Source organism: Euprymna scolopes, chromosome 26, assembly GCF_053919585.1.
Source record: "Euprymna scolopes isolate OS-2025 chromosome 26, ASM5391958v1, whole genome shotgun sequence".
Lineage (NCBI taxonomy): Eukaryota > Metazoa > Mollusca > Cephalopoda > Sepiida > Sepiolidae > Euprymna > Euprymna scolopes.
The window spans coordinates 106,313,715-106,602,072 of NC_136507.1; the positions used below are offsets into that span (position 1 = coordinate 106,313,715).

General features: G+C 33.0%; 3 protein-coding genes and 1 pseudogene across 4 annotated transcripts in view; 2 read left to right on the forward strand and 2 right to left on the reverse strand.

Moving 5' to 3' along the window:
* LOC145248344 (uncharacterized) overlaps window positions 1-20,556 on the forward strand; it is a 22,844-nt gene extending 2,288 nt beyond the window's left edge. Inside the window, exons 2-3 of the mRNA XM_080110259.1 lie at window positions 9,801-10,008; window positions 17,903-20,556. Coding sequence (XP_079966385.1) covers window positions 9,801-10,008; window positions 17,903-20,217 — 2,523 coding nt within the window. The 3' untranslated portion in view covers window positions 20,218-20,556. The remainder of the gene's footprint in view (window positions 1-9,800; window positions 10,009-17,902) is intronic.
* A 37,528-nt stretch (window positions 20,557-58,084) lies between these two features.
* On the reverse strand, window positions 58,085-58,202 carry LOC145248391 (5S ribosomal RNA; annotated as a pseudogene).
* A 15,821-nt stretch (window positions 58,203-74,023) lies between these two features.
* Window positions 74,024-200,865, forward strand: LOC145248345 (uncharacterized). Its single transcript, XM_080110260.1, has 25 exons — window positions 74,024-74,786; window positions 102,331-102,505; window positions 122,186-122,322; window positions 133,943-134,098; window positions 136,166-136,384; window positions 138,466-138,559; window positions 139,719-139,914; window positions 146,710-146,893; window positions 147,366-147,473; window positions 147,732-147,820; window positions 152,487-152,633; window positions 153,397-153,508; window positions 158,272-158,408; window positions 159,661-159,782; window positions 160,865-161,005; window positions 165,645-165,742; window positions 167,504-167,670; window positions 171,885-172,005; window positions 176,473-176,604; window positions 180,528-180,728; window positions 181,082-181,111; window positions 189,559-189,735; window positions 191,326-191,394; window positions 195,502-195,675; window positions 200,541-200,865. Exons 1-25 carry the CDS (start codon window positions 74,148-74,150, stop codon window positions 200,718-200,720), a joined length of 4,005 nt encoding a protein of 1,334 aa, XP_079966386.1. The 5' UTR covers window positions 74,024-74,147; the 3' UTR covers window positions 200,721-200,865.
* A 20,842-nt stretch (window positions 200,866-221,707) lies between these two features.
* The window catches only part of LOC145248350 (uncharacterized), an 85,425-nt gene continuing 18,774 nt past the window's right edge, over window positions 221,708-288,358 (reverse strand). The window contains exons 2-10 of one of the 2 annotated variants that reach the window (XM_080110265.1): window positions 279,700-279,762; window positions 272,624-272,695; window positions 266,730-266,835; window positions 263,244-263,418; window positions 246,787-246,981; window positions 243,432-243,679; window positions 235,514-235,720; window positions 230,424-230,613; window positions 221,708-225,696 (exon numbers count right to left, since the gene is read on the reverse strand). In XM_080110265.1, the coding sequence (XP_079966391.1) occupies window positions 225,549-225,696; window positions 230,424-230,613; window positions 235,514-235,720; window positions 243,432-243,679; window positions 246,787-246,981; window positions 263,244-263,418; window positions 266,730-266,835; window positions 272,624-272,695; window positions 279,700-279,762 (1,404 nt within the window). In that variant the 3' untranslated portion in view covers window positions 221,708-225,548. The remainder of the gene's footprint in view (window positions 225,697-230,423; window positions 230,614-235,513; window positions 235,721-243,431; window positions 243,680-246,786; window positions 246,982-263,243; window positions 263,419-266,729; window positions 266,836-272,623; window positions 272,696-279,699; window positions 279,763-288,358) is intronic. The other variant, XM_080110266.1, reaches the window with a different exon arrangement.

Below are 288,358 nucleotides of genomic sequence, written 5' to 3' on the forward strand. Positions count from 1 at the left end.
TAATAATAATAAATAATAATAATAATAATAATAATAATAATAAATAACAATAATAATAAAAATAAAAAATACTAAATAATAATAATAATAATAATAATAATGATGATGATGATGATGATGATGAAATATTGCTAGTATAGGTGATTACGTGTGAACCCCTTGAAAAAAGCTCAAGGAAAGAAAAGCAATGATTTTAGTATTTAGAGTGGAATATATATATATATATATATATATATATATATATATATATATATATTAGAGTTTCGAATATATATTTGACATGAAATAATCGTAATTTATGGGCCATTCTAATTATGTCTGGATGTTAACTAAAATTGTTTCCTACTAACTTAAGTTCGATTGGCAACGTCGTAAAACCATGCGTAATCACTCAAAAAAGTAGACACCACCTCCCAAATAAACGCACAGTATTTATCTCTTATATAAAAAATGTTTTTGGTTAACTGACCTAACACACTAGAATGTTTCGGAAATAGACACTAATATTTTACACTAAATTTATATGTGAAAGTGATCCTGTACTTTAACTTTCTAAATAAATCATTTTATATTTATTTTTTTTATAACTATGAGTATTTATAGGTAATGTTTTTGTTTAATTTTTAACAGGTATATGTAAATTTATGAATTATTGGTGTTTTTTCTTCCGTTTTCATTTTTCTCCAATCGCAATTATAACTTTTTGTTGCGAAAAGAAAAAGTTCCATTCTCCATTTTTTAGGCCATTGTATCTAAACAATCTGAGAAACAGTTTCGCATATAAATTTAACGTAAAATGATCACCTCTTTCGAACCGGACAGTGTTTTAAGAAACAGGTGACGAATTTTGTTAGTTTTTCATTTTGGGCATATTTATGTTCCTGCTGAAACTGTAGTATAAAATATGTCATTGTCAAAAGCCATAAAATGTCCGACCACTTCCTACTACTAACTGTAAGCCCAGGTGATAATACGAAAAATAAGAAAAATAAGAAAAATAAAGGCATTCCTTGTGGTTTTATGATTTTGCCGATTGGGCTTGGGGTCAGTAGTAAAAAATTTAGTTAACTGCTTTAAAACAATTAGAATGGCCCGGAAACGGGTGATCATTTTACGTTAAATTTATGAATTCAGGGAAATTGGGCAACGGAAAATAGCAACGGAAGAAAGGGCAACGGAAAAAGGACCATTTTGGCCAATTAGGAAAAAAAAAGGCAATTATTGAATAAATATCCATTGAAAATAAATTTTAGAACAGTTCTTGCGGGATATATTCTTTTAAGAAGCAGACCTCCATCGCTTGCTCCAATTGCTACTTTCAATCGATATTTATTAAATAATTGCACTAAATTTATATGTGTAAATATTTTCCCTTTATGTATTTTATCCAAGACTTTTATGAATTTATTGTGAGATATGCATATATATTTTTAACCCTAACCCACCCCGAGAAAGAGACAATAAAACAACAATTTCAGAGGACATAGTGGCCAGACAATGCAGCTCCAAGAAAATAAAACTTGCCCATTTGTTTGAAATCTTTTAACTGTGAAGTCTGTGCAAGACTTTCCTAGTCTCACACAGCCGGCAACCACGAAGGAATGCACAACAAACGCCCATACAGACAATGTACACACACTACCGCAGACTCACATGCGAAGACAATGGCAACTGGATACACGACGTCACCACGAAAAAAAAATTTTTTTTCCTTCCAAACGAACAATTCACTTCTCTGTCCAAGCAACTCGTTGCACATGTTAGCACACAACAAAAATCAAACAAACAAACAAACAAACGTCAGCCTAAAAAAAAAAGAGTAAAAACATTTTCCACGCGTAAGTAAATACTTTTTTTTATGAACACACTCCGTTTTTTACATTCCGTTCCTTTTGACGTTTTGTTTTTGCAAACAACCACACCAACAGCAAAAAAAAAAAAAAAAAAAAAAAAAACAGGACGAAAAGCCAATTGCCGAAAACATTACTTATAAAAAATATATATATATAAATATATATACACTGCATATATTTTTTCCCCTAGGAAAGGGAGTATTGTGCGAGCCTTTCCTAGTCTCACACAAAAACACACGTTCACATTTCAAGCTATATTACTTGTCATATACATAAGCACACACAAACATACGCGCCCACGTCCACACACGTACATATATTCACGTTCGCGTATATACACTCACTTTCAGTGTATATACACACACGCTAACGTACACACATGTACTCACACACGCGCATACGTACGCACACATGGACGACGTCACTTCCTTTCTAAGGAAATACACACATGCGCAAAAGACCACCGGAAATGAGTATGAAAGAGAGAGCAACAAGTGGCTTCTTTTTTTTTTTTTTTTTTTTTTTGGCCCAGCTTTCGAGCTGGTCGGTCTACGGATCGACTGCGTGCCTCACACTACTTGCTACTATGTGGGGCAAAAAGCTAACAGACCGTACGTACACATTCTCACTCTTTCTCTCTCTACATATACAACTTGTCCCTGAGAATACCTTCACGTAGCTGACGGCTAACATGGTGTACAGCTTAACTCACTATCCTTTGTCTTTGTCTACACGCTGGACTATCATTCTCATTTCTACTATATTACTCACTTCTCTTCCCACGCACAAACAAACGATAGTGACCCGAACGTGAGATGAAAACACATTTCCTTTTTCCTTCTATAATACCAGTCCTCTACAAACGATGGTTACACCCGCACAGACATGAACACATGTTATATCTAAAACATTCATTTCTTTCAACAGTAAATAAACGACGTTTATCTTATCCATCAATTGAGTCTTTGTTTCCTTCAATTCCATTCGTTTCATTATTCTTTTATAACGGGATTAGAATTTATACATCCTAGTCCTTTACAACTCTCTGAGAAACATCATAGTCCTTTACAACTCTCTGAGAAACATCATCTAGACATTTGGCAAGTAGATGCGAAAAAATACCTGGAAATTTGATCAGGCTTCAGATTTAAAAAACAACACCTTTTGATGTCCCATTTTTATTTAATTAGCAATAATGCTGTATATTATTTTTCTTGACAAAATATTTCTTTAATTTTAAATAATTTTTTTTCGATACCTTGTAAATAAACTGCATTCTTGTAGAGGTTACCTAGTGAATTGTTACATGTATCAGAAATTGGGGGGGGGGGGATTTTTGACACCCCTAACACGAAACTACGAATAAAATATAAAACCTCGTAATTTCTCTTTTTGAAGTGGGTAGTTTATTTTCTTTATGGAATATACTTCCAAAATAAACTATTAAAGTTGTTTAAAAAATAATAGAAATATTATTTTTTATTTTTTAAAACACAGTGTTTACAAAGTGCCGGCGCGCCTACATGCAGCCATTCTTTTACGTAATGAAATCAATTGAATTTTACGAGTTAAATATTTTTCAATTTTTAAACTTTAAAAATCTATCAAAATTTTTCTATTGATTCTATTTTTACGATATTTTCAGGGTCAATGTGAAATATTATGCTCTTTCCAATAAACTGAATATAATATTTTAGACAAACGTTTTTTTTTTAATTCACGCCCCCCCCCCCATTATGAAATGTCTCTCAAAACTTAAATAATGAATTTACTCACCAAAGTTTTATATATCACAAATTGAAGATAAAAGATCAATAAATAAAATATTCTAATTTAAAACAAAAAAACAAAGAAGTGTTTTTTTGGAAATTTACCTGTAAAGTCTAAAGTGTAAAACCTTTTTTTTTTTTTTTTAAACCACGTTGATTTTTTTAAGTGGAAGCTTATGTTACGCTTAGATTATCAAGTAAATATTGGACGCTGACGACAATTTTTTCTATTTCATTCAATGTTTTCTTTTTTTAGATATTTAAAAAAAATCAATAAGAAGAATTAAAATATATTAAATCAAAAATGCATGTATTTCTTTGAGAAAAGAAAGAAAAAATTCATCGACTGTTTTTTTTTTAAAGCATAAACTTATAAGTAAAATGTGACTATTTTTCACCTATGGGAACACATCTTTCTTCACGCACTAGGCTAGATAGCTAACGCGAATGTGTGGTTTTTACGTCGTTCTGTCCATCCATAGTTCAAAACAAGAACAAACACCAGTTCAGCGTTTCGCTAACACCGTAAAAATGTTCACGTAATGGCAGTATTTTCAAATAGTTGTTTAAAAAAATTCTTTTATTTAAAAAATACATGGAATTTAAAATATAAATATGGATAAATTCTTAACAATGAAGAATGGAAGTACCTATTGTATAGTATTTTTATAGGTAAGTGACTTTTTGGAATGTATATATATTTTTTATAATCGAAGTAAGTACAATTTCGTTGATTTTCTTCAAATCTTTTTTTAAAGAAAACCGATATTTATTTTTTTTTACCCTTGTCACGTGTGCGCTAGTTAGAAATAGATCATTAAAAAATTTAAAAACCTGTGCAAATATAAATACACGCATACTCATACACATCTATATATATATATTAATTTTATGTGAGTAAATGAAGTAGTTATATATATATATATATATATATATATATATATATATATATATATATAACTACTTCATTTACTCACATAAAATTAATATACGAAAGTATAAATTTATACGTAAACTTTAAGTATTTACTTCAAAAGTGCTCAATACGTAGGTAGATATATATATATATATATATGTGTGTGTGTGTGTATATATATATATATATATATATATATATAACTATTTCATTTATTCACATAAATTTACTATACGAAAGTATAGATTTATGCGTAAACTTTAAGTATTTACTTCAAAAGTGCTCAATACGTAGGTAGAGCTAGTTAGTAATTTATAAAATATATATGGCGATTAAGCTACACTGAATATTCTGCGTTTCATCCAACTATAGGATTCGTCAGGCTTATGCGCGAATTCATATATATATATATATAACTGCACTGATAAGCTGTGATACAGCGAAAAAGTACTGCATATAGATGACTATATTATAAGACTCAGTTCCTGGGTAGAGCACTTTATTAGAATGATCCCCCCTGCTCTCTGTTTGTAAATAAACAAGCAAGCACTATAAAAGCGGTGGGCAAGTGTCGATGTAAATGGTCATTTGATGAGGTCATTTGCGAACACTGATCCCATGAGCCAGAGGTTAGAACTGCCGACTATCAACTAGATGGTTGTGAGCTCAATCCTGACTAAGGATGGGTGCTAGTCTAGCCGTACTGATGAGCTGTGATACAGCGAAACAGTACTGTATGAAGATGATTATATATATATATATATATATATATATATATATATATATATATATATGTATATATATATTTGTGCGTGCATTTCAAGGTGGCTACCTAAACAAATAAGCGAGACTGAGTCTTCTATGAATTTTCTTTTTTTCCTATTTCTGGCATATTGTCATGTATTTTTTCTTTCTAAGCACAAAAATTTTCTGTTTTTCTCATGAATAATAATGTTTTTTCTAATATGTCCGAGAAGATTCGGTATTGACATAATAATACCGATTGTTTCTGCATAATGGAACGAATCTGTAAAAATGTACTGAAATTTTAATACATTGAAAGAGCTGTTTGGTAAGAAAAATAAATATTTGGATCCTGGAATATTTAGCTATATTGCTATTCGTATATATATATATATATATATATATATATATATATATATATATATATATACTAGCATTTCAGCCCGGCGTTGCCCGGGTGTTTGGAGGTGTAAAAGGTAGTAGGAAGGCAGACTCGAACCCATACCACAAAGGAGAAACAGAACGGGGGAAAAACCTGACGTCTTTGCTGTTACGACCACCACCAAACTGGAAGTGACATAGGTTTAAATTAAGGCTAGACAATCGGAAAGAGGGGATGACTTTCAAAAATATCGGTAAAAAAGCGACCCCTTCCTGTAGAAAAATGCCCAGTTGAGGGTGAAGAAATTAATGTTTTTAACCAATTTTTCGGTATTTGTCGTCTGAAGGGTCGAGTTTAAAAACAATTCTGATCTTGTGAAAATTCGTCGCTTCTGTCGAAAGTTTTAGGTAGACATGCAAACATACATACATAGATTTATATATTGATAGCTCAAATTTTCGACCCAAACCAATTAAAAAGCTTGCCCTATCTCTGAATACCTTTTATGTAAAATTTCAAATGTTTAGACCGGAAATTGTCTGAGTAATTTGGTAGAGATCGAAGTGGTAAAATGTTTTTAACTTTGACCCCTATTATAACCTTTTACCATTTATTGTTTTGGGCTCAAATCAATATATTAAGTTAGATCCATGTCCAAGGAACCTACATCTAAAATTTCAATTGTTTAGACCCAAAATTGTCGGAGGAATTTGGTAGAATTCTCAAAGGTCAAATCGTTGAACTTTGACTCCTTATCAGCCAAATTTCTGGCCGAAAATGGATTACAAAGATTTTTCGAAATTTCAATACCCTGTATATCAAATTTCGAGTCTATTGACTTAAAATTGACAGAGTTATTGTGTAGGGAAATGTACACAGACAGACAGACAGACAAACGGACAGATAGACAGACAGACAGACAGACACTTTCACTTTTATAGATATATAGATATATATGTCTAAGATGTGAAACACAATACTAATTTATATATATATAAGCCTGACGAATCCTACAGTGGATGAAACGCAGAATATTCAGTGTAGCTTAGTCGCCATATATATTTTATAAATTACTATATATATATATATATATATATATATATATATATACAGGATGTCCAAAGCTATTCAGCGATACGGGAGATTAATTGACTTACTGAAAAATTTTTAGATTTTTTGTTTTTTTATAGTTTTAAAGGTTTTTAAAGAAACTTTCAAGACTATATATATCTATACACATATATATCTGCATACACCTGCATGCACATCTCTATCTATCCACTCACGCTAGTATTTATATATATATATACTAGCGGGGTTACCCGGCGTTGCCCGGTTGTTTGGAGGTGTGTGCATAAGTGGATAAAGCAAAGAATAAGCGAAGAAATAACTGAACATAATTTCGAATGCGACCTTGTCTAATAGAAGAACCTTCTGTTGATTTTATAGCTGGAATTATGGATGTATAGAAGTGTTAACTTTGGGCAGAATCGTACTTTCTTCATAAATGGAATCTTTTCGATTATCGATTTTCGATACTTATCAGATGCATTCTAATACAAAACCTTAATAAGAACACCCCCAGACACGTAAAGTACCTTCGTGTAAAATTTCAAAAATGAAAAATGAAAACGATGTTAAACTTTTGTAAAAAATCTGCAAAATCAAAGCATAAATCAGGGAAAAGGATGATGGACGTCTTCTGAAAAACGAAAACCAAAAAACACAGTGAAAAGCGAAAAGCGAAAAAAAAAAAAAATGGCATAACTAACCCTTCAATTCGCTTAAATCCAATGGTGCGTTTCACCCAGTCCATTCCAAATTATTTAATCAACTACAAAACGAAATAAAGCAAAATAAAAATGGCATAAATAAACCTTCGATTCGCTTAAATCCAATGGTGCGTTTCACCCAGTAGAAAACATAGAACGAAAAGAAACGTTGAAATGCCGTTCCATTTTTTTTAAGCAACTACGAACCCAAACTGGTGTTTCTTCGTAATGCCCCTTGTGAACGATTCTGCAATGGGGTAAGTGGTAGTGGGGGTAGGAGGAATTTATTAGAGAGAAAAGATTTTACAACTTCCATTGAATCTAACCGATTTTGGCTGTGGACTCTCACCAGAAAAAATATAGGAATCCACGATTATCGAGGAAGTGTAGAGGTAATAGGCCTATAACATACCTTAGATAATGTGCTGCAGTTTGTGCATATTACATTTGCACGAAATGTCTTGATTTTCAATCCTATTAAGGTCAAAATAAAAGTGTTTCACATCTTAGACATATATATATCTATATATCTATAAAAGTGAAATTGTCTGTATGTCTGTCTGTCCGTTTGTCTGTCTGTCTGTGTACATTTCCCTACACAATAGCTTAGTCAATAGACTCTAAATTTGATATACAGGGTATTGAGATTTAGAAAAATCTTTGTAATCCGTTTTCGACCAGAAATTTGGCTGTTAAGAGGTCAAAGTTCAACGATTTCACCTTTGAAAAAAAAAATTACATTTGCATGAAATGTCTTGATTATTAAGGTCAAAATCAGAAGTGAAAAATGAGTTCATTTTATATATATATATATATATATATATATGTGAATGAAAATTTTAGATGTAATTCTATAAATTCAAAAAATTACAACAAATTTATTATTCAAGGAATACAAAAATTTTAAGTTTTTTCCTCATTCCATGGAGTTTCAATAAATGGCTCATTAGAGAAATGTTTTTTAGCAAAATAATGTTCATAGGCAGTCATAAATTTTGCTATTTAGCACACAGATTGAAAACTAAAATGTTTGCATGAATGTTGTGTAGCAGGGGCTCATATTGGGGACACATAAACGGGGACATATATAACGTATAACGGATGGTGATGACACTTCTGATGGGAAGACATATATATATATTTCATCATGACGAAGAATGTAACTATTCTTGGAGGTTTCATATTAATACGGACTGGGAGATATGATGCTACAGTTCTTCTACACATATAGAGAGGAGGAGGAGGAGGTAGTTCACTTATGATGATGGGGGGCACATAATTTTTGAAAAGGTCGTTATAAGATGATAAAACACATTTATCTCTTTTGGTTGTGATGAATGACGACACGAGCAAACTGTTACAAATTATTGATGGTGATTGATTTATTCATCTGGTCGGCCGGTCGATGACGTCAGGAATTCAAACTTTGATTTACATGGTCTAATCTTCTACCCTTCGCCTCTAAGGGGTTCCCACTCCAACAGACTATCTCTCATCAACTGTCGACTCTCAACTCTCGACTGATCAATGGACCACTCTCAGATTCATATATTGAGAAATTCCTTTTGTTTATGACGTCAGAAGTGTGTTATCCAAACGTGACTAATTTTCACGTGGCTTTACATATGTGTGTCCAACAGACTTTTGGCAAACAAAAGAATCCTCAATTCTTATCTAACCTATTTTTAAACAATATAATTTAACTCGCATTGTGCATTCATTTAACTGACATATTTAATATCTAGATTTCTAAAGAATGGCCAATCGACTCTGTTTTCGATATAAACAATATTTAACCATTTCTAATAGAATTAACAATAGACTGAATTTTTAAAATTCCATTTTTCCATTATCTTTAACACTTGCCTACAGGGTTCGATTCTAACCTTTTCCTAATATCATTTTCACTTATCTAGTCTGTCTTCTTACTTACATGAGAAGGGGACAGCCCTTTCATGTAACATGAAAATTTGAAAAGAAACCGACATTAAAAAGGATATTCAATGGTGCAGTTAAGTTCAATGAAGAAAGAGGAACACTTACACGATTCAAGGTATTCACGATGGAGATTTGTTTAATGATGTCGTCCATAAAATACGATATGGTGAAATCCTTTGCAAATTGTAATATTTTCACAAAATGAAAGAAATTTTTCTCTGAAAAGTTTGTTAGATGGTGTTTACTGAAAATTTCTTACCCAATTAATATAATTTAAATTAATATATTAAAACTATTAAAAATATTAAAATTATGATAGTGAGAGAGAGAGAGAGAGAGAAAAAAAATTCCGTGAGATTCCAATGTACCTAATGTACTTAAACACCAATTTCTTTCTTTCTTTTTTTCTTTTTTTTTTTTGAACAGGGAAATAAAAACGAGCTGAATAAGAAACATCGGTTGTTCCAAACGAAAAAAATTCACTCGAACCCGGATGCAGCAAATAGGTGGCAAGTTGGACGAGAACATTTGCAGGGATCAAATTTATCTCGTCAATCGAATCAAGAAAGCCACATCAGAAAACTTGACCACGATCCACAACAAGATCAAAATTCAGTTCAAGCTCAACTATCTGGTAAGCTTATAATCGATGTAAATAACGCACACTTTATTTTTAAAAACTTAACCCTCTTCAGAATACCATTGATAAAATACAAGGTTTTCTGAATATAAAAACCGAATTTGATAAAAACTATTCTTTTACTTTTTAGCAGTTCAGTTTTAATAGTGTGATGCTGATCTATTTCAAAAATAGATGAACTTTTCTAGACACTATATATAGAGTCATAGCCAGTATTGGACGAAGATTTTTTGTAATATATTAATCTGTACTTCTGTAAATACACTCTTGTGTATATACCACCGTGTTGTTTTGATTATTATCTGCCCTTTAATGCCACAACACTGGCGACGAGGATTCAAACCTATGTCTAACAAAACTGGCAACGAGTATTCAGAACAACATATTTCAAACGTACGTCAAATCACGCTAGCAACAAGGAAGTCAGACTTATTTGGACACAAAACCCGGATGTAACTTGTATACAAAACTAACCCGGATTTAACTTGTATACAAAACTGACAATGAAGACTTGTATTTTTTTTTTTTTTATTCAATTTTCACTCCAAACAAGGCACAGTGCCACTTTGAAGCAGGGGGCTACTATCAGGGACTTAATTAGCGGGGTCATTATGAAGGGAGATGAGTAGAAAGATGTTTGTTGACATTACACTTGAACTTCTGCATATCGTTGCAGTTGGGAAAGCAGAATCCCGGAAGGGAGTTCCAAAGACCCGCAGTTCTGGGGAAGAAACTATTGGAGTAAAAGGCTTTCTTGCACCTAGGGATCTCTACTGTAAAGGGATGAGACTTAGTAGCTTGTCGGGTTTGTCGGGGGTAGTTACGTCGGGGAGGTACAAGTGTTTGCAGTTCATCAGAGCATTCACCATTGAAGTATTTGTAGAACAGGCAGAGGGATGCAACATCTCGTCGATGGGACAGAGGCTGAAATACAACAGCAATGTCGAATACAACATAACTATTATTACAACTGGAATGCTGGATTGTCGGAAAAAGACTTTTGTGGCAACCTCTGGATATTTAATCATAACAATAAACAAAACTGGATTTTTTACAACTAAAGTGTGCCAACTGTGTAGAAAAAACAAAAACAAACACTTTAACATCAAGAAGTATGGTTGAAAAATATATTAAAATAGGTTTGGGAATTTAAATCGACCTACCGCGAAGAAAAGGTCTGTCGATTTTTTAAATCAGAAACATAAAAATAAGTTTGAATTTATCTTCTAATAAGCAAAGTTATGACTACTGAAGTCATCTTAATTGAAGTGACGAAAAATGGAGGAAATTAAAAATGCTATTCTATAAATTTTACATGCGATGCGCCAGCGAGATTAGCGGCTGCAATCGCTAAACAACCAACATCGTATTAAAAGGAAAATAAAGAAAAATGGAATTGCAAGTAAAATAAGTATTAAAAGAAAAATAAATGGAATTGCAAAAAAAATCAAATGGAGCGTACCAAATTCGTTATTTATATGCATGCAAGCAGCAGCCCTGCTGTTTTAAGAGCATCGGCGAACACAGCACTCCAAATTGTAGAGCCATGGTAATCTCAGGAAGACAAGTAAAGACGGTAGTTTTCCGTTGATTTTCGTCTTGATTCAAGGGGGGGTATCTCTCCCCGTGAGTAAAACGCGTTTCTACAACTCCGCGCGGCACACACAGCGCATAGCCTTCCCAAATGGTCACCCATCTCGTACTAGCCAGGCTCATTATTGCTTAACTTTGGTGATCTGGCGAGAACTGGTGTGTCAACGTGATAAAAAAGAAACAGCGGCATTGCATTTGTTAAAGTAATACAATTATTGACTAAATTGTAGCCCTAAAAAGAGGGAAATTCTATAGAGGATCGAAAGTTAAAGATGACAAGCGTAGTTAACAAACACTGCAATGATTTCAAGTTGCCAGAGTTGAATTTTAAATGCTTATATTTGATTAGTATGGAATACGGATGCAGAAATCAGAAGAAAGGTTCTTAATAAACTGATGAATGAACCTTATTGAGCACGCCAACATATCACAGAAGACTACCAACGTTTCCTCAACGTTCGACAAGATTAAAAAGACTTGGAACAAAATGGAGTGTCACGTATTAGAAAAATACGTAACAAAAGGAAAAATTAAATTTTCTAAACAAAACAAAAATATTTACCTGCTCAACTGTGTTTCGGTTGCTTCCAGCTGCATAAGTCTATTTAAATGACAAACTGTCTTACATGCGATCACATGCGGCACAAACGTACACACTGCAGCGTAAAAAAGGCAAATTAAAAAAGTTTATTAGAATCGCTAAATATGACGAAGTCGAAAATATTATAAGTTGTACAAGTAGAAATAGTGAACAGAAATATTGAAATCCAAATCTTTGAACATGAAAGAAAATAGAAAACCGATTTTGATGAAAACTAAAAATGTATCCAAAACATATCACTGGTAAAAAAAGAAAAAATGAGCGCGGACTAATAATTGCAGTTACAAGAAACACCTTTAAAATTAAAAAATGTTAATGATGAACAATTCAAGTAACCTTTTGAGCACGGATTAGATGGAAAATTTAAAGTATGGAATCTATTTTTATATCTATAAAAGTGAAAATGTGTGCGTATGTGTGTGTGTGTGTGTGCGTGTATATGTGTGTGTACATTTCCCTATGCAATAACTCTGTCAATTTTTAGCCTACAGACTCGAAATTTGATATACATGGTACTGAGATTTGGGAAAATCGATGTGATCGGGTTTTGGCCAGAAATTTGGCTAAGGGGTCAAAGTTCAACGATTTGACTTTTGAGAACTCTATCAAACTCCTCCTACAATTTTGGGTCTAAACACTTGGAATTTTAGATATAGGTTCCTTGGACATGGATCTAACTTAATAACTTGATTTGAGCCCAAAACAATCAATTTTAAGGGGTCATAATAGGGGTCAAAGTTTAAAAAATTGACCTTTTTTTTTTTTTGCTCAGCATACACCTCAAATCACCCGGGCAACGCCTTGCACCCATGTTAGTATGTCTATAAATTTTTACTGACATATATATAAAATAAAAACCTTAAATGCTGCAGCAGATTGGCTACAGAAATAATTGTAAGAAAATTTTTCAGAAGTTTTTATCCGGTGAAATAAGAAAATGTAAAAAAGTAACTCCAAATTTGAATTGAAACCAAATATTTAACCGATTTTTAGAAAAAAAGAGAAATATGCCATTTATGGGATTAAATAAAATTGACAAGGAATTAGATAGACTTGAAAAAAAATCAGACTGTTATCGAAAGTTGAATATAGCAAATGGACTTCATGTCTATGTAAAAGCAAAAGTAATGAAATTCGTGGATGTGCAGATTTTTGCATATGTTTGAACCAGGCACTAAAAGATTATCACTATCCTCTGCCTAGTCCAGAAGAAATATTCGCAAAACTCAACAAAGTTGATGTATCTACAAATACTTGTGGACGAAGAGTGCTCAAATATACTGTGTATAAATAAAAATATCCATAAGAGTACAAATTTGAAGGATTAACGTTCAGGAGAAAGGTTGTACCAGTCACATTTCAACAGGTAATGCACGCCTTAGTTTATCTAGACGATATACTAATAGTTAGTAAAAGCACCGAGCAACAGAAATCTCATGTATATAACGCATTTAAAGGAATTCAAAACATCATTTCAAATTAAAGAAAGAGAAATGCAAAAATGTTATGGAAGAAATAAAATATCTGGGCGAAATAATAGACACTAGTGGTAGAAGATCACTCAGAAAAAACAGGTGTGATAACAAATATGGCAGCTCCCCAAAACGTCATTGCAAAGTTTTCTTAGGTTAGCAAATTACTACAATATGTTTATCCCAATAATGCATAATTTGAGAGCGTCACTTAACAAGGTGTTGAAAAAAAAAATTGGCTCTGGATGACACAATGCCAGGAAGCGTTTGAGAGAAAAAGTATTCTCATTTTTTAGTTATTTTAAGGCATTATAATCCAAATTGCAAAATAGTAGTAGCTCACAGAAGAGATGTTGCGAGTTTGTCTCTGCTTTATCGTTATTTTCATGGAAAGTGTTCGACTGAGCTTCAGTCTATGGTTCCCCCTCGCCAAACTTTCACAAGAAACACTCGTCTAGCTGAAAACACTATCAATAATTACCCCCCCCCACACACACACACTCTTTATCTGTGTCTAAACCTAAACGTAGATTCCAAGAACAAAGCTTCTTTCTTAGAACTGCACGCCTGTGGAATTGTCTTCCGTTTTCCTGCTTTCTGGCTGACTACAATATGGTTGTCTTCAAGTCTAACGTAAACAAGTTCTTGATGAGCCGTTCCATATAAGTTAACAAATTTGCCGAATTGATTACTATATTGTCCAATTTCTGCTGTACACTCTTTAACCCTTATCCTCGAGTGGCCTCTTGGCCTTGATAATGTGGTGATGCCAGTGTAAAAAAAAAGAAAAAAAAAGCTACTAATACTAATTCATAAGTTATTGCAGCTTGCATTTTACATAAAATGGTCTGCTGAAACTTATCGCTTAATACATCTTGTACATTATTGCCTGAAATTGAGAAGGAAGCGTTAAGTATTATTTTTGCAGTCAAAAAATTTCATCGTTTCATTTACACAAGAGATTTGTTATTATAAATTAATCATAAAACACTATTAACAATTTATGGCTGAAAAAGGACTACAGAAATAGGAAATCATGTTCCTAATTACAAGTAAAAATGGAGTATGTCTTGTCTTCCAAATTCAGTCATGCTAACGGACTGACTGAACTAATACCAAAATATGTTGAACCCTTTGATTGAACCCTCTGATTGTCCAGACTGATTGTCCATTTATAAACTGAAGTGGAAGTGAAAAATATATTATGTGCCATCATTGGAGAGATCCCGGTAACACTCAAAGAAATAAAGGCACAGACTATAAACGAAATGCAAGGAAACTAAAAAAGAAGAAGAAAAAATTAAAAAGAAGAAAAAATATAAACAGTGGCAAAAAATGAAAAATGAATAAAAAATGAATAAAAAATGAAAAATGAATAAAAAACGAATAAAAAATGAAAAATGAATAAAAAATGAATAAAAAATGAAAAATGAATAAAAAACGAATAAAAAAATGAAAAATGAATAAAAAACGAATAAAAAAATGAAAAATGAATAAAAAACGAATAAAAAATGAAAAATGAATAAAAAACGAATAAAAAATGAAAAATGAATAAAAAACGAATAAAAAATGAAAAATGAATAAAAAACGAATAAAAAATGAAAAATGAATAAAAAACGAATAAAAAAATGAAAAAAAAGAAAAGAAAACCATAAAGATTATGAGTCGAGTCCTTGTAGGGTTAATCCGGATGAGATGTGTGTACTCAAAAATGAAAAAAAAAACTACTTGAAAGTTATTATCCGTGGCTTTCGAAAGTAGAATAATTCCTAAGATAGTTTTTTGATGTCTGTAAACGATCTGAAAAGATGCCAAAGAAGAAATTCTTCATTTCATATACACTGCTGATCCAAAATTTAAGACCACTTAAAAATCTTTTTAAAAACATCTTTTTTTAAGGATAGATTTTAAACTCTTCTGACTTAAGGTTACTAATACTACAATCTAAAAGGTCATGGAATCAAAAAGCTACATTCTAAAGATTTATTTTTTAAATTTACATTTTTATTAAATTAGTTTTTTTTTTCATCAGAAGAGTAGAGAAGGTGCTAGGTAGCATGTGGAAGATGCGGCATCTAGCGTACAGTTCATTAGGGACAAAAAAGATTAAGAGGAATTATAGAATGTTGGGGGAAGCTTTATTGAATTCTAAATAAATAAAGGAGAAGCTTGTTATATATAGTATTATATATAAGATTGTATATGGTCTTTAACATAGTGTTAAGTTTAAGGGGTATATGTTTTAGGGTTAAAATTGGGGGTGTATTGTTGCTGCGTGGTAAAATTTTAACAGTTTGTGGGGTGTCTATTATCTATGGAGTGGTATTTTTGATAGGTGCAACCTAAACGGCAAATAGCAATATAAAAACGCTTACGAAAGGTGTCAATATTAAGATAAATTTCAACTCTCAATATTTTGTGTGGCCACCATCATTATCCAAAACTGGCCTTACTCTCCTAGGCATGGAGTTTACCAGAGCTTCACATGCAATGACTGGAATGCTCTTCCACTATTCAATTACGACGTTGCAGAGCTGGCGAATATTTGATACTTTGTGCACATCCACCTTCTACTTGAGGATGCCCCAAAGATGTTCTATTGAGTTCAAGTCTGGAGACATGCTTGGCCAATCCATCATCTTTACTCTCAGCCTCTTCAGTAAAGCAGTGGTTGTCTTGGATGTGTGTTTTTGGTCATTGTCATGCTGGAACACTGCTCGGTGACCCAGTTTCTGGGGGGAGGGGATCATGCTCTGCTGCAGTATTTGACAGTAAATGTTGGAGTTAATATTTCCCTCAATGAAATGTAACTCTCCAATACCTGCAGAACTCATACAGCCCCGAACCATGACATTCCCACCACCATGCTTTACTTTAGGCATGACATACTTATCTTCGTACTCCTCAAATTGGTGTGCATGGCTGTCACCCCAGGAGGAAGCCTCTTCTGAAGGCAATACACAAGAAAGCCCACAAACAGTTTGCTGAAGACATGTCAACAAAGCCCATAGATTACTGGAACCGTGTCCTATGGTCTGATGAGACGGAATTTAATTTGTTTGGTTCTGATGGCCTTAAGCATATGTGGTGGCGACCAGATGAGGACTACAAAGTTGAGTGTGCCATGCTGACAGTCAAGCATGGTGGTGGGAATATCATGGTCTGGGGCTGAATGAGTGCTGCAGGTATTGGAGAGTTACATTTCATTGAAGGAAACGTGAACTCCTGTATGGAAAATAGAGAAGGCTTACTGCAAAAACGTGCTTGCGTCTATCTGCGTGCAGGCTGAGAAGGAAAAACAAAATGATCCAAGATGGCGACCGTGGTCTTTTAATGCCCACGGTCTCGAACAGTTCTAAAAAATCCCATCCCACATATGATTTTGAGATGCACCTGGGCATCATAAAAGCAAGTTGCTGGGGGGGAGTGGGCAGAAGCTTTCAGACCTATGTAGAGTGAACATCAGCAAACTTTTCTGAACTTGTTTACATTGGACTTGAAGGCAACGATATCATAGTCGGTCAAGAAGCAAGCCAGCAGAACAATGTTCCATAGGCGGACAGTTCTAAGAAAGAAGACCTATGTGGAGTAAACAACCCCAACATGTGCTGTCAAATAGCAGAGCATGATCTCCTCCCTCCAGAAACTGGGCCGCAGAGCAGTGTTCCAGCATGACAATGACCCAAAACACACATCCAAGACAACCACTGCTTTACTGAAGAGGCTGAGGGCAAAGGTGATGGACTGGACAAGCACTCAATAGAACATCTTTAGGGTATCCTCAAGTAGAAGGTGGAGGTGCGCAAAGTATTCAAATATTCACCAGCTTCGCAACGTTGTAATTGAAGAGTGGAAGAGCATTCCAGTGGCTACATGTGAAACTCTGGTAAACTCCATACCCAGGAGAGTAAAGGCAGTTTTGGATAATGATGGTGGTCACACAAAATATTGAGAGTTGACATGTTGTATGTTAATATTGACAACTTTTTGAAAGGAGTGTACTCATTTTTGTTGCCATGGATTTAGCTTTCAATGGCTATATTTTGAGTTATTTTAAGGAGAAAATAATTTAATTCTTTTATATATGCTGCAGACAGACAACTATTTATTGTGTCACAAAATCATTTTTTCAATGTTGTCCCCTGAAGAGATATACTTAAATATTTATTATCTGTGTGTTTGTGTATGTGTTCCATAATAATTATTGTTATTATTTTTTCAGGAGGTTTCTCTTGCATGATACCGAAATGGGTCAACCAAAATGAAATAGGAAAATCGCTACCTATTCCTTATCCGAATCCATGTCAGCCTGATCCAGAGCGCCAGTGTGAGTTCATTTATGAGAAATATCCAGTAAAAGAAAAATTTATTCAATGCGATAAATCTGGCAAAGCTATTTTGAAATCATGCCCTTTCAATTCTCAGTGGGACGATACAGTGAAAAGTTGCTTGTATTCTTATGCATCATCAAATACTTCCTGTGCGATACCTTCATGGGACAATCCAAATGAAACTGGATCCAAATTAGAAGGCTTTTATACGAACCCCTGTGAAGTAGACAGAAAGCGTCCATGTGATTATATCTATAAAACATATAAGTTGGATAAAAAGAAGTTTATTAGATGCGACCGATTCGGTAACGCAATTGTGAAGTCTTGTCCAACTTCAGTCAAATGGGACCAGAAGTCTAACAGATGCTCTTTGAAGACAACAATGGCTACGACAAGTACAGACAAATCAACGGAATCAATAACAACTACATACAAAGTTCCTTCAACAACAGAAATGGCGACAAAGCAAACGGATACAATTACTACAGAAGAAGCAACTTCTTTGGAACCAACTTCTTTGGAAGCAACTTCTATGGAAGCAACAACACTTGAAACAACGTCCTTATTCACAACGACAATTCAAGACTCACCAAAACAAAGTATTATAACAACAGAAACACAGACAACATTACCAACGTCAATTCCAGCTGTAGATACAAGTAATGCGGCAAAAATGTCAAGTATTTATATGACAACCGAAACGATGCTATCATGCGTGGTTCCATTTTGGGATGACCAGAATGATAACGGCAAGGAACTCGAACATTATTTGATTAATCCATGTGCACAACGGCCAAACGATCATTGCAAATTTTCTTACAAACTATATTATCTAGACCCGCATAAATTCATCCAATGTGATAAATCTGGAAATGCAAGAGTTAAATCTTGTCCAGCATCCTTTATATGGGACAATACTTTTCATCAATGCATACCAGAAAGTCTAATCACAACAGAGCTACCTTGCTTAATTCCATCTTGGGATGACCAAAATAATAACGGCATGGAACTCGAACATTATTTGATTAATCCTTGTAAACCGCAGCCAAATGGTCATTGCAAATTTACTTACAAACTATATTATTTAGATCCGCATAAATTTATCCAGTGTGATAAATCTGGAAATGCAAGAGTTAAGCCTTGTCCAGCATCTTTTACATGGGATAAAGATATTAATCAATGCATACCAGAAACTCTAATCACAACAGAGCTACCTTGCTTAATTCCATCTTGGGATGACCAAAATGATAATGGCACGGAACTCGAACATTATTTACTTAATCCTTGTAAACCATACCAAAATGGGCATTGCAAATTTACTTACAAACTATATTATTTAGATCCGCACAAATTTATCCAATGTGACAGATCTGGAAATGCGAGAGTTAAGCCTTGTCCAGCATCTTTTACATGGGATAAGGATATTAACGGATGTTTACCTGAAGTTCTAACAACCGAGCAAGTTTCATGTTTAATTCCCTCTGGTGTTAATGAAACTCACACTGTTTCAAGTTTGCCATCATTTTATCCAAATCCTTGCATGGCAGATATGTCTCGTCTGTGTGAATTTGTCTTTAAACCATTCTTATTAGATCCTCGTAAGTTTATTCAATGTGATAAACTTGGTAAAGCATCCATTAAGCTATGTGGACACTACTTTGAATGGTCACAGACCATGCAACGATGTGTTTTAGCAGAATCTTATACAACAATCAAGCCACATTGTGAAATTCCGACTTGGGTCAATGAGAATGAAGCGGGTTCACCTCTACCAACGTATTATCCTAACCCTTGCGTTACAGATACAGATCGAGCCTGTTTATTTGTTTACAAACCATTTCTGCTTGATCAAAATAAATTCATAGTCTGCAGTAAAAGTGGGGATGCCCTTATAAAAACATGTCCTCCAAATTCTGCGTGGATTGATAATGCTGGGAAATGCTCAGTACCTGAGATTCAAACCACAACAAAACCAGAATGTCGTGTTCCTGCATGGGTAAATCAGAACCAACAGGGAATACCTTTAAAACCTTTTTATCCGAACCCATGCCCTATTGATTCAAACCGGAAATGCGAGTTTATATACTTAATCTATATATTAGACCAACATATGTTCATACAATGTGACAGATCTGGAAAAGCGGTGTTAAAGTCATGTGCTTTTAACAGTATCTGGGACAATAATATAAAGCAATGTTCTGTATAAACCACAATCAGACCATCATGCACTATTCCTATATGGGTTAATCCAAATGAAAAAGGGTTACCTTTACCTGCATATATTCCAGACCCCTGCAAAACAACACCAATGCAAACTTGTAAGTTTTTCGACTATATAATAAATGATAGTCAATTTACTGAATGCAATCAATACGGCAAAGCTTGGGTAAAGACATGTCTTTCCTTTTCAAAGTGGAACAACATTTTCAGTATGTGTAGTAAAATAAACAATAAATGAAATTCAAAACTAACTGTCCCGATCTGACGCTGCTCAGGACTCTTTCTACTGTTGTATTTTTATTTAAATAAATAATTGATTATATTAGTTGTATTTAAACTATTTTATTCTAAAAGGGTTAAAAAAAATAGCTGTCCAAGGCTCTTTTTACTGTTGCATGTTTTTTATCTAAAATAAATAATTGATTACATTGATTCTATTTGAAATATATTATTGCAAAAGTTGTTCCAAAAATATTCCAATCCCAAATGCTTTTTAAAATTCTTAATATAATGATAAAAATATTACAGATGTCATGTTACTGAATTTTTGAGATGAGGATTTATTATTTGGATTATTTGGACTACTGTTTTCATCTTGAATACTATTTTCAAAATGTTTCAGTCGATATAAACTCTGACCTTCTCTAGGTGTATCTTAGTGAACTTGGGAATGTTTCTGTTCAACTTGAAATCTGAACAGAACTTCGAATGGAACATTTTATTCAATCCACGGGGGTAGCATGCTCTCTCTCTCTCTCTCTCTCTCTCTCTCTCTCTCTCTCTCTCTCTCTCTCTCTCTCTCTCTCCATCAGTCACGACTGAAAAAAAATTGTATTTTGAACGTCGCTTAATTAAACTTTCAACCTCCAAAAGAGTGTAACATTCAACTCAATTTGTACTTCCATGACTACACAACAGGTAATTGATTAATATTAAATGATAAAAATGATAATATATGTCACGTGGTCCCTGGCTTTAATAGGTTAGGCAACTTGGAGCGTCTTTGTGTATAATATAAGTTGGACTAAAAAGTTATTGTTTTAGAGAAAAAAGAAAATGAACGAATATATATATATATATATATATATATATATATATATATATATATATATATATATATATATATGAGCAAACAGTTAATAAAATATGTTAAAAACACTTTGAAATGAGTTAAAAACATATTTAATCTGAAAAGGAAACACTAGATAAATGGATAGTCCTTAATCCGCGGAGTTTTGAAGAAATACTCTCTTTTTCATCAGAGGTGAGAAATTAGCAAAATGCGGGATCGGATTTTGCATGCAGAAGTATTTGATGAAACAACAAGTAAGTCAAAGATCTTACTTGAAAACAAAATAAGTTAAGCAGAGGGAATATGGTAAAGAAAAAGGTGATTACACATGAATGGATAGTCTGGTGGAAGATAAAAAATCCAGTGACGGTAAAATCCAAATGTAAAACTTCAAGAAAGTTAAAAGAATTTCCATTTGTACAAGTAAAATCCAAGGAAATCCCGTAATTGGAAGAAGATGGTCCATAATAATCCAAAGGCAGAAATCCATGGAATAATTCACAAAAATGTGTACAAGGAAAAAAAAATATTAATAAAAGAAAAAATAAGATGTGCTTTTCACTCTACTTCCGAGACATAACTATAAATAAAAAAGGATCTGGGAAGAGAAAGGAGAAAAAAAAATGATAAAGTTAAATATAAAATAAAGGGAAACAAAAGTCAAAATGACCCAGACAGGAAATGTTAAAGGCGCGAAAATATATATAGGGCAAAATAATATAGGTCAACTGAAATGTACAGGTCATCACTTAAAAAAATATCAGCAAGAGTTGTTAAACGACACTAAAAGGAAAATAAAAAAGGAAAATAAAAATAAATAAATATGTAATAAATAAATACAACATAAAGAATGAATAAATAAATAAAAAAATCAAATATAATAAAAAATAAAATATAAAATATAATATATAATATAAATAATATAAATATATAATATTCAATAAAATAAAAAAAGAATAAAAATAAAAAAATAAAAATTATTTAAGGGGAGAAGATGGCCGGTATCTGCAATTTCAGGAAAAAAAAAGTAAGTAAATTCATATAGTAAAATTTAAGTAAATATACATACAAGATATGAAAGTGTGTATAGATTGATATATTATATAAATTAAAAATCTGAAATATAGAAATATATATTTTTAAAAATATAAAATATATGAATATATGTTTTTAAAAATATAAAATATATGAATATATATTTTATATTTTTAAAAATATAAAATATATAAATATATATTTTAAAAATATAAAATATATGAATATATATTTTTAAAAATATAATATATATGAATATATATTTTTAAAAATATATATTTTAAAAAATATAAAATATATAAATATATATTTTTAAAAATATAAAATATATAAATATATATTTTTAAAAATATAAAATATATAAATATATATTTTAAAAATATAAAATATATGAATATATATTTTTAAAAATATAAAATATATAAATATATATTTTTAAAAATATAAAATATATGAATATATATTTTTAAAAATATAAAAAAATATAAATATATATTTTTAAAAATATAAAATATATAAATATATATTTTTAAAAATATAAAATATATATATATATATATATATATATATATATATATATATATATATATATATATATATATATATATATATATATATTATATTTTATTTTAAAAAATATATATTTTTTACCTGAATTTTGACTGTGGGTGGTATTTATTCCAAAGGTCCTTTCATCGTGAATGGAGAAATGAATCCTCTCTCTAGCATGTTTATTCTCTAACAATGCTTCAAGCAAACTACGCCATACTTTATAATATAATCGGTAAATGTATTGAAATCGGTAAAATATTGGAATCGCCCCATCAGTAATATATATATATATATATATATATATATATATATATATATATATATATATATATATATATATATATATATATAACTACTTCATTTACTCACATAAATTTATATACGAAAGTATAGATTTATGCGTAAACTTTAAGTATTTACTTATAAAATTGCTCAATACGTAAGTAGAGCTAGTTAGTAATTTATAAAATATATATGGCGATTAAACTACACTGAATATTCAGCGTTTCATCCACTATAGGATTCGTCAGGCTTATGCGCATAAGTCTGACGAATCCTACAGTGGATGAAACGCCGAATAAGCCTGATGAATCCTATAGTGGATGAAACGCCGAATATTCAGAGTAGCTTAATCGCCATATATATTTTATAAATTACTATATATATATTTATATATAAAGAAGAAATGGAGGTCAGATTCGAACAAACACCCCATAATTTTATTATACCATATTTCTTCATACTGAAACATAATAATCAAAGCATACTTACGCAGATAGATATGAAAAGTCTTTAATAAAGTTTTATTTATATATTTTATATTGTTAAAAATATATATTTATATATTTTATATTTTTAAAAATATATATTTATATATTTCATATTTTTAAAAATATATATTCATATATTTTATATTTTTAAAAATATATATTTATATATTTCATATTTTTAAAAATATATATTCATATATTTTATATTTTTAAAAATATATATTTACATATTTTATATTTTTAAAAATATATATTCATATATTTTATATTTTTAAAAATATATATTCATATATATTATATTTTTAAAAATATATATTCATATATTTTATATTTTTAAAATATATATTTATATATTTTATATTTTTAAAAATATAAAATATATATTCATATATTTTATAATTTTAAAAATATAAAATAGTCGGGTGTTTTTCTGTGTGCGATGGCAGCAGCACATTCAGGGGAGAACCATGGCTGGCTGTTAGGTTTTTGTTGGAATTTTTTGGATGGTATGAATTGGTCTATGCCTACAAGTAACCATTCGGTCAAGTCTGATACTATAGAGAACACATCCTTTTTAAACATGGAATGGAGAGGTAGATCAGATATGACTGTACAGAAGCTATCCCAGTCCGCCATAGAATATCGGTATACAGTACAGTGGAGAGGTACGTCTGTAGATTTATTATATTTCATTTTTATCTTAACTGATACGATGCAGTGGTCGGAGGATCCCAGATGAGATAGAATGGAACATGAGCATAGCTCAGGGGAAGTGGATAGAAAAAGGTCTAGAAGGCTTGCATACTGACCGGTAGTATCGGGCACACGGGTGGGCTTGCGAAGAATCTGAGTGAGGTCATAGGCACTGTCAAAATCATGACAGAACCTCCCCTCATCATCAGTCTTATTTGAGTGGGTCAGCCATTCCACATTATGGACATTGAAGTCACCACAAATGTGAATGTTAGCCGAGGGATGAGCAGACAGGATGTGGTCAATTTTCTCTGATATACTCTTAGACAGTAACTCCGCTGTTGTGGGGCAATAGAGGGCAAATATAAATGCGGTGGTGTAAGCGAGTGCAACCCGGAAGCACATATAAGATAGATTAGGGTCTTCTCTGGAGATATCCCTGCCACATGGGAAACCATCTTTAATGTAGACACATATCTTGGGGGTCAGATTTAGATGTTAAGTTAGAGTATCCTTTAATTATGAACTCATCTAGGGAGGTGGTCGGCCCTATTTCAGTTTCGCTTAGAAAGAAGATGTCAGGTTTCGTCTCCTGTAATTGGGTTTCAACCTCTGGAAGGTTAGAACGTAGACCCCTGATGTTGGAGAAGGAGACATGGTAGTAGGGGTCTACGTAGGAGGATGGGGTTCTAGGTTTATTCGTGTGTTCTTTTTATAGATATTTCATGTTGAGGATTTTGGGATTTGTGGAACAAGTCAGCATACTTGGTTAGAGCAGAACAGAGAGGGAAAGTAAGATAGGAAAGACGGGAATTTTTTTTTTTTGTAGCACATGATAAGGTAAAGCCGTAACAATTACCCACTAGTATGGCATCGAGAGGCCCCACCAGAGACTACTGCATGGTCCAGAATCCATTCACCAAATGGCAATACAGCAGCCCCTGTACTTTGCACCTGCTGATAGGACAGCCTCCTTAGTGGTTATTCCAAGGTTCGTGTCCCTGACTATCAGGCGGTTAACGTCATCCCAGATGAAAACGTTTACCTCCAGCACCCTTACTAGTGACATGGCCACAAGGATAGACATAGAGACAGAAAATTTCCGACATCTCAGACTACTGTTCACGAAGTACTACCAACCTGGGAAGCAGCTTTTTCTTCACCCTTTGTCAGAAACATCACCCATTAGAAATGAGGACTGAGGGACAAAAAAGGAGCAGCAAGAGTTACTGGAGCTGCCGATAGCACATCCACTGCATTATTCACTCTCCATTAAAAAAAAAAAATGAAAAAAAAAAAATGGTAAGAGGGACTTATCTATTTATATCTACTTTGTCCTTTGTCCATTCTCAGTTTATTAATCCGTGGAAGTTTTTTATGCATATAATTTTCAAAATGTGAGTAATTATATATAATAAATTCCACAGCCAAACAACGTCGCAGCCCACAAGAGCCATGATAATCAACGAACCGGAAGTCTAAGACTTGAGTTTCGCCCTCATTTGGGCTCATCAGTTAGACACATCCAAACTCAAAATTTTAAACGTGAGCCTCTTGCATGCGAGGCAAGCACTCTGCCAACTGAGTAAATGCCCCACACACAAGAAATTCTATTGACTAACACCGATCAAGCAAACCGTGCCAAAATCCGACTTGACAAGGGACGCGGTCATCCAACCAGCTAATAACCCCAAGCCGATATCTCACAAGTAGGAGTTGAAACTCTATTATGAATATGTTTTCTTCTTATATGTATATATGTATATATATGTGTGTATCTGTATGTTCAGATATATATATGTGTATGTGTGTGTATATATATGTGTGTATGTGTATGTTCAGATATATATATATATGTGTATGGGTGCGTATAAAGAGGCGTGCCTAATGAAACATTGAACATAACATATTCGTTTAAAAGTCGTCAGGTAACAAGTGAACAGGTAACAAGTGAACAAGTAACAAGTGAACAGGTAACAAGTGAATAGGGAACACGTGAACAGGTAACAAGTGATTAAGTAACAAGTGAACAAGTAACAAGTGAACAAGTAACAAGTGAACAGGTAACAAGTGAACAGGTAACAAGTGAACAAGTAACAAGTAGACAGGTAACACGTGAACAAGTAACAAGTGAACAGGTAACAAGTGAACAGGTAACACGTTAACAAGTAACAAGTGAACAGGTAACACGTGAACAGGTAACACGTGAACAGGTAACAAGTGAACAGGTAACACGTGAACAGGTAATAAGTGAACAAGTAAACAGTGAACAGGTAACACGTGAACAGATAACACGTGAACAAGTAATAAGTGAACAGGTAACACGTGAACAGGTAACAAGTGAACAAGTAACAAGTGAACAGGTAACAAGTAAACAGGTAACACGTGAACAGGTAATAAGTGAACAAGTAACAAGTGAACAAGTAACAAGTGAACAGGTAACAAGTGAACAAGTAACAAGTGAACAGGTAACAAGTGAACAAGTAATAAGTGAACAGGTAACAAGTGAACAGATAACACGTGAACAAGTAATAAGTGAACAGGTAACACGTGAACAGGTAACAAGTGAACAAGTAACAAGTGAACAGGTAACAAGTAAACAGGTAACACGTGAACAGGTAATAAGTGAACAAGTAACAAGTGAACAAGTAACAAGTGAACAAGTAACAAGTGAACAGGTAACAAGTGAACAAGTAACAAGTGAACAGGTAACAAGTGAACAAGTAACAAGTGAACAGGTAATAAGTGAACAGGTAATAAGTGAACAGGTAACAAGTGAACAAGTAACAAGTGAACAAGTAACAAGTGAACAGGTAACAACTGAACAGGTAACAAGTGAACAGGTAACAACTGGACAAGTAACAAGTGGACAGGTAACAAGTGAACAGGTAACACGTGAACAAGTAACAAGTTAACAGGTAACATGTGAACAGGTAACACGTGAACAGGTAACAAGTGAACAAATAACAAGTGAACAGGTAACACGTGAACAGGTAACAAGTGAACAAGTAACAAGTTAACAGGTAACAAGTGAACAGGTAACACGTGAACAGGTAATAAGTGAACAAGTAACAAGTGAACAGGTAATAAGTGAACAGGTAACAACTGAATAGGTAAGCAAGTGCAACCCGGAAGCACATATAAGGTAGATTAGGGTCTTCTCTGGAGATATCCCTGCCACATGGGAAACCATCTTTGATGTAGACACATATCATGGGGGTCAGATTTAGATGTTAAGTTAGAGTATCCTTTAATTATGAACTCATCTAGGGAGGTGGTCAGCCCACTTCCAGTTTCGCTTAGAAAGAAGATGTCAGGTTTCGTCTCGGTAATTGGGTTTCAACCTCTGGAAGGTTAGAACGTAGACCCCTGATGTTGGAGAAGGAGACATGGTAGTAGGGGTCTACGTAGGAGGATGGGGTTCTAGGTTTATTCGTGTGTTCTTTTTATAGATATTTCATGTTGAGGATTTTGGGATTTGTGGAACAAGTCAGCATACTTGGTTAGAGCAGAACAGAGAGGGAAAGTAAGATAGGAAAGACGGGAATTTTCTTTTTTTGTAGCACATGATAAGGTAAAGCCGTAACAATTACCCACTAGTATGGCATCGAGAGGCCCCACCAGAGACTACTGCATGGTCCAGAATCCATTCACTAAATGGCAATACAGCAGTCCCAGTACTTTGCACCTGCTGATAGGACAGCCTCCTTAGTGGTTATTCCAAGGTTCGGGTCCCTGACTATCAGGCGGTTAACGTCATCCCAGATGAAAACGTTTACCTCCAGCACCCTTACTAGTGACATGGCCGCAAGGATAGACATAGAGACAGAAAATTTCCGACATCTCAGACTACTGTTCACGAAGTACTACCAACCTGGGAAGCAGCTTTTTCTTCACCCTTTGTCAGAAACATCACCCATTAGAAATGAGGACTGAGGGAAAAAAAAGGAGCAGCAAGAGTTACTGGAGCTGCCGATAGCACATCCACTGCATTATTTACTCTCCATTAAAAAAAAAAATGAAAAAAAAAATGGTAAGAGGGACTTATTTATTTATATCCACTTAGTCCTTTGTCCATTCTCAGTTTATTAATCCGTGGAAGTTTTTTATGTATATAATTTTCAAAATGTGAGTAATTATATATAATAAATTCCACAGCCAAACAACGTCGCAGCCCACAAGAGCCATGACAATCAACGAACCGGAAGTCTAAGACTTGAGTTTCGCCCTCATTTGGGCTCATCAGTTAGACACATCCAAATTCAGGATTTGAAACGTGAGCCTCTTGCATGCGAGGCAAGCACTCTGCCAACTGAGTAAATGCCCCACACACAAGAAATTCTATTAACTAACACCGATCAAGCAAACCGTGCCAAAATCCGACTGTGAAATGGACCTACTTCGCCTCGACAAGGGACGCGGTCATCCAACCAGCTAATAACCCCAAGCCGATATCTCACAAGTAGGAGTTGAAACTCTATTATGAATATGTTTTCCTCTTATATGTATATATGTATATATATGTGTGTATGTTTATGTTCAGATATATATATATGTGTGTATATATATGTGTGTATGTGTATGTTCAGATATATATGTGTATGTGTGCGTATAAAGAGGCGTGCCTAATGAAACATTGAACATAACATATTCGTTTAAAAGAGTCGCCAGGTAACAAGTGAACAGGTAACAAGTGAACAAGTAACAAGTGAACAGGTAACAAGTTAACAGGTAACACGTGAACAGGTAACACGTGAACAGGTAACAAGTGAACAAGTAACAAGTGAACAAGTAACAAGTGAACAGATAACACGTGAACAGGTAACAAGTGAACAGGTAACACGTGAACAAGTAACAAGTGAACAGGTAACACGTGAACAGGTAACAAGTGAACAAGTAACAAGTGAACAGGTAACAAGTGAACAGGTTACACGTGAACAAGTAACAAGTGAACAGGTAACAAGTGAACAGGTAACAAGTGAACAGGTAACAAGTGAACAAGTAACAAGTGAACAGGTAACAAGTGAACAGGTAACAAGTGAACAGGTAACAAGTGAACAAATAACAAGTGAACAGGTAACAAGTGAACAGGTAACAAGTGAACAAGTAACAAGTGAACAGGTAACAAGTGAACAAGTAACAAGTGAACAGGTAACAAGTGAACAGGTAACAAGTGAACAGGTAACAAGTTAACAAGTAACAAGTGAACAGGTAACACGTGAACAGGTAACACGTGAACAGGTAACAAGTGAACAAGTAACAAGTGAACAGGTAACAAGTGAACAAGTAACAAGTGAACAGCTAACACGTGAACAGGTAACACGTGAACAGGTAACAAGTGAACAGGTAACACGTGAACAAGTAACAAGTGAACAGGTAACACGTGAACAGGTAACAAGTGAACAGGTAACACGTGAACAGGTAACACGTGAACAGGTAACAAGTGAACAAGTAACAAGTAAACAGGTAACAAGTGAACATGTAACACATGAACATGTAATAAGTGAACAAGTAACAAGTGAACAAGTTAAAAGTGAACAGGTAACACGTGAACAGGTAACAAGTGAACAAGTAACAAGTGAACAGGTAACAAGTGAACAGCTAACAAGTGAACAAGTAACAAGTGAACAGGTTACAAGTGAACAAGTAACAAGTGAACAGGTAACAAGTGAACAGGTAACAAGTAACACGTGACCAAGTAACAAGTGAACAGGTAACAAGTGAACAAGTAACAAGTGAACAGGTAACAAGTGAACAAGTAACAAGTGAACAAGTAACAAGTGCTATCTAAAACATAAACAGAGTTTTGTAAAAGAGAAATTGAAAAAAAAACAACATAATTTTATAATAAAAAAATTATACAAGTAAAAGAATATAAAAGTTATATTTCAGTAATGAAAATGTTCATAGTACAGAATGTTCATGGTTTGAAGATGTGCATATTTGAATATTGCTATTCATTTGCTCCTTCACGAGAGTAAAATGGGACACAAAGTCGTTTCTAATGTGGGGATAAAACCAGCTTCCCAAACAGGGGCACTCTGGAAGTAGGCAAAAGAAGAAAGTGCCATGAAAGTGTGAAATTCAAAAGCTGTCCCCAGTCGCATGTATATCCCCGTTAGGGGAAATGACGACGTTAGGTTTTTGCAACTCTTGCAGGGAGGTGTCAACGTCCTCCTACATACAGCGCCTGGAATTCCCAAATTGGAAATCCATCTGGTACTGACCAGACTCAACATTGCTTAACTTCGGTGATCTAACGAGAACCGGTGCGTCAACGTGATTATGCCGGTGATTTCAAAGGAAGATTCAATCTACACTATATAGAGAGATGTGTGCCGAACATATGATGGGTAACGATTAATTACTAAGATAATACGAGTACGTACAGTAATAAGTAAACAATAAAATATATATTAATAATAATTAGTAATAAGTAATGATATTCACAACTAGGTAACTGTTCGAAATTAAAAATATGATAGGAACATACAACAGAAAATACAGCCATGGAAGGTACTCGACTGAGCTCCAATCTCTGATTCTTTCTTATAAGATATTTACAGCAAGAGCTCATCTTATGACCATAACAGGAAAAACTTTCCTTTTTTTTTCTCCATGTGTATAGCATCAAGTAGTATTTCCATGAACAAAGTTTCTTTCCAAAGGCTTCTCTGAAGACTACAACATAGTTGTGTTCAAATCCAATATCAACAAATAGTTGCCATAAACCGTCTTCATAAGTAATCAAATTTTCTTCATTCCATGCATTTTTTTTTTGTTGCATGCTCATGCTAATTGCATATTAAATCTCGTGGTCATATTGGCAGCGAATCACTGAGGTTTTCTCTATTTATTGTAGAAATGAAGACAAAAAGAAAAGTCTCAAGAAGTTAGCGTAGTAATGATGTATGAAAGTGAGTTGAGGATATGTGTTGCATGGAGAGAAATGATATGATGGATGCGTAATCCTAGTCTTAAAGACAAGCTTAGTTTTGATCACCTCAACAGAACATTAAGTGTGGACAGTATAAGGAGATGTGTGGAAAACAGGAGACTTTGATGATATGGCCACATTGAAATAATGGATGGAAGGTTGTGGCAATAGATGTAGAACAATTTGTAGAAATGAAGACAGGAAAAGAAATCTCATTCTAACATTTAAAAAACAACTTTATTGGTCATCTTCGTTAGTAAGAATAAGGAAACTGGTTAAAAAACTTTCTGTGTAGAGACGTGGATGATTATGCACGCTTGTTGAAAGAGAAAAGTGTACAGTGAATATATATTGAAGTTGGTAGTCGGAGCGTGCATCCATGTATGGACGAGGGCAAAAGATTAGAGAGTCCTGTAGTAAAAAGAGAGTATTGTATGTGTGTGTGTGCCGCATGTGGAGATAGATTGATTGTATTCATGCTAAAAGAGCTCAGGTGAAGCTGTATAGAAATGAGGAGACAATGCAATGGAGTTTCATTCTATATTAATAAACAACTTTATTTGTCATTTTCGTTAGTAGCATTAGTAGAAAAGAGAAACGGGTTAGTATGGTTGAAGTGTTCATGTGTAAAGATAGAATTAATATCATGCCGGCTGGTTGAAGGAGAGAACAGTTCAGTTCCATTTACATGTGCTTATGGCTAGTAGTCATCTAGATGGAGGAAGCCGATTAGAGGAGAAAGAAAGGGCAAAGACTTCAATGTATTAATGTGTGTGTGTGTGTGTGTGTGTGTGTGTTCTTCAGCATGATAAAGAATATTCATTTGGATATCGCACGTGGAAACAAATGTAAGTTTGAAAAGGGCCATTGTTAGCTTGTAGTACTCACGTTCAGCCTGTGTGCTGCCAGCTGAAGCTAGGAGGAAAGAGGAAGAAAGGTTTGTAATTTCGCCTTTTATGTACTCGGTCATGTGATTGAGAGCTGGTTTGTGATTCGACAAGCCAGGAGAAAATGGATTTCAAATCTCGAATTGTGAAAATTAGCTCATGCCTGTGATTGTAGCGAATGTCGGCTGCTACAGTCGCATGCCAACAGAGGGGTGTGCTGTCAGCAAGAGCCAGGAAAGAAAAAAAGAGAGTGTGTTGCCGGCTTAACCTTTTATAAGCTCGGTCATGTGATTGAGAGCTGACTTCTGATTGGACAGCCGCGAGAATTCGCTCCTGCTTGTGTTTCATGCAAATCCATCTGGTACCTTATTTAGGAATCTCATTTGCATACCATGCTATACTTCTCTGGACCTGCAGGGTTTGATGCCCTGATTAGACCTTTCACTTTTTTCTGACTATTTTAGAAGGTGTGCCACTCTTACATCTGGCTCTTCTTTTTTTAATGGAGACCTTGATCTTCATTCTCTACATCTGTTATGCCATTCCTCCATTTTTCTTCAGTTGGTTATGTTACCATCATTTAGCTTATTTGATACTACTTTTTTTTTTTACTAAATATTTGGTTGTTGCTTCTACTGGTTTTGCTTTTATCTTTCCTATCATCATATTGTATAGGGTGGAATGATAAAGTTGTCGCCCTAAAGTAAACAACGCTACAACTTTATTTAAATTTATTTTAGATATACCAACGTTGACACTGATTGCATCATACTCAGCTGTTGTAAGGAATTGGGAACTGAAAACTCAGAATTTTTTTAGGTATTGGAATCAGTATCAAATTCGAAAAAAAACTTAAGACTACGATTCTAAAAAACTGTATTTTAAGAAATTTTATTTTTTATTGCTTGCACAAAGTGAAAAACATTGATGAAAATCTACCGATGCGTTTATCAAAATCTTGAATGCATAAATAGAAAACATTAAGTTTGTCAAATTAAAAACAAAATTATGTCAACTTTTAAAAGTAGATGAGGGCACTCTGCTAATCCCCACCACACTCTCAGTGAAATTTTACGATTGAGAATCAGAATCGAAATCGGTAATTATATTGGAATCGGGAATATAGAACAGAATCGGTAATTGCATCGAAATCTGGAAAAATTTTGATTATCTTTTAGTTTCCTGCTTTTTGTCTCAAATCATATTATCCATGTTTCTACATTGTTTAGATTGTTCATGCGTCCTATTGGTGACATCATTGTTGTATTGTTTTTTTTTTCTTTTACTCAAGTTAGTCACCACTTATCAAGGCCCGAAGGCCACTCAAGGATAAGAGTTAATGATTATACAGTAGTCAGCAGAACAGCAGTGTAGTAAAAGTTAGTGGTGGAAATCGGTATATTCTGATTATTTAAGGTTATGGATCAACAAGAACTTGTTTACATTGGACTTGAGACGATCATATTGCAGTCAGCTGGAAAGCAGGTCAGTGAAAGAAGCTTTGCTTAGATTTAGGCACAGATAGAGAGGAGAGGAAATTGTTGATAATTGTTGTAGCTAGGTAGGTGTATTTTGTTAAAATCATGTATCATCTCATGATTACAGCAATTTAGGTACCTCATTTGCATACCATGCTACAATTTTCAATCGTCCTGAGGTACTGAAATTTGGTTGCATCTGATCTGAGGCTACATAATTTAAAAAATTCACCAAAACAGTTTTAAAAGTTCTCCCACTAAATGTTGGGTTATTGATAAAAGGTTTAAAAGGAGCTGACGAGACATGATAGTTGGGATCTGAAGCCAATTTCATGTCTTCAGAGAAATCTTGAAATTCGTCATCAATGAAGGAAAGTCGAGATTTGTCTCTGTTCTTATCTCTTCCCAACTTTCGGAGTTCTCTAGATAAGCTGTAATGATCTCTTTATCCAATTGATCTTATCATATTTGGGATGGTGACTATATCTCCTATTTGAAGAGTCATGATAAAGTGCAGTAACGCATTTGTAATTTGATTGGCCCCACTTTTTCTTCTTCATTGCAACTGTTCTCTCACAGACGTGATGTTGCTAATCTCAGTCTTTTTTATAAATAATATTATGATATGTGTTGTTCAGAGTTGTCTGATCTTTCCCTGATTCCTTTGGTCCAACTCGTTTGACTCATCAATGGTCTAGTGGTCTTCATCAATTTGCTATTTTCATACTTCATTGTAATACAAGTTCCTATTCAAGCAGCTTCTTTCCAAGGACTGCAAAAGTTGTGGAATTCTCTTCCTACTTACTGTTTCCCTCCTATCTACAATCTTGGTCATTTCAAGACTAAAGTCAATAGGCATTTCCTGTCTTTTTGATAATCAGTTTTTGTTCTTGTTAGCTCCTTACATCAAGTGGCTTCATGCCTTGTCTCAAGCAATTTCAATAAAAACGCAATATAGCTACCTTACTATTGGTGTTCTATCAGCACATATCTTTTTAGGTTGCTTACAACTTCTAAAACTCTCTGTCTGCCTGTGTATCTTTAATTTAATTTTTTGCTGAAGCAACGGTTCAAGAATCCCTACCTTTTCAGACATAATGAGGGCAAACATTTTTTTTCAATTCAAAGCAAATAAAACAAATAAAATTTATCGATCCCACCACACAAGTCTAAATAAGTTATTTACTTCCTGAAGATGTGACACAAAGTCAGAAAACTTCTTTCTTAGAACTGCACGCCTGTGGAACTCTCTTCCGTTTGCCTGCTTTCCAGCTGACTACAATTTGGTAGTTTTCAAGTCCAATGTAAACAAATTCTTGATGAACCGTCCCCTTAAGTAATCCGATTTACCAAATTTCCACTAATAATGATTACTATGATATTGCCCCATTCACTACTGTACGCTCATTAACCTTTATCCTCGAGTGGCCTCCAGGCCTTGAAAAGTGATGACTCCTATGTAAAAAAAAAGTTGAAAAAAGTGAAGCCAGCACCCCTAAAGGAAGAGCACTCTGGCCATTTAATGATTGTTTGGGCAGCCATGTGGGCAATCCCTGGTAGGGGCACCTCAGGCAGTAAGCAATAAACAATCCGCTCAAAAGATGGAAGGCAACAACCTGGGAGGGTGAACCTCCCAGGACTACACAGGATCACACCTGTCCGACAGATGCAAGGCAATCCTTATACTCAAAAATGGTCAAGACTGTTGGAGAGTGTTGAGAGCTGATTCGCAACTAGTATGAATATATATCATACTCAAACTGAGGCAGAAAAAAATATCCAAATTAATGTCTTTTTTTTTTCAAATCAAATAAACATTTTGTCACGTCCAACACAATGTTGAGCTTGTAAGTAATTTATAAAATATATATGGCGATTAAGCTACACTGAATATTCTGCGTTTCATCCACTCTAGGACTCTTCAGGCTTATGCGCGAATTCTGTGGTTGTTTGTCGTTTTTTTTTCTTTCTTTTTATATGCACATCTTCTATTCAATAAAAAAAAACAAAAAAAAAAAAACGACAAACAACCACAGAATTCGCACATAAGCCTGAAGAGTCCTAGAGTGGATGAAACGCAGAATATTCAGTGTAGCTTAATCGCCATATATATTTTATAAATTGCTAACTAGCTCTACCTACGTATTGAGCACTTTTGAAGTAAATACATAAAGTTTACGCATAAATCTATACTTTCGTGTATTAATTTTATGTGAGTAAATTAAGTAGTTATATATATATATATATATATATAAATATATATAGTATATATATATATATATATATATATATATATATATATATATATATATATATATATAGAGAGAGAGAGAGAGAGAGAGAGAGAGAGAGAGAGAGAGAGAGAGTTTTTAAGAATAGCTCGCGTTACTTTAAAATTAACAGATTTTATACCACCAGTTTTTAGCTTAGTAATAAGGATGATAAAACAAGGTGGGGATAAAAATGAAATATTTAAACAGTTAAATAAATCATTTGTTCGTTATCCTGATGCTTTTGAATCGTTTAAGATAAACCAGACTATATCAATAAAGGAAATCCAAAACTATATTAGCAATGTATAAAATGTATTTATAATTGCATATAATAAATTTATATATTAAAAAAAAAAAATAATGTATATATGTAAAAATATTTTAAACCTTTATATATCTAATTTTAAATAAATAAGAATGTAAATATACTAAATACTAATTATAGTGGGGGTGATAAGTAGTTAAATGGATTAATCTTAATCTTATAAATACAAGACTGATAAGTTTAAAAATTAAAAAATGTATCCATTTTAAATGTGGAAATTGATGAATCGCACAGGTAAGAAATTCATTTTTATAGTATGAAAAGGTTAGTAATTGCAATTAAGAATAGGAAATTGGATCAAATGTTTGTAACATGTCTTCTTCCTAAGATTAAGGGTAGTGGTGTTTGATCAACACTGCTGGGGAGCCATGGTGTAACATACTGTTTTGTTTTTAAATCCCTGAAACAGCGTTTCATGGTAAACAACTGATGATCCCTTGAAAAATAAAATATTGGTATTATAGTAAATTCCAGAGCGAGTTGATGCAGTGATTGCAGGTGATTAAATGACTTACTGACTAGATGGTTTTCTAACGAATGATAATAAAAATATTTTTTTGTATAGTTTTAAAGGTTAAAAACTTCAAAGAATATATATATATATATATATATATATATATATATATATATATATATATATATATATATATATATATATATATTCTTTTTTATATAAATAGTTTTATATAATCAAAATATTGCTTCAGTGACGACTCAAAAATTGAGGCTTGCAAAAAATACAATAAACAAAACCAAAAATATTGAGGCTGGCTGAGTAGAACTGTCCTGATTATTCCACCTCTGTCACCTTTTAACAATGAGGAGGCCGGTTCGAGGGTACCGTGTGATTACACAAGACACGTGATATTTCTTTTCTTCTTCTTTCATTCGCCTACAAATAGTAAAATGTTATCATACAGATTTACTCCCCTTTTCTAATGTATTGTTTTCTCGTTGACCTTAATAAATATATAAAACGATTTCTTTACTAATTACCACTTTTTTAAGAGGCGAGATTTTTTCAAAACAATAATATTCATAAAATACTGTCTGCAGTATATTTTTTAAAAATATTAACAAAACTATTCTTTTAGGGGAATATCTAAAAATAATGCGATTCAAAAAATTTCATCTACAATCTTCAGTTGTGTTTTATTTTTTATTTATATTTTAAACTTTCACAGTAATATTGTGAAGTTTGCATACAAGTATGAATACTCCCGATTAACACTGAATTGGATAAATTAGTATATATATATATATATATATATAATTTTTTTTTTTTTTAATTCAATTTTCATCCCAAACAAGGCACAGTGCCACTTTGAAGCAGGGGGCTACTATTAGGGACTTAATTAGCGGGGTCATTATGAAGGGAGATGAGTAGAAAGATGTTTGTTAACATTACACTTGAACTTCTGCATATTGCAGTTGGGAAAGCAGAATCCCGGAAGGGAGTTCCAAAGACCCGCAGTTCTGGGGAAGAAACTATTGGAGTAAAAGGCTTTCTTGCACCTAGGGATCTCTACTGTAAAGGGATGAGACTTAGTAGCTTGTCGGGTTTGTCGGGGGTAGTTACGTCGGGGAGGTACAAGTAAATTTATTTATACAAACATTGATAGCTACATATGTGCATACATGTTTCTGTAATCACCCGTATTGGGAAGATTACGTCTTCAGGCCAAGAATTATCTTCGATAACTGACATTTCAAGACTAAAACATTTTCTTATTTCGCTTCCAAAATAAGAATCTCGTCATCTAATAAAGTTAGGATTATGTGTGGGAGAGGATAAGTAAGGTCATTGAACGATGCATCCCTCATCGGCTTTTATCTTTCTAAATCTTAACCTCTTATTCTCTCTTCCCCTTTATATTATTTTTCTTTCAATCTCATCTTTTGGTTTTACGCTGTAAAGCCCTTGAGAATTCAGCATCTTGTCTCCTCCTATATATATATATATATATATATATATATATATATATATATATATATATATAAGTTTCGTGGTTAAATTTTAAATTCTGAAAAAAAAACAACATATAGAGACATATATTCGATTTAAGAATTTATTGCTTGACAAAAGGAATATATAGAAGGGGGTTATATTAATTTCCTTAATCCATGGATTTTCAACAATGGCTCACATCATCAGAGGAAATGAAATGCATTTAGCAAAATGTTCAGCTGCGAATGGACGCTATTTTGCTTTTCAGCACAATTATTGAAAATAGTTTTTTGAGTGGTTATAGATAATTATATGGAGAAAATTATACGAAAAGAGAAGTTGATACAACCTGGGTAGTCCATTATCGGAAGGAGTCCAATGTCGTTCGGGGTTATAAATCCAGGTGGGCAGAATATAGGCCCATGGCAGAAAGTGATATTCCCATATAGCGAAAGCGTACGGCTCCTTATTGATATTTTGAAAAGTATACCTGACCGCCTTATTCAATGTTGCGTTGGTTGTGTGTTGGTAGCTATAGTCCAAATGCTTTCTCGGTGTTGACAAAGAATATCCGAAATTGGGTGGATATACCATTCCATTGTAATTATCCCCGTAAGTAATAGAGTGTGAGCATTGAGTTAAGTGTGCAATGGACCTCGGAATCAATAGTGTGGTTATCAAAATACCAAAGATAGCAAAATAATCCTGGAGATGATATTTGGAACAGTAACATTGGAACGGCTTGCTTGAGGTGTGAGCCTCTTAGAAAGATAGTTCGTTTTCTTGTTTATAGTGGATGAGGGATGGCTTTTAGATGAGAGAAAGAGGAGAGTGGGGTGAAGTATAGGTAAAGAGAGAGGGGGAGGGTTAAAGTTGGGCAAGCATACAGGTTCTTAATGGAATTTATTTGGCGGGGGGGGGACGAATGTGTTTTAGTATTCTTTAAAAGGGTTGACCTGTTTTAGTATTCTTTAAAAGGGTTGACCTCTTGATTTTAAGTTCAAGTGAGAAAAGGATATTATTGCGATTTTCAATGGGGGGGCGTGATAGGAGGTGGGTGTGCTGTTCTTGCTGTGGGGATTGGTGAGCTGATGAGGTGGAGATAGAGACAGTCATGGTGTGAAAATATGGAATTTTTGGAGGGTTACTTAATTAAGTGAGTTTAAGGTTGGATTCTTTTAATTTTGAGTGTATATTTTAAAGGTGACTTGGTTAGTTGAGATAAGTCAATTAAATATGTTTGTTGTTGTAGTTTGATCTAGTTTAATTATGTTTGTTAAAATTTTATTTAAAATACATATATTTCTGTTTGGAGGCGATCTATGGATGAGTTTGTTTTGTTGTTCGTTGAGTTGGAATTGATGTTTGAGTGAGTGCTTTATTATATTTTTTTATAAGGGTAGAGGTGATTTAAATGTGGGGCTGTGTATGTAATCGCCCAAGCATGGTTAATTTTAACTATTTGTATAATGATTACTTGTATATCCACCTATCAAACCTAAACGTAAGTACGAATATAAGCATATATATACCCACAGACACATACATACTTACATATACATATATAGACATCCACATATACATATAGACAGTATACATTTATGTAGAAACACTGGTTCATACCATGCTTACATAAATACAGACTTATATACATATGCATCGTTATACCAATGCATATGTGCACTCAATTACATATATACATATCATAACTCAAAACACGTATATATATATATACATATATATATGTGTGTGTGTGTGTGTGTGTGTGTGTGTGTGTGTGTGTGTGTGTGTGTGTGTGTGTGTGAATTAGTCGCCCTTATTTTTTTATGGAATGTATAAGTCTGATACTGAATAAATGAGCCACGAGCAATAAAAATTTTTTTAATTATTTACTCTAAGTATCTACGGAACATTTTAATTACATTTTTAAATGATTATATATTATTTATTTTTAGTTTATTACTTTATTTTTGTTTATTTTTATTTCTTTATCTATTATATATTCAGCTACATTAATATATATATATATAACCACACAACTCACACATATTCATCAATATGATCTATTATGTTCCTGTCTATTCTGAAACTTAAACCCCCTATTACTAAAAAAATATATCCAAAGGTACCATCAGGCATAGATTCAATAGAAGCTGATAAAAACTTATGAAACCGAAAATACAAATGTGATTATGGAACAAAATTTTTCACTCTATATTTAGCTTGAAATCCAAATTGTATTAGGATGAATAATATACACAAATTTGCAAAGAAATGATCTCATATTTATTATTTTATTAAATCCTTTCCAATCGTAATCCCTTTTGTTTTCTTAGCAATTCCCTCTTAATTGTTAACTACGGTTTAATGTGAGTATGAAGTAATTATTATCTTTATTTCAGTTATATTCTACCTAACTTTCTAAATCATTAATACGATCTATTTTACCCTCTACATCCACATAGGATTTTAGCTACAATTTCCATAGGTTTGAAGTAAGCATATATCTCATTCTATGGAGACAATTTTGTATGATTTCTTGCTTTTTATTTAATAATTTTTCCCTAGATATTACTATATGGAAGGATACTAAAGTGCACAGATTACATCGTTCTCTTATTACGTATATATTTGCTTGCTTTACCTAAATAAATTTTATTTTAACTAATTCTCTAATATAAGTAGTATAGAGATGGAAGATTTATTGGGTTCTACAACTGGTTCAATTTTAAAAGAGCACATGTGTTTTCTGTATCTTTTCTTGAACATAGTGCATTATTTGCAGTAATTACTTCACATTTGTATACTATATTTGTACTTAAACAGTTTCTGCTTAACGGGTCTTTGTTCTTATTTCTACAATTACAATTAATTTCAGCTATATTATTGGTATCAATTAGTCCATGTTCAAACTTGTGAGCGGCATGCCTTTTGTATTTTAGTGTTATTATATCTTATTATAAATTCAGCTAAATATTTGGTAGTGGAGAAAGATAGTTTAATAGTATTTTATTAAACAGTTTACCTAATTTACTATCTCTAGGGAAATTTCTATCAATGGTACTATAATTTTTTTAATATTTGAGAAAATATGCTTGCTATATGGTGGATTAAACCATATGGTGGATCGTCTAATTTTCTTTGTTTTATTGATTCTGATCATTAAGTAACTCATTTTCAATTGTATTGCTAGTGATTCAATTATCATTTTTTCTTTTATTCTTTCCCATAATTCTATTATATAATATGCAGCCATATTGATTAAACCCACTAGTTTATTATTAGATTTATTAAAAATAATTTTATCGCTATAACTTGTAGTATGACTTATTTTTATTAAACAGCTGTTCATTCTTAGAAAGTTTATTAATTAATTATTTTTGACAGAAGGCGAATGATTTGAAGTATTATCTATTTACAATAAATTATGGTTCATTTAATGATGTGTGTTATTAACCCTTAGGCTACACTAACCCTTAATTTTTTAACATCTACTTTTTACTATTACAAACAACTGCAACAATGGTGTCTTCAAGAACTATGGAATTCTTCTTTGCCCTAACTGCATTAATAAGTGAATGAAACCCATGCTTGAAACCCATGTTTGAATGTTTGTATTGTTTTTTGATAAAAAATTCTTTTTTTAAAGACTCTGGACTTTGTGAAAAAATTTACACCCATCGTAGACAATGTGTGTAAAAATACCATCGTAGTCTAAGAAATATCCAGAAAATTAACGGTTGATGTCTATAGATATTTTAAGATCTATTTTCTGAAGAATTTCCTCAGCTTTCTATCGCCTTCGTCCAAGCTCCTGAGATTGGAATTAACAAAAAGGTAAAGAATTGTTCCTATATAGCCTCCCTACTTACTCATGACTGTCTTTATGCAATTCCCTTGATGTCTAAAGCTCTACCAAAACTTGTGCCGAATAATTTTTATATTACTATGGGGATACCAGTTTACATAGGCATTGCATAAATAAATAAATCGTTATGAACCGCATCAACTGATGCGGTAGAACACGACATGCTATCATTCGGCATTATGTTGCACCAGCGTCTTGTACAGAGCAGCATTTCCTGACTGCAATAGTTTTTATAGTCCGATTGATTTGCTCCACAATACCATTTCCAGCAGAAATGGAATGGAATCTAATATTCCAAATTCTCATAAGTTGTTGGAATTCTTTTTTGGTAAATGCTCTACCATTATCCACTAACAATTCTGTGGACAGGTCTTACTCCAGAAAGATCAATGCTAATGGGCTGAATCTTGTCAACACAACCAAATGGCATATCAGGAGGGACCACAATCAATTGGTGTTAGAAATTGATTTTTATTGTAATGCATCATGTCTAGAGTAACTCTCCCCCAATTATTCGTCAGATGTCCCTTAATCCACCAGAGCAGAGTAACGGATCAATTGACAGACATGTATTGTGCACTGTTCCACAACACTTTGTACTATTGCTTTCATTTTTTTTTTTTACACGGGAGTCACCATTTATCAAAGCCTAAAGGCCACTCGAGGATAAGGGTTAATGAATATAATGTGGTAGTGTAGTAATTGTTAATGGTATAGGTCGAGTACAGTTTGACTATTTAAGGGGACGGTTCAAGGCTACCATACTGTAGTTGGTCTGTGAATAATTCTAGGAAAGAAACTGTATTCATAGAATCTGCATTTAGATTTAGGTACAGTAAAAGAGAGAGGGAAATTTTATATTGTGGTTTTAGCTAGTTGAGTGTTTTTTGTAAAAATTTATAAGGCGGGATCATAGATTGGATTTCAGATGAGCATTTGCCATGAAACTAACGATAGAGCAGAGACAGGCTCGCAACATTTCTTTTGTGGGAAAGAGGTTGCAAGGAAGAGAAAATTGCATCACCTATTAGGTTTTGAAGGTGATTTTGAACTCTATCAAAGCAGGATAGGGAGAACCAAGCAAACCCTTCCCAGATTTTAGGACAAACTTGGCTCTTATACAAACAGAAAATTACATTGGTTGTGAAATATCTACTGGAGCGGTAGAGTGATCCAACCATTTTTCAATCTTGGCAACAGATTTGATGTACGTGTTCCATTTCAGATTAGGAGTGAAGGTCAGTCCCAGAAGATGGTCAAGACATAGTGCTTCCCCAAGACGGAAGCCATTCATTTCAATTGGGGCCTGATGGGGGGGGGGGGACAGAACGATTATGATGGAAAGATGGAAAGAGAGAAGTTTGGTTTTCGATGCATTAAAATTAACCAGCCACCTTTTTCCCCATTGCACCACATGCTCAAGATCAGAATAGAAAGAATCAGACAAATCTTAGTCATTCCTGCATTTTGAAGTTGTTCTGAAAAGTACAATGGTCTTCTGATTCTAAAATGTTCACTTAGGTTATGAACATTAACCAACTGCTCAATGCCGCAACACACTTGCTGTACGGGCTGTATTGTTGCTTTTATGTTTTGCAACCACTGTTGAGGTATAATGAGTCAGCTTTCTTAGTACTAGACCTCACCAGCGATGGATTGACTGCCAACTTGTCCTCACGAACTAATATCATGAATATTTTTAGTTGCCGTCATGTGAACATTTCATTTGCTGATTTAGTGATGACTCTTTGTGTCAATGGATTAGACAACCACCACCAAATTCAAGCCGAATCCGTCAACAGGATCAACCCTCTGAAGAGCAATATTGATTTCACTCATCTAAATTTATGTGTTGAGTATTACAATCTGGATGTAGCTAGCACATATCGTAGCACAACACCCGAAGTATCTTGCATCCACTAATGCACTACTTTCTTTTCGCTGGATTGTTCTGCTGCACTCTGCTCAGCATATCAGTTATCATCCCAGTCCGACGTAATGGCAGTTGCATAGTGTTTGATGAATGATGCTGCAACCCGCAACCATCCACAGACTAAAAAATGTCCCACCAATTTCCTACACATAGAAAATACCGCTTGCCGATCACCACTTTGTTCCTTCACTTTGTCGGTCAGTACTATTCTTTCATTAATATACATGTCATCTATGTATAACGATGTGATTCATTCTAGAGTTTAATTTTGGGAAAGTGTAGCATTCAAAATGGCTGTCATAATCATTGGCACTTCGTTTAAGCTGAAACCTGAGTGAGGTAATACTTATGGCCCTTCATGGCCCCCATCTGAAAAGGACATAATAATTTATAAATATGGACCTCAAAGTAAACCCACCCGACGGTTCATCATAAATCGCCTGCTTTTGATACCCGAAATCATCTCAACTTCTAAATTGCATCAAATTCGAGCAACCCATCAAATCCTAATACCTTGCTGCTAGTAGTTAATAAATCAAGTATCCATTCTCTACTGATAATTCAAGGTTTAAACTTTAACACAACACAGCGTGGTCTTGTCTCCCTTGGCTGGTGTAATGTAAATGATTCCCCTGTAAAAATTCTTTTTTTATCAATAAGAAAGAAAAACTATTTTTAAGATCAGATTTTCATAATGCCATTGAAGCATGTAGACCTCCATTAATTATGATCACTCAAAGAGTCTTTGAGGGCAACAGGATTTCTTTTCTTTTATATACTGAACTGACCTTTCTAAAACGAATGGAAGCCGAAACCATTACTGATTATATTATAAGGGCTGAAACGACTGCAAATTCTTTAAAAATGTCTGGTGAAGTTATAAGCGACAGTCTGTTAATTTCCATGGTCTTTAAGGGTTTTTCTTTCTGGGTTATCACGGTGGTAAATGGCTTGAAATCACTCGGTAATCTCTTAAGGACCATGGAAATTAATAGACTGTCGCTTATAACTTCACCAGACATTTTTAAAGAATTTGCAGTCGTACGTTTTAGAGAGGTCAGTTCAGTAAATAAAGAAATCATTTTGGGATTTCATTTTGATAAATAATGCTTATCTCAATATGTTCAATGCTTTGCAGCCATCGTCCAGGGCTTCTCTCGGTGATAAGACTTTGGTCATCTAAGTACTGTATTAATTCTGCAAAAGCAGTTGCGTTCTTTTAAATGAAGTCGGGGTCGTTTCTGTTTTCAGGTTGTGTTTGAAGTACTTTGTGTAGCTTTTGAATTCGTAGATATCCTAGAAATTTCACTTGCTACAATTCGAATTTTGATTCAGATCCATCGAAAAAAAAAAATGCACGCTGGGCCCATAACCTATAGAAGTGTAAACCATGTTTAGTTTCAGAACAGTTTCCGATGGTTTGTTGTTCTACACAAGTCCTGGGAGGTAACTGGTTTGCAGTAGACAGTTCTTGAGTTGGAATCCACAGAGGAAAAGATTCTTCCCGTGTTGAGACGGAGAAAACATATGTGAAATTGCTACAGAAAGATTTAATATTTATGGAGCAATTCTGGTTTCTGATTGGTTGATAGCAGAACGTGAATTAATTTGATTCGTCGGTTCCTAGCAGCATCGTTTATAAATAGAATCTCCCGACTGTGTGAAATCATATCCCATTATAATCCAAAAAAAGAGATTGCTTTTTAGTTTGTCCTTGTACCAACATTTTTGAAATTCTTCCCTTTTGCATATGCAATACATGGTCAGTCGAGTGCAGCTGTGATTTCATGAGAAAGGATTCAATACCATCAATGCCGCACATGGTGAAAAGGTCATATATATAATTATAAATTATAAATAATTATTTTAACATTAATGAAACTCAACGTTTAATACAGATGATCTTAGCGTGATCAAGTAACAGAAAGTTATGATCTCACACACGAGGTCAGCTGACCGACTTTTTCAATTTCCCCGGACATTGCTCAACTTTAAGAAGTTTTTATTTCCTAAAGGGATAACAATAATCATAAATTATAAATAATTATTTTCATATACACAAACTAGGCTTGTGCAGGAGATGACTAGTGCTGATCGAAGGATTCGAACTCTGCAAAAGACCACCGGAAACAACTATAAAAGCAAGAGACAAGCCGTTTCCAGCCCTTTTCAATTCGGCTTCTGAGCTTATAGGTACGACGAACCATTCGCCCATTTCAGTGCGCACACGCCCGCGAACGTCACGTCCCCTGCTACTGTATGTGTGGGGCCAAGAGTTAACAGACAGTACGCACATCTTACACGTTTTCTATCTCCATGGCCTGGATTGACTTTTTCTCATTTTCTCTCTATATATATACTACAATAGACTTTCCTTCTCACCAGCTAACAGCGAGAGACGCACACCAAACTGGATTAACTTTCTCTCTTTCTCTCTCTACGACAATAGACTTTCCTTCTCACCAGTTAACAGCGAGAGATGCACGCCAAACTAAACACGTGTTGTATCCTTTTCTTTCATGTGTTTCTTAACAAAATAAATTCCAGTTTGTTTAATTCAATTTAACACGTTGTTCGTTCCTTCCCTCAAAGCAATTCATTTTTCCTTTCCCAATTCAAATCATTTTTCCTATTTTGTACGACTGGGGGATATGTATAATATATCCACCAGTCCGCTACAAGACCATCCCAGTTTGTTTAATCTTGTACCAGTAGCAACTCCAACCTGGACTCAACTTCTATCTAATGGTTTTAAAGGCAGTAACAGAAAAAGGGTTGCTTTGGTAGAGTCTCACAAATAGCAAGTTGAAATGCTACGAAGATGGGAGTGGTACTGTAAAAACGAGCAACTTATGTGCGTCAGAATTTATTTTTCTTTATAGTCATCACTATTTTCAATGCCAGGAATTCTGTGCTTCTGACACACGTCCATGGCAGGAATCGTTTTCTTAGAGTCTTCACACAGTCAATATTAGTAACTGAGAGATGAAACCAGTCATCATAGCAATGCAATTTGCAATTTTTTCTGATCAATTCGGGCGGAATAAAAAATAGGAATCATTACTTTTGGAACTTCTCGTATCTTTTATTGCTTTGTATAATCTGCATTGTCTGTCATAATTGTCGACTCTAAATGTGTTAATCCTACTTTTGGTCTTAAGTCTTTCTTTTTAATGACTGATATGTTTGGAATATGTGTTAAATACATGAGCTGTAGGCACCTCCAAAAATCACCACAGAGTTCCTCCCCCCTATATGTAAAACGATGTAACTTTATTATAAATCAATATTATCAGTATAACTTTTGTACCATTTAAAAGAAGGGCAAAATAAACCAGTAATAATTAAAAAAAATTTTTTCATTGAACGAAAATAATGAAATTGCGAAACGAAAATCGTGTTTACATAATTGGCGCTTTAAAATAACGTTCCCATGTAGTAAGCATTTCGAACGTGAAAACATACCCGTGTTTAATAAATCTAACAAAAATCAACTAAAGGTCAGATTTTCGTGAAATTTTCTACACTTATCCATTTTAGAATGAAATTACATATAAAATGCAGTTTCCGTAAAATATACGAGGGGAAATAATTTTTTTTTTAGTACGTGTCCCCCCCCCACAGTCATCAATATTTCTATCTTGAAGATACAGTAAGAACTTAGTTCCAAAAGTAATGCCTCCTATTTTTATTTTTAACTCAAAACGTTGGACATCTATGAAGACGGGAGTGGTACGATTAAAACGAGCAACCGTTTGTTCTCCAGAAGTTTTTTTTTCATAGTCACCACTATTCTCAATGCCAGGAATTTAGTGCTTCTGGTGCACGTCCATGGCAGTTGTTTTCTTAGTGTCTCACACCATCAATATCTGCAACAGAGAGATGAAACGTTTGGATCATGAATGCATAAGTCCAGTCATCATAGCAATGCAATTTGCAATTTTTTCTGATCAATTCGGGCGGAATAAAAAATAGGAATCATTACTTTTGGAACTTCTCGTATCTTTTATTGTTTAGTATAATCTGCATTGTCTTTCATAATTGTCGACTCTAAATGTGTTCATCCTACTTTTGGTCTTAAGTCTTTCGTTTTAATGACTGATATGTTTGGAATGTGTGTTTAATACATGAGCCGCGAAATAGAATAACGTATTTACTAACAATAAAAATATAAATATACCAATTGAAAAATGTCCTTTTATTTTTCGCTAAAATAAATGCGAGAACCAATCGTGAAATAACAACTCTAGTATATCTGCTATTGTGAGCACTCAACCATTACAAACAATACGAATGTAAATATAGTAATTGAAAAAGTCCTGTCTTTTTTTGGTCCCACGACAAAGGAGGGATTGAACCAAGTAATTCACTCCTGTATGTCCGTTTGTCCATACTTTTCTCAATCATCACTCTTGAATTTTTAAAAATTTTGCATAAACATTAGTCATGGTAAAAGTAAATTTTTCACTCGTGGAGGGGGAATCAGTATGCTCAGCTTGTTTTCTATTTGTCAACTGTAAATAAATGTGTTAATTGTACTTTCGTTTTAATGACTGATATGGTTGGAATACGTGTTTGATACATGAGCTGTGAAATAGAATATCGCGTATAATCTAACAGATGTATTTGTCTGTGGAAATATTTGACAATGCATTTAGATTCTCTTCGGTTGGAGACGATAAAATGCTTCATCTTTTCATTTTCTCACCTGAATATTTATCTACCCATACCCGAAGGTTGGTTGTTGGTTGGTACCCGAATGTAAGGTGTGATATATAATGTTAGTTTAACCTGACAACATTCTCATGCTTCAACGCACCAAGGGTAGTTTTGGTTAATGCAAAAGCTTGCTCAGCACCATTTCTCTCCTCCCATTCTCTATGAGTGGGGGTGGAGATTGATTGAGGGCGCCACAAGCAGCAAGGGTCTACTCTCAAACTTTTGATGTAAAGGATTAGTTACCGTCTGCAAGATGGCACTTTTTGGAAGTCGGTAGACAAATTGTCATCAAATTGAATGCGTACCCCCTCCCCCCATCTCTCTCTCTCTCTCTATTTACCACTGTTCTATTCATCAGTGTGATATAATTAGTGTTGGGACGATTAATCAGAATCAGGAATCAAGAAAATCGGAACGTTTTGAGGTATCAGAATCGGTATTGGAATCGGAAAAATTTATGCTTATTTTCCGATGCCAAAAACGATTCTTTTAATTATCTTTTTTTTATTTGATTCTGTTTAAAACAAAACCTTCCACTGGTATTAGTAATAATAGAATAATAAATATTTATTGATTTTAAACTACGAGTAAAGCTAAAATCTATAAATACCCCTCCCCTCCACACACACAAGTGTATTTTTATGTTTGAGAAAATATGTACACATTTAACACGAGGTTTTTTATGGTAATCGGGAAAAATAACAACTTTATAGTTGAATATTTAAGGATTTATAAGAATCGGAATTGGTAATTGTATCGGAATTGGAAATTTAGTGCGGAATCGGTAATTGCATCAGAATCGGGAAAAATATTAGAATCGTTCTATCACTAGATATAATCTTTACAATCAAACGCAAGTATCATAAAAACGCATCCCATTATTTTCTACACAAATGTACTTCATCAAAAGTGAACAAAAAAAAGTGCTTCGCCAGTGTTCACACTAACCTGTATATAAATGTCACTCTGTGTCTGCATTCATTATATAAAAAAAAGTTAAAGAATCTGGAGTCAGCAATATCCTAAGTAGAGGAATCTTACATAATGCAAGTGTTTTTAAATGCCGCGTTGCCCGGGAGAAAGATTTTTATTGCATTTTTTTATACTATTGTATACCAGAAAAGGTACTTTGCATTGCTCGGGAGTCAGTACTCAATATCCTAGATAGAGCAGGTGTGCACAATAATATGGTAGTCGATTTTCAACGTGGTATATGCTTGATGGAAAAGGGAAAGACAAGAAACTCGGCATTGTCCTGGTATAAATTAAAGTAAATATAAGTTTCATTATACTATTAATGGTGAGAAGGAAGTTAAGAAACTCGAAGTTGATTAGGAATAAATTGAGAAAAATGTAGATTTCATTACATTTTTGAGAAATTGAGTGGAGAAGACACTGAAATCTTAGGTGAATTACTTACATTATTTTTTATTTTCAATGAATTAATACAAGAGAAAGGAATGGGCTGGGCAGAACGAGAAAGAGGAAAAGAAAGAAAGATAGAGATATATTTACAGAGAGGTAAAGAGATAAAGATGTTATACATACTTTTTAACTTCTATTTTTTTTTTTTTTCTTTAGACCCAGGGAACACCGAGTAGATTTGCTATCTGGAAATTTTATTTTTATACTCAGTAAGCCATTGAGCAATCTTCTTGCTCGTAGGGTTTGGCTGTCTTCTAACTCACACTCATCATCATCATCATCATCATCATCATCATCATCATCATCATCATCATCATCATCATTATTATCATCATCTTCATCATCACCTCCTATTTAAGTCACTTGACTCGTCAACATTTGTCGTTCCTTTTAGTTAAGAGCAAGAAAGCTTTAAGAGGAGAAAACAAAGTAAAGAATATCAGAGCGAGAAAACCCTAATGTATTTGCGGTTAATCTGAATTGGTTAACTATATAAATTGGTTAACTATATAAATTGGTTAACTATATAAACTGGTTAACTATATAAACTGGTTAACTATATAAATTGGTTAACTATATAAACTGGTTAACTATATAAATTGGTTAACTATATAAACTGGTTAACTATATAAATTGGTTAACTATATAAACTGGTTAACTATATAAATTGGTTAACTATATAAATTGGTTAACTATATAAATTGGTTAACTATATAAATTGGTTAACTATATAAGTTGGTTAACTATATAAATTGGTTAACTATATAAATTGGTTAACTATATAAATTGGTTAACTATATAAATTGGTTAACTATATAAATTGGTTAACTATATAAATTGGTTAACTATATAAATTGGTTAACTATATAAACTGGTTAACTATATAAACTGGTTAACTATATAAACTGGTTAACTATATAAATTGGTTAACTATATAAATTGGTTAACTATATAAATTGGTTAACTATATAAATTGGTTAACTATATAAACTGGTTAACTATATAAACTGGTTAACTATATAAATTGGTTAACTATATAAATTGGTTAACTATATAAATTGGTTAACTATATAAATTGGTTAACTATATAAACTGGTTAACTATATAAACTGGTTAACTATATAAACTGGTTAACTATATAAATTGGTTAACTATATAAATTGGTTAACTATATAAATTGGTTAATTATATAAATTGGTTAATATATAAATTGGTTAACTATATAAAGTGGTTAACTATATAAATTGGTTAACTATATAAATTGGTTAACTATATAAATTGGTTAACTATTTAAATTGGTTAACTATTTAAATTGGTTAACTATATAAATTGGTTAACTATATAAATTGGTTAACTATATAAATTGGTTAACTATATAAATTGGTTAACTATATAAATTGGTTAATTATATAAATTGGTTAACTATATAAATTGGTTAACTATACAAAGTGGTTAACTATATAAATTGGTTAACTATATAAATTGGTTAACTATATAAATTGGTTAACTATATAAACTGGTTAACTATATAAATTGGTTAACTATATAAATTGGTTAACTATATAAATTGGTTAATTATATAAATTGGTTAATTATATAAATTGGTTAATATATAAATTGGTTAACTATATAAAGTGGTTAACTATATAAATTGGTTAACTATATAAATTGGTTAACTATATAAATTGGTTAACTATTTAAATTGGTTAACTATATAAATTGGTTAACTATATAAACTGGTTAACTATATAAATTGGTTAACTATATAAATTGGTTAACTATATAAATTGGTTAATTATATAAATTGGTTAATTATATAAATTGGTTAATATATAAATTGGTTAACTATATAAAGTGGTTAACTATATAAATTGGTTAACTATATAAATTGGTTAACTATATAAATTGGTTAACTATTTAAATTGGTTAACTATTTAAATTGGTTAACTATATAAATTGGTTAACTATATAAATTGGTTAACTATATAAATTGGTTAACTATATAAATTGGTTAACTATATAAATTGGATAACTATATAAATTGGTTAACTATATAAATTGGTTAACTATATAAATTGGTTAACTATATAAATTAGTTAACTATATAAACTGGTTAACTATATAAACTGGTTAACTATATAAATTGGTAAACTATATAAATTGGTTAACTATATAAATTGGTTAACTATATAAATTGGTTAACTATATAAATTGGTTAACTATATAAATTGGTTAACTATATAAATTGGTTAACTATATAAATTAGTTAACTATATAAATTGGTTAACTATATAAATTGGTTAACTATATAAATTGGTTAACTATATAAATTGGTTAACTATATAAAGTGGTTAACTATATAAATTGGTTAACTATATAAATTGGTTAACTATATAAATTGGTTAACTATATAAATTGGTTAACTATATAAATTGGTTAACTATATAAAGTGGTTAACTATATAAAGTGGTTAACTATATAAATTGGTTTACTATATAAATTGGTTAACTATATAAATTGGTTAGCTATATAAATTGGTTAGCTATATAAATTGGTTAACTATATAAATTGTATAACTATATAAATTGGTTAACTATATAAATTGGTTAACTATATAAATTGGTTAACTATATAAATTGGTTAACTATATAAACTGGTTAACTATATAAATTGGTTAATTATATAAATTGGTTAACTATATAAATTGGTTAATTATATAAAATGGTTAATTATATAAATTGGTTAACTATATAAATTGGTTAACTATATAAATTGTTTAACTATATAAATTGGTTAACTATATAAATTGGTTAACTATATAAATTGGTTAACTATATAAACTGGTTAACTATACAAATTGGTTAATTATATAAATTGGTTAACTATATAAATTGGTTAATTATATAAAATGGTTAATTATATAAATTCGTTAACTATATGAATTAGTTAACTATATAAATTGGTTAACTATATAAAGTGGTTAACTATATAAATTGGTTAACTATATAAAGTGGTTAACTATATAAAGTGGTTAACTATATAAATTGGTTAACTATATAAAGTGGTTAACTATATAAATTGGTTAACTATATAAATTGGTTAACTATATAAATTGGTTAACTATATAAATTGGTTAATTATATAAAATGGTTAATTATATAAATTGGTTAACTATATAAAGTGGTTAACTATATAAATTGGTTAACTATATAAATTGGTTAACTATATAAAGTGGTTAACTATATAAATTGGTTAACTATATAAATTGGTTAACTATATAAATTGGTTAACTATATAAATTGGTTAACTATATAAATTGGTTAACTATATAAATTGGTTAATTATATAAATTGGTTAACTATATAAATTGGTTAACTATATAAATTGGTTAACTATATAAATTGGTTAACTATATAAATTGGTTAACTATATAAATTGGTTAATTATATAAATTGGTTAACTATATAAATTGGTTAACTATATAAATTGGTTAACTATATAAAATATAGTTATTAAAAATTCTGACCGGCCAGCCTTAAGATGTGATCGGTGGTTAATAGGAAACTTTCCTAATGACGTCATAATCGTCATTATCATCTCCTGAGATGGATGGGACTTTTTAGCAGCCGGACTATCATGTACCAAGGGACCTTTGGACTCTCTTCCATAGAATTGTAATCGTCCCCTTATTTCTGCAACTTCAATCAGCCTTACTGATAGGATGCCCCTCTTAGTGATCTCTTGGTAGGTCAACATTTTGTTTTAAAAAAAATTTTTTTTTCACTTTTTTGATTTACCATTGAGTGAGTCTTCATGCATTCTGGACCTTCTATACCCGGTTTGTTTTTTATTCCCAATTTTCCCTCTATTTTAACATGTTTTAATTGACATGAACACTTTTTTTGCAATTTATGACTGACCATCATAAAGTGCTGTTTCATTTAATGCCATAACCAACAAATTTTAACTCGGCTATACTAGTAATTTGCCAATATTTTTTTTTTCTCATAAACCGTCATAAACCGGATGTGGGGGTTACAACACCCGTTACAAGGTCATTTGAGTTTTATAATTATATAGATTCTTGGTAAAGTTATTTATTACAAGAAATGCAAGTCTATAACAATTAAACGACAGTCACTCGGATGTAAGCGTGACACACAAAATAAATAACGCACACGCTATCCTATTAATATATATATATATATATATATATATATATATATATATATATATATATATATATATATATATTGCTTTTATTGGGTAAACATTTCATTCTTATTGCTTTGATTGAGATATATATATATATTTATTTAATAATTATTAAATTAAATAATTATATATATATATATATATATATATATATATATATATATATATATATATATATATATATATATATATATATATATACTCTATTTTGTGGCAGCTATTGCACCGACAAAGATTAGCCGTTGTACCAAAAAGGATGGTGGATTCTGCACAAAGAGACTTGCTTGATTAGCATACAGTTTTGGGTCAAGGGAGAGTGGTAGAGAAAATATAAATAGCTAATGCTATGTTGTATGTTAAGTCTAATTTTAGTTTTGTTTCTCTAGTCAAGGGGAGGGTATTTCTAATACAGACTCCCAGTCCGTGCAAAGTGGGAGACAGCCAGGCATGCTAAAGTGGCTAGAGGGGATGGAGGAGTGTAGGTTAGTTTCACTTAGCGCTATGATATCCAGAGTGTTTACTAGGAGAACTGATTCAACATCATTTGAATTAGTTCTAAACCCACGGATATTCGTGAATGCAAGCCTCAAGGGAGGAGGCAAATTGATTTTGTTTGAGTTTACGTCTGGTTGTAATGCAATTTTTGTTTGAATTGTCATTTTATTTTATTTAAAAGTTTCAGTTTTAGGGTGAGAGGTGCTCAACAAAGTGGTTGTGTAGAATACCAAACATGCAACCCTATCAGCCTCTCCTCATCTACAGGATTGTGGCCTCAGGAAAGCCCACCGGAGATGGGTGCAGGGTCCCTTTTTATGCGTGACATGGCACTACAACCATCCTGATATTATATAGCTGTTGATGGAGCAGCCGCACTAAGTGCTACCAAAGAGTTAAAGCTCCTGTACTATCAGTCGGAAACTACCTATCAAACAAAAAATCAACCCAATACAATTGTACTGGCATAAATGGTACTCAAGCACCCACCCTCCAAAGTGCCCAGTTTTAGGAGATAGGATGTGGCGGGGATGAGGAACGGCATTCATTGCCCTAGTCAGAGAACAAGGTCGACCTCTGCGTGTTTCTGATGAGTCCCTGTGATCGCACCTCTGCACCTGGCCAATAGGCAAAGAAGGAGTATTGAAAGCCGGGCAATAGGCAGAGCCTATCTACCTCTTAAGCAGTTTAGGTTTGCAAACCGATAGTTTTTTTTGAGTCACCAGCTCTAGGAAGGCCGTCGGCTAAAATTGAAGAGGCCTCCCTCCCCTAGCTTTAGCTTCAGAATTTTCCTTCTCCTAGATGGATGACCTGAGAAGATCTGCAGGTCCATCAGCACTGAGAGGGTTAGCCCTACGCCTGAGCCCTAAACGGTATTTTTGCAAACTCACATGAGTAGTTAATGTTAATAGGTTAGTTCTTAAAAGTTATATAATTACTGTAGAATTACATTGCTCCAAATAATTCAAAAGGATATTACCATGCTTTCCATTCTATTGTTACTGGAAGAGAAGATGAGTGGAAGTAATTAGATTTGCAACTGGCTGGTTTGAGATGGAGTTAATACTTGGTTCAAATATTGTTCATCCGTTTGTTTAGGTAAAGGATAACATGAAGGTAAGATTAAATTAAAATAGAATTTGATGCCCGAAATCTGGATATTTAAGAAGGAATAATAAAATATATCTATTCAATATAGATTAAAGTAGCGACATATCTATGGTTTGAAATACAATTCAGTACAAGTATATCTGGAAGTAAAGTATAAGCTATGGCGTACTCAGTATGTTTAATCTTCTATACTCCTATAAATTCGTTTTTCTTTTGTGTGTATTGATATTCATATTAAAAAAACCCTCTTTTCTATTTATTTAAAAAGAAAATACAATTTTGTTATATCTTGGTTGTGGAATTGCATTCACTAGCAAACGATCTAGCTAATTTGCATATTATTTTAAACATTCATTTTAATTAATTCCCTATTAGTTTTTTCGGTTTTCTTATGGGATGATCATCTTTAGTTAACTATTACATGTAATTATATTCATGCAGATATTCTACATGATTTATACTTGCATAATATTTGCATAAAAGGTTTACAGTAAACACAAAATTGTTTCCATATATATTTATGTATACGTATATATTTTTGTTTACTCTATCTATAATATCTATAAAAAGTGAATGTGTCTGTGTGTCTGTCTGTGTGTCTGTCTGTGTACATTTCCCTACGCAAGAACTCTGTCAATTTTAAGTCTATAGACTCAAAATTTGATATATAGGGTACTGAGATTCGGGAAAATCTTTGTGATCGGTTTTCGGCCAGAAATTTGGCTGTTAAAGAGTCAAAGTTCAACGATTTGACCTTTGAGAACTCTACCAAACTCCTCTGACAATTTTGGGTCTAAACACTTGAAATTTTAGATATAGGTTCCTTGGACATGGATCTAGCTTAATAACTTAATTTGAGCCCAAAACAATAAATTTTAAGGGGTCATAATAGGGGTCAAAGTTTTAAAAAAATTGACCGCTTATTTTTTTTTTTTTTGCTCAACATACACCTCCAAACACCCGGGCAACGCCGGGCTTAAATGCTAGTTAAGTATAACTAGGAATAGGTATATTTCTTGATAAAGTTTTCTGACTTCTAACGAGGAAAGATAACTTCGTCTTTTGTTTAAAATTCAGGATTGTATTTTCTATAATAAAAAGTATCGGTTCAGTTTTTTTTTGTTTGTTTTTTGTTTTACTTTTACTCATTTAAGTGAAAGGGAAATATAAAGATTGCTATTTAATATTGATCACTTTAAATCTAAGTACGAAACTATGGCTAATAATTATCTATGTTATAGTTAAGCTATAAATACGCTAATGCATGCCTTTGCAGTATAAATCTTTAGATGTTTAGTGTACATCAGTTTTTAAAAGGTCAGCCTTCTAAAGTTCAGGACTAAAAACTAAACCTCTACGTGCAATGTATGTAATTATATAGCATATTGGGAAGAAGAGGACTTGGTTATTTGCCAGGAGAGATGATTATAACTTACGGAATGCAGTATAAATTCACATCTCCAGAGTTTTGGGTAGAGTTTAAGAGTATCGATATTTGGAATAATGTTTACCATACAAAACAGACACAAGCAGTTGTCTTGGAGGCAGAGTATCTATTGGATAGAATTGGATAGACGTAGCATGCTAGCAGCGTCATTTGCTCAGTTTTGAAAAAAAACAATTAATAAATGGCGAGTCGTGGTTTGTTGTGTCATGTATTAAGGCCAGGCACAAAGCGTCTCTAGCAAGTCTCTGATATTGTAACTCTACGCCTGGCTAATTAGTCAAGGAACAAATGTGATAGATTAATTATTCTATGCTTTTGTGTTGCAAATTAATATTTTATTAGGGGGTTTGTGCATGTATGCAACTTTGAATAAGTCGATTAATTTGAAGTAAAAAGAAAAAATATAATAAAGTTTCACCAGCCTATTTAAAAAAAATGTCCGCCACATTTGAGATCGGAAATTGCGAATCAGTGCTCGCTCGATGCTTCTTCGATGCCTCCGTCCAGTCTCGAAAGACAAAGGATACCCCCTGTAGGGGCAGCTGCGTGTGTAATTGTGAGGCAAGGGTTGCGCAATCTCTAACCACACCTCTCCTGAATCGGCACTGTTTGAGTCCAGTGGCAAGGAAAAGTCCAGGACGACTGGAAACAATGCCGAGATAAGCAGAGAGCACATACAGCACCTGGAAGTCCCAAATGGTCACCCATTTGGTACTGACCAGGCTCATCGTTGCTTAACCTCGGTGATCTAACGGGAACCGGTGTGTTAAATGTGATTATGCCGTACTCACGCATAAAACCTCTCTAAACCATATGTACAGGCGAGTTTTCCCCAAATTTCTGTTTCTTCCGACTTTATTAGGTGGTGAAACGATAAAGGGGCAGTTAAAAAGGGTGGGGGATAGTAATTTGATGTTACGAGCACGGTGAAAAAAAAAAGGACATAGTTCCTTATTCAATCGTGAATAATGTCAGCTCATCGTCAATAGGGTGATGTCATTGTCGTTCATACTTTTCGGCAAATCGGATATTGCGTTTGTTCACATTACTGCTAAAAATAAACTAAAACTCGTGATAAAATTCATAGAAAACAACGCGGTTATTGCTAAATAACTCCCATGCAAGTTCTTTAGTTTGCAAGTAATTTGACCTAATAAATCCTTTTCTTTTTCTTTTTTTCAGTCATTCAATAAAATTCGTGAGTAACAAAAACCAACGTTTCACAAGGTGGGTGTGGCGGCGGGAGTAGCGACGGCGGTGGCGGCGACTTCGTTTATAAAGTTTAAAAAGATTTAAAAAAAAAAAAAAACACTATCATTTTGTACTTAATATGAATTTATGTTTCGAAACTCTAAAAGTATTAAAACTTAATGACGAGTATTAAAATATAATGACGCTGTTGAAAAAGATTAACAGCTACGATACACTTGGCCTGCCTTTAAGACTCATATTACACATCCATGGTAACATTCTCATATCATTTCTCTCCATGCAACACATATCCTCAACCTCTACTGGCAATGTTTTACTTCCATACGTCATCGCATTGCAGGCACGTGCCTGATAGTTTCTTCCCTTGCTTAACAATGGTAACACTCTGCTGGTTAGTAATGACACAAATTTCCTTAACTTATTCCATCCTCTCTGAAGTCTTGCTATCACACTGGCACCTGCTCCACTCTCCATTTGTCTCCTTCTGCTAGACAGATGTCCTGGTTCAAATCCTCAGCATGTGGTTCAAGCCGGGGTTTCCAAACTTGACCTGAGATAGAAGGTCCAAGCATCGATTAACACTTGATTTTAAGGCGTGCACCACATGTCTTTCTTCTCATCCTTTACAAATTGACCATTTTTTGCTTGATTCTCCCATGCCACTTCAGAAACAGAAGGACAGAAAGAGGAACTGGGTGCATATACAGGTCTGTCATCAACATCTGTATGAGGGAGGCTTTAAGGTGCTAGACTTGACACGTCATCTAAATGCAGAAAGACTAGTCTTTCTGAGTCCAGCTTTGAAAGCGAAATCTGCCTGGAACTTTGTGATCGATAGCTTCTTTCCTGATCTCATTCTTGACCATTCGGTTAAGGACTATCATCGGCTGAGAGGCGCATCGTAGTTCTTCAGAGAGTGCTGAGCCGTGCTCAAAAAGCTTCCTCATTCTAATAACCTTTTTCAGTCTTCTAGTGAGGGTAGATGATGAGGTATTATTTTACGACATGATCCAGTGTCGTTTAACCCCTACAAAAAATGAAAATTTACTTTTTTTTCTGTTTAATTTGTTTAAACAGCCTTTAAAAATAATATGAAATATGAAAGAAGAAATCTTAAAAATAGAAATTTAATGTTTTAGAGTGGGAGATCATTTTCCAATATAAATTCAATGTAAAATGAGCACTCATTTCATGGCCACCTAACGTTCAACAAGACATGTCACCCCTAGCATTTTTTAAAGTTTGGTGATTGAGGGAGGGGGGGGGCAAAACATGACAAATTCAAATTGGGGGGGGAAGAGAGAATTCCATTTTGAAACAAACAATAACGATAAATTTCATAAAAATTTTTTTGGAAGAAAATTAAATTGGAAACATAAAATAAGACGATAAATTGAATTAATTTCTGGTAAATGTGACCTGGTAGACTAACACACAACCCACCTTTAAAAACTTGCTTTTTAAGAGTTTTCGGGTGTGCTGAAAATGAATATCACATTTAAAATTGAGGCCGGCAACTTGTTGTCACGATGTTGCAAACATAATTTATACATGTTTCATGTAGTAATATAATGTGGCGGCCATATTTGTTTATATCACATGCAGAAACGGGGAGGGGGACGACGTAATGAAATTACAAGATAATGAGGAGTTGATCTTTTTTTTATTAAAAATAACTGAAAAAAAAATACTAAATAAATAAATAAAACAATAAAAAAAATGGCCTGGTAAACCAACACAAAACCTACCTTAAAAAACTTTTTTTCTAGGGGTTTTTGGGTATGCTGAAAACGAATATCGCATTTAAAGTTTTCTGCAAATAAGCAGTTTTACAGATATTAAGCAATGTAATTCTTTGTTATATGTGGTGGCCATTGTTGTATGTGTGCGCGGCAAAAATATGCGTGCGCTTGCCCGTAAAACAATAGCCACCACATATAACAAAGAATTAATTACATTACTTAATATCTAGAAAATTACTTATTCCCAGAAAGTTTTAAATGCGATATTCGTTTTTAGTACACCCGAAAACCGCTAGAAAACAAGTTTTTAAGGAAGATTTTGTGTTGGTTTAATCAAGAACCTTGATTCCAATAAAGCAACTGGCCTTGACGGCATTCCAATTATAGTGTTCAAAAAGCTTCAAACAGGACTTGACCCCATACTTACAAAACTGTTTAAGCGTTGCCTTAAGGAGAAGTGCTTCCCAACACCCATGAAAACCTCATCAGTATGCTCTGTATTTAAGAATTCAGGTGATAAGTCATCTCCCACTGAGTACAGAATAATAAGTCTCCTGTGTGTCATGAGCAAGTTGCTGGAATCTATATTAAATAGAGAAGTAGTCAACCACCTCAGCAGAAACAATCTTCTTAGTGACATGCAATATGGTTTCCATTCTGCCAGATCTACAGCAGATGTGATAACGGTTATATCTCATAGGATTAGCGAATCTCATGACAAAGGCTTCCTTTCTAGGACAATTGCTCTTGACATATCAAAGGCCTTCGATAAGGTATGGCATAAGGGCCTACTACACAAGATTTCCAGCTATGGTATAACTGGAAATGTTTTCTCAATCATTAAATCATTTCTCTCTGATAGGCTCATAAGAGTAGTAGTTGATGGGCAGAAATCAGAGGCCCTCAGTATTAATGCTGGAGTCCCTCAGAGGTCCATCCTGGGCCCAACTCTCTTCCTGATCTACATCAATGATCTTCCAAATCGCATCCTTAGATCATTCGTAGACATTTATGTTGACAACACTACCATCTATCAAGGACCGTAAGTGACCAAATTCTCTCTGATTCTCTTTCCTCTGATCTTGAGCATCAATGATCTCCCAAATCTCACACTTAAATCATTCGTTGACATCTATGCTGATGACACGAACATCTATGGAAACACATCTAAGGCTGTAAATGACAAAGTTCTCTGATTCTCTCTCCTCTGATCTTAAGCACATCGTACAGTGGGGGAAGAGGTGGCTGGTTACTTTTAGTGAATATCTTGACAAAGGCTTCCTTTCTAGGCCAATTGCTCTTGACATATCGAAGGCCTTCGACAAGGTATGGCATAAGGGTCTACTTCACAAGATTTCCAGCTACGGTATAACTGGAAATGTTTTCTCAATCATTAAATCATTTCTCTCCGATAGGCTCATAAGAGTAGTGGTAGATGGACAAAAATCGGAGGCCTGCAATATAAATGCTGGAGTCCCTCAGGGGTCAATCCTGGGCCCAACTCTCTTCCTGATCTACATCAATGACCTCCCTAAACACATACTTAAATCATACGTTGACATCTATGCTGATGACACGACCATCTACGGCAACACATCAAAGGCTGTAAATGACAAAGTTCTCTCTGATTCTCTCTCCTCTGATCTCCAGCACATGGTTCAGTGGGGGAAGATGTGGCTGGTTACCTTTAATGCATCCAAAACCAAACTCCTATCCTTACATCATCAACACTCTGATCCCCATCTGGCATCAATTGTGATGGATGGCTCTCGTCTGGGTGAGGCCCCGAGTTTTGACAAGCTTCTGGGTTTGACCTTTACTCCTGATCTGAAATGGAACACGTACATCAAGTCTGTTGCCAAGGTCGCTGGAAAGATGGTGGGATCCTTCTACCGCTCCAGAAGATATCTCACTACTGATGCAATTCTCTATCTATATAAAAGCCAAGTACGTCCAAGGATGGAATACTGTTGCCATATCTTGGCAGGAGCTCCTAAAAACAGCCTATCCTGCCTTGACAGAATACAAAATAGACTTTGTGGCTTAGTGGGGGACGCCCTTTTCTCTACCCTGCAACCTCTCTCCCACAGAAGAGACGTTGCTAGCCTATCCTTGTTTTATTGTTATTTCCATGGCCAGTGCTCGTCTGAACTCCAATCTCTGGTCCCCCCTCGCCAATTTTTCACGAAAAACACCCATCTAACTGAATCCACTGTGAAAAATTTCCCCCACTCTATATCTGTGCCTAAATCAAAACGCGGATTCCATGAACAAAGCTTCTTTCTTAGAAGTGCACGCCATCTGCCTGTTTTCCACCTGACTACAACTTGGATGTCTTCAAGTCCAACATAAACAAATTCCTGATTAAGTAAGACACTTTATCAAATCTCCAATACTAACTATTACTACGATACTATCCCATTGATTACTGCACATGCAATAACCCTTATCCCCAAGTGGCTTCTGGGCCTTGATAAGTGGTGACTTCCATGTAAAAAAAAAAATGTCACAATTACCTATATTTTTTTATTGTTTCATTTTATTTATTTATTATTTTCCTTTTTTCGATTATTTTTGATAATAAAAAAAAGGTCAACTCCTCATTATCTTGTAATTTCATTATGTCGTTTCCCCCTCCCGTTTCTGCACGCGGCATAAACAAATATGGCCGTAACGTTCACTACATGAAACATACAGAAAAGTATGTTTGCAATATCATGAAAACTACTAGTCGGCCCAAATTTTGAATGCGATATTCGTTTTCGGCACACCCGAAAACCCCTAGAAAACAAATTATTTAAGGTAACTTGTGTGTTGGTCTACCAGACCACATTTACCAAAAATTAATTTAAAAAAATTTAAATCAAACATATCGTCATTTTATGTTTCTAATGTAATTCTCTCTCCCCCTCACCCATAACTCCCCAAAAATTGAAGATGTCATTTTTTGCCCCCCCACCCTCGCCTCAGTCACCAAACTTGAAAAAATGCTAGGGGTGACATGTCTCGTTGAACAGTAGGTGGCCAAGAAGTGGGTGCTCATTTTACGTTAAATTTATATTTTACATTAAATTTATATAGGAAAGTGATCCCCCACTCTAAAATGTTTAATTTTATTCTTTATTTCAAGATTTCTTCTTTCATATTCTTAAAGGCCGTTTAAAATCTTTTTCTTTTTTTTTTACCTAATTTAGGCAAAAAAAAAAAGATTTTCATTTTAATAGAGATTAAATGACACTGGGTCATGTCGGAAAAAATATCAATGATGATCCATTTGTGAAGTGGTTTGGGTACTCAAAGGATAAGATCTGCTCCAAATGAAGTTGGGTACCAAGTATGAGGCAACAGTTTTGAGTTCTACCTGACCTGGCAATTGACCCAGAACGTGTTACCTCTCCATGCCATACAAAACAGTTCTTGAATGGAGGATTCGCTCAAGTGTCCCTGCTGTTATGCATTCAAAGAAGAAACAACTAATCATGCTTTCTGCCAATGCCTCAAACTCCAGTGGTTCTGGGAGTATGTCAACGAGGTGACAGTTCATATAGACTCTGAGTTTCCTCTGAAGCTAAACCTATCCTATGTAATCGACAATGTTAGGCTGCCATGGGAAAGACAGGTGGTGTTTTTCGTAATCCTGGTTGTAGCACAAATAATGGTGTGAACGTTACAGCTTAAAAATGACCAGGTGGTTGAATGTTTTGCTGATCAGGATCTGATCACGTTCTTCAAGCACCAGCTGAAGGTCAAGATCAGATGTAATACAAAAATATCACATTTCTTGGGTTTTGAAAAAAGTTAGATACAAGTACAAGCTTATGTGTATGAAAAGAAGTCAAGTATGAGTATATATTAACTGCCTGAGCACACCCGTTTCCTGGTCCAGTTAGATGCCAGCCTTTTGAGTAAGTTTAGTCTCTAAACTAGTCAAGTGAATGAATTATCTACACCCTTTCTATGAATTTTTCTCCTTAGCCTCTCCCAAATTGCATTTATCTTGGAAGGACACAACCTACTTTTCAAATCCTCTCTCATTTAGATCCCACTCCTATTTAGAAATTGACTCACTTGTTTTCATTCTTGAACAAACCGGTACACAGTCAGTGGTCTATTATTTAGAAAAGGTGGAGGGGGGGGGGTACTAACGAAATAGTTTTGTTTTTTGTTTTTTCCCCACTCTTCGTTTCATTCCATCTTTATATATATTATGTATATTTATGAAGAATAAAATTTCCATTCAACTTAACATCATTAGTATCGGCTCCCTAGTGTAAATGTAGTATTGTGGTGGCTGAAATGATTCTAGTTAAGAGTAAGATAGGCTTTTTTTTAATTATTTCTAACCAAAGATTGGAAAGAAAACTAGACAACACAAACACCCGTATGCTACGAACAATATAAAATATATCTTGGCAAAATCATCACATGAAGCAGCAACTTTATGGCAACCTACCTGCCATATCTAATACCATCAGGAAAAGACGCCTACGATTTGCTGGTTATTTTCTGAGGAGCAAGCATGAATTGGTGAATGATGCATTGCTATGGACTCCACGATACGGATGCGCAAGCAAAGGACGACCTAGATCCACGTACATCCAGCAAATAGCACACGACGCCAACTGTGAACCTGAAGATCTGAGGCAGTTGATGGAAGATAGGAAACTCTGAAGAGGAAGAGTCACATTGGTCCGGGCAAGGAGCCCATCATCATGATGATGATGTGCATAATTAGTTGTAAGATTTTCTGCAAATAAATAATTCAAAGTGTAGTAGCTGTTCTTCATCTCTCAGCAATATTTGACAAATGCTGGAAGTTTTCATGTAAATTATCTCCTATGGAAATTAAATTCTTAAAAAGGTTTTAAAACACTATCCTTTTTTTGATAAAATCTCTTGAATTAATTTTATCAACAGTTGTAATAATAGTATTGTTAATAACACTCTTACATAACTAGAAAAAATTGGCAACACAAATTACAGATGTATATTACAGAATATTAATTAATTAGAAACTTAAATCAATAAATATGCAAATGAGCAATATTGAGATTTCTTTGAGAGAATTTGGAGATTATTATATAAAATACGCATAAATATTATATTTTACTTCATACAGAAACCGAGACATATGTATGCGAGTATTATGTTTTTTTTTTTTAAAAACCCTTCACTTCTTGTAAGTAAAGAAAAAAAGAAAATACTCGGGCTGAGATCAAAACCAAAACCTAAAGACAGTGAGTCAAGTACGATAACCATTAGGCCTGCTTGACACGATCTTTAAAAAGTATTTTCAAACCTACTTATTTTTATCATAATGAATGTGTCATGTGAACCATTCACGCATGCGCATCCGGGGAACAGTTAGCAAACAGATAAAAATCCGATACCCCCCCCCCCCATGTACCATTTTTCATTTTTGAATCTTTAATAGCATTTTTTCCGGATGAAAACTGATTAAAAAGTTTTCCACATGTTTGAACATCCTATATACCAAATTTCAAATCTGTAGGTTTAAAATCAGTTGAGTATATAGGTTGAGAAGTGTCCTCACACGCACCCACACGGTAATGGTGCATAAAAGCAGACCCTAAGTTTCAAACATGGCGGCTGGGCTGTCAATTGAGTTATGGAAGCACAGAATGGATACAATATTCTTCAAAACTGATTACTTTTGGGCAAAATATTAAGATATTTCTGTTAATATATTTTTAATAACATATTTACGTTTATTTTTTAAAATATAGTTACGTTTTCTTTATTAAATGCACTATATTTAAATATACTTTACTTACATATACTTTATGTAAACCTGTGCAGTCTGCGCGAGCCTTTTCTAGTCTCACACAAAAACACGCGTTCACATCTCAAGCTATATTACTTGTCATATACATACGCGCACACAAACATACGTGCGCACGTCCACACACGTACATATATTCACGTTCGCGTATATACACTCACATTCACATGTATACACACACACGCTAACGGGCGCACACGTACGCACACATGGACAACGTCACTTCCCTTTTCAAAGGAAATCCACACATGCGCAAAAGACCACCGGAAACAACTAAGAGCAATAAGCAGCTTCTTTCTTTTCCGACTCGCTTTCCAAGCCGAGTGGTCGGCGCACCAGCCGCCACCGTTTTGGCAGGCGCGCCTAACGCCACTTGCTACTATGTGGGGCAAAAAGCTAACAAACAGTACGTACACCTTATACGCTCTCTTTCTCCATGAACTGGATTGACATTCTCACTCTTTCTCTCTCTATCTATCTACAACTTGTGCCGGAGAACACCTCCGCGTAGCTAACTGCTAACATGGCGCACAGCTTTACTGATGTCAACCCTCTATCTTTGTCTTTGTCTACACGCTGGGCTATCATTCCCATTTCCACTACATTACTCAATTCTCTTTCCATGCGCGAACAAACGATAGTGACCCAAACGTGAGATGAACACACATTTCCTTTTCTTTCTACACCACCAGTCCCGCAACAAACGATGGTTACACCCGAACGCGGACATGAACACGTGTTATACCTAAAACATTCATTTTTCAACAGTAAATAAACGACACGTTTATTTTATCCAGCAATTGAGTCTTTGTTTCCTTCATTCCATTCGTTTCATTGTTTACTTTTGTAACGGGATTAGGATATATATATCTTGTCCTGAACAAGTCTATTACGATCGTCGCCGATTAAAAAAAAAACACGTTTATAGTTAATTATATTTCTCATTTATTTTTTACCCCCACCACCCTTATCATAAAAATATACAAAAATACGTAAATTTTCTTAATCAATTTTTGTGTTTTTTACTCGCATATGTTTTTCAAATAACTGTGTTTATATTTTGTCAAACTGTTTAGATATTCCTATGCGATTAAAAACGCAAAATCAATTGATATATATTTTTATTATAAGGGGGTAAAAAAATTAAACGTAAAATATAGTTAACTATAACAATAGTATTTTTTTCGGTCGGCGACGATCGTAATAGACTTCCCAGGTTTGCATAAAGTATATGTAAATAAAGTATATTTAAATATAGTACATTTAAAAAAGAAAACGTAACTATATTTTATATAAAAAAAGTAAATATCTTATAAAAAATATATCAACAAAAATATCTTAATATTTTGCCCAAAAGTAATCAGTTTTGAAGAATAGCGGAAATATTGTATCCATTTTGAGCTTCCATACCTCAATTGACAGACCAGCCGCCATATTTGAAAAGTAGGGTCTTGTTTTATGCACCATTACCGTATGGGTACATTTGAAAAAAAAATAAAATAAATATGTCAGAAAAAATATATTAACAAAAAAAATATATTAACAAAATATATATTAACAAAATAATATATTAACAAAAAAAATATGTTAACAAAAAAAATATATATTAACAAAAAAAAGATATATTAACAAAAAAAAAAAAATCTTGATATTTTGCCCAAATATATAAGTAAGCAGTTTTGAAGAATAGCGGGAGTATTGTATCCATTTTGAGCTTCCATACCTCAACTGACAGACCTGTCGCCATGTTTGAAAAGTAGGGTCTGGTTTTATGCACAATTGTCGCAAAAGTTATAGCTCATTGACTTAGAATCAGTGTTTTATGCTAAATTGACGATTGGGCATGGTTAGATTTCGGCTCACCTTTGCATTAAATACTAAATGCTATTAATCTCTAGCAGTGCATCAAACGGATACCACGATACGTAGTTCACTGCAGCTTATCACAATTAAAGTCTATACAAAATTCCAGTCAGATCAACTTAGTAGTTTCCGAGAAAAAGTGCGGGTATATCTAGTAGAGTGGTGACTAATCTCTATTAATTTCTAACTTTGTGTCGAACAGATACCATAATACTTAGTTTGCTGCACCTTATCCTGATGATCAGTTAAATTATTTAGACGTGAATCCTATACATAGAAATACCTAATATATATACAATACCTAACTTTCTATAAATAGCGATATACTGAATTATCTCTACATATAAAAGTCAAAGTGTGTGTGTGTTTGTGTGTGTGTGAGTGTGTGTGTGTGTGTGCATGCGTGCGTGCATGCGTGCGTGCGTGTGTGTGTGTGTGTGTGTTTCCTATTGACTCTGAAAAAACGGCTGGATCGATTTTTATGAAATTTCACACAAATGTACTCTATGCGTCTGGGAGTGTTCTTAGATAGGTTTTGTTTTAGAATCAAAAATCGATAATTCAAAAAATCGATAATTCAAAAAATCGATAATTCAAAAATCGATAATTCAAAAAATCGATAATTCAAAAAATCGATAATTCAAAAAATCGATAATTCAAAAAATCCGATTAAAGAAGAAAAATGAACACCTTTATACAGCCTAACCTCACAAGGTCATCATAGAAGTTTTATCAATGCACAAGCAAAAGTAAGTTCTTAAGATAGAGACGTGTTTGAAACGAATGTTTCTGTTTAGAACACAATTGAACCATGATACTTGACTTTTGCATTTTAAACTTTAATTCAAGCCATTATATAAAAATTAATTTTATAAAATCAATCATAAATTCTTTACAGAGCAATGTAGACTACAATGTATTATGGACTAAATCACTGGAGGGGGGCATATGAAGCTTGCTTTCCTGTGCACCATGCTGAGTCGCCGACTGGGGCAGGTAATAAATCGATTTTATTGAAAAATGGCCATTTCACCAATTTCGAATTTAATCCTGGGTAACGTCGAGTCTCTCTGTGAGCATTTCACTAAATAACAAGGAAATATCAATATATATCTAGCGTGACACGTGAAAATTCTTTGGAATAAGAAAATATTTAATTAACAAATATGTTTTTATAAAGCTGATTTTTTTTTTTTATTACATTTTCACCCCAAACAAGGCACATTGCCACTTTGTTGTAGGGGGCTACTATCAGGGACATAAGCATCAAGGGTACTGTGTAGGGAGTTTGGCAGCAAGATGTTGGTTCACATTACACTTGAACTTCTGCATGTCAGTACAGTCGGGGAAGCGGGGACCCGGAAGGGAATTCCAAAGTCTAGCTGTTCTGGGGAAGAAACTACTGGAGTAGAAGGCTCTCTTGCATCTAGGGATCTTTGTGAAGAGGTGGGATTTAGCTGCTTGTCGGGTTTGTCAGGGGTATTTATGTCGAGGGGGCACAAGTGCTTGCAGTTCGTCAGAGCATTCACAGTACTTGCAGAATAGGCAGAGGAATGCAATATTTCGTCGATGGGACAGAGGCTGAAGTTTAGCTGACAGTTCAGGACCTATCAGATTGGCGACTCTCTTTTGAACCTTATCTAGTAGCGAGAGACTAGTGGCAGATGCACCAGCCCAAATATGACAAAAATACTCCATACATGGACGAATGGTTGCCTTATAGAGGTATAGGATACTTTCGAGCGTTAGTAGCTTTCTAGCACGGTAGAGAGAACCCACCTTCTTCGCAGCGGTCCTGGCAATGTTCTCAATGTAATTGTTCCAACTCATGTTTCCTGTGAATGTTAGGCCGAGGAGTTTAAAAGATGTATTTTCAGATAAAGAGTCATTGGCCATTGCTATTGGTGGTAGGGAAGGTTTCTTGTAATTATTGAAGGAAACAAGTTTAGTCTTGGCAGCATTGAAGGTGAACATCCATTTTTGTCCCCATTCCATTACGGATCGGAGGTCATCCTCTAGTGTTTCTGCCATTTCTTTAGATATGTGTTCATTTGTTTTCCTGTCGTGTCTGTTATAGAGCGTGGTGTTGTCAGCATATATACCCATCTCACAGACAATTTTGTCAGGGAGGTCATTTATGAATATTAGGAATAACAAAGGTCCAAGAATAGACCCCTGAGGCACTCCCACATTTATATCATATTGTTTAGACGTACGATTGTCAAGGACAACCTGGATTTTTCTCTTATCTGAGAAGGATCTAATTATGTTATGTATTCTTCCAGTGATGCCGTATGATCTGATTTTCTTGAGAAGACCCTCATGCCATACCCTGTCAAAAGCCTTAGATATATCTAGAGCTACCGCTCTACCCTCCCCTGCTTTGTCCAGTGACTGGTAACTGGTATATACGTTCTGAGATTACAGTTAGGATATCTGATGTGGAACGGGCTTGCCTAAATCCATATTGTTGGTCAGTCAGAAGTTTAGCATCTGTAAGGTGATGGACTAGAGCTTGGTTAATTATGGACTCAAATATTTTGGCAAATAGTGGGAGGAGGCTAATGGGGCGATAATTTACTGGGTCAGTTCTTTTGCCAGAATTCTTGAAAACTGGTACTACAGAAGTAGTTTTCCAGCAGCAGGAAAGCAAAATTTATTAAGGCATTTGTTGCAAAGTTTGGAGAGAACTGGAGCTACTTCGGCGGTGCACTTTTTTAATAACACAGCCGGGATGAGATCAGGTCCACATGCTTTTGCAGTGTCAAGGTTTTTTATGATAGCATGCACCTGAGCAGGAGTGATTTTCAGATTGTCTAGTGTGGCGTCTGTCTGCAAAGGAAAGTTAGGGAGGGAGTGGTTAGCAGAGTCCAGTGTGGAGTTTGAGGCAAACCGTTTGGCAAGCATGTTAGCTTTCTCAGTTGCTGAGCAAACAACCTCATGATTGTTGGATAGTGGGGGAATTGTTGATTGCCCATTATTTACTACACTGTTGTAGATTTTCCAGAAGTCTCGGGTTCCTAATTTCTCTGCTTCGATGCGTTTTTGGGTGGTTTCAGTAAATTCTCTCTTAGCTGTCGCTATTTCTTTCTTACGGTTATTTCTGGCTTCTGTATACTTCTGTCTGTTGAACTGAACTTATGTCGGTTAAATTTGCGGTATGCATGCTGCCTTTGTGCTATGGCAGCTGCACAAGTTGAAGTGAACCATTGGGGAGATTGGGGTTTGCTATAGAATTTGCGTGTGGGAACATGTGCTTCAATTGCCGCTTTGAACCATTCAGTGGTCTCATTTGCGCAATGTTCAGCAGGAAGTGAAAAGATATTTTGCCATGGAATGTCCCTGATAAGGTCCCTTTTTATAATATCTCGTTGTTTTGAGCAGTGGCTCTTCAGTTTTGGCTCTAGAGTTTAGGGCGATTTCAACCATTACCACTGCATGATCGGCGTTCCCAAGGGGCTGTGGGCATTCGTTACACAGTCATCGGGAACTGTGGTCAGAAACAGGTCTAGAAGTGATGCATGTTGTTCTTGCTGGTCTGGGAAACGGGTTGGAAATGTAACCATCTGTGATAGGGAATGAGATATAGAGAAGTTACGTGTTGTGGTACCAGCTGCGTCTGTGTAAGTAGAAAATCCAAGCAACTTGCTGTGGTGGACATTAAAGTCACCAAATACATGCACTTGTGTGCTAGTGTCGAGGGAAAGTGCTGTATCTATGCTCTCAGAGACTTTGTTTATTAGGGTACAGTCCTGGGTCGAGAGAGAGCGGTAGAGAAAATAAAAGTAACTAATGTTTTGTTGCATGTTAAGTCTAAAGCACATAAAAGCTTGATCGTCTGGTTCTAGTTTAGTTTCTTTAGTCACGGGGAGGGTGTTTCGAATGTAGACTCCAAGCCTATGCATATGTCTGTCAGAGTCCTTACGGCAGAGTGGGAGGTATCCAGGCATGTTAAAGTAGTTAGGGGGGATGGAGGAGTGTAGGTTAGTCTGCTAAGATATCCGGTGTGTTTGTTAGGAGAAATGCTTCAACATCATTTAAATTAATTCTAAGCCCACGGATGTTCGTAAATGTGAGCCTCAAGGGAGAAGGCAGGTTGTTTTTGTTTGAGTTTTGGCCTGGTTTTAGCAGAATTTTTTAATGTACTGTCGTTTTTATTTTTAAGAATTTCAGTTTAGGTAAGGGGTGCTGAGCAAGTGGTTATGCAGAATACAAGATATGCAACACAAGCAGATCATAAGCTGTCCCTCCATCTACTAGGGTTGTGGCTTCAGGATAGCCCACCGGGGATGAGTGCAGGGTCCCTTTCCATACGCGACACGGCACTACAAACATCCTGATATTATACAACTGTTGATGGAGCAGCTCCTCTAAGCACTACCAAAGAGTTAGGATCCTGTACTACCAGTCGGGAACAGCAGCCAGGAACTGTCTATCCGGTACCCTCAACCCATCAGATGATGGTCAACCCAATCTGCTTGCACTGGCATTACGGTATTCAAGCACTCCTAAGTGCCCAGTTTAAGGGTTGGCATGTGTCGGGTGTGGGGGAAAACGGCGTTCATCGCCCTAGTCAGGAAACAAGATTGACCACCAAGTGTTTCTGTTGACTCCCAGTGGTTCGACCTCTACGCCTGGTTAATAGACAAAGAAGGAGTATGGTAGCCGGGCGATAGACAGTGCCTATCTGATATTTTTTCTGGATAGTAATTCAAAAAACCCAATAACACGCAGCAAATATCAGATTATCAACATTTCTATGAAAAATCACGTTATTTGTATTTTAAATATAAACTGATCCAAATGAGATAAATTAATAAATACTAATAAATACTCAGAAAGTAATATTGTGCTACATAGTTCAATACAAATAATAAAATCACTTGTAAGAGACAATCTTTAATTTACTCCTTTTGTCCAGCACCTACTGACAAAGTCCCTTTTTTTTGCCATGTTTCTTTTGAATGTTCCCTTTTTTACATAATGTTTTGCTTACTTCTTTCTTCGGTGAAGAACCATTGCACCTTGAAATTACTATGAGTTCTTGTCTGGGTTCCATCCATCTTGCTAGAAAATTACTCACACCTGAGAGTACCTGTCCCTCTACAAAGCCATCATTCGCCCATGCATGGAGTACTGTTGTTACATTTGGGCTGATGCATCTTCCACTAGTTTCCCCACTTGGACAGGATTCAAAAAGAGTCTGCAACCTTATAGGTCCTCCTACACTGTCAACCAAGCTCCAATTCCTGTCCCATCGCCGCAATGTTGCGCCTTGTGCCTGTTTTACAAGTATTTTAATGGAATGTGCTCTGATGAACTTATTGCACTTATGCCCCTTCGATGTATATCCCTGACAAACCTGTTTACCAACAGAATCCCACCCCTTCACTGTTGAGGTTACTAGATGCCGAAAGCCTTCTAGTCTTATAGCTTCGGACTACTAGACTTTGGAATTCCTTCTTGTTACCTGCTTCTTTGACTTTACTGATATGTAGAAATTTAAATGTAATGTAAATCAATATCTTATCCATCACTTCAATACATTGTCTCAAACAGTATCCTATTACGTCCAAGTGGCAATATGCCTTGTTGGGGGGGGGGGGCATGACTAAAAAAAATATCTAGACTAGACGTTGGCTCTTATGAGACCACCACGTTTTTTTTTTCTTTCCGTTCTAACCTGGACAGTCTAGTATCTACTACTTTTATTTTTAAGTAAAAAAACTTTTTTGGAGATAAGTTGCAACACACGCACATACACGCACAACTTATCCAGTTTTGTTGGCTATTCTAATAAATGCCCATGAAAACAACATAGTGGTATCCCCCTCCCATCCCGAACATGGTGATAACAAAATGTGCTGTAATTATTGTTTGGTTGGTCGAAACAATGGCTCGAGCGGTGCACCCAGTGGCGCATATCGATATTTACTGTGTTGTTATTAGTAACGGACAACAAACTTTCTTCTTTTTTTACCTATCTGTCCAAACATGATGTCTGGTCAGTGGCAAGGAACATTTTACTTGCTGTGACTAAAGACAAAAAAAAAAAAAAAAAAAAAAAAAAAAACTAAATCAAATTTTATTTGATTGATTTTAATTTTCAGAACTATGTCCCAAGTCGGACCCTTGCTTCAGGATGGGGTTAACCCAAAGTGGATACCCAAGAAAAATATATCGAAATCCTTAATAGAAAGAAATGTGGTTCACCCGGAGCAAGACAGCAAGGTTGATTATTCGGACACAAGGCGGAAAAGTGCGCCGAAGGATGAATTTGCAAGCGACGCGGCTCGCACTTGCAACGATAAAACTGTGGTTCAAAAACGAGTTTCCAGCGCTGACCCACTGAAACGTGATCGTGTAGAGAGGTCGCTGGGGAGGAGGGCCTCGACTTGTCACTTTTTAAACTACGACGAGAATTGGGGCGAAGCGGAGCGCAAAAAGAATGCAACGAGCACGGAAGAAAGGGCGAAGTCGGAGGCAGTAGCGAAAAGTGAAGTCGATGTTGAAGTAGTCGGAGGTGAGGCTGAAGAAGACGAAGGAGAAGAAAGCCTTGGTCTGGTTTTTGTGAACGAATGTAAAAAACAACTCGGCGTCGTTTCGCGTATATTCATCCAGGATTCGGAATCTTCAGACATGGAAATGGAGACTCTAATGGATGACGATAATGGCGAGCCGAACGATAGCAAGGGTATAGCAAAGAGTGAAAGTGTTACAACTTCGGAAATACTTCATCTCACGTTACATCAAGTAAGTAAAAAATAAAAGTTCTAAATGCCGGAAAGCCTTCTACTCTAAGACTTCTCTTGGACTGCTAGACTTTGGGAATCCCCCTCCCTTGTTTCCCTGTAATAGACATCTCGCTACTTAACTCCCCACAATCCCTTGTTAGACACGATCCCAAAATAGTAGTTGTTTGCATCTAAGTGGCCATATGACTTGTATGAGGTGGGGGGGGGGATTCTGAATAAAATCGATTTATGGGTTTGTTTTACTATAAAACGAACCCTTTGGTATTTCTGCAGAATATGTACAATGCTATTTTTTTTTTATTTATTTATTTATTTATTTTTTTTTTTTAGATAGGATTTTTAAGTTAAATTCAATTTCTACGGTATCTTTTGTTTATTAAATTGGGTATTTGTGCACTTATTGACCCGCGCGATTTTTAAATAGTATTTTAAAGTTATACATCTTTTTATTATTATTGAATTGTTAAGTGAATACACTCTCCTCTCCCCATGTTAAGAATGGCTTTCTAAATAATTTTATTTCAGCGCGGTTCAATAAGTGCACTGGAACCTGAAAGTGTTATATGAAAGTACAGAATTGTTACAAAATGCCCCCCCCCCCCATGTTAAGAATGGATTTCTAAATTTCTGATTTCAGCACGGTCCGTATTCTGTACCCGGATTTATTTCTGACTAACAACACTTTCTATGTGTGAATATAACTATCAGACATATGTGTCTCTCGCCTAATTTTGATAAACACATACTTTTTATTTTATTTACCATTAATTGTGTTATTTAAATATTAATAAAATAAAAACTTAAACATAGTTTTTTGTTTAATTCCATTTAAATATAATTCTATACATGATTATATGCTTGAAATTTCACTTTTTTTTTTTTTGTGGGGAGGTGGGTATTATAGAAATGCCCTAAATTGTTTAGCCTTCCACCCGGACAACGCCAGCTAAATGCAGTTATTGTTATATAACTCAGGTTTTTAACTTACCTTTTCACTTCTAAGTTAACAAATTTGTTTTAAAAGTTTGCATGATTCTAACTGTCAATAGTTAATTATATTAACTGTCAATAGTTGATTACGTGCGAGCGTTTCGCTTCGTTTAATTATTGGCTTTTTTATAATATAAACGTGCTTTCTGAACTATAAACTATTGGTCGTTTGTGTGGTTTCAGGAAGAAATGATTAATAGACAAATATTATATTGACTGCACCTGATCAACGTTTGTATATTAAAAAAATGAATAAATAAATTCATACTCCGCTGTATTTTTCATATCGGACCTGGTCGGCGGAATTGTCAAATTTGCACTTTTACGCGCACGTGTGTTATCTCTGAATTCTTCGTATTTTTCATCTCTGGATTAATAAAATTATGTGATAATTTTACAGATGTTTGTGTATTTTTCACGGCTCCATGACTTAAAAAAAAACAAAAAAAAAAAACATTTATTTATTTATTTTTTATTATTAATCGATCTGAGGTTCTTATTTAGAATTCAACCCAACTTAAAAAAAAAAAAAAAAAAAAAAAAAAAACTACAGAAAAATCATTGTACGATATACATCTCGGAACGAAAATATCATATTCCAAAAATTATGTAAATTGATCAAGTAGATTTATTTTAATATCAAAATATCATTTTTAAAGCGATTTATGTGAAATCGTTGGCATTACAAGGTGGATTTTTTTTTTATTAAAAATTAATTTTTTTTTTAATTATATCGTTATTTCCATGGCAGGTGCTCGTCTGAACTCCAATCTCTGGTCCCCCCTCGCCAATCTTTTACAAAAAACACCCGTCTAGCTGAATCCACTGTCAAAAACTTTCCCCACTCTTTATCTATGCCTAAATCAAAACGTAGATTCCATGAACAAAGCTTCTTTCTTAGAACTGCACGAGTGCACGCCTGTGGAACTCTGTTTCGTCTGCCTGCTTCCCTCCTGACTACAACTTGGATGTCTTCAAGTCCAACGTAAACAAATTCCTGATGAACCGCCCCCTTAAGGAGACACTTTAAATATCCACACTAACGTACTGTACTTACAATAACCCTTATCCCTGAGTGGCTTCCGGGCCTTGATAAGTGGTGACCACCTTGTAAAAAAAAAAAAAAAAAATTACATTTTCACCCCAAACAAAGCACAATGCCACTTTGATGTAGGGGGCTACTATTAGGGACATAATTTGCAGGGATACTATAAAGGGAGTTGAGCAGTAAGATGTCTGTTCCCATTACACTGCATGTCAGTACAATTGGGAAAGCAGGAACCCGGAAGGGAATTCCAAAGTCTAGCAGTTCTGTGGAAGAAACTAATGGAGTAGAAGGCTTTCTTGCATCTAGGGATCTCTATTGTGAAGGGGTGGGACTTTGCTGCTTGTCTGGTTTGTCGGGAGTATTTATGTCAAGGGGGTACAAGTGTTTGTAGTTCGTCAGAGCCCACTATTAAAATACTTGTAAAACAGGCAGAGGGATGCAACATTTCATCGATGGGATAGAGGCTGAAGCTTAGATGAGAGTTCAGGACCTATCCGGTTCGCAACTCTCTTTTGAACCCTGTCCAGGGGTGAGAAACTAGTAGCAGATGCACCAGCCCAAATGTGACAACAATACTCCATACATGTGCGAACGGTGGCCTTATAGAGGTACAGGATACATTCAGGCATAAGTAACTTTCTAGCATGGTGGAGACGGCCCAGCTTCCTCACAGCGGTCTTGGCAATGCTCTCAATGTATCTATTCCAGCTCGTTTCCTGTGAACGTTAAGCCGAGGAGTTTGAACGAAGTACTTTCAGTTAATGTATCTTTAATCATAGCTACTGATGGTTAAGAAGGTTTCTTGTAATTATTAAAGGAAACGAGCTTAGTCTTTACAGCATTGAACGTTACCATCCACTTTTGACCCCATTCCACTATGGACTGGAGGTCTTCTCCTAGGGTTTCTGCCATTTACTTAGATATGCGTTCATTTGTTTTCTCCTTGTGCCTTTTATAAAGCGTGATGTCGTCAACAAGTATACCCATCTCCGAGACAATTTAATCAGGGAGATCATTTATGAATATCAGGAATAATAAAGGTCCAAGGATCAACCCTTGAGATACACCAACAACCGGGATTTTTCTGCTATTTAAGGATTTATTTATGTTAAGTATTCGCCCAGTAATACCATCGGATACCCTGTCAATTGCCTTTAATATATATCTAGGGCTACTGCCCTTCACTCCTCGGCCTTATCCAGTGCATGGTATATACGTTTAGAGATTAGTTAGAATATCTGCAGTAAAATGGGCTTGCCTAAATTCGTATTGATGATCGAAAAGAAGATTAGCATCTGTTTGATGGACTAGAGCTTGATTAATTATGGACTCAAATATTTTGGCAAAAAGAGGGAGGAGGCTAATGGGGTGATAATTTAATGAGTATATTCTTTCGACAGAATTCTTATACACTAGTACCAAAGAAGCAATCTTCCAGCAGTCAAGAAAGCAAGATTCTTTAAGGCATTTGTTGAAAAGTTTGGAGAGAACTGGAGCAACCTCAGTGGAACATTTTTTTTTTAATAGCACAGCCAGGATGAGATCAGGTCCACATGCTTTTGAGGCGTGTAGGGTTTTTATGGTATCATGTACTTAAGAAGGGGTAATTTTCAGATCATCTAGTGTGGTTTCAGTTCGCAAAGGAAAATCAAGAAGGGAGTGGTTTGCTGAGTTCAAAGTAGAGTTTGAGGCAAACTGACAGGCAAGCATGTTAGCTTTCTTGGTTGCTCTAAGGTTGCAATCAGGATTCAGTTCTGGGGTTCGGGAATGAGTGAGTCACTCGCTCGACAACAGCACGTTTCTACCCTCTTCTTTAATTTAATTCAGGGTCCTGTTATCGAACATTAATAAATGATTTTAATATAACATTGTCCAGTCTAATCGATATGAATCGCTCTCCCAACAGCACGTTTCTGCCCTCTTCTTTTCCAATCGACCACACCTGGCCTCTTACCACCAATATCACACCACATAATCTGAATGTTAGCAACACAAAATTCTTTCCAAGAGAAGATGTTCACGACTCTTTTCTTTTTGTGCCTTCCAAGGAATTTTTTCCAGCTTTTATATCCTCCTATCTAGAAAAAAAAAGGAAGAGACAGGAAAAAAATTAGCTTCTCCCATCATGCCCTGCCTTCCCAAGATGGCCTTCGTGTATATAAATGAGCTAACCATCCTTTCCTGCTTTCCCAAAGAGCGATGCAGATACGCCCGGTAGGTTTTTTTTTTTTTTTCTTTCTTTTCTAACTATATACCCGACAGTTGCCGTGCAAACAACCAGATGATTGTTGGATAGTTGGGGAATTGTTGATTGCTTATTTGTTACTGTTATAGATTTCCCAGAAATCACGAGGTCTAATTTCTGTGCTTCGATGCGTTTTTTGGTAGTTTTGATATATTCGCTCTTAGCCTGTCACTACTTCTTTCTTACAATTACTTCTAGCTTCTATAAACTTTTGTCTGTTTGTACTGGACTTATGCCCGATAAATCTGCTGAATGCATGTTGCCTCTGAGCAGCAGCAGCTGCACAAGTAGAAGTAAACCATTGGGGAGAGTGGAGTTTAGTACAGAACTTTCATGTGGGAACATGTACTTCAACTGCTGCTTTGAACCATTCAATGGTCTCGTTTGCGCACTCTTTCGCAGGAAGAGAAAGGTATTTCCTCATGGGGCATCTCTGATGTGATCTCTAATGGCATCCTAGTCAGCTTTATTGTAATACCTTGTCGTTTTGAGTAATTGTTCTTCAACTTGAGGTCGAGAGTTCAGAGTGATGTCTATCATTATCACAGCGTGATCAGCATCCCCGAGTGGGTAATGGGCATTTGTTACACAATCCTCAGGAACTGTTGTCAGAAATAGATCCAGAAGTGACGTTTGTTGGTCGGGAATGTTACTGTCTGTGTCAAGGAATGGGATATAGAAAAGTTATGGATGATGTTACCAGCTGTGTCTATGTAGTTAGAGAAGATAAGCCAAGTATTGTGGTTGGCGTTAAGGTCACCAAATATGTCTTTGAGCACTAGTGTCAAGGGAGAGTGCTACATCTGTCAGAGACATGATTGATTAGAGTACAGTCCTGGGTCGAGGGAGAGCGATAAAGAAAATATAGGTAACTTGTGTTACGTTGTAAAGTTAAAAGCACATGAAGGCCTGCTCATCTGATTCTAGTTTAGATTCCTTAGTCATGGGGGAGGGTATTACGAATATACTTTACAAGCCCGTGCATGTGTCTGTCAGAGTCCTTACACCAAAGTGGAAGATAACCAGACATATTAAAGATGTTAAAGGGGATGGAGGAGTACAAATTAGTTTCACTCAGTGCTAAGATATCCGGGAAGTTTGCTAGGAGAAATGATTCTACCTCGTCTAAGTTAGTTCTAAGTCCATGGATATCTGTAAATACAAGCCTCAAGGGATGAGACGAATTGTTGTTTGAGTGTATGTCTGGTTTGAATGTTATTTTGGATTGAGCTGTTATTTCATTTTTTTTCATAGTCTCAGATTTATGATGAGAGGTGCTAGACAAAGCGGATGTGCATAGCCACCATCATGGAATACAAGTAGACCATCAGCCAACTCCTCATCCACAGGAATGTGGCCTTGGGAATGCCCACCAGAGATGAGTGCAGGGTCCCTTTCCAATGTGCAACATGGCACTACCAACATCCTGATATTCTTCAACTGATGATAGAGCAGCTTCTCTAAGCACTACCAAAGAGTTAGGGCTCCTGTACTGTCAGTCGGAAACAGCAGCCAGCAACTGTCAAACCGATACCCTTAAACCTTTCAGACTAGAGTGGCCTAGTCCAATCATGTTAGCATACATGCTAAACAAGCACCCCCGAGATGCTCAGGTTAAGGGGAAGGGAATGAGGTGGATGTGGGGGACCACATTCATTGCCCTAGTCAGGAAACAAGGCTTATCTGCCCTTATTTTCTTTCAAAATGGTGACGTGAGAAAGTCCCTTTTTGCTTACTCAAAAAATTTTCGGCAATGTCGCTGTTGCAATATTTTGGAGTGATAATGGGGTATGATCCCACACAGTCGGACGATTCTATTTATAAACGATGCTGCTAAGAACGGACGAATCAAATTAATTCACGTTCTGCTACAAACCAATCAGAAACCAGAATTGCTTCATAAATATTAAACCTTTTCTGGAGCAATTTCACATGTTCTTTCCCGGGTTTCGACACGGTAAGAATATTTTGTTCTGTGGAACTATCTACTACAAACAAGTCACCTACCAGGATTTGTAAGAATATTTTGTTCTGTGGAACTGTCTACTACAAACAAGTCACCTACCAGGACTTGTGTGTAACAGCGAACCATCTGAAGCTCAAAGTGGCTTACACTTCTACAGTCGCTAAATCACGGTGTGAGGTTATTGCGAAAAAAAATTCTGCGTAGGCATTTAAAATTTTGTTAAATATTATGAGGAAACTTTTTGAGTTAAAATCTATTGAGAAATATACATTTTATATTGAGAAATACACGCTTTAAATATGTAAAATTAGTTAAAGATATTCATAAAAATAGCCATTTTTGGATAACTTATAAAAACTATTTTTATATAAAACACATTATTAGAACCAAAGGCTGAAATAAAATCAGAAAAAAATTTAATTTTTATTATTTTTTTCATTTTTGTTAGACTAAATGTACGACATTCGAGGCCGCCATATTGCTTTCAAAATTTGGTCTTTCTAAGGTTTGACAGATTGGCCTTTTTTACGCTCTTTGATGGGACTGTTTTTGGCCGTCATGTTTTTGTAATGAAAAAAATTAAAAAAAAAAAAAAAAAGACGAAAATAAAATAACAAGAGTGGGGGCAAGATTCTTCAGATTCGCCAACTATTTTAATGTGTAAAAAAAATCCTAATACTTTGCACTTTAGAAGTTGGATAGAAAATGATTTTGCTTTAAAAATAACAAATAATCCTCATGTATGTAAAATATTGTATGTTTTGAAGATATTTACATTCTATAATTTTATAAAGGTTTTAAAACATTACCTTAACAAAAATAATAGTTATTTTCGACAATAAACATATGATAACCGTAATAAAATTTAACATATAAATAATTTGGTTGAAAAAAAAAAAAAGGGGGGGGGTGCTGGCAAATAACTTATTCGGTGCTTGTCTCTATATAAATAAAATGAACTTATTTTTTCCCGTCGGATTTTGACCTTAATAGGATTAAAAATCAAGATATTTCATGCAAATATAATATGCACAAACGGCAGAACAATATCTGAGGTGTGTTATAGGCTTATTATTTCTCAAATTCCTCGATAATCTTAGATTTCTATACTTTTTCTGCTGAGAAGTCACGGCCAAAATCGGTTAAGATCAATGGAAGTGGTAAAATATTTTCTCTCTAATAAATTCCTCCTCCCCCTGCCACCACTTAACACCGTTTGGGGATCGTTCACAAGGAACAGTTGAGAAGAGAACACCGGTTTGGCTTCGTAGTTCTTTCATGTGAAGTTATTTAAAATCACTAAACTAAGCTGCAGTGCTCTGTGGCGTAGTGGTTAGCGTGCTGGACAATTCACATTATATTTTCACGTTCGCGCCGACCTACCGTAGTCGTTTTTTTTTTTTTTTTTTTTTTTTCCTAAACAACTGGAATGGACTTTTCTTGGTGGCCGAACTGTTAACGTTGCAGATGTTTTTTTTTTCACACTTTATTTTCCTACTTTTACTCATGACTCCGGGTTTGATCCTTCCTACTTACCTACCATAACATTTTTTTAAAACTCCCCCCTCCCCTGTCCCGGAAACAAACACTCGGGCAACGCCGGGTACCCCCGCTAGTTAAAAATAAAGTCGACAGATCGATTTAAAAAAAAAAAAAGAAAAAGTGGCTTTAACTCAAAACAACAGTGTTTATTTAACTGGCATGTCGAAAATAGTAATATATTCAACAGCAGATATCTTAACTGTAGTTTCTGAACGTATATACCGTTCATTGGATAAAACAGGGGAGGGTAGAGCGGTGGCCCTCGATATATCTAAGGCTTTTGACAGGATATGGCACGATGGTCTTCTAAGGAAAATTAGATCATATGGAATCACTGGAAGAATTCATAATGTAATTAAATCCTTCTTAAGTAATAGAAAAATCCAAGTTGTCCTCGACGGTCGTACATCTAAACAATATGACATAAATGTGGGAGTACCTCAGGGGTCTATCCTTGGACCTCTATTATTCCTGATATTTATAAACGACCTCCCTGATAAAATTGTTTTGGAGATGGGTATATTTGCCGATAACACCACTCTCTATAACAGATATGAGGGGAAAACAAATGAACACATATCCAAGGAAATGGCAGAAACACTAGAGGATGACCTCCAATCCGTAGTGGAATGGGGACCAAAATGGTTGGTCACATTCAATGTTGCTAAGACTAAGCTTGTTTCCTTCAATAACTACAAGAAACTTTCTCTACCACCAATAGCAATGGCCAAGAACACATTACCTGAAAGTATTTCTTTTAAACTCCTCGGCCTAACGTTTACAGGGAATATGAACTGGAATAGATACATTGAGAGCATTGCCAAGGCTGCTGCAAGGAAGGTTGGCTCCCTCTACCGTGCTAGAAAACTACTTACGCCTGACAGTATCCTATACCTCTATAAGGCAACTATTCGCCCATGTATGGAGTACTGTTGTCACATCTGGGCTGGTGCATCTGCTGCTTGTCTCTCGCTCCTGGACAGGGTTCAAAAGAGAGTCGCCAACCTGATAGGTCCTGAACTGTCATCTAGGCTTCAGCCTCTGTCCCATCGACGAGATGTTGCATTCCTCTGCCTGTTCTACAAATACTTTAATGGTGAATGCTCTGACGAACTGCAAACACTTGTACCTCCCCGACGTAACTACCCCCGACAAACCCGGCAAGCTACCAAGTCTCATCCCTTTACAGTAGAGATCCCTAGGTGCAAGAAAGCCTTTTACTCCAATAGTTTCTTCCCCAGAACTGCGGGTCTTTTGAACTCCCTTCCGGGATTCTGCTTTCCCGACTGCAATGATATGCAGAAGTTCAAGTGTAATGTTAACAAACATCTTTCTACTCCCTTCATAATGACCCCGCTAATTAAGTCCCTGATAGTAGCCCCCTGCTTCAAAGTGGCACTGTGCCTTGTTTGGGGTGAAAATTGAATTTAAAAAAAAAAAAAAATATCCAAAAAATTACGAAAATTCATGGAGTAGAGAACCAACAACTGCTATTGTGTTTTTAATAAAAAATAAAGTCTATTGGTTAAAACAAAATGTCACCATTAAAGTGACGAAAAGGGAGTTAAGGATGTCCCCTGTATTCGGAATCTTCAAGGTGTTCACATCTGGGAAAAATGCCATTTACCCCAATTTATGTAAAAATTACAACTATAAATAATTTCCTACTCGACGAAGTTTCGTAATTTTTATATACATATTCGACATGACAATTAAGTTTTTACTTACGACCTGGCAATTAAGTTTTTACTTACGACATGGCAATTAAGTTTTTGCTTAAAACGACATTTTAAAAAATCGATCTGTCGACTTAAACAAACATCAGAACCACTGTAGCCAAAGGAAACAGTGCTTGTCGTGCATTCGTAGTAGTTAATGCAGGATAAACCGAGTTTTCACGTCTTTTCAGTGGATGACTTGACCGACATAAACATTGTTTATATAGATTAATCCCCACAGCTGTTTTAGCTTTGTAAAAATCAGTAACAAATTATCACAACAAATGCAATCGAACAAAATGAAACGGAAACCATCATTGAAAACTATTTTCGAAATTTCGTACTCTTCGACGGAAACATTTAAAAAATTATGTAATTTAAAATATTTCAACACCTTAAAACGAACTTCGGGTTATTTTTATCAGTTAATATTTGATATAAGGATCAGCTGGATATAGTCAAGAAACAATACACATAACGTACAAAGTAATCACGTAGTTTCCATCCCCATGTTCCAAAAATCACGTAAATTGATCAAGTATTTTTGTTAACGATTTTTAGTGATTTTAACAGGAATTATATCCACTATAAGGCCGATTTTCATCTCGATAGTTCAAATTGAGTGCCTCCCCATTATTTATAAAACATGGCGGATCAAAACAGTCTTGCTTCGTCATAAAATTTGATTTTCTTAGTTAAAAAAATAAACTAGTCGATCAATTTACGTGATTTTTTTTAATATAATATCATCGTTCTGTGACGGGTACGTGCATCGTAAAGATTTTTTTGCATTTGTTTTGAAAATAGGTTTAATTCTAAATAAGTACCAGAATTGTACATAGATTTTTAAAGATTATGACATGCTGAACGTATTGGTGTTAAAATCAATTTAACATTGAAACAGAAATCAAAACAGAAAAAACACACTTTTTAAATTAGCCGACACACAGTGCTTTCTGTCAGAAGTTAAGATGAAAGTTCTATTAGCCAGGGTTTTTATTTGGGCCTCACAGTCAACAACAGCCTTGGTCATTTTTGAGATGGCTTATTCCTCATTGACTACGGTATGCCCCCCGCCCCTCAGACTTTGAATTCTCCCTTAGAGAAGGGGTTAGTTTATTGCTAATCGCTTGAGTCGCTTTTACTGGAGAATGCCGAGAGGCATTTTTTGCAGAACATGGTGCTCTTCCTCTAGAGAACTAGCTTATCAAATCTAACTTTCCTACCTTGTGTCACATCATCCCGCGAGGAGAGGGAAATAAATAACTTCTCTAGGCTAGTTGATCTAAAATTTGGAATGGAGAATGCTTAAGACAAAATGGTTAGATGTTGCGAAAACAAGAATTTACTTGTAAAATATATTTTTAAAACTATTTTGTTTAAAATAAATTATTTTTATGTAAACGACTAAAAGACTTCTTTTATAACTTACTTTACTTCTCGTTTCGTCTTAACCATTCTCTGCTCCAACTTTTTAGAACAACTAACTCAGGAAACGCCTGTGGCGCAGTCTTTGACTTTGATGACGATAGTGTCTTTCGGCATTGCCACCACCCACACCGACTTTTAATATAAAATGGGTATAAATGTTATGTATTTAACGAAGGAAGAAAGTGACGGATATATATGGACATGCATGCATGTTAAAATGCAAATAAATGAAACCTTGAAAGAATAGACGGGTCACCAGTAGGTGTGTCCGAATTTTGGGGGAAATTTTGACGCCCTTAACACAAAACTGCGAATAAAATATACAAAATTCGGGGTTTGTATTACTGTACACATAGATTCGAAAAAGTTGTCAAAAAACAAATATATAACAAATAAATGTTATCAAAGGCAAGATAAGTTACTTTTCTACCTAACTGGATATATTTTTTGTGTTTTTATTCAATGTAACATGTTTATTCAGCTCGAAAAGCATACAGTGTTTACCGATGTATTGGAAAATTCAAGATGGCGCCCGACTTTCTCTTTAATACGGTAAGTTCAGGAAAAGATGTTATAAATAATAAACTAGACAAAATACTGTTAGAAATTGGCTCAATATATATTACCGTAACATAAGTTAACATATATTCGGTGTTTTTTTAATAGTATTTTGTCTAGTTTATTATTTATAACACCTTTTCCCAAACTTACGATGTTAAAGAGAGTGTCGTCCGCCATTTTGAATTTTCCAATACATCGGTAAACACTGCATGTTTTTCGAGCTGAATAAACATGTTACATTGAATAAAAACACAAAAATGTATCCTGTTTTGTAGAAAAGTAACTTATCTTGCCTTTGATAATATTTATTTGTTTTTGTTTTTTGACAACTTTTTCAAATCTATGTATACAGTAATACAAACCCAAAATTCGTAATTTCTTTTTAAAGTGGTTTGTTTAATTTCTTTATGAAATATACTTCCAAAATAAACTATTAAAGTTTTTTGAAAAATAATAGAAATATTATTTTTTATTTAAAAAAAACAAACAGTGTTTACAAAGTGCCTGCGCGCATTCATGCGGCCATTTTTTGACGTAATAAAATGAATTGAATTTTACGAGTTAAAAATTCATTTAAAAATAAAGCTTAATTATATAATATTTCTTTGATTAGTAAAACCTCAAGATTTATATTAGTGAAAAATAGGAGATTGTCTTATGACCAATAGTTATGAAGGGGTCCAATAAGATAAAAAGGGAAAAGGGGCTCATGAGTAAAAAAAGGTTGAACCACTGATCTAAACAAAAGAAATTTATTGTTTTAAAAAAAAATGCCCTTCATTAATCGAACTCTAACCATAATCCTAAATTCAAAAATCTTCATTTTTAATATGAGGGTCCTTCCAAAAGAATGACCTGTTTTTTAACTAAAAAAACTAAAAAGTTGAAGAACTATGAAGAAGGGAGTGGTACCATTAAAATGAGTGACTTTCTGTGCTCCCGAGTTTATTTTTTTCCACATTAGTCACCAGCATTCTCAATGCATTTTTACTGCCAGAAATTCAATGATGCATCTCTGCTTTTGACGCACATCCACACCGTCTACCTCTGCAACAGAAAGATGAAACTTTCATGACATGAATGCATAAGTTCAATCATCATAACAATGCAATTTGCAATCCGTCTGATCCGTTTGGGTGGAATAAAAAAACTTGGAGACATTACTTTTGGAACGTCCCTCGTATGTGTGTGTGCCGATTGTACACATGCATCTACATTTATCGTCAATGGTTAGTGTGATTATTGACGTTTATTAAAAAAAGTAAATATTTTTTTTTTTTAGTTTTTTTTTTTTTTTTTTTTTTTAGTTGGAGGGGTGGGAAGTCACCACTTAGCAAAGCCCAGAGGCAACTCTAAGATAAGGGTTAAGTGTTAGCTAGACTGTAAGAACATGAGCAGTTATGGTGAAAAAATTTGGGTAGAGCTTGATTATTTAAGAGGACGGTTCATATTAGATTTGAAGACTATTATGTTATAGTCAACCGGGAAGCAGACCCATAGTAATGTGACTAAACAAAAATGTAATAAACATGATAAAAAATCAAATATGCACAATGGATGAACTTTTAAAAAGTGATCTCCAGGCTGTAGTTGAATGAGATCATAATGCATGGTTATATTTAATGCTACTAAGAGAAAACTGCTTCCCTTTAATAACTATAAGAAACTTTATCAACCACTGATTACCATGGCTGATTGCACCTTCCCAAGAGTCCAACATTTAACATGAATTGAAATAAATACATAAAAAGATGCTAAGTTTGTCGCAAAGACAGTGGGCTCCCCCTGTCAGGCTAGAAAACTTCTTGCACGTGTTAGTATCCTATATCTTTATAAAATTACCATTTGTTTGTGCATGGAGCATTATTACATTTGGCCTAGTGGACCAACCATGATTGGATAGAAACCCCCCAGAAGTTTCTGCCGTAATAGGTCCCACACTGTCAACCAAACTCCAACCTCTGTCCTATCCCTGCAATATTGCATCTCTGCTTGTTTTTCCATGATCTCCAAGTTTGCTGCATTTGTGTTCTCTCAATCAAAATATTAACAAGCAGCAACATCCCACCCCTTCAATGTAGAAGTGCACAGATGCTGGAAGGTTTTCTACTGCTATAGCTTTTTTTTCTTTAAACCGCTTTCCTTTGGAATTCCCTTCCTGCTTGCCGTTTCCCCGATTGTACCAACATGTAGAAATTTAAATGCAATATTAACAAGCATCTTGCTGCACAACTCCTCACTTAGTATGTGCCTATAAATCTTGTATCTAATTTACAATAGCCCCTTATGTCTCAGTGGCATTGTGTCTTGTGCGGGATGAATTAAAATAAAATCTATACGCAACCTGTTTTCCATGTTCCAACTGCCAACAACAAATGGCTCGAAAATCCAGACATACGACACCAAGAAACTTTCTTTATCTTTAGGATTCCGCTAAAATTTTGTCTTGAGATTTGTGCAAGCAAGCGTTGAAATTCCCATCGTCAGATCCGATTCTCTTTCACATTATTGTTTGTCTGATCACATGTACAGCCAAACGCTCTGGAACGACATGACAGATGTTAAGGTGAAGGGAATGGTGACACAGTTTGACCCAACTGTAATCTGTTCAGCAACCCACCATGCAAAAGAATAAACCATCTTGGACTGATACCCAGACACAACCAAACCATTTGACATAAACGACAAAATAAAACAACACGACAAGAACGACGTCTATTGCTTGAAAAGTATAAATATGCAGGAATTTCAGAAGATGATTGTGGATGGAAAAATTGAATCTTCAAAAGTTCATATGCTTCACCTCTCCACTTTGTTTCTAAACTAAACCCAAATTCCCATCATGCATCTGTTAAGTATCAGCAACTCAATTCGCAAACCATACCAGATTGCAATCCTATACTCTCTTTTACATGATTTGACATTAGAACTTTGGGGCATTAGAGTCTTTTCCAAACTGGATCTGACTAAAGTTTTCATCCAGGTTACAGTAGCAGAAGAGAACATTCCAAAAACGGCCGTAACCTTTCAGATTTTTCCAGTCCAAACAGATCCTTTTGGTTTCTGAATTTTTTGAGATGAGAATTGATAATTCGTATTTGGATTCTTCAGACTACTGTCCTCATCTTGAGTGTTATTTTCACTATGTTTCGATTGATATAAAGTCTGACCTTCTTCAGGTGTATCTTGTCGAATGCAAGAATCTGCACAGAATTTTGAACGAAACTCTTTATTTAATCGATGGGAGTAGCATGCTCTCATTCTGTTACGCCATAGATCTTTGCACAAGTATCCATGGCGTCGTGGATAAAGTACTTAATAAAATTCAGTTATACATTGCACTCTTCTGGAGGTTGAAGATTCTATCTTACGTGTGGGTGACACTTAAAATAAAATTGTGAATTACTTAGAACTTCTACCCAGTCATGGATGATGGAACAAGAACATGCTACCTCTGTGGATTAAATAAAGAATTCCATTCAGAATTCCTGAGTTTGACACAATACACCTGAAGGTTTGAGGTTACAACTATCGAAATGTTGTGAAAATTACACTCAAGATGAGAAATTCTTGTCGAGCTATCCCCTTAAATAATCCAACATCTACCTAATCTACACTATTAATGATTAGCACACTGCCACCTTGCATTCCTTGACCCTTATCCTCAAGTGGCGTTTGTGCTTTGATAAATTGTAACTCCCAAGTGAAAAAAGAACAGTAGTTTGAATAATCCAAATACGAGAGATCCTTTCGAGTTGAGAAATGTTGCCTAAACCTTTCAACACCTCCTTGATAACAACTTAAGAGGACTACCTTATGTATTTGTATTGTATTACCTTCTGTATATGTATAAGTCATAGCATTGCCTTCTGTATAAGTCATAACATTGCCTTCTGTATAAGTCATAGCATTGCCTTCTGTATAAGTCATAGCATTGCCTTCTGTATAAGTCATAGCATTGCCTTCTGTATAAGTCATAGCATTGCCTTCTGTATAAGTCATAGCATTGCCTTCTGTATAAGTCATAGCATTGCCTTCTGTATAAGTCATAGCATTGCCTTCTGTATAAGTCATAGCATTGCCTTCTGTATAAGTCATAGCATTGCCTTCTGTATAAGTCATAGCATTGCCTTCTGTATAAGTCATAGCATTGCCTTCTGTATAAGTCATAGCATTGCCTTCTGTATAAGTCATAGCATTGCCTTCTGTATAAGTCATAGCATTGCCTTCTGTATAAGTCATAGCATTGCCTTCTGTATAAGTCATAGCATTGCCTTCTGTATAAGTCATAGCATTGCCTTCTGTATAAGTCATAGCATTGCCTTCTGTATATGTATAAGTCATAGCATTGCCTTCTGTATATGTATAAGTCATAGCAAACCAAGATGAAGTGGCACACAAGCAATAGTTACACAAATTTTACAAAACTCAGCAAAACATGATTGAAAGATAAATGTAGATAAGTGTACATTCGGCGCCAAACAGTTTTTCAGTTTTAGTAAACCAAATTGACGAAGGCACATTCACAATCCTGCTTAAAAAAACAAAAGCAATACTGCAATTCCAGCCACAAAACTCACTTCACCAATTGCAATGATTCATCGAACTAATCAATCATTGTTTTATCTTAGACTGTTCTGAGATCTTATCTCCTCTGACAAATATCCTGCAAAACAGAAAAGACAAATAACAAACACAAAAGCACTTCAACGCAGCCAAATTCATATTGACGAATTTCATAAAACTTCTGTACCTGATTTTTATTTATATTTTCAATTCCAAACCAACAATTATTTTTCTTCCTTTTGGTCTTAAAGTCAGGGCCCAGTGTTTAGATTGAAAACTAATCAATTTGTTTAAATGTGATGATGGGTATGAGAGGATTTAGAATAATGAATCGGATGAATAAAATTTGAGGACGGTTTATGACAAATGTTTATTGACATTAGATTTGGAGGGGACAATATTGTCTTGTGGCAATGTGTTCCACAGATAAGTTCTTTGTAAGAAACTCTTTTCATGGAAATTTCGTTTACTGTTAGGCATATGAAGGAAGAATACAAAGCTCTTTGTTGTGGTGGTAGTAAAACAAGATCTTCCTGGGAAAATTTTACCAGGAGCAACCAAAAATTGGAGTCCTGAAAACAATTGAGTAGAGAAAGACTAGTAGCATCTTTTCTGTGAGAAAGGGACTGTAAAGAACAAAAAAATCTTTCACGAGATTGCAAAGTCGATTTTGTACTCTGTCATGGTGATTGGCGAGAAAGAGTGTTCTAAGTGACATCTTCATCTTATGACGTATCTAACTCTTAACGTAATGAATTGCATTAGAAGTCAAGGATTTTCTGGAGCAGTGGAATGATCCAACCATTTTTCCGGTCATTTTGACCACAAATTTGATCATCATAGCATTTCACGCCAGAGAGATCCATCATCAGGCAGTGCCCGAGGCATCCTTCAGATCTACATTGGAGCATACCTTGCTTAGGAGAAAGAATGTGAGGATGTGCGATAGTCTGTATGTCAGTACTGCAGGGACACTGAGTGTCCTGTCCATAGTTTCACTTGTGCAGGTTGTTCCATGTTTCGGCAATCTTTGCTTAGGCCCTGTTGAGTGTTATCCACTCATTCCAGGGAAGTTGAGATCCTGCTGGGAGGTCTGCCAGAAGAATCTCATTTTTTTTTTTTTTCCACATAGGAATCACCACTTATCAAGGTCCAGAGGCCACTTGAGGATAAGGGTTAAAGAGTGTACAGCAGTAGTTAATGGGACATTATCATAGAAATCGTTAGTAGTGTAACCTTGGTAAATTGGATTATTTAAGGGGAACGGCTCATCAAGAACTTGTTTATGTTGGACTTGAAGACAACCATATTGTAATCAGCTGGAAAGCAGGCAAACGGAAGCATTCCACCAATGCAGGCAGTAGGATGCTGGTGTTGTTCATCCGAGGCCTATGATGGTGACAAAGCTTTTGCAGATAATAGTCACAGCGGCACCTCTTGGTGTCCAAATAGGGGATGGTGATAATCGTTGCTCTACTTGTCATGCTCTGTCTTTGCTATCTGCAGCAGAGCGATTCCAAACATCCCATAAACAGATGACAAGTTGGTTGCTTTCAGGTTGCTGGTAATAATCCTGCATGCCCTGTTGAGCTCGACATTAACCTTTGCAAAATGAACCTATGTCGCTGCACAGTATTTTGGGGTTGAGTAGGACAGAACTAAATCTGGCAGCCATAGTGTCTGTTCCTTGGCTCCCCAAGAGTTGTTATCCAGAGTCATGAGCAGGCTGTTACACATCGATAGTTCTTGTAGAGCTTCTCGATGTTGGTTCTGTATGACAGAAACGGTGAAACAGATTTGATGTAACTCTTTCATTTTAGATCTAAAACAAAAGTCCGTCTTTGAAATTTGTCATTTCAATTAGAACAATGGTGAAAGGAAAATAGCCTTTAGAGATGTTAAGTAATAAGCTACTTTATCTCCATTGCAACACTTTCTTCACATTAGAAGAGAAAGAATCAGCAGGATCCTGATCACCAATGCTCTTCAGCGTGCAGCCATAGACAGTTGTCATGAACAAATGATCCTGGAATATGATTTGAAAGGTAATTAATGAATGTTTAGAGAGTTGAGCATAAAAAAGACTTGATGCTATTGTGTTTCCGACATCTGCCTAGCAACAACCATGTTTTATTTCATAGGTTTATATGAGAAAAAAACAGACATAATAATTGAAGAATTTGCCAAGTCTGTCAAGCAACTCTCTGTGCCAGACCCCATAAAAACTTTGGTTATGCCAAGTGATATTATTCTAGAAACAAAGCAAATCACTGATCCTATGTAATGTTACCCATCAGCAGTTGATCTTGCAAGACGAAATCCATATTAACTGTCTCTAAGTAGATTTTTTTTTTTTTTTTGCTAAGATGATTGTCAATTTCTTGCTCATGATGCATGGGAAATATGGAGATGAAACACTGTTTTGTATCTGAATTTCTTAGATATGTATTGATAATTCATTTTATTTGGATTATTCGGACTACTGTTGTTAGGATCCATGGCATAATGGATAAAGTACTTGGTAAAATTCAGTTGTAAATCGAACTTCTGGAGATTGAAGGTTCGATCTTCAGTGTAGGCAATGCTCAAAATACAATTGCAAATTACTTAGGATTTCTACTCTGTCATGGCTGCCGAAATGAGAGCATACTTCTCTCCATGTAGACAGTTCTATTCGAAATTCTGTGCAGATTTCTGAGTTTGAGTCGGCACAGCATAAAATTATGTTTGATTATTGTCGGAAATAGTATTCACTGTATGTACCAACTTATCCTTGTGTATATAGCAACTGTATATGCAGTCATTTTGTGGGTGAAAGAAGCTAAATTTTGTGTTTTTTAAATGTTGAAACAAATTACAGCAAAGTTAAGAACTTTTAAAGAATATTTTTTTTTTATCTTTAGCAAAAAAACAAAAACAAAACAAACTTATTTCTAAGTTCCATGGAAGTGGGACCATCTCCATAGGCTTGAGCAAGCACGATCTAAAAACATTGTTTGCAAATCAAAAACACAACAATAATATTCTTCAAATTTTGTAGCTAATAAAAGTCGAACTACTGTTTTCATTTTGAGTGTTATTTTTACAATGTTTCGGCCAATGTAAGCTCTGACCTTGTTTACGTGTATTTCATCGAACTCGAGAATCTACACAGAATTTAGAACAGAATTCTTTATTTGATGGTAGCATGCTTTAATTTCGGCAGTCACAACCTAATAGAAGTTCTAATTCATAGTTGCATTTTGAGTATCATCCACACTGAGTATTGAACCTCCAACCTCCAAAAGAGTGTATTTTACAACTGATATTATCAAGTACTTTGTCCGTTATGCCACAGGTCCTTATAGACAGTTGTACGAATAATTCAAACAATACTTATTATCAATCCTCATCCCCCAAGTTTTTTGTTTTTATTTCTCTTTATTACTGAAAACATTGTTTCTTTATTTTATTATTGCATTTCCGTTTCATAGTAGTAGGGGGAGGGAACGCTCTATCTTACCAGTCATAAAATATGAATAAATATATTTTAATTTATGCAGATTCTGTATGTATTATTACAGAACCAATTCTCTATCGAATATTTATACACATATAGAGTACTAACTTCAAAAGCTTAAAAAAAAAATGACTTTGGTGTGATCAGCTAAAATCGAAACCAAAACATTTGCACTCTCTGCTCCAGCCGCATTCGCTACTGTTTGAGCTAACTCAACAGATAGATAAGAAAGTTATAAAATTAAACTACATTTACACATTTAGCTATGATTACTTTACGCTTGCGCAAAAGTAATAGAAATAATATGTCGGCAAGTTGACATGAACATTTTGCAATTCAACTTGCCGACATATTTCTGTACGTGTTATTCATCCAAACAAAGATTTTAATCGTCATAAACCATCCTTGGTGTATGATTACTATTTTACTGTTAATGTCAGTGTGACCAGTAGTTTCAGAGTTTAGTGGTTAAATATTTACAGACAGACACACATACATACATCTATTTTATTTATATATAGAGAGGAAGTCTATTTCGACTTGTCATTCGGAGAAGGCTGACACCCTAGCCAGTCTGCCACTGTATCTAGCATTCTTGTTTAGGTTCATTTATTCATTAATAATCACTTGAACTTGTAGTTAGGAATTCAACGAGTCTAAAAATAGTTAATTAATGACAAATTACAATTAATTATAGAAACCAGTACAGGATCTGAAGCAATAAAATGTAAGTTAAAACATGAACCGCATTGCATGAAAAGGAGAAAATATTTCTTATTTCCTATATATCGTGTTAGTTTTCATTTTCACCATAGAATTGTTTAAAAATAGGCCGGCATCATGTTGAAACTGACTGTGTACAAGGTTGGTGGTTGGAAGTACGAGGGGGTGGGGACTAATTAGATAATTGTTAGTGGGGAGGAGTGGCGTGACTCTACTGAAGGTAAATAGTGATGCTGTGTAAATATCGTTGGTTTTTGACTTCAAAATTTATCTACTATTAAAACTCTTTAGCTTACTTGCTTGTCACCGTGCACATTTAACCTCTAAGGGACTTTTTTCCATGATGCAAAGAAGCTAGAATTGTCCTGATCCATTCCAGGCCAGTATGTGAATCCTCTCATTAGGGCCTTCATTCTGGAGATTCCAGGATGTCCCATGTGGAATTCTTTTAGGATTTTCTTTTGTAATACTTGCGGTATTACCACTCTGTCTGCGTACATCAGAGTTTCATCACACATAGAAAATGGAAACACTTTTAATCCTTTTCTAATCTTTTCATCTTGTCCCACTTGTTTTTTTATCTCGTTAATATATTTATCTGTTTTCGCTGGTTTCTTTATTTCTTCAAGTGTAGGTCATCTCGTCAGCATCAGACAAGGCCAGACTATTTGCCAAGAACTTTGCAGCTAACTCTATCCTATGCGACAAAGACCATCAACTCCCCGTATTTCCTCCTATAACAGACAACACGCTATGCAACATACAGATATCTGTGCGTGAGGTCGCCAAGCTAATAAAGAACCTTGATTCCAGTAAAACAACTGGCCCTGATGGCATTCCAGTTATAGTGCTGAAAAAGCTCCAACCAGAACTTGCCCCCATACTTACAAAACTGTTTAAGTGTTGCCTTAAGGAGAAGTGCTTCCCAACACCCTGGAAAACCTCATCAGTATGACCTGTATTTAAGAATTCAGGTGAAAAGTCCTCTTCCTCTCAGTACAGACCAATAAGTCTCCTGTGTGTCATGAGTAAGGTGTTGGAATCCATATTAAATAAAGAAGTAGTCAACCACCTCAACAGAAACAACCTTCTTAGTGACATGCAATATGGTTTCCACTCTGCAAGATCTACAGCAGATGTGCTAACGGTTATATCTCATAGGATTAGTGAATCTCTTGACAAAGGCTTCCTTTCCAGGGCAATTGCTTTTGACATATCGAAGGCCTTCGATAAAGTATGGCATAAGGGCCTACTTCACAAGATTTCCAGCTACGGTATCACTGGAAATGTTTACTCAATCATTAAATCATTTCTCTCCGATAGGTTCATAGGAGTAGTGGTTGATGGGCAGAAATCAGAGGCCCACAGTATTAATGCTGGAGTCCCTCAGGGGTCCATCCTGGGCCCAACTTTCTTCCTGATCTACATCAATGATCTCCCAAAACACATACTTAAATCATTCGTTGACATCTATGCTGATGACACGACCATCTATGGTAGTATATCAAAGGCTGTAAATGACAAAGTTCTCTCTGATTCTCTTTTAATGCATCCAAAACCAAGCTTCTATCTTTACATCATCAACGCTCTGATCCCCATCTGGCATCAATTGAAATGGATGGCTCTCGTCTTGGGGAGGCTCCATGTTTTGACAAGCTTCTGCGTTTGACCTTTATTCCTGATCTGTACATCAGGTCTGTTGCCAAGGTCGCTGGGAAAATAGTAGGATCCTTCTACCGCTCCAGAAGATATCTCACTACTGATGCAATTTTCTATCTGTATAAAAGCCAAGTACGCCCAAGGATGGAGTACTGCTGCCACATCTGGGCAGGAGCTGCTAAAAACAGCCTATCCTGCCTTGACAGAGTACAAAATAGACTTCGTGGTTTAGTGGGGGATGCCCTTTCCTCTTTCCTGCAGCCTCTTTCCCACAGAAGAGACATTGCGAGCCTGTCTTTGTTTTATCGTTATTTCCATGGCAAGTGCTTGTCTGAGCTCCAATCTCTCGTCCCCACTCACCAATCTTTCATGAGAAACACCCGTCTGGCTGAAACTACTGTCAATAATTTTCCCCACTCTTTATCTGTGGCTAAATCCAAACGTAGATTCCATAAGCAAAGCTTCTTTCTCAGAAGTGCACGACTGTGGAACTCTCTTCCGTTTGCCTGTTTCCCACCTGGCTACAACTTGGATGTCTTCAAGTCCAACATAAACAAATTCCTGCCCCCCCCCTTAAGTAAGACACTCTATCAAATCTCCAATACTAATGATTACTACAATACTATCTTATTGATTACGGTACATGCAATAACCCTTATCCCTGAGTGGCCTCCGGGCCTTGATAAGTGGTGATCCCCATGTAAAAAAAAAAAAAAAAAAATGTGAGACTACAGACTGACTGATTTAACAGTTGAAAAATGCTGACAGACTTTTCTTTGTATTCACTTTATTGTATAATATATTCTTTTCTATCCAAACCTGTTGTTTGAGTCTTTTTTTTATGACCTTGCCCTAGGGCCACAACATTGAGAGAGAAAGAAAAAAAATGGGGGAAAGAAAGAGAGCAAGACGATGGGAAAAGGAGTTTTATGACAACACAATGTATTTTGATTTTGTGAAATACTTTAACTTTGAAATTTTTGTAAAAAGAAAAAAAAAAAAGCTACCAATCAATGTTAAAGTTAACAAATTAGATATTTAATAATATATATATATATATATATATATATATATATATATATTAGTCCCAACGCGTTGCTTAGTGATTTACTAAGAATAAAACAAATTGTTTTTACCATGATGTTTCTTTTTTTATCTCTAGCTGAATTCACTGTGAAAAATTTCCCCCACTCTTTATCTGCGCCTAAATCAAAACGCGGATTCCATGAACAAGGCTTCTTTCTTAGAACTGCACGCCTGTGGAACTCTGTTCCGTCTGCCTGCTTCCCATTGGACTAAAACTTGGATGTCTTACACTTCATCAAATCTCCACACTAACGTAATGTACTTGCAATAACCCTTATCCCTGAGTGGCTTCCGGGCCTTGATAAGTGGTGATCATTGTGTAAAAAAAAAAAATCTCCCCTGTACCTGCTGGACTATGTTTGGTCATACATCGAGAACATAACACATAACACACATGACCTCTCACAACACCAAAGTCAGCCTGATAGCCGCCATCTTGGCTGAGCTCCTACCAGCGTTTGTGTAAAGGGCATGCTCCCAGTTCCAGACCCCAAGGCAGTGATTGAGGCTGAAGGCGGCTGCATTGAATAGATGCCATCTCTACTACATAATCAAGTTACCTGAATTAATTTTTTCAAGAAAAGTTTTAAAATAAAGCTGTAGTATTGTTTTTTTAGGGCGATATTTTTATCATTCTACTCTGTAATGATAAAATTCTGTGAAGCATCTTGCTGTCTTTTCTTGCTTGCTTGAATCTTGTCTTCCACGATTGGACAATTCCGTTTTTTAAAATAGGTGAATGTATATATATATATATATATATATCTCATGGGGCTCGAACATATATTACACTGACCTCAAAGGAGAGGATAGTATCGTGATGAGCGTCCCCCTCAAGGAGAAGTTAAGGCCTAAAAGAATGATATCCTTAGTTCAAAACAAATAATACACTACCCATCATCCCAAACAGAAAATAAACATAGTTCCTCCTGATGTTATTCTTCTATCATATCTTTTAATCCCCCCCCCCAAAAAAAAGAGGAAATAACACCTGGGAGAATCTACCCATAAAAGAAGATAATGTCTGTGAGTATAATATTATGACAATAGAAGATACTTTACTATCTACCCCTCCCCAATCCAAAACAGATAGTTCCTGCAAAGATGGTTTCATGACAACTGAACAGATACTACATTACCATCTCTTCTAAAGAAGGATGTAATACCTGGGAGCATTACTCCCACCTTCTTAAAAAAGGAGGAAAAACTGTCTCATGTTAGCAGAACTGATACTACACTACCATTTAATAAACAGTACAATAACAGAATAAATCAATTTTTTTTTCCTTTAATTTAAAAATGGCTGACTATACAAACATTTCCCAAGTTCGACAAGATACACCTGAAGAAGGTCCGAGGTTACATCGCTTGAAACGTGAAAATCACACTCAAGATGACAACAGTAGTTCGATGAATCCAAATAATACAAATTTTTATCGGTCTTTGGCATCACCAACAACTGAATTTTTCACATCTAAATTTGATCCTAGAGAACTTGAATGCCTACCAGACACTATCCTCGAGTGTCTATGGTTTCTTTGTACAAAGCAATCTGGCACGAGGATAATTTTCCCTAGATATTTTCCTGATCTCATATTCAAACTCAGACAGTATTCGCAACCCAATACGATCTCCTCACTATGGCTAACCCACATTAGCTTTTACAAGGAATGGTGCACCTTCTCCAAGTGATGTTACCTCAAGTAACTGCACGAAACTGGGTACTCAACCAGACTAGATAAATTCTTGTCCTGGAATCCAGTAAGACCAGGAGACCAAAATGAAAGATATACTACAACGTATGAAAATGGTTAATTGGGGAGAGGAAAATTATGTTCTCAATTTCTTTATTAACTTATTAGTTGAGAGATAAAGAACTTTTATGGAACATTCGAATATCCATGTATCTCATATAGAGTTCAAGTGTTAGCCCCAGGTAGTGTGGGCCCCTTAATTTCTGAGAACTTCAGCTGAAGGAAAATAAAAGAAAAAAAAACAATTATACACCCACACATATACATATTTATTATATTTTAAACTTTTAGGGATTCATTAAGTAGGATTAATTCCATGGTGTGAATGCGGTATTGTGGTGAAAGGTGCCGACTAAGAGTAATCTTGAGTTTTGTAGATAATAGAAATCTTATTAGGATTTCATGCTTAAGTTTTTTTGTTTTTTTTTTACTTATTTTCTTTTCTTTACTGAGAATTAAATTATAATTTAACCAGCAATAAAACTAAATATATAAGATCAAAGTCTGCATTTCTTCAAAAAATGGCGATCCATTCTCAAAAAGCTTTTTCAGTTCGGTGATCATTCTTGCTAGAAAGGAACTCTGCAGGATTAGTAATAAGGCAGCTGACACTCCATTCATCAAACGGTTTGAGTTATCGGACAAAAAGATCCGCTTTGAATGAAGTTAAGTGCCAAGTACGAGTCATTTCAACAATTCTGAATTCTCTCTGACCTGGCAATTGGCCAAGAACCCATTACCCTTCAATGTCATACAACACAGTCTTGCTGGAGGTCTTGCCTGAGTGCACCCACTGTGACATGCTCAAAAAAGAAACACCTGATCATGCTTTTTTCTGATGTTGCAAACTCCAGGAGTTCTGGCAGTATGTCAAGGAGGTGACGGCTCGCATCAATCCCAAGCCTCCTCTCCCACTTAATCTATAATAACATAATCAATGTTAAGCCATCATGGGACAGGGAGAGATGAATAGTATTTCTCTTGCGATCCTAGCCATAGTGCATCTGCTGGTGTGCTGAGAAATGACCAAGGGATTAAATTTTTTGCTGATCAAGATTTGACTGCCTTCTTTAAGCATCAGCTGAAGGTCAAGATCAAATGTGATAGAAAAAGATTTTATAAAAGTTTGATACAAATAGCGAGCTTGTGTGTACAAAAGAGTCAAGTATCAGTATGTGTTTGTTGCTGGAGTACTTGTCAAGTGAATGACTTCCCCCCACCCCCATAGAAATCCTTCAAGATTCCCACTCTCCACAAATAAATGTTACCAAAGGCAAGTTATTCTTCTACCTACCTCAATAAATTTTTGGTGTTGTAAATGTTTATTCTATTCAAAAAACAAGTAGTGTCGAGCATTACATGAGAACAAGAAAAAATGGCTGCAATGTCTCTCAAATTCTCGGCAATGACTTAAAAATAAAAAAATTATACAAAGTAGTGGAAGAAACCCACCCAATAATTGTCACGACAACTTGAAGCCATTAGAATGAAATTTAATTATCCTAATTAATTTGACATACTTGAATACATAATTGTAATATGTACAAAATTACATTTCATTTGATATGCTACAAACTATATTTTGTTAATAATTTCTTTGAATCATGTTATGGTAGCCATCTTGGATTTCCTGGTTGCCATCTTGGATTTTTCACGGTGTAATGATGACAAATGATAATGTCCATAAGAATAATATTTTGCCTTACTTCCCATTTTTAAACTGTTTTTATGATGCTTCTACTTAAAGTCGTTAAAATGAAACTTAATTATGCTAATTAGTATGCTAATTAGTTTAATGTACTTGAAAACATAATTCTTATTTGTACAAAATTTTCTTTTAATTTGATATGCTACAAGCTATATTTTGTTAATAATTTCTTTGAATTGTATCGTGGTTGCCATCTTGGATTTCCTAGCCGCCATCTTGGATTTTTCATGTGATAATGACAAATGATAATGTCCATCAGAATAATATTTCCTATGATGATAAAACCTTACCATTTTTCTTAGCTGTTTTTATGATGTTTCTACTTAAACCCGTTAGAATGAAACTGAAACATGCTAATTCGTATGCAAGTTACTAAGTGAGATGGTCGTAAATAAAGCCAACTGAACCTTCATGGTATTATATATTCAAAATTTCATCATAATACTTTAAAAAGATCCTTTAATTGCCATTGCTCCCAGGTCCACTCTGACCCAGAGTGGTAGTACCTGTTAGGGTCCCAACTATGGGTTAAATAGAATCTGACGTTAAAAAAAAATACTCCATTAAAAATCGTTCCTCAAAATAACTAGATTCGGCATTAAATAACCTGAAAAAGATTGATATGCCGTAAAACAAAAACAACCAACCAACTATAAGGACTTGTGACGTAACAAATACAGTATTAGGTAAAATTGAATTGTAAGTAACACTCTTCTGGAGGTTGAAGGTTCAATCTTCAGTGTGAGCGATTAAATACAATCGCAAATTATTATATAAGGCTTCTACCCAGTTATGAAGTGATGAAATGCTACCCACATGGAGTAAATAAAGGATTCTGTTTGAAATTCTGAGCAGATTCCTGAGTTTAACAAAATACACCTGAAAAAGGACAGATTACATTGACCTAAACAATGTGTGAATCAGTAAAAGTCCGAACAATTCAAATACAAAGAAATAATTATGTCATAATTTCACATTTTTTTAAGTTGAATATTTAATATTAAAACAAATTATGATGTTGAATCCATTGTTTTGTTTTCTTCCAGTGTGCAAGAGATGGAGACAATAGCAGTATTCAACTGGTTATTGATTATTTGGCCAAAATGAAGACCCTCAAGAAAAACCTAAACAAGCACGATGACTCTGACCTTAGTCCACTTCATTATGCTGTGCGGTATGGACACATAGATATTGTGAAATTGCTCATCGAATACGGAGCAAGTAAGAGCAAAATTAAATTTTTTTTTTTTGTTTTTTAGATTCTTGAGTCAGGTTGTGATATTGCTTTTATATGGTTTTAGGAAAGAAAAATCAGACGAACACAATAATTGGGTGTTTTTTTTTTTTTAGAATTACACTCATTTAAAGAACAAAAATTCAGAAAGAAATCTTCATGATGTACATATTTGTGATGGAACAAAGATGTCATGTTCTAAAAATCACATAAATTGACCAAGTATTTCAACTAAGAAAATCAAATTTTATGACTAAGTAAGCCGTAGTGTTTTGATCAACCATGATTTATGAATAATAGACAACTCAATTTGAACTATCGAGATCAAAATTAGTCTTATAATCGATATAATTTAGTATTAAAATCGTTAAAAATTGTAAATTTTAATTGATTTTCTTGGTTAAAAAAAAAGCTACTTGATCAATTTATATGATTTTTGGAATATGACAGCTTCGTTTTTTTTTTTTATGAGTACGTACATCATAGAGATTTTTTTGTGTTTTTAAAATAATTCGAAATGAGCGCTAACAAAGAATTTACTTTATCCACAATATTTTACTGATATTTTGATCGGCCATGTTGAATAAATAAAAGAGGGAGACAACTCAATTCGAACTATCGATATCAAAATCAGCCTTATAATGGATACATTTAGTATTAAAAACGCTAAAATCGTCATTTTTATTTTCTTAGTTAAAAAAAGATATATACTTGATCAATTTTTGTGATTTTTGGAATATGACATCTTTGTTCTGTGACGAGTATGTACATCAAAAAAAATTTTTTTGTTTTTAAATGCAATTCTAAATAATTGTTAATAATAATTGTTATAACCAAATTTTCGATACAATATCCATTTTTGATGGTCACTTCTAATATTTGAGATAATCACATGTACATACATGTATACATTATACAGATGTAAACACAAAATATTTAAATATTTAAAACTATCAAACTGAATTCTGATACCCTGATTTACTGTTATGTGTAGATATTACTAGCATGACCTGTATCCTGGCATTGCCTGGCAAAATTGAGGAATTGAAAATTGTAATTCTACCAGAAGTAATTTGATTGGAAAAGGCTGGAAAACCTCTTTTCACACAAAATGCTATTTTTCTATTTATGATATAAAAATTATAATTATGTATTTCTAGCAGGGTGATCCGACGTTGCCTAGGATTGAATGAGGATCAACAAATGTTTCACACTTGCAATACTTTTATTGTCATCGAAATTGATGAAATTGCTCATTTTTCGATCAAATCAATTTATTGGCTGTTCTAGTCGGGGACCGACCATGGTGCACCGAGAGAATGCTTCACATGTTTCCCTGCAGTGACACTCTACAATACATTGTAATCTACATTGCACTGTAGAGAACTTACTGTTGATTTTATAAAATCATTTTTATATAATGGCTTGAATTAAAGTTTAAAATGCAACGCACTCAAAATGTACACACAGCATTGGTTTGGGAATGTAACTATGCACAAAATATTGACACGCCACTGCTATCCCCCCCCCCCAACGGCCCTAAAATAAAAAAAAAACTTTTTTTACGTGTACCAATATTTAATTTTCTATTTATGAGCGATTATAAAGACTTTAATGATGCTGTATTTGTTTTTCATTTTTATTCCTGTTTTTTTTTTACATGGGGGGGTCACCACTTATCAAGGCCCGAAGGCCACTCAGGGATAAGGTTGCCAATTTGATTTAATTTTATATTCTTGACCGATTACCTAGGCTTCAATGCTGTGATTATCATTATCACTTTTTCTTTAGAACTGAATAAACGCTTTCAAATAACTTAAAACACAAAAATATTATGCAGGTAAGTTTCAAAGTAAATTTTATTGGCTATGGAAACACTTATTTGTTTTGTTTTTTTTATTTTTTGTTAGCACTATTATTTTTGTGGAGTATTATATTATTTAGAAGATGTGCTAGAGCTACGTTTAGAAAAAAAAATGCATGCAGTATACAGAGAAGATAGACGATGGCCGACTTGAAAGATACTGTCATCGGTAGAAGGCAGTTATCTACTAATGATTTCGCTCAATCTAATGAGTTAATATACAATGAGAATCTCTAACTTCGAAGACTTCTGTTTTTATTTATTATTTTTCTAATGGACCATTTTTTGTAATTTTTTTTTTTTGAAGTGATACTGATTTAGGCATGACAAATAAGTATCTAATAATGTTTTTAGAATCAGCCAGTACCTGCAGGTTATTGAACCAACCGACCACTAATTACCAGTAGCCAACACGGCTTACAATCACAGATAGTGGCTCCTACTAGCTGCCACATGAAAATAATGCCCTAGTGTGGAAGCTAGATTATTTCATTTAGGCCAGCGTCACCAGTGTTCCCAGGGATGGCAGTGACTACCACCAACAACTGTATTTTAATTTGTTTTTGAAGAGGGTTCTTTAACGATTCTGTTCTGGATCTGTGTCATGCTTCCACCTGGCAATGCTGGTTAATGAGTCCTGCTAATTATAAATAATATTGGAACTGTTTGTTAAAATATTCTGAGCCATGTTAACGTTTCACTGGATAAAAGCTGTTCCATTGTTAACTGCACTATTTTAATGCCTACCCTTCACTGGATGACATCAGTAATGAATTTACGATGAAACATATCAGTAAAATGTTGTAATGGACTGAAATTGATTGCTTTTTGTCGTGCACGCTTAGTTCCAATACGAGTACATTGTAATTTAGATTTTTTAGGACTAATGCATCCAATTATCTTATTGTAAACTATTTTGTTTCCCATTGTTCGTGTTGCTGATACATTTTGAACTAAAGTCTGTGTGTGTATATATATATATATATATATATATATATATATATAAACTACTTAATTTACTTACATAAAATTAATATATGAAAGTATAGATTATGCGTAAACTTGGAGTATTTACTTCAAAAGTGCTCAATATGTAGGTAGAGCTAGTTAGTAAGTTATAAAATGTATATGGCAATTAAGCTACACTGAATATTCCACATTTCATCCACTCTAGGATTCTTCAGGCTTATGCGCGAATTCTGTGGTTGTTTGTCGTTTTTATATGCGCATTTTCTATTGAAATTTTAGTTAGCCAATCAGCTTTCTAGTATCCACCGTGCCCTACCTATCAGCTAATGAGAATGCATTTATCGGACAAAGGTCTATTTGACCTCTGGTTGACCTGTTCCTTTGTGTGTGCTCTATTTAGCCTGGATATTTAGTTTCTTGATCTGTTTTAAATCTAGGTTAGTGTTTTGTTTTTTTTTTATTAATGTTAGTTTATATATAAAGCTGATTGGCTAACTAAAATTTCAATAGAAAATGCGCATATAAAAACGACAAACAACCACGGTTATTACAGCAGTTAACCTGACGGTTACAGCAATAAACCCAATAGTTATGACGGTTAACTTGGTGGTTACAACAGTTGACCTGATGCTTACGACAATTACATGTGGATAAATATGTGACTTAAACAACAAATTGTAAAGTTTTACAAAAAAAAAACATTTTTTTTTTTAATATGCATCCAGTTCATCTAGTAGATAATCTATCATAAAAGTTTTCTTCACTTCTCTCTTTGATTTGGTGGATGACGTCATCGTTTTGTGACATCATCCATTGTGCATGCGTATCCCTCCTCTCTGTATTAATAGTTTGCGAAAAAAAGAGTTTGATGCAATCTAATCTTATGTGGTATGCAATAAAAGAGGATAACCGATTTACGTGCAAGAAATATAGGACAATGGAAATAGATGGGAACTCAGATGCGTAAAAAAAATATATCTGGATAGCGAAGATATTGAGGTTGAAAAGTTTTGTTCCATTGGTGGAGTAGGTGCTAGTGTGATTTCAACAGGTTAGGAGTGGATGAAACTAAATTCAGAAAATTACTGCGATTATGAATTAGCAATGTTACTGCTGTCAACCAGGAAAAAAGTCTACCAGGCATGTGTAATCTGTGTAATGATCTATGGGAGTAAGACTTGGCTGATGAGAGTTGAGGACATGTGTTGCATGAAACGAAATGATAGAATGATTCAATGGATTTGTAATATGAATCTAAAAGATATGCTTGGTTCTGATGACGTCAGAGGAAGATTAGATAAAGACAGTATAGGGAAATGTGTGCAGAACAGGAGACTTTGATAGTATGGCCACATTGAAAGAATGGATGAGGGTTTTTGGGTTAATAGATGTAGAACAGTTGAGGTAGCAGGTTCAGTTCATGGAGGAGAGCCAAGGATAACATTGGAGGAAATGATAAGAATGGAATTGAGAAAAAGGATAACAAAAGATCTGGCCAGAGTTAGGTTATTTTGGAAGTCAATTTCTAAAAGCTATCCAATGCATGCCAGCATGTAAAACAATCGTTAAACTGATGATGATGATAATGCATCATGAACAATATTTGATTACTTATAAGGACAATTTATAACAAGTATATATTTAATATTAGATTTAAAAGTGTTGGCTCATTGGGAAGCAGTCCTGTCGTAATGAGTTTCATAGATGGGAAGTTTGTGTTCATAACAGTTCCGTTTGATGTTAAACACATGGAGGATAAAGAAAAATCATTTGCAGTAATCATAGAAGACGAGTTCTTACAGTGAATGTCTTACAAAGATGAAGATTGGAGCTCAGTCAAATACATCACCTGGAAATAACAAAAGAGTAGAGAAAGAAGAGATCTTCACCCACTAGATTACGAAGTCACTTTTCACCCCAAACAAGGCATATTGTCACTTGGTTGTAAGGGCTCCTATTTGGGATGATGTCTACAGGGAACTATTTGAGGAGTTGAGCGAGATGTCTGTTCACATTACATTTAAAGTTTTGCATGTCAGTACAGCAGGGAAGCAGGGAGGGAATTCCAAAGTCTAGCAGTTTGAGAGAAGAAACTATTAGAGTAAAAGAAGGCTTTCCGGTATCTTAGGACTTCAACAGTGAAGGGGTGGGATTTTGCTGCTTGTCTGATTAGTCGTGAGTATGCGCGTTGAGGGAACACAAGTGCTACGAGTTCATCAGAGTACATTTCATAATAGTATTTGTAAAACAGGAACAAAGTTATAACATTGTGGTGATGAGACAGAAGTTGGAGTTTGGTTGATAGTGCGGAATCCATTAGATTGAAGGCTCTTTTTGAACCCTGTCTCAGAAAGAAGAAGACTAGTGGTAGATGCACGAGAATACTCCATGCATGGGATACTCTCTGGTGTAAGTAATTTACTAACATAGTAGAGGAAGCCCAGCCTCTTTGCAGCAGCCTTGGCAATGTCCTCAATGTATTTGTTCCAATTCATGTTGCCTGCGAATGTTAAGCTAATGAGTCTATCAAGGCAAGGAGTGCACTGAGTGACACTACCCCAGATGCGGCAGCAACACTTTATTTTACATATCTGACTCTTATAAAAACGATTGATAACTAATTAGGTTTTATTGAAATCTATCAGATTTTAGAGGGGGGTTCATTACATTACAATCCTGTAAGTTTGGGAAAATGAGTTAAAAATAAAAACTATACAAAATACTGTTAAAACCCCCACTGAATATATGTCAGCCTATGTCACTGTAACATATATTGAGAGTTTCTAACAGTATTTTGTATAGTTTTTTTTATTTTTAACTCATTTTTCCAAACTTACTGTGTTCAGCAGAGAGTCTGGCGCCATTTGTAATTTTCAAATACATCGGTAAACATTGTATGTTTTTCGAGCTGAATAAACATGTTACATTAAATAAAAACACTAAAAATTATCAAGTTATGTAGAAAAGTAACTTAGCTTGCCTTTGATAACATTTATTTGTTACATATTTGTTTTTTGACAACTTTTTCGAATCTGTGTATAGTAATACAAACCCCTAATTTTTTTAAAAAAACCTTACCATAACATTTATTTTTTAATTAATTTAAAAAGAAAAAAAGTTGCCGCAGCTTCTTTTTTAAAAGTTTTCATCTAATGAAAATATTGTTGGTTTTAGCGTCAAAGATTATGATATAAAAACAAACAATTCTCTTGATAGTCGCGTTTGTATTATTAATGTTATCAACTTTGTTAATTAAAAAAATTCGTCGCAGTTTCTCCTTTTTTAATGTTTTGATTCAATAAACAATATCGTCATATCAAGTGTTCTAAATTATGAGAGAAAAAAATGAACGAATCTTTTAGTAAACGAAAGTTGTCTCCCTTGAAAAATTGTAAACCAGCGGCGCTGGTTACCAGCGCTATTTTGCTTGTTTTATAATAATTTCTTAATTTATATTTTTAACATGTTTGAAAAGAATAAAAAAAACACTTTAGAAATATTTTACAATTTTTTATGTAATATTTTTTCTGTATTATCAAATGTTTAACTTGAATAGTTCAGAACAAACAACTTTTACACGTTTAAATGAATACACAACTTTGTACGTTTTATCACACAAAAAAACTACCAACCATGACTTGACTTGAAAAAAAAAAAATGCTGTGAACAAGAAAGATTTACTGATAACGTTTTTGTTTTTTTTTCTACATTAGCCCCGCCTAATAATTGAATAAAATCGCAATCAAGGTGTAAAAATTAAATGAAAAGAAATGATTTAAAAGTTAAAAATATCAACGGAATGAATAATTAAGTTTTAAGAAAAAAAAGTTTTGGAGTAAAGAAAAATAAGAATAGAGAAAGAAAATTTGGCAAAAAAAAAAAAAAAAAAAAAATTCTCAACCAGTAAAACTGGTTTGACGACTGCATTTAATACATGATTTCTTAAATATTTGCCAATGTCTGTCAATGCAAATGTTTTCTGCTTTTCTTGTTCATCCCAAAGAAATAAAAGCTATGTACTTTAATGACTAAGCAGAAATTTAACTGTGTTGTGAACAAACTCCCCACCCAGATTGGCTCCATATAAATCTGGTACAATCATGATAGTTTGTTTTTTTTACACTTTAGTTGCATTATGTCTCGTTTGAAGTGAATAAAAGTTAAATTCTTTTAAATATTCTTCAAAATACATTCATTTTACTATTATTTCTGAATTCATCAGGTTTATGCTTAAAACTAGCAGGGAAACCTGACGTTGCCCGGGATTGAATGAGAATCAACAACTGTTTTACACCATATTTTTATTGTCAATAAATCGGTAAAATCGCCCATTTTTCAATCAAATCGATTGTCTGCTCTAGTTGGGGACCAGTGACTTAGTCTATAATACATTGTAGTCTACATTGCACTGTAGAGAACCTACTGTTGATTTTATAAAATTATTTTTATGCAATTGCTTGAATCAAAAATTGAATTCAAAAGTCAAATATCCTAGTTGAATTGTGTCCTAAACAAAAGCATTCATTTCGAACACACCCATGTCTTATCAAAGAACCTACTGTTTATTTTATATGCCGGACTCTTCTGCTTGTGAAGTAATAAAACTTCTCGAATGCACATGTGATGTTAGGCTTTATAAGGGGGGAAAAAGAGTAGAATCAGCCCATTCCTAGCACACACACACACACATACATACATACATACATACACATATATATATATATATATATATATATATATATATATATATAGTTTTGCAAGTTTTTTAGCCTTTAAAACTATATAAAAAAATTATTTAATTTTTATATTTTCTTATCATTCGTTAATAAACTATTTAGTCAGTAAGTCATTTAATCACCTGCAATCGCTGTATCAACTTGCTCTCTTGAAATCACAATAGTCCTAATGCTAACTTAAGGGAACATCAGTTGTTTACTATGAAACACTCTTTTGGGGATTTTAAAAACAAAACAGTATATTAAATCATGGCTCCCCAGCAGTGTTGATCAAAAACCACCTCTCTTAAACAAAAGAACAAAAAATGTTCCAGATATTAGATCTAGATACCTACCCATGATTAATTTGGCTAACCTATTCATGTTACAAAAATGTCTACCTTACCTGTGAGATTCATTCCTGTCTCCAAATTCAAAATGGATATATTTTTTAATTTACCAGTGTTGTATTTATAAGATTAGGATTAATCCATTATACTATTTATCACCCCCTACTATTATTAATATTTTATATATTTACATTCATATATATATTTATTTTATTACCGTTTTATCTGTTTAGTTACACATGTTTCTGTTACCAAATTGTCGTCACAATTCGGTAACAGAAACATGTGTAACTAAACAGATATAACTGTAATAAAATAAAAAATGTTTGCTCTGCAATAGTATTGAGCACTTTCTTCAGGTTTTTACTAATCACTATTTTTGCTATATATATATATACACACACACACATTTTTTATTTTAATAATACATTTTATGCATTACTAATAAAGTTTTGGATTTCCTTTTATTAATATATTCTGGTTAATTTTAAACGATTCAAAAGCATCAGGATAACGAACAAATGCTTTATTTAACTTTTTAAATATTTTAGTTTTATCCCCACCTTGTTTTATGATCCTTATTACTAAGCTAGAAACTGAATGTATAAAATCTATTAATTTTAAATTAACGCGAGCTATTCTCAGAAACTCTGACATAATGGTTCCATAAAACATAAAAACAGGGCTGGTTCTATCTTTATGCAGCATACGAACTATTTGAAAGGGGAAAGAGTTTCTTTTATCAAATATTTTATATCCTCAGTTTTTATATCAAAATCAAAAATAGAATTAAATTGTGAACATAGAAATGTAGCTTGTGTTCCTCTATGTTCACAATTTAATTCTAACTCCTGAGGATAAATCAAATGTTTATTTTTTTTCAAATTCCTCTTTATCATTTATACATACAAGGTTGTCAATAAATCTCCTACAACCATGATAATTATATGTTCTGGATATATCATTTTCGTGATGACATCTATATACTCCAGTCTATGTAAGTAAAGGTTTTCCCAAAAATGGTGCAGGATCTAACCCTAACTCCATTGAAATGCTTATAGTTTGGAGTAATATTTTGTTTCCTATTTGGAATTAACTTTCTTGAATAAGATGACTATAAGTATTTTTAAAATACCTTTGGAAACACTAGTTTTGCTGTTTTTATTTTTACACCAGAAAGTTTTAGAGTTTGAAAATTCTATATATTTACCTTTACCACCTTCAAAAGCTAGATCTACAGTATTGTTTAATTGTTTTATAAGTTTTTCGTATGGAATTTTAATGTATAACGTACTAGAATAAGTTGCTATAGATTTTGCTTTTATTCTAGAAATTATTTTATCTAATTTTTCTTTTACTGGGTGTGAATTATTTACCGCCCAAAATAGATTTATATTACTATAGAATTTTCTTTTCTGGTGGAAATTTTTTATTTGATTTATAATTCATTTAAACACTTTAGATATAACTTAAAGGTTTGGTAATGCAACTCTTTGAGGCTACAATAAACCTAGCGCTAATATATATATATATATATATATATGGCAGCAAACTCATTCTCGAGTATTGCCATTACTTAATACATCTCGGCTCAAATGAATGTCATTAGCAGCACGTGCTGGATGGTCACTTCTATGAACCTTCTACAGTCCTGTGCATCTGCTGATGACCGGGTCTGAACACTTGCCGAACCAGACCTTGGATGCTCCAGAGCCTTTATTTCCATCAACGCCCATATCCATATCAGTCCTCATTGAGTATCCGTTTGCCGTTTTAGGCTACAGCCAGCCTTTTTGTTATCGCGATATACACTGATGGCAAAATGTGTATTCCATTACATATCAAGTAATGCCTGTGCTTGAAGCTTTTTATATCGAGGAAAGACTTTGCACCGAGACAATCCCACTCTCTGAACAACTGCCACATTGAACCAAAAAGAAGAGCAAGTCAACATCATTGGAAGCAGCAGTCGTCGCAGGTTTTATATCAGGGTTTTCCTTCTCCTAGAGAGGTTGCCTTTACCACAGCTTACGGGAGCTCTCTCCACCCATCATGCCATTTGATCCATGATTGGGACTTAGGTTGCTGGGCACCAGAGCATATTCCACACACCAGTGGGCCATGTATGCTGCAGCTTACAGGGCCTAAGCTCATCTGGAGGTTTCTGTCAGGGTTACCTTACTCTTAGCCTTTGGTTAAAAGAACCTTGGCAGTGAAGGTCCAGTTATACGGCACAGGACACTTGCCATTCATCAGAGCCCTATCTACATTAAAAAGTTTGACTCCTGACCAGGTAACCTACATCATAAATTTCATGTGTTTAGACCCAAAATTGGTGGAGGAGTTTGGTAGAGTCTGCAAAGGTCAACTCTTAACTTTGACCTTTTGGCAGCCAAATTTCCGCTCAAAAACTGATTAAAAAAAAAACTTGCATGGCTGAATACCCTTTATCTAAAATTTCAAATGTTTAGACCCAAAATTGGCTGAATAGTTTGCTAGAGACCGCAAAGGTCAAATCTTTTGAACTTTGACCCCTTGGCAGCCAAATTTTTGGCCAAAACCCGATTAAAAAGATTGCCTTATGTATGAATACACTTTATGTAAAATTTCAAATGTTTAGACCAAAAATTGGCTGAGTAATTTGGTAGAGACCACAGAGGTCAATTTTTTTTAAAACTTTGACTCCAATTTTGACCCCCCATTTATTGTTTTGGGCTTAAATCAAATTAAAAAGTTTGATCCATGTCCAAGTAACCTACATCTAAAATTTCAAGTGTTTAGACCGAAAATTAGCGGAGGAGTTTGGTAGATTTTTCAACGGTTAAATCGTTGAACTTTGACCCCTTGGCAGGCAAATTTCTGGTCGAAAACCAATTAAAAAGATTTTCCCAAATCTCAATACTCTTTATGTCAAATGTTGAGTCTGTAAACTGAAAATTGATAGAGTAGTTTGATAGAGAAATGTACACACACACACACACACACACAATTTCACTTATATATATATGTGCGTGTGTATGTATGTATATAATTTTTTTAGTGTAATCTTTTTATTTAAAAAAAATATTGGCTGCATATGTGCATACATGTTTCAGCTATAGTTTCTTTTGAAATTCAGCATGATAAGGCCACTAATCTCAACTAGTTTCAAAAGGCATTTGAAACTAGAATAGACTAGTGTCCTGACGACACTGAATTTTGAAAAAAAAATCACAGCTGGAACGTGTATGCACACATGTCACCAGTAATGTTGGTCTAAATAAATAAAATAATGCAGCTCTGCTTGTTATTGAGAACTATTTTATACACACTCTAGTTTCATTGGATTAACGTCTACGAAACCACAACCATGCAATCATTTATATATTCATGTGTGATTTTTTTTTTTTTCCTTTTCATCCTGTCTCTGAAATTGTATCTATTGTGTTGTGACAATAACGGCTTATATTGTGAAATAATCTGATTCTAGACATTTTCTTCTGCTGTGAAAATATCTAGTTCGCCCCATTGATATTGATTAATTAAGTTGACATTTTGTGACAAAGGTTGGCATTTGAACCTTATTCGATGTCTTAACAGATAAAGTTACAGGTCTCTGCTTGTTGCATAGTTGCGCGATATTGAAGCAGTAATCATGATTAATGAAGTTTTTGATTTTTTTTTTCCATTGTTTGTGTTGATATTAGTATCTTTTGGATTTTTGTCCGCCTTTTCTTAATCATGTTTACGATGCGATGCATTGGCTATTGTACTCTCTGACCTTCTCAATAGCAATCCCATTCTGCAAGATGAATAACATTTGATGCCATTTGATTGGATTAAGTATTCTTGCTATTTAGGTTATTTATGCGTTTCAGACGGTTTTTTCTTGTCTTAGTTATTATCAAAATTTAGGTTTTTATACTCCTTCATTTTTTTTTTTTCAAATACCTTTATTCAACCTTTTTTTTTTTTTATGGAAATCGCTCCAGACAGGACATAAAGCCACTTGATGTAAGGAGACTGCTTCAATGTTAAAAACTATCCAACAATAAGTGTTAGATGGATAGATTTCGACCCCCCCAAAACAGCAATTATTTATCCTTTGTCAGAAACATAACTCATGGAATGTGAGGCCTAAAATATAAAGTAAAAGAAATAAGAATTATGAGGCTGTTGTTGGCTAGTTTTTAACAAAGTAGTATTTTATTTTTTTATTTTTAGCTCCTTACATTAAATGATATCATGCCTTGTCTGGAGCGATTTTCATAAAAAACAAGTGAAGCATGCATGGTCCCCCGTGAATGCACAGTGAACGAGGCATAAAAAAATGACTAAGTTCAGCATTTGCCCTCACCCCCAATTAAGCACCAAAAGTTCCCAGGTGACGTCAAATTCTGGTGAAAATCAACAAACGGTGCAGTTTTAGGTCTTATGTAAATTTGAGTTCTGCACCATGCAAAAAAAGAAATCCATCATTTGCCACCCACCATTCAGCCCCAAAAGTTCCTTAGCATATTTAAATTTGAGTTCAGCACCATGCAAAACTGCTAAATAGACATACACAGAAAATTTTGGACAAATATGATAAAATAGTCCCAAAAATGGAGTGTTTTTATTAGCCCTAAAAGAGTCCCTGGAGCATACCCAAGAATTATCGCAAAGTATAGACAAACAAAATTATATAGAAATCAGTTACTTATAACTTTTCAGAAATTTTTATAAAAACCCAAGGCATCAATTTTTTTAATAAGCACAAAAGTATCAATTTTAGCCATTTTAACCTGAAAGGCATCCCTAGGGAAGCAACTGGAGTTTTCTCGAAAAATCCGTTCTGTTATTATTTTACTCGAATCATGTTTAATGTTTGTACAAAATTTCCCAAAATTCCAAGGCGTAGTTATTGAGAAAAGTACGGACAGACGAACGGACAAGGGTGAATTTACAGGTCCACCTTCCTTTTGTTGGGGGGGGGGACCAAAAATTTATCTGGAACATCTCATCTAAGCAAAAACAATATGTCATCTTAGTAATATCGTCAAATATTATTCATCTGGTGCAATGGATACCTGGACAGGTTTTGAGATTGCTATGCTGCGTTAAATTTCATGGAAACCCTAAAGAATAATCTGATATCATTTCGGAATGATATTGATCCATGGCTAGGATAAACTTTGAAGCATTGATGACATATCATTAATAAGGCTTTTGTAATACCTCACCAATTGATACCCGTTATTGTCTCAGCAGCTTAGTCTATCATTGACCCATTGGAAATAGTTAGCTCAATGAGTAGTGACAACTCCCACTTTTTCTTCTCTTCTTTTCTGTTATTAAACCATCATATTAGCCATAATAACAGCAGAAGTTGCTCTGTCTTCCTCTTTACTTTGGTTTTGTATTAACGAAACAAATTATAATAATAAAAGAAAAAGCAACACTCTTGCCTTATGGCCTATGCTGCTTTATAAATATTTTTTTTTCAACATTGTAGTGTTACACTTGATGTAAGTTTATCACTCGCTTCAGGAGCAGCTTTAAGAAAAGCATTCAAATTCAATTCGCTCACTTGCCAAAGAGAAACATTTTCTGCACGTCACTATTGTTGAAGTCTTGGAATTTGAATGGAAGCCTTTATTTAATCCGCAGTGATAACATGCTCTCGTTCTGTCAACCATGATTGAGTAGAAGTCTTAAATAATTCGCAATTGTAATCTGCTCTGCAATAACCCATGGCTTAATGGATAAAGTGCTTGGTAAAATAGTACACATATCACATTATGTTCCATTCTTTACCAGTTCTTTAAAGATAAAAGGTGTTACAGTAAAAATAAGACTCAAAACAAAAAAGTTTTTTTTTTTATATACATAGTTCACAAATTACTGTAATGTCAAAATTCTTCTGCCTTACAAATGCTATTAATTTCCCAACTTCTGCAAAAGATGAAATGTTTGCTTACTTTGATCAGGAGTTTTGGGCTCTTAGTTTTCCTAATCCTTGCTTGATCAGTGACGTCATTCTAAAAATTATTTTTAACACATTTTTCAAATTGGCATGCCTAAAAATGAAAAAATAAAGTGTTTGTATTTTTTAGTTTTGTCTCAACCTTGAAGTTATTAAAATCACACTCCAAACCTGACATCTACCCACACTCCTCATGGACATCTCGTGAGACAAAGTGCTAGGAAGTGATTAAAAAAAAAAAAGGGAGGAAAACCTATTAACAAAAAGAGGAAATAGTTGATGAGCAGAACAAAGAGAAAGTGAGGTTTGTAGAAGGAAAATATGTAACAGAGTGCAGAAGTGCATATGGGGGCTGTATGCAAAGTGACGTCACAGTAAGGAAAAAGAAAAAGACTAAAAAGAATGTGTGCATAGACCGACAAGCATGTTCGAGAGCATGATAACGTTTTATTCAGGAAAGTAACCCCCCCAAAAATGTTGTTCTTCTAACGGAAAAACGTGAATTGAGTCATTACTTGTCTTCTGTTCCTTGCGACTGAGTCTACAATGTGTTGGGCCCCGAGTGTCTACATGTTACAATGTGTGTAAACATGTACTAAGTTATGAATGGGGAAGAAGTTGTTAACCAAGGCACAAAAAAAACAAAAAAAAAGCTGAAATAGGATTTTTAATCAAGGTGGGGTAGTGATTTGGACAAAAGACCAAACATAGAGATCAGTATTACGAGAGAAGTCCCAAAAGTAATATCTCCTATTTTTTTTATTCCGTCTGAATGGATCAGAAGGGATTGCAAATTGTTATGATGACTGAACTTATGCAATCATGACTCGAAAGTTTCATCTTTCTGTTGCAGCTATTGAAAGTAACTCTTGTTATGGATGTGCATCAGAAAGAGATGTGTCCTTGAATTCCTCTACATAGAAAAAGTTCAATTTATCAAAATCTACTGGTGCCTGTTGAACGTTTACTAAGATGATGTAGTTGATGTTAGAAGAGTTGGATGGGTTTGTTCATTTCAGAGTGGTGACAGACGTAAGTGACAAAACGTGTTCCAGACTTTTACATCAAAAGAAGCTGGCAAATGGGTATTGAGATTCGTGATGACTATGTAAAAAAAAAAAAAAAAATATTCTGGAGCATAAAAGGCTGCTCGTTTTAATGGTACCACTCTCATCTTCATAGTTCTTCAGTGTCTTAATTTTTGTGTTAAAAAAAATAGGAACCCTTACTTTTGGAACAACCCTGATTTAGTTCATCAGCTTTACTGTTTAAGAGTGAGTGTTACGACAGCTGATGAGTCAGGGATAGTTGGTCGTTGGTAGAGAAGATGAATTGATCATCTGACTGACAAACCGGGCCTCGACGGGCACATAAAGATATGGACGTTGGTGCTTAGAGGGTTGACGCTGTCTGTAAAACTTAATTATGGTCTGCAAAAAAAAAAAAACACAACAGCCCCCTTTCCCCTTCCTTTCCAAGAATCTGAATACATCCAAAGGTGTAGTAAAATCGAAAGACCTCTCAATGTGCGCTACTGAAAAGATAACAAAAGAACTTAAAAACCAAGGAGTAATAAACGTTAAAAGAATTACAAAAAAAATAGAGAATCTGACTATACATACGAACACTTACATTATGCAGTTCGATAGACCTACTATCCCAAAAGAAATCAAAATTGGGTTCAACGTTGAAAAAGTTGAACCCTTTATACCAAACCCACTTCGGTGCTTTAAATGCCAGAAGTCTGGGCACCATGAGGATGCATGTAGGGGACGAGCAGTGTGCGGCAGATGTGGCCAGAGAGATCCAGACCACACTGTCAATGACGTTAATCTTGATTGCAAATTGTGGAGAAAACCATCCTGCTTATGCAAGAGTATGCAGAATCTGGAATAAAGAAAAGGAAGTGTCAATAAAACATACCAAAAACATCTCCTTCCTCGAAGCCAGGAAAATAGTAGATGGATACATGAAGGAAAAGACGTACTCTCAAGTCACCTCAAGTTGTATATCATCCAACATCACTAACCAAGACTCCAAATATGAAATACTAATAAACAAATTGTTACAATTGGGACCAAACGACTGGCCCAAATTTATAAATGAAATCAAACCAAACATATCATCAAAAATTAAATCATCAACTAATGTTACCAATAGAACAAATTCTCAACCAAAATCAGAACATCCAAGAAAACAGAGTCAATCAAAAGAAAGACCACAAAAATCACCAGTACGTTGTGTAGATGCTGAAAAAGACAAAACTAAGGAAAAACGAAATCAGTTAGAAGAAAGACCACACGGGTCACCAATATGTCTTCCCCGTGGTGAAAAAAAAAACACTTGAAAAACAAACAAAAAATACATCTACCAAAAAGCAAAATAATATAAAGAAATTTCCACAAACAGAAGCCACTACTACTACTACGATAAATAGATTTACAGAATTAGAAGACTTGGAAACTGAAGTTACTCCTCAAACCAAAAAAAAAAAACATCATGAATTACAAGATAATCCAATGGAATTACCGTGGATTGAAGGCAAATTACAATGAAATTTTATTGTTACAAACCAAATTTAATCCTTTGGTTATTTATCTCCAAGAAACCTTCCTTAAGAATGACGACAATTTGAATATAAAACACTATCAACAATATAACTACATTCATAATACAGGACTTATTATTACTGTAACCCTTTTCCCCCCTCCCATTGCAAAACTCAATCATATTCTGCAAGGCAGAGACCAAAAATGACAAAATCCACTATAAAACAACCAAATCAAAAGCTACAAACTAACGATTGAAAATACAAGGAGCTTGAAGAATAAAAATCTCATAAAATAACTGGATACAATATCGAATACTATTCCCAAAATAACTGGATTCGTCAGTAAATAACCCAAAAAGGGTTGATATGCCGTTAAACAAAACAAAAAAAAAACATCCATTGCCTGTCATGATTAAGTTTGAATTAGAAAAGAGGCTGGCAAAAGTGCATTGAGAATGGTGCTGACTATGTAGAAAAAATATTTTATTTTATATATATATATATATATATATATATATATATATATATATATATATAGAGAGAGAGAGAGAGAGAGAGACTATAAAAGGTCACTCATTTTAATGGTACCACTCCCATCTTCATAGCTCTTCAACATTTTAGTTTTTGAGTTAAAAAATAGGAGGCTTTATTTTTCAGAATGACCTTTATAGATTTAGTTTACTGGCAGTTTTGGAGTGGGAGTGAATGTTGCAACAACTGACAAAGGTCATGGCTCAAAGCAGATGAGAATATGAATTGATCATCTAACTGGCGAACATGACAATAACAGCTATTACTATTGTGACACTGTAGACATGCCCCCCCCCCCTCCAAACAAAGGGTTAGGAAGTGATTAAAAGGAAAAGAGAAAATAGATGATTATCAGAACAAAAGTAAAGTTAGTAGAAAGATGATAGGAGGGGTAGTTCATCAAGGCATCTGAAATAAGATGGTTAATCAAGGTGTGGCTGTTACAGGAAAAAAGACCGAACCTAGATGTCAATATATTTAGAGTTAGTTTGGGGGCAGTTTTAAGAGTGGAATGAGTTTGAAACAATTGATGACAGTTTGTGGTTGGGACAGTTGATGGCAGGCTGTGGTTTGGAGCAGATGAAATGAATTGATCAACGGACAACTAAGATGTGGATGTTAGTGTTTAGAGGGGTGATGGTATCACATACACATATAAAGTACAATGAATATCTCCAGATTATGTCAGAGTTTCTTGCTTTATTTTTTATACTTGTGAACCAGTGCTCGCCACCTCAGCAATCACCAATGTGTGAGAGATAACAACATGGCCAGAATAAGAATGAAAGATAAAAGAGAAGACCATGGCACACAGTGACATTTTTCTGCTTTTCTGCTACATAGTTAGCTATCGTAGTCCATCCATGTGGACGACGATGTCTTCATTTATTTTATTTTTTTATGTAAAAAAAACAACTTTTTTTTTTAATTGACTCTGCGACTCCATTGATGACTGTGAAGCCTGACGCATGATCTACACTGCTTTGCACAGACAGAACACAGGAAGACAGGATTTGGGTTTTGATGGTGAATAGATTCCATTTGTTGATGTCTCGGTGTGCGGCGCTCCATAGATGCATGCTAATGCTCGCTGTTGAAGAAGGCCATCCCGCTATCACATGTAGAGCGCCAAGTGTCTCTGTCTGCTGCCAAAGTCTCAGAAAAATTGAAGGGGATATTGCAGCACTTGAGGGTGCGCTTGATGCAGTCTATGTAGCATTTCTTCGATAAGCTGACGTTTTGTTGGCTGTGAGTGAGCTCACCGAAGAGAATTCTTTGAGGTAGTCTGTTTGAGGGCATCCTGATAACGTGATCCAACCATCAAAGCTGATGACAGATAAGGAGTGACTCTAGAGGGGCAACTCCAGCTCTCCTGTGAATCTCTGAATGGGGCACCTTTCACATCAGATAACTACCGCAGATCCTCGGCCTCTGTTGCTGTTGTATACGTTCTCTCAAAACAAACAAGATGTTTTTTTCAATAATTAAATCCTTAGATAAGAGAAAAATCCAGGTTGTCCTTGACGGTCATACATCTAAACAATATATAAATACGGGAGTGCCCTAAGGGTCTATCCTTGGATCTCTATTGTTCCTAATATTCATAAATGACCTCCCCGACAAAATTGCCTCTGAGATGGGTATATATGCTGATGACACTACACCCTATAACAGGCACGACAGGAAAACAAATGAACACATGTCTAAAGAATTGGCAGAAACACCAGAGGATGACTTCCAATCTGTAGTGGAATGGGGACAAAAAATGGATGGTCACGTTCAATGCCACAAGACTAAACTAGTTTCCTTCAATAATTACAAGAAACCTTTTCTACCACCAATAGCAATGGCCAACAACACTTTATCTGAGAGTACATCTTTCAAACTCTTTGGCCTAACGTTCACAGAAAACATGAGTTGGAACAATTACATTAAAGCATTGCCAGGGCCGCTGCGAAGAAGGTAGGCTCTCTCTACCGTGCTAGAAAATTACTAACACCCGAAAGTATCCTGTACCTCTATAAGGTCACGATTCGCCCATGTATGGAGTATTGCTGTCATATTTGGGCTGGTGCATCTGCTACTAGTCTCTCGCTCCTTGACAAAGTTCAAAAGAGAGTCGCCAATCTGATAGGCCCTGAACTGTCATCTAAGCTTCAGCCTCTGTCTCATCGATGAAATGTTGCACCCCTCTGCCTGTTCTACAAGTACTTTAATGGAGAATGCTCTGACGAACTGCAAGCACTTGTGCCCCCACGACGTAAACACCCTCGATAAACCCGACAGATAGCTAAATCTCACCCACACACAGTAGAGATCCCGAGATGTAAAAGATCTTTCTACTCCAGTAGTTTCTTCCCCAGAACCACTAGACTTTAGAATTCCATTCCAGGTCCCTGCTTCCTCAACTGTACTGACGTGCAGAAGTTCAAGTGTAACGTGAACAGACATCTTGTTGCCCAAATCCCCACATAGTACCCCTGTAGATGTTACCACTGATAGTAGCCCCCTACACCAAAATGGCAATGTGCCTTGTTTGGGGTGAAAATGTAATAAAAAAAAAAAAAAAATGCGTCGATGCATCTGTATGAATAGGTTCTGTCTCTTAGTCTGTCCATTTACCTGTCATGCTTAAGCTTGAAATAGATTTTCTTTTTGTTAGTCTGCCATGTGTTTGAATTTGAAAATGCATGTTTGTTGGTCTGCCATGCTTACATTCTTTTATCGTAATTTATTATTACAGAAATTAATAATCGTGGAGCCTACGGAGCATATCCGCTACACTTTGCTGCGAAATATAAACGTGAAAATGTAAAGAAAACCGCACAGACTAAAGAGGATGAAGAAAATGAAGAAGCTGCTGCTGCTGAAGATGAAGAAGTAAGTAAAACAATCATCACATTTTGTATTCCATAAATGAATGTGAGTTTAATCTACCCCCCCCCTTTTTTTTTAAATTCAAAGTTGAGAATTTTAGAATAAAGATTGGTGGAAAAAAATCGAATGCCAGAAGTATTTTATGATCGACTTGCATAGAAAAATGAACGCCCATCTAAAAATTAAACGAATCATTTTTTTCTAATTGTTTTTATTTTTATCTAAAAATTTAGTTTAGTTTTCTGATACTCAAAACAAAATTATTTTTTCATTCAAAGTATACTGTATCCAAACTGTTTTTAGAAACGGTTCAAAATAAATTTGAAAAGTAAAAATAAAAAAAATTGTAATTTTGTTGAATAATAACCCTTATCCCTGAGTGGCTTCCGGGCCTTGATAAGTGGTGACTACTGTGTAAAAAAAAAAAAAAAATTGTCTTTGTGTCTTAAATGCCTTAACATCCCATGACTTCATTACATATAATTCACAGTGCATCAATAATGACATACCTGTAGCTGCATGACCTTCTGTCTTTTGGCCGCTGCCGAATAAAAGACCTCCAATTTGTTTAGACATTACATATGTGTGATGCTATCAACGCCCCCACCCCTCTCCAAGTGTTAGGAAGTAAAATATAAGAGGAAATAGGTTTATCGGCCGAAAAATGGAGAGTATGTTGTTCACCAACGCACACCAAAGGAAATTGAACTAGGATTATTAATCAAGGTGTGTAGAGGGTCGATAATGTCAAACACACACACACACACACACACTGCAACTGATATTGAAGTTCGTGGTTTTTTTTTTTTGGTTTTTTTTTTTAAGCTTTTAAACTCCTGTGTGTTTCCCTATTGGCAGCCATTAATGTGAGAGACAATGCCAGAAGAGAAGATGAAATAGAAGAAAACCGCATAACAACATTGGGGGGGGGGGGTCAGCATTTTTTTCAAGTGAGGACCACATGGTTTCACTTAAGCAAGATAATTTGTATAATGAAAGATTTTGAATGTTTCTGTTTTTAAAATGTGTTAGGGTTATCTTTAAGACATTCTGTCCATCGGTTGATGGTCTGTCAATTGCTTTAATATTTGAAATAGCATTTTCATCACTAAACACAGACATTGCAATTTCTACGGCTACATATCTAGAAAACAAGACATATTAGACCAGAAAAAAGTAACCTTAGTATCAGATTGACAAGAAAGTTTTACTGGTTTTTAACTTTTACATTCAGATGAACATATCTCGGCTAAAACAAAAATTTATTGACCGAAATAAGCAACATCAGAATGAACATATTTTCGCCAACACAAAACAAGTGTATTTATGCCAGTAACATAAAAATCTTGTGTTCTGGTGGCGATGAAATTGCTGAAGGCGTTTTGATATCGTGTAGGTTTTTGATGCATTTCTCATACAGAACGTTGTTGAGATGCTTGAAAAAGTGGTAGTCGGTAGGTGAGAGGTCTGGAGATTGTGGTGGATGAGACAGTTTTGTAGCCCAATTTGTTCAACTTCTGCAGGATCAGTTTAGCAATGTGCAGTCAGGCATTGTCGTGGAGAAGAATTGGGCTTTTTCTGTTGACTAATGCTGGGTGTTGTTGTCGTTGAAATTTCTAATGCATTTCATCTATTTGTTGGCCGTACATCTCGGCCGTAATGGTTTCACCTGCATTTGATGAGTCTGGTCACAACTCTGGCTTTAGGAAGTGTTGTGGAGCTTCGTCGAGGTTTAACGTTGCTGTCTATTGTAAAGAACTCACTTTTCATTGCAAGTCATAACCTGGTCGAAAAACAGGCCTTTCTTGTTGCGTAAAAGAAGGGAAGATGACACTTTATAACGGCGTTTGTTTTGGTTGTCGTTCAATTTGTGACGTATACATTTATCAATTTTTTTTTTGATTTTCTAATCTCTCTGAAGTGGTTGATAATCATAGAATATGTTACATCTAATTCAGAAGCAAGTTCTCAAACAGTTGCGCATGGATTGGCTTCAACGAAGGCTCTTACTTGATCGTTGTCAACATCCAATGGCTGACCACTATGCTCATCATCTTCAAGACTCGTCGCCACGAAATTTCTTAAACCACCATTGTTCTGTGCATTCAGTAGTGGTTCCTGGGCCAAATATTTTGTAAATATCGCAAACTGTTTCAGCAATTTTTTGGCCTAGCTTGAATTGAAATAAGAAAACTGTGCAAAGTTGTTTTTTTTCCCATCTTGTATTCAACGTTCTGAAAAGACATAATTGTTTATAAACGATTGTAATTTAAACGATTAGACAGAGTGAAAACCGCTCTTCAAAATGATATATAAAGTAACTGTATTATAATGAAAACTTATTTGAAAATACATCATTTGAAATCAAAATTTAAAAATTCCAGAAGTTTCTTCTCATCCTAATAGAAGTTGATGCTCCAAATGATGTTGAGTTAAATGAGAAGGAAAAGAGAATGAATTTCCAAGGTTTTATGTGCAACATGAAAAGACCATCAGTCGCATTTACGTTTGAAATAGCACTTTTGTCGCTAAACACACAAATTGAATGGACGTATCTGTAGAACAGATGTTTCATTTTTATATATATATATATATACTAGCGTTTCATGTTTGTAGGTGTATGTTGAGCAAAAAAAAAAAAAAAAAGCGGTCAATTTTTTTTTAACTTTGACCCCTATTATGACTCCTTAACATTTATTGTTTTGGGTCCAAATAAAGTTATTAAGTTAGATCCATGTCCAAGGAACCTATATCTAAATTTTAAGTGCGTAGACCGAAAATTGTCGGAGGACTTTGGTAGAGTTCTCAAAGGTCAAATCATCGAACTTTGACCCCTTAACAGTCAAATTTCTGGCTGAAAACCGATTACAAAGATTTTTCCAAATCTCAGTACCCTGTACATCAAATTTTGAGTCTGTAGACTGAAAATTGACAGTTATTGCGTTGGAAAATGTACACACACACACACACACACACACATTCACTTTTATATATAACTAGCATTTCAGCCCGGCGTTGCCCGGGTGTTTGGATGTGTATGTTGAGCAAAAAAAAAAAAAGTGGTAGTAGGAAGGCAGGCTCAAACCCGTACCGCAAAGAAGGAAAAGAACGGGGTAAAAACCAATGTTTATGTTGTTACTACCACTGCCAAACTGGAAGCGATATTTTTTTAAATTAAGGCTAGACAATCTAAAGGAGAGGATAACTTTAAAATATATCGGCGAAAAAAGTGACCCCCCCCTCCCCTGTAGAAAAGTGCCTAGTTGAAGGGGAAGATATTAATGTTTTTAGCCAATTTTTCGATATTTGTCGTATGAAAGGTCGAACTTTAAAACGATACTGATCTTGGTAAAATCCGTCGCCTCTATTGAAAGTTTAAGGTAGACCTGCAAACAGACATACATACATACATTTATATATTGGTAACTAAAAATTTTCGACCCAAACTGATGAAAAAGCTTGCCCTATCCCTGAATAACCTTTATGTAAAATTTCAAATATTTAGACCAGAAATTGTCTGAGTAATTTGGAAGAGACCACAGAGGTCAATTTTTTTTTTAACTTTGACCCTGTATGTTGAGCAAAAAAAAAACAAAAGCAGTCAATTTTTTTTTAACTTTGACCCCTATTACGACTCCTTAACATTTATTGTTTTGGGCTCAAATCAAGTTATTAAGTTAGATCCATGTCCAAAGAACCTATATCTAAATTTTAAGTGTGTAGACCCAAAATTGTCGGAGGAGTTTGGTAGAGTTCTCAAAGGTCAAATAGTTGAACTTTGACCCCTTAATCGCCAAATTTCTGGCTGAAAACCGATTACAAAGATTTTCCCAAATCTCAGTACCCTGTATATCAAATTTCGAGTCTGTAGACTAAAAATTGACAGTTATTGCATAGGGAAATGTACATACGCACACAGACACGTTCACTTTTATATATATACTAGCAGGGCTACCCGGCATTGCTCGGGACCGTATAAACAATGAAAAAACAAAAGCAGATATTGAACATATGTTTTATTCTTAGGGGAGAGGAATCTTTCATCTCAAGTTTTAGCGTTACAAACAAACATTTGTCTTTTATATATATATAGATAATGACAGGTTTTTTTGGGGGCCCCCCTCGAAGATAACTGATCAGTTGACCAACTTCTAGTGGTCCGTTTGACGTGAAATTTCGATATTTGTCATCCGGGTGATAGGGCTTCGATATGATACCAAATTTGTCAAGTTTGGTTCCGTCTTTCAAAAGTTTTAGCGTTACAAACAAACATACATACATACATACAGACGTTTGGCTTTTATATATATAGACTAGCAGGGCTACCCGGCGTTGCTCGGGACCGTATAAACAATAAAAAAACAAAAGCAGATATTGAACATATGTTTGATTCTTAGGGGAGAGGAATCTTTCATCTCTATGTATTATTTGTTTTATCTACCCTAGGACTGGTATTGTTCATGTTTTATCCCAAGCATAGGTAATTTACAGCATGTATATGAAATTGTTTTACCTTAGGGAGAAGAGAACAGGTAATATACAACATAATGTGTCTATATTACATCCCTGGCAACGCCTAGAAACCAGCTAGAACATGTATTTCAGTCAATCTTTATTATATCCTGGGCTATGCCGGGAAACCAGCTAATCTCTTTTTAGTGACTTGACCACCAAAATACCTCCCTAAGTGTGTCCTTTCTATTGAACTTATTAGATATAGGTATCTAGAAATGTGTGTGAAATTTTGTTGAATGCATTGTTCACTATGATTTTCTTATTGTTCTACACAATATCAACTGTAGCGAAATAACACAGTAAACATAGTGTAGTGTTAGAATAAAGAGCAAAGGAAAAAATTAGAATCATATTTTGTAATTGCAAATCTAAATTTGCTAGCATGTACCAGTATTTGCCAGGTTGTGGAAATTTGGAATCTCTCTTCAGATGCCCTGCATCATTCAAAATAAAAACAAATATTTTTATAATTGTTTCAGTATATTGCTACACAATGTGAAAGTTTTTAACGTTTGTAAAAAAAATCATGAATGTGCTTATATTGCAAAAAAGAAAATATCAGTGCACAGTATTGAAAGTGTTTGAGATTCAAAAGTCTGTAACATTTCTACTAACTTCATAAGATGTCATGTGAGAAACTGAATTGAATATCAAGACATTATCTGAAGCGTTTTTATTTTGGTGTAACATATGTGTTTACAGTGAACCTTAACTTTTAATAAACAGATTGGTATGCAATGACATAGGCTAAGAATCTTTAAAATATATATAAATTGGAAAAATGTGTGAACAAATGAAAAAAAAATGATCCGCTCCACTTGATGACATCAAGCACAGTAATATTTTAGTGAAGAAAATATGAAATTGATGTTCAGTGATTAGTTTGGATGAATGAGAAAATGTAATTGTTTGATGCATAAAAATAACTCAGTTGCTGTATTTGATATTAAGCAGCAAAATATAGTGATTTGAATATTTGGGAAAACATCAAACCAGATTATGTAAAAAGAAAAAAAAAAAGATGAAATTAGAAAATATATATTTTATGTTTATGAGTTCTGCCAATCAAAATTTTGTGGCAGAAATTGGGTGATTACCATGCAATTTTATTTTGGTAAAATTCTTAAATTATTAGAATGTTTATTATAATTTCTAATTAGTGACTTGTTATAATCAAAATCCGCCCTAAAGAGTGTCCTTTCTTTTATTAGGTATCAGAGTAGGTATCAAGATTTCTACTTCTATACAAATGTGATATTTCAGATCTGTACATAAAAAATTTGTTGAATATATAGGTTGAGAATTGTTCTGTGTCGCTCTCTCTCACACACACACGCATTCTTACTTTTATAGATATAATAGATAGATTTCTCTAGATATATTTCCATATGTCTGAATACCCTATATACAAATTTTCAAATCTGTAGATAAAAAAATTTGTTGAGTATATAGGTTGAAAATTGTTCTCTCTCTCTCTCTCACACACACATTCTCAATTTTAGAGATATAATAGATAGATTATGCTAGATATATTTCCATATGTCTGAATACCCTATATACAAATTTTCTAATCTGTAGATCAAATATTTGTTGAATATATAGGTTGAAAATTGTTCTTACTCTCTCTCTCTCTCTCTCTGGCTACCTCACACACACATTCTAACTTTTATAGATATAATAGATAGATTATGCTAGATATATTTCCATATGTGTGAATACCCTATATACAAATTTTCTAATTTGTAGATAAAAAATTTGTAGAGTGCATAGGTTGAGAATTGTTCTCTCTATCTCTCACACACACACATTCTAACTTTTAAAGATATAATAGATTATGCTAGATATATTTCGATATTTCTGAATACCCTATACATAAAAATTTGTTGAATGTATAGGTTGAGAACTGTTCTCTCTCTCTCTCTCTCTCGCTCACACACACACACATTCTCACTTTTATAGATATAATAGAAAGATTATCCTAGATATATTTCTATTTGTATGAATACTCTATATACAAATTTTAAAATCTGTAGATAAAGAATTTGTTGAGTATATGGGTTGAGAATTGTTCTCTCTCTCTCTCTCTCTCTCTCACACACACACACACATTCTCACTTTTATAGATATAATAGATTATGCTAGATATATTTCCATATGTCTGAATACCCTATATACAAATTTTCAAATCTGTAGATAAAAAATTTGTTGAGTATATAGGTTGAGAATTGTTCTCTCTCTCTCTATCAAACACATTCTCACTTTTATAGATATAATAGACAGATTATGCCAGATATATTGAAATGTGTCTGAATGCCCAATATACAAATTTTGAAATCTGTAGATAAAAAATTTGTTGTATACATAGGTTGACAATTGTCCTCTCTCTCACACACACACACATTCTCACTTTTATACATATAATAGATAGATTATGCTAGATATATTTCTATATGTCTGAACACCCTATATACAAATGTTCAAATCTGTGGATAAAAAATTTGTTGAATGTATAGGTTGAGAATTTTTATCTCTCTCTTTTTCTCTCTCTCTCTCTCGCTATCTCACACACACGCATTCTCACTTTTATAGATAAAATAGATAGATTATGCTGGATATATTTCCATATGTCTGAATACCCTATATACAAAGTTTCAAATCTGTAGATAAAAAATTTGTTAAATATATAGGTTTAGAATTGTTCTCTCTCTCTCTCACACACACATTCTAACTTTTGTAGTTATAATAGATAGATTATGCTAGATATATTTCCATATGTCTGAATACCCTATATACAAATTTTCTAAACTGTAGGTAAAAAATTTGTTGAGTATGTAGGTTAAGAATTGTTCTCTCTCTCTCTCACACACACACACACACACAAGTTCTCACTTTTATAGATATAATAGATAGATTATGCTAGATATATTTCTATAGTTCTGCCTACCCTATATACAAATTTCCAAATCTGTGCCCAAAAATGTGTGGAATATATAGGTTGAGAATTGTTCTCTCTCTCTCTCTCTCTCACACATATTCTCACTTTTATAGGTTATATAGGTTGAGAATTTTTTGCTCTTTCCATCACTCACATTCACACTTTTATAGATATAATACATAGATTATGCCAGATATATTTACATATGTCTGAATACCCAATATACACATTTTCAAATCTGTAGATAAAAAATTAGTTGAATATATAGGTTGAGAATTGTTCTCTCTCTCTCTTTCTCTCTCTCTCACACACACATTCTCACTTTTATAGATATAATAGATAGATTATGCTAGATATATTTCCATACGTCTGAATACCCTATATCCAAATTTTCTAATATGTAGATAAAAAATTTGTTGAATATATAGGGTGAGAATTTTCTTTCCTCTCTTTCTCTCTCTCTCTTTCTCACACACACACAAGCTGAAAATTGTTCTCTCTCTCTCTCTGACTCTCTCTCTCTCTCTCACACACACACACATGGTCATTTTATAGATATAATAGATAGGTTATGCTAGATATATTTCTATATGTCTGAATACCCTATATACAAATTTTTAAATCTGTAGATAAAAAATTTGTTGAGTATATAGGTTGAGAATTGTTCTTTCTCTCTCTCTCACACACACATTCTCACTTTTATAGATATAATAGATTATGCTAGATATATTTCCAAATGTCTGAATACCCTATATACAAATTATCAAATCTGTAGATACAAAATTTGTTGAGTATATAGGTTGAGAATTGTTCTCTCTCTCTCTCTCTCTCTCACTCACTCACTCACTCACTCACTCACACACACACACACACATTCTACCTTTTATAGATATAATAGATTATGCTGGATATATTTCCATATGTCTGAATACCCTGTATACAAATTTTCAGATCTGTACATAAAAATTAGTTGAATATATAGGTTGAGAATTGTTTTCTCTCTCTCTCTTCTCTCTCTCTCTTTCACACACATTCTCACTTTTCTAGATATAATAGATTATGCTAGATATATTTCCATATGTCTGAATACCCTATATACAAATTTTCTAATCGGTAGATAAAAAATTTGTTGAATATATAGGGTGAGAATTGTACTTACTCTCTCTCTCTCTCTCTCTCTCTCTCTCACGCACACATTCTCACTTTTATGGATATAATAGATAGATTATGCTGGATATATTTCCATATGTCTGAATACCCTATATACAAATGGTCAAATCTGTAGATAACAAATTTATTGAATAGATAGGTTGAGAATTGTTCTCTCTCTCTCTCGCAACCTTACACACACAACCACACGCAAACATTCTGACTTTTATAGATATAATAGATCGATTATGCTAGATATATTTCCATATGTCTGAATACCCAATATACAAATTTTCAAATCTGTAGATAAAAAATGTATTGAATATATAGGTTGAGAATTGTTGTCTCTCTCTCTCTCTCTCTCTGGCTACCTCACACACACACACATTTTCACTTTTATAGATATAATAGATAGATTATGCTAGATATATTTCCATATGTCTGAATACCCTATATACAAACTTTCAAATCTGTAGATAAAAAATTTGTTGAGTATATAGGTTGAGAATTGTTCTCTCTCTCTCACACGAAACTGTGCGCTCTGCTTCTTCCCCCCCTTCCCACCCCAAATGCTTGGGAAACTGTGCACTGTTTTTGTTGGTTTTCAAGCTGCCTCTTCCCCCCCCCCCACACACACACACACAGTTTAACAGTAGTAGGAGGTCAAGAGAAAGAGGGTGAGAGAGAGAGAAGAGTAAGTTGGTGAGAGAGAGAGAAAAGAGAAAGAGGGTGTTGGTTTTATATTTTTATTATCGTCTAATATTTTGAAAGCTGAATTTCTAATAAAATGTGCATCTATAGGAGATAATGCCTGGGAATGTGTTCCCCCCCACAGTTTAACAGTGGTGTGACGTCAAGAGAAAGAGGGTGAGAGAGAGGGAAGAGTAAGTGGGTGAGAGAGAGAAAGAGAGAGAAAAAAAAGAAAGACGGTGTTGGTTTTGTGAAAAAAGTTGTTATTTACAATTGTTCGCATTCTTGGCCTTTTGGTCAAGATCAAAGTGTAGTATCTGTTCCGGCAGATACTGCACTTAAGATAATTTGTACCAGTCAATGGAGGGGAAACCCTCTATACTGGGACAATTATTATTTTTGGTAACCAGAGTGACCCCTTTTAGGGGAGCTGGTTTTTACCTCACATTAAAAACGGCCTTGTGCCTAATTTGCTCAGTGGGGGAGCAAATAAACACCATCTGTTCTTCAGATGCTGCACTTCTATTTCTTGTTCTCTTTCGGTGGAGGAGAAATCCTCCACGACTGAGACAATTTTTATTTTTGTACCTTTTCTCCACGTTAAAAAACGACCCTGGTGTCTAACTCTGTCCCGTGGGGAGGCATAGTAAATAGGTACAATTGTTCGCCATTAGTGGATGTTGACGTCACGTCACGTGACATGACTAAGCGTTTTTTTTTTTTAGTATGAATAACATTTTTTGTTTTAATTATAAAGTCTACACTTAATTTTATAGAAAATGATGTATATATAATAGAAAAAAAAAATTACTGGTTTTGTTGGATTCAAGTGGATCCCCCCCTCCAGTTTAAGAGATAGCAGGTCACGTGGTAATATACAAAATGGCTAGCGTAAATATAAAGATCGGTTTTTTTATCGACGAATATTTTGAAAGCTGAATTTTTTTTTATTCCTGTACATTTTTTCCTGATATTTTTCGTTAAAACTCTTGTATAAATACTATTTTTAACCAGTTAAATACGTTGGAGACATTGTCATGGAGTTTAATAATCTCTAGAACAAAGCAGAAGAGAAATTACAAAAGTATCGGTAAAACAAAGTGTTTGTTTACATTTGTTCGCCATTACTGGATGTTGACGTCACGTCACGTGACATGACTAAGCGTTTTTGGATTATGTAATATTAACATTAAAATGACAGGTTTTTTGGGGGGCCCCCCTAGGAGAGAAATGATCAGTTCACCCCCTTTTAATGGTCCGTTTGGTGTGAAATTTCGATATTTGTCATGCGGGTGATCAAGGTTCAATATGATACATAATTTGTCAACTTTGGTTGTGTCTGTCAAAAGTTTGAGCTGACGTCACGTCACGTGACACGTATTGAATAACGTTAAAATGACAGGTTTTTTGGGGGGCCCCCCTAGGAGAAAAACGATCAGTTGACCCCTTTCTACTGGTCCGTTTGACGTGAAATTTCGATATTTGTCATCCGGGTGATCAAGGTGCAATATGATACCAAATTTGTCAACTCTGGTTCCGTCTTTCAAAAGTTTTAGCGTTACAAACAAACATACATACATACATACATACATACATACATACACACCGATTTTTGTCTTTTATATATATAGAAGATGTATATATCTTAATTGGAATTCATTGAAATGAGTATTATTTATTTATTTATTTATTTATTTATTTATTTGCGGACTATTATCCTCATCTTCATAGTTGTTTCATGACGTATTCCTCTAGCCTTCATCAGGTGGTAGGAACTCCAACTCTCCTAACTGCCTTTCCATAATTGTTGTCATCTCACCATGTTTTTTGGCCAAGGAAGCCTTTGACCGGCTTTGGGTAGGATTGAAACCGCTATCTTCAGACAATGCTCACCTAGAACCATAGACATTCAACGTCTCTATCCACTGTGCCATGGGCCCTGAAGGGCGCTCAAGGTTGGATTATTTTTTATCTTATAAATCCATGTTTATTTATTATCTGATCTTCCAAGGTCGGGTTCATACCAAATGGTATATATATATTATTTTTATTGGAATTCATTGAGATGAGTATTATTTATTAATTTTATTTATTGCGGACTATTATTCTCATCTTTTTTAGTTGTTGTTGTTACCGTTGCGGCTACCACCTGACGAAGGTCAGGGGAATAGTTGGCCGAAGCATTGTGAAACAACAACTGAAAAGATGAGGATAATAGTCCGCAATAAAATAAATTAATGTTTCATTTTTGTTTTTTCATTTTGTTAAAATATTTGAAGAAATTTCTTTTTCTTGTTAAAGAATTTTTTTTTTTTTTTTAAATTTTTTTTTTAGGAATCCCCCCAAAGTGTCGTCAAATTATTGGTGGAAATGGGAGCCGACATAAACTGCCAGGACACGTATGGCTGCACTCCTCTCCATTATGCTTGTATGAGAGGCAGCGATACAGCCGTGCGGGATCTACTCAGTTTTTCACACATTGAAATTGACGTAAGTTTTGTCATATGAAACACTTGTTTGTGTCTACATCCATGTTGAAATCGACTCAATGGATACTGTCAGTGACTATGGAATCAACTCTGTTAAGTTTAAGTCGGTATAAATTTTTATGGTTATTTATATGCTAATGCTGTTAGGAAAATTACCAACTGCATCACCTCTTCCTCAACTCTAGTTAAAATAGCAACTTGTGCTCAGTTAATTGTATACAATGAATTTGCATAAGCTAAAAAAAAAGTGTAAAATAGACAAACTAGATTTGTTTCTTTTTTTCCTCTCTCTCACTTTTTTTATTCTCGCCTCTTATGGTTTATTAATTTCAAACAAGATGGTGGGTGACTTGGATGAATTTTATTTCATCAAAGAATGACTTCCTGCTCCAACATGCACTTAGTTAAAATTGTAGGAAAATTTAATACCAAGCCTCCCCCCCCCCCCCACCCAATAATCTGAAAAATTGTCCTGTCTTAAACTCAATTAATTGGATACTTTTTAAATTTGCCAGTTTTTGGTTTATTGATTGATATTTCGGTAATTAAACATTTTTCAAATTATTTCAAACTAGACGGGCTACCCAGCATTGCTTGAGGCCATAAAAAACTAAATAGAATGTGTTAAATAGTGTCTTATCCAGGGCAAGAAAATATAAACTTTATGGGTCTTTGGTTAGTAGTTCTGGACACACACACACACACACACAATTGTCCTTTATATAATGAATGTGCTTTCGCTATTTATCAATACACATCAAAGTTTTTTTTTAGTCATTTTTTTCTGCTGCCCTCCACACACACACACGGGCAAATTCATCTCGATTTCAACTTTTTTATTCTGTATAAACAACTCAAAAATATTGTTTGGATTCTTCGGACTACTGTTCTCATCTTGTTATTTTCACAATGTTTAGTTGATGTAATCTTTAACCTTCTTCCTGTCTATCTTGTCGAACTTGGGAATCTTTCTGTCAAAAAATTCTGCGCATAAGTTCGACAAAGATTTCGGAGTTAAAACAAGCTACACCTGAAGAAGGTCAGAAATTACATTGGTTGAAACATTGTGAAAATAACACTCGAGATGAGAACAGTAGTTTGAATAATCCAGAAATAAAAACGTTAGGATGCTCCATCCCCATCTAGACCAAAACGATAAGAAAATTGAAAATAAAAAAATAAAGGATCAATTTCTTCCGTTTTTTTCTTAAAATATTTAAAGTAATCTTGGGCATTTTTTTTTTTTTTTATAAGGGAGCCACCACTTATAAAGGCCTGAAAGCCACTCGAGGATAAGGGTTAATAAGTGTATGGTAGCCACCGAGACAAGAGCATGTTAATAGCTAGTGGTGGAGATGAGGTAGAAATGGATTATTTGATCATCGGAAAAGAAAAATTGCAAGAAGAAACTGTTTTTTGGTTTAAAGGAAGGAATTAATACAATTTCCGTACTAAAAAAAGGGAATGCGATTCTACTTAAAAAGAAAAGGTGTTCTTTTGCCTTAGAAAATCCTTAAAAATATGTTGCAGTAAAATAAAACAAAAAAAAATGGGTTTTTGCATAAGACAATATCACAAGTTATCTCCCCTACACACGTAGGAATCTATATATAAAGTTCTTGTCTGTTCATGAACGCCTCAAATTACAGTAATTACAATATGAAAAATCTAAATTGTAGAAGTTATTTATCTCCCTTTCACTGCGGGATGGTGCAACAACAAGTTGAGAAGTGAGACCTGGAAAGCCAGTGGTTTTGAGGAAGAACACCGACAGCCCCGTCGGCATTCTCTGATATGGGCACCTTAGGCAATTAGCAATGAACTAACCTCTTAAGGAGAAAAGTTAAAACCTGGGAGCGTGGACCAGGAGAGATATCGCATTCACAATTTACCTCCCTTGATCTGAGAAGAACCTGTTGATGTTGCAAATAAATATTATTTTTTGATATAAAAACTGTTTTCTTAATTTCACGAGTGATAATACGTCAAATATTTTTTCACATTGTTTTTGTTTTTTAACCATGAAGGCATTGTTAAAAACCATCTCACATATTTTTGTTGTTCTTAGAAAGTAGACAAGACAATGATGACTGCTCTGCACACAGCTGCCCGTTATAGTCAAGTTGTTGTAGCGGAAGAACTGCTAAATGCCAATGCTCAAGTCCGGTGCTTTGATGATGAAAACTGTACCCCCTTATTCTACGCTTGCCTTTACGGGTGTGAAAAATTGGTGAAACTGCTGTTTGACAAAACTATTGAACTTTGCGGATGGTTGACTGCACATGAGGTAAGTTTTTATTCTTATTGGTGTTCCATTTCATTAGCATGGAACATTTAAATTCGTTTAATTTAATGGGTTTTTTTAAATTGTGTCTAACTATTTTAATGAATTCTTTAATTTGTGTCTAACTATTTATTAATTTAATGGATAGTTGTATAACTATAGTTTCAAAATCTTATGAAAATTTTTAATACAAATGTCGACACTTGAAAAAAATAAAATTCAGGATTGTTCAGTTGAACATTTATTAAAATATCTACAACTAAGAAATGACTTCTTTTCCGGTAGTTGTGTAAAATGTGATTTGGAATTGATGAAATAAATATGAAAAATCCCCTAATAGCAGACTGACTCATTAAATTCAAGCAACTAAATAGCAAAAACAAAACCCCAAAAAAAACCTTTGTTGGATATTGAGCCACATTGGCATTGTAAGAAATTCCACAATTGTAAGCAACTCCCTCATTGGCTGATTATCCACCCACTGTCTTTGTTTAGACTAATCAGATTGGTCAAGATTTTAACCGCCGAGCGATGGGCTTGGTGGTTTTTGACTGCCTTTTCTTTTCAGTTCCGGTTACAGCAGCCATGGAAGAAACATAGAACTCAACTCTCTCTGTATATGAAGCATTTGACACCTCTACCCTTTGTCTTCCTGAGACTTTATTTTTAAAATGATTAGGCTAAGTTATGTCTCCCAGAGACTTTTTAAGGTCATAATTATTGACCTGTCTTTAATGACAATTCCTTCAAATGAACATTCTTTATAAACATCTCTGATGTCGACTCTCATCGATAATTGAATACATCATCAGAAGGCCTCATGCCAACCCCTTCAAACGGCTGTCATTGATCCGATCTTGAAACCTTGCTGAACCTGAATTTCAGTTCTTGTTTTTGTGTTTTTATTTAATAATAACGATCATTTAATTTAGTTTATTCGTTTATTTTTTAATTATTTAATGCACTCTAATTAGCCTTAGTTTCTTAGTTTCATTATTTAAATCTACCGATTCCAACATTGATTATTTTTGGTACCCTGATTCATCGGAGAGGGACCTATGTTTTCAGTGGCGTCTGTGCATGTGTCAATGTGTCCATTATTCCGGACAATTGCCAGATAACTGTCCATTAGTTTTTCCTGAAATTTTGCCACAAATTGTATTTCATTAAATAGTAAAAAAAAATTTTGCAAAAATTCCTGTTGCATCCCCAGGGGCTCAAAAGAGGTAAAAAAATGCCCCAAAATGGCCAAAAATGACATGTTTTGCCCCATCCATTAGATTTTTCTGAAACTTGGCCAAAATGTGAAGCCCATTTTTCTTAATATAAATCCAGTATGAGTGACTCTGGTAAAATTCTGGTTCGCATCCCTCTGGGACTTTTAGGGCTAAAAAAATACCTTTTTGAAGCTCTTTTTTCATATTACTCAAAAATTTGATATGTATGTCTATATAGGAGATTTCCATGGTGCTGAATTCAAATGTACATGTCTTAAGGCATGAAACTGCACCATTTGTCCATTTCACTGGGATTTGGCGTTCCCAGGAGCTCCGAAGGGGTCACAAATGCCCCAAAATTGCAAAAAAATGACATTTTCTACCCCATAACTTTTGACCTATCTATTAGATTTTTCTGAAACTTGGCAAAAATGTGAAGGCAACGTTGGCCCTTCACACTTCTCACATTCATCATTTCTTCACTATTTTTTTGTGACGTCATCTCACATGCAGCACCAGAGGGGAACTACACATGTGTGGCTTGTCTATTTTCTTGTTATTTTTTTTAAATCACTGATTTGATTATAATAACATATAATAATATTTAACTCCTTATCATATTAATTATGTACTTTAATTATATGATAAACCTATAGTTTTCCATCTTCTCATATTGTAAGCAATGCATCGTTATTTTAATTATCGTACGTTCAAAATCAATTCAAACGGCTTCAATTTCTCTAGGCTAATTAGCTTCATAATGAATTTAAAAATTTATATCTTTTCAAAATTTGAAAAACAAAATTTTCTTGGAAATCTTTTGCAGAATCGATGTTTAATTTAACTATTTTGTTCTTTTCTTTCTAGCTGCTTTCTGACAAAAATATTGATGGAAAAACATGTCTTCATGCGGCTGTAGATGGTGGAAATACAAATATTGTACGAACATGTTTACAAAGAAGTAAGACATTCAAATATTTGAAAAAATATTGAGTGATAAAATGGAATTTTTGGTTCTTGCTTACTAACATATATATATATATATATATATATATGTGTATATATATATATATGTGTATATATATATATATATATATATATATATATATATATATATATATATATATATATATACACAAACTCTGTTTGTTATACAAATATTATTGGTTACATATGTGCATTGATGTTTCCGTGGAGTCCCTATTTAAAGAGATCCACCTCATCAGACCAAAGAAGGTGTTCTCTTTAAATAGGGACTCCACCAAAAACATTCACATATGTAACCAATAATGTTTGTATAATAAACAGACTATGTACTAGCTCTGTCCTCCATTGAGCACTCTTTAATAATCATGTAGGTTTCATTAGATTTACATCAAGAAAACCAATCTATACAACAATTATACAGTACAGTTTTGTCATTGATAGCTTTCTTCCAACTGAATCAATATTTGATTTTTGTTTGTCAGTTTTACTTGTGGACTGTTGCATATGTCATTATGGATAATATGTATTTCAATTTAAGTCATTTCCACTATAACGATTGCTATGACATGTTCCCTTTGACCACTGTACACTCATTAACCCTTATTCTCGAGTGGCCTCTGGGCCTTGATAAGTGGTGGCTCCTTTGTAAAAAAAAAAAAAAATTACTCCATTATATATGGAGTCGAGGTAACAAAATGTGAATTACGATATCTTTTTGGACTATTTTCCTTATTAACATAATTTCTCTTCATACTATTGTGAAAGCAGCCCCTTTACTGTTGAGGTCACTAAATGCCAAAAAGCTTTTTACTCTAATAGTTTCTTCCCTAGAACAGCTAGACTTTGGAATTCTCTTCCTCGTACCTGCTTTCCTGACTGTACTGATACGCAGAAGTTTAAATTTAACGTAAACCAACATCGTTAATCTTTCCTAGGCATGGTCCCAAATATTAGCCCCTTTACATCCAAGTGGTGATATACCTTGCTAAGTAGTAACAGAAGTGAAAAAAAAAACGTATCGAAACCGCCTGCAGATTCAAAACAGTAGACAAAACCTGCAGTGTGATCTTTTTAGCTTCGCTCAAGTGAGTCGACTGTAAAAGAGTTAATTTTGCATGTCTTTTCCTTTTCAGATGCTGATGTGAATTGTTCGCAGATTGATAATTCGATGCCCCTTCACCTGGCCGCAATGTCGGGCAACATGGATTGTGTTCAGTTGCTTATTGAGCACAATGCGAGAATAGATGCTTTTGATAGGGAACAGTCAACGCCACTGCACAAAGCCTGCCTTTACAACCACCACGAAGTGGCGAAATATCTTATAGAACAGTGAGTATTGTTTATTATGTAATGCATATGCATACATTCGGTTCCTCCACACAAGAATATAATTGACTGGTGTAAGCCATGAATACAGATAAAGATACACAGAAAGCCAAAAGCCTAAGCATATTACCAGCTACAACTACAAACAATCGTTTATTAAAACGACTTACTAAATTGTATTATTTGATTATAGTAGCCAAGGCCACTCAGCTACTTCGAACAAATATTTTCCTTTTTTGTGAAATATTTGTTTGCTTTCAACATTTTCTATTCCAACTCTTGTATAGTGTTGATAGGAACAATCAACACCACTGCAAAAGCATTTACAACCACCATGAAATGGTTAAATATCTTATTGAAAAATGAGTATTGTTTACTTTCGATGCTCTCTATCCCAATGTTGTGCCACATTTTTGTTAAAAAAATAAATGTCTTTATACATAAATGCACAATGTATTTATATGTGCGTCTTTTATCACTTTCTCTAGTGCCGCAGTTTCTCTTTGCCACATTTCATGAGAAGCCATCGTTATAAAGAGACTTCATTGATAGTTTTTTTTCATATATGGTTTTGTTTAGAGAGAATTTACCCGAGACAATTTTATCGTAGTTATTTAATTTTAAAACTTTCTAACTAAACAATATTCTAATATTCACTAAGATTATCTGTTGTCTACATCATTGATCATGTCTTGTCCACATGGCTTCCACACAGACTGATCTGAGCACCTTAGTTTCTTTTTTGCTCAAAAATGTAACATCATTCTTCATCATCTCTTTTGGTCTACAATGTTTGACTTCTGCCTCCTGCCTCATCTTTGCATCACCCATCTTTCAATCAACTGTGGGAACAATTCTGTTTCACAGATCTGAATTATCATGAACTCTGTGTAACACTCATCAAAATTCACACTAACTAACTTAAGCACTACTGATGTAGGGTCACTAATATGGAACAGTTGTTAATTTGGAAATTACTTTTTGTGTTAATTTGTTGTTTTCACTTGTAAGATTTGCAAGTGAAACTCTTCAGAGACCTGAAGTTAATTTCATGCTTCATTGCCTTGAAGTAAATGACTTTAAATTGCTTTTATCCCAGTCAACATAGCTGAAAGAATATAAGCAACAAAAAAAAAAAAGATTGATGGAAACATGCTCACAATTGGAACTCGTTATGTGGTATACTTTTCTCCAGTGGCACCAGATTCAATGTGTTTGCTACTGAATCTTTTATCACTTAGACCTTTTTTGACCACATCATATTCGATGTAATAACACGGCTGCTATTAAATCATAATAACAAAGTCAACATTTCTCCAGTAACATTATTTTCAATACTGACCTCTATCGTTCAATGATCTTAGCCAGAGTCCTAAAATGCCTTTTTTCTACTTGAATTAATCTCATCTTTTACATTTTGCCAGGAGGAGTACTGGTGTGTCCGTGTTGTAGGAACATTTCTCTTATATCCTGGGCATGGCACCCAACTCTCCAGTGATTAAATAGAAATGATAGGTAGCTGCACTTTTAAATCAAGGAGGTTGATATGACATCTATTATGTCTGCTTGAGGAATTTTATCTTCAAATTCTTGGCATCATTAGGTGTCATTAATTCTCTCCTGAGAATTATCTTCATTGGGACCATCATGCTGCAATTGAATGATTTATGAAATAAATGAAAAACATCTTTTTTTTTGATGAAGAATTTATTTTAACAATTAAGGAGCATTTTAAGATCTAGTGAGTTGAGGCATATGACCTTTGGGGTTCCAATTTCAACTTTTTGGGACCGGCTGTTGATCTACTTTGAATTTTTGAGATAAGAATTAAGAATTTGCATTATTCAAACTACTAATCTCATCTGTACATGGCATGGTGAATAAAGTACTTGGTAAAATTCAGCTATAAAGTTTCACTTTTCTGGAGATTGAAGGTTCAATCCATAGTGTGTCAATGATGCTAAAAATACAACTGCAAATTACTTAGAACTTCTACTCAGTCATGGCTGACAAAATGAGATTAACAGAAAGATTCTGGAGTTTGACAAAATACACCTGAAGAAAGTCAAAGGTTACATCGACTGAAACATAAAAATAATACTAAGATGAAGAATAGAAATAACAAGTTCTTTGTCTTTTCAACCATTCGTTCTCACAGGATGAACGAACATTCTTAATATTACCTCAACGTCATTGGACAACGATGAAATATTTGGAGGATTTAAATTAAAAGCAATGTCTATTTTTCTGCCTGGTGGACAGCTGAAGACCTGGGCAACATCAATTACAGATGACCTAGCCATACTATCTGGCCCACAAGTAGTTGGTCTCCAGCAATGGAACCAGGAGTGGATAGTCATATCCTACGATCTAGCCCGAGATGGACGAAACTGAACTATGATGGTTCGAGATGTAGTTTGTGAAAAATGGTTCGATTCCACTAGGACGATAACTGCTACAAGTAAGTTAGTTGACAGTACAGAATTTAAACTTCAGCCCCTGTCCCATCGACGAAATGTTGCATCCCTCTGCCTGTTTTACAAGTATTTTAATGATGAATGCTCTGACGAACTACAAGCACTTGTGCCCCCCTCAACGAAAATACCCCTGACAAACCTGACAAGCAGTAAAGTCCCACCCCTACACAGTTGAGATCCCTAGATGCAAGAAAGACTTTTACTCTAATAACTTCTCCTTCAGAACTGCAGGTCTTTGGAATTCTCTTCCGATTTCCTGCTTCCCCAACTGTACTGACATGCAGAAGTTCAAGTGTAATGTGAACAGAACAGACATCTTGCTGCTAAACTCCCTACATAGTACCTCTTAAACTTAGATTCCTGATAGTAGCCCCCCCCCCCAACATCAAAGTGGCAATATGCCTTGTTTGTGTGAGAATGTAATAAAATAAAGATAAACAATAGTCTGTGTTTACAATGAATCATTCAAGCTTGGGTGTGAATTTTCTTGAGTTAATCTACTTTTATAGGCAATGCCAGGACACAGGCAGCTAGTGCACCAATAACAGAAACTGCAATGCCTTTATCTTCAACTAATTTTTGTATTTGGTAACCTCTTATCCAGCAAAGATGAGTTGACTTGTCTTCAATCAATTTGTCTTTTTCCAAGTGAGACAAGTAAATTCACTCAAAAGTTGGTGACTTCTATGTCTGGTAACTTTGTTTCTTCTGCCTCAGTGTTTGCAAGAAACAGTGATGTACTGGTTTGTTATTGTAACTACGTCCGGGGGAAGAGGGTTCACACAATCCTGCATCACAGGACCAATTAGTGTAACCATGTTAGGGCGTCGTTGTGTTGACCCCAGCACAAGGGCGCTAATCCTAAGTCCCAGTGGCTACACCTTTATGTTCGTCTAGTGCTGGGCCCTTTCAAATCATAACCAGACACTCACTGGTCACTAGAAACCAGCGCTGTAATGGTTTGAGAACATAAAACGGACACAAGTCTGTATGGTAATGCCTTTAACGTGCTGGCTGTTCATTGTCGTCAGGATTGAGTTCTTCTCTCACAATTGCACCGATTAACAGATATGGACCTCTTGCAGCTGCAATATGGGGGTCAGGTTTCAGGGTAGATCTGGAATTTAACTATTATTTTCCAAAGATCAAAGCAATCAATGCAAACTTTGGAGATCATTTCTTATAAACAAAAATAATTATTGCAGAAGATAATTTCAGATACAATCATGCAAGGAAAAATGAAACTATTCCAGTTCGTCTGCTTTCTAGATGCAGGATTTTTGACTTAAATTCTTTTAAACAGCTTCTCGATAGAAGGATAAATGGGCAATCTTCCTCTTTTAGGGATTTCCAGCCCTTGCACTTGTCAACAGTCAGCAAGCAAATCCTTCCATCTGCTAAAAATAATTTTTTTTTTTTTTTTTTTTAATGAAATTTGTAATTTCCTCTTCTCTCTAGCTGAGATTACCCTCTTCTCTTTTACCTCTTTCTTCTGAATCTTTTTCCTTTTTTTGTTCTTTCCTTCTTTCTCACACACCTGTTTTTGTTCTTTCCTTCTTTCTCACACACCTTTTTTTGTTCTTTCCTTCTTTCTCACACACCTTTTTTTTGTTCTTTCCTTCTTTCTCACACACCTTTTTTTGGTCTTTCCTTCTTTCTCACACACCTTTTTTTTTTAACTTTTAAATTTTTTTCGCTCCAAACAAAGTACATTGCCACTTTGGTGTAGGGGGCTACTATCAAGAGCAACAACTAATGGGGTACTATGTTGGGATTTGGGCAGCAAGATGTCGGTTCACATTTCACTTGAACTTCTGCATGTCAGTACAGTTGGAGAAGCAGGGACCTGGAATGGAATTCCAGAGTCTAGCGGTTCTGGGGAAGAAACTACTGGAGTAGAAAGATCTTTTACATCTACGGATCTCTACTGTGTGGAGGTGGGATTTAGCTGCCTGTCGGGTTTGTCAAGGGTGTCTAGTCGTGGGGGCACAAGTATTTGCAGTTCGCCAGAGCATTCACCATTAAAATACTTGTAGAACAGGCAGAGGGATGCAACGTTTCGTCGATGGCACAAAGGCTGAAACTTAGATGCCAGTTCAGGGCCTATCAGATTGGCGACTCTCTTTTGAACTTTGTCTAGGAGCGAGAGACTAGTAGCAGATGCACCAGCCCAAATGTGACAGCAATACTCCATACATGGGCGAATGGTGACCTTATAGAGGTACAGGATACTTTTGGGTGTTAGTAGTTTTCTAGCACGGTAGAGAGAGCCTACCTTCTTCGCAGCGGCCCTGGCAATGCTTTCAATGTAATTGTTCCAACTCATGTTTCCTGTGAACGTTAGGCCAAGCAGTTTGAAAGATATACTCTCAGATAAAGAGTCACTGGCCATTGCTATTGGTGGCAGAGAAGGTTTCTTGTAATTATTGAAGGAAACCAGTTTAGTCTTGGCAGCTTTGAATGTGACCATCCATTTGTCCCCATTCCACTACAGATTGGAGGTCATCCTCTAGTGTTTTTGCCATTTCTTTAGATATGTGTTCATTTGTTTTCCTGTCATGCCTGTTATAGAGTGTGGTGTCATCAGCATATATACCCATCTCGGAGGCATTTTTGTCGGGGAGGTCATTAATGAATATTAGGAACAATAAAGGTCCAAGAATAGACCCCTGAGGCACTCCATATTTATATCATATTGTTTAGATGTATGACCGTCAAGGACAACCTGGATTTTTCTCTCATCTAAGAAGGATTTAATTATGTTAAGTATTCTACCAGTGATACCGTATGATCTAATTTTCCTGAGGAGACCCTCATGCCATACCCTGTCAAAAGCCTTAGATATATCTAGAGCTACCACTCTGCCCTCCCTGGCTTTGTCCAGTGAATGGTATATACGTTCAGAGATTACAGTTAGGATGTCTGCTGTGGAACGGGCTTGTCTAAATCCATATTGTTTGTCAGTCAGAAGTTTAGCATTTGTAAGGTGATGGACTAGAGCATGGTTAATTATGGTCTCTAATATTTTGGCGAAAAGTGGGAGGAGGCTATTAGGGCGATAATTTGATGGGTCAGTTCTTTCGCCAGAATTCTTGAATATTGGTACCACAGAAGCAGTTTTCCAACAGCCCGGAAAGCAAGCTTCATTAAGGCATTTGTTGTAGAGTTTGGAGAAAACTGGAGCTACTTCATCTGAGCACTTTTTTAATAGCACAGCTGGGATGAGATCGGGTCCACATGCTTTTAAAGTGTCAAGTTTTTTATGATAACATACACCTGAGCAGGAGTGATTTTTAGATTGTCTAGCGTGGTGTCTGTCCACAAAGGAAAGTCAGGCAGGGGGTGGTTGGAAGGGTTCAGTGTGAAGTTGAAGGCAAACTGACTGGCAAGCATAATAGCCTTGTCGGTTGCTGAGCAAACAATCTCGTGATTGTTGGTTAGTGGGGTAATTGTTGATTGTCCATTATTTACTACACTGTTGTAGATTTTCCAGAAGTTACGAGTTCCTAATTTTTGTGCTTCGATGCATTTTTTAGTGGTTTCAGTAAATTCTCTCTTAGCTCTCGCTATTTCTTTCTTAACATTACTTCTAGCTTCTATATACTTCTGTCTGTTTGAACTGGACTTATGTCGGTTAAATCTGCAGTATGCATGCTGCCTTTGAGCAATGGCAGTTGCGCAAGTAGAAGTAAACCATTGGGGAGAGTGGGGCTTGCTATAAAATTTACGCATGGGAACATGTGTTTCAATTGCTGTTTTGAACCATTCAGTGGTCTCATTTGCGCACTGTTCAGCAGGAAGAGAAAAAATATTTCCCCATGGGGTATCTCTGATAAGATCTCTGATGGCTTCTCAGTCAGCCTTTTTATAATATCTCGTTGTTTTGAGCAGTGGCTCTTCAGTTTTGGGTCTAGAGTTTAGGGCGATTTCAACCATTATCACTGCATGATCAGCATTCCCGAGTGGGCTGTCAGCATTTGTTATACAATCCTCGGGAACTGTGGTCAGAAACAGAAGCAAGGTGGTATCTTGCTGGACATAAGATGACTTCTGCTGATATTTCTGTATTCGTCAAGTCAGAATATTTGTCGTCAATTCTCAATTAAGTAAAACTTCATTAATTTTTCCCTACAATATCTCAACAAAAACACATTCTATCATTCCTCTAGGCATATGAGATTTTTTGGTCAAGTATCAACACTCCTGACCACACTTTTAAAAATTTTTTTAATTCGTTTGAAAATTAACTGTTACCTTCCCACCTCCCACAAAAAGTCTGAAGAAACTATGTCCTTTTCATATTTCTTTTTTATGTTTTCAGAGGTGCCCGTGTAAATAAGAGAGACCGTGACAGCTACACTCCACTCTTGTTAGCTGCACTCCGAGGCCATGTGGAAACAATTGAAGTGTTAATGGATGCGTTTGCAGACCATACAGTTGTGGATAAATCGGAAAAAACTGCCGTCTATTTAGCTGCTGAAGAGAATCATCTGGAAGCCTTAAAGGTTAGAAATAAACAAAATATTTTAATAAATGGTTAGCAAGATAGCTGTATTTTCAATTAATCGTATGGTTACATTGAAAGAAAGAATGTTCTTGTATATGATGTAGTACAGTTGAGTTAGCAGGGTCACTTGGTAGGGGAATGGCAAGGAAACTAAAAAATTTTTGAAGCATAAGAGTTTCTTGTTATTAACTATATTTAACATAAAAATGTTAACCTTTTAACTTTTCTTAACCTTAAATTAAAATTAAAATTCAAGGGAAATAACTCTGGTTTCCTGTAATAAAACAAGGGGAGTAACAAGCACACATTACCACCATCCCCTCTCCTTTTTTTTTTTTAGCATTGTCTTTTTGTCTGCGGTTTTTTGGAGTTTAATTGTTGTATTTTTTAATTTAATTACTTTGTTTATAAATTTTGCGTCACATTAATTAAATAATTAGCTAAGAATACCCAATTATTTTTATTTGCAGAAACTCTTAGAAAATCCAATTGTAAGCGATCAAATACATGTGAGTGACCAGTATGGAAATGTCCCTTTGCATATAGCAGCACAAGAGGGATATCTTGAGATAGTTCGGGTAAATATGATTGCATAACATTTTCACTTTATTGAATAAAAAAGAATTGTATTTATGGACCAAAGGTTTATGTTTGTATTCAAACTACGTTACTTTTTTTTTTTTTTTTACAATTTTTGTTTTCTTATTTCACAATTTTTGTTTCTTGTTTCTTCACAAATTTGTATTTCTTAACACAAAGATGAGAATAGTTCTCCGAATAATAGAAATAAACTTTATCTAAAAATTTTTGAAATGCAATTTATTTTTATATTTTAGCTCCTTCTAAAAAATGGCGCTAATATTATGGCTGCAAATGATGAAGAAAGCAGTCCGATTCACTTGGCTGCTGAGTATGGACGGACAAAGTATGCATTTTTTTAAAAGATTTATTTTAGATTAAAAAAAAGTAAAAAAAAATTTATGAAAAGTTTCTGTTACTTTACTTCACCGCAAACACAGCAACCGAGATGTAAGTGGCTACTGTGATTAGGGGGCAGATTCATAGGGAGCATCCTCAGTGAGGAGTTGTGTAGCAAGTTGTTTGTCTACATTACATTTAAATTTATGCATGTTAAGGTTATTTATGTATCTTGATACATTTGAGGTAACAAAAACAGGGAAGGAATTTAAAAGGTGAGAAAAGCTATTAGAGTGGAAATTTTTCTGGTATCTAGAGACCTCTAGAGCGAAGGGTGAGATTTTGCTGCTAGTTGGATTGGTTGGGGGTATTTTCGTTTAAGGGTCATGTGATTAAAAAAAACAATCAGTGTTAACTGTTCTACAATTTCAAGTAACAACTGTCAAAATTCACGATTCAAAAATCCAACTCCAAAACTGCTGACAAGACTTGCTACTTTTGCATCCAAATCGAAAATCGACTCAGTCTCTGAAAAATCAGGCTTTTTATTTCAAGCCGGAAGCATCTCATTTGCATATTAGGTGACAATATTGCAAGCATATAAAAAGAAAAGGTGATAATTTTTTAAATTTTCCTTCATTCTTTTTGATTGCATGGGATCCTACAGGCTGCACAATTTTTAAGGCGTTTAATCACAGGAGAGTAACTTATCTTGCCTTTGGTAACATTTCAGACCACAGTAAGATCCATCAGAGAATATTCTGTGAAATTACTTGTAAAACAAGCACAGGGATGTAATATTGTGGGGCTGGAGCTTGCTAGATGTTGAGGGACCTAGTAGGCCAGAGACTCCTTTTTTTTTTTTTGCCACCATCTCCAAGAGGGAGAGGCAATTAGTTGGTGCATCAGTCCAGCTATGGCAACAAAACTCCATACATAGGTGAATGGTGGTGTTATGGGAGATGTAAAATACTGCCAGTTATGAGAAGTTTTCTATTCAATTAGGGAGGCAGGCTCACTTTCTTTGCTGCAGACTTGACAGTATCTTCTATGTATTTATTCCAATTCATCTTGCCTGTCAATATTAAGCCAAAAATTATAAATATTGGACTCTCAAGAAGAGTTCTTTCAGACATGGCAGTTGACAGTTGGAAAAAGTTTCTGAAATCCGAAATGCTACCAACGGCAAGATAAGTTACTCTTCTATAATTAAAAGCCTTAAAAATTAGTACAAACCTGTATTTGTGTAACCTGCAGGGTCCCATGTAGACAAAAAGAGTGAAGACACCTTTTCTATTTATATGCTTGCGACATTGTTACCTAATATGCAAATGAGATGGTTGTGATTTGAAGTAATTTTTGATTTTTCAGAGACTGGGTCGATTTTAGATTTGGATGTTGGAGTAGCAAGTTTTGTCAGTAGAGTGTTATGTTTTGGAGTTGAAAATTTTTTACAGCAGTGTCAAATTTTGAGTAGTGAACTTTGACAGTAGTGCATTGAATTTAGCCTCAAAAAATTTTATTTGAAAGCGAAGCATACGGAACAATTCATCCAGGCAAGTGTTGAACAATTTCTTTTATTGTTAAAAGAAAGGAGCTTTCTTTTGCTAACATCAATTGTAAACATCCATTTTGCTCCAAATTGGAAGTTATTTTCTAATGAATTGCCTTGGATATGTGTCTATTCGATTTGACTGTTGAAAATTGAACATGGTGTCATCAGAAGGAAGTTGTTTATGAATATTGGGAATAATAAAGCCCTAAAGTTCAGCCGTATTAATGTGATGTTGTTTGGATGTATGGCAATTGAGAACAATCTAGATCTTTTTTTAGCTAAGAAGGATCTGATTATATTAAATATTAGTCCAGTAATAATAATTCAAATTAATTTTTCTGAAAAGACCTTCATGCCAGACCTTGTCAAAGATCTTGGATATCAAATGCTATCACCCTATTTTCCCCTGCCTTATCCAGTGTGTGGAATATACATTCAGAGATAACTGTTTGGATATCTGCAGTCGGACATGATCTTTACTGTTGATCAGAAGAAAGTATTTTTGAGGTGATAGATTATTGCTAGATTAATAGTTCCAAAGTTTTAGTGAACAGTCAGGTGATAATTTTTCAGATCATTTCTTTTGCCAGAGTTCTGGAAAACTGCTAACACAGGTAATTTTCCAGCTATCAAGAAAGCAATATTCAGTAAGGCAATTGTTATAAAGTTTTGAGAGCAATACATTTTTTTTTAATTATGTTTTTGATGTGTTAAAGGCTTTTTTCTTATGGATATCAAAACGGTAATGACCTGACTGTTAGGATATCCGTAGTAGAAGAGGCTTGCCTAAATCCATACTGTTGCTCAGAAAGAAATTTATCCTATTCAAGATGGTGGACTATCGCTAGATTGATTGATGATTCAAGGATTTTTAGATGTACAGCCATTGAAAACAACCTGGATCTTTCTTTTAGTTAAAAAGGATTATATTAAATATTTGTTGTACAAATTAATTTTTCTGGAAAGGCCTTCATGTTAGATCTGGTCAAAAGCCCTGAATATATCAAGCGCTATTGACTGTGCACACACACACGCACAACGGTTGGTAGCCAAAACGCACTGAGTGTTGGGGTGAAGCTGTCAAAACTGATGTCGCCGGAGGTGATTAGGTCAAGTAATTGACCCCCACAATTGTTAGGGTCAAAACACTTGCTAGGAATATATATAAGTAGTCAATCAAAAAGTGACACTACTAAATTTGTCCCCTCCCTGCTCCCCCTTCTGTCTACTGCTTGGAAGCGTGCACATGAGGTGAACAATAAAATAATAATTTTGTGTTTTTCTAACAAATGAATTGTGTTATGAGTTTGTTTTTTGGCTGACAAGAAACTACCAGTGCTCAACCCGGCTACACTATTTCACGTACATTATCCAGTGTATGGTATATGCATTTATTTATTGAAAAAAAAAAAAAATTCTGACTACGAGTTCAAATACATAATAGCTGCGTGCTTATTTCCAGTTTATTCACAATTCTATAATTATAGAATATATATATTCTATAATTATATAAATATTCTATAATTATATAAATATTCTATAATTATATAAATATTCTATAATTATATATATATTCTATAATTATATATATATATATATTCTATAATTATATATATATATTCTATAATTATATATATATATTCTATAATTATATATATATATTCTATAATTATATAAATATATTCTATAATTATATAAATATATTCTATAATTATATATATATATTCTATAATTATATAAATATTCTATAATTATATATATATTCTATAATTATATATATATATATATTCTATAATTATATATATATATTCTATAATTATATATATATATATATTCTATAATTATATATATATATTCTATAATTATATATATATATTCTATAATTATATATATATATTCTATAATTATATATATATATTCTATAATTATATAAATATATTCTATAATTATATAAATATTCTATAATTATATAAATATTCTATAATTATATATATATTCTATAATTATATATATATATATTCTATAATTATATATATACTATAATTATATAAATATATTCTATAATTATATATATATATTCTATAATTATATATATATATTCTATAATTATATAAATATTCTATAATTATATAAATATTCTATAATTATATATATATTCTATAATTATATATATATTCTATAATTATATATATATTCTATAATTATATAAATATATTCTATAATTATATATATATATTCTATAATTATATATATATATTCTATAATTATATATATATATTCTATAATTATATAAATATTCTATAATTATATAAATATTCTATAATTATATAAATATTCTATAATTATATATATATTCTATAATTATATATATATATATTCTATAATTATATATATATATATATTCTATAATTATATTCACAATTCTATAATTATAATCACAATTATATACAATGTGAATGGTTAGTTGGACTTATGTAAAAAAAAAAAAAAATACCAAAAAGGTATACCAAATTGACTTTTTTTTTGTTTAAAAATTAAATTATTTTTGTTTTGTTAATAAAATTTTAGTTTTATATAAAAAAAATTGTTCATTTTTTTTTTTTTTTTTAAATATAAAAAATACGATTGTTGAATGTTATTTTTTTGATTACTTTCAATTTTTGGGGTGCATGCATAATTTAAAAAAGAAAAAAATAAAGATTAAAAACGGTATGAAATTTAAATTTCCATTCGATTTTTAAATCAACCGTAAATTTTACCATAATCTCTGTCTATTTATTAGTAACTGTTAAAGGAACCCTTGGCAAACTATTAAGGAACCCCAGGGTTTCATGAACCCGGGTTAGGAAAACCTAGTTTAGATTAATAATTGTGTCTCAAACAGGTTGTTAAGGGCAATGAGTTAATATACTGAGTGGAAGAATTTTTCATCAAACTTAATAAGTTTGTCTTGGAAGTCCACATGCCTATAAGTACCTGTAAAGTTATTGTCTTTTGTTATATGTTAGCTGAGAGTTTTAGCCATATTTGCTGCCTTTTGAAAAACAGATTTGGATATTCCCCCACGATTCAGTTTGTTATTTTGGTAATATTTTTCTGGTTTTAAAAAAATTCACAGCATTGTTCGGTTATTGGTGCAAGAGGACAAATCCGTGGTAAAAGTTGAAGACGAAGACTCCAACACACCCCTTCACATTGCTTCCATTCATGGACATGACATGGTCGGAGAGGTTCTTATTGAATATGGAGCTGATGTATGTGCTTTGTAAGTATTGAAATTCATTTTTCTTTTTATCAATTGACTTATATCCACCTCCTTCAGATATCCATATTCAGTTATACCCCATCCTCAAATTCAATAGGGTTTGATTTCATGAATTGGTGATATGTCTCATATAGAAAATTACAGCAATTTACAAGGTGTTTGCGACTCAGTCCTGTCTCTTTCAAGCTTAATTTGCATATGTGCTAGGATTGCTGCTGCTGCTAATATTTTTGCCCGTCAGCTATCCTACGCCTGCTGCTGATTTTCTTGTATGCCCATACACGCTCTATTACAACTTCTTACATTAACTTTGAGACAAATTATTTATTTCGTAGTGATTCTTTGGTGATTCAGTCCGAGTAAACTATAAGTGAGTTTTACCTACCAAGATCTTATGTATGATATGAAAAGAAACTGGAATCTTAGGAAGATTTCCATCATTTCAGTAATTATAAATGCAACTGGACTCATGAGAAAGAATTTCAAAAACTATCTGGCAAATATACCAGGTGAACCAAGTGTAAGAGATATACGAACAATTGCACTTAAAGAGACAATTAGGATCTTAAAAAGATTTCTTGGTTGGAATGTATAAGATAGTGAATGAATGTCTGGCCTCCAGCAGGATGCCCCATCCTCACTTAAAACAAACTAATAAGAAAATTGAACATTGTTTTTTTGTTTTTTTTTATTTCTGTTCTTCATCAAAAAAAAAAATTATTTTTGTTAATTTGTAATCTCATGAACTATTTATCTTGGCCAGAAACAACAAACTCTGGACGCCACTGGATTGTGCGGCTGCGAATGGAATGACAAGCATCGCCGAAGTCCTTTTAGATAGCGACAGTCCTGTGGATCCAGCTGACAAAACAAAGGTAGATAACTCTTGTGATGAATTATTTCTACTTATATATATATATATATATATAAAAGTGTGTGTGAGAGTTGCCTATGAACTCGAAAATGGCTAATGCGATTTTTTTTTTGATTTTTTTTTTTAACTTCAACCAAATGTATTTTGTGCATTCATTCTTTTTCATCATGTTTCGGCCAAGTCATCCTCTGGCCTTCTTCAGGTGCCTGTGGGGCAATGGATAGAGGCGTTGAGTCTCTACGGTTCCAAGTGAGCATTGTGTGAAGATAGCGGTTTCGATCCTACCCAAAGCAGGCCACAAGATTAGTTGGCCAAAACATGATGAGACAACAACAACTATGGAAGGCAGTATTTACTGGGGTTACAGTTACAAGACTCAATATTCCTATCCTGTTGCGGTTAATCATCTGAAGAAGGCCAGAGGATGAGTTGGCCGAAACGTAGTAAAACAACAACAACAACTATGAAGATGAGGATAACAGTCCGCAAAAAGAATGAATGCACAAATTATGAAACCTCATCTCCACGAATTTCGAAAATAAAAATAATGAAAATAAATGTACTTTGTCTGGTAGTGTTAGATAAGTTTTGTATCAGAATGCCTCAGATAAGTATCAAAAACTGACAATCAAAAAAATCCAATTAAAGAAGGAACAGTCCGATTTTGACCAAAGTTAACACTTTTATGCAGCCTAACATCACAAGTGCATTTTAGAAGTTTTATAACCACATGAGCAGAAGGGGCCTGGCATATAAAATCAACAGGAGGTTCTTAAGAAAGGGGACACATTTGAAATGAATGTTTTTGTTTAGAGTACAATTGTAGCATGATACTTGACTTTTGTGTTTTAAATTTTAATTCAAACGATTATCTATATATCTATAAAAGTGAAAATGTCTGTGTGTGTTACCAAATAACTTTGTCAATTTTCAGTCTACAGACTCGAGATTTGACATAAGGAGTATTGAGATTTGGGAAAAGCTTCTTAATCAGTTTTTGGCCAGAAATTTGGCTGTCAAGGGGTCAAAGTTCAACGTTTGACCTTTGAGAACTTTACTAAACTACTCCACCAATTTTGGGTCTAAACACTTGAAATTTTAAATGTAGGTTAATTGGACCTGGATCAAACTTTCAAATTTGATTTGAGCCCAAAACAATAAATGCTAAAGGGTCAAAATTGGGGTTAAAGTTAAAAAAATTTGACCTCTATGGTCTCTACCAAATTACTCAGCCAATTTCTAACATTTGAAATTTTACATAAAGGGTATTCAGAGATAGGGCAAAATCGGTTTGGGTCGAACATTTTTGAGCTCCCAAGGGATCAAAATTTAAAAGATTTGATCTTTGTTGTGTCTAGCAAACTACTCAGCCAATTTTGGGTCTAAACATTTAAAATTTATACATAACGGGTATTCAGACATGCAGCAAGCATTTTAATCAGTTTTGGGGCAAAAATTTGGTTGCCAAAAGGTCAAAGTTGAAAGAGTTGACCTTTGCAGATTCTACCAACTTCCTCAGCCAATTCTGAGTCTAAACACTTGAAATTTTAGATGTAGGTAACTTGGACATTGGTAAAACTTTTTATTTTAATTTGAGACCAAAATAATAAATGTTAAGGGGTCAAAATTGGAGTCCAAGTTTTAAAAAAATTACCTCTGCGGTCTCTACAAAACTAATCAGACAATTTTTGGTTTAAACATTTGAACTCTTACATAAAGTGTATTCACACGTAGGACAAGTTATGAACTGTACAAAAAGACCTGAGCAGAGCCAGGCTGAACTGCTAGTATAAAAATAATTTTATAAAATCAGGTGAAGAATTGTTAGATTCTAATCAAAGAAAGGATAACCAGTTCATGCACAACAATGGAAATGCGTGCAAACCTGTAACATGAAACAAAATTATATCTGGATGACGAAGCTAGGAGGTCGGTGAGCAGTTTTGTTGCTTTGGTAATAAAATAATTAAAAGTAGTCTTTTTGTTGTCTAGAATGAAGGATCATTAATTTCAATTTTCTGATGATGGTGATAAACTTTCAAAGCAGAAAATTTGATATTTTCACCAAATCCCAAAGCTTGAAAGTTGTCGACATGATGCTGTTCATGTTTAATGAAGAATAGAAATTATTTGTGTTACTTGTTTTGATCGGACTATTGTTTGACGTTCATCGGGCATGTTGGTCGCCATCTTGGAAAAGAAAAGAGAAAAGTTACTGGCTACATAGATGGTTTCGTATTCTTGGAGTTGTTTTTGTTTTTTGTTTTTTTCACTGTAGTTTCGTATGTGTGAAAAAATACAAAACATACGGCAAAAAAAAAAATTTCATAAATAAAACACAAGATGAGAACAATAGTCGAATCAAAACAAGTAATATAAAAAAATCAGTCGTCATCTCAAAAATTCAGAACTGTAATAGAAACTGCTTGGATAGACAACTCATTATTCTGAATAGTAGATGTGCTCCATCAATGTTTAATGCAAAAATGACATTTGACAAAAATTAGATTATTATTTTTTTTTTCTTACTAAAGAGCCACCACTTCTCAGGCTCAAAAACACTCAAGGATAAGGATTAATGAGATGCATAGATTGTTAGTTGAATGATGAAGAATATTATGAAAGGATTTTTTTATACTAATGAGTAGGGCTATGACAACAGAATATTCTTTTTATTGTTTTGACTCTCGAGTATATATCCGATACAGTTAATCAACTGAGAACCACATCTCTCTCTATATAAAAGCAGAAAAGATATCAACGGCTACACACTCGAGAGTCAATACAAAGAAAAGAATATGCTGTTGTCCTAGCCCTACTAATGAGTCATCACTTATCAAGGCCAAAAGCCACTCAAGGATAAGGATTAATGAAATGCATAGATTGTGTAGTTAGGGTTGAAAACCATCTGCCAACAGACATAAAAACAACAATTCTTTTCCCTTTATCAAAAACATCACAAACAAAACTACAAAATAGGAAGGGGAAGGCACTACTGCCCTATTTTATCCCTTAGTTGAAGTGGTTTCCAGCTGGCTTAAAAATCTGGTAGTGAATGCTGGCACTAATACCAAATTCCAAATAATATGCTGTCTCATCACATTCATGAGCTGCTAATTCAGTAACAATCCACAAGCATCAAACAGAAGGAAGTTACCCTTGAATCACTCTGTGTTTCATTTCCCCTGAATTGAACTTTAACATGTTTATATTTAATTCTATTTATATCCATACATCGCTTGCAAAGATGACCGTGATCATTCAGTGTTTCATAGATCTGAAAATGGTTCATCAGTTTGATCTGAGTTCTGTAGTATCTGCCTCATGCTTCCATTGTCTTTTACAAGCCTTTGCCAACTCCTTGTAAAAGAGCTGTTAATTAGGATTGCTAATTCGACACAAAAAAGTGATTGAAGCATGACTTTTAATTCTATTACTATGAGGTTGTCTCCCCTTGCTTTCTTTTTTTTTTTTTTCAATTTAAAAAAAAAAAATTTCCAAATTTCATGTCTTTTTATTTTGGAAGTTTTCTGAGGGTATTTATGGGCGTTTTTCTTTGATTATTTGGAAAGACTTTGTACATTGTTTGATTGTCGATGGTATTTGATAGGAATATTGGCTTTCAGAACTTTCTGAATTTTTGCGATGAGAAATGATTTGTATTCTTTGAAATATTATTCTCATCTTGAGTGTTATTTTCATGATTTGGTTAATGTAACCTCCGACCATTGCTACATAAGGGCTTTCCCCTTCTCATGTAAGTAAGAAGACAGACTAGATAAGTAAAAATGAGATTAGGAAAAGGCCAGAATCGAACCCTGTAGGCAGGTTGAAACCCTAGGAATGCAGTCGATTGTTAACTAAATATTATTTATGTCAGAAAAAGAGCAATTGTTTTTAGAAATAACTGGATATTAAATATGTCAGTTAAAAGAATGGACAATGAGAGTCTGTAGATAATGATTAAAAATAGGTTAGATATTGAACAATTAAAATTGGGAATTCTTTGTTTGCCGAAAGTGTGTTTGGACAGACATATGTAAAATCCATGTGAAATTTAGTCACGTTCGTTAACAGCACACTTCTGACGTCATAAATAAAGGCGATTTCCAATATATTGAGATGGGGTTTGAAGTTAGAGGAGATAATAAGAGAGTCACACTCACAGCCAGAGAGAGAGGGTCAGAGAGTGAAACTGATGCCCTTAGAGGCGAAGGTTGTAAGAGAGACCATATAGCTATACAAGTTTGAATTCCTGACATCATCAATCGGCTGATGAATAAAGAAATCCTCTAATAATTTGTAACTGTTTATCTTTGTGTCGTCATTACAACCACTGAAAGTTAAATGTGTTATGTGTCCCCCCCCCTGCCATCATCAATAATGTCTCTTCCCTCGTCTGTGTTAACAAGAACTCTTGCATAAATGTCCCAGCTCTGTGTGAACTCCTCAAGAATCCTCAGTCGTCATGTATGTAATTTATATAAATGTCATTATCATCCCCTGTTCTGAGTCCCCCTCAAATGTGTCTCTCGATATGAACCCCCGTCATCCTCAATATGTACCCGCTGCACAACACCATGACTGGGAAGAAGTCCTAAATAATTTTTCTGTCAGGTGCCATTCAAAATTCTGTGCAGCTTTCTGATGGAGAGTCGTTTGCGTTTGATGAAAAGCTTTCCGAGTTCAACAAGTTACAAATAATACACGAGATGGGAATAGCAGTCTAAATAATCCATTTCTTTGTTTTGTAAAACCTTGTAGACGACACCACTTCACCTGGCAGCTCAAGGTGGACATTCCCGGATGGTGACGCTCCTTCTTTCTCATGATGCTAATATTGGCCAATGTGATTCGGAAGGTCATAATTGTTTGGATATGGCCATTGATAACAATCATCTGTAAGTAACGCACGTCCTTCTTTTCGCTTTTTGTTTTCTGTTTTTGTTTTCGCTTTTTGTTTTCTGTTTTTGTTTTCGAGTAAAAACACATTAGAAACGTTTTTAATGAACATATCAAATATACAAGAAAAAAAAATATATAAATGAAAACAAATTTTTGGTTTACAAAATTCTATAGTCATCTGTTATCCACTAACCAGGGAAATTTTCTGGAATAGCTATTCATACAATATTATTGCTTAGAAATTATTTTGGTTCTTGTTCAAAATCTCCCCCTATATCTAGTCTATATAAGTGAGAATGCGTGTGAGGACACTTCTCAACCTATATACTCAACAAATTTTTGATCTATAAACTTGAAATTTGGTATATAGGGTATAATAGTTAACAGTTTTTTTTGATAAATATCTCATCACATTTCGTTAACCAAATCAGCATAATGATAGATGTGGGCAAGAGAAAAACAATTATTTTACAAAGTATATTAATATATATATATATATATATATATATATATATATATATATATATATCAGATATTCTTGTATATATTGTATTTATCAGGTTGACAAGAAAGTTCTTGCAGTTTTTAACTTTTAAATTCAGATGAACATATCTTGGCTCAAACAAAAATTATTAATTGAAATAAGCACCATCAGAATCAACACACTTTTGCCAACGCAAAACAAATATTTATGCCAGTAATGTAAAAATCTTATGTTCTGGTGGTGATGAAGTCGCGGAAGGCATTTTTCATATCGCTTAGTTTTCGAAGCATTTCTCACACAGAAAGTTGTCGGGATGTTTGAAAAAGTGTTAGTCAGTAGATGAGAGGTCTGGAGAGTATGGTGGATGCGACAAAGTTTTGTAGCTAAATTTGTTCAACTTCTGCAGAGTCGGTTTAGCAATGTGGTCAGGCATTGTCGTCGATGAGAATTGAGCCTTTTCTGTTGACTAATGCTGAGTGTTGTTGAAGTTTCTGATGCATTTCATCCATTTGTTGAAGTACTTCTCCACTCGCATCGCAGACTACCAAATAGTCAGCATTACCTTCTTTTGGTGCAACTCTGGCTTCGGGAAGCGTCGTGGAGCTTCGTCAGCATATAACCACTGAAATGAGTGTCGTCAGTTGTCATAAAGAAAATGCATCATTTGAAATCAAAATTAAAAATTCTGCAAGAATTTTCTTCTTAACGTAATATTTTACTTTTAATATTTTAGCGTTATTATAGTTTGCCATATTATGTTTCAGTGATGTTGCGATGTTGCTCGTTAACCATAGCAAGTGGGAAGATGTGATGAGAAATGAAACTCTTGACCTTCAACTTGGCTCTCGTCAAACTCCAATGAGGAAATTAATCCGGAAAATGCCAGGTTTGTTTGCTTCTTTTTATTTCATCTATATAATACAATAAGCTGTATCTACCTGGCTTTGCCTGGTCATGTTTCTACTTGTAATTTTGTTTTTTTTAAACTACACCATTTTTGTTTACCAAATAATTGTTTCCATACAAAAATAATTCTTATCCAGTAAAAGTATTTTCTCGAAGAAATTAAATTGAATGAAATTTTATTGTATTCTTACATATAAACTTTTAATATATATACTGGCATTAGCATTTATAACAAATAGTGATGCATATTTTAATCTTATGTTTTGTTTTTTCTTTTGTCCTAACTGTGGAGGGGGCATCCTACCGTATACTAGATATTTGCCTGGTGATGTTTCTACTTGTAATTTTATTTTTGAAACTACACCATGTTTTTTTTTTTACTTTAATTCTAAATAATACCTTTTTTTTTTATTCTAATAGCATACAAAAATAATTCTTATCATGTGAAAGTATTTTCTCAAAGAAATTAAATTGAATTAAATTTTGTGTTCTTATATATAAACTTTTAATATATACAGTGGCATTAGCATTTATAACAAATGATGATGCATATTTTAATCTTATGTTTTGTTTTTTTCTTTTGTCCTAGCTGTGGATGAGGCACCCTACTACTCATTATACTAGATATTCACCCAATATCTCTTTTATTCCAACCGAGAGATCTTTTTAAGAGTCTGTGCCTTTAAGTGCAATTGTGACAGAGAATGGGGGTGAAACTATTTATAGTTTTTGTAGCTAGACGAGTGTTTCTTTTGTGAAAGTTTGGCAATGGAGGAGGGGGGCAATAGATTAAAGCTCAGACGAGCACTTGCCCTTACCATGAAAATAACGAGAGGCTTCATTTAATGTTGAAACGTGTTAATAGTTTATTCAAAACAAATTTTTATTTATTTATTTTTGCTCATTGCTGGCAGATGTCTGCTTTCAAGTGGTGTCAATGTATAAATGAACTTAGCAGTTTTGATGAAATTTGAACTCGTCTTACTAATGCCATTGTATCCTCTTTGTTACTCATGCCTCTCTTTTTCTCATGCCTAACATATTTTTATTTGCTGGTTGTAGAGGTTGCAGAAAGAGTGCTTGACCGATGTGTAACATCAACAGGTGACCCTGACAGCACTGACCATTGTATCTCGTTCTGCTATGAATATTTGGACGACACTTACATCAATTGGAAAGCAGGAAAATCGAGTGAACCGACACGTACGTAGTTTGTACCTTGTGTTATGTTTCTCTTAACCAATCTAGCATTACAGCAGAAATATAATTTATGGCACACCTCAGCCAAATATTACCTAGTAACCGTTCATTCGTAACACAGTTCAAGTGTATCCATTATGCTGGCAGCTAGATATGTTACCCACTGTGCTATTCAGGTATATGTTGATGTCCTTAAGCTGATGCTTATAAATAATTTTTTTTTTTTTTTTATAAAGAAGTCAGCACTTATCAAGGCCTGGAGAACTTATTAAAAAAAAAAATCAAAGTATTTTTCTGACTACAAATCCTTATTTCCAGTTTATTCACAATTCCATTCGTGTATAAGAAAATTAGGTTTGAAAAATAACTTGAAAAATGCATTTGCACATATGTGCAAAGGCATAACAATCTCTGTCTATTTATACCCTTGGCAAGCTATTAAGAGACCCAAGGGTTCCATGAACCTTTGTTTGGAAAATCTAGTTTAGATTTATAGTAATTGTGTCTCAAACTGGTTGCTTAGCAACAAGGTAATATACTGAGTGGAAGGATTTTTAGGCATACTTAATAATTGTTTTTTTTTGTTTGTTTTTTTTTTGTTTATTTATTTATTTATTTTTTTCAAAGGAATCATCACTTATCAAGGCCTGGAGGCCACTCGAGGATGAGGGTTAATGAGTGTACAGTAGTCAATGGAACAATATCGTAGTAATCGTTAGTAGTGCAAATTTGGTAAATTGAATTAATTAAAGGGGAATGAATCATCAAGAACTTGTTTACGTTGGACTTGAAGACAACCATATTGTAGTCAGTTGGAAAGCAGTGAAATGGAAGAGTTCCACAAGCATGCAGTTCTAAGAAAGAAGCTTTGTTCATGGAATCTACGTTTAGGTTTAGGCACCGATAAAGAATTTCAATGTATAAAATGTTAGAAAAGTTTAAGGGGGCAGCTAGAGATGCAAAGCTACTTCCATTATGTTTGCGTGTAAATTGTACGTGTGTGATTACATTCCTTTGTTTTAATTTTTAGGGACAAACATGTGCACGGAGAGGGAGATGTTCTCTTTTATATATTAGAGAACGATCCTGACTTAGTAGAGTTCATAACTGGCTTCGAAACCTAATAGGTGATGCCCTTTTCTCTTACCTGCAACCTTTTTCCCACGAAGGAGACATTACGAGCCTTTCTCTTCTCTGTTGCTGCTTTCATGGCAACTGCTCATCTGAGCTTCAATCTATGGTCTCCTCTTGCCAAACTTTCACAAAAAAATTGATTTGCTACAAACACTGTTAAGTTTCCTCCACTTCCTGTGCCTAAATCGAAATGCAGATTCCACGAACAAAGCTTCTTTTCTAGAATTGCTCGTCTGTGAAACACTGTTTCATTGTCCTGCTTTCCAGCCAACTACAATATGGTAGCCTTCAAGTCCAATGTAAACAAGTTTTTGTTGAGATATCCCCATAAATAATAAAATTTTACCCAATTTACACCATTAATAATTACTAAACTACCATCTTACATTCATTAACCCTTATTCTTGTGTGACGATCCAAGATTGCTGTCACCTATTTTGGGTAACAGAGTATTCTAATGAAGAGAGGCCAGTGGCTAATCTGGTTGGAAAAAAAGAAAAAACCTAACCAACTCTAGCGCTAAAGATAAAAGCAACCATTATTTTGGGCATTGGGGAGTTAGTCAATCAGTTGCTGTTACGATCTTGTCCCAAATGATTTTGGAATTCCGTTATCAACAAGCAAGTGGTAACGTAGGAAGAAGATAAATTACGAAATTCTTCAGATAGATCAGCTTTAGTTTGCTCATACATCAATGTTACATGAACCATCTTGAAAGAGACTGTCAAGTACTTCATTTTTTTTTTGATTGCTTGACTGTGGAATTGCAATTGTCGTCGACTCGTATATATTACGAGTTCCAAAAAAAAACAAGATTATGTTAATGTTTTTTTTTTAACTAAAGGTGTCGTCTTTACCTTTCTCTAGTAAACCATTGTTATGCAAATTCTGTTTAAATGATAATTGATGTAACCCTCCGAAGTCCCCATGCAGCATTTCTAACTTAAAAATCGCGATAAACTTACATGTTATTAAATTTTTGACGGTGAGGGAGGACAAAATGTTGACTGGCACATGCTTCCGTCGATGACCCTCTCAACAGGCAGATTATTTTTGAGTTCTTAGAACAGGAGCATGTAACACTTGAGAGGCTTTCGGGTCTTGATAAATGGTGACTTCTTTGTAAAAAGAAAACAAAAACATGTAGGTATATAGCGAAAGAGAGAAAGAGAAATAAAGGCAGACAAATAGAAAAGTAGTAATTGTCTGTATTTTTGAGATGAGGTGTTTTCATTTATTGAGATTGTCGGACTGACTTCCTCATCTTGGTTGTTATAGTCACTCCGGCCTTCATCAGGTGTCAGTCCGACAATCTCAATAAATAGAAAAGTGTAACGTAATAAATATACCAATATTCTTCACTTGTATTTTATTACATAAAAAAAAGGAAAAATATTTTCTTTGATTTTTTTTTTTCTAAAAATAATCAATGTGATACTTTTTTGCTGAAACAATTCAAACATTTGTTAAGTCAAGTTTAATCCTAACATTCCTAAGAAAATTGACTGTATGATTTAGAAGTTTTAAAGGTGTTCTATCCTCGCAGCATATGGAAGGTAGCGTAGAGATTGTCGTCCTTGGATAATTTTATACATATGATATAAATTTCATAAAAATGCGAAATATTTGAAATTTTAAGATATTTGGAACCCCATAGCTCACTTAGGTTAAGAAGACACTTGGAGATTTTGTAATGCTTCCAGCCCAAATGTGCAACAATACTCCATACATGGGCGAATGGTGGCCTTGTAGAGGTACAGAATACTTTCGGGTGTCAGTAGTTTTCTAGCACAGTAGAGAGAGCCTACCTTTTTCGTAGCGGCCCTGGCAATGTTTTCAATGTAATTCTTCCAACTCATGTTTCCTGTGAACGTTAGGCCAAGCAGTTTGAAAGATGTACTCTCAGACAGGGAGTCACTGGCCATTGCTATTGGTGGCAGAGAAGGTTTCTTGTAATTATTGAAGGAAACCAGTTTAGTCTTGGCAGCATTGAATGTGACCATCCATTTTTGTCCCCATTCCACTACAGGTACCACAAACACTCAGGTGTGTGCATGTCATATATAATTATATATATATATATATATATATATATATATATTTTACTATAATAATTAAATACCTACAGACACTAGTGTTTCATCCTTTCGGGAATCTTCAGTGCAGGGTGTCACGATTAATACCAGTCGAACGATTTGAACCCCGCAACAGGATACATCTCTGGCTCGATATTAACCTGGAATTATATATATATAAATTCCAGGTTAATATTTTCCAAAGGCACAATGACCAAAAAGTTTTAACGAGGTTAATACAAGGGTGCTCAATACCGTAGAGCGAGCAAGATATACTTTTTAATTCATGAACGATTTCCATTACGGACTTAACTTTTGTATAAACAATATCGCTTGAAAAGGTTTCTAGTTACTAATAACTGGCTGACTGAAACATGCTCATGAATGTGTAGCAACATATTAATGCTTAAGTATATCTATAAATATTTAATTACAACTAGAATTTGGCAAAAAGTATCAAGGCTTAACAACAAAAACTATGAAACATAAAAAGTTATAATTAGGGCAGCCCAAAAATTGCATTTATTAACCATGTTGAGTAATTTGACAAATTAATTATTAACTTAATTTATTAACCAGGTTGAGTAATTTGACAAATTAAGTATAAAAAAAAAATTTATAAATATTTAAATTTCACATTGTAAGAACATTCAATGAGCATTAATTACAATTTTTAGGTTGACCTAAAAAAACTAACGGAACAAAATAATTTGTAAATGTTTTGCTAGAAAAGTTTAGACCACCCCTCTTAGTTCTTGCTTGCTATGCTCTTGCAAATGGACACCCATTTTAGTAATGACCAGACTCAACGTTGCTTAAATTTGGTGATCTAATGAGAACTGGTGTGTAAACGTTATTAAGCAGTATATATATCATATATATCTATTTTATATATAAAAGTGAACGTGTCTGCGTGTGTGCCTGTGTACATTTTCCTATGCAATAACTCTGTCGATTTTCAGTCTACAGACTCGAAATTTGATATACAGGGTACTGAGATTTGGGAAAATCTTTGTAATCCGTTTTTGGCCAGAAATTTGGCTGTAAAGGGGTCAAAGTTCAACGATTTGACCTTTGAGAACTCTACCAAACTCCTCCACCAATTTTGGGTCTAAACACTTGAAATTTTAGATATAAGTTCCTTGGGCATGCATCTAATTTAATAACTTGATTTGAGCCCAAAACAATAAATGTTAAGAGGTCATAATAGGGGTCAAAGTTAAAAAAAAAATTGACCGCTTTTTTTTTTTTTTTGCTCAACATACACCTCCAAACACCCGGGCAACGCCGGGCTGAAATGCTAGTATAATATTTAAAAAAAAAAAAAAAACGAAAATTTTTTGAAAATTTATTTATTTATCAATGAATATAAGAATGGATTATTTGTTTTTTGGTGAAAATGTTACGATTAAGTTTTTGTTGTTGTTTTTTAGATTCTTATACAGATGAAACGCCGAGTGTGGCTTATGAAGGTCTTCCTTACACGACGGACATGTCACTTATGAAGTTGAACCATCCCTTATTTATTATGGTACCTTGTCTTTTTTATCACCTAGAAAATTAAATTGAAACATGCATAAAATGCATTCGTTCACGTTGCACGCTTAAGTTAGATGGACGACTAATGCTGTTCACAACTTAAGCATGACAGACCAACGAAATGCTTTCTTTACTTTTTTTCACGCACCCACCTATATATGACCATGCATGTGTACGTTCACTGTGCTGATCATGATACCCCCCTCTCTCAACTTGTTGTTCCAATACAAAGTTGTAATCTGATCCAGTCAGCCCAACAACAAAGGAATTCTCCCACCAAAAAAAACAAACAAATTTATAAACAAATAAATAAAATATGTATTAAATATATTTAGAAGCCAAATTACAATGTAATATTATAAAAATATACAAACATTTTGTTTAAAATTAATATTTTACTGATAACCATCATCCTCAGAAGACCACATACCCTGCTGCTGGACTAATTTCACCCATAACTAATTAGCCAGCCGTCCTTTCCATACTTTTTGGATGCCCCCCCCCCCTGCTCCTCTGAGAAGTTGATCAAAGTTTTTTTTCCCTAATTTAAAGCGCCGGTAGGGCAGCCAGAGATAGGCATGAAGGCATTTACCTTGTGAATAATTTGCCTGCTAATGGGGAAATTATTTACTGCTTATGAATCGATTTTGCCTATTTCACAATAATGCCTCAAAGTTTACCTACTTATAAGGGAATTTGGCAGGGTTGGATTTGTTTTGTTCAAAATATTTATTAATTTATTTTCAATTTTTTTTTTTTTGTATGAAACGAAATTTTTCTGATAGTTTCATTTCATTCATTTTGCTCCATACATTGATTTAATTTAATTACAACCAGAATGGGGCAAGACTTACCAAAAACTCTATGAAACAGGAAGAGTTATAATTAGGGCAACCCAAAAACTGCAATAAGTCAATCAAAATATTTAAATTACATGAAAATATTCAACGCGCATTAATTGCAATTATAATAAATTAAACAAAATGAAACTTTACTAAAACAAAAATTAAACATATTTTGTAAAATTTTTGCTATAAAGAATCGCCCCCCCCCCCCCATCCACACCCCGATCCTTCCTGATTACGCCTTTATTATTTGTTCCTATTTAGCCGCCCAGAGTTTGGTCACTCAAGACATCCACCAGAAATATCCTTGAGATAGTCTCCATTCATGAGAGCTTCACAAAGGCTGATTCTAGGATGATGTTCACATTCGAGATACTTATTTTTCTAAACAAAGAAAATATTTTAAACTCTGGCCAAAGATATTTTTAGTTCTTTGTGCCTCCCTCTTCTCTCGTATAAGCATCGACCACTACAGCATCTGCCATTTCTATACACCAGAAAAGCCTAGAGTGCAGTGCATGTTTACATATACGCCCCCTCCCTTCTCCTACACATCTTCCACCAGTCATTTTTCGTATGCAATATTCTAGCTATTACCAACCTCACTTCTCTAGTTAATAAATATAATTTTTGAAATCTGCCGTGATAATAAATTTCTGAAATTTCTGAATTGATAAGGCATATTTTTTAAATGCTCATCACAGTCAAAAATGCTGTAAATTATGTTTTAAATTTCAATGAAATTCTTTAATAAAATAGCTAATCCTAATTTTTAATTTTTAAAATTTTGTCGCATTTCTTTGTATAGACGCCAATCTCAATATTACATTCCAATTTTCAAGTTTTGACTTAAGTGGCATTATCTATGGGAGATCTTACTGAACCTTTTTTTTTTGTTTCTGTTGTAGGTCGACAATAAACGGGAAGAGTTGTTGGCTCACCCTGTTGTCATTCAACTTCTCAACTACAAATGGTTTTCATTCGGAGCCGTATTTTACTACCTCAACTTTCTTTTCTATGCCGTTTTTCTAGCCGTCTTCACCGGATACGTCTTAGAAGCAAATCCACCTCAGATGTAATTTTTTAACATTTTTCTGTTTTTTGAAAACCACAACTTTTTTTGCTTTTCATCATCCCAAACAAAGCATGCATTGTTCCTCTTTGTTTGCCTCCCCATGAGGGCAGTTAAACACAACATCGATTTTTAATGTGGGGAAAATCCTCAAAAAATGGCACTCTAGATAGGAACAAAAATAAAAATTGCTTCAGTCATGAAGGATTTCTCCTCCATGACCGAGCATGTGTTATTCTAAAAACTATCCAGATTGCTAATCGGGGTTTGTTTAAAATCTGTACAATTTAGGCGTACCTCCATAATAGACGTAAACACAAATTCTCTGTCACTTTTAAAATAATATGTAACAGGAATGAATGATTTTCAAATAATGTTTATTTTCTAGTGACCACGCTGACAGCATGGAGGGCTCACGAGGTGGGATATGTGTGTGCAGAATAACAGAGAGATAATGTGTCTGCTTGTCCTACCAATGGTTGCCACTCTTCTTTTTCGTCATTGTCCGCTGCCTCTATTTTATTGGCACGGATGATATCAGAACATCCCACCATGCATTGTCTGAAATGTTGGTCAGTCCCTTGGGGATTCTACATCCTTCATTTTGACTTCTTTAAATTAATTCTCGGGGCACCTGGATACAGGATCACTGCTTTGACCCAGGATCTGACCGACTTTCTTTTAACTCCTCTTCACAAGCCTAGACAGCTGACCGTCCACCTCTGCCACCTGCAACCTCCATCCATCCTGTAACAATTAGAGTAGAAGGTTTCCCGGCATCTACGGATCTGAATAGTGAAGGGGCATGTTTTTTGCTGCATATCAGGTTTGTTGTTGAGGGAAAACAAGCATTACAAGCTTATCAGAGCACACTGCGTTATAGTGCAGGATCTGTTAGATTTGGGACCATTTTTTGGACCCCTGTTTTGGGACCTTTCTTAAGCCCTTTTTTTTTTTTTTTGGGGGCCCTTTTTTGGACTCTGTCCAAGAGTGAAAGACTAATGGCAGATGCACCAGCCCTGATGTGGCAACAATACTCCCTGCATGAACGAATGGTGGCTTTGTAAACTGATAATAAAATGAATCAAAAATTCAAAATATGTTTCGATTTACATAAAATTACGAGATGCCTTCAGTAAGTTTCCAGACTTTTTTTGTATGGGCACTTTTATTGGAAGTACACACATGAAACTTTTATTGGAAGTACACACATGAAACTTTTATTGGAAGTACACACATGAAACTTTTATTGGAAGTACACACATGAAACTTTTATTGGAAGTACACACATGAAACTTTTATTGGAAGTACACACATGAAACTTTTATTGGAAGTACACACATGAAACTTTTATTGGAAGTACACACATGAAACTTTTATTGGAAGTACACACATGAAACTTTTATTGGAAGTACACACATGAAACTTTTATTGGAAGTACACACATGAAACTTTTATTGGAAGTACACACATGAAACTTTTATTGGAAGTACACAGATGAAACTTTTATTGGAAGTACACACATGAAACTTTTATTGGAAGTACACAGATGAAACTTTTATTGGAAGTACACAGATGAAACTTTTATTGGAAGTACACAGATGAAACTTTTATTGGAAGTACACAGATGAAACTTTTATTGGAAGTACACACATGAAACTTTTATTGGAAGTACACAGATGAAACTTTTATCGGAAGTACACAGATGAAACTTTTATCGGAAGTACACAGATGAAACTTTTATCGGAAGTACACACATGAAACTTTTATTGGAAGTACACACATGAAACTTTTATTGGAAGTACACACATGAAACTTTTATTGGAAGTACACAGATGAAACTTTTATTGGAAGTACACACATGAAACTTTTATTGGAAGTACACACATGAAACTTTTATTGGAAGTACACAGATGAAACTTTTATTGGTAGTACACAGATGAAACTTTTATTGGTAGTACACAGATGAAACTTTTATTGGTAGTACACAGATGAAACTTTTATTGGTAGTACACAGATGAAACTTTTATTGGAAGTACACAGATGAAACTTTTATTGGAAGTACACAGATGAAACTTTTATTGGAAGTACACAGATGAAACTTTTATTGGAAGTACACAGATGAAACTTTTATTGGAAGTACACAGATGAAACTTTTATTGGTAGTACACAGATGAAACTTTTATTGGAAGTACACAGATGAAACTTTTATTGGAAGTACACAGATGAAACTTTTATTGGAAGTACACAGATGAAACTTTTATTGGAAGTACACACATGAAACTTTTATTGGTAGTACACAGATGAAACTTTTATTGGTAGTACACAGATGAAACTTTTATTGGAAGTACACAGATGAAACTTTTATTGGAAGTACACAGATGAAACTTTTATTGGAAGTACACAGATGAAACTTTTATTGGAAGTACACAGATGAAACTTTTATTGGAAGTACACAGATGAAACTTTTATTGGAAGTACACAGATGAAACTTTTATTGGAAGTACACACATGAAACTTTTATTGGAAGTACACACATGAAACTTGAGTCTCTTGCACTTGTTGTACCCTTCCAACAACTTCTGGGAGACTCCATGGAATTCGTCTTGTGTAACCCTCATCACAGTCTCTTTCATCTCCTCAGTTGTTTCATAATCACAGCCCTCTAACGTTTTCTTTGAGCTTAGGGAATAACCAAATGTTACAGGAATACATAATGATGTATTAAAACTGTGAATTGATGAAGACCACTAGACTAACGAGTCAAACGAGCTGAGACAAAGGAAGCAGGGAATTAATTAGCCAATTCTGAGGAACATAATAGTATTTAAAGAAAAGACTGAATATAACATTTTTGTAAACAAACGTTAATTTTTATTTATTGCGGACTATTATCCTCATCTTTCAGCCAACTATTCCTCTGGCCTTCATCAGGTGGTAACCGTGACGGGATAGGAACTCTGGATCTCCTGACTGCATCCACTGCAATTACTGCCTTCCGTAGTTGTTGTTGTCTCATTACGTTTTCGGGGCCCGTGGCGCAGTTGATAGAGACATTGAATCTCTATGATTCCAGGTGAGAATTGTTTGAAGATAGCAGTTTCAATACTCCCCAAAGCCGGCCAGAGGCTTGCATGACCAAAACGTGGTGAGACAGCAATCACTACGGGAGGCAGTAATTGCAGTGGATGCAGTTAGGAGATTCAGAGTTCCTATCCCGTCGCGGTTACCACCTGACGAAGGCAAGAGGAATAGTTGGCCAAAACTTTGTGTAACAACTAAGAAAATATGAGGATAATAGTCCACAATAAATAAAATTAATAAATAAAACTCATCTCAATAATGAATTCCAATAAAAAATTTAACAGACTATTTCCAACATACACACACTTGTCTCAGGATTCGCACAGGCTTGAAAAGTCTATGAATTTTTACTTTTGCCTTGAAAATATAAATGAAAATGACTTTTTCTGTTGTCCATTGTGTAGAGAAGGCATTGAAAAACTTTGGAAAGCCATAAAATGAACATTGGAAATCTGTATGAGCCCTGCATATGTTATTGCTACTGAGCGAGAATGAAAACAGATCAATTTTTACTTACACGAGCGCTCACTGGTCTTCATTCTTTTGAGCGTCACTTTTCAGTGTACGGCTGTTGATCGGTTTAATGCAAAACAAATCCACTCATGCATAGAGACACAATATTTCAGAGGTTTTATTGGGGGGAGAAATTTTGTTCACAAGGAGAGAGACTAAAAGAGCGGTTAAAATCCATTCCTTATCTCTTGTTCTTCTACTGAGGGATTGAGAGATGCGGATGGCATCATCAGGCGTTTAGTTTCTCCCTACATTTGTAGTAAACATTTGTTTCGTCATGATCTCTAATTACTGGCATTGGGTCCCAGTAAAAAACACGAGAGTCGGCACATAACAGAAAGGTTGTGGAGAAGGAGATTTGTGTAATGGTAACGAGCGTTGAAATTTTAGACATGGTTAAATCTGATCAGAGTTTACTGATCATTACAAATTTTAGAACATAACTGCTAGGTGTAAAGGTGGCTAATGTGGGCTATGTTTAATTTAATCTAGTTTTATGGAAAAGGGTAAAAGTATGGTTTAGAAGCCCTTCCTGAAAATTCAGGTCCCTCCTATTTTAATGAAACTCTTACACACTGTAAAATTCAACAATTACCATTTTTTTTTTTTTTTTTCTGCAGGGGTGTTGTTTACTATAATGGTACTTACTGTGATTCCACAAATATTGTCAATCCGACATTTTTCCCATATTATGGCCGATATATCATTCTTGGGCTCTGTGTATTCATGATATTGAGAGAGGTGAGTTGTTCAGTTTATTCTATTTTAATATACATATAAGAGGAAGGGGTGTTCAAAAAGTATCATGGTTGCAGTTGTATTTAGTATATATATATATATATATATATGTGTATATATATATATATACATATATATATATATATATATATACACACACACACTAGCGGTATATACCCTGTGTTGCCAGGTTGAAACATTGGTGAGCAGAAGGGTTAGTCACATACTATTTAAGATGCACTAAATATCTTGACTTGTTATGGTTTTCCTGAAAGTGGATCAAATGTTGATTTTATTTTAAAACACAACCATTTGCATCTATGAAAATTAAATAAGGAAATATCTCTCAAAGCTTAAATAAGCTGTTTCTAAATGCAACTGGTGTTGGAATATAATTGAAAATGAATTAAATAAAAAATAAATTAAATCAACTTTAAATAATATTTCTACATAGAAAAATCAAAACAATAGCATGAAATTATTAAAATTTATTTAATGGAATATGCAAATGAGATTATTCTTGAATTTAGATTTCCTTTGAATATATATATATATATAAATATATATATATATATATAAATATATATATATATATATATATTTATATATATATATATATATATATATATATTTTGACAAGCTTCTGGTTTTGACCTTTACTCCTGATCTGAAATGGAACACGTACATCAAGTCTGTTGCCAAGGTCGCTGGAAAGATGGTGGGATCCTTCTACCGCTCCAGAAGATATCTCACTACGGATGCAATTCTCTATCTATATAAAAGCCAAGTACGTCCAAGGATGGAATACTGTTGCCATATCTGGGCAGGAGCTGCTAAAAACAGCCTATCCTGCCTTGACAGAGTACAAAATAGACTTCGTGGCTTAGTGGGGGATGCCCTTTTCTCTACCCTGCAACCTCTCTCCCACAGAAGAGACGTTGCGAGCCTGTCCTTGTTTTATCGTTATTTCCATGGCAGATGCTCGTCTGAACTCCAATCTCTGGTCCCCCCTCGCCAATCTTTCACGAAAAACACCGTCTAGCTGAATCCACTGTGACAAATTTCCCCCACTCTATATCTGTGCCTAAATCAAAACGCAGATTCCATGAACAAAGCTTCTTTCTTAGAACTGCACGCCTGTGGAACTCTGTTCCGTCTGCCTGCTTCCCTCCGGACTACAATTTGGATGTCTTCAAGTCCAATGTTAACAAATTCCTAATGAACCGCCCCCTTAAGTAAACATTTCAGCAAATCTCCTCACTAACGTAATGTACTTGCAATAACCCTTATCACTGAGTGGCTTCCGGGCCTTGATAAGTGGTGATCACTGTGTAAAAAAAAAAAAAAAAAAAAAAATATATATATATATAAATCATGCTGGAATAGGATGCACACTCTTGTTTTCAGTATGAAGATTAATATGTGAACCTGTGTACCTTTTTCAAATTGTGAACAAACAAGCAGACAGGAATACAATTTTATTATTAGAACTAGCAGCCAACTCATCCTCTGGCCTTCTTTGGGGCACAGTGCAATGGATAGAAGCATTGAGTTTTTACGGTTGCAGGTGAGCATTGTCTGAAGATAGCAGTTCAAATCCTACCCAAAGAAGGCCAGAGGATTAGTTGGTTAAAACGTGGCGAGACAACAACTATGGAAGGCAGTAATTACTGGGGATAAAGTTAAGAGACTCAACATTTCTATCCCACTGTGGTTACACACTTGAAGAAGGCCAGAGGATGAGTTGGCCAAAACGTGGCTGGTTGATTTTAATGCATCTGAAACCAAGCTTCTATCTTTACATCATCAACGCTCAGACCCTTGTCTGGCATCAATTGAAATGAATGCCTTTCATCTTGGGAAGGTTCTGTGTTTTGACAAGTTTCTAGGTCTGACCTTTACTCCTGATCTGAAATTGAACATGTATATCAAATCCATTGCCAAGGTCACTGAGAAAATGGTGGCATCATTCTACTGCTCCAGTAGATATCTCACTGCCGATGCAATTCTCTACCTGTATAATAGCCGATCCTAGGATGGAGTACTGTTGCCACATTGAGCTGGAGCTGATTAGAGAACCCTGTCCTGCCTCGACATCATTTAAAAAAGACTTCGTAGCCTCGTAGGGATGCCCTTTTCTTTTCCCTGAAACCTCTTTCTCACAGAAGAGATGTTGCGAACCTGTCTCTGCTTTATCGTTATTTTCGTGCAAGTGTTTATCTGAGCTCCAATCTATAGTGGTCCTGGATATGACCTAAAACTATATCCGATGGTGAGGCCCCACCTTGTGGGCCTTGGGAAATGTGGAGCCACCCTTTAATTGCCATTGCTCCCAGGTCCACTCTGACCTGGAGTGGTAGTACCTGTTAGGGTCCCAACTATGGGTTAAATAGAATCTGACCTAAAAAAGAAATATACTCCATTAAAAATTGTTCCTCAAAATAACTAGATTCGGCATTAAATAACCTGAAAAAGGTTGATATGCCATAAAACAAAAACAACCAACCAATCTATAGTACCCCCTCGCCAAACTTTCAGAAAAAAAAAAAACACTCATCTAGCTGCAACCACTATCAATAATTTTCCCCACTCTTTATCTGTGCCTAAACCTAAGCATAAACTACATGAAGAAAGCTTCTTTCTTAGAACTGCACAAGTGTGGAACTCTCCTCCGTTTGCCTGCTTTTCAGCTGACTACAATTTGGTCGTCTTCAAGTCAAATGTGAACAACTTCTTGATGAGCCGTTCCCTTTAAGTAATCCCATTTACCAAATTTCCACTACTAACGATTACTACAACATTTTCCCATTGACTACCATACACTCATTAACCCTTATCCTCAAGTAGCCTCTTGACCTTAATAAGTAGTGACTCCTTTGTAAAAAAAAACAATATATTCCTAACGTGTGTGTAATTATAATAATGGAGTAAATCTTGAAACTTCATACTTTATACGGCTGCTGTACTTATCCGGTGTTGCCTGGGATGCAGTGAAGTCTTTTAAAAGTTTATTTGCATGATTTTTAAAACTTCATACAGAAAATAAAATTATGGGGTGTTCGTTCGAACCTGACCTCCATAGACTGGAAATATGTCACAAAGTTTAACAAGGTCTTTTAATATAGATCCACAGAATATTGTTATAAGTGTTTCAGTGTGAACAGGTATGGTATGATAAATTATGGGGTTTATCTATTTTATTTTTACTTTCATAAAGTTTTGCATGAGTTCGAATACCTGCGCTTAAGTTTCATGTCTGTAGATCAAAAACTGACAGACGAGTTTGGTAGGCAAATTTTTTTAAACAAATATATATATATATCTATATATACATACATATGTATATATAGAAAGAGGTTTGTGTTTATTATAACCTTTTTACACAAATATTATGCAAGTATAAATCATGTAGAATTTGAAGTGGTTTGCTCCTAAAGTGGCTGCTATTTTTAAGTGATTAATTTTAAAGTCTTTCATATGAAAAACAATTTCTTTGACAATATGTTCTATCATGACGTTAATGTTTCAATTTTATTTTTAATAAACGCTGATTTTATTACAAACCTAAATAAATAAATCACCCCTCCTGACAAACTGATCAACTATAGAATACCCTTTCCCCATCTCTGAAACTAAAAAAAAAAAAAAAAAAAAATACTCATTTAATTTTTTCTATTTTTCAGAAGCAAAAATAAAATAAAACAAAAATCCTCCCTTAATCCTACTGCAAACTCTAAGTTTGAGTATTCCCCACTCCAAAGAAATACACGTCTGAATCGAGAAAGGAGATCAGCTAATACTAGCTAGTAATTTTGGAGACAATAAGTTGCCACTCAGACTTAGGGTTATTGATAGAGTTAATAGAGGATTGTTTTCAAGTTGCTGAAAAACGCTAACTTATAAGTATATGAATCACAATATTTGTAAAATTAACAAAAAAATGAAATCTGCAAAAACTAAAAAACAAATTTAACAATAAATCAGATAAGGGTCACTTACTGCCAAACTTTTTTATATGACAAACTTTTACATGGTAGACTAATCAATAAAAATAACAGCCTCTTTGGGAGCAAACCGTTTCAAGATAACCAATTTTATTTGTAAGGAATATAACCATTCTTTTTACATTCTTTTATATTTTTTATTGTAATAAAAAATGTAATTTATTTCTTTTGGCAATATTTTTTCCAATTGTAAGTGAAAAGTTTACATTTTCCCAGTTGTCCAAGCAGGACTAAATAATTTTTTTTTTAAATAAAACGTAGCAAAATATTTTACTATAGTATAAAAAAAAAAAAAAAAATAACTAGTCAGAATCAAATTTTGATATGTCAGTTTAAATGCTAAATAGCATTTAAACTTGGCATTATAAAATGTCATATGTCAGATTAATTAAAATAAAAAACAACAAATTATTAAATGTCAATTTTCATCATCTGATGACGTAATTATTTTTGTTTTTTGTTCTAGATTTTCCAATTTTATCAAGCGGGCTCAGGTTATTTGACTTTTGTGAACATGTTTGAATGGGTGACCTACATCTTGACGATATTATTTGTGGTTTCTTTTAATAAATGCCAATGGCAACGGAATTACATAGAGGTAAGAGTTTTCTCCCCTTATCATCTTATCAGTGGAGTATTGTCCCTTGCAGAGTGTTTATTTATGAATAGGGAAATGAAGTGTGTATTTATTTGGTCCCCCACCGAGCAAATTAGGCAGAAGGCCGATTTTTAATGTGAGGAGTGAAAGGGAAATGGGGACCAACTCCCCGGGGAGTAGGGGAGCTGGATAGTGACAATTGGTACAAAAAATAAGGAAAAATATAACAAAAATAAGGAAAAATGTAACAAAAAATAAGGAAAAATGTAACAAAAAATAAGGAAAAATATAACAAAAATAAGGAAAAATGTAACAAAAAATAAGGAAAAATATAACAAAAATAAGGAAAAATGTAACAAAAAATAAGGAAAAATGTAACAAAAAAAAAGAGAGGCAATAAGTTTATCAGTAGAACAACCAAAGAAAAGGTTGTTCACCAATGTGCACAAAAGGAAGCTAACAAGGGATTGTTAATCAAGGTGTGGCAGATGACGGGAACAGAAGACCATATATAAAAAGTCAATGACTTTTGCAACAGTGTATGACAGTGTCCTGATTTGGACAGTTATCAGTTTGGAACTCCTCATAAGAGATCAGAGTCAAGGCCATGCGAGAGTAGATTAGGCTGAGAATAAAATTGTTGGAGACTGACATGAACAAACATATATTCTAAATCTGATCAATTTTTACAGTGGCAACGTTTGTGTGATCTCTCCTGTTAGTAGCCTTATAACCTTAAAAAGATGTTACGAAGGTGAGTGTGTGGGAAAGTAGCAGGAGCAGCTATAAGATAGCTGGCTTGTGAGGATATTAGCAGCAGTAGCCAATAAAAAGCACATATGCAAATTGGGAATTATGCATGAGCTAGCGCAACAAGAAAATAGAAATATAAGGACACCATGTGGTCGGGAAAAGAAGTGTGGTTGAAAAAGATGGGCGTGTAAAGTTGAAGACGAAAAATGGCTGTCTATGGCCGACATGTAGTGGAGCAGAAAGAGAAATGCAATTCCAGGTAAGATAGACTTGTGTCCCAGCAGAAAGAGACTTTTAAGCTGGTGTTGAGATGAGAAGGAAAAATAGTAATGAACGACTTTTGTTAAAAAAGAAAAAAAATCGAGTCAAATTTATTTTTGTTTGTTTGTTTTCAACAGTGCCGGACGGTGTGGTGGTCTGAGAGATGTTTGAATTATAATGAACACAGTTTGAGCATAACGGCCGTATTACAAAGGCAATCCACTTTTCCAACAATGAAGAACCCTCCGAATGTATACCATGTCACAAGCCTTATGGAGTAAAACGTTTCTTACCAAACTGTTATGACCTTACATACATTCGTCAACATTTTTACAAGACAAAAACTCTAAAATACCTCTTTTAAAAAAGAAAACCCTAAAAATATCCTAAACTACTTAAAAAGAGCGAATCTCAACGACAAAATATAAATCTCAAACAACTAATAACATCGAAAGAATGTTCATTACTATATTTTTTGCCGTTTTTTTCACTTGAGTACCTGCCCTGAAAATGTCTAAAGAAATGGCAGAAACACTAGAAAATGACCTCCGATGTGTAGTGGAATTGGGACAAAAATGGTCACATTCAATGCTGCCAAGACTAAATTTGTTTCCTTCAGTGATTACAAGAAACCTTCTCTACCACCAATAGCAATGGCCAAAGACTCTTTATCTAAAAGTAGATCTTTTAAACTCCTCGGCCTAACATTCACAGGAAACATGAGTTGGAACAATTACATTGAGAGCATTGCCAGGACCACTGTGAAGAAGCTAGATTCTCTCTACCATGCTAGAAAGCTACTAACACCTGAAAGTATCCTGTACCTCTATAAGGCCACCATTCGCCCATGTATGGAGTACTGTTGTCATATTTGGGCCAGTGCCTCTGCTACTAGTCTCTCGCTCCTGGACAAGGTTCAAAAGAGTTGCCAATCTGATAGGTCCTGAACTGTTTTCTAAGCTTCAGCCTCTGCCCCATCGACGAAATGTTGCATCTCTCTGCCTGTTCTACAAGTACTTTAACAGTGTATGGGTTCCTGCTCCCCCAACTGTACTGACCTGCAGAAGTTCAAGTGTAACGTGAACCAACATCTTGCTGCCCAACTCCCTACATAGTACTCCTGTAGCTTATGTCCCTGATAGTAGCCTCCTACATCAAAGTGGCAATGTGCCTTGTTTGGGGTGAAAATTTAAAAAAAAAAAAATGTTCTCTTCACGTCACTGCGAATTAGTTTTTCACGTATACAGATTCATTCGATAAGTCTGCAATTGTGAATCAGAATATTGTTTTAAATGAACATTTGTGACCTGCATCTCATTCTCATTACCACTTTTATCACAACTGAATAAAAAATAGAATCCGAGAAAATAATTATCAACAACAGAATAGAGCTGGTTTAAAAAAGAAAAAAGTTAGACGCTGTTGATTCATAAGAATTTGTTTATTTTTTTATTTTCATTTTTTTATTTTTATAATTATGGATGACCAAAATAGCCTAGAATTTTTCTTCAGCTTTCCTAACCATCATATGCAATTTTTCTACTTGTATAGAAGGAAAATTATGTTTATATTTGTTTACATTACAGACTGCCTAGAGAGCTCAATTATTTTTACGTTGAGCAATGCTCAATGCAAAGTAGCAATCATTACTTCTCTTATTAGGAAATGTAATATATATATATATATATATATATATATATACACACACACATATATATATAAAGAATAACATCATAGTTACATTCCAAGATCCAAATATTTATTTTTCATGCAAAACAGCTCCCCCAGCCTGTTAAAATTTTGGTACATTTTTTTAGAGATGCGTTTTGTTATGCAGAAGCAGTCTGTTATTATTATATCACTACCGACTTTTTCCATTCATATACTCCTCGGAAAAAATAGAAATATTTTGCTTAGAAAATAAAAATGCCTGATAATATGATATCAGAAAAAAGAAATCTGTAAAAAATGTATTGAAATTTTAATGAGGAGCTGTTTTGCATAGAAATAAATATTTGGATCTTGGAATGTAACTAAACTGTTATTCTTTTATATATAGATAGAAAAAATACATGACAATATGATGCTGCCAGAAGTATAACGAAAAGCATCTGTAAAAAAATGTACCGAAATTTGTACATGTTGGAAGAGCTGTTTTGCATAGAAATAAATATTTGGATCTTGGAATGTAATTATATTGTTATTCTTTTATATATGCTCTGTTGTTTTATTTAACAGATATTGAGCTTCTAAATAAAACGCATTGGTATGCACAAAGAGTGAAATATAATTGAAAAACATATTTTACAAAAAAAAGAAAATAGAAACATATATATAATACTAGTTGCGGACATAGTATTACCCATGTGTTTTTAAATATGCCTTTTTTATTATTATTATTAGGTTCAGTATCTAAACTAATAAAAGCAAATAATGTTTATTCTTTCTAAAAGAATAAGGGTTATTCCCGTTAGCTTTTCTATTTAGGTGTTTCTTTAAGAATGTCTCCCTATTAACTAACATTGAACCAGATTAAGTATTTTTCAAATAAATTGTTACAAAAGATCTTAATTTAAAGTTAATAACATGGTACAACAATAACAAATGAGAATTGACTCGATTAATTTGTCAGCTTAAATATTTAAGTTCAACTCTTAAAATCCACACACGCACACACACATATATAAATATATATACATACAAGGTCACTTTTAAAAATATATATAGATATATCCCAAAAGCTATGTTGTCTTTCTTTATTTTTTATATCTCAAACTTTTTTGTCATTTTCTATTAAAGTTTATGTGTGTATATATATATATATATATATGTATATGTATATATATATATATATATATATATATATATATATATATATAATATATATATAAATGTTTTTCCTTTTTTAGGAATGGCAATGGAATTTAGGTGCAATTGCCATCTTTTTCTCCTGGATGGATTTGGTGCTGTTTGTACAGAAATTTCCTCGCTTTGGCATTTACGTTGTCATGGTTACCGACATCCTTTACACCTTCATCCAGTTTGCACTTGTTTTTCTTTTATTTATTGTGGCATTTGCTTTTGGGTTTTTTGCTCTTCTTCGTTTCAGGGTAAGTCATTTTTTTTTTTTTTTTTTTTTTTCTATTACTTAATTTTCGCTAATTGCCTTTGAAATAATTAATTTTTTACCTTTATCGTTTTTCGTAATTTTGTGATATTTTTGTTATTGTGGCATCACAATTCAATAGATGCCATTGGTTTCACTTGAAATTCAATTTTCGAAATTAGCTACAATAATGAAGAACTGCTATTAGTTACCTCCCTTTATTTTTTAACTTTTTATGCAAGACAATTTTAACTTTTGCCGATGAGATGTAATAGTTTGGTCTGTACGATTTTAATCTTCAAAAGAAAAAAAAACTGATATTTAAATTATTTGAATTAAATTATTTTTATTTTTCAGGTTGACAATATGAAAAACCATGTGGCTTATGTAAGTTTTTAATATTTTTTATCTTTTTTTTACATGGTGGAACGATAATGTTGTCGTCTAAAGGAAACAACACTACAGCTTTATTTTAAAACTTCTATTGAAAAAATCAATTCAGGTAAATTGATTATGTAGTAGAGCTGACATCTATTCAATGTAGCCGCCTTCAGCATCAATCACCACCTCAATATGGGTCTGGAACTGGAAGCATGCCTTTTCCACAAGCACTGGCAGGAGCTCGGCGAATACTCGGCAGATGGCAGTGATCAGGCTGGCTTTGGTATTGTGAAAAGTCATGTTGGTGATGTTTTCAATGTGTGACCGAAGAAAGTAGTCTAGCAGTTCAGGTTGGAGGAGGAAGGACACCAGTGAGAGAAAGGTACAAAGTCATAGTACTCCTTCTGAAGCCGAGACTGAGTCTCTTTGGACTTGTGGGCTGGCGCAGAGTTCTGCTGCCATACCCAGGGTTTGCCAGCGGCCACTCAATTGCACCAGGGGATCACCACACTCTTCAGCACATCCAGGTACACTGGTGTTGACTTTCAAGCCGATTTTGAAGATATTAGGTGACATGATGTGGCTCTTTCTTGAAATCATACCAAAGATCATAACCGTGGGCAAAAACTTTGTTTTTATCACCTTGGGCATGTCCCTGTTACTCGTAGCAATCCATCGATGCATTTTGAATGTGTTGGTAATAGTCCTGTTGTCATGACTTTGATTGGTAGAGAGCATGAGTTGTACAGTGGCGCATCTCTGATCTTGCTCGTTAAACATTGTGTCACTTTCAGACATGATAAAAGTCTCCTATTGCTCTTGGGATTTGTAAACAACTGACCAACAAATAGATGGTCTGCAACTAAAAAAAAAAAAGAAAACCAGTTTTCATCAAATGGAAATGGAATCATATCGTCTTTTCTATGGCGACAATTTATCGTTTCCCCCTGTACTATCTGTAAAAATATTTTTTTAGGAACCGTTATGACTAAATATAAATGAAAAGTTTCATTTCATAAAAATGATGGTGCTTAATCTAATTATTTTTTTCTTCTAAAACCAATGTTAGAATTAAAAAAAACGTTTTTTAAAATAGGAGCTTCGTCACATCTTTGAAAACATTACTGTGTAAAGTTACTTACAATTTTTTTCCAAAAGATTGTAAAGAAAGCTAAATGGCACGTACACCCATATGCTATGAACAGTGTTAAACATATTTTGGCAAGATCATCACACAAAGCAGCAACTTTATGGCGACCTACCTGCCATATCTACTACCATTAGGGAGCGACATCTACAATTTGACAGTCACTGCCAGAAGGGCAGCAAGGGTTGGTGAGACTTTAGTGATCCGGGATGAATGCTATATATCTGTCCAGAATCTGCTACAATGAGCAAACATGGATTTTATTTAACTATTTCCCTAACAAAGAATGTTATGTAGCAACCTCTTATTTTTTTTTCTTTCCACATAAGTTGTGTGAAATATGTATTGAAAATATGTCTACATTTGTAATATAGACATATTTTCAACTCTTCATAATGTAATGACGAAGTAAAATCTTTGTGTGATGCTGCTTCTTATGGATATGTGTCGTGTAACATTTATCTTTGTTGAAATTTATTTGTAACTCACAAAGATACCGCATATCAACAAGAAATCTGAAAATCTGGACTTATTTTGATGTTTCTCAGCAGCCTAATATCTAATCTTTTGTCAAGAAATTTCTAGAATAGAAGGAAAACTTGGAATAAAAAGAATTGTACATTGAACATCAAAGGCAAATGGAAAAAAAGTCCAAAATGTGAATTTTTCATAACTTGACTTTCCATTTTAAAATAAAGAAATTAAATTTACTGAAATGAAAAAAGAAAAATTAACATTCTGCATTGTTATCACCTTTGTGCAACGTTTGGGTCAGTGTGACCTTTGAATATTTTCAGAATCTTGGTTGTTGTCTTGGAAAATAAAGGAGAAACTTTACTGGCTCCGTAGATATTTTCGTATTTAAGTCACCTCGTATCTCAACAATATGTACGCACTAATATCTACTAATAAACTTGCATCAATATTTAATGCATGCTATGAAATCCACACAGATGGATGTGAAACGTAAAGTTTAATTCGGGGACTTCATTCAAATTTGACTATAATGATGCAGAAGCAACCAGAAGCATTTGTTACATGAAATTGTTGATAGTAATTGTAGTTAGATGTGTTTTTTTTTTTGTTTTTTTTGTGAGTGATCACTGTAGAATAACCAAAAATTGTTCAAGTGATTCTGTTTGGGTTTATCAGAAAAAGTTAAGTTCCGTTAATAAAACCATTGGTTGTGTTTCAAGGCATAGGAGAAAATCCAGAAAACAGAAGGTTAGGGTTAAACGTCATAGGTTGAGACCTTAAATTTGTGATGATTTTGTAGCAATCATGTTAAAATGAACAAACATTCAACAACATTCAACAAAGGAACACACAGTCTTTCACACATGCGCGCACACACACACCACAAAAAACGATTCCATTAAATAAAATCTCGCATGCACACACACACACACACACACACGTGTAGCCGACTTGGTCCCCTCCATTGTCGCTTTTCAGCTTTTCATCTGTGTGTCTGCCGATTTTTCTTGTTGATCATCAAGCGGCTTTAATCTTTTCTTTCTCAAGATGGAAAGGAAACACATGAGCTGCACAGTCTTTCACATACACACGTGTTTGTGTGTCCAACAACGCATTCTCAAGTGTTATAGCCGGTGAGCAATCAAGCAACACAATTCAATTAAATAAAATCTTGTGCACGTATCAAGTGGTTTAATCCCCTCGATGGGTGCTGAAGTGGCAACTGATTTGTATTGTTGATCAAGTGACTTTGATCCTCTGTTTCTTAAGACAAATAAACTTGATGTATAAAACCAAAAGAGATTTGTTGACAATTTAAAGGTTTTATTGGGAGAGAAATATGTTGCAGAGAGAGGCCAAAAATTAACCTTCCATAAAAGATGTTTATTATTTTCCTCAAATTAAGAATTTGTCGACAAACAGCAATCTTGAGGAAATTCACTTTTACAATTTTGGTACACGTTTGCTATCCGCTTGCTTGACGTTGTTCTACAAACTTTGTCCTAAACACACGATCTAATTTTCTTATGCAACACTTGTTTCTCGCTGTTTTTGTCTAGGGAGCCTGGGTCCTGGATATGACCTTAAATTGTATCCGATGGTGAGGCCTCAGCTTGCGGGCTTTGGGGAGTGTGGAGCCACCCTTTAATTGCCATTGCTCCCAGGTCCACTCTAACCTGGAGTGGTAGTACCTGTTAGGGTCCCAACTATAGGTTAAATAGAAACTGACTTGAAAAAAAAAAACATATTCTATTAAAAATTTTTCTTCAAAATATCTGGATTTGGCATTAAATGACCTGAAAAGGATTGATATGCCGTTAAACAAAAACAACCAACCAAAATCGGCGCACTGAGTATACTTCTGTTCCTCGACAGGCTGTGCTGAAAATACAATTTGTGACACGCTTTCAAAATCCACGCGAATTGAATAATTTCTACCTGCGGTCACAATATATAATAAAAGAAAATAAGACATCTATTTGGAGCCTGTGAGGAATGTGGAGTTGTCTGGGACCATCCGATACATAACGGTTAAAATAAACCTTTTTAAGAAACTCGAAAGGAGGGCATCGAATATCGATTGTCCACCAGACAAAAGTAATTACGGCGTAAACAGAAAAATCGGACAATGATTTTTTGTTTACAAAGTAAAGTGATTGTGGGGGAGATCGCATATTTTGCTGGAATGGGACATTCCTTTGCGAGAACAAAGAAAGATTGGAATGTCCTGGAAAAAACAATTATGGTCAAGGCTGGAACGTGTTGTAAAGACACGTGCAATAAACAAAAACAATAGTCGCCCGACTAAGAGAAATGGGTTACTGGAGATCTGGGTCAAATGCAAGCAATGCATTTTGTAAACAAAGCTGAAACTTGCGTGGGAATTGAAGAATCGATTATCGACAGTAACCAATCAAATGCAAGCCAGCGGAGATCGTAATTGTGGAAAAATACGGGAACAAAAATCTTGTGAATATAACGATGTGATTTTTGGAGTCAGAAGAGAAGTAGGTATGAGGACCGCCGAAGGACATTCGATTGTCGAAGTAAAATCGCGTTCCCCCCCTCCGATCGCTCAATGAAAGGAAAGTCAAGCCGTCGAAATGAACGATTTGATAAAATGCATGTAAGGCTTTAGTTGAAAATATATTTTATATGAAAAGCAATCGTGACTTACGTCTTTCCTTTATGTTTTGAGTTACGCCTGATCGTTATGTGCATGTCAAAACTTTGTTTCAGATACCGTCGTTGTTATGACAAGATCGACAATTGATAAGTCAGCTTGAATGAAAAAATGCCCGGTCAAGGGGGAAATAACCATGCTGTCTTAGCAGTTGCCATGACAACCGTTTAGCTCGGATTGTAAACAAGTGACACTAGCAGACGATCAAGGAAATTGATGGCTACTACGTTTTTGTTACAAACCTACTAACTACGACCGTTCCCAAACTGGGGTCCTGCGCAACGTAACAGAGTTGCCCCTCAGTTACTATTGCTCGCAGGTCCACTTTGGTCTGGAGTAGTAATACTTGTTAGGACACAACTGGTGCTATCAGATCAGGCTGTCTGAACTGGCTTCCTGACCAAAAATGCACCAAACATTAATGTTGTTTTTTTTCTATCTGTTTTCAAAACTCAATCAAAAGCAAAACAAAAATACTTTTCTTCTACAAAACAATCAAACCAAACACCACAAATAAATATTTGAAGAGGCAAAAAAACTTGAAGGATAAAATTTGTTTTTCCATAATTACCAGATTCAACATTAAATAACCCAAAAAGAGTTGATATGCCATGAAACAAAACAACTAAATCAAATATCATGAATAAATTTTTGAAAATATGAAAAACGTGAAAGCATAAAACTTTTTTTTCATAATTACTGGATTCGCCATTAAACAATCCAAAATGGTTGATATGGTGTTAAACAAAATCAACAAAACCAGACGAGACAGAACTTGGAGCACATCAATCCAATCCAACGTCAACAGTTCAGTATCATTTCTCACCTTCACAACTTTGACCAAATCATCCACAACTGCTGAACAATGTCAGGTGCATCAAAACATTTGACTCTTCCCAGTAATTTTAAAATTGCTGAAATATTAAAATATTTGATATTCTGTTTCATCAAGTTAGCAACGTGTGAGTAGAGAAATTAAATTAATGCATATACGAGTTAATACTTGTGGTTTATTAGTAAAATAATGCAATGGTTTATTGGTGTAATAATGCAGGATTCTTGGCCATTGGGTCAAGATAACACCTAACAGCTCTTGTCGAACTCTTGTCCTCGCTCCTTTGGGACAGAGGAAGACACTGGGTGAGCAGACAGGTCTGTATTCAACGTCCTGTTTTAGGAATGCCAGACTTGAAGTGTCATCGAGACGCCGAGAGGCTGACCCTCCTGAGCCACTACCTTCAAGAAGAGCAACCGTGGCACCCCGCGATCACTGCTGCCTTTCCCGACCTCATTCTCGACCCCTCTATCGAGAGTCGTCGCACGCCCTGGGGAGATTCAGCCTTCCTAAAAGAGTGCTGAGCTGTGCTAAAACGACTACCAAGGTCCAGTGACCTTGTGACTACTACCCATAGGGAACTCCAGTGGGATCTAGTGGTGGTGAGGGGGGGGGGGTGCCAACAACCCACTATCCGAGCGTTTGGGTTGGCAGCAGAGTGAGATCCTCTCCTCAGGAGTTGGGTGCCAGGTTCGAGTCATCTGAACAATTCGGAGTTCTCTCTGACCTGGCGATTGGCCTGAAATGCACTTCCACTTAACAACATATAATGCAGTTCTGTTTTTTTGGAGTCGCCTGCTTGTCCCCGTTGCGGGACAATGGCTGTAGAAACAACTGATCACGCTTTTTTCAATTGCTGCAAACTCCACCAGTACTGGTTGTATGTCAGCAAGGTGATGGCTCGCATCGATCCCGAGCATCCTTTCCCTATTACCTTATCCAATATCTTTGACAATTAAGGCCGCCGTGGGACAGGGAATGACAAATGGTCTACATTATAATCCTGGCCATGGCGAGAATGGTGATTTGGACGTCGCGTCTGCAAGGTGGCCGGGGGGTGTTGTCATTTTCTGATCTGGATCTGATCGCGTTCTTTAAACACCAACTACGGGTGAAGATCAGATGTGATAAAAGAAGACTGTATTGCACAGCATTTGACAATGGATACGTGTCGCAAGTCTGTACGAAAAGGAGCCAAATTTGAATACGTGTTCCCTGCCTAGGTGTGGAACACGAAGTTCCGCCAAGCGTAATCAATTTTCAGCCTCTTAGCTAGCCGAGTGAATGCTTCATCTCTCCCCAACTAGGAAGCCTCTAAGATACCCATCCCCTCCTATCTGCAATTTTTTCTTCTCACCCCTCACTCTAAATTTTACCCATCTTGGAGAGAAAGAAATCAATCACTAACGCCCCATCCCTCACCCACAAAATTTTCTTTTCTCCATTTTGTCCCATCTATAGAGCATGTCCACTTAGAAACCGGCTTACAGGAGCTCAGGTTCCTTTACAAACCGAAGTGGAACAGGCGGTCTATCAACTAGACGCGGTCGGGAGGGTCTTACTAACCACTTTTGTATTTTTTTTTTCTCCTTCCCCCGCCCTCGACACAAATGAATTATTGTATCATCATTATTGTTATCTTTTTTGTTTTTACGTATAAATAAAAAGTTTTAAAAAATTGGGTTCTAATGAGGATGTCCCCCAGTACAAAAGGGGGAATGCGGTATTATGGTGAAAGAAGATACTAGCTAAGAGGAATTTTTTGTTTAGTTCTGGAGTGACAAGAATGACCAATGACCCCCATTTTTCCCCCATTTTGAGTTGGCTTTGTGCCTAAGTTTTTTGTTCAGTTGAGACTTACATTGTAATTTTAGCTTGAATAAAGTATTTAATATCTCAAAGCGTAGTATCTGTTCTTCAGATGCTACAATTTCATTCTCTGTTAGTGGAGGAGAAATCCTTCACGACTGAGACAATTTTTATTTATTTATTTTTTTTTCCACATTAAAAATGACTCTGGTGTTTAACTCTGTCCCATGGGGAGGCATTGTAAATAGGAATAATACAATGGTTTATTGGCATAATAATACAATGGTTTATTGGCATAATAATGCAATGGTTTATTGGTATAATAATGCAATGGTTTATTGGCATAATAATACAATGGTTTGTTGGCATAATAATGCAATGGTTTATTGGTATAATAATACAATGGTTTATTGGCATAATAATGCAATGGTTTATTGGCATAATAATGCAATGGTTTATTGGCATAATAATGCAATGGTTTATTGGCATAATAATACAATGGTTTATTGGCATAAAAATACAATGGTTTATTGGCATAATAATGCAATGGTTTATTGGCATAATAATACAATGGTTTATTGGCATAAAAATACAATGGTTTATTGGCATAATAATGCAATGGTTTATTGGCATAATAATACAATGGTTTATTGGCATAAAAATACAATGGTTTATTGGCATAATAATGCAATGGTTTATTGGCATAATAATACAATGGTTTATTGGCATAAAAATACAATGGTTTATTGGCATAATAATGCAATGGTTTATTGGCATAATAATACAATGGTTTATTGGCATAATAATGCAATGGTTTATTGGCATAATAATGCAATGGTTTATTGGCATAATAATGCAATGGTTTATTGGCATAATAATGCAATGGTTTATTGGCATAATAATGCAATGGTTTATTGGCATAATAATGCAATGGTTTATTGGCATAAAAATACATGTTAGAATAATACAATGGGTTAAACAGTTTGGGGAGAAAAAAAATATTAAGTTTGTCTACGGTAAACTATTAATATGGTAAATGTAAAATACATTGTTTGCATCCAACAGAAAAATGTAAAAGCCATTCATATATATATAAAAAAAAAAAAATGTAAAGATTAAAGAAAGACTTATATTTTCCCATGCCATCTTTTCTCTTTTTTGTAAGAAGACGGGTTGAAAGCCTGTCTTCTTGTTAGGGTGGCCGGCCAACAATTTCTTGACCATGTGTGATGTGAAGGTTCCCAACAAAATCTTGTAACATCGCAAATCTGTGCGTTTTTTTGGGTTTTTTTTTTTGTTTTTGTTTTTTTACCAAGGGGAATCGCTCTGGTATAGGAACCAGGTTCTCCCAAAGGGAGATAACTCTGATTCGGACATTCAAAAACAATTTGGAAATGAGTTTTTTTATTTATTTATTTTATTTTATTTTTTTAAGATATCAGGTTCCTCTGTTTGATGTTTTAATGTTAAATCTTTATTCTGATCTCCTATCTCTTTTTCAGGCTCCATTCGGAAATATTGGGAAGTCTTTAGTGAAGACTTCTGTGATGCTTATTGGTGAATTTGAATACACAGATATTTTCTACGATGAAAATTCAAAGCCTCAGTTTGAGCACGTGACCTATATTATGTTTGTTATATTCCTTGTTTTTGGATCGATCATCATTATGAACTTGCTGGTAAGCTATTTTCAATTTTTTTCCAGATGCTTCTCATTAGTTCAATATTTCTCCGCCCTGCCAAAAATAGATTCCACTCATGGAATTATTAATAAAACACAATCCTTGATGACCCCTAAAAATTCCACCTATGGAATCATTAATAAAATGCACAATCCTTTCTGCAATTCAAAAATATTTGGTACAAAAAAATATTGAGTCTATTACTGACTTGTCCACCAGGTTTTATTCATGAATGTCCAACAGCATTGAATGATAAAATATTGTTCTAACTTTCGCTCCTGAATGTTTATGATGAAGATCCAAAACTAGAAATAAAAATGAAAATCAATAAATGCCTTAGCAGCTCTGTTAGTAATTCCCTACTGCAAATATGTTTAATTACTGGTTTGAGAGATGATATGAGCGAATCGAAATATTTTTCATGTTTTTGTGCATCTTTGAGTATACGTGAGTCATCCATGGATGTCGTTACATGTCATATTCAGAGTAGATTCTATTTTCACACATTTGAGAACATCCTGTACCTCTACAAATCCACCATTTGCCCATGCACGGAGCATTGTTGCCACATCTGGACTGGTGCGTCTACCACTAGCCTCTTCCTCTTAGATAGGGTCCAAAAAAAGTTTGGGATCTAATAGATCCCACTTTGTCAACCCAGCTCCAACCCCTGTCCCATCACCACAATGTTGCATCTCTGTGCCTGTTTTACAAATATTTTAATGGAATGTGCTCTGATGAACTCGTTGCACTTGTGCCCCTTGATGTACAAACCCGATTAGCAACAAAATGTCACCCCTTCATTGTTGAGGTCTCTAAATGCCAGAAAGCTTTCTGCTTTAAAAGTTTCTTCTCTCAAACAGTTAGACTTTGGAATTCCCTTCCTGCAATCTGCTTCCTTGATTGTACTTATATGCAGAAGTTTAAATGTAACGTAAACCAACATCTTGTTAATTTTTCCTAGGCATGGTCCCAAATTGCGATATGCCTTGTTAGGGGTGAACGTAAGTAAAAAAAAAAAAAAATTAAAAGAAACGGGTACTAAAGTTCTTGTAGTAGAAGAACCTATTCACAAAAAGAGGCTTGAAATGGGGAAACGTAAACAAATTTGTTTGTAGATTCTTTTTATATATGGCATTAATTTGCATATGTGTGGAATAGCTGCTTTAAGGAGGACATATTGGGGAGGACAGAGAGTGAAGTGTTTGGCATTGGTGCTAAGATTTGTTGGTGTGAATTGCAGAATTGGTGAAGAGGAGTTCCGTCAGTTTTCCTTTTAGGCAAAGAAAGAAAAAGAAGGAAGAAAGAAAGGGGTGAGGATGAAGAAGAAAGATATTAATGCATGTAAAGAGCAACAGATACAATAGTTGCTGTTGTAAATTACGGTATATTTGAAGAGGAATTTTCTTTTGAGGAATACAATTCGATTTTAGATTCGATGTGAAAACAATGTGACCCTCCTTCCGGCTTTCCCATAACATAAAATATCTGTGAACTTATGCATGCGAAACTGTGATAATTAACTCTAAAACCATTCAGATGACATTTAAATGCATGTAATTAATCATTGCGATTCCTCTTGAACAGGTCGGTCTTGCCGTAGATGATATTAAGGATGTGCAGAGGCAGGCAACCCTCAAACGTCGAGCGATGCAGGTGAGTTTAATTTGTTTTTAAATTACTAATAAAATCGTAAATTGTAAAAAAATATGTCATTGTTTAAGGAAATATTGAAAAGAAAAAAAACTTGTGACTGTAATGACATATATATATATATATATATATATATATATAATTTACTTGATTCCTCCGGCCTTGGCAGACGTATTTTAAATATTCTCTCCAGTGCTTTTTCTGTGCACATTTGAACTTTTCTTTTTAATGATTTGGAACTCAGTCCATTTGTGATTTTTTTCCAAGAAATTCTGCCTTTTGGATCATTTTGAACCATTTGGAACTTACCTGTTGGATTGGAAATTTTTAATTCGACCGTGTTTGGATTTTACCATTCTTGGATTTTTTACCCTTCACCGGACTATCTATTCATGTGAAATCTTTTTATCATTTTTCTTTTACCTCCTACTCCCCTTACCTCACCTTTTTTTTTAACCAAGTAAGATCTGTGACTTACTTGTAGTTTCATTAAATACTTTTACATGCAAAATCCGATCCCGGATTTTGCTAATTCCTGCCCTCTGATGAGAAGGAGAGTATTTCTTCAAAACTCCGCGGATTAAGGACTATCCACTTATCTTATGCTTCCTTTTTAAAATTAAATGTTTTTAACTCTTTTTCAATGTCTTTTAACATGTTTTATTAATCATTTGTTCATATATATATATGTAGCAAAAATGGTAATTAGTAAAACCTGAAGAAAGTGCTCAATATTATTGCAGAGCAAATATATATTTTTTTATTGCCGTTTTATCTGCTTAGTTACACATGTTTCGGTTATCAAATCATATCAACGACCCAGTAACTTCATCAGACTTTATAGAAACCTGCATCTGTAAAATCTGATGAAGTTACTGGGTTGTTGATACGATTCAGTAATCGAAACTTTTTGCAGGCAAAGAGCAAAAAGTCTTTCTCATGTTGACACTAAAAAAATTATGTGCCGAAATGCTAACAGATTTAATATTTTTATGGAGCAATTCTGGTTTCTTATTGATTGCATTTGATTCATCAGTTCCTATCGTCAGTGTCTATAAGTAGAATCTCCCAACATTTGGTGATCATACCATCTTCTTATGTGAAAACTATTGAAACAGAAAGTACAACTAATCGATTTTCTCTCTGAATGTTAAAGTAAAAAAAAATGTCAATAAAAGGAAATTGATATATTTAAAGTTCACAAGAAACAAAGGAACTAAAAATGCTGAAATATTGCAGCATTTATAGGCACTTACCCCAAAGAAAAGCCATTGAATTCAACCCCAGTGTGTGGAATCAGTTTTTTGCCATCAAATATATTATATAAATAAGAAGGAAAACCTAAAATATTACAAAGTTTATTGACATTTTGTCCCTATTTAAGGGACTTCTTCAGCATGATTGATTTTCAAAGAAAAATAAATTAAAACCAGAAGTGCATTTGCTGTGTGTTATGTGAAAAAAAAAGTGCAATGAGTTCATCAGAGCACATTCCGTTAAAATTCTTGTAAAAATGAAATCATAGCAAGTGAGAAATAGCGACCGTCCAAAAAAAAAAAGAAGCATGCTGAAATAAGCAGGGAACGCATGGAATCGCAAAAGATAGAAACTCATGATTTCTGGAAAATTTATAATAGTGTAGTGAATAAAGGGCAATTCCTCCACTATCCAACAACCAGAAGCTCGCATGCATGGCAACCAAGAAGGCAGAACTTATTGCCTGGCGATTCACCTCCAACTCCACCTTAGAGCCAACAAATAACTCTCTCCCAAACTTCCCTATGAAGACTGAAGCCACACTAGATGTGAAAATCACCTCTTCTCACGTCCATATCATAAAAAACTTAGACACATCTAAGGCATGTGAACCTGATCTCATACCTGCTATACTAAAAAATGCTCAGCTGAGCTAGCCCTTTACTTTTTTAAATAACTCTGATCTTGAGCACGTGGTACAATGGGGAAAGGAGTGGCTGGTTACTTTTAATGTATCTAAAACCAAGCTTCTCTCTTTACATCATCAACGTTCTGATCCACATCTGGCATCAATTGAAATAAATGGCTCTCATCTTGAGGAGGCCTCAAGTTTTGACAAGCTTCTGGGCTTGACAATTACTCCTGATCTTAAATGGAACACGTACATCAAATCTGTTGCCAGGGCCGCTGGAAAAATGGTAGGATCTTTCTATCGATCGAATAGATATCTCACTGCTGATGCAATTCTCTATCTATATAAGAGCCAGATACGTCCAAGGATGGAATACTGTTGCCACATCTGGGCAGGAGCTGCTAGAAAGGACTTGTCCTGCCTTGATAGAGTTCAAAATAGACTTTGTAGCCTCGTACGAGATGTCCTTTTCTCTTCCCTGCAACCTCTATCTCACAGAAGAGATGTTGCGAGCTTGTCTCTGATGTATCGTTATTTTCATGGAAAGTGTTTGACTGAGCTTCAGTATATGGTCCCCCCTCGCTAAACTTTCACAAGAAACACCCGTCTAGCTGAAAACACTATCAATAATTCCCCCCACTCTTTATCTGTGCTTAAACCTAAACGTAGATTCCATGAACAAAGCTTCTTTCTTAGAACTGCACGCCTGTGGAATTATCTTCCGTTTTCCTGTTTTCCAGCTGACTACAATATGGTTGTCTTCAAGTCCAATGTAAACAAGTTCTTGATGAGCCGTTCCATACAAGTTAACAAATTTATTGAATTTCCATCACTAACGATTACTATATTCTCCAATTGACTACTGTACACTCTTTAACACTTATCCTCGAGTTGTCTCTTGGCCTTGATAGCCTATGTAAAAAAAATAAAAAATAAATAAATAAAATAAAGTACTTTCCAAGCTCTACAATAAATGCCTTGCTGAATCTTGTTTCCCTAATATCTTGGAGATGGTTTCTGTGGTACCAGTGTATAAGAATTCCGGTGAAAGAACTGACCCTCTCAATTATTGCCCTATCAGTTTCCTCCCCCTCTTCACTAAAATCTTTGAGACCTTAATTAATCAATCACTAGTCCACCACCTTGCAGAAAGCTCTTCTACACAGTTTGTGGGGAAAAGAGTCCAATGCAATTCAATTTTTAGTGGTACTGTAAGCAATTAGGTGCACAAAAAATGCAACGAGATTATTAAGTTCAGAGAGGATGACCAGTTTATATGCGAAAGATGTAAGACAATGGAGATGCATGAGAACTTAGAAGTGGACAAAGTACATTTGAATTGTCATGCTATGGAAGTTGTCAAAGTTCTCATACCTTGGTGATATAACATTGCAACACAGGGTTGAGCAGGTGCTTATGTGATTGCAAGAGTTAATACTGGATGGAATAAGTCGAATGAGTTTCTGCCTTTACTATCAGAGCATTACTACTACAAAGGAAGAGTCTATCAAGCATGTGTATGCAATGTGATTTATAAAAATGAAACTTAACCAATGAGTATTGAGGACATGCGTTGCATGGAGAGAAATTATGCGATGGATATGGAATGGGAGTCAGAAAAAGATGCTTAGATCTAGTTACCCCAGAAAAAGATGAAATCTGGACAGTATAGTAAAATGTTTGCAAAACAGGAGCCTTTAATGCTATGGCCATGTTCAAAAAATGGATGAAAATTCTTGGGTTATGTGTATATTGTGTATGCAATGTGATTTATGAAAATGAAACTTAGCCAATGAGTGTTGAGGACATGCGTTGCATGGAGAGAAAATTCCCTTGCTAAGTGATAAAATGAACTTGATAGAAAAGAGGGATAGATCTGATGACCTCAGCGGAAGATCAAATCTGTACAGTATAGAGAAGTTGGCAGAACCGGAGACTTTGATGGTATGGTCATGTTTGAAGAATGAATGAAAACTTATTGGTCATTAAGTTAAGGTAGTAAATCCAGTTCACATAGGAAAACCTGGGAAAACATGGGAGAAAGTGATAAATATAAGTGTGATGATGATATGACCATTATTCTCTCACTTGAGTGCTCAACCCATGAGTAGTGGACAAATGTAGTCATCTACACATGAATATTTCACTTTTTTGTAGCTCTTCAGTCTGGTGAGCAGTAGAAGAACATACAAATATAAGTAATTTTTTTTTCTTTTTCGTAGGTTGATTTGGTTTTAGATGTTGAACGATTTCTGCCGTTTGGAATTCACAGGCGAAAAATTGTGAAGTATCAAAAGGTTTACCCCAATTCTGTTCGTCAGTCTTCAATTTTGAAATATTTCCGCGTAAAAACTGTCAAAGCTGATGATGTTCAACAAATTTTGAATCCGGAAATGGTAAGTTCTGCAAATCATTTTTTAAATATTTTGTTTCTCTTTTATTTTTTTATTTTATAAATATTGCTCTTCAACAAGTATATTTACTTATTTAGTATACATTTTATTTATATATGTATTTTATTTATATATACATTTTATTTATATATACATTTTATTTATATATGCATTTTATTTATATATGCATTTTATTTATATATGCATTTTATTTATATATGCATTTGATTTATTTATGCATTTTATTTATTTATGCATTTTATTTATATATGCATTTTATTTATATATGCATTTTATTTATATATGCATTTTATTTATATATGCATTTTATTTATTTATGCATTTTATTTATTTATGCATTTTATTTATATATACATTTTATTTATATATACATTTTATTTATATATGCATTTTATTTATATATGCATTTTATTTATTTATGCATTTTATTTATATATGCATTTTATTTATATATGCATTTTATTTATATATACATTTTATTTATATATGCATTTTATTTATATATGCATTTTATTTATATATGCATTTTATTTATATATGCATTTTATTTTTTTATGCATTTTATTTATTTATGCATTTTATTTATATATGCATTTTATTTATATATGCATTTTATTTATATATGCATTTTATTTATTTATGCATTTTATTTTTTTATGCATTTTATTTATTTATGCATTTTATTTATATATGCATTTTATTTATATATGCATTTTATTTATATATGCATTTTATTTATATATGCATTTTATTTATTTATGCATTTTATTTATTTATGCATTTTATTTATATATGCATTTTATTTATATATGCATTTTATTTATTTATGCATTTTATTTATTTATGCATTTTATTTATTTATGCATTTTATTTATTTATGCATTTTATTTATTTATGCATTTTATTTATTTATGCATTTTATTTATATATGCATTTTATTTATATATGCATTTTATTTATATGCATTTTATTTATTTATGCATTTTATTTATATATGCATTTTATTTATATATGCATTTTATTTATATATGCATTTTATTTATTTATGCATTTTATTTATATATGCATTTTATTTATATATGCATTTTATTTATATATGCATTTTATTTATATATGCATTTTATTTATATATGCATTTTATTTATTTATGCATTTTATTTATTTATGCATTTTATTTATTTATGCATTTTATTTATTTATGCATTTTATTTATTTATGCATTTTATTTATTTATGCATTTTATTTATTTATGCATTTTATTTATTTATGCATTTTATTTATATATGCATTTTATTTATATATGCATTTTATTTATTTATGCATTTTATTTATTTATGCATTTTATTTATTTATGCATTTTATTTATTTATGCATTTTATTTATTTATGCATTTTATTTATATATGCATTTTATTTATATATGCATTTTATTTATTTATGCATTTTATTTATATATGCATTTTATTTATATATTCATTTTATTTATTTATGCATTTTATTTTTTTATGCATTTTATTTATTTATGCATTTTATTTATATATGCATTTTATTTATATATGCATTTTATTTATATATGCATTTTATTTATTTATGCATTTTATTTATTTATGCATTTTATTTATTTATGCATTTTATTTATTTATGCATTTTATTTTTTTATGCATTTTATTTATTTATGCATTTTATTTATATATGCATTTTATTTATATATGCATTTTATTTATTTAAGCATTTTATTTATTTATGCATTTTATTTATTTATGCATTTTATTTATTTATGCATTTTATTTATATATGCATTTTATTTATATATGCATTTTATTTATATATGCATTTTATTTATTTATGCATTTTATTTATTTATGCATCTTATTTATTTATGCATTTTATTTATTTATGCATTTTATTTATTTATGCATTTTATTTATTTATGCATTTTATTTATTTATGCATTTTATTTATTTATGCATTTTATTTATATATGCATTTTATTTATATATGCATTTTATTTATTTATGCATTTTATTTATTTATGCATTTTATTTATTTATGCATTTTATTTATTTATGCATTTTATTTATTTATGCATTTTATTTATATATGCATTTTATTTATATATGCATTTTATTTATTTATGCATTTTATTTATATATGCATTTTATTTATTTATGCATTTTATTTATTTATGCATTTTATTTATTTATGCATTTTATTTATATATGCATTTTATTTATATATGCATTTTATTTATTTATGCATTTTATTTATTTATGCATTTTATTTATTTATGCATTTTATTTATTTATGCATTTTATTTTTTTATGCATTTTATTTATTTATGCATTTTATTTATATATGCATTTTATTTATATATGCATTTTATTTATTTATGCATTTTATTTATTTATGCATTTTATTTATATATGCATTTTTTTATATATGCATTTTATTTATTTATGCATTTTATTTATTTATGCATTTTATTTATTTATGCATTTTATTTATATATGCATTTTATTTATATATGCATTTTATTTATTTATGCATTTTATTTATATATGCATTTTATTTATATATGCATTTTATTTATTTATGCATTTTATTTATTTATGCATTTTATTTATTTATGCATTTTATTTATTTATGCATTTTTATATATGCATTTTATTTATATATGCATTTTATTTATTTATGCATTTTATTTATATATGCATTTTATTTATTTATGCATTTTATTTTTTTATGCATTTTATTTATTTATGCATTTTATTTATATATGCATTTTATTTATATATGCATTTTATTTATTTATGCATTTTATTTATTTATGCATTTTATTTATATATGCATTTTATTTTTTTATGCATTTTATTTATATATGCATTTTATTTATATATGCATTTTATTTATATATGCATTTTATTTATATATGCATTTTATTTATTTATGCATTTTATTTATTTATGCATTTTATTTATTTATGCATTTTATTTATTTATGCATTTTATTTATTTATGCATTTTATTTATTTATGCATTTTATTTATTTATGCATTTTATTTATTTATGCATTTTATTTATTTATGCATTTTATTTATTTATGCATTTTATTTATTTATGCATTTTATTTATATATGCATTTTATTTATATATGCATTTTATTTATTTATGCATTTTATTTATTTATGCATTTTATTTATTTATGCATTTTATTTATTTATGCATTTTATTTATTTATGCATTTTATTTATATATGCATTTTATTTATATATGCATTTTATTTATTTATGCATTTTATTTATATATGCATTTTATTTATATATTCATTTTATTTATTTATGCATTTTATTTTTTTATGCATTTTATTTATTTATGCATTTTATTTATATATGCATTTTATTTATATATGCATTTTATTTATTTATGCATTTTATTTATTTATGCATTTTATTTATTTATGCATTTTATTTTTTTATGCATTTTATTTATTTATGCATTTTATTTATATATGCATTTTATTTATTTATGCATTTTATTTATTTATGCATTTTATTTATATATGCATTTTATTTATTTATGCATTTTTATTTATGCATTTTATTTATTTATGCATTTTATTTATTTATGCATTTTATTTATTTATGCATTTTATTTATTTATGCATTTTATTTATATATGCATTTTATTTATATATGCATTTTATTTATTTATGCATTTTATTTATATATGCATTTTATTTATTTATGCATTTTATTTTTTTATGCATTTTATTTATTTATGCATTTTATTTATATATGCATTTTATTTATATATGCATTTTATTTATTTATGCATTTTATTTATTTATGCATTTTATTTATATATGCATTTTATTTTTTTATGCATTTTATTTATTTATGCATTTTATTTATATATGCATTTTATTTATATATGCATTTTATTTATTTATGCATTTTATTTATATATGCATTTTATTTATATATGCATTTTATTTATTTATGCATTTTATTTATTTATGCATTTTGGCTACATGTTTCTGACATGTTCCTCTTCTAGCCAAGAATTTGCTGAGCTTTCTCCTGCAAAATAAGAACTTGTATGAAGAAGGAGTCACTTTTAACTTCATTTGCTAAGCCTTTACTTCTGGGCCACCAAGCAATTGCCACGGCAATGAAGGAATTAACAACTAAAAAATGCCAAATTCAGGCACAGACATTAAACAATCAGAAATTGTGAATGTTGCAGACGCAACAGTTGACTGCTTCTATGTTTATATTTCACAGACAGTGCCCATCCTTAAGTATTCTTGATAATTATAATAGCCATATTTTCACACGGACACAAATATTTAACTGATAAACTCTTAAACTACTGATCACATAACACTGAAATTAACAGCAAATAGTGATCATACACCAAGGATGGTCTATAACAAATAAAATCTTTGTTTGGATGGATAATGTGTATAGAAATATGTTGGCAATTTGAAATGCAAAATGTTCATTTCAACTTGCTGACATACTTGTATTACTTGTGCAAATTAATTCATTGAAGTGATTCAATTTTAAATCTTATGTATATGTCAATAGCTGAAATGGTTGGGAATGTGAATGGAGTGCTAAATGTTTTGGTTTCGATTCTAGCTGATGGCATCAAGTCATTTTTTTTTTAATTTGGAATCAACACTCTCTTTCTCTATGTGTGTGTGTGTATATATATATATATATATATATATATATATATATATATATATATAAAATATTCAATAGAGAATTGGCTCTGTAAAAATAAATAGAAAATCTGCATGACCCCCTATATGCTAGACATATATTATTTTTTTTTCTTTCAGGATGTAATCAAAAGTATTCAAAAAAAGCAAAAGGATCTGAAACGAAAAATGTATGAACTGACAGATTGCATGACAGAAATGAAAGCCCAAAATCGACGTGTGGAAAGTATGGTTCTGGCGATTGTCAAGAGCCAAGGAATTCCATGGCAAGAGGAAGATTACCAGGAAGACAATAACTAATTCTACATCTTCATTTCTATTTCTATTTGTTATATTTTATTTTGTTTAAAAGTAAATAGATTTTTTTTTATTTTCCTACATACCATTTTAAGGAAGTAATTGCTCAATCATAGCCCTTTCAGAAATTTATGGGGAGATAAATCATACCAAGAAAGTTTTATGGATTATCTCCCTTTATTGTTCTGAGCTAACTTTCATTTGTTTGAGATTTGAACCTTTTTCTTACCCGTCCTTCATAACAAATAGACGTTTCATCCAGCTCCTCCTAGAAACATACATTCTCAAATTCTAGCAGGCTTTTTCTATAGGTTACATCTTCTGTTAGCAATCGCAGACTCCCAGATCACAAACATCACAAGTAACACTCCTCCTCATTTTCACATCATTTTAATTTCTGGATCATGATCTTAACTCCATAAATAGGAATTTAACTTATACCGATAGAATTTGATATATATATATATGTGTGTGTGTGTATTTTTATTTATTTTTTTTTTTTGACACACGCATCACCACATTATCAAGGCCAAGAGGCCACTCAAGGATAAGGGTTAAAGAGTGTACAGTAGAAATTGGAAAATATAGTAATCATTAGTAATGAAAATTTGGTAAATTTATTAACTTATATGGAACGGCTCGTCAAGAACTTATTTACGTTAGACTTGAAGACAACCATATTGTACTCAGCCGGAAAGCAGGAAAACGAAAGACAATTCCACAGGTGTGCAGTTCTAAGAAAGAAGCTTTGTTCATGGAATCTACGTTTAGGTTTAAGCACAGATAAAGAGTGGGGGGAATTATTGATAGTGTTTTCAGCTAGACGAGTGTTTCTTGTGAAAGTTTGGCGAGGGGGACCATAGACTGAAGCTAAGTCAAACACTTTCCATGAAAATAACGATAAAGCAGAGACAAACTCGCAACATCTCTTCTGTGAGATAGAGGTTGCAGGGAAGAAAAAAGGACATCTCGTACGAGGCTACAAAGTCTATTTTGAACTCTATCAAGGCAGGACAAGTCCTTTCTAGCAGCTCCTGCCCAGATGTGGCAACAGTATTCCATCCTTGAACGTACCTGGCTCTTATATAGATAGAGAATTGCATCAGCAGTGAGATATCTACTGGATCGATAGAAAGATCCCACCATTTTTCCAGCGGCCTTGGCAACAGATTTGATGTACGTGTTCCATTTAAGGTCAGGAGTAATTGTCAAGCCCAGAAGCTTGTCAAAACTTGAGGCCTCCTGAAGACGAGAGCCATTCATTTCAATTGATGCTGGATGTGGATCAGAATGTTGATGATATAAAGAGAGAAGCTTGGTTTTAGATACATTAAAAGTAACCAGCCACTCGTTTCCCCATTGTACTACGTGCTCAAGATCAGAGGAGAGAGAACTTGGTCGTTTACTGTCTTAGATGTGCTACCATAAATGGTAGTGTCATCAGCATAAATGTCTACGAATGATGTAAGGATGTGATTTGGAAGATCATTAATGTAGATCAGGAAAAGAGTTGGACCCAGGATGGACCCCTGAGGGACACCAGCATTAATACTGTGAACTTCTGATTTTTGCCCTTCAACTACTACTCTTATGAACCTATCAGAAAGAAATGATTTAATAATTGAGAAGACATTTCCAGCTACACCATAGCTAGAGATCTTGTGAAGTAAACCTTTATGCCATACCCTATAAAAGGCCTTAGATATGTCAAGAGCAATTGCCCTAGAAAGGTTGCCTCCTTCGAGAGATTTGCTAATCCTATGAGACTTTTTTTTTTTACACGGTGGTCACCACTTATCAAGGCCCGGAAGCCACTCAGGGATAAGGGTTATTGCAAGTATAGTACGTTAGTGTGGAGATTTAATGAAGTGTTTACTAAAGGGGGCGGTTCCTTAGGAATTTGTTAACGTTGGACTTGAAGACATCCAGGTTGTAGTCCGGTGGGAAGCAGGCAGACGGAACAGAGTTCCACAGGCATGCAGCTCTAAGAAAGAAGCTTTGTTCATGGAATCTACGTTTTGATTTAGGCACAGATAAAGAGGGGGAAAATTTTTCACGGTGGATTCAGCTAGACAGGTGTTTTTCGTGAAAGATTGGTGAGGGGGGACCAGAGATTGGAGTTCAGACGAGCACCTGCCATGGAAATAACGATAAAACAAGGATAGGCTCGCAACGTCTCTTCTGTGGGAGAGAGGTTGCATGGTAGAGAAAAGGGCATCCCCACTAAGCCACGGTCTATTTTGTACTCTGTCAAGGCAGGATAGGCTGTTTTTAGCAGCTCCTGCCCAGATATGGCAGCAGTATTCCATCCTTGAACGTACCTGGCTCTTATATAGATAGAGAATTGCATCAGCAGTGAGATATCTTCTGGAGCGGTAGAAGGATCCCACCATCTTTCCAGCGACCTTGGCAACAGACTTGATGTACGTGTGTGTGTGTGTGTGTGTGTGTGTGTGTAAACGTTGTTTTCATTATTATGTAGCTGTATTCCTTTTTTCTGATATTGAATTTTCCAAGTTTGCAATATTTTGAACTTAGTATCGCTAGGAATTTAAACTGCATTTATTTTATTTATATTTTTTTAAATACTTAAAACTTCTTCAGATTATACAGGTATGTGTGTATATATATATATATATATATATATATATATATATATATATATATATATATATATATATATATATATATATATACACACACTACCTATATACAAGAGAGAGAGAGCATATTATACATAAAATCCCTGTTCTAAATTACATATGAATTGGTTCACTAACCCGAACCGATCTCAACATGGCTCAATAATAATTAGAAGAGACCATAATAAATAGATTGGATCAGACTTTAGACGATTTCAAAATCAAGAACAATTTGCTATGGTAAAAACAACAAATCTTTGAAAATATCGTCGTCATCATTAATTTACCGTCCATTTTACATGCTGGCATGTGTTGGACAGCTTTAAGAAATTGACTTTCAAACTAAGCTATTTCTGACCAGGTCATTACTTCTCCCTCTTTCTCAAGTTCATCCCTACGACTTCCTCTCATATTTTCCTCAGCCTTTCCCTGCCAACTGGACCTTAATGATTACATAATTAAAATTATGAACTTTTTCTAAAATGTTTTATATTGTGGAATTAATTTCTCTTTTAGAGGTTTTTGCAATGATTGCATTGTGCTCAATTTTTTATTTTAATGTTTTATAATTTTCTCTTTTACTCCTGATTTCAATTTCATTAACATCAACAGTAAGTGTGTGTTTTAGTGGTTGTTGTCCCATTAACATTAATGTGCGACACATTTTGAAACATTTTGAATGATTTCAGGCTCACTCCGGATGAACTTGTGAAATTTGAAAGCTGGAGTTCAAAAATACTTTTAAACAATCAAAAACATCTAAAATAATTTCATCTTACATAACTGAAGTTATGGGCTTAGAAAATGACTCATTTTATGGAGTTATCATCGCATTAGTCTTTAAATGAATGTTTGCTCATATTTTGAGAATGGATTTAAGTTTGTATAATTTAACGAGGTTTGATTAAATCTGAGACAAAAGCATTTAAATAGAGTTTAATGCTCCCCTGTGGGCATTTTTTATTTCAAAACTAGAATAGCTCCTAATATCAAATGGCTTCATGCCTTGTCTGAGGCAATTTCTATAAAAAAAAAAATCAAAACAAAGAATACCCATCTCAGGATGAATAAAATTAATTCCATGAGCAGAAGAGTTTTGCATCACATTTATGTCACCTTATACCGATTAAAATCAAGATAAAATGTTACTAAACCTTATATTTAGAATCCATAGTCAAATTTGGAACAAAATTCATTACATGATTCGATTGTTAAAGTGTTTAAAATTTAAAGCTTAAGCTTTAGGAGTTTTATTAAAAGTTGAAATATTAGGAAACATTGCTTAAGTGGTTCCTAATAACTAGGGCTAGGACAACAGCATATTCTTTTAATTGTTTGGACTCTCGAATGTGTATCCGTTGATATCTTATATGCTTTTTCAAAGAGTGATGTGGTTCTCGGTTAATTAACTGTGTCTTACTCTGCTGGATATATAGTCGAGAGTCAAAACAATGAAAAGAATATGACGTTGTCATAGCCCTACTAATAATAACTATGGATCAAATTTAATACAAATCTGAAATATTTTAATGGGGGATTGTATCCATATTATCCCTCTGCAAAACCTTTAAAACAATCCAAAGAAATTATTTGATGCCTACTATTTTATCTCTTGTTAGGATTTCTGTAAAATTGAAAAATCTTTAATTTTCATAAAAGGTTTTTCCACCTCTTTTTACAAAACTAAATTATATAAATATAGCCAATATTTGGACCTCTTGTGTGTGGTATATATGTTTCAAAATACATAATTACCAGTTCGGTAGTTTAGGAGTGAATCCTGTACTTAACTCAGCGTTTTCAAATGATTTAAAAAAAAAATGTAGAATAATTCAAAGACAAGAAATTCCCAGAATTCCTTTCAAAGTAAAATTAAATTTGATTTACATTTTTGAATAATTTTTTTTTTTTTGTAAACATTCTTATATATATATATATAATATATCTACTAGCAGGAAGATGCAATGTCGCCCGGCATTTTTTTTTTGTTTGTTTTTTTTACACAGTGGTCACCACTTATCAAGGCACGGAAGCCACTCAGGGATAAGGGTTATTGCAAGTACATTACGTTAGTGTGGAGATTTGAATGATGATTAACAAATATTTCACACTCCTATATTTTTATTGTCATCAAAATCCGTGAAATCGCCCAGGAGGAAACCTCACATGCCTCCATGCAGTAACTTAGTCCAAAATACATGTTATTCTACATTGCACTCTAAAGAACGTACTGTTTCGTTTATAAAATTATTTTATATAAACTTCTTTCCAGTTAACAAAAAAACAAAAGCATTAAGAAATTTACGTGCGTGGTTTGAACCTACAGATCACATCATGCAAAAAAAAAACCAAAAAAAAAAACCCACATGAATTTTCAAGTTTTATAAAATTCTTTGCAGTTAATGGTTAAAAAATTAAGAAATTTACATATGGAGTTTGAACCACGTAACAAAAAAAAAACGCTATCAATTTACCCACAGTAGAATTTTCACGACCCGTTGTTCTATCATTGTTGCTAAGTGACGACATGGAGAAAATGGCTTTACCGATGATAGATGAATTGAAATAATGGTTTTGATTATCGATTATCGGGGGTATTCTAAGATAAAATTAACTAAGATCACTCCTAAACTTATACACTAAAGTTCTGTAAATTTTAAAGAAAATCTGTTCAGCCGTTTTGGAGTCTATTAGGAAAAAACTCACACACACAAAGTTGCATTTATATAATTGGGTAATATATATATATATATATTCTTTCTAGTACAAAACAACAACAAAGACTTGCTTTTAAATCATGTATATTTGTCAGCAAAAAGATGTGTATTTACAATTTTATATATATATATATATATATATATATATATAAATAAAAAATTTGTGTTGGAACAATTAATCGAAATCAGTACTTTTTGGTGATCTGAATCAGAAAAAATTGATGCCTAGTTTCCAATGCCAAAAACGATTCTTTTAATTTTTTTTGTTTAAAATTTACTTTCCCATTGCTAGTACTAATGATAAATATTTATTGATTTTAAGCTAAAATCTATAGATCCCCAGGTGAATGTTTACGTTTGCAAAAATATATACACACATATTACATTGATTTTTATGTTAATCTAAAAAAAAAAACAAAAAAAAAACACAAAAGTGCAACAATTCTCTAAGGATTTTAAAAGAATCAAAATCAGGAATTTAGTACACAATCGGCAATTATATTGAAATTGGGAAAATATTGAATCATCCGACCACTAATGTATGTGTGTGTTAATGTTTCTTAGTAATTTCTTTATCAGAATCTATTTTTTAAACTGATTGAAATTTAGCCACGTCTGAAAATGTTTATGATATATATGAGTGCCTTTAAAATTTATTCATGTTTTTAAATAAAAAATTATTAAATATTTATTTTAATCAATTTTTTAACCCCCCACCCATACACAAACTATATTTATTGCTCTTTATAATGTTAAATTTTGTGATTTCATTGTTGCCTTTCATTTTTGTACTGCTTTCTTATAAAAGCCATTCCCCAAACCCCTTTTATTTCATGCTTTTTATCTATCTATATATAACTTGAAAAAGAAATATTTTTTAGTATGTCTACTTTTTAGGAAGTCATTCTGTATTTTCGATTTTATTATTTTTATTTTTAACTTCACATCCTTTTATTCCCTATTTTGAAAAATATTTTCTTCCCTATTTTTTATTCCTTTTATTTTGAAAAATATTTTCTTCCTTATTTTTTATTCCTTTTATTTTGAAAAATATTTTCTTCTTTATTTTTTATTCCTTTTATTTTGAAAAATATTTTCTTCCTTATTTTTTATTCCTTATTTTGAAAAATATTTTCTTCCCTATTTTTTATTCCTTTTATTTTGAAAAATATTTTCTTCCTTATTTTTTATTCCTTTTATTTTGAAAAATATTTTCTTCCTTATTTTTTATTCCTTTTATTTTGAAAAATATTTTCTTCCTTATTTTTTATTCCTTATTTTGAAAAATATTTTCTTCCCTATTTTTTCTTCCTTTTATTTTGAAAAATATTTTCTTCCTTATTTTTTATTCCTTTTATTTTGAAAAATATTTTCTTCCCTATTTTTTATTCCTTTTATTTTGAAAAATATTTTCTTCCTTATTTTTTATTCCTTTTATTTTGAAAAATATTTTCTTCCCTATTTTTTCTTCCTTTTATTTTGAAAAATATTTTCTTCCCTATTTTTTCTTCCTTTTATTTTGAAAAATATTTTCTTCCTTATTTTTTATTCCTTTTATTTTGAAAAATATTTTCTTCCTTATTTTTTATTCCTTTTATTTTGAAAAATATTTTCTTCCCTATTTTTTATTCCTTATTTTGAAAAATATTTTCTTCCCTATTTTTTATTCCTTTTATTTTGAAAAATATTTTCTTCCCTATTTTTTATTTCTTTTTATTTTGAAAAATATTTTCTTCCCTATTTTTTCTTCCTTTTATTTTGAAAAATATTTTCTTCCCTATTTTTTATTCCTTATTTTGAAAAATATTTTCTTCCCTATTTTTTATTCCTTTTATTTTGAAAAATATTTTCTTCCTTATTTTTTATTCCTTATTTTGAAAAATATTTTCTTCCCTATTTTTTATTCTATTTATTTTGAAAAATATTTTCTTCCTTATTTTTTATTCCTTTTATTTTGAAAAATATTTTCTTCCCTATTTTTTATTCCTTTTATTTTTAAAAATATTTTCTTCCCTATTTTTTATTCCTTATTTTGAAAAATATTTTCTTCCCTATTTTTTATTCCTTTTATTTTGAAAAATATTTTCTTCCTTATTTTTTATTCCTTTTATTTTGAAAAATATTTTCTTCCTTATTTTTTATTCCTTTTATTTTGAAAAATATTTTCTTCCTTATTTTTTATTCCTTATTTTGAAAAATATTTTCTTCCCTATTTTTTCTTCCTTTTATTTTGAAAAATATTTTCTTCCTTATTTTTTATTCCTTATTTTGAAAAATATTTTCTTCCCTATTTTTTATTCCTTTTATTTTGAAAAATATTTTCTTCCCTATTTTTTATTCCTTTTATTTTGAAAAATATTTTCTTCCCTATTTTTTCTTCCTTATATTTTGAAAAATATTTTCTTCCTTATTTTTTATTCCTTTTATTTTGAAAAATATTTTCTTCCTTATTTTTTATTCCTTTTATTTTGAAAAATATTTTCTTCCCTATTTTTTATTCCTTTTATTTTGAAAAATATTTTCTTCCTTATTTTTTATTCCTTTTATTTTGAAAAATATTTTCTTCCCTATTTTTTATTCCTTTTATTTTGAAAAATATTTTCTTCCTTATATTTTCTTCCTTATTTTTTATTCCTTTTATTTTGAAAAATATTTTCTTCCCTATTTTTTCTTCCTTTTATTTTGAAAAATATTTTCTTCCCTATTTTTTCTTCCTTTTATTTTGAAAAATATTTTCTTCCTTATTTTTTATTCCTTTTATTTTGAAAAATATTTTCTTCCTTATTTTTTATTCCTTTTATTTTGAAAAATATTTTCTTCCCTATTTTTTATTCCTTATTTTGAAAAATATTTTCTTCCCTATTTTTTATTCCTTTTATTTTGAAAAATATTTTCTTCCCTATTTTTTATTCCTTATTTTGAAAAATATTTTCTTCCTTATTTTTTATTCCTTTTATTTTGAAAAATATTTTCTTCCCTATTTTTTATTCCTTATTTTGAAAAATATTTTCTTCCCTATTTTTTATTCCTTATTTTGAAAAATATTTTCTTCCTTATTTTTTATTCCTTTTATTTTGAAAAATATTTTCTTCCCTATTTTTTATTCCTTATTTTGAAAAATATTTTCTTCCCTATTTTTTATTCCTTTTATTTTGAAAAATATTTTCTTCCCTATTTTTTATTCCTTATTTTGAAAAATATTTTCTTCCCTATTTTTTATTCCTTATTTTGAAAAATATTTTCTTCCCTATTTTTTATTCCTTTTATTTTGAAAAATATTTTCTTCCCTATTTTTTATTCCTTATTTTGAAAAATATTTTCTTCCTTATTTTTTATTCTATTTATTTTGAAAAATATTTTCTTCCTTATTTTTTATTCCTTTTATTTTGAAAAATATTTTCTTCCCTATTTTTTATTCCTTTTATTTTGAAAAATATTTTCTTCCCTATTTTTTCTTCCTTATTTTGAAAAATATTTTATTCCCTATTTTTTATTCCTTTTATTTTGAAAAATATTTTCTTCCTTATTTTTTATTCCTTTTATTTTGAAAAATATTTTCTTCCTTATTTTTTATTCCTTTTATTTTGAAAAATATTTTCTTCCTTATTTTTTATTCCTTTTATTTTGAAAAATATTTTCTTCCCTATTTTTTTCTTCCTTTTATTTTCCATAGCAATCATCCACAGCTTTTTCCCTTATGAATTCCTTCGTACTCCATATTCTTATTTCAGTTTTTGGAATTTTTTTTTTATGCTCTCGCTTTCATCTCCTTCTATTGTATCTGCTTTTTAACTTTTCCATTTCTAACCAGAAATTCATAAAATCAGGGTTATCTATTTTTCCCATACTTTTTTTTATAATGCTGATTTTACTCCTCTTCTGATGAGAAGCATCTAGCTTTGAAATGCCATGACCTAAAGAGGTCCCCTGCCCCTGTTCCCCTTTCACTTATTGTGATCATCCTTAACCTTATTGACATAATAATATAACTTAAATCCTTATCTCCTTATCTTATATATATATATATATATATACATACATTATATATATATATATATATATATATATATATATATATTGAATACCTGCCCTTCATTGGTAACATGGAAGAATCAATGATTCAGTAGTATGAACATAAGTTGACATCTTATTTCATCCTTGAGTTGGCCTTCATTGGTCTGTATCCATGTTGGGGCAGAACCAAGAGTGTAGATTTTCGTGTCATAAACACTGATTTTAATTTCTTTTTGTTTTTACACACGTGTGTTGATTTTCATTAGACCTTTGAATTGTCATTTTGCTTGTGTACTCTCTGACTTTTACGTGTGTATCCTATTTAAAATGTCAATCTCGTTGTATTTTTCAAAAAGCCACTGTCTCAGAGCGATATCCTTGTTGCATAATACATATACAGATATTTTTACTATGAATTTACAAAAAAAAAAAAAAAAAAAAAAGAAACGCTGCTGTATAATTCAGCAATTAATGGACTCTGATATTTATTTTTAGAAAATGTTGTCATTTTTGTTTAATATTCAAACAATATTTGTAAATATTTTAATTTTTTTTTTCTTTTACTCAATTTTTATGGAGATTATGCATGTGATTAAAACAGCAACAAAAAAAAAAAACTGCCATATTCAAAAAACAAGATTTTTTTTAATCAATTCAACTAAAAATGTGTCGATTCATGCATGTGAGTTCTCCAATTTTTAGTGGAATGTCACTTTTTTTGTAAACTGAATTTCGCTTAAAAAACTCAAGAAAAAGCTGAGTTCTGCATATGTTCTGCAGTCAAAATGTTTCTTTTCCTTTAAATAAGAAAAGACCAGATCATCATACTTTTTTGTTATTCGACTCACGTTTTATTCTTCTTTCTCTCGCCATCACATTTTTTCTTGCCTCTTTTTTCCCCCTTTCTCTAAAAATGTTGATTTCACCATACTGCAAACGATTCATGGGGAAGTAGACTTTTGTTTCATTAATTAGCAAATCAGTAAATTATGAAAACCCCAAATTTCAGCTTTTTTTTTTTTTTTTTTTTTTTTTTTTTTTTTACAAAGGCATCACCACATTATCAAGGCCCAGAGGCCACTCAAGGATAAGGGTTAAAGAGTGTACAGTAGAAATTGGGCAATATAGTAATCATTAGTAATGAAAATTTGGTAAATTTAATAACTTATATGGAACGGTCTATCAAGAACTTATTTACTTTAGACTTGAACACAACCATATTGTAGTCAGCCGGAAAGCAGGAAAACGGAAGACAATTCCACAGGCGTGCAGTTCTAAGAAAGAAGCTTTGTTCATGGAATCTACGTTTAGGTTTAGCCACAGATAAAGAGTGGGGGAAATTATTGATAGTGTTTACAGCTAGACGAGTGTTTCTTGTGAAAGTTTGGCGAGGGGGGACCAAAGATTGAAGCTCAGTTGAACACTTTCCATGAAAATAACGATACATCAGAGACAAACTCGCAACATCTCTTCTGTGAGATAGAGGTTGCAAGGAGGAGAAAAGGACATCTCCTACGAGGCTACGAAGTCTATTTTGAACTCTATCAAGGCAGGACAAGTCCTTTCTAGCAGCTCCTGCCCAGATGTGGCAACAGTATTCCATCCTTGGACGTACCTGGCTCTTATATAGGTAGAGAATAGCATCAGCAGTGAGATATCTACTGGATCGATAGAAAGATCCCACCATTTTTCCAGCGGCCTTGGCAACAGATTTGATATACGTGTTCCATTTAAGATCAGGAGTAATGGTCAAGCCCAGAAGCTTGTCAAAACTTGAGGCCTCCTGAAGACGAGAGCCATTCATTTCAATTGATGACAAATGTGGATTAGAATGTTGATGATGTAAAGAGAGAAGCTTGGTTTTAGATGCATTAAAAGTAACCAGCCACTCCTTTCCCCATTGTACTACGTGCTCAAGATCAGAGGAGAGAGAATTGGAGAGAACTTGCTCGTTTACTGTCTTAGATGTGGTACCATAAATGGTAGTGTCGTCAGCATAAATGTCTACAAATGATGTAAGGATATGATTTGGAAGATCATTAATGTAGATCAGGAAAAGAGTTGGGCCCAGGATGGATCCCTGAGGGACACCGGCATTAATACTGTGAGCTTCTGATTTTTGCCCCTCAACTACTACTCTTATGAACCTATCAGAAAGAAATGATTTAATAATTGAGAAGACTTTTCCAGCTATACCATAGCTAGCGATCTTATGAAGTAAACCTTTATGCCATACCCTATCAAAGGCTTTAGATATGTCAAGAGCAATTGCTCTAGAAAGATTGCCACCGTCGAGAGATTTGCTAATCCTATGCGATATAACTGTAATGACATCTGCTGTAGATCTAGCAGAACGGAAACCATATTGAGTGTCACTAAGAAGGTTATTTTTGTTGAGATGTTTGATTACTTCTGTATTTAACACAGATTCTAGCAACTTACTCATGATGCACAGGAGACTTATTGGCCTGTACTGAGAGGGGGATGAGCGATCACCTGAATTCTTAAATACAGGGCATACTGATGAGGTTTTCCAGGGAGATGGGAAACTATTCTCCTTAAGACAACGTTTAAACAGTTTTGTAAGTATGGGCGCTAATTCAGGTTGAAGTTTTTTGAGTACTATAATTGGAATACCATCAGGGCCAGTTGCTTTACTCGAATCAAGGTTTTTGATTAGCTTCGCAACATCACGTACAGATATACGTATATCACATAGCGTGTTTTCTGATACAGGAGGAAATATTGGGGGTTGGCGGTCTTGGTCGCAAAGGGTAGAATTTGCTGCAAAGTTCTTGACAAAGAGTTTGGCTTTGTCTGATGCTGACGAGATTACCTCAGGTCCATTGATAATAGTTGGGATGGAGCACACGCTTCTGTTCAGGATTCTGTTTGCTATTTGCCAAAACTGGTGGGAACCAAGCCGCTGCTCAGCTACTTTGGACTTAACAGATTGAGCATACAACTCTCTTGCGTTCCTTATTACTTTCTTACAATGGTTGCTGGCAGTCCTGAAAACGGCTTTAGTTTCCATACATCTATTACGTTTGAAGCAGTGGAAAAAGTGATTTCTGTGCGCAATGGCAGCAGCACATTCTGGAGAGAACCATGGCTGGCTGTTAGGTTTTTTCTGAAACTTTTTAGAGGGTATGAAATGGTCAATACCTACAATTAACCATTCAGTTAGGTCTAATACTATAGAGGACACATCCTTTTTAAACATGGAATGCAGAGGTAGATCAGATATAAATGTACGGAAGCTATCCCAGTCAGCCTTAGTGTATCGATATACTGTACGATGAAGAGGTACATCTGGGGACTTATTACATTTCATTTTTATCTTAATTGATACAACAGAGTGGTCGGAAGATCCAAGAGGCGACAGAACAGAAACTGAACATAGTTCAGGGCAAGTTGTGAGAAAAAGGTCTAGTAGGCTCGCATACTGGCCATCATTATCGGGCACACGGGTGGGTTCCTGAACAATCTGAGTGAGGTCATAGGCAATGGAGAAATCATGACAGAACCTCCCCTCATCATCGGTCTTGTTTGAGTGGGTCAACCATTCAACGTTGTGAACATTGAAGTCTCCACATACGTGAATGTTAGCTGAAGGATAAGTAGAAAGGACTTGGTCAATTTAAATATGTTCTGTCGTCAAAATCTGTTTTTCTTTTTCTTTAAATAAGAAAAGACCAAATCGCTTTTACATAATTATTTTTTCGCCGTTTGACTCGATTTTATTTCTTTCTCTTTTTTCTTCTCTCTTATTTTCTCTCTTTCTCTTTTTGCTTTTTTCCTCTTTTCTCTCGCTGTCTCATTTTGTTAAAAAAAAAAAAAGTGATTTTTATTTTGAAATTTTTTCTATGAAAAATAAATGAGTTATTTTTAATTTGATATAATTAATAAAAAAATAATTTTATTTTACTGATAATTGTGTTGACAGTATTTTATTTTAACGATATTTCCATATATGGCAATGAGAAAGTCGAGTAAATATGCTGTGACTAAAATGATTTAAGAAAAAAAAAAAAAAACAACCTTTGATAGAGATTGAACTTTTGTGAGGTGCCATATTGCCGAGTTAAACTGCTTTTTTTTTGATAAATAAGATTGTCATTTAATTTTTATTCTTTTAAAATTGCATATTCAACTTGAACAATTATACATAGTATAGATTGTTTTGAAAATATCTTTTTAATTGAATCATGTTGAAAATTTATTCCACCAGATTGATCCAGATAGAATGGATGAAGTAGGTTTCTTCCAAGTTAGCCGCCATTCGCCAATGCATGGAGTATTGTTGCCACATCTAGGCTGGTGCATCTACCATTAATCTCTCGCTCTTAAACAGGTTTTAAAAAATGAGTCTCAAATCTAATAGGTGCTGCACTATCAACCAAACTCCAATCTCTGTCCCATCACCGCACTGCAATGTTGCATCCCTGTGCCTGTTTTACAAGTATTTTAATTGACTGTACTCTGATGAACTTGTAGCACTCATGCTCCCTCAATGTACATACTCCTGACTAAGCCAACTAGCAGCAAAATCCCACCCCTTTACTATTGCTGTTCCTAGATGCTGGAAAGCCTTCTACTCTACTAGTTTCTTCCATCGGGCTGCGAGATTTTGGAATTCCTTCCCTGTTTCCTACTTTCCTGACATGTTGAAATTTAAATGTAATGTGAACAGACATCTCGCTGCTCAACTCCCCACAGTTTCATGCTAGACATGATATCAAATAGTAGCCTCTTATGTGCTTTTTTGGGTTGAAAATGAGTCAAAAAAAAAAATTGGTGACAGATAACAGTAATGTTTGAGGTAGGTGGAAGCTGCTTGGTAATCATGTCAGCGCAGATGAGAAAGCTTTTTATAATGAACTGACTACCTCCAATCCCTTTCACACAGCTGAGAGAGAGGCCATAAATAAGATGTTGCAGCACCAGAACGTAAGGAAGCCATTCAAAACGAGACCACTATCTTCATTTGCTATGGCTACTCCATCCTAGTGCAGTTGCTCTGTGCCTTCGCATTTATTCTCAATAATAGAGATATGATATAGTTATGTTGACGCATTGATTTTTGTTAGATCACCAAAGTTAAGCAACGTTGAGCCTGGTCAGTACCAAGTGGGTGACCATTTGGGAATACCAGGCGCTGTATCTAGGAAAACTTTGACACTTCTGGCAGCTCCTACATCTCATCTGACCTCTACTTGTTTCAACTTATTCCTGCCGCTGGATCAGGCTGGTTGGAATGAGAGTGAGTTCACTTTAAGCAAACTTCCAGCATATGTCGTCCGTCAGCGCAAGGGTAACCATATGGTCTTTGTCTGAAGGATGCACCGCTTTTTAAATACGGTATCTACAGTAGCTGATTTCCTTTGGAAATGGAAGAGACCTTCATGGCGGAGTAGAGTTAACGCAGCTGTAAAGCAATGAGTAAATGCTATGGAATGCTATGTCGAGTACTTTTTACCAAATGGTAATCGGGAGATTCTAACATGCAATAGAGGTATGCATTGTAGAAACAGTCATCTCTCGTCCATTATTAAAACGCACATGAACATGGTTGAGATTGGCATCAATTACGACAATGATTTTAATTTGAGGTTCATATTTGCTTCAGCTTGCATGCCACTTTTTTTTTCTTTTTTTTTTCTTTTTTTTTTTTTAATTACATTTTCACCCCAAACAAGGCATGTTGATACTTTGATGTAGGGGGCTACTATCAGGGACATAAGCTACAGGGATACTATGTGGGGAGTTGGGCAGCAAGATGTCGGTTCACGTTACACTTGAACTTCTGCATGTCAGTACAGTCGGGGAAGCAGGGACCCAGAAGGGAATTCCAAAGTCTAGCGGTTCTGAGGAAGAAACTACTGGAGTAGAAGGCTCTCTTACATCTAGGGATCTCCACTGTGAAGGGGTGGGATTTAGCTGCTTGTCGGGTTTGTCGGGGGGGGGGTATATACGTAAAGGGGGTACAAGTGCTTGCAGTTTATCGGAGCTTCATCATTAAAGTACTTGTAGAACAGGCAGAGGAATGCTACATTTCGTCGATGGGACAGAGGCTGAAGCTTGGATGACAGTTCAGGACCTATCAGGTTGGTGACTCTCTTTTGAACCTTGTCAAGGAGCGAGAGACTAGTAGCAGATGCACCAGCCGAAATATGACAACAATACTCCATACATGGGCGAATGGTGGCCTTATAGAGGTACAGGATACTTTTTGTGTTCAAGAGAAAAAATTTGGCTTTCATTAATCATAATGGTGCAGAATGGTGGGTGACCATGTGGGAATACCAACCCCTGTATGTGGGAAGACACCAACACTTCCGGCAGCTACTACATCCCATCTAGCTGTCTCGATTTTGTCCTGCCTCTGGATCAGGCTGGTTGGGACGAGAAAGTAGGGCTGGCTCTGTGCAAACGACTTTACTTTAAACAAACTTTCAATACGAGTCATCCATCATCCAATGGATGATCAGATGTCTTCATCATTCTGACAGATGAATCGTTTACAATAAGAATCGTGATTTTTCTTTTTGTTAGTTTATATTTTGCTGATTTCTGTTTTAAATATCATCGTTAAATATAATACCAAAAAAAAAAAAACAATAGAAAATAATTGAAAAAAATTGTTATAAAAATGTTTTCCACCTTCCAAATATTGTTAACATACATTCTTGTATAAAAACAAATAATTACGTCTTCAATGATTTGATTTCATTTGTTTAAAAAAAAAAAAATCGAATCAATTTTTTTTTTTTTTTATAAAACGACTTTATTGTTTTGAGAAAATTAAATTTTATTTTGTCTTAGTATTTAATTGATTTATTTGATTCTGAATGTTTTTGTGCAGGGATGGGAGGCCGACATCCGAAATATTATCCATTGAGCTACACAGTCTTTACAATGGATTCAAGTATTCGTCATTTACATTTAATTTAAATTTAAAATTATATTTTTTAGAAATTGCATATTTGATTATTGCAATATTTGAGCATGTTGTGTTTATACTTGTTTTTCTTTTTTGTAAATTGTTTTTTAATTGAATAAAAAACGTTTTTATAAAAAAAAAAAGATTGTCACATTTTTGTTATCTTAGTATAAATTTTTCTAATGTCTTTGTGTGTGTGACATGGTTTATCTCAGCCTACAGGCAACCCACCCAGGCAAGTTAGGTACCGAAATGAAGCTTATGACCCAGCAAATGTTTTAGTGATATTTATATCCATGTTTGGTGTATGGAAATGCAAAAATAAATGCAAAAATAACGATTTACTAAACGTTTTATTTACTGGATATTTTTCCGGTACAAGGATCCAAGTTCGCCCAGCTGTGCAAACTTGGGTTCTTGTTTAAAAAAAATTTTATTTACTTTTTATTTCTTGCAAGTTATAAAAATTATGATGAAATCGAAAAATTCTCAAAGTATAATATGAATCATTATCCACTGATCAGGTCGGCCAGCATTTGGGATATGGAGTTGCTCCTTAGTTAGCATTAGTCCTAGTGTCACTCTAACCCATCAGGGTTCCATTTATGGTTTAAGCATAATCTGTCCTAGGAATGATATAAAATACATTAAGTGATGAGTACCCCAATTGGAGGGCCTTGAGCCATCCATTAATTTATATTATTCCTAGGTTAATGCTGATTCTAAGTGATATTACTTGTAATGGTCCCATTTATGGGTTAAATAGAATCTTCATTCAGTGCTCTCCACATACCTTTACACAATGAATGGCATTCCAACATATATCTTGAGACATTTCATTGTTGAGTTACTTCCCCTGTTTTTTAGATGGTGATAGGTGATTTGGCATCTCCGATGAAACATCTATCAACAGATATTTTAACTGAAGGAATTCATCACATTATTAGACAAATTATTAGTTTGGTGTAAGAATGATACTTTTCTATAAAAAAAAATGTTTATTTACTTTTAAGAAAATTTCACATAAAAAAGTTACAATAAATATTCCCCGATTATGAAATGATTTTTTTTTTTGGTATGGCCAATAATGTTAGGGACAAAAATTAGGGGGACATAATTTTTTGTAGGTTTCCGACTACTTTTTGATTGTGTTTGAAAGATTAAAGACTAAAGTTAATTTCCAAAGGCAAAAAAATATTTGGACACATGAAAAAAAAATGTTATGGTGAAGAATGTTTTCACAGCGACATTTGGAAGCTGACAAATTCAGTTAAATTTTGAAGTTAAATACATTTATTGTAAAAATTCCTTCAAAAATAAATATTAGTTTTCGGGGTCGATTTCAAAGATAATTAGTAATATAAATTCCTAAGATATTGAATGAAATTAAAAATACAAAAAAAAAATTTGATGTAATTTAAAAAAAAAAAGTAGAAATATTTTTTGCAATTATTATAATTTTTTTGTGTTAAAATATTAAATTAGCAATGCTTAATTCAATGATAATATCAGTATTCGAAAAAATTGATTTAAAAATTTTTTTTTTTTTTAGTTATATCAAATTCATTAATACAAACTTTTGGTACTTTTTTTTGTAATGTTCCTGAAAAAATTAATTTTTCTTTTTTTTTTTTTTTTGTTTTATTGTTACAATTTATGATGCCTTCTTTTTATAAAATAAAAAAATAAATTCATTCACTTTTTCTTTTTTTTTCTTTTTCCCCCCTACTGAAAAACCATAATTTTAGTAAAGGTGTTTTTTTGTTTAAACAAAATAATACATTTCCACTTAGATTCAAAATTGGACATCTGAGACAAAATCTGCAGAGATACTATGTAGGGAGTTGAGCAGTAAGATGTCTGTTCACATTACACTTGAACTTCTGCATGTCAATACAGTCATGGAAGTAGGAACCCGGAAGAGAATTCCAAAGTCTAGCAGTCCTAGGGAAGAAACTATTAGAGTAGAAGGAATATCTGAAGATCTCTACTGTGTAGGGCTAGGATTATTATTTTATAGGATTGCAAACAAGCATTTCCATAAAAATTCATCTGTTATCATTATTTAATTTTTTTAGGAACGCTAAGAAAAAAGTCCTGAAAGTCTGTCTTAAAAATATCGTTAAAACTCAAAGAAAAATTAATCTCCCCAAACTGGCGATATTTTCATTGAATTAAGCATTATTTATTTGATATTTAAAAAAAAAAAAAAATAATAATAATAATAAAAATTGCAAAAATATTTCACTTATTAAAATAAGGTAATATTTCAATACTCTCCTTGCATGCATGAATATTTTTCACGGTAACTTTTTTAACAAGGAAATAAACAATTTTATCCTTTAAGAGATAAACTTTGGTCTGTTATTTTTCAAACACAATCAAAATTAGGCATAAACTAAATAAATAATTATGATAAGCCTCTTTAAAAAGTCAGTTTTTTTTTTTCAGTTATTTTTGACCGTACTTTAGCAGCTTAGTACAAGTTATTTTTCAAACCAAATAAAAGCTGTAGATTCCATTAAAACACAAAAGTTATTCAGGTAGGTAGAAGAGTAACTTATCTTCCTTTTGGTAACATTCATTTGTTATATATTTGAATTATTGACCTTTTGGTACACATGCACTTATTGATCCGTGCTGAACTGCTGAATTAATAATGTTATTTAAAAAGCCATTCTTAACATGGGGAGGGTGTTTTGTACCTATTCTGTACTTTAACCTTACAATTGAATAAAAAAACATATCATAAAACTTTAATTAAACTTGGAAATACGATTTAAAAAATAGCGTGGATCAGTAAGTGCATTAGCACCGACTTTTTTTTCTTTGTTTATTCACTTCTATGCTAAATTTCCAAAAAAAGGTTTTGTCATCAGACTTTATCTACTTCCGAGTGTTTTTTGGGAGACGTGACCAGATTCATACGACCAAAGTTAATGACTTTAATGCTTAGGCCATCTTAATATCACAGAGGGTCGTGACACAGTACAATTTTCTGCCTTTCGTTTTTTTTTTTGTTTTAAGAGGTTTTGCTATTTGTTCCATGTTACATGCTTGCAAACATGTATGGCAGATGCTTTTCGAATTGATATGTTACCATGCGCACACAAACGTATCTCAATTACACATCGGTTATCTACCCTTGTCGTGATTTCCAAATTGTCCGACAGGTGGCATTTTTCTACTTCCTGTTCCATTCTCTCTTGGCATGGCCAAAAAGTAAAAGGGAAACCAAGTTTTTATTTTATTTTAAAAAACGAATCAAAATCTATTCTTGAGACACTTTTTTTTTTCTGTAAAAAAAAAAATAAATAAAAGCCTGAATTTTATGATATGAAAAGCAGAATAATAGGGTATGTATTATGATACACATAGATTCGAAAAACTTGTTAAAAAACAAATCTATAACAAATGAATGTTATTAAAGGCAAGATAAGTTACTTTTCTACCTAACTGGATAAGTTTTTAGCGTTTTTATTTAATGTAACATGTTTATTCAGCTCGAAAAACATACAATGTTTACCGATGTATTTGCAAATGGTGGGGCAGGGGTACTCTGGTGAACACGGTAAGTTTGGGAAAATGAGTTAAAACTAAAAAAAAAAAAAATACTATTAAAAACCTACCGAATATATGGCAGCCCATGTTACGGTAACATATATTGAGCGAGTTTCTAACAGTATTTAAAAAAATTTTTTTAGTTTTATGCTCGCACTTTTCTATGTAATCTAGGATTTTTCCAGGCTTTGCTTTGAAATATTTTTTTTGTGTTCAATATCATACACATTGTCAACACTCCATTAAAAAATTATGAGCTTCTTAAATTCACTAAATAAAAAAATCAAATTAAAGACGTAATTAAGTAAATAAACAGAAAGAAGGGACAAAAAAGAAAAAAACAGAATTAACAGGCGACGTCGTTAGCGAAAGATTATCAGCCCTAGCATGGCAAAGAGCATCAATTTTGTTTACCCAAATAAGATGGATAGCATGCAAGCGACATTCCCGCTATGAATTATGAAGGTGTCAATGACGAAAAAATTGCTATGGAAAGCCAATCAAGAAATCGTCTTTAAAACGTCAATGATGAAAAAGTTGCTATGGTAACAAACAGCCAATCGGAAGAAACAGTCTCTCACGTTCCTTACTTATTCTGAAGACTCCTGAAAACACTAATTTTATTATAACTTGTTTTATTGAACGAAAATTCAAATTTTTTTTATTTCAAAATATAGTTGAGAAGATGATCTATGAACTGTAAAAATTGTTTGAAATTTGGTTGCAAACTGAGTGAACGGCGAAACTTTAAAGCAGTTCTAAACGAGTAAAACTAACACTTAACGATATATTCAAACACGTTGAATGATATATAATGTTCATTGTTGTCTATTTAAATTTTTTATTATCAGTATTTAAAAGCTGGAACAGATGAAATGTGGAAATGGCGAAAAATGGGAAGAAAAGCAAAATTGTGTCACCAAAAAAATGTTCCAAGAAATGTTTGCCTTTCACTTTTTATTTTTATTTCATTGTTCAATTGTTTTTTTTTTTTTTTTGTATCTTTCATTTAATTTTAAAAATCCCGTTTTATGGTGGGGAAAAAAAGCAACAAAAAAAACTAAAACAACAAAAAAACCCAAAGTAAAAAAGAATAAAAAAAAAACAACCACAAAAAAATCAAGCACCTTTATAATTTTTGTATACACAGGGATGTATATTGGATTTTTTGCACATCATGTGTTTTCCTCCACAAATGACGTTTTCTCTGTGTTTTACTTATTATGCACACCAAATTAAGGCACGACAAGTATACGACAGAGTATGACAACTGTTCCTGTTGATTCTCGACTCGTCTGATAATTAGGCACGTCATTCAAACAACCTGAGATTCATATGATTTTAATGTAGACAGACTAACATGCTATTATTTATTTATTTGTTTTTGTTTTTTTGTTGCTAAAAATTTCTCTAAAAAAATTATTGGGCATTGGTGCATTAGATGTGTCAGAATTTTTTGGGAATTTTTGACACCTCTAACACAAAACTGCGAATAAAATATAAAAAATTCGTAATTTCTTTTTTAAAGTGGGTTGTTTATTTTCTTTATGGGATATTCTTCCAAAAATAAACTGTTAAAGTTGTTTTAAAAATAATAGAAATATTTTTTATTTAAAAAAAAAAAACAGTGTTTACAAAGTGCCGGCGCGCGTTCATGCAGCCATGTTTTTTACGTAATGAAATCAATTGAATTTTACGAGTTATATTTTTTCAATTTTTAAACTTTAAAATCTATCCAAATTTTTCTAATGGTTCAATTTTTACGATATTTTCAGGTTCAATGTGAAATTTTATGCTCTTTCCAATAAACCGAATATAATATTCTAGACAAGCGTTTTTTTTAAATTCACCCCCCCACACTTTGAAATGTACATTCAAATGAAAATAATTAATTTTCTCACTTCAAATTTATATATCACAAATTGAAGATAAAAGATCAACAAATAAAATAAGCTAATTTAAAACAAAAAAAGAAGTTATTTGCAAATTTACCTGTAAAGTCCAAAGTTTAAAACCTTCTTTTTTTTTAAATCAGGTTGAATTTTTTTTTTTTAAGTAAAATCTTATAATCTTGTTACATTGTCCAGAAATTTTCGTACAATTACGACAATTTTTTTCTATTTCATTCAATTTTTTTTTTTTAGATATTTAAAAAAAAATTCACTTCATAAAGAAGAAATAAAATATATTAAATCAAAAACTTATGTATTTCTTTGAGAGAAGAAAGAAAAATCGAAATTTCGTCGAGTAGGTTATTTTAAAGGCAAAAACTGATAAGTAAAATGTGATTATTTTTCATCTACGGTGACATACATTTTTTCACACACAAGGCTGGACAGCTTACGTGTATGTGTTGTTTTTAGGTCCTTTTATCCATCCATATTTCAAAACAAGAAAAAACACTGCTTCGCTAACACCGGTTAATGCTTACGTAATGGCGGTCTTTTCAAATAATTGTTTAAAAAAAATTATTTTATTTAAAATACATGGAATATAAAATATAAATGTGGACAAATATTCATAATGAAGAATGGAAGCATCCATTGATTAGTATTTTATATAGGTAAGTGATTTTTTTATTTATATATATTTATTATATTTAGATTAAGTTAAAATTCGTTGAACTTTGTGAAATCTTTTTTAAAGAAAACCGATTTAAAAAAAAATATTGTATATTTTTCGATAAAACCTTTTATTATTTTAAAGTTTGGTCTTTGCTCCTTTTATTGAAAAAAAAATTAGGGTTTAAATTACATTATTCATATTGTTATGAGCTTTGAAAGATAACGAGTCTACATAAACACTCCGTTTTAATGGCGAATTCTGACATTCCTATTTGTGCATTACTGTTTTTATAATATATATTTTTTTTTCATTTTTTAAGAACTCCTTTGAAGGGGAAGATAAATAAAAATGTCCATATCCAAAAATGTCAAATTTTTGCATAACTTTAAGTTAAAAACAAAACAAATACACAAAAAGTAATACAAAACACAAAATACTGAACATGAGAAAAAAAGAACATTCTAATAATACAAAATGAAATATTAATTATCTGAATTAAGAAAAATTCGTTTTAGCAAAAAAAAAATCATACATTTTTCAATAATGACTGTTCAAAATTATTAATAAAATTTAAAACTCGTACATTTTCAAATAATGGCAACTTTCATTTATTTCAGAATTTTTCCTAATTTTATTTTAATTCAATAATTGTTCAGATAATTAATGTTTTATTGTGTGTTATTGTAGTATGTAGTGTATTAGCAGGGAACGTTCGGCGTTGACCGGGCATAAAATACGCTTAAACATGATATTTGAATTTATGCAGATTTCGTATTGATCATTATAAAGCCAATTCTCTATCGATTGTAGCCAATAGAGAGTAAAGATTTCGTATTGATTATTATAAAGTCAATAGAGAGTAGAGATTTTGAAAGGAAAAAATAATAACTTGGATGATATCAGCTAGAATGGCAATGGAAACCAAAACTTATAGCATCACATCCTAAATCATTACAGCCTAAGTCATTACCGTTTGAGCTATCGTCAGTTGGCTAAGAAATAGCTAAAAATGAACTAACGTTAACGTCTAAATGTATATATATTTGCACATGCGTGCAAGAGAACTTTATGTCGACTTATGCTTGCCAAGTTCTAATTTCTTTCTCTTTTGACCCCTTAGCAGCTATTTTTATCGGCTAAAGACTCAAAAAAAAAAAACGCTCTACAAAAATTGCAATAATTTGAGCCGCCTAGCGCCACTCTGCGACCTTTCGTATTGAAGGAGATGACGTTTGAAAAAAATGGAGACAGACATAGAAAGTTTTATAAATGTTTTGTTTTTAACTAAAAGTTATGTGAAACGTTGACATCTTCAGATTAAGCTGTTTTGAATTATCTCCCTCTCAAAGGAGTTCTTCAGAAGTGAAAATAAAAAAGTTGTCACAAATACACAGTAATACACAAATGTCAATTATTTTTAAAAAACTATTTTCTTTTTTAAGCTGACTGGTCAAGATTTTGAATAATCAAATAATTTGTTAATATATGTACATTTCACGGATTTTTTTTTTTTTTTTTTTTGTAAATATTTACTATTAAGTCGGAAAAAGAAACACTTACTATAAAAAATTACGATTTTAAAAAGTAAATAAATGTTTTTTTCTTTTCTTTTAACTTAAGGGAAACATTTTTTTTATGTTTGACACATATTTTTTAAAAATATTCCCTTAAGTCGGAAAAAAAAATTTTTTGACAAAGATTTTTAACAAAAAGACCAAACAAACAAAAACAAAAAAAAACAAAACAAAAAAAAACAGTAGGAGCAATTTGCTGTGTCTGAAATTGTCGTGCCTAAATATCACACTAATAGAACATCATGAGGAGAACTTGTCATGCCTTAATTTGCTGTGCATAAATAGTAAAACCACGTTTTCTCCCAATAATAATAATAATAATAATAATAATTGATGAATGCGATTCCATTCAAATTCCAGTCAAGACCAATGATCGGTACCAATGAGAAATCAATGGTAAACAGATGTTGTGATAACGCAAATTAATTTGCAAATGTTATCAAAGGAGTAGGAGAGTACTGGAAATCTTTGAAGATTTGTGACTCAGACTCCAGGGAACACCACAAGGTGTCCTCAAAGAGAATTCTTTGATGATGGCCTGTGTGAGAAAATCATCATCATCATCATCATCATCACCATAATGATAATAATAAAAATAATATTTTTTTAAAAACTGGCTGAAATGTAGATTATTTGCGCAAGGCTCTGCGCAAGCGGTGAAAATCCAAAAATTCAGCTGCACTTGTTTGTATAAAGCAGTCAAAACAAAACGTCAGCGTCTTAAGTGACAGGAAACACGGATACATTCTGCACATTATTTCATACTTTTTTTTGGACCGTTGGCAAAACGTGACTTTAATATGGCCGACATCGACCTATATAATCGTTTGGTTGACATAACACGGCGAATGAAAACTCTTCTGGATGATATCCTGGACTGAGAAGTAAGTGACAAAAATGGCCGTCACCACACCGAGTAAAATGATTTCAATGTTCAGAACTTTGATGTGCAAGGGAACATAGCTGAAAAACAAAAAAAAATAAGAGGAAAAGGTAGTTTGCTTAAAGCATTGCTGGTAAATAAATGTGGAAGCGTATAAGATGGCTATAGCAATGCAGGGAACCAGGTGTTAAAATGATGTAACGTATGTGTAGCGTTATTCAGAAGACTAACTGGATCGCGAGTCGTGGTTTGTTTGAATCCGTACAATTATGTGTGCATCCACAATCAGACGTAAACAAAAACAGTTTTATAACAAGTAACGAGAACGATTAGAACTATGTTTATTCTCCCAGTTGCTTGCTGTCTCCCTTTTTATTGGGACGGATGACGTCAGAATATTCCTCCACGCGCCCCCCTTTTTTTTTTTTTGTCGGTCAGTCCCATTGATACCAAATCCTTGGGAATTCTGCGCCCCCCCCCACCATTTTGAACTTTTTTGATGTCATTGCCGGTGCACCTCGATCTAGGATCGTTGCTCTGACCGACTTCCTGTGTCAGGCTTCTGTTGGCGTTATCTTTGCAAGCTCGAGAACCAATTGTTTTCTCCAGAATAAACTTTGCCATTTGCAACTTCGCCCATAACTGTATGGACACAAGTCGACAAACAAAAGAGTTTGTTTTTTTTAATCTTCATTTATTCATTCATTCATTTTCCAGATCAATTAATATATGAAAATATAAAAAAAAAACAAGCTCTACAAGACCCTCTTTGTCCATTTCTGTCCATACGTCTCATTATTTTAACACGCAATTCCTTGCATTGCTATAGCCTTCTTATACTCGTACACATTTAAAAGAAAAATATTTGTTAAATTATTAACACAAACAAACGTTTATTATAATGGAAGTTTAACGTTTAAGTTAGAAGCAGTATAACATTTTTTAAAGTTACTGTCAAAAGCGACCTTATATTATTTTGTCCGATAGCGTTTTATACAGATGCGTATATGATGTGATGTTGGGCATGTTAGCTTTGTAGAAAAAGAAAAGTTCCACCATACATTAAGATTACGTAGAGGGAGGAAATTTCTGTTAGAAATTAAAAGAAAAAAAAACGTGACAGGAAGTCTCGAGAAAGATGTGACAAATACGTTAGTCTGATCTTTCTCTTAACTCTTATCTGTCGACCAGAGTAAATGTGTTTTCGGAAATCAACCCCCTCCCCACACACACACCTGATGGGTGGTAGGTAGAATATGTAATGTTACTATAAAAATACTAAGAACAATTTAAAAAAAAAATAAAGAAAATATATGAAAACATATATTATGCGTTGTCGTTATTAATTATATATATATATATATATATATATATTAAGTAATGTGATTTATAATTTAAAAGTTTTAAAAATTTTTAAATTTAACAATCAAAATTTAATTAAATTAAAAATCAGTTTCATAAGAAGGAACAACAACAAAGTCAATTATCTGTACGATCGTTTCGGAAATCCGTGCTTTTTATTTGTGGTATACATGAAGTCACGTAGAATAATTATACATAGTTTTTTTGGTAAGCACGGTCTCCTCATCAGCAAATTTAGGAGGATTTCTATTGAATTGAAAAGACACCAAAAATAAACCTAGCATTAAAAGTAAGGCAGATGAATCTGAAAAATTGAAGTAAAAGGTTTGGATATAAAATTTATAAGAAAATTAATAAGAAAATTTGTATAGGTTAGAGATAGAAATGAGTAGAAAAAATATATATATTTCAATTCAATAGAAATCCTCCTAAATTTGCTGATGAGGAGACCGTGCTTACCAAAAAAACTATGTATAATTATTCTACGTGACTTCATGTATACCACAAATAAAAAGCACGGATTTCCGAAACGATCGTACAGATAATTGACTTTGTTGTTGTTCCTTCTTATGAAACTGATTTTTAATTTAATTAAATTTTGATTGTTAAATTTAAAAAATTTTAAAACTTTTAAATTATAAATCACATTACTTAATATTGAATTAGCTCTAGGACATTTAACTATCGAGCTTATTATATATCTAAATTACAACGAGCATTTCCTGTATTTTAATTAAACTAGTAATTTCACTATTACATTAAAATACACTTAGCTCTTTAGACTATTATTCTAATCTCCTTTATATATATATATATATATATATATATATATATATATATATATATATATATATATATATATATATATGTGCAGCATTTTTTCATTCAAGCAAACATTATTATATGGAAAAATGTGCGCATGAAAAGTAATATCCTTAAGATTTTATTAAACCTGGAAAAGTAAAGGACAAGAAATTCAACCTGGAAAAGTAAAGAACAAGATATTCTAGTAAAGTAAAAAATAAGAATTTTTTAGACTTAAAATATTGCAGCTAAAAATAAAATTTGAATATTGATAAATATTTTATTTATTATTTGCATATGTTGTTGTTTATTGTTGAGTTAGAAAGGGTGTCAGTCGCTGGATTGAACTTATTTCCCCCCTATTATTTGCATATATTTATGTAGTGAAAATTGTTTGAATAAAATTAATTCATTAGTTAGTTAGTTAGTAGATGGAATTAATAATTTTATAATTTACATAAAAATTAATAATTTTATTATATCATAATTAGGATCATTTAATTCTTTCTAACTCAACATTAAACAACAACATATGCAAATAATAAATAAAATATTTATCAATATTCAAATTTTAATAGGGCAACTGTTAAAAGGGAAGTAGTTAAATGAAACCCCCAAAGTGGGATTTTATCACCTTTACTATGGAACTGTATGCTGAATCCTCTTTTAAAGGAGTTTAAAAATAGGAATATTTATGCCCAGGCTGCTCCTGATGACATCGCAGTGCTGGTCGCGGGTTCAAAAGCATCATTGGTCAGACGCATTGCCAAAATGGGACTACATTTTTCATCAAATGTGATAACGAAAAATTTTAAGTTCATTCAAAGAATATGTATATCAGAGAATTCACTAATATTTTTAATCGATAAATTCACCATTTTTTGCTATAAAATCATAAGGAGAGTTAAAAAAAAAATTAGTTATTAAAAAAAAGTTCGGTTTTTTAATTATAAAAAAAAACGATACACGGGATTGAACCAAAAATCTTTCCACCAACCCCCCCGGCACTTTAACCGTTACGCTAACATGTCATATTGGCAAAATCGCAGTAAAAAATATTTATATACAAAAAAAGTTATGCAAAATAAAAAAAAAAAAGCGTTAGTCACTTATGTACTTACTCTCCTGTTTGTGAACCCACATATTTTGTTGTAACTTTTTTTTTACGGAACCAATTTTCGAAATTCTTTTTTCAAAATGTAGCTAATGAGGTGTTTTATCCAACTATATAACCTGTTTGAAATTTGGTTGCGAACGGAATTAGTGGTGGGGGTTTGAATGTGTCTCGATTCATTCAATTTCGGACTTAAGCATATATTTAACCACTACCGTGGTTGAATGATTAAATACAACGGAGACACTTCGTTTTATGATTCTTTTTTTATTTTTTAAATTAAAAAAAGAATCATAAAGCAAAGTGTCTCCGTTGTATTTAATAATGTTTTCTTGAATATATATATATATATAATATATATATATATATATATATATATATATATATATATATATATATATATATATATATATATATATATATATATATATATATATATCGTTCGACTGGTAGTAATCGTGACACCCTGCACTGAAAAATCCCGAAAGGATGAAACACTAGTGTCTGTAGGTATTTAATTATTATAGTAAAAAAAATAATTATATATATATATATATATATTGATTAAAATTGCCTTAGTCTTGAAAGATTTTCTTTTATTGAAGGTGGGCAGAATAGTGTATTTTGTTTCTAGTCATTTTCTTAGTTTGGAGAAACAGTATTATATTGGCATGCGTGCCCGTGAGTGTGTGCATGTGCTTCATTGTGCTTGTCTTGATTCGTGTGTGTGTGTGTGTGTGTGTGTGTGTGTGTGTGTGTGTCTTTTTAACTTCTCTGTCCATTTTATTGTATGTTCTATCTTTTCATTTTTCTTTTTCGTGTTTATTGTATGTTTTATTTTTCATTTGTTTTTGCACTTTTTTGTCCTTTTTTATATTTCCTCATCGACATGTTGTAAGATATTGCATTCGCATTGTTTATTGTTCTTTCTGTACCTATGTTATTGTTTTGAGTTTCCTTAACAAATTTAATTTGTTCTTTATATCCTGATCTAGCTTAGGTTTGGTTGTAATATTCCTTGTTTTTATTGAATAATTCTTCATTTTTGTGATATTTTGGATATTCTTTTTGAGATGCTAGGTATCAGTGCTTTTTTCATACTATTTGGATGGTTGGACTTGTGATCTATGTAGAATAAGGTTTAGTTGAGTTTATGGTAGGGTTCATAGGAGTTGTTGTCTAGATTCAGGGTTATGTCGAAGAAGTTTACACATTTGTGGTTTGGGTCTATTGTTATATCTAGGTTCAGTTTACTGAAGAATTGTTTAATTTTTTGTTTGGCTTATATATATATATATATATATATGTGTATTGTGTAGTTTCAAATGTTAAAAAACTTCAAAGACTATATATATATATATATATATAGACGAGGGAAAACTATTTCTTTGACAAAGGATTTTAAATCCGAAATTAATTAAAAAAAAAAAAATAGAAAAGATTGATACTATGCACCTGTCTATATGACTTTGCTATGAGAAACTGAAAGGATGTTGCGAAAAAAAAAAGAAAAAAAAGGTAACTTACATTGTTGGCCAGTGACCTTTCATACTTGTCAGTTTCAGATAAAGAAGAGGCGGAAATACATAGGTGAGTATCGTAATGGCTGAGCCACCAATCAGGGACAAGATGGAGCCGAAGTCTGGGAACGTTGCTGCCACAAACAAAATGGACAATATAACTATTATTCGCACCATCACTCTTTTGCAGTTGAAACCTGAAAAAACAAAAAAAAAAAAAACGAATTGAAGTTTGAAAAACATTTGACGTTTTAGTTTATCATTTTTATAGGAACGCACGTTTTTTATTTTTTATTTTACACGGAGGTCACCACTTATCAAGGCCCGGAGGCCACTCAGGGATAAGGGTTATTGCGTGTACAGTAATCAATGAGATAGTATTGTAGTAATCATTAGTATTGGAGATTTGATAGAGTGTCTTACTTAAGGGGGCGGTTTGTCAGGAATTTGTTTATGTTGGATTTGAAGACACCCCAGTTGTAGTCAGATGGGAAGCAGGCGAACGGAAGAGAGTCCCACAGTTGTGCACTTCTGAGAAAGAAGCTCTGCTCATGGAATCTACGTTTGGATTTAGGCACAGATAAATAGTGGGGAAAATTATTGATGGTAGTTTTAGCCAGACGGGTGTTTCTTGTGAAAGATTGGCGAGGGGGGACGAGAGATTGAAGCTCAGACGAGCACTTGTCATGGAAATAACGATAAAACAGACAGGCTCGCAACGTCTCTTCTGTGGGAGAGAGGCTGCAGAGAAGAGAAAAAGGCATCACCTACTAAGCCACAAAGTCTGTCAAGGCAGGATAGGCTGTTTTTAGCAGCTCCTGCCCAGATGTGGCAGCAATACTCCATCTTTGGACGTACTTGGTTTTTATACAGATAGAGAATTGCAGCAGTAGTGAGATATCTTCTGGAGCGGTAGAAGGATCCCACCATTTTCCCAGCGACCTTGGCAACAGATTTGATGTACGTGTTCCATTTCAGGTCAGGAGTAAAGGTCAAACCCAGAAGCTTGTCAAAACATGGAGCCTCCCCAAGACGAGAGCCATCCATTTCAATTGATGCCAGATGGGGATTAGAGCGTTGATGATGTAAAGATAGAAGCTTGGTTTTGGATGCATTAAAAGTGACCAGTCATCTCTTCCCCCCATTGTACCACGCGCGATCAGATCAGAGGAGAGAGAATTAGAGAGAACTTTGTCATTTACGGGCAGAGTCAGACCATATGTTGTATTTACATTAAACATTAAAAATGATTTTATGTGTGAGTCTTTTATTACCCTCCTCTTTTCTACGAACCTCAAATGTCCATTATGTATATGTGTGCGTGTTACGTACCTCAATTAAAAATTTTTTTTTTTTTTTTTACTAACGCTCACTCCTAACAAGGCATATCACCACTTGGACGTAAGGGACCATGCCTAGGAAAGATTAACAAGATGTTGGTTTACGTTACATTTAAACTTCTGCATATCGGGGATATGTACGTCAAGGGGGCACAAGTGCAACGACTTCATCACTTCAAAACTTTCTACTCTAATAGTTTCTTCCCTCGAACAGCTTGACTTTGGAATTCCCTTCCTGCTACCTGCTTCCCTGGCTGTGCTGATAGAGGTGAACATGAGTAAAAAAAATGAAAAAATTCGTATTGCACATAAGTGTCATCATTGATGACATGATCCTCTCTCTCTCTCTCTCTCTCTCAGCTTCTTTTTTCTTTATTGTTTCATAATTAATAACTAAGCGACTGATCTTGTTGCACTTCGTGTTTTACTAGTATATCCTATCTATCTATCTATCTGGTCTGACTCTTTGCCCGGACTAATGTGACTCTTTGCCCGGACTAATGTGACGCTTTCTCCAGATTTCCTTCTCTTCCATCAGTTGCCTCAGATCTTCAGGATCACAGTTGGCGTCATCTTCAATTTGCTGGATGTACGTTGATCTAGGTCGTCCTATGCTCGTGTGTCCATGCGGCGGAGTTCATAGCAATACATTTTTCACCAGTTCTTGCTTGCTTCTCTCTCTGGCAGTGACTGGCAAATTGTAGACGTCGCTCCCTGATGGTAGTAGATATGGCAGGTAGGTTGCCATAAAGTTGCTGCTTCATGGGATGATCTTGCCAAAATATATTTAACACCATTCATAGCATTTCTTTCCAATCTTTTGGTGAATGTCCAGGTTGTAGCGCCGTAAACAAGGACAGACTCCAACACTGCTCTGAAGAACTTCCTTTTCAGTTTATTAGTATTGAAATCAATACTGACCGCAGATTATCCAAGATTCTCTGATAAAAACTCCATTTAATTCGTTAATGCAGTTTACTCCGGTTGTAAATTTGATATTCAATTAAGTTGAGCTGCACAATAATTGTTTCCAAAATATCCAATATAATTTACATCAAAGAAAATGATACCGCCATGTAAGAGTGTCTTCTCAATGAGTTCTATAGAGAAGCAATAGTTGCACAATCACCAACCGCACATCCTCTGAACTGTCATGATTAAGTATAGTGGTAATGTGAAATCCAAGATGCATAGAAACAATGCTAGGGTAAGCAGAGAAAGACGCGTTATTTCGGTGTTTTCCTGTTTTTAAATTACTTGCACAACCAAAATTTGAGAGTCTAGTATATATATATATATATATATATATATATATATATATATATATATATATATATATATATGAGCTCGATAGATTCTTTTTCTTTTCCTGTATTTTAATTAAATTAGTAATTTTACTATTACATTAAAATGCACTCTGCTCTTTAGACTATTGTTCTAATCTTCTTTAAATTATATATATATATATATATATATATATATATATATATATATATATATATATATAATCAACAATTCCCCCACTAACCAACAATCACGAGGTTGTCTCCTCATCAACTGACAAGGCTAACATGCTTGCCAGTCGGTTTGTCTCAAACTCCACACTGGACCCTTCCAACCACCCCCTACCTGACTTTCCTATGCGGACAGACGCCATGCTAGACGATCTGAAAACCACCCCTGCTCAGGTGCATGCTATCATAAAAAACCTTGACACTTCAAAAGCATGTGGACCCGATCTTATCCCAGCTGTGCTATTAAAAAAGTGCTCAGCCGAAGTAGCTCCAGTTCTCTCCAAACTCTGCAACAAATGCCTTAATGAATCATGCTTTCCGGGCTGTTGGAAAACTGCTTCTGTGGTACCAATATTCAAGAATTCTGGCGAAAGAACTGACCCATCAAATTATCGCCCCATTAGCCTCCTCCCACTTTTTGCCAAAATATTTGAGACCTTAATTAACCATGCTCTAGTCCATCGCCTTACAGATGCTAAACTTCTGACTGAAAAACAATATGGATTTAGACAAGCCCTTTCCACAGCAGACATCCTAACTGTAATCTCTGAACGTATATACCATTCACTGGACAAAGCGGGGGAGAGCAGAGCGGTAGCTCTAGATATATCTAAGGCTTTTGATAGGGTATGGCATGAGGGTCTCCTCAGGAAAATTAGATCATACGGTATCACTGGTAGAATACTTAACATAATTAAATCCTTCTTAGATAAGAGAAAAATCCAGGTTGTCCTCGACGGTCGTACATTTAAACAATATGATATAAATGCGGGGGTTCCCCAGGGTACTATCCTTGGACCTCTATTGTTCCTGATATTCATAAATGACCTCCCCGACAAAATTGCCTCTGAGATGGGTATATATGCTGATGACACTACACTCTATGGCAGGCACGACAGGAAGACGAATGAACACATTTCTAAAGAAATGGCAGAAACACTAGAGGAAGACCTCCAATCTGTGGTGGAATGGGACAAAAGTGGTTGGTCGCGTTCAATGCTGCCAAGACTAAACTAGTTTCATTCAATAATTACAAGAAACCCTCTCTACCACCTATAGCAATGGCCAACGACTCTTTAGCTGAGAGTACATCTTTCAAACTCCTTGGCCTAACGTTCACAGGAAACATGAGTTGGAACAATTACATTGAAGGCATTGCCAGGGCCGCTGCAAGAAAGGTGGGCTCTCTCTACCGTGCTAGACAACTACTAACACCCGAAAGTATCCTGTACCTCTATAAGGCCACCATTCGCCCATGTATGGAGTATTGCTGTCACATTTGGGCTAGTGCATCTGCTACTAGTCTCTCGCTCCTTGACAAGGTTCAAAAGAGAGTCGCAAACCTGATAGGCCCTGAACTGGCATCTAAGCTTCAGCCTCTGTCCCATCGACGAAATGTTGCATCCCTCTGCCTTTTCTACAAGTATTTTAGTGGTGAATGCTCTGACGAACTTCAATCACTTGTGCCCCCACAACGTGAGCACTCTCGACAAACCTGACAGGCTGCTAAATCCCACCCCCACACAGTAGAGATCCCTAGATGTAAAAGATCTTTTTACTCCAATAGTTTCTTCCCCAGAACCGCTAGACTCTGGAATTCCATTCCAGGTCCCTGCTTCCCCAACAGTACTGACGTGCAGAAGTTCAAGTGTAAAGTGAACCGACATCTTGCTGCCCAAATCCCTACATAGTACCCCAGTAGTTGTTGCCCCTGATAGTAGCCCCCCTACACCAAAGTGGCAATTTGCCTTGTTTCGGGTGAAAATGTAATAAAAAAATATATATATATGTAAAATATATATATATATATATATATATATATATATATATATATATATATATATATTCAAAATCAAAACAACAAAATATAAAGTAAAAACATCATACGATGTATTTCCTTATGTGTTACAATTGTTTCGTAAACATTTGGACAAATTTAAAACACACTTAAATATGGTATTTTAATTGGTGCAGATTTCGCATTTATTATAATTAATTGAAACATAAAAAACGAAAATGTGTCAGCCTTACATTTTAAAACTTGATGTTTAAATTATATAAAACGAAAAAAAGTAAGCGAAGATCTGAAACAATCGGCAACCTTTTACAAAAAAAGAACGAACACACACACACACACACACACACACACACACACACACAAATAAAAACATAAAACAAACAAAGAAAATTAAAAACAACAAAAGAGAAAAAAACAAAACACAAAAAAGAAAGGACGTACTTACTTGGAGAAACTCTTAATTTGGCTTCAATTTCTTGACTGATTGGGTTCATGAGGATAATGAAAGCCATGACGATGTGTAACGTGAATGCGATCTGTACAACACTAAGGACGGGCCCCGCTGTAATCGTCTCTAAAATGTTGGCTGACAATGCTTTGCCGTAGATGAAGTAACCAGCGGCTGGTACAGGTAAATAGATCATTAAGATCCCTAAAAAAGACGAAACATCATAATTTTGTATTATCGGGTGTATATATAAGGAGTGTCTATACATGCGTTCATGCACGTCTAGTCTCTATAAATATGCGTGTGTATAAAACCGATCCTCATGCATCGTCTAGTGTTTATAAATGTTCGTTGTTCAGCAGAAAGATTCCTGAGTTCAACAGGATACACCTGGAAAAGGTTAGAGGTTACATCGTCCAAAACGTGAAAATAATTCTGAGAACAGTAGTTCAAATAACACAAATTATCAACCCTTGTCTAAAAACTCAGAAACATATTTTAAAACTTATTACCTAGCTCTATTCACGTATTGACTGTTGTATTGTCGGGTTGTATATAACGGGTGTATATATTCTAGTGTACATAAATATACGTATGTATGAAACAGATGCTCGTATCGCCTAATGTTTATAAATGTTCGTTGTGTGTGTGTGTGTGTGTGTGTGTGTGTGTGTGTGTGTGTGCGTGCGCATGCGCGTGTTTACACATATTCAAACAGAGTTTACGTAACATGAAAAAAGTAACATTCATTAGTTTGGATCGGTTCAACAAACATGGCGCATAAACACAAAATGATCGTTTGGTAACGGACTACTAACCTTAGGCTGTGACTCCCTTCGTCTCTTGGACACTGCAAGAAAATATTTCACTGTGAAATAGTAACAACAGAACTTCTTTTTGTTTTTCCTCGTTTATTCTCGTTTTCACAGTTAAGTGTTTCCCTCAGGAATTTACAACGCTTTTTCCCTTTAGTCCTTACATTGTTTCTTAAGTAACTCAGCCGAATGCTTCCATGGCTGACAAAGTCAACCTCCTTTCGTGGACGGCTACCTTGTTTACTGTGCTACTTATATCTCTGGTCTTTCTTTGTTACCAGGTTAATTCCATTGTTTATTATTTTTAAAACTGAATTCCTAAATCTATTTTATTACATAAATATATCTGTAATATTTTATTGGCTATAAATCTAAGTTAAAATTTCTCCGTTAGATTTTAAACATCGATATTTTAGCTAAACATTCCTTTCTTTCAAAATATTCTCTCTGCATATCTTTTTCTTCATAACAGTTAATAAATCAATAATAATACTCGTTCAGACCTTTAGAATTGCTTGCCACAACATAACACAGACACTACACTGTGATCATAGCCAAAAGTTTTCCACATGTATGCTTCGTGTACATATGCAAATTAGAACAATTTTTTAATCCGTTTTTCACCTCAAACAAAGCTTATTACCACTTGGAACATAAGAAGCTACTATATGGGACCGTGTCTAACGGGGGTGGGGGCTGAGGGAGATGAGCAGCAAGATATGTTTACATATAAACTTCTGCAGATTAGTACAATCAGAAACAAAGGAGTCCAAAGTCTTGCAGTTCAATGAAAGAAACTATTAGAGTATAAGGCTTTCTCGCACCTCGGGACTTCAACAATGAAGGGGGGGGATTTTGCTACTAGTCCGGTTAGTCAGAAATATATCAAAGAGTTGTAAGTGTTATGATTTCATCAAAGCACATTCCTAGAATGATGCAAATCTTCCTAAGATTCCAATTTCTTTTCATATCCAACATAAGATGCTGATATTTCGTCATTTTTCCTTCTCAGCTCTGTTCAACCCATTATCATTGGGGGACACTAACTTCTACTAAGGTTGCTTCTTTCTCCTACTTGTCCCATATCACTACGCCAGGTTTAATCGCTCCACTTTCTAAGTATATAGGAAATATAGTATGTAGGAAATGCATAGTCACAGTGGATGGTGTATGACTTATTTCCAACTGTTCTTTCTGGTGAACATGTTCCCATCACTTGCTGCTGCAGTGGATGTTCAATTTTTTACAGATCGTCCAGTGGACATATTTACATACTCCGTTGTGTTGCATCATATCATAGTCATCCCCCAGCAGAATCTTACGGCTGGATTTCAAATGGCCCACACTCTCTATTTATGTGTTGCAGAACTTGCACTTTTTTATTGCATTTTCAACCAAAGCACAATGCCACTTTGATGTAGGGGGCTACTAACTGGGGCATCATTTGCAGAGAAATTATGTAATGAGTTTAGCAATAAGATGACTGTTTGCATTACAATTGAACTTCTGCATGTCAGTACAGTCCAGGAAATCGAACAGTTCTGGGAAAGAAACTATTAGTGCAGAAGATTTTCTGGCATCTGGAGATCTCTACTGAGTAGGGTTACATTTTGCTGCTTGTCGGGTTTGTCGAGGTATTAACGTCGAGGGGGTACAAGGGCTTGTAGCTCATTGAAGCATCTATCATTAAAATACTTGTAGAACAAGCAGAGGGATGCAACGTTTCGTCGATGGGACAGAGGCTGAAGCCTAGCTGACAGTCTAGAACCAATTAGGTTAGCGACTTTCTTTTGAACACTGTCCAAGAGTGAAAGACTAGTAGCAGGTACAGCAGACCAAATGTGACAACAATGCTTCATACATCGTCGAATGGTTGCCTTGTAGAGATGCAGGATGCTTTCAGGCGTAAGTAACTTTCTAGCACGGTAGAGAGAGCCCACCTTCTTCGCAGCAGCCTTGGCAATTCTCTCAATGTATCTGTTCCAACACATGTTCCCTATGAACGTTAAGTCAAGGAGTTTGAACGAAGTACTCTTATGCAATGTATCTTTAGCCATAGCTATTGTTGGTTGGGAAGGTTTCTTGTAATTATTAAAAGAAAGGAGCTTAGTCTTGGCAGCATTGAATGATACCTTCTATTTTAGACCCCATTCCACTACAGATTGGAGGTCTTCCTCCAGGGTTGCCACCATTGCCTTAGATATGCGTTCATTCGTTTTCCCCTTGTGCTGGTTATACAGCATGGTGTCATCAGTAAATATATCTCCGAGACAATTTATCAAGAAAGTAATTTATGAATATCAGGAATAATAATGGTTCAAGGATCGACCCTTAAGGTACACCTGCAATTATATCATATTATTTATATATACGACCATCGAGGATAACTTGGATTCTTCTCTTATTTAAGAAGGGTCTAATTATGTTGTATTCGACCAGTGATACCATATGATCTGATTTTCCTAAGAAGACCATCGTGCAAAACCCTATCAAAAGTCTTAGATATATCTAGGCCTGTTGCCTTACCTTCCACTGCTTTGTCCAGCGGATGGTATAATACGTTCAGAGATTACAGTTAGGATATCTGCAGTAGAACAGGCTTGCCTGAATCCATATCGTTTGTCGGACAGAAGATTGGCAACTGTAAGGTGATGGACTAAAGGTTTACTAATTATGGACTCAAATATTTTGGCGAAAAGAGGAAGGAGGGCGATAATTTAATGGGCCAGTTCTTTCACCAGAATTCTTGTAGACTGGTACCACAGAAGGAGTTTTCCAGCACTTGTTGTCATTGCTAAGACCACTCATTTCCTTAAAAGCATTTTTCATCAAGGTTTGATCTTGGGTGGCCTTTATAATCCTCGCCTGGTCACAGCGAAGCGATCATATTTTTAAATTAAACTAGTTTAAAAATATGATCGCTTCGAGCCATCCTCATCAATATATTCCTCACCAATCCTGGGCCCAACTCTCTTCCTGATCTACATCAATGACCTCCCTAAACACATACTTAAATCATTCATTGACATCTATGCTGATGACACGACCATCTACGGCAACACATCAAAGGCTGTAAATGACAAAGTTCTCTCTGATTCTCTTTCCTCTGATCTCGAGCGCGTCGTTCAGTGGGGGAAGACGTGGCTGGTTACTTTTAATGCATCCAAAACCAAACTCCTATCCTTACATCATCAACGCTCTGATCCCCATCTGGCATCAATTGAAATGGATGGCTCTCGTCTGGGTGAGGCCCCGTGTTTTGACAAGCGTCTGGGTTTGACCTTTACTCCTGATCTGAAATGGAACACGTACATCAAGTCTGTTGCCAAGGTCGCTGGAAAGATAGTGGGATCCTTCTACCGCTCCAGAAGGTATCTCACTAAAAGCCAAGTACGTCCAAGGATGGAATACTGTTGCCATATCTGGGCAGGAGCTGCTAAAAACAGCCTATCCTGCCTTGACAGAGTACAAAATAGACTTTGTGGCTTAGTGGGGGATACCCTTTCCTCTACCCTGCAACCTCTCTCCCACAGAAGAGACGTTGCGAGCCTATCCTTGTTTTATCGTTACTTCCATGTCAGGTGCTCGTCTGAACTCCAATCTCTGGTCCCCCCTCGCCAATCTTTCACGAAAAACACCCGTCTAGCCTAGCTGAATCCACTGTGAAAAATTTCCCCCACTCTTTATCTGTGCCTAAATCAAAACGTGGATTCCATGAACAAAGCTTCTTTCTTAGAACTGCAAGCCTAGCAGTATCAGAATTTTTGTAGGAATTTTTGTAGGAATTTTTGACACCCCTAATACGAAACTGCGAATACAAGATAAAAATCTCGTAATTTCTCTGTTAAAAGTGGGTTATTTATTTTCTTTATGGATTATACTTCCAAAATAAACTATTACAGTTGTTTTAAAAGTAATAGAAATATTTTTTTTTTTTTTTTTTTAAACAGTAATCAATTTTCCAAACTCAATATTTTTCAATTTTTAAACTTTAAAAATCTATCAAAATTTTTCTATTGATTCTATTTTTACGATATTTTCAGGATCAATGTGAAATTTTATGTTCTTTCCAATAAACCGAATATAATATTTTAGACAAACGTTTTTTTTTAATTCACGCCCCCCCAAGTGTCACCCATTTTCAACTTTCTCTTAAAAAGTAAATAATTAATTTATGTCGGAGAGTTTTAAATAATTAATTTATGTCGGAGAGTTTTATATATCACAAATTGAAGAGAAAAGGTCAATAAATAATATATTCAAATTTAAAACAAAAAAAAAAATCGCTTTTTTAGAAATTTACCTGTAAAGTCCGAAGTTTAAAACCTTTTTAAAAAAAAAACACATTGTTTTTTTTTGTTTTTTTTTAAAAATAAAACCTTGGTCCTTGCTCCTTTAATTGAAAAAAAAAAATTAGGGCTTGAATTACATTTTTCGAGGAGTTATAAGCTTGGAAAGATGGGGTGGAATTATTCACTATTTTCACGAAATTTCTGACACTGCTACTGCACGCCTGTGGAACTCTGTTCCGTCTGCCTGCTTCCCACCTGACTACAACTTGGACGTCTTCAACAAATTCCTAATGAACCGCCCCCTTAAGTAAACACTTCATCAAATCTCTACACTAACGTAATGTACTTGCAATAACCCTTATCCCTGAGTGGCTTCCGGGCCTTGATAAGTGGTGATCACTGTGTAAAAAAATATATATATATATATATTTCTGGGTCAATTCATTCAGAGGATACATGGCACGGTGTTGGTTGGCCAATTCTTCAAGTTAACAATTCAACTGTTCTTCACTATCGTCTTCGTGGCCTCCTGTGCGAAAACGACGTTGTTATAAACGTAAAAGCAAGGCGATATTTGTACTTATGCAGTGAACGATCCGTTCTCTGTTATGTAGAATTGGCATATTCCGGCAGATTACATATACCGCCGAAATATGCCGAACGCTGATTAAACATTCAAACACTAGAAAAAACAAGAAAATATAGGAAACATTGATCATGTAGTAATTTCAACAAAGTAAATTGAAATACAATAAATAAAGAAAAAAAATCAACCTAAGTTTTTCATGAATAAATATTAATTTTCATAAAATAATGTCTAGCAACAAATAAAACCTGTTTTAAGGAGTTTTTTTAGGGGGTGCAGTCTACAAAAAAATTATATTTTATAACAAACTGTTTTTTATTTATCTCCTTTGTTTTTTTTTTTTTCTTGTTAAGGTTATGGTGTAGGCTATTTTTTTTTATTTTTTTTTGAAGATTTTCGGTTATCTTCCGGGTATTTCTAAGGAAGTACTTTTACAAATGTCTCGTAAGAATTTTTTTGAATCGGTCACTGTGTGTTCCGAACCAATGACGTATTCTCACTGTAAATTTCGAACAGTTGCAATGTCGTGAGACCACTTCTTAACTCTCCTCGTCTGCATTGGCTGAGTGTTTTGTCATATTCTGGCAGCTTATGTAAGCTTCCGGAATATACGGAGGCAATGTTCACGGGAAAATGGGCTGTTCACTCTATTACAGAGTCACTGGAGGCAACAGCTGCATAAAAGTATGCAAATGACGAAGCTGTCTGCGCAAAGTGACGTAAAACATAGACAAAAGGGCACACTTAGACGGAGAAGTGATGTTCAAAAACCATGTGTTCGAGAAGTGTTCAAGAAGTGTTCAGAGAAGTATTCGAGAAGTGTTCGAGAAGTGTTTGAGAAGTGTTCAGAGAAGTGTTCAAGAAGTGTTCAGAGAAGTATTCAAGAAGTGTTCAGAGAAGTATTCGAGAAGTGTTTGAGAAGTGTTCGAGAAGTGTTTGAGAAGTGTTCAGAGAAGTATTCGAGAAGTGTTCAGAGAAGTGTTTGAGAAGTGTTCAGAGAAGTGTTTGAGAAGTGTTCGAGAAGTGTTTGAGAAGTGTTCAGAGAAGTGCTCGAGAAGTGTTTGAGAATTGTTCGAGGAGAAGTATTCGAGACATGTTCAGAATGATGTTGAAAACGTGATGAGAATGGGTGACGTCACAGTAGGGACGAAAAGTCACACGCGGCGGGAAAAGAAGAAATGTTTAGACGTTTAGAAAAATAAGTGGTTGGAAATACTAGATATAAAGGCTTTTACGAATCTGAACTTTTTAGATGATTGTTTATATTACTCGTTTTGATTGGACTATCGTTCTCATCTTGAGTTTTATTTGTGCAACGTTTCGGTCGGTGTGGCCTTTGACGGTCGTCAGGCATGTTGGTTGTTGGAAATGAAATCGCTTTGTATTCAAGCAGTTTTGTATTTTTTTTGTTTTGTTCCCATATATTTGACAGCATATTTTGATTGTTCCAAGAGATTACAATTCGTATTAAAAATCCATCTTCTGTGGGGCAAGCTTAATTGAATAATTTAAAGCGAATTTCCAAAACAAACAACATATACGTAATAACTGGATACATTAGACGGCTGTTGTCGTATTGAATGTTATTTTCACATCGTTTCGGTTGATGTAATCATTGAAAGAAGAAAAGTTATTGGCTCCGTAGATATTTTCGTATTTCTGGAGTTTGTCTCTATTTTTTGGTTGCAGTTTCGTATGTGTGAAAAAATTGTTTGGCAAAGAGGAGGAAACTCTAACAAAGATTGAAGGGATGCAAGATGGAGAGTTAGGCGACTCAAAGTAGCAGCACATATGCTAAAACAATACTAAGCAGCCCAAGCTTAGAAATTAATAGTATTTGGAAACCTCTAATTGTAGGAAAAACAAAAATTCTATGCTCTTAAAATTTCGACGATGGAAAGGGAGATAATCTCGTGGTGATTGTTATTAGAGTTGCCTCTCCTTTGTCAAACAATTTTTCAGACCAACTCCAAGAATACGTAAATATCTAACGAGCCAGTAGTTTTTCAAAATAAGTAATTTAAAGGCTTTTGTTTAAAAAAAAAAAAAAAAGAAAAAGTGCGTCGTTTTTTTTTTTGTTTTTTTTTCATTTCTTCTATTTCTTTGCGATGGAGTTTACAACATGTTCAGTCTGTTTAAAAGTAACAACACTGTCAAAAAAGGTGTATAGCAACCTTCTGGAAAGGAAAAAAAAAAGAATAAGACAAGATTTTAAAACGTACATATGTATCCATAGATAAGAGCTCTCGGAAAATCCGAATTGACTTTCATGTCTGTCTGAATGGTGAGGAATATGGAATGTCCGGTGAAGGCGAAACAGATTATACCGAAGGAAGAGGAAAACGATGTAAAAGTCGGGGCGTTATGTTCCACTGCAGATTCCAGGGCATTAGGGACGTCCATTAAAATGACCACCAATAATAATATCATGCTGACTGTGGTTGCCGACATTCCGAGAATTGGAATCACCCTGCAGAGAGAAAAGAATAATAATAAAAAAAATATTGGTCATTGTTACGTGGGCGTCACACTTTAATTTAGTAATTCATAAAAGTATAACGGTGCAAGTGCAAGTCTATAAATGGGCCACAGGCAATAATCAAAAAGGGTTTTCGACATTTACGAAAAAAAAAAAAACCTAAAAATAGTCAATGGTCTGCCCTCCACATTCTCTTTATTAAAAGAAGTCAGTTTATTTATTTATTATTCCTAAAAATCGTAAAATTTGTTTTTTCTTAAAAAAAAAAGTACTTCGCTTATTAAAGTTTGTTTTTAGGCGAACAAAAAAGAAACCTAGTGTTACTGTTTTCCACATTCTCTTTATTAAAAGAAGTCAGTTTATTCATTTATTATCCCTAAAAATCGTAAAATTCGTTTTTCCTTAAAAAAATTTGATTTTCTTCAAAAAACAAAAAAACAAACTACTTGATTGATAAAATATTCGATGGTCTGCATGTTCTGTCCTTGTTGACCTATATATCCGCTAGGTGTCGTTAGTGGCGTTATCTCTCAAACAAGATGGCGGAATGGCGAAACTTCGATAATACGTCCGATAATATTTGATTTTCTTAAATAAAAAAAAAACTACTTGATCGATTTACGTAATTTTTGGAATAGGACGTTTTCATGCAGTGACAAGTACGTGCATTATAAAGATTTTTTTCAGATTCTTATAGTGACAAATATTACTTGTGGCCCATTTATAGACTTGCACCAGTAAAACTTTAGTAATTCATTAAAATAAAACTTTAGTAATTCATAAAAAATAAGACTTTACTTTGGTAATTCATAAAAATAAAACTGTATTTTAGTAATTCATAAAAATAAAACCTTACTTTCGTAATTCATAACATAAAAATTGACTTTAGTAATTTATAAAAATAAAACTTTAGTTTAGTCATTTATAAAAAATAAAACTTTACTTTAGTCATTTATAAAAAATAAAACTTTACTTTAATCATTTATAAAAATAAAACTTTACTTTAGTTATTTATAAAAAATAAAACTTTAGTTTAATCATTTATAAAAATAAAACTTTACTTTAGTAATTTATAGAAATAAAACTTTACTTTAGTTATTTATAAAAATAAAACTACTTTAGTTATTAATAAAAATAAAACTTTACTTTAGTCATTTATAAAAATAAAACTTTACTTTAGTCAATTATAAAAATAAAACTTTACTTTAGTAATTTATAAAAAATAAAACTTTACTTTAGTAATTTATAAAAATAAAACTTTACTTTAGTCATTTATAAAAATAAAACTTTACTTTAGTCAATTATAAAAATAAAACTTTACTTTAGTAATTTATAAAAAATAAAACTTTACTTTAGTAATTTATAAAAATAAAACTTTACTTTAGTCATTTATAAAAATAAAACTTTACTTTAGTCAATTATAAAAATAAAACTTTACTTTAGTAATTTATAAAAAATAAAACTTTACTTTAGTAATTTATAAAAATAAAACTTTACTTTAGTCATTTATAAAAATAAAACTTTACTTTGGTAATTCATAAAAAAATGAAACCTTACTTTAGTAATTCATAAAATAAAAATTGACTTTAGTAATTTATAAAAATAAAACTTTACTTTAGTCATTTATAAAAATAAAACTTTACTTTGGTAATTCATAAAAATGAAACCTTACTTTAGTAATTCATAAAATAAAAATTGACTTTAGTAATTTATAAAAATAAAAATTTACTTTAGTCATTTATAAAAATAAAACTTTACTTTAGTCATTTATAAAAATAAAACCTTACTTTAGTCATTTATAAAGATAAAACTGGAAATAAATAAATAAAATCAGGATCGGCATTTTTTCTTTTTTTTTTACTAAACGTTTTTATTACTGTTACTTACAGCACCACTTAAAAAGTCTCTCGCTGTCGTCTGTCCATTTCTCTTTCAAATATACATGCAGGTTCCAATTCAAAATTAAGTCAACATTTCAATGTGAAATTATTTCAAATCACAAATACAAAACAGATATGAAAAATGTTTGTATTATTTGGATTAATCGCAAAACGTTTCGATTGATAAGTCACCATTTTTTTTTTGCAGAAAACATGGCGACTTTTACACCTGACGAAGGTCGAACGTTACATCGACTGAAACATTGTGCAGATAACTCTTAAAATGAGAATAATTGTCCGATTAAACCAAATAATAAATTTATTCATCATCTCCAAAATTTAAAACTGAAATTTGAAAAATGTAAAAAAGATCATCAAATGTATTTTTAAAAAATAAACATTGGATATGTCAAATTATTTGCATCATCTTAGAAGTATTATTTCTTTCGATTCCGATACTATTACCGATTTCAATTCTTTAAAAATCTCCAAATATTTAGCTATTCGCGATTTGAAAAAATTTCAGATTATCGTAAAAACTTAGTTAAATGTACATATATTTTCGAAAATGCAAGCAATACACTTGTTTGGGGTGATCTATAGATTTTAGGTTTACTGGTAGTTCCAAAGCAATAAATATTTATCATTTTATCGTTGCTACCAACAAGTGGTTTAAACAAACAAAAACATCGATTAAAGAATCGCTTTCGGTATCGGAAAGTACACACGCATTTTCCTTATTCCGATACTTTCAAAGTTCGATTTTTCCAATTATCGATTCCAATTCCAATTAATCGTTCCAATTCCTAGTCTTTTCGAAAAGTATTTCTCTCAAAAACGCCTGCTCTCATCCGCTATTCAAAGCCAGAAGGTCATACTAGCTTATTTGCCACGTCTTACTCGTGACTTCCCATTCTCCCAGTCATGTCCTTGCCGTTGAGTATGTCAACTTAATTTCTAGTGGAAATTTCTTTTTTCTACAAAACCAACACATTACACATACCATATTATGACAGCACAATCCATTTATTATTCTCATCAACTGATCTCACCTCCACCACTTAGAACGTTATCTCCCTCCCCCTCTCTCTCTCTCTCTCTCTCTCTCTCTCTCTCTCTCTCTCTCTCTCGCAAACACAAAACGCACACAACACGCAACATATACACAACACACAACATGCTCACAGCACACAACAATATGGTTTTAACTTTTCTTACCAAAAATCTTTTGGCGTTCCACAAAGACAAACGGGAAAGAGGACCGCGCTGAGAATGACGAGAATTAAGCAGTATGTGATTTCCACTTCTGGGAAGACCTGTTCGATGAATTTGTCAATATTGTTTGAAGCCAGCAGTAAAAAGACGACGCAGCCACCGAATAACGTGAAGTTTATGCAGAAGGAAATGGCACATCTGAAAGGAAAATAAAAACGAAATCAGTTAAAAAAAAAAAGCAGAAAAAGTGATACAAACAATTCTTTAACATAATCTCAATGCATGCATGTGGTACTTAGGCACCTTCGTCAGTAACGATTGGGTTAGCTAGTGTACATTTTGACAAGAATCACATTAGTACATGTCAGGATGACAAACAGAATTGTACCAAAGACAAGTGACGTAAAGTTGAAGCAGGTGGTAGAGGTCAAACGTCGTAGACAAAACATAGTCGAACAATATGAGGTTATTGTAATAAATGATCATGTTTTTGAGCGAGAGAAAACTAAAGTTTCCAGTCCAGTCTTTCCGTTGGAAGCATGCAAACAGGGCGCATCAAATAATATAGAAACAATCTAAGCTGAGAGTTATCTTGAATCTCTGTTCGTCTGCGTCACTCATTTCTTACATTAGTTAATAAATAATTTTAGTTAGATAGTTTCTTTTTCTTTCTCTCTTATACTCATACCCTCCAATACAACCCTGAAAAAACTCAGCAAACATCTTTCTTGTTTTTTTTCCCCCTACATAAGAAGTTTTATTCATCTTAGATAAACAGATGACCACTAAACGAGAGGGAAACTCACAAAACGACACCGAGAATAGCAACTATAAAAAAGAGATTCTGTATAAATACCTGCGGATGTATAAAAACTTTATTGGCTAATTGATTGCTCATTAGTGAAAACATAACACATATAGCGTAACAAGTGTAAAGCAAATGTTTAAAACCCGAGAAACTGTTATTGAATAGTTGTTGCCGGTTGGTAAATTGCTTTGTCCATTGTGAAAAATTTCTGGTTAGTCGTTGTTAGCATACACAAGACACTATGAAGAAGAAAACACGTACAATTTTACTTTGGTTGTAAACATGGACTTCTACTGTTTATGTAAACACACAAACGCCGGCTTTAATTAGCATTCGAGTATCTGTGTAGATTTGTGAATATATTTTCAGGTGGCGAGAAACCTGCTGTCTGTTACTGGCTAAAATGTTAACTCACCAAAATTTTATTAAAATTTTAATTTAGCAATATTCTATTAAAATTTTAATTCACCATAATTTATAAAAATTTTAACTTAGCAATATTTTATTAAAATTTTAATTTAGCAATAGTTTATCAAAATTTTAATTTACCAACATTTATTAAAATTTTAATTTACTCATATTTCATTAAAATTTTGATTCACAAACGGTTTACTAAAATTTTAATTTACCAATATTTATTAAAATTTTAATCAAGCAATATTTTATTTAAATTTTAATTTAACAATATTATATTAAATTTTTTATTTTACCAATATTTTATTTAAATTTTAATTCACCAATATATTATAAAAAATTTTATTCACCAATATTTTATTAAAATTTTAATTCACCAATATTTTATTAAAATTTTAATTCACCAACATTTATTAAAATTTTATTCACCAACATTTATTAAAATTTTAATTCACCAACATTTATTAAAATTTTAATTCACCAATATTTTATTAAAATTTTAATAACCAATATTTTATTAAAATTTTAATTCAACAACATTTATAAAAATTTTAATTAACTAATATTTTATTAAAATTTAAATTCATCAACATTTATTAAAGTTTTAATTTACAAATATTTATAAAAATTTTAATTCACCAATAATTTATGAAATTTTTCATTCTTAATTCCACAACATTAATGAAAATTGTAATTCACTAATATTTTATTAAAAATTTAATTCACCAATATTTTATTAACATTTTAATTCACAAACATTTATTAAAATGTTAACTTACTGATATTTTAATAAAATTTTACGGATATTTTTTTAGAATTTGAATTTACCAACTTTTATCAAAATTTTAATTCACCAACATTTATTAAAATTTTAATTCATAAATATTTAGTAAAATTTTAATTCACCAACAGTCATTAAAATTTTAATTCACCAACAGTCATTAAAATTTTAATTAACCAACATTTATTAACATTTTAAATCACCAATATTTTATGAAAATTTTTATTTAAGGATATTTTATTAACATTTTAAGTCAACAATATTTTTTTTAATTTTTATTCACCGACATTTATACAAATTTTAATTTACCAATATTTTATTAGAATTTTTATTTACCAATAATTTATAAAAATTTTAATTCACCAATATTTTATTAAACTTTTAATTTACAAACATTTATTGAAATTTTAATTTACCAATATTTTATTAAAATTTTAGTTCACCAATATTTTATTAAAATTTTTATTCACCAACATTTATTACAATTTTAATTTACCGATATTTAATTAACATTTTAATTAATCAACAGTCACCAATATTTTATTAAAATTTTAATGTACACATATTTTATAAAAATTTTAATTCACCAATATTTTATTAAAATTTTTATTTACCAATATTTTATTAAAATTTTAATTCACCAATATTTTTTTTTAATTTTAATTTACCAATATTTAATTAACATTTTAATTTACCAATATTTTATTAAAATTTTTATTCACCAATATTTTATTAAAATTTTAATTCACCAATATTTTATTAACATTTTTAATTTACCAATATTTTATTAAAATTTTAATTTACCAATATTTTATTAACATTTTTAATTTACCAATATTTTATAAAATTTTAATTTACCAATATTAAATTAAAATTTTGATTCACCAATATTTTATTAAAATTTTAATGTATCAATATTTTATTAAAATTTTAATTTACAAATATTTTATTAAAATTTTAATTTACCAATATTTTATTAAAATTTTAATTTACCAATATTTTATTAAAATTTTAATTCACCAATATTTTATTTAAATTTTTAATTCACCAATATTTTTAAAAAAATTTTATTTACCAATATTTTATTAAAATTTTAATTCACCAATATTTTATTAAAATTTTAATTCACCAATATTTTATTAACATTTTTAATTTACCAATATTTTATTAAAATTTTAATTTACCAATATTTTATTAAAATTTTTAATTTACCAATATTTTATAAAATTTTAATTTACCAATATTAAATTAAAATTTTGATTTACCAATATTTTATTAAAATTTTAATTTACCAATATTTTATTAAAATTTTTATTTACAAATATTTTATTAAAATTTTAATTTACCAATATTTTATTAAAATTTTAATTTACCAATATTTTATTAAAATTTTAATTCACCAATATTTTATTAAAATTTAAATTCACAAATATTTTATTAAAATTTTAATTCACCAATATTTTATTAAAATTTTAATTCACCAATATTTTATTAAAATTTTAATTCACCAATATTTTATTAAATTTTTAATTTACCAATATTTTATTAAAATTTTAATTTACCAATATTTTATTAATATTTTTATTTACCAATATTTTATTGAAATTTTAGTTCACCAAGATTTTATTAAAATTTTTATTCACCAATAATTAATGAAAAATTCAATTCACCAATATTTTAGAAAACTTTTAATTTACCAACATTTATTGAAATTTTAATTTACCAATATTTAATTAAAATTTTAGTTCACCGATATTTTATTAAAATTTTTATTCACCAATATTTTATTAAAATTTTAATTTACCAATATTTTATTAAAATTTTAATTTACCAATATTTTATTAAAATTTTAATTTACCAATATTTTATTAAAATTTTTATTTACCAATATTAAATAAAAATTTTAATTCACCAATATGTTATTAGAATTTTAATTTACCAATTTAAATTAAATATTTAATTCACCAATATTTTATTAAAATTTTAATTTACCAATATTTTATTAAAATTTTAATTCACCATCATTTTATTAAAATTTTAATTTACCAATATTTTATTAAAATTTTAATTTACCAATATTTTATTAAAATTATAATTCACCAATATTTTTTAAAAATTTTAATTTACCAATATTTTATTAACATTTTAATTTACCAATATTTTATTAAAATATTAATTTACAAATATAAAATTAAAATTTTAATTCCCTAATATTTTATAAACATTTTTCATTTACCAATATTAAATTAAAATTTTAATTCATCAATATTTTATTAAAATTTTAATTTACCAATATTTTATTAAAATTTTAATTCACCAATATTTTATTAAAATTTTAATTCTCCAATATTTTATAAACATTTTAATTCACCAATATTTTATTAGAATTTTTAATTCACCAATATTGTATTAAAATTTTAATGTACCACTATTTTATTAAAATTTTAATTTACTAATATTTTATTAAAATTTTAATGTACCAATATTTTATTAAAATTTTTATTCACCAATATTTATTTAAAATTTAATTTACCAATATTTTATTAAAATTTTAATTTAACAATATTTTATTAAAATTTTAATTAACAAAATATTTTATTAAAATTCTAAATTCACCAATATTTTATTATATTTTTAATTTACCAATATTTTATTAAAATTTTAATTTCCCAATATTTTATTAAAATTTTAATTTACCAATATTTTATTGAAATTTTAGTTCACCAATATTTTATTAAAATTTTTATTCACCAATAATTTATAAAAATTTTAATTCACCAATATTTTAGAAAACTTTTAATTTACCAACATTTATTGAAATTTTAATTTACCAATATTTTATTAAAATTTTAGTTCACCAATATTTTATTAAAATTTTTATTCCCCAACATTTATTACAATTTTAATTCATCAACATTCACCAATATTTTATTAAAATTTTAATTTAACAATATTTTATTAAAATTTAAATTTACCAATATTAAATTAAAATTTTAATTTAACAATATTTTATTAAAATTTTTATTTACCAATATTAAATTAAAATTGTTATTTACCAATATTTTATTAAAATTTTTATTCACCAATATTTTTTAAAATTTTTTATTTACCAATATTTTATTAAAATTTTAATTTACCAATATTTATTGAAATTTTAATTTACCAATATTTTATTAAAATTTTAATTTACCAATATTTTATTAAAATTTTAATTCACCAATATTTTATTAAAATTTAATTCACCATTATTTTATTTAAATTTTAATTTAACAATATTTTATTAAAATTTTAATTTACCAATATTTTATTAAAATTTTAATTTAACAATATTTTATTAAAATTTTAATTCACCAATATTTTATTAAAATTCTTATTTCACCAATAGTTTATTAAAATTTTAATTTACCAATATTTTATTAAAATTTTAATTCACCAATATTTTATTAAAATTCTTGATTCACCAATATTTTATTTAAATTTTAATTGACCAATATTTTATTAAAATTTTTATTCACCAATATTTTATTTAAATTTTAATTTACCAATATTTTATTAAAATTTTTATTCACCAATATTTTATTTAAATTTAAATTTACCAATATTTATTAAAATTTTAATTGACCAATATTTTATTAAAATTTTAATTCACCAATATTTTATTAAAATTTTAATTCTCCAATATTTTATAAACATTTTAATTCACCAATATTTTATTAGAATTTTTTTCACCAATATTTTATTAAAATTTTAATGTACCACTATTCTATTAAAATTTTAATTCTCCAATATTTTATTAAAATTTGTATTCTCCAATATTTATTTAAAATTTTAATTCACCAATATTTATTAAAAATTTTATTTACCAATATTTTATTAAAATTTTAATTTAACAATATTTTATTAAAATTTTAATTAACAAAATATTTTACTAAAATTCTAAATTCACCAATATTTTATTATATTTTTAATTTACCAATATTTTATTAAAATTTTAATTTACCAAAATTTTATTAAAATTGTAATTTACAAATATTTTATTGAAATTTTAGTTCACCAATATTTTATTAAAATTTTTATTCACCAATAATTTATGAAAATTTCAATTCACCAATATTTTAGAAAACATTTAATTTACCAACATGTATTGAAATTTGAATTTACCAATATTTTATTAAAATTTTAGTTCACCAATATTTTATTAAAATTTTTATTTACCAATATTTATTACAATTTTAATTGACCAATATTTTATTAACATTTTAATTCATCAACATTCACCAATATTTTATTAAAATTGTAATTTACACATATTTTATTAAAATTTTAATTTAACAATATTTTATTTAAATTTTAATTCACCAATATTAAATTAAAATTTTAATTTACCAATATTTTATTAAAATTTTAATTTCCAATATTCAATTAAAATTTTTATTTACCAATATTTTATTAAAATATTTATTAACCAATATTTTTTAAAAATTTTTATTTACCAATATTTTATTAAGATTTTTATTTACCAATATTTTATTAAAATTTTTATTCACCAATATTTTATTAAAATTTTTATTCACCATTATTTTATTAAAATTTTAATTTACCAATATTTTATTAAAATTTTAATTCACCAATATTTTAGAAAACTTTTAATTTACCAACATTTATTGAAATTTGAATTTACCAATATTTTATTAAAATTTTAGTTCACCAATATTTTATTAAAATTTTAATTCACCAATATTTTATTAAAATTCTAAATTCTCCAATATTTTATAAACATTTTAATTCACCAATATTTTATTAGAATTTGTATTTACCAATATATTATTAAAATTTTAATTTTCCAATAATTTATTAAAATTTTAATTTACCAATATTTTATTAAAATTTTAATTTACCAATATTTTATTAAAATTTTATCCACCAATATTTTATTAAAATTTTAATTCACCAATATTTATTAAAATTTTAATTCACCAATATTTTATTAAAATTTTAATTTAACAATATTTTATTAAAATTTTAATTTACCAATATTTTATTAAAATTCTTAATTCAAAAATATTTTATTAAATTTTTAATTTACCAATATTTATTACAATTTTAATTCATCAACATTCACCAATATTTTATTAAAATTTTAATTTACACATATTTTATTAAAATTTTAATTTACCAATATTTTATTAAAATTTTAATTCACCAATATTAAATTAAAATTTTAATTTACCAATATTTTATTAAAATTTTAATGTTCCAATATTAAATAAAATTTTTTATTTACCAATATTTTATTAAAATTCTAAATTCACCAATATTTTATTAAAATTTGTATTTACCAATATTTTATTAAAATTTTAATTCACCAATATTTTATGAAAATTTTTATTTTCCAATATTAAATAAAAATTTTAGTTCACCAATATTTTATTAAAATTTTTATTTACCAATTTAAATTAAATACTTAATTCACCAATATTTTATTAAAATTTTAATTTACCAATATTTTATTAAATATTAATTCACCAATATATTATTAAAATTTTAATTCAATAATATTTTTTTAAAATTTTAATTTTCCAATATTTTATTAAAATTTTAATTTACCAATATTTTATTAAAATATTAATTTACCAATATTAAATTAAAATTTTAATTCCCTAATATTTTATTAACATTTTTCATTTACCAATATTAAATTAAAATTTTAATTCATCAATATTTTATTAAAATTTTAATTTACCAATATTTTATAAAAATTTTAATTTACCAATATTTTATTGAAATTTTAGTTCACTAATATGTTATTAAAATTTTTATTCACCAATAATTTATGAAAATTTTAATTCACCAATATTTTAGTAAACTTTTAATTTACCAACATTTAATGAAATTTTAATTTACCAATATTTTATATAAAATTTTAGTTCACCAACATTTATTACAATTTTAATTCATCAACATTCACAAATATTTTATTAAAATTTTAATTTAACAATATTTTATTAAAATTTTTATTCACCAACATTTATTACAATTTTAATTCATCAACATTCACAAATATTTTATTAAAATTTTAATTTAACAATATTTTATTAAAATTTTAATTCACCAATATTAAATTAAAATTTTTATTTACCAATATTTTATTAAAATTTTAATTTACCAATATTAAATTAAAATTTTTATTTACCAATATTTTATTAAAATTTTAATTTACCAATATTAAATTAAAATTTTAATTTACCAATATTTTATATAAAATTTTAGTTCACCAACATTTATTACAATTTTAATTCATCAACATTCACAAATATTTTATTAAAATTTTAATTTAACAATATTTTATTAAAATTTTTATTCACCAACATTTATTACAATTTTAATTCATCAACATTCACAAATATTTTATTAAAATTTTAATTTAACAATATTTTATTAAAATTTTAATTCACCAATATTAAATTAAAATTTTTATTTACCAATATTTTATTAAAATTTTAATTTACCAATATTAAATTAAAATTTTAATTTACCAATATTTTATATAAAATTTTAGTTCACCAACATTTATTACAATTTTAATTCATCAACATTCACAAATATTTTATTAAAATTTTAATTTAACAATATTTTATTAAAATTTTTATTCACCAACATTTATTACAATTTTAATTCATCAACATTCACCAATATTTTATTAAAATTTTAATTTAACAATATTTTATTAAAATTTTAATTCACCAATATTAAATTAAAATTTTTATTTACCAATATTTTATTAAAATTTTAATTTACCAATATTAAATTAAAATTTTTATTTACCAATATTTTATTAAAATTTTAATTCACCAATATTTTATTAAAATTTTAATTCACCAATATTTTATCAAAATTTTAATTTACCAATATTTTATTAAAATTTTAATTTACCAATATTTTATTACATATTAATTCACCAATATATTATTAAAATTTTAATTCACCAATATTTTATTAAAATTTTAATTTACCAATATTTTATTAAAATTTTAATTTACCAATATTTTATTAAAATATTAATTTTACAATATTTTATTAAAATTTTAATTCACCAATATTTTATTAAAATTCTTAATTCACCAATAGTTTATTAAAATTTTAATTCACCAATATTTTATTAAAATTCTTAATTCACCAATATTTTATTAAAATTTTAATTTACCAATATTTTATTAAAATTTTTATTTACCAATATTTCATTAAAATTTTAAGTTACCAATATTTTATTAAAATTTTAATTTACCAATATTTTATCAAAATTTTAATTTACCAATATTTTATTAAAATTTTAATTTACCAATATTTTATTAAAATTTTAATTCACCAATATTTTATTTAAATTTTTAATTCACCAATATTTTAAAAAAAATTTTATTTACCAATATTTTATTAAAATTTTAATTCACCAATATTTTATTAAAATTTTAATTCACTAATATTTTATTAAATTTTTAATTTACAAATATTTTATTAAAATTTTAATTTACCAACATTTATTAAAATATTTTACCGATAAACTCTGAAACTACTGATTACATAACACTGAAAGTAACAGAAAATGGTAATCATTCACCATAGATTGTTTGGCACCCAAGTCAGTAGAGAATCGTTCCGTAATAATAAATACGAAATCTGCATGAATTAAAATATATTTAAGCGTATTTTATGACATAGTAAAGCCAGACATCAACCGCTAGTGCAAAATAAAAGAAATAAATTTAAGACAATTATAGGTTTGGCAAAAATGAAATTTATCAAATCGGATCTTTGGTTACGAATAGGTCAAATGTTATTTAAGGGGTTGGGGGTAAGATTATAGGGAGAATTTATAGGGGCATTCTTTAATGGCAGCACGTTGTTGCAATAGTTATTCATCTTTTACAAATTCATTTTAATATGGTCCGTTGTTTTGTTTTATAGTATATCAGCCATTTTTAGGTTATTTAATGGCAATCCAGTCATTTTTGAAAACATTTTTATACTTCAAATTCTTTGTTTCAGATATTTATTTATGATGTTTGGTTTGGTTGTTTTGTTTTATGGCATATCAACCCTTTGTATTTCTCTGTCACATTAGCTCAAATGATAGGGAACGCAGCTTGGATGCTAAATGTTTTGGTTTCGATTCTAGCTGATGGTACCCAAATCATTTTATTTTAACTTTTAAAATAATTATATATATATATATATATATATATATATATATATATATATATATATATATATATATATATATAGTAAATAATTATATATATATATATATAATTATTTACTATAATAATTATCAAATACCTACAGACACTAGTGTTTCATCCTTTCGGGAATCATCAGTGCAAGGTGTCACGATTAACACCAGTCGATAAATCCGAACCGTTTAGAGAAGTAACCCCTGGCTTCATTAGCAATGGCCTAATCCATTCGGCTACCGTAACCGCGAGAAATAATGCTGCAATTTAAATGTTTATTTTTTAAATGCTTTATAACGTCTGTCAGAGTGATCTAATCATTATGTGATGATCTGCGCATAAGAGCTAAATTGATCGACTTTTTATTTCAACTGAAATACACACACACACACACACACACACACACACACACACACACACACACACACACACACACACACTAATTTGAACGGAATCAATCCTCCAGGACACCAAACAAAGTCTGTCAGAAAACGTCTGAAAAGATGATGACAATTCTAGTGATGATGATGCTCATCTATACAGCCGCATAAAATACCTTAGCGAGGATGTGGTCAAACAACAACAATAACAAAATGAACAGACAAATTATGAAAAGATTCTAAAAAATGAAAATACGCTAATATATATTTTGGCAGAATTTTTCAGGATCGTCTTATATATTCCCTGCTTTCTTTATTTGAACCCGTATGACTCGTTGTTGTATTAGTCGCCATCAATTCGCTGGTTTGTTAACTACATCATTGGAAAACTGCTTGCTATTCTAGTAACATCGTTCTATTAGCTGAAACTTGTGGAATTCTCAACCTGCTGACTGTTTTCCTTTGTAAAAAAAAAAAAAAAAAAAAAAAAAAAAAAAACTTATCTGTTTTCTTTGCAGCTACAATATTTATCTTCTTACTCAGTTGGCTTTCCGGAGCGAAAATGCATAATTACAATAATATCATTTAACGTTTTGCAGTATTTACCGGGGAACTCATCAGGGAATAATGAAGGTCCATTCAAGTTCAGATTCATAAAATTAAAGGTGAGTGTATTCATCGTGTTTTGTAATTCTGTACAGCTTTGTGTGAGAACAAGAGTTCTGTTTGGAGGTCAAAAAATGCTTGTGAGTTCACCATATTATAAGCACAACGTCTCCATTCCGAAACCATAATATGTGACATTTAGAGTCTGCCAAACGATTGTGAAAAAAGGAGCACATGTTCCCGTGATGTCAAACTTGTGTTAACTATACGAACTATGGAAAAGCAGAAACGACTTAATGATTTTTTTAAACCTTTGTTTATCTTCTTCAAACTGCAATTAATAATTGATCTTTGTTATAATTTTGTTAGGTTTTAAGATTTACACAGTTTAACGATTAATAATATAAACATTTGTATATTAAATATGAAATACGGTTTTACTAAGTACGAGTGTTAATTACGGGCTTCCATACTTTTGTTAGGTAAAAAGAGGCAAACAAAATATAAGGGGGGTTTACAAAATGCTTAATATTTGTGCAATATTTTCAAATCGGTTTTAATCTGGCGATAAAATAGCTCTCAAGAGCCATGTTTATATTAAAACTTAATATTTAAAAAAATTTTAAACACAATTAATTAAAAATCTATTTTGTAATGGGACATTTTGAAATAATGGAATTTTAATCGTTTTAACCTTTTAAAAATTAATTAATTTTTAGGAAGTTTCTTTTTCTTGGCAATTCAACTGATTATAGTATATATTAATTAGAAAAAAAACGCTATTAAAAAAAACATAATACTAAATTCATATCAATTTTTATTGCAACTTCAAGGTAAATTTTTGTTCAATATGTATATTTAAAATTTTTAAAATTAAATATTTTTTACTTATTTGAACTCTTATGTTTCATAAATAGAAATTTCGATAGATTTAAATATATTTTGTTTGAATTTCGAAAAATTAAATATGGGGTGGGGGACAGGCACTAAAAAAATATTTCCCCTCGTATATTTTACAGAAACTGCATTTTATATGTAATTTCATTCTAAAATGGGTAAGTATCGAAAATTTCACGAAAATCTAACCATTAGTTGATTTTTGCTAGATTTATGAAATACGGGTATGTTTTCACGTTCGGAATGTCTACTACATGGGAACGTTATTTTAAAGCGTCAATTATGTAAACACGATTTTCGTCCCGCAAGTTTAATATTTTTGTTCGATGAAAAAAAATTTTTTTTTTAATTATTACTAGTTTATTTTGCCCTTCTTTTAAATGGTACAAAAGTTATATTGATAATATAACTTATAATAAAGTTACACCGGGAGGTTAATTCTGTGGTGAATTTTGGAGGTGCCTAGTGACATTATTTTGAAATTAGTCGGAAATCGGAAATCCGGTGTAAAATAAAAATAAAAAAAATGCTCTTTTTCCCCTATTCGAATACAATTACCGATTCTGTTCTAAATTCCCGATTCCGATACAACTTTCGATTCTAATTCCGATTCATTTATAGCCTCTTGATATTTAGAAATTGAATTGTTTTTGTTTTGACTTTTTCTTCGGATTACCCATGTAATATGTGCAAAAATACATTTATGGGGTGGGGATGGGGATGGGGATGAGGATGAGGATGGGGTGATCTACAGATTTTAGTTTTACTGATATTTTAAAATCAATCAATATTTATCAATTTATCATTAATACGAGCTATGAAAAATTAAATTTTAAATAAAAACAAAAACATTTTATCATTAATACGAGCTATGAAAAATTAAATTTTAAATAAAAACAAAAACATTTTATCATTAATACGAGCTATGAAAAATTAAATTTTAAATAAAAACAAAAACATTTTATCATTAATACGAGCTATGAAAAATTAAATTTTAAATAAAAACAAAAACATTTTATCATTAATACGAGCTATGAAAAATTAAATTTTAAATAAAAACAAAAACATTTTATCATTAATACGAGCTATGAAAAATTAAATTTTAAATAAAAACAAAAACATTTAAAAAAAAATTAAAAGTAATCGTTTTTGGCATAGGTGCAACATTTTTCCGATTCTGATATCGATTCAAATACGAAAAAAGTTCCGATTTTTCCGATTCCCAATTCCGATTAATAATCTAACTTCGCTTTTTACGTTATTGTTTTGAGGTGATTTTTATAATATTAGGTATGGGCAAAAATGGCGGAAAAAAACAAGGTTTTAAAAGCCGGTTTATCATAATTTTTTTTTAGGTTTCTGACTACTTTTTGATTGTATTTGAAAGATTAAAGCCTAAAACTAATTTTTTAAAGGAAAAAATGTTTTTACATGTGAAAAAAAAAGTTATAATAAAAAAATGTTTTCACGGCGACATTCGGAAAATGACAAATTAACTAAATTTTGAAGTTAAATAAATTCATTGTAAAAAATCTCTTAAAAATAAATATTAGTTTTCTAGGTCTATTTCAAACATAATTAGTAAAGTCCTAAGATATTGGATTAAATTTTAAAAAAAAACTTGTTTGTACAAAAAATAGTTTAATTAGTCCCCAAAAGCGAGAGATATTGGCTTCGCAAATCCACAATAAACGAAAAATCGTTCAAGTGAGGATTCTACAGAAGCCCAAAATGCCAACAAGCCAAAAGGCTGTCTGAAAATGACTTCAGGTAGTTAGACGAAGGTAGGGAGTGCTGGCTTGCTTTTTTCCCAGCCGTGCATCTGTACATTCCTATCATGAATATTTGTATAATTTTTACCATTTTTAATTTAATTATTTTTCTATGTTCCTGCTTTTAAATTAAATTTTTATTTTTGTATTTTTCAAGATTATATAAAAATTATGTTACACTGAAAGTTTCCCATTCATTCAAGCAAGGAAAATAATGCAAAAACTTGTAATCTAAAAAAAAGTAGAAATATTTCTTTGCAATCATATTTTTTTTTTGGGGGGGGGGTGAAAATATTAAATAAACAATGCTTAACTCAATGATAATATCGGTAGTTCGAGAAATTTGTTTTTCATTGAGTTGTATCGAATTCATTAATATTTTGGGTCTTTTTTCGTAATTTTCCTGTGAAAATTATTCTTTTCTTTTCATTGTTACAATTTACGATGTTCATAAAAAAATGAAAAAATAAATTTATTAATTTTTTTACTACTGAAAATCACAACTTTTGTAAAGTTTTTGTTTTTAAACAAAATAATACATTTCTACTAAAATTCAAATAAAAATTATGGGGTTATTATATTCCTTGATCATTATTTGATAAATGCTGTAAAATTCATTAAAATTGGTTTATTTCCTGATTTTTTAGTGAATTTTTAAATAAATATATTTTTAAATATTTATACATTTTGAACATTGGCTATTCATTTTGCACGTACCTATATATTATAGATCCGAAGAATTGAGTTTTTGCATAAGATAAATGAAGAAACACCAGATTACTACGGGAATGCACTTTTATCATGCAAATAAGTGACTTGTAATATTGTACGGGGATTGTATTACGAACAGAATCGGCTGTTCCATCTCTTGTAGATGCTTCAATAGAAAGTGACATCTCTCCGTATTGTAATGTAACAGTCGTAAAGATGTTGATCTTCTCCCCTCTCTCTATGTGACTGGAATAATAAAAAATGATTAAAAGAACAACAAATAACACCCATATTTGCTCTGGGGATTTGAATTACTTTTGTACAGTACAAGATGAACTACATCCACCCAAACAACCTTAGAGTGATAGAGCCACAAAACCCGCGTCCAATCACTTTAAAATTTAATTTCTAAGAGGAAGAAAGCGTAATATCTGTTCAGGTGCTAAACTTTATTCTGTCCTTGGTCAGCGAAAGGAGAAATTAGATTACAGCAATTTTTATTTTTATTTCAATCCAGAGTGCACCTTTTTAAGGAGCTGAATTATCTCTACATGAAAATCGGCTTTTTGTTTGATTTTGCCCTCATGGAGATGCAAGTAAATAGGAACTTCTTAGAAGCAGAAACTCTATAACTTCTCTGCTGCGTACTTTCTCCTATGACGCAACTTTTGGCCTAATCTCTACTAATCTTTTATGGAAAATTCTATTTTCTTGCTTAACTAACGTTAATATATCTATATTTTGTGCACCCTAAACATCAAATCTCTCTACAGGTAGAATAGAGCTCAGACATGCATATGGCAACTGTATGCAAATCACCGAACCGTGTGCGAGGTGACGTCACGGCTAAGAAGAAGGAAAAAGAAGAACGTGTGTGGGACCGATGATCACGTTAGAGAGAGAACAGAGATAGACATCTTACACACATGGGCGGAGAGTGACAAATTTGAACAAGAGATAAAGTGCTATTCTGGAAAGTACCTGGAAATAAATGTCTGTTGTTTTAATTGGAAAAAGTGAGTCGAGTCTTTCTTAGCAATTGTTACTGTGTGACGAACTCGACATGTTAACATGTGTGCAACGTTACACAGGGACACTCGTAATCTTCTATTTGTATGTGTGTGTGAGTTCCTTCCTCACAGGTTCCGAAACGGCTGAGCCTGTCTTTTACAAATTTCATGCAAAACTAATTTATATGTCAGGCAGTGTTCTTAGATATGTTTTGTACAGAAATTCATCATTTTGTACAAAATTTCGATAAGTATCGAAAATCAAAAAACAAAATCCGATCTTAAAAATAGCATTTCTCTTTTACAGATAAAAAAGAATAATTTTTGCAGGAGAATATTTTACGTTACACAGGCCAATTTTATCAAATCATTTCTTCCTAAAAAACAAAATAAGCAAAAACAGATTTCTTATAATCTGCAGATATAGATTAGTGGTACAGTGTTCGACTAGAGATCATGTGATCCCTCTGTTCCAGCCATTTCACCATTTCACTTGAATTTTTTCTTATTAATGAATTCCATTTATGATAAAAGAAGAAGTACCATTTAAAATCGCCGCAAACCATTTCTTTGGTTGCATATTTTAAAAGCAAATATTAATCAGAAGTGACTTTTCCAGGGCATTCATCGTCAAACCCAAATATCAGCTGACGTGATATTGTAAACAAACAAAGACGGAAGTTGTTAAACCACATTATTATTATTATAAAACAAAAATAAAAATTTTTGCGAATTAGTCCATCGGGTAAATTATTCTGCATAAATTAAAATATCATGTTTAAACGTATTGCATGACCAGGCAACGCCGGGCTGCATCTATTATCAATTAATGCGAAAGAAAATAGAAACGTACCCTCCGTATTTTCCATAAGCCGCTTTCGCAAGTGCTGGGTAGGGATATCGAATTTTTCGACCTCTTTCTTCATCAGGTATCCTGCTATTGTAGATATTCCATGATTTCGTCAAAATGACTCCTGTATAGGCACACGTGATGCAACAAAATAATACTAATGGAATTCCAATCCATCCTGTTAAAAAGAAAAGAAAAGAAAAAGAAAAGGAAATATGTAATACAATTGTTAAATATTCAATCACGTGTCAGACTGCGTTATAATTTAGGATGTTTCGGAGAAAGTAAAGTGCTCCCCTCCCCTCACACACACACACACACACACACACACACACACACACACACACACACACACACACACCTCCTATATTGCTGTCCTTGTGGTTGAGAGATTATAAGACGACACTCAATAAGTTTCGGGCCTGACATTGATAGTACCACTATTAGAAGAAAATCCATATGAATTTTCATAAAGTACTAAGCTTCAAATGGCATGATAATAGGTTGGGCCCACTCGGATTATTAGTTTACAAATTACCGTAATTTAAGTGAAACTGCTGCTGCAAATTTTCAAAACAACGGAAAAATTGTGTTTCAGGTGAGTTTCAGAAAATTTGAAAATATATATAATTTTTTTTTACTTCTCTCTTTCACAACGCTATGCCCCCCCCCCATTTTTTTTTTTTTGAAATTTCATCGACTTTTTTCGTTTCTGAAATAGAACAAGGTCATACATTTCATTACATCAAAAATATATTTTCAAATATTTGTACTGGGGTTTTGTTTTCTTAATTCCATTCATCCAGAGGAAGTCTCGCAATAAAGACGATGCATTGATGAACACATAACTTGGTTTGTTCCTTACTAGCAGGGAGACCCGATGTTATCCGGGATTGAATAAGGATTAACGAATGTTTCACTCTCCCGTGTTTTTATTGTCATCGAAATCGATGAAATTGTTCATTTTTCAATCAAATTTTTTGTTTTTACATAGAGGTCACCACTTATCAAGGCCCAGAAGCCACTCGGGGATAAGGGTTATTGCGTGTACAGTAATCAATGGGATAGTATCGTAGTAATCGTTAGTATTGGAGATTTGATAAAGTTTCTTACTGAAGGGGGCGATTCATCAGGAATTTGTTTATGTTGGACTTGAAGACATCCAAGTTGTAGTCAGGTGGGAAACAGGCAAACGGAAGAGAGTTCCACAGTCGTGCACTTCTAAGAAAGAAGCTTTGCTCATGGAATCTACATTTTGGTTTTGGTACAGATAAAGAGTGGGGAAAATTAATGACAGTGGTTTAAGCTAGACGAGTGTTTATCGTGAAAGATTGGCGAGGGAGGACTAGAAATTGAAGCTCAGGCGAGCACTTGCCATGGAAATAACGATAAAACAAAGACAGGCTCGCAACGCATCGATTGATTGCTTGTTCTAGCTGGGGACCCACTATGGTGCATCAGGAGGATGCTTCACATGCCTCTCCACGATGACCAAGTCTACAATACATTTTAGTCTACATTGCACTGTAGAGAACCTATTGTTTATTATATAAAATGATTTTTATATAATGGTCGATAAACATACCCGATCCCGACATAACGTGCATGTGAATTAGCATGTAGAAACACACACCCAGAGTCCAACCGATATATATACGAGGGGCGTGCAATAAGTAATGCCCCTGACCCACTTCCCATCGCAGTAGAGCGACAAAACTTGGCACAGTTATTAGTCTTTCTCTACATAGAAACTAGCCAGAGTTATGCATTTCTCCCATCGTTTGATGCAGCTCTGGAGACCGTTTTTGTAGAACACCTTAGGTTGGTCCTCCAACCATGACGTGACTTCAGAAATCAAGGCTGCATCATCTGGGAAACGCTTTCCTTTCAAAAACAACTTCATGGCTGGGAAGAGGTGAAAGTCAGAGGGTGCAAGGTTAGGAGAGTAGAGAGGATGGGGAAGGATTTCATAACCACACGCCCGTGCTTCTGATCTGGCGACATGCGAGTTGTGGACTGGAGCGTTGTCCTGCAGGAGGAGGGTACCTTTGCTGATCTTGCTCCGCCTCTTGATTTTGATAGCTTCCCTTAATTTCCTCAAAAGTGAAGCATAATAGGCTCCTGTAATTGTGGTACCCTTTGCCAGGAAATATGTCATCACTACTCCGTCCTGGTCCCACAAGACTGTGAGCATGACCTTGCCAACGGAGGGCTGCATCCTTGCTTTCTTTGGAGGTGGTGAGTTCAAGTGCTTCCACTGCATTGACTGGGCTTTGGTCTCTGGATCACAGTGATGGACCCAGGTTTCATCCTGTGTAATCAGTCTTTTGAAAACCTTTTTCTCATCTTCTTAGCACATCTCCAAATTCATTCTCGAGCACTCAATGCGTTCTCGCTTCTGGAAGGTGTAAGCAACCTGGGGATCCATCTGGCAGACACATTATGCAAATCGTCATGATTGATAGTTTCCACAGACCGTGTACTAATCTTGACATCTTGGGCTATTTGGCGGATAGTAATGTGTCGATCTTCCAAAATGGCAGCTTCAACTTGACGGACAGATGCCTCATCAATGGCAGAAGGGGGAGGGGCGACCAGGTCTGGGAGCTGTTTCCACAGACTTCCGGCCATGTTTGAATTCACGATGGCAGCGTTTTACAAGCTCATATGATGGGGCATTATCGCCATAAGTTTCTTTCATTTCATAAAAAGTCTCCTGTGGTGTGCGTCCTTTCAAATACAAAAGCCGGATCACTGCTCGACGTTCAACAGGTTCCATTTCACACCTGACTCAGTTCAAACACCTGTAAAACAGAAACCACAATTAGTTCAGAGCTGTAATTTGCCCCATAACCCGTAGAGATATAAATCATTGCACATGTAAAATTTCAGCTCGATCAGACAACTGGAAGTGGGTCAGGGGCATTACTTATTGCACGCCCCTCGTAAAGCATCAGCGTCTGTGTTTTTCTTGTGTTTTGTTTTATTTTTCTACATGTGGACTCGTGTGCGTCCCCATCGATGCCGATAAAATGATGATATGGCCACGAGAAGAGAAGATGAACGAAAAATCCACGGCACACGACGTCTGGGGTCGGCGGTTTGTCAGTGGGGTCACGTGAGATCACAATAACTCAACTCCTTTACAGTAATACTTTATTATTTGTTGCATAAAATAAAGAATAAAATGTTAATTTATTGTTTTGAATTTGTTTGTTTTTTTTACTATAAAATATATGGCTTTATGAAATATTTATTAATTTCTTTTCCTTTTTTTTTCCAGAAATATATAAAATGATTTATTTGTATTAATGTTTTATTTTATTGTTTAAATATATTATTTTTTCAAGAAAAAAAAAAGGTCTGGTTTGGTATACGGACTATTTTTATATTAATGCGAATATTTTTTTTATCTGACACAATTTACTAAGGATTTCGAGTCGCCACTTCTGATTCCCCGTTATTTTTTTATGGAATAAATTTTCTCACCTGCGTCTTCCATGGCTCTTGGTAATGTTAGTAATCCACTTCCGGCTATCTCGGCTACGATAAAGAACGTTCCCTGAGCGACTGACAAGCCCCGCCCACGTTTTGACTGTCAAATAAAAAGAAAAGAAGCTAATTAACTTACAGTAAAACAATTCTAACATATGTTATAAAAGAGTGTTTTTTTTTGTTTTTTTTTTACATAGGCATCACCACTTATCAAGTCCAAGAGGCCACTCAAGGATAAGCATTAAAGAGTGTACAGTAGAAATTGGACAATATAGTAATCATTAGTAATGAAAATTTGGTAAATTTTATGACTTATATAGAACGGCTCATCAAGAACTTATTTACGTTAGACTTGAACACAACCATATTGTAGTCAGCCGGAAAGCAGAAAAACGGAAGACAATTTCACAGGCGTGCAGTTCTAAGAAAGAAGCTTTGTTCATGGAATCTATGTTTAGGTTTAGGCACAGATAAAGAGTGGGGGGGGGGAATTATTGATAGTGTGTACAGCTAGACGAGTGTTTCTTGTGAAAGTTTGGCGAGGGGGGACCATAGATTGAAGCTCAGTTGAACACCTTCCATGAAAATAACGATACATCAGAGACAAACTCGCAACATCTCTTCTGTGAGATAGAGGTTGCAAGGAAGAGAAAAGGACATCTCCTACGAGGCTACGAAGTCTATTTTGAACTCTATTCAAGTCCTTTCTAGCAGCTCCTGCCCAGATGTGGCAACAATATTCCATCCTTGAGTGTGCATATGTGTAGCCATTGCCGGGTTAACGAGACACAGTTTTCAGCTTAAACATTTTAAAAACGGATTTATAATCACTTTATGTTATTCTGATATATTAAATTTAATTAGGTCTATATAAATACATGCCAAGTCCCACTTCCCGCACTAAAGGTAAACTCAAAATGCCCGATTTTATCATTTATGTACAACAAATTATTGCACGACAAATTTTGAGTCTCTATTTGTGTGATATTAAGGCACGACAAAGTAAGGCTCCTCCTTTTTTTTTTCTGCAAGTTTTTTTTTTCTGACTCAGGGAAAATATTTGTAAAAAAATAGAAATAAAGCACAAAACGAAAAAATTAAATTAAACGAAAAAAAAAATTTTCTTATGTGATTTTTTTTTGTTTGTTTTTAAAATATTTACAAAAAAACACAGTGTAGTAAATAATGGGAAATCAGCAATTCCCTCATTATCCAACAATCATGAGGTTGTTTGCACGGCAATCGAGAAAGCTAACATGCTGGCCCGTCAGTTTGCCTCAAATTCTACTTTGGACCCAGCAAACCACCCCCTCCCTGATTTTCATTTGCGAACAGAAACCACACTAGATAATATGAAAATCACCTCCCTCAAGTACATGATATCATAATAAACTTAGACACCTCAAAAGCATGTCGACCCTGTCTCGTCCCGGTTGTACTATTAAAAAGTGCTCCACTGAGGTTACTCCAGTTCTCTCCAACCTCTTCAACAAATGCCTTAACGAATTATGCTTTCCTGTCTGCTGGAAAACTGCTTCTGTGGTACAAGTTTACAAGAATTCTGGCGAAAGAACTGAACCTTTAAATTTTCGCCCCATTAGCCCCTCCCTTTTTTCGCCAAAATATTTGAGTCCATAATTAATCAAGCTTTAGTCTAGAAGTTGCTAAATTTCTGTCCGGCCATGAATATGGATTTAGACAAGGCCGTTCTATTGCAGATATTCTAATTGTAATCTCTGAACGTATATACCATACACTGAATAAGGCAGGGGAGGCAAGGGCCCTAGAGATATCGAAGGCTTTTGACAGGGTATGGCACGATAGTCTTCTCTGGAAAATCAGATGCTGTGGTATTACTGGACAAATACTTAACATAAGTAAATCCTTCTTAAATAAGAGAAGAATCCAGGTTGTCCTTGATGATCGAACGTCTAAACAATACGATATAAATGCGGATGTAACTTAGGGGTCGATCCTTGGACTTTGATTATTCCCAATATTCATAAATGAGCTATATATGAACTTTATTGCAATAGTTGTTATTTTTTCATTTGAGTTGTTTATCCCTTCTCCAATACTAGATATATAATATATATTTTTATAAATGTATATATTTCCTTATGGATATAGTGCGTTAAGGAATTCTATTTCCGTATAGAGATAGAAATCCTTAATTGCATGCATGCAAGCAGATACATAATAGTATAGTTACGTTCATAACGGTGGATCTTCCAGTTCACATAAAACATCGAGTCTAAGTACTTTGTTATTGCTTGAAATCAAATGTGTTAGACTCCATTATATAACGCTGCTTTACGATAATAATTCTCGTATGTATATACAAACATTCTATTTATAAGCATGTTAACCACATAGATTAGTTAATCGTTTTGAGTATTTTATTTTTAAGTATGCAAAGTGCACTCACCTTTTTTCAGCTAATGGTGTATTGTGTTCTCATTCGCTTGTTTTAGTATTTATTGGTATAGCTTGAAATGATATTACATGGCAGCTAGAGAGTGCTTCCATCACTCACTTGACTAAATTGTTTATGTTAGCCTATTCCTCGATGTTTTTAGGTTACTATAGTTATCAATTAGATGTGTACTGAAACGACTTCATATCCTTCCGGCTTTCTCATTGGTTTATTAATAGATTTGTTATGATATCCTCCTGGGGTATGTGGAATGAGGGGTTAGGGATTATAATATTATTTCAATGAAGGGGATAATTGTTTGTTTTTTTACGGCTTGTTTAATGAATATCCTCTCAAGTGTTTGTAACTTATGGCTAGTTCTACTTAAACATTTAATAATTTTCGCGATCCTTAAATCTAATAATTTCAAGTTTCTCTGCTAAACAGGGTGAATTTAAAAATTACTACTTTTCACCTTTTTAAGTATCGATTCAACTATAGGTGCTTTGTTCGTTTTGATTAAATTCCAGCAGCGCACCGAGAGTGAGGTATTCGTACCATTTGCTATATTATTCATTGACAGAGTATGACCATAGAATCTGCTTTTAAAGGCTATTGAGGTACTATCTATATAGAATTTTTCTATTCCTGGGGTTTTTTCTACAGTGTATATTTTAGCCTGGTATACCACCGAAGATGTGAGTCAATTATTGTTTAGCGGGCATTCAGTCGGTCTTTGATGAATCAATTATCATAAAACATGTGAAATTCTCTAACACGCTTAGTTTATCGAATTTTATAATACAATTCACCTTAAGAAACTTCAACATTGAAAAATATATCTACCTACTTAATATAAATTAACAAAAGAAGAAACGTATTGGCTACAATTGCACAAAATGATGCTTTTCAGTTAATTCACTCTAACTTTGTGCTTGATACGGTGCTACGGATATTAGCTTCTTTAAAGAACTTTTCAAAGGATTCTACCAATACATTACGTCATCAGGTCGACCTGCTGATAAATTCGGTCGACAGGAATCTTTACTCTTCACTCGGGTCTCTAGACCTTTCTGTTATTGGCGTTACATGGATGACACTTTGCCATTTTCAAATCTCGCGACGAAGAAAGCGATTTTTTCCTGAATTTAAATAGTCTCCACTCTGCACTCAAGTTCACTATGGAGGAAGAGTAGAATGACTCTTTACCCTTTTTGGACGTTCTTGTAGAAAAGAACAGAGAATCGGTTTAGTACAACTATATGCAGGAAACCGACATTTACAAGCCTGTATATAAGCGGGGATTCTTTTGCCGCTACCAGTTTGATCAAGACTTTGGTCCACCATGCCCTCATGTTTTGCTCGACTTACAAACTTGATAAAAAATTGAAGAAGATTGATATTTCTTTCTAAGAATGGTTTCCCTGATGATGTAATCTCTAAGCATATTCGCCAAGCTCTTGTTAAATTTAATACCAACCCTTCTTTTGGTCCGGCTAAGTGTCCAGTTTATCTGAAACTCTCTTATATTGGTTCTATCAGTAAAGGGTTTGTCGATAAAATTACTTCGGTTGTATCTCACGGTTTCTATGCGGTGCAGCCTCGTGTGGTGTTCGGCACAAAAACTGCCTTCACAGCTTTTAAGAAAGACACACTTCCCACACTATAAAAAAGTTTAGTTGAATATCAATTTAAATGTCAGTGTGATGCTGACTATGTGGGTCGTACGTTTCAACGTCTTGGAGTCAGATTGACACAAAATGTCCCTGCTTGTTTTCGAAAGACCCGAGGGTCTAGAATAAACACGCTGTTGAACACATCCAGGCGTTCACAGAACGCATCCGGGCATTTACGGAGCACATCCAGGCGCTCACTTATTCATGAGTCATCAATTGGTGCGCACTTGCATGGCAATAAAGCATTTGGTGAAGCGTATTCGGATGGCTATTTTTGCATTGTATACAAGGCCCGTTCCAAACCGCATCTCAATATTTTGGAGGCCATAACTGTAGTAATGCGCAAAACATTACACCTGTTTAAAGAGTTCTGATTTACCGGGAGGAAAAAATGCCTACGTTGCGTCTTTATTTCTTGTTTCTGCACTTATTTGCAGGCAAGTTATTTTTTTAAATTTCGTCCCAGGTTCTGAAATATGGACGATATACCATGAGTTATTCATTCATTTAATTCACCCCGTGTAGTTTTATAATTCTTTTTGTTTCCCCCCTCCCTTCGCCTCCATTTTCAATTATGTGTAAATTGTTTTATTTTAATCGCTGCCGACGTAATTTCTTGACAAGTGTCGGACGAAAGGTACCTCGAGGTTCTTTTTTTTATTATGATTTTAGTCGATCAGTCTTTTGACTATTTTTTGTGTCTATTTATTCTTTTTCTCCCCCCCCCCATCGATCTTCCTCAAAATTCTAATAATGACTCCACTTATCCTTTTTAAAACTTTAATGAAATTTTGTACCACTAAAAACCTTTTATATATATATATGTATATGTATATATATATATATATATATATATATGTATACACACACACACACACACACACACACATATATATATATATATATATATATATATATATAGAAAGAGAGAGAGAGAGAGAGAGAGAGAGAGAGAGAGAGAGAGGGGAAGCCTATTATATAGAAAGGCATTAGCGTACATATTCACACTTTTTAATATATACATATGCACATAAAGCTATGAACAGTACATAGGGCCCGAGCAAAGCCAGGCGGAACTGCTAGTATATATATATATATATATATATATATATATATATATATAAAGCTGAATAGGATGAAAAGAGAAAACCTTAACTAAAAAAAACGAGGATCACACACACACACACACACACACACACACACACACACATATATATATATATATATATATATATATATATATATATATATATATATATATATATATATGAACGAAGAAATATTTTCCCACTCCTGTAATCAGATTTCATGATGTCAAATTCTAAGTTTTCAATTTTCAGAAATGTTCGTTTTTTTCCCCAATATATATATAGTAACAACTCGGATGAAGAAACACTTAACAGATATAAGAACACCTATAATAATGCAATTAGGAATAATAGATAAAACACGTCGATATAAATATCTAAATAGTAATAGAAATAGACATAGAAATCGAAGTAGTAAGATAGTATGGTTTACCCCCCCCCCCTTCAACCTAATGCTAAAAACAAAACTAGGAAATAAATTTCTTCACTTAATAAACAAACACATCCTATCAGGATCTTTAACAAGAATACCTTGAAATTAAACTACAGTTGTATCCATTCCACTGGTTGAGGAATGAGCTGCACTTAAATTACTTACATACTTATATTCAAAACTCTAAGTTTAATGAAAGAATAAGAACAAAAATAATAAAAATAATAAGACACTGGTAAAATAGCAAATAGGAAAATCGCTTCAAAACTACTTACTTTCTGTGGTGGTTTGAGTAATGAAGTTCTCTCGTTACTACTTGCAGATTCGGAAGATAATCCAAGCCTTTCCTATAAAAGAAAAAAGAATTTGTATTAATTAGTAGAATGGTACTAGAGCTCGGTGTTGCTCGGACTGACGCAATGATACAACAGATAATAGTGCAGTAAGAAGTGGAGCCTACGTTTTGAGTTTCATAAAATATATACGACGCGATCGCGTTGATACATTGGTTCTCAATAGATTACCGCAGTTAAGTGATGTTGAACTGTGGTCAGATTGATGGTCATTAGGGAATATGAGGTGCTGTATGTCGGAGGACGGCACCATTCTCGCTGCAAAATACTGCAAAATCGTAAAAATTACCTCCCCTGACCGGGTTATATATATGCAACCTGTGAATATAAGGAAACCGGTTCAACTTGTGCGGAGTGAATGCTCGTATTAGGTACAATATTGAATGTGGCATGATAAATATGTGATGAGACAATGCGAAAATGGCGTTAAATGACCAGTTGAGTGTAGAGGTCTTATCATACCAAAAGACAATCCTTGATTGTATGTTCCAAATCTTTAGTATATCTTAAAACTGAAGAATATTATGAGAAAGGGCTCTAAATCCGACTGAGGACTGTTTATGATTTTAGTATTCTCTAGAAAACTCTCCTTGAAAGAGGGAACCGGTTCTACTCATCCAAGGTGAGTTCCGCATCAAGGCAAGAGAAGGCGGTATTTGTCTGCAGCTCACGTTAACTATTTAGATAATAGAATTAGTAACTTGTCGTGGTTTGGAATTGAAGTTAGGCTTAATATTGGCCATTGATCACATTATTATCTCAATTTAGCAGACGTTTTCTTTGAATTATTCACTTGTGGAAGTAAACGTAAATTAATGATGTATGTATTATATGCATAAATGTGAAACTTTTAATTTTTATACAAAAAAATAACTACAATTTATGAATCAATTAGGTTCGAAGGACCCCACAAAATAGGCAACATAAAAGGGATAACTTATGATCGGCACTGGTTAACTTTTGACGCATATGGCGGCTGTAAACAAACGGATAAGAAAACCATCACAAGATCGATTTATTAAAAATCGATCGGGAAAAGATTTATTTTAAGAAAGGAAATATTTTTAGTGTACGGTGCGTTTTTTACGAAAATTTTAATAAACAAACGTAGAGGTCGTTTCCCTATCGTTGTAAATTCTCATTTAAAAATGAGTTCATTCTCTACAATTATTCGATTTATATCTAAATTATTAAATATATATTTAATACTAGCAGGGAGATCCGACGTTGTCCGGGATTAAATGATGATTAACGAATGTTTCACACTCCCAAATTTTTATTGTCATCGAAATCGATGAAATCGCCCATTTTTCAATCAAATCGATTGGTTTCCTGCTCTAGATGGGGGCCCATCGTGATACACCGAGAGAAAGCTTCACATGCCTCCTCGGAGTGACTGAGTCCACAATACATTGTATTCGCTACATTGCAATGTAGAGAACCTACTGTTAATTTCATAAAATTATTTTTATATATAATCGTCATGGACGTGCGCCAGTAGCAGAGACATGACATTGACTTCCTGGCAAAAGTGCATTAACAATGGCGATGACTGTGTAGAAAAATAAATTTTTGATCACAAAAGGTCGCTCGTTTTAATGGTACCACTCTGATCTCCGTAGCGCTTGAACTTTTTGAGTAAAAAATAGGAGGCTTTACTTTTGGAACGACTCTCGTTGATCTCTAAAACCCTTCAATGTTGAATGAAGGTAGAAGTGTAAGCCATGTTTAGTTTCAAAACAGTTTCCGATGGTTCGTTGTTCTACACAGGTCCTGGGAGGTGACTGGTTTGCAGTAGACAGTTCTCGAGTTAGAATCCACACAGCAAAAGATTCTTCCGGTGTTGAGACGGCAAAAGCATATGCGAAATTGCTACAGAAAGGTTTAATATTTATGGAACAATTCTGGTTTCTGATTGGTTGGTAGCAGAACGGGAATTAATTCGATTCGTCAGCAGCATCGTTTATAAATAGAATCTCCCGACTATGCAGAATCATACCCCATTATGGTCCGCCTATGATGGGATGTGTCTCCTAGCGGCTTCGGCTGCAGGGAGACAGGATAGAAGTACTCGTCAAGAATCCGTTCTTGACACTCAGCCCGACAGGTAAGGGGCTGGGAACCGGCCCCTCACCTGTTGGACTAAGATACACCGCTTGGGTACTACCTAGGAGGTCCACCCTCCCAGGCTTTGCCACCAGGATTTTCGGTGGGGCAAGTTAATTGCTTGTCGCCTGGGGCGCCGCTACCGGGGAATGCGACAAGGTGCCCGGGTAATTTTTGTTAAGGCGAGAGTGCCCCTTTTTTAGGGGAGCTCGCTTGTTCTGCACTTTCCGGCCTGGTGCCACATTTTGCTGCAGTGCACAGCGATTAAATATCTACCCTATTATGGTCCAAAATATTCTAATAAGCAACAACTAAAAAATGAAACATCAACCAAACCAAGACATGCATGTGGGAAAATACTTGAACTGAATAGCATTCATATTTTAATTCTCCGCAATAGAAATCAAAAGTCATTTGATATCTGAATGGATGAACCTGTTTCACTGGACTGAGCACAATATCTAAAAGGTCAAAGTGTATAGAGGGTCAACGAACTATCGAAAAAATAAACTTTGTTAAAACGATTCACAAGTACTTCTGAAAGATCTGACTTACCTAGCTCACTCGATGTACGTGTCCCTTTATTTAAAACGGATCAGTTTTTATATCCGTTATGCCCGACAACGTCAGAAAATACAAACCAGAAAAACGCGTAGCATTATACCAAGTTTTATGAACTTCAGAAAAGCTTTCGCCAATAAAATTTGTTGACATCACGCTCTATACCAGGCACGAGGGGAAAACAAATGAACACATATCTAAGGCAATGGCAGAAACAGTAAAGGAAGACCTCCAATCTGTAGTGGAACGTGGACAAAAATGGAGAGTCACATTCAATACTACCAAGACTAAGCTTGTTTCTTTCAATAATTACAAGAAACCTTCTCTTCCACTAATAGCTGTGGCTAAACTGTTTGAAAGAAGTACTTTCAGGTAATGTATCTTACCTGAAAGTACTTCTTTCAAACTCCTCGGCTTAACGTTCACAGGGCGTATGAATTGGAACATATACATTGAGAGGCTGCTGTAAAGTAGGTGGGCCCTCTCTACCGTGCTAGAAGTTACTTACGCCTGAAAGTATCCTGTACTTCTATAAGGCCACCATTCTCCCATGTATGGAGTATTGTTGTCACATTTGGACTGGTGCATCTGCTGCTAGCCTTTCACTCCTGGATAGGGTTCAAAAGAGAGTCGCCCCCCCTGATAGGTCCTGAACTGTCATCTAAGCTTCAACATCTGTCTCATCGGCGAAATGTTGCATCCTTCTGCCTGTTTTACAAGTATTTAATGGTGAATGCTCTGATTAACTAACCTCTCGACGTAAATACCCCCGTCAAACCTGACAAATAGCAAAGTCCTATCCCTAGTAGAGTTCTTTAGGTGTAAAAGCCTTCTACTTTAAGAGTTTCTTCCCCAGATCTGCTAGATTTGGAATTCACTACCGATTTCCTGCGTCCTCAACTGTACTGACATGCAGAAGTTCAAATATAATATGAACAGACATCTTGCTGCTCAACTCTCTACATAGTATCCCTGCAACTTGCATCCCTGATAATAGCACCAACATCAAAGCGTCACTGTACCTATATATATATATATATATATATATATATATATATATATATATATATATATATATATATATATATATAAATGTTTAGAGGTACAGAATTTGTATATGGTTTTAAATAAAATACTAGGCGGAAGTTTCTCGAGAGCTCTTTCGGCTATCATCTCTTCAGGAGTAAATCGATAGCAATCTAAATAATATTGTAACGAAAATAAAGAGTTTAATCGTTTTTTAAACGTAAATAAATTTAATTAATGTCCCCGTACGTTGGCACATTAAATAAGTTCCCCAATAGAACTCTTTATTTTCGTTACAATATTATTTAGATTGCTATCGATTTACTCCTGAAGAGATGATAGCCGAAAGAGCTCTCGAGAAACTTCCGCCTAGTATTTTATTTAAAACCATATATATATATATATATATATATATATATATATATATATATATATATATATATATATATATATATAATCAACATCTTAGAGACAATTAAATATATCACTCGTCAAACACAAAATAGACATTTATATATACTCGTAAATAAATGAACACATTATATAGACTACATAAGGCGAAGTTCGTGAATTTTCAAATCCTTGTGCAAGAAATTCTCTATACCGATGACACTGGGGGTATATAGGAAATAATGGATCTTTTCTTGAGAGTATGCATTACATGTGGATTTGCCATCAATCTGGGGGAAAACGATGTTCAGTACACGAGTAGAACACTAATATATTAAATCTAACATCTACACCAAAGGGACAAGGCTAAGTGTAGTTAAACTATTAGTCTACATTGATAATACTCTCGAATTCAAAACACACAAATGCAGTTCAGAGCAGCAAACTAAACCTTCGACAAGCTTGAAAACCTGTGTCTGATTCCGTCTGACGATGATCTACCCATACACATGAGATCTCATGACATTCACTAATTATGCAAAAGAGAAATAGTGAAATGATATAGGTATGTTTCATCTCAACGGCAAGACGTGTAAAAGTGAGTCTGTAGTCATGGAAGCCGGCTGCAGGAAGAGAAATTCCGAAGTCTAGCTGTTCGAGGGAAGAAACTACTAGAGTAGAAAACTTTCTGGCATTTAAGGATCTCAACAATGAAGGGGTGTGACTTTGTTGCTAAGCGCGTTTTCATAGGTCTGTCACACTTAAGTTTAAAATAGCATTTAAGCACTAAATACAACTCATGCAGCTGAAGAATATCCTTGTTTTATTAATAAAGATTCAAATAAAAACAAAAGTGGCCCTGGGCTGCTGAGGCATGCGTTTTCACATTTTAGCAGTGTAATCTTTAAGATAACCTTCTCCTGCAAAGAAGTGGCAATTAACAAATTTCGTTGGACATTCATAACAGAAATTTGGCGGACAAATCAGACATAGACTAAATTTTATTTGTTTTTGTTTTTCACTTGTTGCTGTGCACTTTTGAAGTTTCTGTATTCTTTCCATCGATGACGTCACCTTGTGTTTTAAATCAACTTGTGAATAAAGCAAGCAGAGACCCAAGTTTATTTCTATCAAATATTGAATATATTATTAAATTGCAGAAAGGATTTTTATGTTTGATCTCATGTTGATATTTTTATTTGAAGGTGAATGTCATACACATTTTACATTGCTTTTGTTCATTCAAAGCTGGATTGGCGACTCAATAAAAATAAAATTTAAATTTAATGAGAATGAATATCCAACTTAATTTGGCAATAAAGGAATCAAGAGATAAGTAAAATCACACTATTTTTGCAAAGAAATTGTGTTTCCAGTGCAGATTTACTTCTATATAACAAAGTAAAGTCGGTTTATTTCTTTACCTTGTAAATAAGTACGACATAAACCGGAGTTTATTTGTACCAATCAAGGTTGGATAACAGAAAGGATAATGCCAAGGCTGTGAATTCCATATAGAAACGGTGATTTAATTTGAATAAAATAAAATACGCATCAAGTGCGCTTGAAAGCCAAACCACAACACAATATTAGGAAAAGAAACAAATATTTTACTTGTTTGAAATTTATAACATAAATATATTTTGGAGCTAAACTCCATCCTCAGTATGTTGTTTTCTTTGTTTTTTTTTTGTTTTAATATACTGAGGATGGAGTTTGACTCCGAAATATATTTATGTTATAAATTTCAAACAAGTAAAACTTTGTTTATTTTTCCTAATATTACGTTGTGATTTGGCTTTCAAGCGCACTTGATGCGTATTTTATTTTATAGAAAGGATAGTGAATTTTATCAAGGATTCCAAGGTTGACATTTGTTGAGGAGGGGCAGCCTGTACATGGACAAGCGATGTGATTTATTTCTAATGGGTGTGAGAGATGATAACGTACTTACAAACAAAGGTACACTCATATTATTATCACAATCAATGACCTTGTGCCACCCTATGTTGATGAGTATGTTGGGTGTTTTAAGCGGAAGTTCAAAATTGCCTCCCCGAGAAACGGCATAATGCTAGCACGCTCATTTTACATTTAAAATAATTTATTTAAAAATATCAACTGGAAATAAAACAATGTTTTTAATTATCAATCTGTTATACAGCAAGAAGGGTGAAGGGTGTGGCGACCAATGGAACATGTTGCATTCTCTTCTCCCCTGCGCGACATCCTCCACCATGCGTAGACTACAACTAAACGTGAATTTGTATGAACCAACGTGATACCATTTATACAATTTTGTTGGCATTTGGGTTTCCTCGGTTGTTTCTAGAATCAGATGCGTACAAGAGGGAGGCATGTGAAGGTCGCCAACATCCATAACCAAAAAGAATGCTACAGAATCGTTCAAAATTAGCACACCCATGACGTCATTGCACGTCATTACCCACTTCCACACATTAACTGTGACTATGACGTTCGGAAAATGGAATGCATTTACGCTTGACTTATTTTCCTTTCAGAATCAAGATCTTTCCAGCATTTCGATTTCGAGTGCTTAGTGTGTGAATCTCGGTATCTCTGCATAACCCGCAGTTGCTTCTATTGCGTTTTTTATTTCTTGTCGCCAGCTGATTAAACAATGCTATTTACATTCTTTGGACTACTGTTGTCATATGGAATGTCATTTTCACTACGTGCCGGTCAAGGTCATTTCTGCCATTCTCTAGGTGAGAACGGTAGTCCGAAGAATTCAAATAATACGAACAACCAATCTTTATCTAAAAAAACATAAAGAAACATAATAAACAATGCTGATTCAGATATGCGGTTAGTGATTTCGCACAGCTTACTTCACTATAAACTCATCGAATTTTAACTGAACGAGTTAGTGGACTGAAGTGCGTAAAACTTACAGAAAATTCTGAGTCCAACGAAACGTAACCATCGTTGTCTTCCATGTCGATCAGCGGTGTAGCCTGACAAATGAAAACAATTGCAACAATTAGGCACAGTTAGAAATCAATATTCATCAGGGGAGTAGGGTCAGAATCAATTTTACGACATTCCTCTGATTAAAAGATTTACTTAGAGGACAATTGTATTAATTTATTTCTCTCGGCCATTTTTTTTTAAATTTCATCTTTTTTAATAACTTTAATGATTTACATCTTTTTTAATAACTTGGTCATTTGATTTGATCGATTCCTCATCACGTTTCTGAATTTTTTAGATGAGGATTGATAATTCGTATTATTTGGATCATTCAGATTACTGTTCTCATCTTGAGTGTTATTTTCAAAACATTTTGGTTGATGTAACCTCCGACCTTCTTCAGATGTGTCTTGTCGAAGTCTGAGATCTTTCTGTCGAACTCAGGAATCGGCACGGAATTTCGAACGGACCCCTTTATTTAATCCACGAAGGTAGCATGCTCTCGTTCCGTCAGCCATAACTCGATAGAAGGTCCTAAGTAATTCGCAATTGTATTTTGAGTGCCCCCCACACTGAAGATTGAACCACTGGGAATCGAACCTTCAACCCTCAGAAGAGTGTAACTTAGAACTTAATTTTAACAAATACTTTATCCACTACGTTCGATTTGATCGAAAGTTACATCGACCGAAATGCTGTGAACATATTCAAGATGAGAATACTACTTTTCATGTTTATTTGTCTTTAGAGCAAACCGAGACATTCAGGTTAACAATTTTGTTTCTTAAGACAATCAGAAGTATCGTGAGAATGGACCAAATATGCTTGAAGAACCCCAGAATTAATAAGTACAAAAGGACATGTTTTGTCTTAACGTCGATTTAAAAAAAAAACTTTTGACTTTGAGTTTTATCGTTTATGACAAATAAAATATTTATAGCTAAAGATTTAATATTTTCTGAATGTTTTTAGATTATGATTGATGATTTCTATTAGTTGTATTTTTCGGACTACCTTTCTCATCTTGAGTGTTATTTTCATAGCGGTTCGATCGATGCAACTGATGAAGGTCCAAAGTTACATCAGCCGAAACGTTGTGCGAATAACACTCTAGATAAGAACAATGGTCCAAATTAGTTCAAATAATACAAATCCAACATTTAAAACAATGTTTTTAATACAATCCATTTTTTCCTAATTAAAACGATATCTTTTTAAAAATATAATTTTACCGGAAACGACCATCTATAGCAATGAACGGCAAACATACAGAGCGATTGCGTTTCATTTGGGATTTCCAAATACCCTGTAAACCAATCACGTTACTTTGTAAATCCAAAAAATAACGTCCATACACAATCGAAAGCTATTGGAATTGCCATAAACGCTTTATTAAATTAATTCTTCCTTGAAGAAGATCCACTTAGATTGATATCTGAAATTCCGATATAATAAAAGACAGTATATATATATATATTATTCCTTAATTGGAATTTTTTATTTTTGAGATGAGCATTTTTATGTTTTTATTTTATTTTTATTTCGGACTATTAGTCTCATCTTTATTAGTTGTTGTTTGTTTGTTTTTATTGGTTCACAACGTTCACTTCCTCTGGCCTTCGTCAGGTGGTTGTGAACCAATAAAAACAAACAAACAACAACTAATAAAGATGAGACTAATAGTCCGAAATAAAAATAAAATAAAAACATAAAAATGCTCATCTCAAAAATAAAAAATTCCAATTAAGGAATAATATATATATATACCAATCGGTACGGACCCGACTATGGAAGATCAGATAATGAATAAATGTGGATTTATAAGAACAAAGCATCCAACCTTGATCGCCCTTCGGGGCCCGTGGCGCAGTCGATAGAGACGTTGAATCTCTACGGTTCCAGATGAACATTGTCTGAAGATAGCGGTTTCAATCCCACCCAAAGCGTGCCAGAGGTAATTGGTCAAAAATGTGGTGAGACGACGACAACTACGGATGGCAGTGATGGCTGAGAATGCAGTTAGGAGATTCGAAGTTCCTATCCGTCGCGGTTACCACCTGACGAAGGCCAGAGGAAGTTGGCCGAAACGTTGTGAACCAATAAAAACAAACAAACAACAACTAATAAAGATGAGACTAATAGTCCGAAATAAAAATAAAATAAAAAAATAAAAGACAGAGAAAATCTTTTTTCAACTTGTATTAAACTATTTCTCTACAACATCCTTTCATTTAAATGTTTTTGAAAGAAATACAATTCTACCTCAAAATAAAAAAAATGTATATGATTGCACAAAATGTTATTATTTATATATCTATTATGTTAAAAATTGCTATACATCAAAATTGACGAAAATTCATCCAGTATTTTTGTCTTTTAAAAGGATAAAATACAAATCATTCCTGAAATGATTTTAAAATTGATTCTTATCACAGGCTTTATTGACATAAAGTTTGAATTACGTCCCTTTGGCATTGATCTAATGAATTCCAAAAATGGCCGATATGGGAATTCAACTATCAAATTTTTTAATCACAAAAACACTGGATTAATTTTCGTGATTTTTTGTGCATTGAATTTTTTTTACCTAACAAGCAAGTGCATAAACTTTCTGTGCTATTTTTTTTATTTTCTATTTACAAATAGTTTTATACATTGAGATGAAACTGGATAAGCACCGTCTTTTTTTTTTTTATATATATATTAGGGTTTTTTTTTCATACATGTTTTTATATTTTCATATATTTTTCATTATTTATACAATATTTTGTAAATAAAACTATGTATATTTAAAGTTTTTATAAACCCCCAAAGTTTGCAATACAAAATGTTTTTTGAATAAAAAACAAACATTTTTTTTCATATACTTGTCAATAAAACTTTGTATTTTTCGGCTATTGATATACGTTTTGTAAATAAAATCCTTTTTGTTAATAAAAAAATCAATGAAGACAAAGTTATTAATGTGCGTATATGCTGTATTTTTTATATAATTCAGCTGGAAGCTAAAAATAAATAAATAAATGAATAAGTGAAATAAATAAAATAAAAAGTAAAAAACGGTATTAAGACAAAATGTATCCTTTCAGTCGTTGCCCAGAGTAGAGTGCTTCAAATCTATTTGGTCCGTAAGAAGTTATTTTAAATCACATTTAAAACCTCAAAATACTTTTCTAACAAATGCCAATTGAAAAAATGTCTTCAGAAATTATTTTACAGACGGCCTAAAAAGATGCCACTAAACTACATAATTATCAAACTCTGTGGACCGTCCGACCGGTCTTGCTTGAATCTTGTCTTCGATTTAATAAAAGTTGACAGATGAATTTTTCACACACACACACACACACACACACACACACACACACACACACACACACACACACACACACACACACACACACACGCACACACACACGCACACACACACGCACACACACACATAAATAAATGAAGGAGTTAAAAGAATAAGAATAAGATCGATTCTTTAAGAGAAGACTAATCGGGATAATGCAAAGCTCAACAAATTGTTTTGGAGCTTATATAGAATATCAATAAAATAAGGTAACGACAATAAAAACATATAATAATCTTTATATATATTTTACTGGTTTATTCAATAAGGATGATACATCAATTAGGGGTGTAGAATAAGTGAGAACTCTTTATACCATGGTATTCCGAAGCCTAATGCTTCTCATCAGAAAAGGAAAGAAGATACTAGGCAACATAATAGGGGTGTGACGTCTAGCGATAGTTACATTAGGAGCAAAATAATTGTGTGTGAGAGAAAAAAATAATGAAATCTGTGGAGTGGGAGTGGGAGTGGGAGAACTAAAGTGATTTCTCTGATATGAGAGGAATATAGCTTTTATTATAAAATGAAGGTAAGTGTATAACACGCATGCCATGGTGGGTTTAATATATTTAATATATGCTAAACATCGCATCCCTATTATGTTACAATTTTCTCTCCTCTTCTGAGGAGAAGCATTAGGCTCCGAAATACCATGGTATAAAGTGTTTTACATATCCTACGCCCCTAATTGATGTATCATCTTTATTGAATAAACAAATAAATCAATATATATTTTTATAGTGTCATTTTCTTATTTTATTGATACTCTCTTACTCACTATATATATATATATATATATATATATATATATATATATATATATATATATATATATATATATTAGTTTTGATCTTACTACTATATATTAGGTACAATATAATAATCGATAAAGAATTGTCTCTATAATAATAAATACATAATCTGCATGAATCTTACGATCAGGCAACGCCGGACGGCCTGCTAGTTGTAAATAAAATTCACCCGTTATAGTCAAGATTCTCTGCTTCTTTAGACTTCCGGTTTCTGCTATCCATTTTCCTGTATGTTTAGACATGGTTAAGGGAACAAGAAAGAGAAGATAATCAGTAATTAAAAATTGTAGTACCTGGCTTATCACTGTCATCGCGTATGCGGATCAGAAACTGGAAATCACAAAGAGCATCCAACCATATTTAGTACAACTAAACTGCACCCTATGCCTGACTTCCCCACCAAGTTTTAGTCACGAATGCCCAAGAGTCTTTCTTTTATCGCCATTCAATGATAAGCACATCTGGATACGATGTGTAAAATTGTCGATTATTCTGACACACTCCCGTCTTAGCATTTATTTTATTTCAGCCGTGATGACATTCTTCAGTTCCGGAATTCTCTGGAAATTATTTGGATGGATTTTATATTTTAAATAAGCCTACAGATAAAAGTCTCAGAGTTAATATTCGGTGGATGTAAAGTAGTCAATTCAGGATCATATTTTCTACTGATGAGACGATAACCAAAATATCCCCAAAATTGAACTGCGATAAAAAAAAAAATGATTGTTGACTGCTTGAAACTTGATAGACAAATTAGGTATAGACTAAAGCTTTTCTATACCAAATATTGTTGAAATACAGAAAGGTTTGTGAATTTTATTCACAATTGCATACGTGGTATTTGAGTGCATCACCTTATACCAACGTAGATTTCTTTCTATTGCTTTTCAATTTTTTGAGATGGGGGTTAATTCACGGGTTAACAATAAATTTGTTGTCTGCGTTTTTACAATCGATTTTGGACGAATCTAATGCACTGAATCCAAATATCACATTGGTTTTGCTCAAATCGATCAAGTTCTTTTTTTTTTAATTATGGTCACGTGTCATATTTTACATTTTTGTTCACATGTACGCATGCGTGGAGCATTTTAGGAGTTGGTGAGGATAAAATGCCATGTTTTGATTGGAAATGATTATTTTAATGAAAAGAAGTATTCAGGTCCGATAATTCTGGATGATTATGCGGAAAAGGGGATCAGTTTGAAGTCATAAAATTTTCCAAACATTAATGTTCAGCATACACGAAGAATGACTAACCTGTGCGGGACGAATCAATGAATTGTAAAAAAAAAACATCATCACCGACCCTCTGATGGACAGAGATAGAATACTCTTCCTACCGCTTGAGAAGTTGAAATGTGTTGACAAAAATTAGCTGATAATGCTACAAAAATGTCATCGATTTTCTCAGAAAATATGATTTTTTTTTTTTTTCAAATCAACTTACCACAAAAGAGTGATCTGATGGGGAGAAACGGATGCCATTTCTTAATTCAATGTAGGTAACTTTCAAAAAGTGAAAGTGATTCATATTATTTGGATTATTCAGACTACTGTTCTTATCTTGGGTGTTTTGAACAACATTTCGGTCGATGTAACCTCTGACCTTCTTCAAGTGTACCTTGTCGAACTTGAAAATTTTTCTGTCGAACTGTTATGGGTGTTAATAAAACATTTTAAAAATTTTATATGAATAGAAATATTAACCGTCCATCAACCAGCCACAATTTTTAACGTAATAAATACATTGTGTCACTTCGAAATATCGACTGGAATTTTGTACCAAGTAACATTATTTAATTCATTTTGTGTTTTTTAACTGAAAATAAAACAAACATTGTTGTTATATATCCGGACCAGCAATTAGCAATTATGTTAACTAGTATGGCTTTCAATAGGTATTACATTAAGTACATGTCAGGATAACCTGGCGGGAAACAAAAATAAACACAGCTGCAGTTGGCGTAATTGAAGCAGGACTTATCTCGCTACACAAGATGGGCCAGAAATGCAGGTTTCGAATGATATGACATAGAGATGACGTCACATGTTCATAGGACGAAACAGTCTCTAGTTAGGCGGAACAAGAGATGTGACATGCGTCTGACGATGCAAAGAGAATCTAAGTGAATGTTACCTCGAGACTGTGTCCGTGCGTCACCCATCTTAAGATTAAGTAAAAAAAAAAAAAAAAAAACAAGAGGTAATAAGAATTAGATATATGAACTTTCCGCCCATGAACAACTTCTCTCAAAATAAAACCTTTGAAACGTCAGCAAGTCTTAATAGTGTTTCAGGCAAGAGTAGATTCGGGTTAAGTAGAAGCTCAACTACAAGAGCGATGGTTTGTTGTATATAATTTGGTGTTGTTTTTAGCAACATTAACAGCCATAAAACGCTGTTATTTATCTATTTCGATATCTTAGCGTTTTTTTTAAGGGGCTATAAGCTCTTTTTTGTTATTCATATATATATATGTCCACACACATACACACACACACACACACGCACACACACACATATATATATATATGAATGCGTCACCCTTTATTTTTTATTGGACGTGTTTTTATTTATTATTTTATTATTAAATATTATTACGTGCAAAAAAAGATATACCCATTGACGTGCATGTTTCTAGCTGTCAGCTGTAATTAGCATGGGTTAGGATCGAACTCATAGTACCAGCATCCGCAGTCTAGTGTACTACCATGTCCATGAGTATATCTTTTATACACTTTATATATATATATATATATATATATATATATATATATATATATATATATGTATATGTGTGTGTGTGTGTGTGTGTGTGTGTGTGTGTGTGTGTGTGTGTGATCCTTGTTTTCTATGTACAACATTTTAGTTAAGGTTTTCTCTTTTCATCCTCATGTAGTTAAATTCTGTTTTAAAACTGAAGACTTTTGCGAAATCGGCTTATGCCAGTGCTAAGTCTATTTCGATTTAACAACTTTAGTTAATGCCTTTTTTTTTTTTCATCCTTATATAAATGAATACTCTTTTGCCATTAGAAACTTTTTAGAAGTCGGATTATGTAGGTGCTAAGTCTACGATAGGTTAAAGTTCATATTTTTTTTCGTTCCGAGAATTTAAACTGCATTCTTTATTTTTATTTTTTTTATTTTTTTTTATTTAAAGCTTCTTTAGACTATATATATATATATATATATATATATATATATATATATATATATATATATATATATATATATATATATTATATGCGCATATATTATATGCGCATATATTATATGCGCATATATTATATGCGTATATAAAAAGGACAACCACAAAATTCGCGCATAAGCCTGAAGAGTCCTAGAGTGGATGAAACGCGGAATATTCAGTGTAGCTTAATCGCCATATATATTTTTATAACTTACTAACTAGCTCTACCTATGTATTGAGCACTTTTGAAGTAAATACTTAAAGTTTACGCATAAATTTATACTTTCGCATATTAATTTTATGTGAGTAAATGAAGTTGTTATATATATATATATATATATATATATATATATATATATATATATATATATATATATATATATATATATATATATATATATATATCCTGGTGTGATTATTTCTCTCCCATCGCAGGAAGGCCAGAGTCGGAAATGTGACTGGAACGTTAGCGCCCTCCATCACCCCCACCCCCAGGGATACTCTGACAAGCAAAAAGTGCCTGGACAGCCTTGCGCGATTAAAAATAAACTAATCATTTCTCAAAGAGAGAGTGCAAAGCCTTGGAAGGTGGTGCTCCAAGAACTGCACAGTTCCCAATCAATAGAGAACAGATCATTATGGGAATTATCTACGTTGATAGGTTGATGTAGATGCCGAGGTAAAAAACCCAGCATGGTTTCCTGACCGTAAATGTTGTTGTGGTTCTTGATTATACCCAAAGGCGCTATAGTCGTTCCACAATACCTCCACCAAATCCAGGAACAACGTCACACTTCTTTTGAAAAGAGTAAATTAAATTCATTTACGAAGAAAAATTGTCCTCTTTAGAATGAAAAGAAAACATTAATGTATTATCAAGATTCGATAATGGAAACATGATTTTATTCGTATTAATTTGGATTCTTCAGACCTCTCCCTGTCTTGAGTGTGATTTTCACATCGTTTCGGTCGATGTAGCTTCCGACCTTCTTCGGGTGTATCTTGTCGACCTCAGTAATGTTTCTGCCGAACTCAGGTATTTGCTATCCCCGTGAAGTAAATTTCCGTACGAAATTCCTTCTAAATTCCCAAGTTCGGCAGAAACATTCCCGAGTTCGACAAGATACACCTGAATAAGGTCGGAGGTTACATCGACGAAACGTTGTAAAAATCACACTCAAGATGAGAACAGTAGCCGAATGCATTCCAATAATACGAATAACTAATCCTCATCTCAAAAATTCAGAAACGACGATTTTATTAAAACACTGA

Excerpts from the sequence above, each read along its gene's own strand:
- LOC145248345 (XM_080110260.1), top strand. The coding sequence starts at position 74,148 with ATGTCCCAAGTCGGACCCTTGCTTCAGGATGGGGTTAACCCAAAGTGG. Across the intron at positions 139,915-146,709 it reads GCGAAATATCTTATAGAACA|AGGTGCCCGTGTAAATAAGA; the intron begins GTGAGTATTGTT and ends TTATGTTTTCAG. Across the intron at positions 191,395-195,501 it reads TCAAACGTCGAGCGATGCAG|GTTGATTTGGTTTTAGATGT; the intron begins GTGAGTTTAATT and ends TCTTTTTCGTAG.